At 44.3% G+C, this 254,990-nt stretch overlaps 1 protein-coding gene and 1 pseudogene across 2 annotated transcripts; both read right to left on the bottom strand.

Annotated features, from left to right (window-relative positions):
* Positions 1 to 20,418: 20,418 nt before the first annotated feature.
* Positions 20,419 to 20,538, bottom strand: LOC136646464 (5S ribosomal RNA; annotated as a pseudogene).
* An 11,165-nt stretch (positions 20,539 to 31,703) lies between these two features.
* Positions 31,704 to 233,808, bottom strand: FGFRL1 (fibroblast growth factor receptor like 1). 2 transcript variants are annotated; one of them, XM_066620920.1, is made up of 7 exons: positions 233,611 to 233,808; positions 230,264 to 230,367; positions 138,001 to 138,273; positions 58,808 to 58,888; positions 43,759 to 44,043; positions 38,199 to 38,552; positions 31,704 to 33,978 (listed from the first exon to the last, which is right to left on the bottom strand). In XM_066620920.1, the coding sequence occupies exons 2-7, from the start codon at positions 230,322 to 230,324 to the stop codon at positions 33,563 to 33,565; spliced, it is 1,470 nt and encodes a 489-aa protein (XP_066477017.1). In that variant the 5' UTR covers positions 230,325 to 230,367; positions 233,611 to 233,808; the 3' UTR covers positions 31,704 to 33,562. The 2 variants fall into 2 exon arrangements, with proteins under 2 accessions (XP_066477017.1, XP_066477016.1); XM_066620919.1 differs by lacking the exon at positions 233,611 to 233,808 and adding an exon at positions 232,513 to 233,074.
* Between the last annotated feature and the right edge of the window lie 21,182 nt (positions 233,809 to 254,990).

Here is a 254,990-nt window from a genome sequence, read left to right as displayed (position 1 = left end):
CCTTACTGATAGCTTAGGTTGATATCTCATTAAAAAACAGTCATTATGTTCAATCTTCTTTCGGTATCTGTCCATCTTTTAATCTTGCCTAATAAAATTGCCTCCTCTTCCCCATTGATCACTATCCGTTTAATGCTTTTGACAGAGTAAACTCTGGCTGACAAATGTTGACACCATAATAAATGAGTGATACCCACCCTCTTAAGGCCCCTCCTCACCCTGAGCCTCTCCCAAATGGCCCACATCCTGATTCCACTGGCAGCTTACTACTCTGGCAAGGGCAAGGTCCATCAGTGGCAGTTGTGGAGCTGCAGCCATTTGCACAGTGATTCTGACATGCTCAGCACTGATGCATGTATGGCACCACTTTGTCCTTTACAACTGAGAAACACGAAATCCATCTCATAAAATTGGGCCATAAGTCTCTAAGGTCCCACAAGATTCTTAGGGCCCAATCCTATTCAGAGCTGGCCTGCACGATTCAGGAACATTGATGCAGCCTTTGCTACATCCTCCTGGCCAGCCAGGGATCAGGCTGGCTGGGAAAGGTAAGTAAAGAAAACATTCACTTCCTTCCTTCATCACTCCCTGGTCCCTATGGGCCTAATCATTGCTATTTTGCTCATGTAGATGTTAGGATGAAGGGAGTGTGTTGGATCCAGCACAGGGGCTCTGGATCTTGTAGACACTATTACCTCAAGAGCCACTGTCAGCCTACCTGCCAGCCTACCCCAATCCTCACTCCAATCTGTCCCCACCATCCCCTTACCTATGCCGACAGCCAGTCTGCTTCCTGCCACTGCCAACATGGGACATACCAGCTGCCGTTGTACATAGAGCAGCTGCAGCAGCAGTGGCGACTTATGTGATGTGCTGGCCGATGGTAAAATCTCTCTGCATATCACGTAGATAAGATTGGTTGCTTTAGTGTCATTTAGGAAAACCTGAACTAGCATAAGTACTATTCCTTAATGGGAAATTAAAGACTGGCCAAAAAGTTATTACAAGAGAATTCAGTGTTCACAACACTCTACTGCCATTATTTCAATCAACTTTACAACAGCCCTGTAATGAAGAGCAGTACTGTTATCTTTATATTATATATGAATATTTATTTACTTCATTTGTGCCCCGCCTTTCTCCCTGAAGTGACACAAGGCAGCTAACTTGGCAAAGAGGCACCTTTTAAAGTGCCTTCTTATATCTTATATTTAGCAGTGGGAGAGCAAATATCCCCTCCAGCTTAGCAACTTGTTCAGGAGCTGTCGGTGGTGTCTCTTTCGTGACTTTTCTTTAGAGTCCTTTGGGGGACAGAGAAACATTTATCGATTAATTTTGCCGTGTAAAGAGGGTGCAATAGGACCCCTTCTGGATTTGGAGTTTGGTGAGAGCATCTCCTGTCTGGTTGAACTTCTCATTGTTTTCCTACTCGTAATATTGCTAAAGTGACACATGAGGCAGTGGTGTGTGTGTTTTATTTTTTTCCTGTGTATGTGTGTGCGCGCTGAGATAATGGGTTAGGAGATAATGTGTTCAATATCTAAAAGAGTGATGGGCGATGGGCAGTGAGTGTTTGCCTGGCTATTCCAAGAGAAAGAGGGATGGTCATAGACTGACCATCTCTCTTTCTGGGTTTTCCCCCAAACCCAAAGCCTTCGGTGTATCCTTGGCCTAAATTGCTGCTGTTAAATGTCAGGTTGGAAAAGATCTGCCCAATATAGAACTGGATCCTGGCTTATATTACAGAGACCTGGTTGGATGAGGGTAGTGATGTGAGGGTGCAATCCTACCCTATGCTGGAACAGACAAGCCAAGAGGCTTGCACTGTATCCAGCACAGGATAGAGGCCCAAAGTGGCTCAGCCAGGGGCAAGGGGAAACTTTTCGCCTTACCTCTGGGTAAGGTGCCCTTGCCCCAATGGGTCTCCTCAGACTTGCACCACCTCCTGAGGTTGCACAAGTCCGAGGAGAGTAGAGCGGCTTGAAGCTGCTCCGAACTCCCTGGGAACGGGGATTGGGATCCAGCATAAGTGCTGGATCCCAGCTCCGCTTCCAGCTCCCTACCAGCCCACCCTCAGGGCCACCCACCGCCCTCCCTCCCCCCACCCAGGAACGCCTCCCTCCCATCTTCACCCCACCCACCCCAGAGCCTTGCATCAGCCCAGCCGGGCCGATGTAAGGTTCGTCGCAGAAGCTGCCACAGAGGCTGGATTCAGCCTCCATGTGCTGGCACACCTCCATGCGCCGGTGCAGCTTACTCCTGAGGAGGCACAAACATGCTTTACGGCACATTTGCAACTCTCCTGGGCCAACACAAGGGACTTGCGTCAGCCCAAGTGAAAGGCAGGATTGCGCCCTGAATCTCTCCCAACTTTGTCCACTAGGCTAGCAGGTGATTCAGTAGCCATGGCTACAGGGGTGGGAGGAGGCATGAGTTTGTTGATAAAACATCTCATTCACCAGATGTCGTGTCTCACAGTGTGCTGGGTGTGAATGCCTTCATGTCATGTTGCAGGGGGGGAGACAGGATTGGGACACGGTTTGTGTACCACCCACCTTGCTGTCCATCAGTCTACTTGCCTGAGCTGACCCAGGTGGTCTTGGTGGTAGCATTGGAGTCTCTACACCTGTTAGTCCTGGGGGACTTAAGTGGTCATGTGGAGGCCCCCAAGACAGGAGCATTTCAGGACTTCATGTCCATCATGGCAACCATGGGCCTGTCTTGGTGGATCACAGCCCCCACACATGCTATGGGACACACACTAGACTTGGTATTCACTGCTGGATTTGGGTTGGCAGTGGCGTAGCTAGAGGGGATGCAAATCCCAAGTTTTGCAAGTGCCTGAACGTGCCATGCAAGCAGCCCTCCCCACCCCCGGAGCCATTCCAGCATTTACTTCCATTTTGCTCCCACTTCCCGGAATGGCTCCAAAGGAGAGGGGGAAGGGGCTTCTTGCACACCACGTTCAGGCAGCTGCAAAACTTTGCACCCCCACTAGCTACGTCACTGGGAGTTGGTTTCTTCTGTTGTTTTGCCGTTTCTACTGTGATTTTTTTCCATTTGTTTTTCTATAGTAAAATTTTTTCTATTATAAATGGTTTTACTGTTTCTTATAGTAATTTCTATTGTAATTTGAATAATTCACACCAAAAAAAATCTCAATTTTTTGAGTGAAAATTAAAGCTGCCTTGGGCATGGTGGATCAGATCTAGGGAGGCTGGAATCGGTAGATAGGTGCACCCCGTATCCAAACCCCCTTCCCGGGCCTGATCCACCTGCATGGATCAGTTCAGTAAGACCTTTATTGGCATAAAATACAGAGAAAGAACAGAACAAGACAGGAATGTACAAAGACAACACAACATAAGCAAAAACATCAGTCACTGCCCAGAGTCCCAGGGCTCTGCCTGGCTATTACCCCAGATAAAAAGGAAGCAACATTATCCAGAATCTCAGGATCAGGAGTGGAAAGGAGAGACTGAAGCATGGTTGAATCCTCCCAGCCCTGCATCCTAGCTAGCAATGGACCTAGAAATTTCTTGCGTGACACAACATGTAGCGGGCAATAAAAAAAGGTATGCATTAAAGTCTCAATGCAATCCCTCACACACTTGCATTTCCTCTCTAAGTAGGGGATACCGCTGAACCTGCCCGTTAACAAGGCTGATGGAAGAGCGTTACACCTTGCCAGTGTAAACGCTCTCCGGGCCTGTGGGCACACCAGGTGGTAAAAGAAGGAGGCCGGTTTCCCAAAACTGACTGGAATGTGAAGATGGAGTGGAGAACATGTGGTTCTGGCGGCACTAAACAGCTCTTGTTGTTCAATATCTAGAATTCTTCCTTTGACAATTCTGTAAGCTGCATCACAACCAATCATACCTAACTCTTCAGTGTCCAGCCCTATTGACTTAATTTTAGTTAGAAGATCAGTGATCTCAATAGGCAGGACTGGATCCGATAATAATTGTTGCATTAGATCAGAAGAGGTGGTGTGAAATAAAATCCTAAACCAAAATTTCAAAAGTCTTAACCATACAGTAGTCCTTAGTCGAATTAACCCCACCTCGAGACACAGGACCGAGTAGGGAACGCACCTGGGTAAGCCCAAAATCTTCCATAAAAAGGAGGCTTGGACGCGTTCTAGTGATTGGTTAATAACCTTATACCAGACAGGAGAACCATAAAGAACCTGGGAAAGAACCTTTCCCTTAAACGCCTCCAGAGCAGCCGGAACATAACCATTTCCGCAGGTGAAAAAGAAACGGGAAATGGCTGAGGAAGCTAGTTTGGATGCGTTCTGCACTGCCCTGCGATGAAAAGCCCAAGTGAGTCTGTAATGGAAATTGATACCCAGGTACTTAAAATGCTTAACCTGTTCCATTTTGTTACCATTACAAGACCACTTAAAAGCTTTCCATCTGTTAGCAAATACCATTATCTTAGATTTAGCATAATTGATCTGCAATTTGTTGGTCAAAAAATACTCTGTGGCACGACTGAGCAGACGTTTCAGGCCAGTCCTAGTACGAGATATCAGTACTGCATCATCCGCGTACAGAAGTAGCGGCACTTGGCTTGCGCCAAGCTTTGGACAATGGCCATCTACTTCCTTCAGGGAAGGGGCAAGATCATTTAGAAATAGGTTGAAAAGCATGGGGGCCAAGACACAGCCCTGTTTGACCCCTTTGTTAGTGATGATGGAGCTCCCTCCAGGAGCATCTAACCATACACGAGGTATTTAGATGGAGGGACCTAATCAGCAGCAGTAATCTTTTAGGAACTTCCCCTTATCCCAAGGAGTCCTCCAGAAGTCAAATATTCCCTGCAGGATGCAGCATAACCTGCCCTGGTGCCACTGCATCATTGAGCAGGGATTTACTGGCCCGCTAGTTAGTAGCACATAATACTACTGGCATGCTAGCTAGTCTCTGCCAAATTTCAGGAGGATTGGGTGGAGATTTCCAATATTATGATTGATTCAATGTTCAGGGCTCATAATGACAGGATACTGTTTCTTCATGAACAGAATACAGGCATTCCTGTGCATATTCACATACATCACACAGACTTCCACCTATTAAACCAACAATAAATTCTGCCCAGCTGATTTCCATAGTACTGTGAGTTATTGCAACATACATTCAAAGCTGAAATAAGTATACAGATATAAATAAGCGAGATAAATGAGATTATTTACAAAAAAAATCACGCAGATTGCTTTCTGTAATCTGATAACCATGTCTTAGTTTTATAACTGATGATCCTTAAAGTTACTTATATTTGTATCAAAATATAATTTAGTGTAAACTTATTTTTAAATCCATACACCTTTTTTTTTATAGCTCCAATTGTTCCAAGCAAATAGCTCAAAGAACTTCAGATGGTGACACTATTTTATATTCACGCCCATTCACTGTGAACCTTAGATCATGTTTCCCTAAGATCATTTGTCAGTATAAAATATTTTCTGTTTTATTGACATGGGCTTTGAATGCAAATACATTCCCCGGTACTTATGATTGCAGTAACAGCCTTATTTATAGTTAATAGGGGCTGTCATGGCCTTTAAAACGCAAATATAGCAAAAGTTGATTGAGATCTCTTTGGATTAAATGCCGTCCACTTGTCTTTGAGTATAATTTTGAAGACACAAAAGTTGAACAGTTGGGGAGGCATCAGGCAGCATGGCTGAAATAGCTGAGGCACAGAATGGTGAAGAACAGTAATAGTGTTTCAGGGGTTGATTCTCTCCATGACCTTGACGAGGAAAAAAAAAACTTAACTTCTCTTCATTCAGCAAATGAAGGAAAGAGATATCACTGAGCAACATCTAACACTGACAGAGGGCAAATTCCTAAGACCAAACTGGCATGGTGGCAGAGGTGAGCTGGTGACCAAATCAGTTGAATGTTTACAGGCTTGCTAATGGAAGAAAATTCTTTGCATGGTTGGTGGATGCTGGTTTTTTCTTTATTTTATCCCATCTTTCCTCCAAGAAATAAAGGGTTATCCTTTTTGATCCTCAAAAAAAGCCTTGAGAAATAGGTTAGACTGAAGTAGGTTAGATTTGGTCACTCACCCAAGGATATCCAGTGAACTTTTATGAGTAAGTCCAGTTAAACAAAGATGGACAAAGGGCCAACAGGTGCATTTTTTTATACCCTAACCATTAGTGACTGTAGTGCTCTGCTCACCTTCTACTGTCTAGGTCAGCAATTTTCAACCTTTTTCATCTCATGGCACACTGACAAGGCACTAAAATTGTCACAGCACACTATCAAGTGTTAATTGCCAAGGCATACCATGCTGCCAGTGGGGGGCTCACATCCCCATTGGCCCTACTAATAAATGACTTTACCCCAAATTCCTGTGGCACACCTGTGGACCACTCACGGCACACCAATGTGACAGAAAGTCTCTGTCCCAGGTTAACAGAGTACTCCAAATCAGGGTGTCACCTTCTAAAACTAGGTAGTAGTGGAACATGGTGGTCTGAGAAGCATGGCAAACCTGCCCCCTCCTATGTGAACATAGATCACTTAGAATGTAGAACCAGGGGACATCCACTAAAATTGAATGTTGGGAGAGTTAGAACAGACAAAAGAAAATATTTCTTTACTCAGCATGTGGTTGGTCTGTGGAACTCCTTGCCACAGGATGTGGTGACGGCATCTGGCCTCGATGCCTTTAAAAGGGGATTGGACAAGTTTCTGGAGGAAAAATCCATTACAGGTTACAAGCCATGATGTGATGTGCAACCTCCTGATTTTAGAAATGGGCTATGTCAGAATGCCAGATGCAAGGGAGGGCACCAGGATGCAGGTCTCTTGTTATCTGGTGTGCTCCCTGGACATTTGGTGGGTCCGCTGTGAGATACAGGAAGCTGGACTAGATGGGCCTATGGCCTGATCCAGTGGGGCTGTTCTTATGTTCTTATCAGGCAAGTAAAACTGTAAAAATGCAGTAAGGCTGCAGCCCCATGCACACTTACCTGCGAGTAAGTCTCTTTGAACTCAGGAGGACTTACTTCTGAATACACAAGCATAGGATTGCACTGCTAGTTTGTTAAAAGACTTCAGAATCAAAACAGTGGATGAAAAAAGTCATGGGATTAAAGTATGGTGCTGATCACTTGGCAAAAAGAGAAAAAGGTGGGGTTGGCAATGAGATTAAAAGGCCAGCTGAAAATAAATTCCTCTACGCTAGTTGATCATGTTGTCTCAAGGCTCTGGTCCCTAAATTCATACGGCAAATGGATGTGCTTTTCGCAAAGCAGCAGTTGCTTTCAGTGATGGCCTAGGGCAGCACACCTAAGCAGCCTAGGCCAGATGAGATCATACGTCTACCCAGTTGGATGGTTGATGACCTTGGCGTCCTTATCTGCCCTTCCAATTTGTCAGATGGACTTGGATGCAATTGACTGATCAGAGGGGCTGGCTAGGACCTAATGTTGAAAACAATAAATCAAATGAAATGAGGGTGAATTCTCCTGCCAATCTCTCTGCTTTGCCATGTGGGCTTTCTGATTTTGAAGGGCTTCAGAAAGACATCCCAGGACAACGGATACGGCAACAGGGTGTCTCTATAGCCCTTTTTGGATGCTGAAGTATCACAAAAGCCTCTGGCAGAACTAATAGGGGAAAATCATACCAGGTCTCTGTAGTTCATGTCCAACACTATCCACTACACCAGCATTTCTCAATGTTTGCTCCTCTGAGCCCTTGGGATCTCTAAGACCATTGTTAGGAGTGAAAAGGGCTCCAGAGACCAAGCTACACTGCATTGACTCTCAAAGGGGAAAAAAAATGTGGCTACAAGATGTAATGAATGTGCCACTTAAGATCATTTTAAATTCCAGCTTCTTTTAAGTTTTTTTGTATAAAAGACACACACACACACACACACACACACACACACACACACACACACACACACACTGTACATACATACATACATACATACATACATACATACACATAAGTGCTTTCCTTAATTCTGCTGTATATCTGACCCTCTCAAAAACATTGAGCTGTAAAGCTCTGTGCTAGGATGCCTGACAGCTGCATTGAGTGGTACCTGGAAGTGGCAACAGAAGAAGCCCAAGGAATGTGTGCATTGTGTATAGAGCTACTGCAGGCAGTGCATCTGAGCCAGTCACCTATTCACAATTAAAGATGTTCACAAGCATGTGCTCCTCCTTCCCACATGCCTTCCTGGTTTTTCTAATTGTAGCAGGGGAGATTAATCTGAAACTTCCCTTACATCCAATCTAAATTCTAACAAGTATTTCTACATGCTTGTGGGCATGTATGTTAGCTTACCAGTAGTATCTGCTTCAGTGGTCTCTAGTCTGTTTTTGAGTCTCTGGCCCTGTAGCTCAGGTGCTCTTTTGTTGCTGAACATAAGCTCCAGTGCTTTTGCCACCTGTGATTTTCAACCTTTTTCGTCTCATGGCACACTGGCAAGTACTAAAATGGTCAAGGCACACAATCAGTTTTTTGACAAGGCACACTGTGTGGTCAATGGGGAGCTCACATCCCCCAATGGTCCTATTGATAAATGACCCTCTCCCAAATTCCTGTGGCACACCAGGGAACCATTTGAGGCACACCAGTGTGCCATGGCACAGTGGTTGAAAATGGCTGTTCTAGACCTTCTAACCGAAACCGAGACCTTCTAACCAAGCTCATCCTTCTTATGCTGAATCTGTGTCCAGATTGCTACTGGAGGCCTGGCACATGGTGGAGAAATCTTCACCATACAAAAACTGTGCAAAAAAAGTACAAAGGGGCAATCCTCACAAAGTGTGGCAAGCTGCAGGGTAGTCCTGTGAAGGACCACCTCACCTCCATGAAGTGGCTGATCTCCCTGTCTTTCAATCATATTTTACATCAAGAAAATTCTGTTAATTTGCAAATTGTTTTTGCATAGTTTGGTTTTTGCTTGGAACAAGGAGGGTCAGTCAGCTACCCAGAGCACTGAAGCCCCGTCCCCTCTGGTTTCTGGGATTTCAGCAGTTATTGGCCACACAATAATCTTCCCAGCTGCAAGAATTAGAAACTTGTCTTTTATAAACAAACACAGATCCTTAGGAGGCTGGATTCTTTCCTGGATATCACTTTTCGCGTTTCCACAAAGTTGTAGCATACACTTCTTAGTATTTTGACACTTCTGCTTTCAGTAAAGTGGAACACTAGGTGACGTGAACTCTAGAGACCTAAAGTGATTGCGTCAGATAATGCTTCAAGTCAGTCCTAAATGTGGAGTTGATCAGCAATCCTAGTTCTTAACGAGTTTGTAATATATTCTGGTGGGTTTTTTAAAAAAATAAATTTAACAAAACAATACATGGAAACCTGAGTTCAGATAAACTGCACTGCTTCCCAGCAGTGAATGTTCTCTGAGATCGTCACCAGGACCTATAAGTGAGTGACTCAGGCTGCTTTTGAATTAGTCACAGGAAATACAAGAGGTAGCTGACCAAGAGGCAAACCTGTTGCCAGCAACACTTTTTGGATTATTTTCTTTGGACTCACATACCGTAATGGACTATAAAATGAACTATGGGCACTGCTTTTCCTGAGAACTTAGATCAAGCCTGGAACTCCATCATGAACTTTGTTTGCCATCACATAGCTTGGGAATATTGATCAAACTGTATTCACTTCTGCCTCCTGTTGGTATCTGCCTGGCATCCTTCTGTCTGTTTGGATTTTGGAGCTACTCATTGAAACATGCTTCTCCGAGACATTTGCAGTTTGGTTGTCCCTATTCAGCCATGCTCTTCTCAGGAAGGGCCATATCAGTGCCCATCAAGATCCTATTCACCCACCAGGTTATATATGTACATGGCCGTTAGAAGAACCGGTGAAACACCTTTCAGACCCCTGTCTGTGGAGCAGTGCTAGCTTCTGCTTCCCTTGCAGTCACAGTTCTTTGGATCCAACTCTATCCAAGCTATTTGAAAGCTCAACAGGGACTGATTCCCTTCCTACGTGGTAAGATAGGGTAAGAGCTGAAGGGAGCAAGGAAAACTCATGATTCTGGTTTGCTTCTGTGCTGATTCTTATATAGCATAAATCTTCAAGGGAATGGAGTTCCATAAATGTGAAAGACGTACTCTTTGGCATGGCACAGGCTTATGTCACTGACTGGGACAGTTGTCAGACAGTTGTGAAGGTATTCAGCCTTCCTCTGGGATCCATTACAACAATTGGTGCAGATTGAGAAATCTGAAATTGTTCTTATCGTTTATCATAAATTAACCTACTATTTTTGCCACCCTCCTTAAACAAAACAGTACAGTATTAGCTTCAAAAAACAAGAGTACAAATCTTCCTTTAATCCATTCATTTGTTAAATCGTAGTTAGTGGTTGTTCCCACTTGGTAGACACCATGTGCTATTATGTACATTAATACTTATTGCAAAAGAACATTTTCTCTCTCTAGCAAAAGGCTTTAAGCCTTGGATTCCACAGGATAAAAGTGGTTTTAATTTATATTGGTGGTGTAGTTTAATGCGGTTAGTACATAGCACTACGTATGTAATGTGGATTATCTTCATTTTCCCCTCTAACGCCTTTGAAAAATATAAAACTGGTTTTAACCATGACATTTGATGCAACTAAAACACAGAAACACGGAATAAAAATGAGTTTCTGTGGGCTTAATGGTAAAAATTTCTGCCCCGTATTTAAAATATGGAGGAGTCCCTGAATTTTTATAAAATGACAAGTTGCCACTTCCTGACAAGCCAGCATTTTTGTATCCTTTTTTTTTCAAAGTAGAAACATAACCAAACCCTATTTTAAACTGGGAAGGAAAGAAGACATGAAGAAGAATGCGATGAGGAAACATGTACTGTAAATACTTGCTAACTTCTGCTTTAAATGACGAGACAAACGTAATTTGGGGCCGCCGTCCTCCCGCTAGAACATGACCCTTTGCACTTGGAATGTTCACCATGGATGGCAGTTGAAAGTCATGTTTTATAACCCTGTCACATTTTAAAAGGCCTCATGTGCAATCATTTCTGCATTCAATTTCCTGTACAAGTGTCTGACGTGCTGCCCACTTGAACGGGGTTTTCCACACAACGCACTTCTATTACGGAACACTTGCCATGTGTAGTGCAGGATAGACAAGAAACATAAAAGGACACACTCATATGCATTGTCTTTGTTTCCTATGGAGGTAAAACATGCCTTGCCTTACTTGCAGTGACATTTAACTACAATAAAACACATGGCATTAAGTATGTGCTTTGACAGTAGGCATTTGCCTAAAGGATGTTAGAGGAGAAATTGGGGGTACAGTGTGTGTTACACAGGATTTATGTAAGCTTTTCTTCCCCCTTGGCTTGAATACATTTCCAGACTTCTACAAGCACCAGGTTTTCTTTTCTTGTCCATACCTCACATTTGAAATGTGAGAAATACCTTGAGTAGACAACTTAAATGTATGGTGAGTCTTTAAAGACAAAGTAGCTCTTTGTCCTGTGAGGAAAGCTGTGATGTCTCTAAACAACAGCAGAAACCATAGTTATTGGTATTCAGGTCTGATCCTGAGTCTTGGGGCCCAAACAAAGAAGAAAGGCCTCATGTACAGAGGTGTTTGAAAATGGTGTTATTTATTTTACTCAACCCATTGTGTTCAGCCCATTGTGATAGGCTGTAATCCAATCACACAGCCCAATCCTATGCTTCCCCAGTGCACAGGGCTACAGTGGTACAAAAATGGCAACTGCTGCATCCTATGGGGCAAGGAAGCAGCGCCAGGTCTCCTCAGGGTAAGGGAACAAACGTTCCCTTACCCCGTGTAAGACCCAGGTGGTCCAAATAGGTCTCCTTGGATCTGCACCTGCTATTGAGCTGGCGCAAAACTGAGGAGATCTGTGCTGGATTTCCTAGTCTGGAAGGGGGGTCAGAATCCGGCAGCAGAACCTGTTACAATCGCCATCCCCTCCCAGGCCTGCTCCTCCCCTCCCCTCCCCCACCCAGTTCTGTCATCGTCCCCGTCCTTCCCCTGCCTCCAAATGCCCTGCTGCTCGTCGTTGACGATTCCTATCACCAGGAGATCTTGGCGGCGATCTTCAGATGCTGAAGCCCAGCACAGACTGGCACTGGGCTCAGCACCAGTGGTGCATCAGTTCCACTGGTGCAAAAGTGCCTTACGGCCTGGTGCTGTGGCCCATAGGATTGGTCCCTCATTCACCAGAAACAAACACTCTACTCCTGGGGAATTCAGATTGATCATATGCCTTGTGATGGATGACTTTTTTCCTTCTTATTTTTCTGTATTTTTGGACACCTTTGAACTGCACAGAGGCTCCTGAGTATGTTCAGCAGCCAATAGCTGCTAATGACCTTTTGCAATCCACTTGCCCTTCCCCAACAAATGCAAGAACTGAGGCTTCTTGAGCAATGTAAGTAGCTTAATATAGGGACCACCTAGCTAGGATCAGTTACAATAGTTTGGTGGGTTTTTTTTCAGACTGGGGTACATTTAATTGCATCATAACCTTAGTTCTTTCTGTTGGCTTACTTCTCCTTTCTACTTTAGTGGATCATCCTGAATCATCCAACCCCCAATATCCTGCACAGACTCTGACAATAGTTTGTAGTATGCAAGGGCCAGAAATGCTAGCGGCCCACAGAAATTCTACAGGTCAATAGCAGGGCGCCAGGACAAGTTGGTTATCTAATTTCTGGTTCAGCCACACATTTTCCAGGATGTGTTGCTCATTGCTTGTGGTCCCCATCTAGAAAATGTAAACAATGTGTTCAATGTTCCTTCTTCCTTTGAAAGATTTAATGTGTTCAGGGTTTGAAGGAGCAGAGCAGTTTCTGAATTAGGCCTTTTAGCTATTGCTGTAATATAAATAACAGTTGGAACTAGGACTTTATAGCCAATATGGTAAATAGCTAAATTTATCCTTGATGTAACACTTTGGGCTGCAAGAAGCTACCCAGGGGACAGGCTCGAGCCAGAGGTTCTTGAAAAATGGATTTGCAAATGAATGTACCCTTTTCAGTGGAGTGAAACATCCCAAGATCTCATCACAAGGTTAATAGTTACTTAATCCTAACTTATTATTTTAGTGTGCCAAAATGTTGTGGTTACTGACAGGCCCTGGACAGCTCACAGTTTGTAATTTTGGAAAAGCAGGATGGCCACAAACCAGTCTGAGCTGGCTTTCAAGTAAAGCAAGCTCAACTGCCGATTTCCTCTGCAATCCTCTGCTGAGGATGCCAGGTGCATTCCTTTCCATAGCCAATGACTCCGGGTCTTGAAGGGGGGAAAAGAAAAGAAAATGAGACAAGGGCCTATTCCTGGCCAAACATTCTCATTTTCTTACTGCAGGGCTTATGTTAATGTGAATAAAAATCAACATTAATAGGAGTTAGCTTTGTAATTGTCAAATGCTGTTTTTCACTTCTTCTTTTTTCCTGAATCTTGAATAGAACCAAGACAGATTGGCATCAAAATGCTAAATGCATTTTCTTAGAAATATATCCTGCTGATTCTTGGGGATTTCAGTTGTGCTCAAGAAGGAATTAGACAGTATACGGTACAGATGTGTGTAAAAGCCATCTTAAATTCCACCTAAGAGAGGAGAAAGTCAATATATAAATACAGGTATAATAAAGGAGTTGACCCTTTTTAAACAGGAAAAGCTCCTTCCTGGGGGGTGATCAGAATGTGTGATGCTTAATACTTTGCCCTCTGCCCATTTTCCCCACTCCAGATTCATGCACCTCTTTCAGACACCTCTGATGGCCTCTCCCTCAGCTGGTTGCAAATGTGTGATTTTCCTTTGAGCTGAAGGTGTCTGAAAAAGATGTGTAAATTTTTGTGCCATAAAATCATGACCTCAAAGATTTGATATTACAAAACTTCATTTGTGTAGGGTTTAAAAACAAACATTTGAATAATAGCTTTCTTGTTGGGGAATTCGCAGAGTTTCAAGGCAGTGAAACTTCCCTCCCCAATGCGGTTATACGTTTAACACTTCTTAAGGCTGTCATGTACATTTCTTTCTTTTTCCTTTGTTGAACCACGCAGTGCTTGTTCATGCACTTGTGTCCAAATGTAACAGGTGAACAGATGTCTCATGGACACAGCCATGGTGACAGAGAGACTCTAGTGCTTACGTCAGGCTGCCAGGGACCCTTAGTTCTTACAGTTACTGCAATATATTTTTACCCCTTTTCTCCCTTTCCTCTCCTTTCTTTGTGGTCTCTACCCATGTTGAAATGTAGGCTGATAGAGTTGGAAGGGACCTACAAGATTATTGAGTTCAAGACCCTACCTATGCATGCTGTCTACAGCTACAACATCCTTGAGAACATCCTCCACCCTGAATCTTTAAGTCTTTAAGGCCTCAGAAGGTCTCCGGATGCAACTGGAAGACACTTCCATCCTCTGATGGATGCCCTCTGCTAGGCATCTGCAGATACTGAAATTCACGGATACCAAGTCGGCGGATAAGGAGGGCCACTGTACATTTTTCCTGACTGTCGTGAGGTGCAGTCCATCTCTTGCCAGAAGATGTTCATTTCAAAAGGAAACCATCGTCAAGGAAACCAAACCCTACTTGCTGACTCAATTTGTGTAGCTATTCATTCTCTTCCAGTATTCTTTGTTCCCTTTGCACACCTTGACCTGTCCCCAGAAGTATCAACCTCCATACCAAATTATTTAACTTCTGGCCCATACTCCTTATTGGTTTGTTTGAGGCCATGCCTTTGTTCCCACATGGATAAGCAGGAATGGGTAATAGTCATCATGCCTGATGAGTCTCAGCAATGTCTCCATCAGATCCCTAATTCTCACCCCAGGGAGACAGCACACCTCTTGCGCTAACTTGTCCAGTTTGTACGCAGCAGCTTTTGTCCTTCTCAGCAGGGAGTATCCAACCATGCAATCTACAGTATAGATCAGTGGTTTCCAAACATTTTTGTCTGGTAGCTCCCTTGACCTTTGGGGACATGGACCGCAGATCCCAGTTAGGGCTACAGTCCTATAGATTGTTTAGGATGGCAAGTTTTTCATGAAGATTCAGTTGCTCCCCCAGCTGGTTTCCATAGTTTCCTGGGGACCTCACAGTTTGGGAACCATTGATAATTTTTTTTGCAGTGGCGACTACTGTAATTGTAGCTTTATGTAGCTTTATTTTATCCAAGACTATAAAATAAACTGATGGAGAGAGAGTGGGAAAGAGAGAAAATATATTAGGCATGGAACAGGAAATATACTTATCCAAAATGGCAGGAAAAGAAAATGTTCCAAATAAACCTGGCTATTGTTGGTAACAATGAGTGTCACTGGTTTATTTTGAGCATTGTAAAAGAGGGTAACTATTTTTAAACTATTCCTTTTGAGTAGTCAAGACCAAGAGGGTTCTGTTGAGGATATAATTAGATCCTGGCTTTCTCGTGAAGTAGACTTGATGATGACCCCCTGTACTTACTACCCATGCTAAATATAACAAGAGACAGAAGCCATTTGATCAATTAAAACTGTAACAAATTCATTTTTTGTTATCAGTAAGGATTTTCTTAGTATTTCAGTACTTGTTTGAATGCCTTTGGTCTCGAGATTGGCTGATATATATTACACTTAAAATACTGTATAAATGCATCACATGGCATTTCTCTAATCCACTTTGTACCAGCTGCAAGGGTATCTGATACATTTATTAAATTCTGTGTTCTCTTTGCCCATTTTCCTGCTGACACTTTCTTCTCCAAGGAGGACACAATCAAGCAGTGGTGTTCCCAGAGGAAGGCACAGTGCTACATTCTGCAGGGTGCCTCAATGCGCCCTGTAAGCTGCCCCAGTAGCGTCACTAGGATTTGTGTCACCCGGTGCGGGAGGCCTGTGCGTCACCCCATGCAGTGGGCAGGACAACGCCCCAGGTGGTGGGCATGGTGATGTACCATCGCCCCACACCCACTGTTTTTTTGGCTGTACCTTTTGTTAGAACATAGATATTTCAATGTGGTTTGTTTCATTGAATTCTGTGTGAAATTACACATTGATTGATATAACATGATGGTCTTATTCCTCCAAACTCTGATTTTAGTGATTTTGAAAACTTTTAGAGTCACACACACACACACCCCATGTCAACTTACTAACACCTTATTGCAGCAGTTCTCAAACTTTTAGCACTGGGACCTACTTTTTAGAATGACAATCTGTCCAGGACCAATTGGAAGTGATATCATGGCCATAAGTGACATCATCAAGCAAATTAAAATAAATAATTATAAATAAATTAAAATAAAAGAAATAATTAAATAAGGGAGAGCCAGTCCTATTCCACCAAGTGAATCTACTCTGAATTAAGTCCCATAGTGGTCAATGGGGCTTACTCTCAGGAAAGTGTGGGTAGGATTGCAACCTGTGAGTCCAAGCCTATGCATGTCTACTCAGAAGTAAGTCCCATAGTGGTCAATGGAGCTTACTCTGTAGTCTGCCTGCAATAACCCCCCCCCCCCAAAACAGTGAGATTTCCAGCCCTCCCCAGTGCACAGTTTAAAGTTCTTCTATTTCAGGCACGTCCAGATAAAGACCCACCTGGCTTTGCAAGTGCAAAATAGAAAACTTTCCTCTTACCAGTTGAAACCTCTTTTTTGTCCTTTTTAGTGGGGGAGGGGAGGCTGCCTTCTGGAACAACCTTTTGGAGCAGCTCCTTCAGATCAGGACCATTCTGGTGTCCTCACATTGCCCTTTGCCTGGCCTGACCACCAGCCAAGGCTCGTCTGCCTACTCGCGAGTAAACGTGACCATGAGGCTGCTTTGCTTTCCATAGGGCTCAACAGGGCAGCTGGGAGGCAGCTCCTTGGTGTTTCTTCTCAGGTGAAGAACCTCCTTCTCGGTTGTTTTTGGGGGCTGCATTACTTGGATCAGGACCGTTCTGACCTTCTTGGAGTCCTCTCAGCCTGCCCTTTCCAACAGACTAAGGCAAGTTCACCTACTCGCGAGTAAACGCGGCCATGTGGCTTCGTTTCAATAGACTCATAGCTGGGAGGGAGGCAGGGACCTCCTTCTTGTGTTTTTGGGGGGTGCTTTTATTGAATCGGAACCATTCTGGTGTCGTCGGATTCCTCTCAGCCTGCCCTTTCCGACGGACTATGATAAGTATGCCTACTCGCGAGTAAACGCGTGATACGGTTCACGTTCAGTTTCCATAGGGCTCCATGCATTTTTTCTTTCTGGTTTTTTTGCCATAACTTTTGAAGGAAAGGAGGGATTTCAATTCTGTTTTTTGCATTGTACTCCGCTGGACATTCCACATCCAACGATGTATGGCATGATGGGGTAGCTCCAAAAGCTGCAAAGTTAGTGTGTCCTCTACCAGGACGCGTCACCCCCCTGGAACGTCACCCGGTGCGGCCCGCACCCCTCACACCCCCTAGCAACGCCACTGAGCTGCCCTTCCCTCTCACCGTTGGAGCCATTCCAGGCAGCGAGAGCAATGTGGAGAAGAAGCCTCCATGGTGCTCTGGCAGCTGGAATGGCTCCGAAGGTGAAGGGGAGAGGCAGCTTACAGGGCGCATTGAGGCACCCTGCAAAACTTAGCACTGTGCCCTCCCCTCTGGGAACGCCAGTACAACCAAAGCCTCTTGTGGGATTTTTGCTCTCTAAAACATTATTGAAAGGTATGTATGAGAGCTCTAATATAGGAGCATGGATACGTATTTTCTGCCTAGTTCCTTTACTGTTTCATTCTGCAATCAGCAAAGGTGTTTGTTAATGGTGAGTAAGGCAGGATTACAACCTTAAGTTTTATTGAACACAATGAGCTTACTTCTGAGTAAGTTTTCAAACGCCTCTACAAATCAGTATATTCCACTTTTAACTATATTTGTATTAATAATTTTACTTTTTTTGCACAACACCTACACAAAGACCACTGCAACAAAACAAGAAAAAATAAAATGTGTATGAGTTCTCAAGCATCAGCAGAATGTGGGACAAAGCACAGTGAATATAAGAGTGTCAGAGTGGAGCACTCCTGTTGCTACTGACAACTTCACCTGCAAGTATGACTTCAAGTTACACTTGACATGGGTTGGGAGTGGGGAGTGGGTTGGGAGGTATTGAGCAATGGGATGGAAGAGGGCTGGGTGTGAGAAATGTGGGGCTAATAGGAGGCTGGGAATGGTCACATTTAAGCTGAACTGGAAATGAATGGAGCCATTTCCTACCTTTTTGAGCAATCCAGTTTGAGATGAGGGATTTTTCCCATCTGTAGTTGGTTTGTTTTATATGTTTTTCTATATGATACATAATATTTCTGATGGACGACTGGAAAAAAATGTAATAAATGCAGCACAATACTATGCAATAAGCAGTATATGCAACACTTTTTGCCCAAACCCATCATGTGAGACAAATATAGCCTTTGTCCTAAAAACAGTGTCCTCCACACCAGCTAATCAATCTTGCCTGATAACTAGAGACAGTCTAAGAAATGTTATTTTTTTTTTCATGGATGGCAGTGTTTTCCTAAAAAGGGGGAGGTTGAAAGCAGTTATGTGATTTTATTCCAAATTAGTATTTTAATCAATTTTAAAGCATTTTTATCCAGTGTAATCACTGTCATATAGGTAGCATATATGTGTTCTATGCCTGTGGCTATCAGCAAACATAGCATAAAATACGCACACCCCCAAAAGAGCACAATGACATAGTCAACTACTTGAATTAAGCTTACAGGAGCCATTTAAGATTTGCATGCTACTGGTATGTACAACTATAGTGAACCTAATGCTGCCAAACACAAACAAATTAAAACATTGAGAAGACAGCAACTTGAACCAACAGAATTGAACATAGCATTGAATTGCTATGGAAACAAACTGGTTTTAAAGTGCAGGAAAAAAAGAAAACACCAACATAGCAAGGAACCATTAAACATTTGCTTACTTGTGAGTAAATGCGAGTGTATCGCTCAGTTTCGCTTTCCATAGGGTTCCATACATTTATCAGCTTGGAGAGAGGGACTTCCTTCTCGAGTGATTTTGGGGCCTACGTTCATCGGATCAGGACCGTTCCAGTAACGTTGCATTTCTCTCGGCCTGCCCCTTGAAATGGATCAAGGCATGGTTGCCTACTCATGAGCAAACGCACACTGTGGCTGTTTCACTTTCCATAGGGCTCCAGGCATTTTCTGAGCATTCTCAGAAGACTCTACGGCCAGTTTGGCTGGCTTTGGGGGCTTAGAAACACAGTTGAAAGCACTTGGGACGCTCCACAGACACTTTAATAGGTACATGTTGGTGTCATTTCATTAATTGAGCAGGATATTGCATGAATACATACGCCCAATTTTGCAATAGAGCATTGTTATTTCATTTTTTATCATTTTAGACTGCCCCTACTGATAACCTTTCCTATCTACTAATTATGAGCTTCTGGAAAGGGACTGTTTGGGTGCCATGTTACTCCCACTGTGTTTGATTTATCCAAACATTACCGCAGTGCTGTGAAATAACTGGAGGTTTGCCTTGCAATGATTCTTGTAAACTGGAACATATTTTATTGGAAGTGAAGCAGTCTATGTAATTGTGCTCATTTCTATCATGCAGCCATTTTGGCATACATGAGTAATTGTCAGATTGCAATATGGCCAGAACTAATGTGGAATTCTTAACACTGGGGTGTCAAACCTGTTTCATTAGCTGGCCAAACAGCATTCATGGAGCCTGTTGGGGTCCAGAAGTGATGTCATTAAGCAGAAAGTGAGCTAGTCATTAAGCAGATGTTGGCCAGGAATAAGCACATTGTCCTCACACAGAAACTCACTAGCTGCAAATGACAGAAGAAAACATGTGCACATCTTGATCATATTTCAAGATATGGGAGAGCCCAATTATTATGTAAGCTGCCCTTTCAGCGGGGCCTCTTCTGCCGAGACATCTTCACAGCTTATCAGCTGAGAGGTGGTGTGTTAAGCAGGGCCTAGGAGAGGGGGGTAAAGGGGGTAATTTGTACCCGGGCCCAGGGTCAAAAGGGGGGCCCAGGAGCCAAAGGAGAGGGCCCAGAAATTTCCTGGGATCTGACATTTTCCTATCTACTCAGACTTGTTGCTTGTATGGGATGCTGGGGACACTACTGATGTCACATGGGTGGGTAGACCTGGGCTCCACAGACTATCTAGCTGTCTCTACCCTCCCTTCACCCTGCTTTACCCCTCCCTGCCCCTGTTCTGCTCACCCGTCACCACCCTCCCCTTCTCTGTTTCACCCCCACCTTTTGCAAAGGGGCCACAAAGAAACTTTGTACCCCCTGATAAAATTCCTCTCAGAGGCCCTAGCGTTAAGTGATGCCTCAGCAGAAGCCATGCTGCTGAAAGGGCAGCCTGCATTGTTTGGCAACCTTCAGTCTTGAAAGACTATGGTATAAGCCTATAGCACCTGGTATTCCCAGGCGGTCTCCCATCCAAGTACTAACCAGGCCTGACCCTGCTTAGCTTCCAAGATCAGACGAGATTGGACATGTGCAGGGTAACAGTTGCTGCATTATAATTGGGCTCTTCCTGCACCTTAGCAGTGTCTCCCTCTCTCACCCCTCTTGGTCTGCCCCTTCCCCCATAGGATTCCTTGCTTTCTGAGGCCTCCTTCATCTCTCCCTCCCTGAGCCTCAGTAGAAACAGGACTGCTTGAAAGAGCAGAACTAGGAGAGCCCAATGATCACATGGGTCAGATAAAGAGCTTCCACAGGACACGTCCAACCCATGGGCCTCATGTTTGATACCCCAGCTTAACACATCTGTGAGCATTCTGCTTCTAGGCATTGCATTGCCATGGTGGCATAGGTAACCTATTAGCCTTTAATGATTTGCCGCTCCCTAATACACATCACAGATAAAATAAGGAAGAAATATCTTCTTCATGTTCACAATTATCAATATGCCATGGGAAAGATCTTTGCAAATGAGGACTGTTGAGTTGGTATTTTGGGATCTGAACCTGTTCTCAGTAAAATCTTAGACGTCCACACCCAATTAATCAGCTGCTACTTCTGCATGCCATATCTCCTTAAGTTGCAGGAGATCACACACAACTTTGAAAGGGTTCCTTGGAGGAAGATCCTGGGCCTTGATAGCTGTTACAAACTCTAAAGGCGCGTGCTTGTGGCCATTTCCTGTGCTCCTGTTTCAACACAAAGTGCACAGCCAAACGTACTTTGGAATTCTTTCAAAATCTCCGTGTGGTGAAGCTCTAACTTTTGTGTGATTTCCTTGTGCAGGTTAAGCTTGTGTATGGTCTTGGTTGGGCCTCCCTGTCACAACTAGCCTCTTCCACTAAGAGCTGACAAGGAGGAAATATTTATGTCATGCAAGTACTCTACAAACTGCAGTAGAAACACAGGTGACGGGGGTGTTTGAGAGGTTCTCCTAGACTAGGTCCTCTCAGCATTATCTACACACCCAACCCCATTAACTTAAAGTGGGTCAAAAGTTCTGCTTCTGTGGCAGGAAAAGCTATTTATACATTTTTGAAAGTTTAAACCTGCTCTGAAGTTGGATTAGCAATGGCAGATCCCCCACTAAACTATAGGCATCTAAACTAAGGGTGGACAGCTGTTCTTGGCTGGGAATCCAGCTCTAAAATACACTTGATGTACATACATGGCTTCTTGGCTACCCCATGGATGCCCATCTGTTACGATGGCACTGTGCCTGCTTAGCCGTTGGTCAGTCCTTTGCCCTTGGGTATTGCACAAAGCGTTTCGTAATACAGTAGGGCAAATTGTGTCACATGACAGGAGGCCACTTCTTGAAGAAATCCCCTCATCTTTGCATCTTGATTGCTGGTACAGCAATGCCTCCTTGCACTTCAGCCACACCTGTTCTTCATGAATCCCCCTCGATAACAAACAAACAATAGACGCCCTGGAATCCATGGAAACTCGTGGCTGTCAACAATCAGACAGGTTCTGTTACGCCACATTCTTGAAATACACATGATTACCAATTGGGATATTAACATGAAAGTACCCGCCCATAGCCAGGCACCGGGACCAATGGGACACATCAAATTTCAAAGGAGTGAATGCAGCTGACACTCAAGATACCACTTGTAGAGGCGACTCAAGAAGAGAGAGAGAGGGAGAGGAGGGACCTATACCTAGCAAGCCTGTTTGCATAGCAGAGTGATGACCTTAGATTATCTAGGGCAAGATAAAAGAGAAGTGAGGAGAATTAATATACCTTTAAAGGAAGAGAAATGTGAAGGATGAATCTATTTTGACCATTTAGGACCTGATCCAAAGCCCATCAAAGGTATCAGGGATAGCACTAAATTCACTGGGCTTTGAAGAAATTCACATCCTTGCATGTCCTCTTAAAAATAGCTGCAGAATGCTTGATAAAGGCACACAGCAACTCCACGAGCCACATTGGGAAACAGGAAGCTCCCAGCAGCCTTGCGGGGGTCTTTGTGTTTGGTGGCAAAGGGATCAACTCTCATACACCAGCTGGATAGTACGAGTCTCTCATCTCTTTCCAATTTCCCTCTTGCCATGCCCAGGCCATCCTTGTAGGTAGAGGGGGCTGTTTTATATCCTTCCAACTCAAGTTCTGGAGTGCATTGGGTGGTGATTTCTTTTGGAGTGTTGGAAGCTGAACTATATCTAATCTTGGTGGTAGAAGAATTAGACCCTCTTTAAAAACATGGGTGATGTTTAAAGATTTAGCAGAGTACATGCTGAATGAAAGTCAGATAAATGAAATAGGCACCTGGATATCTAAACTGGAACTCACAGCTGCCAAAAGAAATGTGTTTTTTCCTGCTTGAGGAGGACAAGCAGAAGGTTATGCATGAGGGCAAAAGATAAATAACTTTTATCTTTTATCTAAAGTGGTCTAGGTCAGCGGTGCCCAAACCCTGGCCCGGGGGCTACTTGCGGCCCTCAGAGGCTCCCAATCAAGCCTTCGGGGACCCCCAGTCTCCAATGAGCCTCTGGCCCTCCAGAGACTTGCTGGAGCCCGTGCTGGCCCGATGCAACTTTTCTCACAAGAGGACAACTGTCTGACCTCTCACCTGAGCTGTGGGATAAGGGCTCCCTCCACTACTTGCTGTTTCACGTCTGTGATGCAGCAGTGGCAGCAAAGGAAAGGCTGGCCTTGCTTTGTGCAAGGCTTTTTATAGGCCTTGAGCTACTGCAAGACCTTCATTCATTCATTCAAGTTCCATCTCTAATATATTCATTTATGTAAATTTATTCAAATTTCAAATGGTAAATTAATTCTTTTCCCCCCCGGCCCCTGACAGAGTGTCAGAGAGATGATGTGGCCCTCCTGCCAAAATGTTTGGACACCTCTGGTCTAGGTGAATCAGAGCATTAGCTATCTTCACATCATGGAATGGAAGGATTTTTTTGTCACCCATTCTAATGGGGGTGGCTCATCCACTAGGCAAGGTGATGCAGGTTGCATCAGCAGCAGATTTGGGGGGAAGTGGGATGGTGGCAGATTCAGGGTACCCTTTGTCTGCTGCTGCCACCGTCTCACTACAACCCATGCAGATACCACCCTTACCAATCCACTTTCTGCTTAGTGGCAAGTGGATCACCCACCTCCTTACGTTCTTTCACATATTTCCCCCCCCCCTCAAATGCAGAGGTGCAGAACTGTTTTGATTTACAGGGACCATGCCAATGAAGTAAGATTATTAAATGGAAGGTGGAAGCCCTGAACTTCCACAACTGAAGAAATTGCAAGAGGATTGTGATAAGCGGGTGCTTTTTAAAAAGAAATTGGGTAGAGGTGGTGGACCTGAGGTGGTGTCAGGCATCATTCCAGATAGTGCTGCTGTTGCATTCTAAAAATGAAAGAATGGTGTAATGAGGGCCCAGTATAAAAGAGAACGAACCTTGCCAAGCCTATCTGGCTGTCATTTTTTTATAGCTCAGACCTCTTCTTTCTCCCCCACACTGGTGCAACTGTGCAAAAAAAAGGATGCTGTATCCAGCGGGTGGGGGAGTGGAGTGGGAGGCTTCAGACAGGAAAGGGGAATTGAATTCCTTATCCCTGAGAAAGCCTCATGCTCCGCAATGGGTCTCCTCTTATTTGTGCCAGCTATTTTGCTACTGCATGTCTGAGGAGAGAAAGGGGATGGAGAGGCTGCTTCCTGAGGGGATAGAATCCAGCATATGCCTGCACCACCAGATCCAACCCCTCCTACAACCTCCCTGTCCCCATTTCTCCCCCCTCCCTGCCAATGGATATAGAATCGATGGATAGGGAGTCATTGATCCTATGAGATCAACGGTGTTAGGAGGAGGAGTAACTTACTTGCCAGCAGTAAAGACCACCAGATTGCAGTGGAGACCCTCAGAAAGCCAGCAGAAACCTTCAAAATGGCACCTGAGAATAGCATGAAGACCTTTAAAATGGCCATGGGAAGCTTCGGAATACAGCGGATATCCACTGGCATTCTGAAGCCATTTTAAAGGTCTCCATGCTATTTGCAGGCACTATTTTGTAGGTCTCTGCTGCATTCTGAGAGCCTCCGCTGCATTCCGAAGGTCTCTGCCGGCACTTTGAATGCAGTGGAGTTCTTCAAAATGGTACGGAGGCCTTTAAAATGGCCCCCACGGTGCAGAGATCTTTAAAATAGTGCACATGAATAACTTCAAGGATGCTACAGATAGCTTTAGGATGTCCATGGATGCTGAAGACACAGCGGATAGTCAGGAACAGACCATGAACTGAGCGAGGTAAGTGGAAATCCTGTTTCCCATGGATAAGCGAATCCATGGGCAGCAAGGATTGACTTAATATACATGGGGTTCTTTCACAGGTTGTGCAGCATACTTGTGGGGATTTGGGGGATAGAAATAGTTAGAAGACTTCCATTGGTTTAGATTACTGTCTAAAACTGGTCATAAGGGGTATCTCACCACCATGCCAGAAGATCTGCACTGTTTTCTGATTGTTTCTTGGAAGATATTAGGGCCCTATTTTTGACCCTTAGAAGCCTTAGCAGTCTAGGTCAGGGGCCTCCAAACTACAGCCAGCAGGCCAGATCCAGCGTGCCAATAAAATCCTCTCGGGTGCAGCAAGGGTGAAGCCTTATCATTCCACTTCACTGTGTCCTGTCTTCACAGCTGATCTTTGCAGAAACTCATGCCAGGCAGCCATTTCCCCCAGGAAATTTGGGTACAGAGACTGCTGGGGCAATCAGCAGCGGAAGCAGCTGCCTGGTGCAAATTTCTGCAGAGATCAGGCATGAAGATGAGAGGCGGCGGGACAAAATGGTAAGGCTTTTCCATCACCACACCCAAGAGGATTTTCTCCATGCAGCACAGATCATAGTTTGGAAGCCCCTGGTCTAGATCCTGGGTATTTTAGGGTGTCCCAGTTACCAGATGAACATCAGCCTATCTGCACTGTGCGTGCAGGTTATCAAGCCCTGTTCTGATTTGGACATGTGCCAGGCAAAGGGCAACATACATCAGTGTTCAACAAAATTCTGGGGCTCCAGGGGAATGGAAGCTGGAACTAATGACTCCATCCTATTTGTCTCCTGAGGATAAAGTTCTCACTTCAGTAAGCACCTTTGAGCACCGATGTATTAAAGCACTCAGTACTTTGAGCACTCAGTATTAAAGAGCAAAGTGTTTCCACATATTTTCAGGTACTCTCAATTCCAGTTATAGTTTAAAATGCTTTAATCCTCTTTCTGTGCCTTTGGTAACCTTTGGTAACCATGAAAAATCAGCTCAGTTTCCACTGACCATTCTTCCTTCCCTTTATGTGAATTCTTAGTTCAGTACTGTGGAATTACTGAACTAATTAATCTGTGGAATTTCTTGCCACCTGGCCTAGATGACTTTAAAAGAGAATTGCACAGACTAATGGAAGGAAGTTCCATCACAGGTCACAAGCCTATGTATATGTAACCTCCTTGTTCTAGAACAGGGGTGTCCAAACATTTTGGCAGGAGGGCCACATCATCTCGCTGACTCTGTGTCAGGGGAAGGGAAAAAATAATTAATTTACATCTAAAATTTGAATAAATTTACATAAATTTACATAAATGAATATATTAGAGATGGAACTTTTATAAATGAATGAAGGTCTTACAATAGCTCAAGGCCTATAAAAGACCTTGCACAAAGCAAGGTTATCCTTTCCTTTACTGTCACTGCTGCATCACAGACGTGAAACAGGGAGCTCTTGTCCCACAACTCATGTGAGAGGGCAAACAGTCGCCCTCATTTCTGAGAGCAGCTGCACTGGGCCATCACGGGCTCCAGCAAATCTCCAGAGGGCCAGAGACTCATTAGAGACTGGGGCTCCCCATGGTCCTGATTGGGAGTCCCCGAGGGCTGCAAGTGGACTAGAAGTAGGCTGTTTCTGAATGCAAGGGAGTACAGGTTACAAGTATCTTATGCTCCCCAAGGCATCTGGTTGGCCACTGTGAGAATCAGGAAGCTGGACTAGATGGGCCTTTGGCCTGATCCAGTAGGGCTCTTCTTATGTTCTTATGTAGGACAAAGAAGAGCAAAAATTTCACTTGGAGGGATTTTAAAAAATATGTCATTTTAGAGTACTGCTGAAACAAGTTTGCCTCCACAGAATTCTACTTTGAGTTTTGCTTGTGCATATTCTCCACAATTTCCTCTAACCGTGAGATTATTCCATTACTATGTGGCACACAACTGCAGCATTTTACAGCTGTTGATGTCTCAGTAGCAGTCAACGCTTGATAGTCATTGTCAGCTGACTAACAAGAGCATTTAGTAAATGTTGACAGATCTGGAGTTGGCTATTAACCTTGTGACTGCAGCTAAAATATGTCTGTTGGAAAGTAGGCACAATGCCACCTGCAGGACACTAGGGGACTGTGTATAGCCCAGGAGGCAGCTGACTCAGAGGTACCTTTTTCAGACCTGATTTTGTCCTGTGACCTGTGGGGTGTGGCTTCCTTTTCCCACCTCTCTTCCTGATCTCTCTTCCTCCCTCTCTCTCCATGCGGTCTCACACACCTATGCAAAAGGAATAGCTCTAGGATTCCCTGTTCCCTGTCCAGGACCTGTACAGAGAACAGAGATGTACACACTTGTGAACTGTAAGTCAAGTGTTTACCTTTGAAACCTTTTTCCTGCCTCTGTACCTCTTTTATTGTTAGCAGCAAACTAGTGAGGGGTGGTGGGGAACAATCGGGGAAAGAGTCTTCCACTGTATGACTCTACTTGATTTAGACCCCTTTGTCCAACAGTATCAACTAACAGCTGCGGGGGCAGTTTGGCGCAGGGAGCGGTTCAGAGGTGGGAGGGGGAGGACCTCAATGAGAGATCCTACTCTCTTTCCTTACCCCAAAGCACCCCTGCGTCTCCTCGGACTTATGTCTGGCAATGGCGCTGTGTGCTATGGGCCGGCGGGGGAAGGGATTGGGGTGTTAATGGCTTTTTTCTCCCCAACAGCCATTTTTTTCTCATCCTCTCTGCAGAAAGCAAGAACATCCAGACAAAAATGTGCCAATAGCAAATGATAGTCATAAGAAGCTAAGCAGGCATATTTAGAAGACCCATCTAGTCTCTTTAGTATAGATATCAAGCAGAGGTAATTAAGCTACCATAAAAATGTCAAAATGACAAGATGACGAAACACTAGCTTTTTATGACTACAACTTGCAACAAACTGGAAAACAATTTTCTGAGAAAGCACGGCCATTTTTACTTAGAATTCTTGTTAAGATGCTCTTCAGCCTGCTTTGAGATGAAAGTCGTGGATGGAAATATGATTAGTGACATAAGTAACTCTGAAGAATAAATGTTTCAGGTATCTGGGTACAAAGATTGAATATAGATTAAGGCCTCGTTAAAACAAAATTACCAAGCTAAAGAGCCTGCTTTATGGTTGCAGATGAAATGTATACATCTGTTGATGCATGCTCCAATATTTCATTTCAGGTTTTTGAGAAGATGGCTCAAAGCCAGTATCAACACTAGTCGGTCTGGAAATGTTATTTATTATTGCCGGGCAACTAAGAAACACTCTTTTCAGTGTTGAGAACTGGGACAAGAGTGATGACCTAGGACAGCACTAAAGAAGGGACTGGCAGCTTCTTCTTCAACCCCACAGTACATTTATGAAAGCTCCAAAGACTCAGTTACTGACAAGGTCAGACTGACACACCATCTAACTCTTACCCATATTGCTACAAGGAAAAGAAAGCTCCTCTCCTTTTTAACATTCAACAAGACTGCTTCTTCTCCAGAATGAGCAATCAGGTGGTTCTGAAGACAGGCTTGTACTTCTACGTCAGTGTGTAACATCAAGTATGCTGCATAAAGGAACCCACAGTGGATTCTGAGTAAATGCATTCTAAGAACAGCATCAATCTAAACATTTTTTTAAACTGAACTGTCAGTCCCTGACTGATGGGCAGTTTTCAAAATGTCCCAAATTAGGATAGGCCATCTCTGGTCATTGATGGTGTTCTGGGTATTTCTTTTGTAGGCAAACACATTACATTCAATGCTCCTGCTAATTGGGCAAAAAGTGGTATCCTATTTAGCAGGACACCTTTCAAAGTGTCCTAAAGTTTCAGTGGTGTCCTATTTCAGTGGTGTCCAAAGTTTCAGTGGTGTCCTATTTAGCAGGGGGAGAGCAACTGTCCCTCTTCACCCCAGCATGACAATTTTCCAGTGACTTCTGCTGGTTTATCTTCTCCATCTCTCCATGAGCTTTTTGGGGACAGGGAGCCATTTACTGATTTGTTTTGCTATGTAAAGCGCTTTGTGATCTACTTTAAGTTGAAAGGCGGTATATAAAAATGGACTAATAATAATAATTCCATAGTTTTTAAATGGTTGTGAGATTTAAAGTGAACTTTGGAATTTATGCTGACTCAAAACATATGCATGTGTTCTGTTCCCCTCTCCCCCAATCCAGGCTACATTCCATCCTTTCTTGTTTCTTCTTTAATGCAAGCACCCTTACTGGCTTTTCCTGACTTTGCTGCACTCTGTTGCTGCAAAGCTTGATTAGGGATTTCATACTTTTTAAAGAATGTGAAAGTATTCAATAAAGCTTTCACCTCAAGATGGTTGAGAAGTTCAAGACCATCAAAGCAAAGTCTAGACATAACTTGTAGATGTTTAGATGCTGTCTTCAGCTTTAGAATATCAGCCATTACATTGGAAGCTTGACTCTCCTTCCTATGATCTGAAGGCTCTTCCTAACCAACATCACTTCAGGGACTATAGCATAGTGTCACTCAGAGACAACACATTCATACAAAGGGTAATTCAAACCTAGCTAGCACATTTCAGCCATGGTTTCACCTTCCATTCGTAGCATGTTTCCTTGGTCTGACTGAAGCATTGTTGAATTCTTCTGGTGGACACTTCCACTTTGTAATCCATATAACATCCTCACTGGCAGCACTAAAAGCTCCAGGGCATAATTCTACTTAAGCCTCCCTGCAATGACTTGGGGGAGGAGGTTCAAGTATATGGTAGTGCTGAATTATGCCCCAAGGTGATGGTATCCATATCAAAACAAGCAACTCTAGACATTCGAGTGCCTTGAAATACTAATTAGCAGATTTACAGCAATCCTATGCATGTTTACTTGGATGTCCTAGTGTTCAGTGAGAATTACTCCCTGGAAAGTGTGCACAGGATAGTAGTATAAGTGTTTAAAAGGACACCCACGTCTGCTGGATTTGGCAGTCTCAATGAGACCCACAGCACAACCCTATGTAGAAGAGCTCTCAGAAGAAAGAGCTATTGCATGCAATGGGACTTACTCCAAGGTATGTATGCTATGGCAGTGGTTCCCAAACTGTGGGTCAGGACCTATTGGTGGGTTGCAACCTGATTTTTGGTGGGTTGCTAAAGGGTGATGGAAAGATTGGATAAGAAATTGCCTCAAGCCCTAAGGCTATTCAAAAACTAGATATTGTAGCTGCTAACTGCCCTGTAAGAAGCTGAGCGCCTGCAGTTTGCAAGTATGTGTAAATATAGGGAAATAAATGTTTGTGGGTCTTTCTGGTTATTATTACTTATAAATAATAAGTAAATAAAATGTTTCTTTCTAGATCTCCTTTTTTTAAAAGTCTCTTAAACCTAGATAGGTCCTGACAGAGTGTTGTTTTAAAAAGTGGGTACTGGTCTCCGCTTTTTTAAAAAGTTGGGAACCACTGATGTATAGAATTGTAGCCCCAGTCAGGGGGCCAGGATTGTAGGGATTGTGGTTGGTATGATAACAGCAATATTCAGCCTGTGATTCAACATTTAGTACAGCTCTAATGCAGATAAGTTTGGAAACACATGGAAAAATCTCTGAACAACTTCTGCAAGACACAGGTCTTAAAGCCACACACACACACCACCAGACCAAAAAATAAATGAGGGCACCAGGGCTTGAGTAGACGCAGTGTCAATGTTTATTCAATAAACATTTATTCCATAAACGTCATTCAAAAAACGTTTATTCATTCCATCACACTTCAATTTGTATTACATGTATAGCTTTGATGAAGATTGGAAAGTAGTTAATTTGGGATTTTTTAAAAGTTGATTTCTCTGCAGACTTGCCAGTTAACACTAATACTCATCTCTCCCTTTGTGACATCACCAACACAACTGCATCATCCTGTGGACACTAGAGCACCTGCAATTTAGCAATGGTCACTTTGAAGATGTGGCCATATATGACTGTTGAAGGACTGTGGTTTATCAGTCCATTTCCTGCACTAAGCTCTATAAGCAGGCAGTTATATCTCTAGTTGAAAGAGTTAAAGGCTTTGAGAGGATGCAGATGTGAAATCTGAGATCACATTTTCTGTTTCCTGGGCCCTGATACTTTCTCCCTTTTGCTCAGATCAGTGGTAAGGTGAACTGAGTGGCATGGAAGGGAGTCGTGCTTCCTCTCTGGGGAAGAAGCAATGTTTTTGTCCAGAGGGGCACACTGAAGGGCTTCCTGCGCAGGTGGGAGAGAGGGATGCCCTGCTGGCCTCATGCCTAGGTCCTGCAAAAGGCTGGAGCCGGCATTAATGATGTGAGGAGTGCCCAGCCTCCTAATGAAGTGGGGGCGATGCTTAATCTTGCTGTTGCCCTCCATATTTTTGCTGTCATTTTGGACACTAGAGACATCAAGCAGTCCATGGCACTTCTAGGGCTACTTCTCACACAGCACTCACAACTGCATACCACAGGCAGTGAGCGTAGAGGAAATCATATTTCCACAGCAACAAAAAAAACTGTGGTTTGAATGGTGGCACACAACAGAAGCACTGCCTTATGAAATGATGACTGGATGGAGCCCTGAAATACACAAACAACTGTACATTTATTTCTCTAAAATCAGGGCCCCCTAGAAATGCTGCTTCATGTAGGATAGTGATGCCAAGTTCTGGTCAAAATAGCACCTTGTGCAATACTACAAATCTCAGGTGATCCCAGGAGGTTTATCTAGGACCAGTTCTCCATATTGGAGTAAGCTTTATCTCTGTTGAATATTAAGCACTTAGGAGTTTCATAAGTGAAATAAATCAGGAGGCAATTGTTAACACACTAACAATGCAATCCTATGCATGTCTACTCAGAAGTGAGTCCCATTGCGTTCAATGAGACTTAGGGCCCAATCTTATCCAACTTTCCAGCACTGATGCAGGCATGCCAACTGGAGGTGTGTTGCACCCTGCAGACCCAGAGGGTGTGCAGATCCAGAGGGGGTGCAGACCCAGAGGTTACCTCAAGTTAAGAGAATGTTTGTTCCCTTCTCTTGGGGCTCCATTGTGGTTGCATCAGTACTGGAAAGTTGGATAGGACTGGGCCCTTTACTCCCTGATAAGTACGTATAAGATTGCAGCCCTCCTCTCCAAATGCCCCATTCAGACTGGCACTGGTAGGTTGACCCAAGAGATAAGTTTTCTTCAAAGGCCCCTCTTGTGTTTGGACAGGACTTTGCATAGTCAGCTGTAGTATAAAGAATGGAAGAGAAGGATGTGGAAGACAGCTCTGGTCTCTACTGAAAGACCTACCTCAGTTGCTCTTGAGGAATAGTTCTAATACTCAAAACACAGTGGGCAATAGGTGAACTTCTAAACTTTTGAAGTCTCCTGGATTTTTGTTCTAGATGTAGAACCTACAGTTTCTACAGTAATCTACAGTAAAAGCAAAAGGTCTGTTGACAAACATTCTCGAGGGTAAGGCATTTCAAGAACACAGGAGAAGAGTCTAGAACAAGAAAAGTAACCGACAACCATGGTAACAATGTATACAAATACATAACATTCGAGATGCTAAATTAAGTATGGTCAAAAGCTACATTTCTTAGAGCCTGGCATCTATAGCAACCTCAACAAAAAATCTTTTATTTATTTTTTGATCAAAAATATGTATAGAAACGCTTGCTTTTGAGGCAAATATCATACATTTTTCTTTGCTTTAACAAAATAAATTAAATATACATGTCTTCTGTTTAAACTCTATATAGAATTAAAAAGGTTTAGATCTTTGAATTAATTTCTAGTCCACTTGAGAAATCGAATGTGGTCCAGTTTTGCTGAACTGAAATGAGACTGCATGGACTAAACAAAGGAATCCCCCATATCCTCCCTCCCCTCCCCTCCCCCCACGCCCACAAGTGCATAGTCAGCAAATTCATTCTTCCCTGGAGATAGATTGCCTTCTTTCTCTTTTAACAAATGTTTTTATCTTGCTTTGGGTTGTCACTTGTCAGCCCAGAGGTTTGCCACTATAAACCATGATAACCTGTTATTTATCTCAGATAAAGGCAGCATGATGGGATATTTAAAAAAAATCAGCAGTTCAATTATTATCATCATTATTATAATTAAATATAAATATAAAAGCAAGCTGTACAATGTCCTTCGTTTTGGTGGAAGCTGGGGAAAGGGGGAGCTCAGCCCTTTAAAGGTTTACAGGAAAGTTCCTCTGGTAAAAATGGTGTTGAACCATTCATGACAATCTTGGTTTTTGTTAATGATCAGGCAACATTACAAACTTCCACAACTTTTAAATAGAAATACATATATATATATTTTTCCCTGCAAACTGTCAAGATGGTGTTTTTTCTTCTTTGAAGGCCTCCTGAGTGTCTGGTGTAACTTCAGCACTGGGCCTCTGGTGCCTTCTTGCTTTCGTTCCCTCAGAGGGAAAAGGGGCTTATGTGCGTGTGCCAGAAAAAAAAAAGTCACAGGAGCCTTCCACTTCAACAGGTGGCCAAATAACAAAAGCAGCAACAGAAAGGGAAGATGGTCAGGCCCTGGCTTCTTTCCCCTCTTCCTTTCATGGTTATGACAGGAGTTTTTGGTTTCTAAGGGGCACAAGTGGCTAACTTTGCCCTTTGGAAATTCCTTCATCATTCCTTGTCACAGTAACAAAACAACCAAACCAAACCCCCGGAGCTCCTTATTCCACATGCTTCTCCAAATGGCGTTTTGTTTTCTTTTTGGTTTCATTTCATTTTGGTTTCTTTCTCCTCCTTGGCAATAGCACTGGACTCCAAAAGTACTCTGTAGGCAGTACCACGAGATAAGTACCGTGTACAGCTGACTTTTAGCATTGGTAGTGAATGTGTTGGTGCTGGTGAACTTTGCCTTCCACGTGTGAATGGGTGTGAGTGTGAATGTCTGTGTAAATCTTTGGGTACATTTTGGAAGCCATGGCTGGGGCCAGGGTAGGCCCTTGGGTCAACAAGTGCTGCTGCTGCTGCTGTGCTACATATTCCTCATAGTTTATGGAGGAGATGCAGTCTTTGTCTGGGACTTGTGGCACACAGACCCGGTCGCGGGGGTGTGGTCTGTGTATGGGAGCTGCCACTGGAGGAGAGCAGGGCTTCTTCTTTGTTTGGCAGAGCCACAAGAGGATTGTTCCAAAGATGAAGACAGCTCCAGCTGGGATGCCAATGATCACGGGCCATGGTAGGCTGCTAGCAGAGGAAGGAGCCACGGGTGGACTGGGTGGCTTGGGATCTGAATGGCCAGACAGCATGGGACAGAGAGAGAAAGAGAGACAGAGAAGGTTAATTAGAATCAGGCGAGGCAAATTCAGACCAGATGTCACGCAGCAGGCTGGAGTTTTGCAGGTGCTCTCAAAAAACCCAATAACAGGGGCATAGTAAATGATAAATTCTAAAGTGCAGAAGCAATTCATGATGCCTCCATAGCTATGCCCCCAAAGCCAAACCATGTCTCATAACTATGTCCCCAAGTCGCCTAGTGACAGTTTCCTTCCTTCCTTCCTTCCTTCCTTCCTTCCTTCCTCCTTTTTATTTTGGTGGTAGCTGTCAATGCAACCATAGCTCCTTCTCCTGGCCGACTCCCTTTCTTCCTGTGCTTCCTTGAGAAAGCAAGAGCCAGGAGTGAAGAAGTTTGTGAGAAAGACGCCTCTTGGGCCACAGCCTCTGCCTTTTCAAAATTAGGACATTAGCTAGAAGGCAAAAATCAGGACATTGGCTAGAAGAGGTGGTGGCAACCTTTGCCAAGTATAAGAAGCCATCCGAGTGGAAAGAAAGAGGTTCAGCCAGTGTGAGGAGGGAAGAAAGAGAGCTTGTGGAAGGATGGGTAGGTGGAGCAGACGACATCATTGCTCTGTGGCTGACAAAAGCAGGGAGTCTGTTTCTGCTTCCAGCCCCTGCCCCACCTCTGCACTGCTATCCAGTAATGCCAGGTTAGAGATGGAGATTAAACTGTAGGTGAAGGAAAAGGAGCAATGCCAATGAACAGTCAAGAATAATCTTGGGAAGATGAACAAACCATGCTTCTTTGCTTCTGCTCTGTTTGTCAGTTTAGTTTGAGCTATCCTGACAGATGGTTTCCCTCACACCAGCAATGGGTGATGGGGTTGCCTGGAGCGGAGGCAGAAATGAAGCTCCTGTCAGGAATGCTTTCCTCTAGTCAACAACCCAGAAATCTGAATGTGAATTATGTGACTTGTTTAAGCAGGGCAGCAACTCAGGCTAGAAGTGACTCAGCCAGAGTTGGCCTTGTTCAGCCCTGGATTCTGCTGGCAGTGCTGCCAAGCATTCTGCTGAACAGTGGGAACTGGAAGTGCCAGTACTGCTCACTGACTGAACCAGAAGCTGCCATGAAAGATGGCAGCCAAGGCTGCTGTTTTGTCACACTACTACAAAGACAGAGCTGGAGGGTGGGTAGAAGAAAGATCAACCTTCCTCAGGTGTTCTGTAACCATGGACAGCATCCATGGCAGCAGAAGGTAAAGGTGTGTGCATACTCTGTATTAATAGGGTATGCAACTGATCCATTTTCATCCTCCAGAAATCAAAAGGTCTGGAGAAACCCCAATTATTAGGGGTGATGTTAGGGACTTCCCACCAAACAGCAATCCAGCTAACAACAGAAATATACCACAGTGATTTCTGTTCTATGGCTAAGGGCACAATCCTAACCCACTTTCCAGCAAGGACAATGCAACTTATGAGTAAAGTATTGCTATACCTTGAGGAGACCTCTGTGACTGCCTCCCAACTGCAGGATGCAGCACATGTCCCACTGGCACAGCTATCCCTGTGCTGGGAAGTTAGGGAGCAATCCTAACCCACTTTCCAGCACTGGCATAGCTGTGCCAATGGGACATGTGCTGCATCTTGCAGTTGGGGGGCAGTCACGGAGACCTCCTCAAGGTAAGGTAATGCTTGTTCCCTTACCTCGGAGCTGCATTGCCCATATGTCACTGCTGGAAAGTGGGTTAGGATTGCGGCCTTAGTTAGGATTGTGCCCTAAGATATACAGCATAGAAAAGTAACTTAGCAGAGAGGCAAGTTTTGGATTTTAGCTTCTCCAAGGGAGGAGAAGGGAAAGTGAAAGACAGGAAGAGGCAGACTAAATAACCTTTTCCTTCGCAGTGTCTCTGTTGAAGAATGTGAGAATGTGAATGTCCCACCTGCTCTAGCTCCAGTCAACACGGACTTGTGCCAGCAATATTGCTGGCACAGGTCTGAGTTGACCCATAGTGGCAATGGGGACTTAATTATATATTGTTACCATGGGCAGTAGTTTGCAATAGTCTGAACTGCAGAAATGGGGAACAGACTTGCTGAGGCAGCTGCCATTTTTATAGCTTTTATAGGGACCTGGGAAACTATAGGCCAGTCAGCCTAACATCTATACCAGGTAAGATGGTGGAATGCCTTATCAAAGATAGAATCTCAAAACACAAACAAGATTTGCTGAGGGAGAATCAGTATGGCTTCTGTAAGGGTAAGTCTTGCCTTACAAACCTTTTGGAATTCTCTGAAAAGGTCAACAGGCATGTGGATATGGGAGAACCTATGGACATTATATATCTGGACTTTCAGAAGGCATTTGACATGGTCCCTCACCAAAGGCTACTGAAAAAACTCCACAGTCAGGGAATTAGAGGGCAGGTCCTCTCATGGATTGGGAACTGGTTGGAGACCAGGAAACAGAGAGTGGGTGTCAATGGGCAATGTTCACAATGGAGAGAGGTGAAAAGCGGTGTGCCCCAAGGATCTGTCCTGGGACCGGTGCTCTTCAACCTCTTCATAAATGACCTGGAGACAGGGGTGAGCAGTGAGGTGGCTAAGTTTGCAGACGACACTAAACTTTTCCAAGTGGTGAAGACCAGAAGTGATTGTGAGGAGCTCCAGAAGGATCTCTCCAAACTGGCAGAATGGGCAGCAAAATGGCAGATGCATTTCAAAATAAGTAAGTGTAAAGTCATGCACATTGGGGCAAAAAATCAAAACTTCACATATAGGCTAATGGGTTCTGAGCTGTCTGTGACAGATCAGGAGAGAGATCTTGGGGTGGTGGTGGACAGGTCGATGAAGTGTCGACCCAATGTGCAGCAGCAGTGAAGAAGGCCAATTCTATGCTTGGGATCATTAGAAAAGGTATTGAGAACAAAACGGCTAACATTATAATGCCGTTGTACAAATCTATAGTAAGGCCACACCTAGAGTATTGCATCCAGTTCTGGTCACTGCATCTCAAAAAGGACATACTGGAAATGGAAAAGGTGCAAAAGAGAGCGACTAAGATGATTACTGGACTGGGGCACCTTCCTTATGAGGAAAGGCTATGGCGTTTGGGCCACTTCAGCCTAGAAAAGAGACGCCTGAGGGGGGGCATGATTGAGACATACAAAATTATGCACAGGAAGGATAGAGTGGATAGAGAGATGCTCTTTACACTCTCACATAACACCAGAACCAGGGGGCATCCACTAAAATTGAGTGTTGGGAGGGTTAGGACAGAAAAAAGAAAACATTTCTTTACTCAGTGTGAGGCTGGTCTGTGGAATTCCTTGCCACAGGATGTGGTGACGGCATCCAGCCTAGATGCCTTTAAAAGGGGATTGGACAAATTTCTAGAGGAAAAATCCATTACGGGTTACAAGTCATGATGACTGTGCAACTTCCTGATTTTAGAAATGTGCTATGTCAGATGCAGGGGAGGGCACCAGGATGCAGGTCTCTTGTTGTCTGGTGTGCTCCCTGGGACATTTGGTGGGCCGCTGTGAGATACAGGAAGCTGGACTATATGGGCCTATGGCCTGATCCAGTGGGGCTGTTCTTATGTTCTTATAGCTTTGCTTTTTACTGTAGCCTCCTAAAAGGGCTGCTCTGTTATCACTGGATTCTGTTATGGGAAGCAGTGTAGGGCTGAGGGATACAAGAAGCAAAGTAACAACATTGCTGTGCCTGTTTAAGGGAATTATATAAGAAATTAGTAAGGTTTTCACTACCTTTGCAACTATTCATTCACTTTTACAACTATTTTTACCATTTTCATACTCTTTTTGTCTACCGGTTTGTTCTACCCTTTCCTTAGAAGTGGTACCCATTTTTAAAAAACACTAAAAAGGAAAAAGAGAACCACTAAATGCATTTCTGTTTGACAGTTTGGTACTCTACTAATTTCTAGCCACTGCCCTCTAAGCAATCCAACGGGTGTCTTCCCTGCTACGGATATATCTTAAAAGAATCCTGCAGAAAAAGAGCATTAATTTAATACTAATTCAGCCTAGTGTGATTCCACTGTTAGCTAGTGAAAATGTGCAAATTGCCCATGAACTTTATTGAATAGAGCAGATCTAGAATGGCTGAAACCCAAACAGTAAACTACATGACAGAAGGAAAAAAAAAGACAGACAAGAGGCCTAAGACCCCAATAAACAAGGAAAAGCCTAGCACCTGTTAGATCCTCACCTGGCAGCACAGTGAGAAATGCGCTCCGGAAGCTGTATCCCATGGTGTTTGCACCTAAGCAGATGTACATCCCAGCATCTTCTTCTTTGGCTCGTGTGATCATGAGTTTGTTCAGGTAGGAACCATCAGGGCGGGACCAGACCTCACCTGTGGGCAGCACCACAAATTTCTGTCCCCCGACATCAATGGTGGAATTGTATTTGTTTTCAGTGCCGTACTCCACTCTCTTCAGCCACTGAATGACAGGTTTGACATCGCTCCTCACCTTGCACTGAAATGAGGTTGTCCCTCCATAGTCCACAGTTGTGTTCACAGGGTGTGTTCCTGTAAGAATTGGCTTTGACCTTGTTCTCTCTAGAAATAAGAAAGAATCACTCTTTTAAAAATGCACTCAGGACCTTATTTGTGAAGGTATCTTCAAAATAGAAAAAAAATATCAAGGCCCTTCCATCAATGCAAAACTAAAAAGAATGGAGTACATCCATACGACCCACTTTTTAAAATGACACTCTATTGCAGGGGTGGCCAACCTTTCAACTTTAGGGCTCCTAAATACAACAGTTGTGCAGAACAGAGCATTCAGCTGCACCTGCTGAAGTTCCCTCTGCTACACAACTGTAATGAAATACAGGTGGGACCACCATTCTGGAACCTTCAGTGGATACTGACATCAGTGGATAATGGGGTACACCTTTAATTGCCTTGTAACAAGGTAGAAGACTTTATACCGCATCCAGCCTCTAGACCAGCCATTTGAAACCTTTTTCAGCTGACAAGGCACTAAAATTGTCAAGGCACACTGCCAATTTTTTACTTATATTATTACATTGCAATTAATTTTTAATTAATATAATTAATACAATGAAATCATTACATGACAATTAAAGAAATTCAAAAGAAGCTTGGAGAGGGAAGTATATGGGATTTTTGGAAAGGAGGAAAAATGTCTTCCTGTAGGAAAAAAAAATGTAGGGTGTTCAAATTGTTATGAGAAGTGCTAGAAAGTGTCGGTAGAGAGATCAGACTGAGGACATACTGGAGAAATGTGGGGTGAGGGGCATGAGGAGACATGATTGAATCAAGTGCAGGATTCAAAAGGTGTGGGGGGAGAGAAAGAATGCAAGGTAACTGATTCTGGACTTTGGAAGGTAGAGACGAGTGAGGGAAGGGACAGTAGGAGAGGTGTTCACTGATTATGAGATGGGGGAATGTGTGTGTGGGAGGGGGTGGGGTAGGAGAAAAGAGGAGGGGGAAGTATCAATTACCTGTTCATATATTCAAGGGAGTGCAACCAAGAGCTCAATCCTGTGGAAGTCTACTCAGAAGTAAGCCCCATTATAGTCAATGGGGCTTACTCCCAGGTCAGTGTGATAGGATTGTAGAGCCCTACTTCCTTGAATGCAAAGGAACTAAAGAGAGCCAGGGTGGTGTAGTGGTTAGGGAGGTAGACTTAGACCTGGAAGGTCCAGGTTCAAATCCCCCCTCAGCCATGAAGCTTCCTGGGTGACCTTGGGCCAGTCACTTTCTCTCAGCCTCACCTACCTCACAGGGTTGTTGTGAAGACAAAAGGAGGAGAGCGGCAGTGTACACCGCCCTGAGCTCTTTGGAGGAATATAAAAATGTGAAAAATAAATAAAGAAGGCCAATTCTGTGCTTGTCTACTCAGAAAGCCCCATTGTAGTCAATGGGGCTTACTCTCCTGTAAGTGCGGATAGGATTGTGGCCCAACGCCCTTACTGGCAATGTAGGGAGGGTCACTTAGGAGAGTTGCAGGCACACTGTAGCAAGGAAAGGGGTCTCTCAAGGAGACCCCTTTCTTTTCAGCCAGGCAATCCTTTGGCTGGTGGCCTGACAGACTCCTGCTTCGCTCCCTTCATACCTGCTTGCCTGCCTGATGCCTTCAGGCTTCCTTGCACTCATTTCACAGCTCCCGCCTGCCTAGAGCTCTGCCCAGGCATCTCTGGCTGCCTAGTCAGCATGCGCGAGGCAGGCAACGGCCATTCAGCAGCAGGAGCGAGCAGGAAGCGGACGCTTCTGGCTGCTTCTTAAATAGTGCAATGCAAAGCAGTGGCAACGAGCCCCTTCGCTGGTTGCTCCTTTTACATGTGCTGCCGCATGAGGCTCAAAGCAGCTAGCTGCTTCTCCTGCATGGCTGCTGTCTGTCTCCTCTGGCTCCTCGGCACTCCTGAGGCAGTGTGCCACAGCACAGAGGTTGAAAACTGCAACTATAGACAGAATGAATAATTCCATTAGATTCCATTATTCACCCCATCTAGTGACTGAATGTGGTATAGCATCTATATCAACACACTGGGGAGACAATGGCGGAGCAAGAACCCCGGAAGTGGCTCTTTAGAACTATCTTTGGCCCTGAGAAGCTTGCAACCGGTGCAGTTTAACAGTATGAAGGTAGGAAATGGGATTTTGATGCTTTCCCCCTTTTTACAAGGCATTTAAAGATGAACCTGGTATCAGTGGTGAGTCAAATCAGTGGATCCTAATTCAGTGGATCCTGAGGTCCCACGTGTATATACCAACTATCAAACATCTTAGAGAGAATACGCTTTCCACTTGTAACAATTCGCTCCCATGATTTGCTTAGGGCAGGGGTGCCCAAACCCCGGCCCGGGGGCCACTTGCGGCCCTCAGGGGCTCCCAATCCGGCCCACAGGGAGTCCCCAGTCTCCAATGAGCCTCTGGCCCTCCAGAAACTTGCTGGAGCCCGTGCTGGCCCAACGCAACTGCTCTTAGTGTGAGGATGACTGTTTAATCTCTCACCTGAGTTGTGGAACGAGGGCTCCCTCCACTACTTGCTGTTTCACATCTGTGATGCAGCAGTGGCAGCAAAGGAAAGGCTGGCCTTGCTTTGTGCAAGGCCTTTTATAGTCCTTGAGCTACTGCGAGACCTTCATTCATTCATATAAATTCCATCTCTAATAAATTCATTTATGTAAATTTATTCAAATTTTTAATGTAAATTAATTCTTCCCCCCCCCCCCCCGCCCCAGACACAGTGTCAGAGAGATGATGTGGCCCTCCTGCCAAAAGTTTGGACACCCCTGGCTTAGGGTGAAGCACAGCAATTAGTACCCTGCCACAGCACTGCAAAACATGATCTTATGTGGACTTGGCAGTGCCACTCATCACTCTGGTCTCACTCTGACATGGCATAAGACAAGGGGCTGGGATTAGACATCCAGCCCCTGTAGGTCCAAGTAACATTCACCAAAATTAAGAGCAACACTTTCAATGAGTTTATTGACCAGATTTGTGATCTTCCTTTCTAACAAAAGTAATTCTGATATGAAAACACCCACATTCAAAGGCAACAGTCTGCTCCATGATAACTCTTTCTTTTGTGGAAAAATGTGAATGAAAAGCACATGTGGAGGGACTCTGTTGTGTAGAGTGTACAAACCTGCTGGACATCTGGGACTGATAAAGAGGCAGCTGTGTGAAGGCAGTAAAAACATGTGTTTATACTCAAATCAGGAGCAGAGACAGGGAAATGAATCAAACCTCATCTTAATGTCAGATGTGGCATTTTCACTTCATCAAAACCAGGCAGCCCTGCAACCAGCTCTCTTCTGTCCCCATTTATCATGATTGTTATCAAACTAAAGATGTACATATCCTTTGTTTTCATTAGCCTTTGTGGGCTAAGAATAAAAACACTTGCCAGACTTCAACAGATAATGGCTTGAAGTAGTTCAGGATTTATCCCATTTCCTCACTTAAACCTTCTTTCAAAGCTACTGGTCACTTGTCAGCCTCACCTGCTTATCAGACCATAGCTCTTTCCAGCCTTAATCCATCTGTCTGCCATGAACACATTGGTATAATTTGCAATCTCACCTCACACCTCTGCGCTCTTTGTTGTATGTTCTGTTTTAACATGCATTAAAGCACAACAATTCCTATTTTGTGCAGGTATATTGTTTCTGGGTGTCAAGTCAGAGTCCATGCAGCACTTTGTCTGTAGCAGACAAATCTGGTGGAAGGCCAGATTCCTTGCCTAGCAGATGTGCCACGGTTGAAGCATAACTTTTTTTTTCTTTTTTTTAAAGACCCAGCTTCTGATTTAGGGAGAAATCAAGGTCAGAAAGCAGACAAACATTACAACCATCCACAAGTTAAACTTTACCCAGGTATAGTTTGTCACACATTTCATTCAGTGCAGTTACAATTTGTGTATAGTGTATAGTGTATACAGCTTGTTGATCTGTATAAACTCTGGAAATGTGTGTCCAGGTACAGACCAGCAGATACAGACATCCTGTACATGGGTGAAACATGATGTGCAATTGCCATTCAATGACATGAAGTAGTCAGCTGAAGTTAGTTCTTTTGCCATGCTAAGGGAATACAGTTTCCCTTTTCCAAGGCCATGCTAAGGGAATATGGCCTTGAAGATCATGTAAATGTAGTAGGTGTGTTACTACAAAGATCCCTAAAGAGAGTTAAGAGTCACCGGACCATTATGTATGACATCTTTGACTTGGATCAGACATGGACTGCAAGACTTGTGGGAGCTGTTTGGGAGTTTGCCTGAGTTTAGTTTATTATAATATTTTTATCCTCTCTCTTCTATCCCTAAAGAGATTATCAGAGCTTTAAGATTTGGGTGGATTTCACTCTGCATGTCTTGCTAAAAACTTGAAACATTTCAATACAATCTACTTGCTTGACTACCACGCTGCATCTTGCTTGCTCCACAGTACTTACAGTACATCAAAAAGTTATGCAGAAGTTTGAGCACATGATTACAGATATTTTTATTTCCCAATCTTTTTTTTATTTTAAAACATTTATAGCCTGCTTCCCCCTTTAATACAAGGCACACAAGGTGGCTAACAACAAAAATTAATACAATAAGTACAACAGCCTTAAGTATATTTACTTGGAAGCAAACCACTGTGACTTCAATAGCACTGACTTCCTCAAACATATTCTTAGGACTAGAGAAGTAGGGCGCAATCCAGCCCTTGACTTGGGCCGGCGCAAGGGACATGCCGCAAGGCATGTTTGTGCCTCCTTAGGAGGAAGCCAGGCCAGCAGTCAAAGAAGCGACGACCTGCAGAGGCCTCTGCAAGCCTCCACGCCGGCTTCCTTCATGCAGGTTGTGTTGGCCCAGCTGGGCTGACGAAAGGAGGAAAGGTAGGCAGGGGGAGACAGGAGGAAGGCGTTCCTGGGCAGGGGGAGAGCAAGTGGTGGGCAGCCCCAGGGGCAGGAGGTGGAGAGTGGGAGGTGGAGCTGGGATCTGGCAGTTATGCCGGATCCCAAGCCCCGTTCCCAGGGAGAACGGAGGGGCTTCTAGCCACTATGCTCTCCTCCGACTTGTGCAACCAAGTTGGAGGAGACCTATAGGAGCCAGCAGCCCTTACCTGTAGGTAAGGAGAAATGTTTCTCCTTGCCTCTGGCTGAGCCACTTATGGCCCCTTTCCCGCACTGGATACAGAGCAAGCCTCCTGGTTTGCCTATTCCAGCACAGGATAGGATTGCACCCTTAGACTATGTTCCTAGGTAAACCTCTTGTTTCCAAGCCAAATTCAGTACTTACGGATCACTTCAACTTTGTAGGTGGCATTTATCTCCCCAATTCTGTTGAAGACCCGACAAGTGTACTTTCCACTGTCCTCAGGTTTCAAGTTCTTCAAGTTGAGTGTCCACTTCTTCCTTTTGTTCTCGCCAATCTCCTGTGGGGTTAGAGGCTTGTTGTCTTTGAGCCAGCTGATGTCAGGTCTAGGATTCCCACTGGCTACACATTTCAGGCGGATAGAGCTTCCCACAGGTCGGGCAATCACTCTCCGTCTCATCTTGGCAGGTTGAGTGAACCGAGGTCGAGCTGCAAAGACAAGTAAGAGATCAAGGGGGGGGGAATCACCCAAAAGTACAGACTGAGCCAGGTGGCTACACCTATGACCAACACTGACCCAGCTCATAAGGCAATAAACAATAAAGGTAAAGAAAACAACCACATAGCACTACTGTTTATGAGACAGAATCTTGGGATGCAATCCTAACCAATTTTCCAGCACTGAGGAAAGGGCAATGCAATTCCGAGGTAAGGGAACAAACACTGCCTTATCCTGAGCAGGCCTCCGTGACTGCCCCCCAACTGCAGGATGCAGCACATGCAGCACAGCAATGCCAGTGCTGGAAATTTGATTAGGATTGCACCCTTTGGGCCAGTGGTGTCGCTAGAGGGGTGCAGGTGGTGTGGGCCGCACTGGGTGACGCGCACTGGGGGGTGATGCGCACTGGGGGGTGACATGTTAAAATTGCAGTGGTTAGGGGTAATACCGTCATGCTTATATACTGTTGGATGTGGAATTTCCAGCAGAATGCAATGCAAAAAACCAGAGTGAAATACCTTTCTATCAAAAGTTATGGCCAAAAAACTGGAGAAAAAAAATGCATGGAGCCCTATGGAAAATGAAACTGAGCTTATTGTGCGTTTACTCGCGAGTAGGCAAACGTGCCTTAGTCCGTTGCTAAGGGCAGCCTGAGAGAAATCCGACGACACCAGAATGGTCCTGATCCAATGGATGCAGCCCCCCAAAACACCAAAGGAAGTCCCTCCCTCCAAACAGATGAATGCATTGAGCCCTATGGAAAGCGAAACTAAGCCTCAAGGTTGCGTTTACTGGCTAGTAAGCATACGTGCCTTGGCTGGTGTTCAGGTCATGCAAAGGGGAATGTGAAGCCACCAGAATGGTCCTGATCTGATGGAACTGGAGCTCAACAAATGCTCCAGAGGGCAGCCCCCCCCTTTTCCTTCAATGCAGTGATGTGCAAGCTCCCCCCCCCCCAGCTTGATGTGAGAACTCTCAAACATAATAAGCAGAACTCTTCATTATAATATTGTTGTCTGGGGTTCCCTGGCTTACCTGACCCTGTGGGGACCTAGTGGGTGGAAGCCCCTGCCTGCGGCTGCAGCAATACACCCACAAAGCAGTCGCTGGGGAGTTCCAGGGTTTGTCAGGCAAGCGGCTGTAGGGCAATGTGGCTGTGGGGGCGACACCCCAGGGTGAGCTCTGGTGGGCCGCGGCAGAACTGCCCACGGTTCCACCCCCGAGTTGGTAGCCCTGGCTCCGGCGGCACCAGTTGGCAGGGCCAGGCAACAGTGGGTGGGAGGAGGCAAGCCCCCTGGAAAGGAAGGGGCAGGGCCTGAGGGTACTGGTCTCCAGAACATAAAGCCCAGCCCAGGCAATGATGAGGGCAACTGGTGAGGCTGCCAGATAATGTAGAAGCTGGCCAGCCAGTGAGCTGAGAGCTCCCCAGGGAAAAGGACCAGGGTGATGTAACTCACTTCTCCCATAACCCTACTGAGGCCTTTGAGGCTGGGCTGGACTGGGTCTGAACCCAGTGGTGCTCCATCGCTACCCCTCATGGACCTGTCTGAGCCTAGCACTGCTGGGGGTCATAAGCCCACCTCCAGAGCACTACAATTGTGTTAGAAACATTGATATTTTTGTTATTTATTGAATTTTGTAATGAAGAACTATATATGGATAATACAATCCATAGCATAGCTTTGTTATGATAATACAATTCATAGCATTGCTTTGAATTAAGGTACCATCAAAATGCTGATGACATCCTGCTCCATTTTTCTTTTTTTTTCTTCAGAAGCAACAGTTTCATTTTGGCACCACTGCCTGGAATCTGTGATAGGCTGGACACGATGAACAGTTTGAAACTGAATCTTGAAAAAGTGGAAATAGCAAAGGGGACACTGGGCCCTGGAGGAGTGAAAAAGATGCAGGACTGCTACCGCCGCTGCCCTCCAAGGGCATTTTGTTCTGGAGCTACCAGGATGCAGTGATAGCCAAGAATAAATTATATCACCATTTGGCTAGGAGCACAGGTGTTTTTGTAAACTCAGGTACTGACTACTGTAATGTTCTACACCCTTGAAAAAGTATATAATGTAGTTATCCAATTACTGTCAGAACTAAGATGCTGGGTACACCCAAGCCTTGCCTAGTACAAATGTTGTGGATGATTGTGAGGTTTAATGCACACAATCGAAGATGCTGCTTTGACCTAGAGTTTGTATGTGAGTACTGCATACCAAAAAGATCATCTAAGAAAGTGGTTCTCAAACTGGTGGGTCGTGACCCACCAGCTTGTGTAAAGCTTCCCCTGTCCCTTTAAGGCAGCACAATCACCAGGATTGTGTTGCTAATGAGGGTGAAAGGGAGCTATTTTTACATATTGAGGGCTGCTGGCACCTGCAGGAGTTGTGGGGAGCCCTGAGCAGCCCCCCGACGTTTAGAATGTTGACTCAGAATTTTAGAATGTTGAGAAAAATGGTTGACAAGCAACCAGGAAGTGCTTAGCTACTAGTTTTTCTCAACATTCTAAGTCAACATTCTAAGCTTTGGGGAGCCCTGCGGAGGGCTGTTTGGGGCTCCCCGGAGCTTTCCTGATGGGGGCTCATTCAAGCCCCTCTCATTATGCCTTTAGAAAAATAATGCAAGACTTATTTTTGGAAAAAGTTCAAAAAGTTGTAAGCATTTGAAGTCTGATAATGCATGTTCTTGTCTCAAGGAAACACACACACACACACACACACACACAAACCCCTGAATATTCTGGATTCATTCATTTTAATTGTTGATAAGCATATATTGTCCCTCCTGTTTGGGTCAATTGTTTGAGAAAGATGGCATGAATATTTTGCAATGAATACTGAAATAGTTCTGGAATGGATAAAACAATCAATACCAGGGAGGGGGGAATGCATGGAGATCTAAATTAATTGCTCATAGGGTGCTCTGGCAGTTTCAATGAATGAATGAATGAATGAATGAATAAACCTTTATTAGGCATAGAAACTATCTATGCCAGTTTCAATGTGCAATTGGAAAGATGTATTTTGCTCAGATATAGGGGATGCCAGTGGGGGAGTGAGATGTTGTAGACAGATACCGTCCCCAAACTATTCTTCCTTATTTTAGTCCTCCAAGCCATATTCTGTTGGGTAACAGGACACTGCTGTGTGCCACTTCTACTCCTCCCAAACACACAACATGGAAGTGGAAAAGGATACATGTAGCTCTCACTATGTGAGCAGGTTTTAAAGCAAAGACTTTTCCTCATACCTAACCCCCATTCCCCTTGTGATCAGCCTCTCCATCTATTCTCACACACTGACCTCATATTTCAAATACATTCAAAGGGGGAATCCAGCTCAAGCATCTCCCTCATGTGCACCATCCTTCTAGGAACATTTTTAGCCTCCACAGTAAGTGCCCCTTCTCCACGCCCACCCCCCTCGGCAACATTCTGGGTCTCGGCCACATCAGGATATTTTATTTCAAACTCACTCTTGTGTAGCCTAGAAATGCTTTGCTCTCTGCTGAGAGGCTTTCATGTGTAACCTAATGAACGGGAGTGACTCCGGCATCCCACAACCTAGCAGACAGCTGGAGTGACAAGTGTGATATCCTAGATCATTCTGTAAGACTGGTGTGTAAATGTCTAGGTATTCCCTGGATCATCTCTCTGAGAGGGGAGGCATCCTTTGCAGCAAAAACAATCAACACTCCAAAAGAGCTTGTTACAAACCAGCAGCACTTTGAAAGGTAGTCAGTTGCTGGCTGAGAGATGTGAATATCAACACACACACACACACACACACACACACACACACACAGAGCCCATGGGACCTGGCCATTGTGGATCTGGAAAATAAAAAATTCCAGATCTACAAAATCAATTGACAATGAAAATACTCTTAGAATAAATGCCTGTCTCACTAGAGCTGGGGTGCCCAAACCCTGGCCCTGGGGCCACTTGCAGCCCTCGAGGACTCCCAATCTGGCCCGCTGAGAGCCACCAGTCTCCAATGAGCTCTGGCCCTCTGGAGACCTGCTGGAGCATGTGCTGGCCCGACGCAACTGCTCTCAGTGTGATGGCCAACTTTTGAACTCTTGTGTGAGCTGTGGGACGAGGGCTCCCTCCACTGTTTCCTGTTTCACGTCTGTGATGCAGCAGTGGCAGCAAAGGAAAGGCCAGCCTTGCTTTGTGCAAGGCCTTTTATAGGTCAGGAGCTATTGCAAGACCTTCATTCATTCATATAAGTTCCATCGCTAATGTATTCATTTATGTAAATTTATTCAAATTTGCCAACAGTCTGAGGCTAAGGGGCAAAGAAGGAAGGCCCATAGCCAGGGAGACAGACCAGGGACAGACTGCACTTGCTCCCGGTGTGGAAGGGATTGTCACTCCCGGATTGGCCTTTTCAGCCACACTAGACGCTGTGCCAGAACCACCTTTCAGAGCGCGATACCATAGTCTTTCGAGACTGAAGGTTGCCAATACAAAATTCAAATTTAAAATGTAAATTAACCTTTTTTCCTGGCCCGCAACAACAGTGTCAGAGAGATGATGTGGCCCTCCTGCCAAAAAGTTTGGACACCCCTGCATTAGAGGATTGTTGTTTATACTGTTGTTGAGAATACTGAATTGTATGATATTAAAGTTCATTCTAGCATGAGGGTTCCTTTCACTCCTAGACTATCAATCTGTCATCCCTCCTTACACAGGTACCACTGTGACATCCTTCCCACCTATGACACAATTCCTGCTGTGTTGGCACTATTTTCAGTGCTAGGCAAAATCCTTTTAAAAAATTTTTCTAGCCTCTTTAATTCTTTATTAAAAGGTTTTTATGTTTTTTTAAAATCTGCTTTTTCTTTATGTTGTTTTATTGTTGTTTTTCAATTGCATTTTATTGTTTGAACTTGTAAGCTGCTCTGGAAATACTTTCATGACAGGCAGCATATAAATCTATATAAAATTATCAAACTGGGCCAAAAGTGGCAATCAGGTTCCATGAACCTGCCTTTATACCCTTTTCCAGTCACTGAGCCTCCACCTGAGGGAACAGCTACAGTGTAGTGAGTGTATCAAATGTAAAAACGTGAGTGAGTGGTATCTCTTCCTGTACAGACCCTAGCCTTCAAACCCTTAAAATTCAAGCTTGTGACTCATTTGTTCTTGCAGCTTCAGATTTGAAGAATTTGTTTTGCATAAACACAGTCATATTTTGCATATGCTGACTGGAACCAGTGCGATTTGCCATACACCAGGCCATTAAAGAACACAACATTAGCTATTTAGCTACCCAATAGTCATGTGGACAGAGTGGGCTCTGTGAACTTTACTAAAAAATGGCATGGGTGCTAGTGGCCAGAGCCAATTTCTCCAATGAGTTCAGAGCAGCATTTTATCCTCACAGCAGTCTTGTAAAGTAGTCTCTCACTTGACCTGTATAAGTCCATCAAACACTGGGTAGGCACAGACTGGAATTCATTCAGAACCAACATTTTAGCAGCCTTGTGCAAGTCACTATGTTTCATTTCAGGGGGAACACCAGCTTGTTTTTGGCCCCAGAGCATGCCATGGGGGAGGGCTCTTGTGAGCACACAAGGCATGTGCACAGCACTCCCTCCCCCCAGTGGCCAGGTTCTCCTCCCCACCTTTTGTCTCCTATCCTAGCTTACTTTGTTGGAACATGTTCTCAGAACATGACATTCTTGTTGCTTGGATGTTGCTTGGGCTCTTCCTCCTCCCCCTCCCAGCCAATCACACTCATTCCTGATGAACCTTCTGGACACCAAGGGTCCTTTCAGAAAAATTTAGTTGGCTTGGGGGAGGAAGGAGGAAGAGTGTACATGAGTTTGCATGGTCTCCTTCCCCCACCCAAAAGAACATAAGTACATAAGAAGAGCCCTCCTGAATCAGGCTCAGGGCCCATCTAGTCCAGTTTCCTGTATCTCACAGGTATCTCACCAGATGACTCAGGGAGCACACACAAGACCACAAGATAATTGCATCTTGCTGCAGTCTCCCTACATCTAGTATTCTAGTTACACTCACACACTCCAGCATAGACACCAGATTGCAATTGGGTTTGACTAGTGCTACTTTATTAAACACCGTGACCAATCAAAACCACCCCACTATCCCCATCAAAATGCTGCTGATGGAGAACCCTTTCTCCTTCTCTCATGCCTCTGTCCAAACAAGCTTAGAAGGCATTGATGAGGTGGCACATGCCACTGCATGCATCACTCAGTTGCTGCCCACTATAAAAGTGGGGAATGGGGGCCTTCAGGGATTGACTGGGTCAGCCCTCAGGTTGCTTCGGCCCTCAGCCAGTGCCCAGCCTCTGACAATGGCCCTGCTCAGCCTAACCCACCTCACAAAGGTTGTTGCAAGAATTAAATAACTCCCATGTAAACTACACAGGGCACTTTGGAAAAACAGTGAGATACAAAAGTAGTGAATAAAGGTTTTCACTGACTACTGAATAGCTGTAGAAGTTGGTTTAACTCTACTCTCAGGTTTTCTTTGCTCTGTAACCATATTATACATTCTGCTCTTGCTCCAGTCAGGCCAAAAACAGCTCAGCACTGCACTATTACCTCTCCCCACCCCTTAGTGCTGTCCCAGGCTTTTAGCTTAATCATGTGCTCATCTCTCTGAGACACAACAATCAGGAGGTAAAGCAATACTTCTGAGGGTGCCGTCCTGCCCTTTCTCTCGCCCCCTCTCTTTTAAATAGGTTAAGTGATTACCATGCCTCTCCATTCCTCTGTGTGATACACTGAAACCAGATCCCCACTTAAACAGTTGTGAAATGTCTCCCTCAAGAAAGAAAGACAGAAAAAAAGGAAAGAAAGAAAGTCTGAACTGGGCAAGTTCAGAGAAGCACGTTAACAAAAGAAAGGAAGAGAAGAATGTGAGGGATTCAAGGACAGAAAAAAGGGGGGAATTCCCCCCCTTCTCTTTTCCCTTTTTGTAAATGCCTGCTTCCAAATCTGTATCATCTGTTGAAGCTTTGCTAGTTTAACTGAAAGGGCTCAGAGACTGTACAAAGCACCTCTGTGTGGCATGTTCTTTGCTCAAGTGTTCCCTTACACATCTTCAGGAGATTGCTTTATAAACCCAGGCAGCAATTTCTATCGTATAAGTTGTGCCATACGCCAAGGCTTGGAAAAAACATACGTTAGCAAAGGAAGCGTATGATGGTTTTCCCCACAACAAGAGAATCAACAGCAGAAGGTGTTAGTAGGAAGTGGCTGAACACAGGACTTCCTTCTGAATTGTCCCAGGATTCCCATCTCTTCTCTCTCTCAAAGGGGGAGCTGAAATAGCCATGACACTAAGCTGGCTATGCCACCACCATCAGCCACAAGCATCACATGATTTTCCACGCAACTGAGTCGGGTTCTACTCTTGAAGCAACTTGGTTCTGTGGCAATGATGCCGTTTTACATAGTGCCGGACCAGGAACTTTTGTGGGATTCAGGCAATGCCATTCAGCGCATACATGGCTAGGATCAACCACCATATGAAGTGGCCTTTTCGGTGGTGGCACCTGTACTATGGAATTCCCCCCCCCCTTGAATTGAGGACAGCTTCCTCATTATTAACGTTCTGGTGGGGCCTGAAGACTTTTTTATTCAGGAGAGTCTTCGAGGCCTTGTAAGTTTTGTTTTTATAAATTTATAAATTATGTCTTTTACTACATGCTTTTAATCTGCTGCTATGTATTTTATCTTGTTTTAATTGTTTTGTATTTTTATTGTTTATTTGTATCTTACTTTGTTTGTATTTTAAATTGATTGTTAGCCCCCTTGGGTGCCCTTCAGAGAGAAAGGTGGAATACAAATCTAATAAATAAATAAAATAAATAAATATGAAGTACAAGACAAGCTAGTCTAAACAAATCCATTGTCGGTACTGAATACAACACAAAAACACAATGCTCTTTGTGACAGTAAAAGTTAGAAAACAGCCCTTTCCAGCCTGGGCCATTCATGGTTCCCTTCAGGTGTCTCACCAAAGTTGACACAGTGTTTATTAAGGACAGTGGCATCAAGAAGGGGGGCCCCGGGTGCCAAGCTGCGGGGGGGGGGGGATGACAACTCTAGTGATCAAAATCACTAAAATCATGGTTTTAAGGAATAATACCATCATGTTATATACCATTTGATGTGTAATTTAAAGTAGAATGCAATGAGAGAAAACCGGAGTGAAATATCCCCATTCTTTAAAAGTTATAGCCAAAAAACAGAAAACAAAAATACAACTGACTTATGTAACATAAAGTAGACTTCCTTAACTCTAAATGGACCAAAGAGACTGATTATTCAAGGAGCCAATAAGATGTTATTATCATGCAGCATGGAACCAATAAGGTGTTAATAAGATGACACCCTAAGAGGGGTGACACCACTAGTGACCAAAATGGCAGAAATTGTGGTTTTTAGGAATAATAGCATCATGTTATATACCATTCGTTTACACAGAAGGCAATGAAACAAACTGCATTGAAATAACTGTGTTATACCAAAAGTTACAGCAATATAACCAGAAAAGGAACACAATTGCCTTATAAAAAGTGGATTTCCTTAACTCAAAGCTGACCAATGAGCCTGAGTGTTATGAGAACTATCAAGGTGTTATTATGACACAGCATGGAATCAATAAGCATGGTTATCATAAGTCAGCTTCCTTTTCCATGCATCAGCGCTAATAGTCAAACTCCTCTTCAGTTGTGTGTCATCAATTTGGTCACTTCTTTTGTTGGTTACTGATTGGTTTGGTAACCTGTACTGTTCTATAGCTAAATAAATACATAAATAAATAAATGGGGGTGACACCATGAATTACCAGACTCGGTGACACCAACCCTAGTGATATCACTGGTGGGAAGGTTGGGTGTTGTTGGTCACTGGTTTAGATGACTTTTAAAGTGGATTCTAAACATTCATGGCTGACTATAGTTATCAGTGGTTATTAAAAATGATGGCTACATAGAACCTCCAGATGCAGGGGCAGTATGTCACTGAGTCAGAGACAGACCCAGTGTTTGTGTTTGGAAGGACATGACCACTCTTAACTCCAGAGCCCAGGTCAACCAGCTGGGTAGACCTGGGCTCCCAGTTGAACTTCAGCCTCTGTGGCTAAGGTTTGCTGGGTGGGTAGACCTGGGCTCTCACCTGGACTTGAAGCCCAGATCAACCTGCTAGGTAGACCTGGGCTCCCATTCAGACTTCCCTCTGGAGCAATTTCTTCCAGGTGGGTAGACCTGGGCTCCTGGTTGAACTTCAGGCTCAGTGGCTGAGGTTTGCTAGATGGTTGAACCTGGGCTACCACCCGGACTTGATGCCCAGATAAATTAATTTTGTTGTATGTGAAAAATTTATGGGCCCTGGGAATCAAATGATCTAGCTATACCAGTGATCAAGGAAAACCACTGGAGGCTCAGTCTCCCCTATTTGAGCTACAGTCACTGTGCTGACCAGGGAAAAGAATCCTTCCAAATATGCCCAGATTCCCTTGAATCTCTTTCTTATATCACACTACTGAATTTCACCTCTTTAAGAAGGAAAGAACAGTTTCTTCCAATTCCTATTGATAGGGCAGAATTAAAAAAAAAAAAAAAGAGCGGGGAGACAATCAGAGAAGTCTGTGAATACAAAAAAAACAACAACAATTAAGGGGCTCATAATAGCTGCAGGCATTGACTTGGAAACAAATGAATGTGCTTGTGCTCTTTATAAAGGTATCTGGAACAGAAGGAACCGCACAATTTAAAACCCATCCAATAAAGTGGACAGCAGGGCAGATAGTGAAAAGTGAAGTTAATCAGGACAAGTGTCAGGTCGGGGAAGAACAAAGCGGCAGGTATTCTCCAAGGGCTGATTCAAACAATGAGGGCTTGTGAGTCAAGTGATCCTGGTCAGGTGGTTCCCTTCTTTATCTGGAGTTCACTCTTTATGTTTCTAGGCGTAACTCCCTGTTCACATTAGTACTGTTTGTATGAGTTAATATGAGGAACAGCACGACAGTTTAACTGACAACAGGTTTGCGTTATTTTACAGGTTTGGCTCCTGCTGAAAGGCAAAGGGCACTTATTCATTTTAAAAATGTGTATCCCACCCTCCTCCTGAAATGCAGGGCAGCTTACAATGTGTAAAACTGAAAACAGTACAGTTGTGCAAATAAACTCTTTGCAAGCACCTGTGGCTTTGTTCTTCTGTGATGTCCCTTGCTGTTGCGAGTGCGGAAAGAGCCCTTGACGGGTTTTGTTTTGGGGCATCTTTTTCTGCTCTCTTTGACATCAGAACAAACTACAGAATGGCCGTGTTGGGGGGGGGGGCGATTTTTGACAATCTCACTTGTCCTTAAGAATAACTATGTGCTCCCCTACATGTTTAGGGGAGTTGCTTTAAAAAAAATCCCCTCAGTTGCTTATGGGGAGATGCTTTAAAAAAAATCCTTATTGGAGCAAGGGAGTAGAAAACTGCTATAATAAGACACAGGACAAAAACCAAACCAAACCACTCTCCCACCAATAACTGATTACATGTCTATATCCGGTGCTGGCAGTAAAGTTTGGCGGGCTCTTTGGGCCAAGTTCTATTCCAACCCCCCTCAGTGTTTCCCTGTGCACACACCTCTCCAGCCCATAGAGCAGGGGTCTCCAAACCTTTTGGCTAGAGGCTTTTGGCTTTTGGCTCCAAACCTTTTGGCTAGATCAAATATCTGGCGTGGTGTTGAGGGCCAGAAAAAAAATTTAAATATAAAATTTAAATAAATAAATTAGAGTTGGAACATAGATGAGTGAATAAATGAATGAATGGGCTCATTTATTCAACCTCTCTGGCCCTCAGAAGACCCTCTAGACACAATCAGTTCTGGTCATGTTCAGTTGAGTGGGCCAGTGGCTTTCAGGGGACAAGAGGTTGGTCGCAGGCCAGAAAGAGGCTTACTGTGGGTCGCATCTGGCCCCCGGGTCAGGGTTTGGAGACCTCTGCCATACAGCACTGGTTCCCAACCTGTGGTCCGGGGACCACAGGTGGTTTGTGAGATCCTGAAAAGTTGTCCACAAGGTCTCAGGAAAAAAAAAAAATTATCTTTTGATCATTTCCAGCATCTCTTTGAGCAAGCAGTCCCCCATGGACAACCAGAGAGGGCGGAGAACAGACTGCTGGCAGCTGCACCTGGCAGCAAAAGTAGCAAACCACAAATCTTCTCTATAAATAAGTCTCTAATAAATCTTTTCTAATTATAGGCTGCCTGCATTATCCGTGGGTTCAATACCTGCAGATTTCTTCATCCATGAGTTCCTAAACCTGTGGTGCAGGCCAACCTGGAGCCTCCAGAGGTAAGAGCAGCTGTGTTCCTCTCACCTCCAGAAGCTCTTCTGAAGCCTCCAGAGGCCGTACGTGACTGCCCACAGCCTCTGCAGGTTTCAGAAGAGCCTCCAGACTGACCAGAGCTCTGCTCTGATCGGGTTCAGGGTGAGGGTGAAAACTGCAGGTTTCAAATACTCATGGTTTTATCTGCGGGGGTTCCAGGAATGAAACCTCCATATTGGGACCCCTGAGAATGGAACCCCCAAATGTATTTTTTGTGTGTGGGGTTGGAAGGTTGCATGTGGCCTGCAATAATTCCAATTTCTGCCTCAGTCGTCCACTGTCTCCTAAAGGTTGGGAACCAGTGCAATAGAGTGATCCAAGACAGCACTTTTCCATTTCTCTGATCAGCTCAGGGAAACAGAGAGTGGTGAGCTCTGGGAAGGGCACCCCTTCCACAGTGCTGTGGCAGTGCTGTCGGAGAGGTGCCTTCCAATACAGCTTCCTTCCTACACCAACTAGGATAGATAAGGAAAAGGGAATGACTGGAGGATGTCCCTTCCTCAGAGCTTCAGCAGCACTGAGGGAGGGGTGCCCAAGCAGCCTCCTCTTCCACTCTCCCCATTCATGAAGAGCGTTTCTTAGAGCAGTGATTCTCAAACTGTGGGTTGGGACCCACTAGGTGGGTCATGAGTCAAATTCAAGTTGGTCCCCATTCATTTCAATATTCTTTTTTTAATATATTAGACTTGATGCTACTATGGTATGTGACTGCATTTGGGAAAATGTTACAGACCTGTACTTTTAACAGGCTACTATGTATATTCTTTTAACAATGATAGTCAATGGGACTTACTCCTGGCTAAGTGTGGGTAGGACTGCAGCCTAATATTGTTAAAACTTTTCCTGCCTGATGATGCCTCTTCCAGTCATGACATCACTTCTGGTGGGTTCTGACAGATTCTCATTCTAAAACGTGAGTCCGGGTGTTAAATGTGTGAGAACCACTGTCTTAGAGCCTTCTGCAGCCCCTCAATCAAGGAACTTTGTGTCCTCTTTGTCTTCATTGGGGGCTTCAGAGGTCAGCCACTTGAGTCCTGGTCAACCTCTCAGGCTACTGTGTACACACACACACGTACGCATTAGACCTCTCTTTTATCTGAGAATCTCACATGCAGGTGCAATTAGCATTTTCTTTTCCTCTCTGAGATGGCTTCCCTAGGGAAAATTTCCCCTCATGGGATTGCTTTTCCACTGAACCCAGGAGGTGAAGGTTAAATAAAGCCTTCAGAGGCTCCAAGGTACAATAGAGCAGTGTCATCTTAGGTTCAATTTGACAGTGGGACAACATTTTCCCAAATAGTATCAGTTTCAGTAGAATACAGTCTTGAGGACTATATTGGTTTTTGGTTTACCATAGTTCATGAAGAACCTTGAGGAGAGCACTGACTAAAGCACCAGGTCTAGATAGTCAATTATATGTGAAGAAAACTAAAGTATTTGGCTTTAAATGGTTCAAAATATTTATTTAAAAATGCTTAAATCATAGAAAGAAGGGAGGACCCTTTGTTTACCCAAATCGATAGGTGTGATATAGAGAGTATTAGATTTTAATTAAGCACTCCCTGCTCTTAAAAGCAGGGCTACCTTGCTTGGGAAGATTGTGGAATGGATGTCATTCCTTGAGGTTTTCTGTTTCAAGAGAAAGTTGGCCAAGTGTCTGAAAGGGATGCTGTAGTTTGTTAAATCTCATAACAAACTGTCCAGTTGGGAAGGACCATGGAAAGTGAAAGGCACCAGCAAAACTAGGATTCATAACTCAAGTACCTGAGTGTAATGCATCCTGTTGGAATACACAGTTTCCCTTGATGGGTGAGTGGTAACAGGATGCAGAGATTCCTATCAGACTGGCTTAACAATGTAATGAGGATAAAAGATATGCCATGGCATGTTAAAGTGCTTAAGGAACTTTGAGAGACATGATGTAACAGTTCAAGTCTTTTTATAAGGTTAGCCTCTTGGGAAGCCAAAGAATTTGAGCTACTAAACAAAAAGGATACAGTGTGTGAATATGGCATTCTACATGGGCTAAATGTGTAGCTGTGAGATCCCTGTGTGTGCTTGTCATATACACAACACATCACATGAAGGAAACCTATATAGAAACACAAGGTAGGGAACTTTTTTCTCCTTTAGGGTCGTTTTTTAAATTACACTTTTTGTTTCTATAACAGTAAACTAGTCTTTTGCGTTTACTTGTACTACAGTAAGACTTTGACATATCCATTATGTTTGATCAGATCAAGTGTTTCTATGGGAAAAGAGACAGCAAACACAAACATAGAGAGCACACTGAGCCTAGCAGGTCAGCGAACCTCTATCTTTCACAAAGATTCTTTGGGGCAGGGGCTGCAAATTCAGGTTGGTTATTGTAGTGAACAGAATACCTGTGTGCTAGTTGGATAGGATTGAGCCCTGAGTCTGTAAGCTTCAAGGCAGTTTCCTCTCATGTGTGCAAAGAAGTTTGCATGTAAGAACAGCAGTAAATTGGTGTTAAAATGTCACAATAATGCAGATGGTTTGGTAGAAAAGGGTTGAACGGCCCTATCCTACTGGGCTGTCCCACTGACAGAACTAGCGTTCCGCCAGTGCTGGCTACCATAAGGCAGCTATAAAGTGCGCTCCAGCAGTGGGTGCTGCTGGAGCACCAGTGGAAAGGTGGACGGGCGCAGGGAGGAGGAAGGAATGGCGGTGGCAAGGGGTGAATCTGGTGGCAATGGAGCATGCTGGATCCTATCATCCTTATCCACAGCCTCCCCATCTTCTTTCTCTCCTCAGACTTGCACCAGGAAAATCACTGGCACAGAACACAGAACCCACTGCTGCGCAGGACTCTTACAGAGGAGAAAAGGGATTTAAGTCCCCTTCCCTTCTGAAGGCTCCTGCTCCACCCCCCTGCTGGATTCAGCATGTGCCTTTTTGGCATGGCTGCACCAGAGGGGGGAAGGGAAGATAGGATTGGGCCATAAATATCTTAAAAATGCAGCTCTTTTGGCATAAAGAGTTTGACATTTGAGAGCGCAGATACAAAAAAAAAAAAAAGGTAATGCTTGTTGCATGTAAGTAGGATTTGTAAGTGGATTCCCTGAAAATGTGGAGGATATTGGAATGGCCCCATGACTTGTCAGAAAATCATTTGGCATCAAGGGTATTGAAATATTCAATATTTAATTTTTTATAAAAAAAAATATTCAGTGGAAACCTATTTGGTATCCCAGTTACCAGGGAAATAGCAACAGTATGTATCCATTCCACAGGAATCAAGTCCTGCTAAGGCAAGTTCCGGTTAACACGAAGGGTATTCTGTCTTTTTATCCTGTAGGAGGTAAAAAGCATATTTACAGCAGTGGCGTAGCTGGAAAAATGTTATGCATCTTTGCTTACCCCACAGCTTTCCAGAATGGTCTTCAGATCCAGCATTGGGACCTTCAGATACTAGACTCTCCCTTCCTGAGCTGGCATCGTCTGCAAACAGAGAAAGAAAGACTGTTCAGAACATCACAAGCTTTGAGTGTTTGACCAGGGATGCAAGTTGCAGGCTGTGCTGCCTTTGGAATGCACCACTCCATTCCATTCCAACATGCTGAATTTACTGTAGTCAGTTTATTCTCCTTGCTGCTTTTTGAGCTTTTCAGCTGGCTGCTAACGTGATGGATTAATTAATGCTTCCATTAATAGAGAACCAAAGCCCTTTTGTTGATGTTTATGGACTGGTGTTCCCAAGGAGGAGATGGAACCGTTTTACATACACTCCGGGCAAATGACGGCATAAATCAAAATTATAGCTGAGAATGCGAGAGGGACTTCTGGGAATCAGTCATGCTGGAGGCAACACTTTCCAGAAAAATCCAGGAGGTGAACGTGCATTTTATTTATTTTGAACCTTACATAGTACCTTGCTGCAAATTTGTGCATAACCATTGAGCTTTTTCAGGTGAAGGGTCTCTTAAATCAATGGTTCTTAAACTTTTTAGAGGTCCAGGGGCTGCTGCCTGATTTATAAATGCCAAAGGGTGTGGCTATAATGGTGATTGGGCAGCAGTGCGCCTCCCCCCCCCCCTCGTAGCAGCTTATTTAACTTTTAATGCACATAGCATAATCTGGCCTGTCTGTTTCACAACCCACAACAAATTGGATCACAACTCACCGATGGGTCACGGGCCCACAATTTGAGAACTGCTGTCTTAAACTTTTTGGAGAAAGAGTGAGATTAAAAAAAACAAAAACACTAAGAGGCTGATACATGTATCTTCATACATCAAAACAGTTCTGGCCTACCAAGGATCCTGCATGCAGTGTCTCTCTGCCATTCACTCTTGGGTTAAGAGCTGGCGACTCTCAGCTCAACCAACAAGAGTGGCTTACAGTGGCTGGGTCTTGACCCATGAGCCAATCATCCTCTGCCCAGCTGACAGCCTGCTGCTCTCAGCCCAAAGAGAAAGTGTTTTGAGGATAGAATAGACTTGCACACATTTCCTCTTCCTGCTCACCCCAAGAGCAAATGGAAGAAGGCAGTCTGATGCCTTACCAGTCCATTGGGGGGGGGGGGGAAGAGACAGACAGAGAAAGAGAGAGAGTGCATTCCAATCTCCCTACAGAGTAGCATGGACACATACTGCCTCAAGAGCGTTATGGACTTGAGCTAGGTCTGCACCAGAGCCAACTTGACCCAAGGAATGTGGATTCCCAGTGGCCATCAGGAATGCCTCTGTGCCAGCAGAATGCAAGCTGCATTGACTGATATATGTATACAAAAGCATATATGTGTGATACCACAGTCTCCCAAGACTGAAGGATGCCAATGATGTGTGAATTCCTGCAACCTAATTAGTCGTGATTTTACCCTCTAGGAGAGATTCCCATTTTAGCTTTTACAGCTATATTTGAGGCCTGTGCACCATTAAAGTAAGGTGCTTTTCACTTTATACAGCGCTCCTGGCAACACTAATATGCAAATCAAATCAATGTTGTCATTCTCCAAAATGGAGAGCAGAGCAAATTAAATAGTGAGAATGGCCCTCTCCCAATTTACAAAGGAAGACAAGGCAGTGACAACAGCACCATTTTTTCAGCAGATAAAAGCACCTAAACAAAGTCCATGTCACTATTCCCCACAGAAAGGACACTCATAGGCAACTACACATGACATGGGGGTGCACTGTTCAGAGCTTAAGTTTACTTAAGCAACAGCTGTGCAGAACCACAGTTCAGACTGGGACTGCAATGCAGAGCATAGCCCTTTACTTCCATGCCATTTTCCCATTGGAAATCACACCTTCAAAGTAGCTGTTTCATATCAACAAGTCCCATTGTAGCAAATGAAGCAGCATGGAACAGAGGCTCTTGTTCCTTCACTGTTCTTTCTCGTACAGTGACACACAGCCCAGTCCTAACTAACATTCTAGGGCTGATGCAGCCATGCCAGTGGGGCATGCGCTACATGCTGCAGTGGAGAGGACAGTCACAGAGAGAGCATTTGTTCTCTTACCTTGGAGGTGCATCATGGCTGCATCAGCCTTGACAAGTTGGTTAGGATTGGGTTGACAATCTCCCCAAGTAAAGGCCTGTATGCTCTGCTTTTGAAAACTGGACATTGTTTGCAGACTTACTGATACCTTATGCAAAATCCTTTTTGGAGAAACAATCCAGGCCACACTGGGAACTACTGATCAGAGATAGCAAAACTGTAGATGGAAATAGTATTAGGAATGACAAGTCTGCTGTGCTCCTGACCCAAACCCCGCAGCCTTGCAGGGGAACACAATGAAAGGCTCTCCCTAGTCAAACACGCAGCTGGATGCTCACTGCACTTCACTACAGATCTCTAACATAGGTTTTTGTCAATTAGAACTTAATCCTACCCAGCCTGATGTACCAAGCTTGGCCTCTCCGCCCTTTGTCTCTGGCCTCATGTTACAGTATGTCCGCCAGAGCACAGCCTCCCTCCCCCCACCTCTAGTCGTACACTCAAACTAATTGGCATTCTCAGCCACACTTGACAGGCTGCCAAGCCTTTCATGTCAACCAAATTGCTGTGAATGCACCGGATCTTTGAAGATGCATCTTTGCTCGTTATCTGGTCAAATCCTCAAACTGCAATCCTGCATACAAGACTCAAGGAACCCCCCCCCCCCCCGCAACAAAACCTTCAGAGGAGTGGCTGAAATTAAATATGGAGATAAGGAGATTCTACTGAGTGAGACAGTTTCAGGAAACAGGCGGAAAGAGAAAACCCATATGCCTATTAGGGAGAAAAAGTTATAAGAGTTGTGGCTACTAAAATATAGGGGAAGATACGTCTTCATTTTTACTCAGCAACAGCAGGGGGACTGACTACAATCTAAATGGGTAACAGGCTGAGAATTTTCATGCTTCCTTTTTTCAGCACAGAGTGGTTTGATTGAAAGCACCCACAGAAAAAGACTGAAACTGGGCAGAGAAAGGGAAAGAATGGAGTAAGGAGGCTGTTGGAAGGGATGGATCTGGTGGCAATGGTGTGTGCCGGATCCTATCCCCTCTCCTCAACCCTTTCTTTCCTCTGACTTGTGCCAATTAAATAGCAGGTGCAGGCTGGAGGAGAAACATTGTGGACCAGGAGGTTAATGTGGGGGGGGGCAGCAAGGGGATTTAAATCTGGATCTGGTCCTCCCCCCAATGGATACAGTGTGTTCCTTTATGACATGGCTTCACTAGCAGCAGGTGGGGAAGGAGAGGACTGGGCTGTGACAGAGGGTACTGGATTCAGTCATATGTGACTGAATGTGTCACACATGTGCCGACCGCACTTGAAACTGCAAGAGCAACTGCCCATTCACAGTTTAAAAAAATAGAACAGCAGAAAATGAAACAGAGTAGCCCACGTAAGCCATAGATTACTTCATTCATATCAGATTTGGCAGCCATGTTGCTTTGTAAACATGTTTGCAGAAACATCTGAGGCTCACATGGTGTTTCAAGTCTGCACACTGTGTCAAAAGCTTTCTTGCTTTAACTATAAACATGTCACTGTCTTGACTTTGGAGCCTGCCATTAGGAATGAGGAGTATTGTTAGAAAAGTCAGTTTCTGGTTCTCCTGGCTCTGAATGGTGTCAGTTCATTGGAACGTACAGATAGTTGTGTCCTGGACCATCTCCCGAGATTGTGTCAGCCATGAATGGCAAATTGAGCAGCAACCCAAACACTGCAAGAAGCTGTATGGCTCTTCTTGCCAGCTGTGAGCCTCTACTAGTTTTGGTGGAAGTGTAATGGAAGCAACAGGCTGTTTATGGCCTTTCACAAAGGTCTGGAGAAGATACTTACTTTCTGTAGACTGGAGAAGACCTTTCACAAAGGTCCAGAGAAGGTCCGGAAAGAAGTGTAAAGTCATGCACATTGGGGCAAAAAATCAAAACTTTAGATATAGGCTGATGGGTTCTGAGCTGTCTGTGACAGATCAGGAGAGAGATCTTGGGGTGGTGGTGGACAGGTCGATGAAAGTGTCGACACAATGTGCGGCGGCAGTAAAGAAGGCCAATTCTATGCTTGGGATAATTAGGAAAGGTAATGAGAACAAAACGGCTAATATTATAATGCCGTTGTACAAATCTATGGTAAGGCCACACCTGGAGTATTGTGTCCAGTTCTGGTCGCCACATCTCAAAAAAGATATAGGGGAAATGGAAAAGGTGCAAAAGAGAGTGACTAAGATGATTACGGGGCTGGGGCACCTTCCTTATGAGGAAAGGCTACGGCGTTTGGGCCTCTTCAGCCTAGAAAAGAGACGCCTGAGGGGAGACATGATTGAGACATACAAAATTATGCAGGAGATGGACAGAGTGGATAGAGAGATGCTCTTTACACTCTCACGTAACACCAGAACCAGGGGACATCCACTAAAATTGAGTGTTGGGAGGGTTAGGACAGACAAAAGAAAATATTTCTTTACTCAGCGTGTGGTTGGTCTGTGGAACTCCTTGCCACAGGATGTGGTGATGGCATCTGGGCTGGATGCCTTTAAAAGGGGATTGGACAAGTTTCTGGAGGAAAAATCCATTACGGGTTACAAGCCATGATGTGTATGTACAACCTCCTGATTTTAGAAATGGGTTATGTCAGAATGCCAGATGCAAGGGAGGGCACCAGAATGAGGTCTCTTGTGATCTGGTGTGCTCCCTGGGGCATTTGGTGGGCCGCTGTGAGATACAGGAAGCTGGACTAGATGGGCCTATGGCCTGATCCAGTGGGGCTGTTCTTATGTTCTTATACTTGCCCCTTGAATTTCAATTAGCCACAAAGACCCCTGTAGGAATAAAAAGAAAACCCTGCCAAGTGGCTTAATTCTGGTGTACTTTTGTTAAAAGCAGTGGCTGGAAGGACTCCAGGGTTGTCTGAGGGCACAATTTTTAAACAAAGTTTAGTATGCCAGAAGACAAGCTACAAAATCCATATCCTGATTCTCAGTCAGTTCAAATGATGATAACTGAGAACAAAAATTGGGAGACTGGGCAGGATTGTAGAAGCCCTTGCCTATTACCTGGATACCCTAAGACTTTGTCTGTTCCATTCCCCATCCCTGGGTACCACTGCCTTAGAGGTAAGAGCGTGCTGAATCCAAACCTCCTTCCCGAAACAAATCCATCCGCACAGATCAATGCAGACTTGCACCAGTGATATCACTGGTTGCAGCTGCTGGGGCAAGGGGATGAATATTCTACAAGGCTGGTTGTCCCCAGGGTGGCTGCTTATACCCAGGGGAAGGGGAAAAATTTTCTACAAGGAAAATCTTATTTCCTCAATGTTTCCCCCCTTAAGTTCTATTGGACAAAGAAAACCATCTCACATATGAGGGGTAAAACATGCTTTTCATCCCAGGCATTGGGATCACCAGGGGCAAGGGACGGAGTTATGCCCAAAGGTATTCCTGACTGGATGTCTTGACTTTCTTCTGTATAAATGAATGGCTATCATTCAAGTCTCTGGGGGAAAGTAAAGCACTGGAGTCAACACTGTGGTGATAGGAAGGTCTGACAGAGGGTGGTCCACTGAGGGTTGCTGCAAGGAGATACCACTTGTGTCTGTGCATGGAGTTCTGAGAATCACACAACACTTGAAGAATAAGGACTGCTCCCCCCCCCCCACACACACATCATAATCACAAGCTTTTGCTAGTTATTCCAGTAGTAACACAAATCACATGTTTGGGTAGAAAATTGGGCTCTGACTGAATCTGAATGGAAATATTTACAAACTCATCCAGAGCCTGCATCAAAATATATTTGCACTTGACTTTTGGAGGGTACATTGCTTTCGCTAGCAGAGAACAACTTGTTTTTAGCCAGCCACAGATTCCGATCAGGAGTTTAAACAGTAGTCCAGTTCACTCAGTCAAAAACAGAGCCCAGCATTTTTCTGAGGTCCACAGATCTGCTCAAGTTTGTTACATGGCAGGACCATGTTCACTAACTTGCTGCTGTGGCTGGTTTTGGAGCGTTTGATGTCAGGGCCTTGAAAGCCCCATTTCACAGATGAGCCAGCTTTGCATAAATAAACAAAGCGACCTTTGAACTGAAGCCGGAGACCTGAGCACACTTCAAAGACAGCAGAGGGGGTGATTGGGGAATGAAGCGATCAGTGTGCATCGCTAATGCAGCTGCTGCTCAAAGAACAACTCTTTGGAAGAACAAGGGGTGTGCATGAATAAAGGAGTGAGCAAAAGGGTGGGCAGGGAGTGACAGGAGAGGGAAAGTGATGTAATCTGGTCAGGCTTGAAAAATTATAATGAGGTTTTCTCTCAGGGATGAATGGAAGAGATCTAGCTCAACTTCACTTTAAAGATCTGTTACCAAATTCCAAAGCAAGTCCTGAATCACACTGAGCTTTCACTGCAATCTGAGCAAGACAAGCATCAACCTATTTGCTTATTGGCGGTTACATTACACACACAGACACAGACACAGACACACAGACCTTGAAATCTATGGAGACAGAAACAGTTGCATCACTTAAGAATCTATATTGAACATGTTTTTGCTCTTTATTCTACAAAAATGAAATAAAAAGTACCTCAATTTATGTTGTCTTTTTTGTTAATTTGAATAATTAATTTAAACCAGTGGTTCTCACACACTTAGCACCGGGACCCACTTCTTAGAATGAGAATCTGTCAAAACCCACCAGAAGTGATGTCACAAGCAGAAGTGACATCATCAAGCAGGAAAAGTTTTAACAATACTAGGCTGCAATCCTACCCATGCTTACCCAGGAGTAAGTCCCACTGACTCTCATTGTTAAAAGAATATACATAGTAGCTTGTTAAAAGTACAGGTCTGTAACATTTCCCCAAATGCAGTCACATACCATAGTAGCATCAAGTCTAATATATGAAAAATAAAATATTGAAATGAATGGGGACCCACCTGAAATTGGCTCGTGACCCTAGTGGGTCCTGACCCACAGTTTGAGAAACACTGCTTTAAACATTTACATTTTCATTAATTTGAACAACATCACTAAAACTGAGCACATTTGCACATGACCTGACCCCAAATGCTTCTATTTTGTGGCAAGAGACGAATCATGTTCTGGTGTAACCACAGTATAAACCACAGAGAGAGAAAGAGAAACAGCTGGAATGAATCACTTAACCACTGAAGCTCACTGCCACAACGTAACTGGACTGCTGATTCCCCATGCATTGGCCAGTCTAAAGCCATTCTGAATCTTACAATGGGACAAAAAGGAAGTTCTTTCATTCCTGATGGACCAGTGACTCTTTCCTAATCTGGTAAAACACATACTTGCTATAGGCTACTATGGTACCGAGCTACAATGTAAAGGAGGAGAAGAAGGAAACCAGGAAGCTTCCCTGTACAACATCAACAGCATTAACTTACTTAGGGCCCAATCCTTCCAACTTTCTGGCACTGATGCAGCTGCAATGCTGCCCTGAGGTAAGAGAACAAACATTCTCTTTCCTTAAGGAGGCCTCCATGGCTGCCTCCCAACCACAGGATGCAACGCATACCCTGTTGGCACAGATATATCAGTGTTGGAAAGTTGGATAGGATTGGGCCCTTACTTATACTTAAATAAAAGCCCACATACAAAACATGTATAGGGGCATCTGTACAGTAGGGGGAAGAGAAATACGAAAGGGCACACACCAAATGAGCACATGGCAACTATCATGTGCACTCCAGACCTATTATGGCCAGTTTGGGGGGGGGGGGGAGATTAGTTTGAGGCGCCAGAATTTTCCTCTTAAGGGCTAAGAACTGACACAGTGTTGGCACATTTATAACAATCAGGGATGTGCAGTGGGTGGGGAGGCAGGTGAAGGAGAGTCTCCCTACCAGACTCCTTTGTAAAGCAGCACCGCCACTGTTTGAGGTGTTCAAGCACTCCCAATCCATGGATCACAGGGACAGAGGAAAAACTGAAATTGAAGTGTACTGAAAGGCTTGTAACCAAAGGCGAAACAAGAAGACTACAGAAGGTCCTAATATTCAGAGAGCTGTATATATTTTGAGATTTCTAGATCCTGAGTAATGCACACAGGCAGAAGTGAAGCTGAGGGGAAGTCAAATATGAGCTGTAGTCAGAACACCCAAGCCCACTTCTCACATTCAGTTCCATCTAAATATGCAACACAGAGAGGGGGAGGTGTCCATCTCCCAGTTACTTCACCTTCCAACTTCCCCCTTCAAATGCTGTATAGGCATCCCCCTATCCACAGGCCCTCACAGATACGGAAACTGCGAATATGGGGGAACCCTATCTCCACACCCCCCAAGTGCCTATTATAATTTATAACCAGAAATTTACCACTGGCACCAAGCTTCTTTCTTTTTACAGGTCGCTATAAGCCTCTGAGCTTATAGTGCGACATGGAGGGAGGCTGCAGGAATGCCTGAAGAGAGTTTGAATGCTAACAGGAAGCAGTTAACTTCCTGCTTCTAGTTAGTGTTTGTAGTAGCTAACTAGTGATTCAGGCTGTCCACAGCCTGCCTCCACATCCCACGCTATAAGGTTGGAGGCTTATAATGACCTGTAAAAGGACACAGGATCTTTTAACCCTGTTCTGAATGAACCAGTATATCATGCAAACATTCCTAATAATGCTGCCTGTTTTCATTAATAATATTAAATTTCCTGCTTCTGGGATATCTATCTGTTTTACTAAGCATATTTTTTTTTGCCATGTCTTCTAAGAGGCATTGACTACTATGGTCTATTATTACGCTTTAACTGCTGAAGTTGTTTAAAATGGATAAGGCAACTGTATCCAAAAACAGCAATTTGCAAGCCACAATCTCATACCAGTCCGATTAATGTGATACCCGAGATGTGTTTTCTTTTGAGATACAGGAGACTGAGTGGCTAAAAGTGCCAGAAATGCTGAAGGGTGAGGTTAGGGACAGAGGGATGTTAGTACAGTACTATGTTTAAAACACACTGGGTACAATCCGCAAGGCCGTTCTTCTACATGCAAGCCTATGCATGTCTACTCACAAGTAAGTTCCATAAGTAAGTTTAATGAAACTTACTCCCAGGTAAATGGGTATCGGATTGCAGCTTTAATTTCAGCTGGGCCTGTGCAGGAAAACTTCCCCATTGGTTACACCCACAGTAAGCACTTGCCTGTGAAACCCTATTAAACTCAGCTTTGATTACTAGATTTTAATTTTGTTCATTCATCTGCTTTTGTGAGCCCAAAAGACATATTCAGTCAATATGCATCCTTCTTGGGCTACGTAAGACACTTCAAGCTGGCACATAAATAAATGCTGACTTGGCCAATTATCTGCTCTCTGGTTCATATGGCTTATTACTTGACCTTTCGCATTGTCCCTGCCCTGCAGGGGGGTGTTTGCAGTCCAATTGTTCTTTTATTTACGATATGCTAGTCTTTTCAGCAGCAACAAGCCTACTACATTGTTGACACTGTTTAGGAATACCAATTCTTCATTAGGAGAAAAATGTTTCAGATGGTGCCAAATCTTTTCAAGGGTGGAATGTTAAAAAGACCTCGGCCTTTAAAACAGCCAGTAAATAGTGCATAAGAATCACAGCTATGATATCTTGGTGTGGTACGGAAATTGCTCTGCAGGGGACAAAAAAGCTCTGCAGAGAATTATTAAGATCGCGCAGCACATCATCAACCTTCATTTACCAATTTTGGAGGACATCTATACATCTCGCTATCTGCAGAAGTCACATAGTATTCTGAGAGACCCCTTCCATCCAGCTCATAAATTCTTTGAACTGTTGCCTTCGGTTAGACCAGGGGTGTCCAAAGTTTTTGGCAGGAGGGCCACATCAGCTCTCTGACACTGTGTCGGGGGCCAAGGGGGAAAAAAGAATTAATTTACATTTAAAATTTGAATAAATTTACATAAGTTTACATAAATGAATATATTAAGACGAACTTATATGATTGAATGAAGGTCTTGCAATAGCTCAAGGCCTATAAAAGGCCTTGCCCAAAGCAAGGCTGGCCTTTCCTTTGCTGCTGCTACTGCATCACAGACTTGAAACAGCAAGAAGTGGAGGGAGTCTTCATCCCACAGCTCATGTGAGAGGTCAAACAGTCGCCCTCACACTGACAGCAGTTGCGTTGGGCCAGTGTGAGCTCCAACAAATCTCTGGAGGGCCAGAGGCTCCTTGGAGACTGGGGGCTTCCTAAGGGCCGCATTGAGAGGCCTCGAGGGCCGTATGTGGCCCCAGGGCTGGGGTTTGGGCACCCCTGGGTTAGACAATACAGAACTATTAGAGCAGCACCACATGATTCCTGAACAGTTTTTATCTCACAGCCATAATTACGTTGAATAAGGCGATATAGTTGTTACCATGCTCCTGGGCACTATGGTCTGTTTTTATATTATGATGCATGTTGTATAGAATGTGTGGGTGAGTGTGTAGAGTGTGATTGTTGGAATTGTAGTATATATTTATGCTTGTATCGCAAAGGTGCATAAATTTCGTTGTACTGTAGCACAATGACAAGAAAGTTACTACTGCTACTACTACACAATTAGCATATTAAGAAGCCCTAAAACATAAGGCTAGACAGTTGATGCCAAAGTTGTTCTTTGTAATTCCTCTATGAAAACATGGCTCCTGCTATTGTTTTCAAGCTATTCTGCTGACATGTTTTCATCAGTGATGGTCTACTTTTGTTCTGACCAGGTCATTTCACACAGCACCTTGGGGGGGGGGGTAGACGGGTGTAAACGAAGGAGATGAGCAATGGGGACACTACCCAGGGCAGTCACTCACAATGTCACTCCAGTTACTGTGCAGACGCAGAAGTAATTGGTGGCGATGTGATGATGTCTTCAGGTAACTGCCAATTACTTCTGTGTCTGCTGAGCCTCTGCAGAGAATGAGGCAGCTGAAGACCACCAAGGAAACTCAGATGCATGGAGGCCACCATGTTTTCTAGCTTTGTGCTCTAAGGAAAAATAACTAGCAGGCAAGAAGGTGAAAAATGAATGCAATCCTAGCATGCTAGAAGGATGGAAAAAAAGCTCTCTAGTGCTTCTAGCACTGGAAGCTGAAAAACAAATGCAGCCGATATAGGGATTAGGGTGCAGGAAGACAACAGAAGTGTCAGGGCCTGGGAACTGAGGTAAATTGCATTGTCAAACAGCCCTTGGATCAAATTCCAGTACGAACAGTCAAAGAAGCAAAGAACCAGAGATAGAAGGCATAGTCCAAGGCAGGGTAGTGATCAGATTCCAGAAAGGACTACCAGAGATCTGAGGGTGACAGTCACAGGACAAGGCTGAGGGTGAGCTGTTAGTCAGATCCCAGAGCAGGCAAACATGGGGTGAAGCTGGGCAAAGTATGGGTCTGTTTAACTCTTTCTTCCAAGAACTAGTTATCCGGACTTGGCAGCCTAACCCAGGAAGCTGCTATATGGCCAGAAGGAACCCTTCCACTTCATTAGGGGCCCAATCCTGAGCTGGGCCAGCACCAGTGCTGACTTTCAGCACCGGTGCTGGGTGTCACAGATGTGCTATAAGGCACGCTTATGACACCCTTCGCCATCGCCGGCCCAGCACCAGTCAGCGCAGAGCCTAATGCCAGCTGGACGCCGCCAGGAGCTAGGTAAGAGCTAGTGAGGGCTCTGGGGATGGGGGGAGGCATTCTGGGGCAGGGGGAGAGCAGAGCAAGGGCAACCAGGGTGGGACTGGCTGAGCTCTGCCTCCCGGATCCTGAACTCTGTGTCAGGCCTGGAAGGCCCAACATGGAGTCTCTCAAGTCTACGCTGGCAAAATAACTGAGGCAGCCTTGAGAAGCTCCACTGTGGAGCTTGAGGCTTTCCTGAAGGAGAACTCTGGTGGCTGCCGCGGTGCTGCAGGATGCAAGAGTAGCCACTTTGGTGCCGCTGCACCTGGCAGTGGCCAGATTGGACTTTAGGTCACCTGAGCCTTCTTGGGTTAACTACAGATTCTTCTCTTGCCATAGTCATTGCTTTTGTGATGAAGCAAAACTCAGGTTATCCACCCCTCCCCCGTAAGGTGTTTGAGTTGTGCAAGGATTAAGGAACATGGGGCACGCTACCAGGTTCCCTAGTTCAAGTCCACTGCTGTCTTACCCAGATGTCACTTTGTGCTGTCAGAGTCCCAACTGTATTGGTACTAAGTGCACTGGGTAAGTGCCACTTCTATATTCTGCAATAAATGTTGCTTGCAGTTTGAGAAATTTAGGAGTCTGGTCTCTTCACAGTCCAGATCCATTTCTTTTTCACTTCTAAACTACATATTTCTGCACCAATAAATGCAGAAATGCATTGAACAAGCACCTTTCCCTGTCATCTTACTATGTCAGCTTTGAAGTACCAATAGAAATGGTTTGTGAAGCAGCACATTACATGGAGAGGTACCTGACATTTGCTCCTTTCTCTGCAGGTTAGCATGCAGAACACTGAGGCAGGTTAGCCTCAGAACACTCTGAGGCTGCCAACAAACAGTATAAGGGAGAGTGACCAGAGAAAAAACTGCAGCTTGGATAAATTCACAGAAACCCCAACACCTTCCCTGAATTCCTTCTAGACCAGTGTTTCCCAGACTGTGGGTCAGGACTCACCAGTGGGTCGTGAGCTGATTTTGGTGGGCTGTGAAAAGTTTTTGAAACAAACAAAAAACCCTTTGCAAGCAGCCTTGCCCAGTTTGCAGAAGAAAGTTGTTAGCTGGAATGCTAACCTGTGGTATGAGGTAATCTTCATACCCCCAAGATGTCATGTTTTCCCATTTTCTCTTGTAATTTGCATAAGTCATCTCAGTTATTTTACCTTTTACAAATAAGTGAACTGTTCAAAAATGCATGCCATAGATCACGTGTGAACCCAGTTTTAGCTAGGTTCTGGATGTCCCTAACTGCACACTTTGCTCTCCAGTTCAGCCTTCTGGATGCTCTGGAATGACTATAAATATTTGGGAAAACAGTCCTTGAAATTCATTTCTAGGAAGAGTCTAGTAAATGTACTCACACATAACTATATGTAAAGTCTCTAGCAGCCTTGGGAGCACAGGACCCCAATTATTAATTAATAATAAATTATTATTATTTCTTTCTATATCTCTTTGTCTAGTGGGTCGCAACTGATTGTTATGGGTCCAGTGCTAAAACGTTTGGGAACCATTGTTCTAGACCAGGGGTGTCCAAAGTTTTTGGCAGGAGGGCCACATCATCTCTCTGACGCTGTGTCGGGAGCCGAGGGGAAAAAAAGAATTAATTTACATTTAAAATTTGAATAAATTTACATAAGTTTACATAAATGACTATATTAAAGATGAACTTATATGAATGAATGGAAGGTCTTGCAATAGCTCAAGGCCTATAAAAGGCATTGCACAAAGCAAGGCTGGCCTTTCCTTTGCGCTGCTACTGCATCACAGACGTGAAACAGCAAGCAGTGGAGGGAGCCCTCATTCCACAGCTCACGCAAGAGGTCAAACAGTCACCCTCACGCTGAGAGCAGTTGCGTCAGGCCAGTGTGGGCTCCAACAAATCTCCAGAAGACCAGAGGCTCATTGGAGACTGGGGGCTCCCTGAGGGCCGCATTGAGAGGCCTTGAGGGCCGCAGGTTTGGCCCCCCTGTTCTAGACAATGTAAAAGGTACAGCCTAGAAAGTGCCTCAGGAACTACTAGCCCATTGGAAATGCTACAGTATGAAGAAAATGGATGAACTGGTTCCTCTACTGAAAACAAAGGGTAAGTTAAGTGAAAGCTCAGCACTTGGCAAACGTTTTTATAAGAAGGAATGAAAATAGCTTCCCACATAGTGTAAAATAACAAATTTGAATCTTAAGCTATGAAAATAAGAACACCACATGGCTGTGCTTTAAAAGTCTTATAAATTCCAAGACATAAAAGTGGAGAATGCCATGACAGAAAAACTACGCTTCAAAAGCTATACAGTAGCAAAAACAAGATGGTTATCTTTTAAAGATCCTTTTATACAGCACATTTGCAGATGTGTGACATTGCCATAGATTTAAAGTCCATTCTCAAGCCTTGGTCTCACAGGTGCACTTGTTTATACCAAAACTTACAGCCCACTTCAGAAGTCACTTCTGCTGTCATAAAATGGCTGCCACAGTAAGAGGTAGCAGCACCACCACACTCTGTCACCAGACCCCACCATGCCTGCTGGACCCGATAAGTCAACGGTGGGGGTGGTTGGTCAGGGGGTGGGAGCAGGCAGACTGAGGGTGTAACTAGGTTAGGAGGAGGAAGGAACCAGGGGTGCGAGGAGGAGGTGGTGGATTTGCCAGCACATGCCACCAGATCTGGCACACACTGGATCCTATCCCCTCCTTTCTAAAGTTCCCTGTCCCTTTCATCTCCTTGGACACACACCACCAGAAGTGGTGGTGTGTCTGAGGAGACCCATAGGCGGCCCCAGAGCTTCTGGGAGGTAGGAATAAATGTTTAATACTTTACCTCTTGTTTGCCCTTAGATCATCCACCACCACCACTGGATGTAGTCTGCACCTTTTTGGAATGGCTGCATCGGCATGGCTGGCAGGGGATAGCATTGGGTCCTTATAGGACCAGTGAATAAAAGGTTTTCAGGCAATTCTGCCCAGCAGAGCAACATGCATCAAAGGGATGATGATGATGATGATGATTTAAAGAAGTCCTAAAGCCTTTTTCAAACTATGGCCTGTATAATGACATTTCAGACCACTAGAGCCACTGGGGGCACTCTTCTAACACTGTGATCTTGTAACACTGTTTTAGAATGTATTTTTCTTAGCCCTTAACAGCCCTCTACAACAAATGGCTCTCCCAGTGTTGCAGGCTACATTTAGGGGTACCTGCTGATAACTGCCTACTCAGAGCTGAGATTTATTGGACAGGCAACAGCAGGAAGGACATAGGGTTCTCCTTCAGTTCCTTGTGCACATTCTCCTCTACAGCTGCTGGACGTAACTTTAGCATGCATCAAGGAGAACAGGAGGCTTTAGTGAATTAAAATATTTAACATACTGGCTAGTCATCGTTCCCTTTGAAACCAATATCCATCTGGGATTTGACTGGATGAACGCTGTGGCAGTCTTGCCATACCGTGTCCCAAAAAAGTTCAGAAGGGAAGCGTATTGTTGTGTACTGCTTGTGGACTCCCTGAAGGAGGGGTCAGAGTGCACATGTACACAAACACCCTCATCTCCCATGACCTAAGCTCAGGTTGCAATCAGGGCAAAGATGCGGTGTTAATTTCAGTAGCCCTGGTAAGTCACTCTCATCCTTATCATCCTTATTCTATTATAATCAACCATCACCACAGAAATATGTTCTAAAGAAACCCATTCACACAGATTCTGATCCCACTTGCCCAATGTGAGCTGCTTTCAGAAACAAAAATTAGAGTTGTATGAATCTGTACTCACATTTTGGTTGGGAAAGTTCCTCAAAATGTTTTCTACAACGTACTTACTGGTAATCATCTATGCAACTATGCCAAGGAGCATAAATAACTTCAAGGAACCTTAAAGGCAAATAACAGAAATAGTGCCTCATGGAGACAGAAATCCATCCAAAATGTTCACATAAAAGTATTGTAATCTTCTTTACCTTAGGAAAATGGGAAGGAACAGTCTCTTTATAATCCATATCAATAATGTTATAAAGCAGCACTTTCGGTCTGCCTGTTCTGACCATTATTCATATTTTACAGGAAGGGAAGTAAGTTTGATTCAGGACCAAGACAGCAGTCATATACTCTCTCCCTGACCTATTGTAAAAGATTTGGGAGCAGCCTGCAGAATCTGATGTTCTGCTCCCCCAGATCCTCCCCTTCTGGGAAAGGTGGGAGAAAGCATTAATTTTACTTTCCTCCTAACAACTTAAACCATGCTTAATGCTAATTAGGGTCCAGGATTTGGAACTAGTTTAAAACCTTGAAACTAGTGGAAACCTGGTTAGAGCTATAAGTTTACTTAATACTTATAGTACTTTCTGTTTCTACTGAAAGGCCATACTTTTCTTTGAATCCAATGCTCCATTGAGCATGATTGTGAGCTTGACAATTCCCCCTGTATTGATTAAGTACATATGGGCTATTCAGTTAGACTCAGCTTGAAACCCCCTCTCCCCTGTTTTTGTTTTTGAGCACTTCAGGCAATTTCATGCACATTTCAGCCTCCTCTCTGTTTTTTATCACCAAATTATACAGTGGCACCACAACAGGACATTACATTAGGTTCTCGTACATGATTATTTTGCCTCTGTATGCACGTTACTTGTATTTTAAAAAAGCACTGCTGGTAACTATGTCTATTTAAGCTGTCACCACACTTGTAGCAACCAGGAACAAGTAACGTTGGAGCGAGAACAAAGTGGGAAGTCCTATTTTCTATTCCTAAATCTTTAACCATGTTTAAGACTATGTTTAAGACATTACACTTGCAAGGATCCATAGAAAACCATTGCTAAAATGAAGCTTGAACCCTAGTCAATATCCAGCTCTCTCCACTGTATCACACTGATGGTCCAATCCTTTTGAGGGCTTGCACCAGCACAATGTGTGCTCCACTGGCATGCACTGCCTCAAACTGCCATAAAACTCCACAGTTGTGCTTTGCAACAACTCAAGACCTAGGACAGAGCCTTCCCACCAGTTCCAGATGTTATCAGTGGGCCCTATGGAGTAGGTAAGCCCAGTGCAGGGATGGGGAAAGGCAGGGAGAGGGTGGAATAGGGTGTGGGGAAGGTAGAACAGGGATGTAGCAATGGTGGGGGTGGGCAGATTGGGCCCAGAAGGGAGGCAGGATCAGCTATGTCAATGCACACCATAACCAAACCTCATTCCCAGGCCTGATCTACCTGTATGGATCAATGGGAACTTGCACAAGCAACACCATTGACCCATAGCACCTGTTGGGGCTTACTCCAGGACAAGAGGACAAATGTTCTCACAGTAGCCACAAAGCACAGCCTGTGCGATACAGTGGAAACTGCAGTGGTGTAGCTACATTGCCGTGCTGGGATTTAGGAAGCAATGGGCTGTAACTGTCATCTCCCACTTGGTCAGAAGGCTGTGAGTTACCATTGCTGTCAGGTTAGAAATCTTTTTGAAAGGATGGTAATAGCATGAAATGAAAATGGAACATTAGCCCTAGAATATGAACACAGGGAGAACATGTGTGCATTAATATGGCAAAAGTGGGACCGAGAACTGCTGTGGCTTCATTTCATATCTTAGAAACACTGGACTGCCTTCAAAGCCTCCCCACAATGGGAACACATGAAGAGGGAATTCAGCCCTGTGTATGTTAGCACCTGTCCAAGACCATAAAACTAAAATCTGGAAATGTGGTCAACTGTTTAAAAACAATAACAAAGGTCTCCTTGGCCTCTCATTTTCCAGAAATATTAGCCATTTCTTTTCCATCCCAGCCCTGGTAAATCAGGTAATTGAAGCTTCAAAGTATTCTGGCTTAACAAAGCTGTGCTGCCAAAAACTACAAAACGCTTTCGATTTTTCCCAACTTATTTACATGCTTGGACTTAGAAAAAAATTCAGCTTCCTTCCAAATTGGTAATAAATTCGCAAGCAGTTCTTGGTCCTGAAAAAGCAAAACAGTTTATTTTGTCCTAATCCAAAAGATTACTCGTGAGATAGGAGTATAGCCTGTGTGAAGTTTAGAAACGATAGAAGTTACTGCTTTGTAGCAAAGCACACAGTCATTCCTAATAAAATAGCTACCCCAAAAGGGCAATTTTCACATTTTGCAAGTAGCATGTACCAACACATTCTATGGTTTACTGTCATCGCTGAGTATTGAACCACAAAAGTAAGGGTTGTGTTTCTATTCACATTTTTATTTGTGTGGAGAAGGAATGGGTTTTGCATGACTTACGCCTGAGGACAAAAGTGGCATTTTAAGTGAGGAAAAACCTCTATGACCAGACCAGATGAGATTGTTTGCAATTTAATTTTTCACTTGAAAAGGGTAGAGAAACAGTCAGAACACTAAAGCTTGAATGTAAAAACCAGCGTAAGGGAGGGCATGTCCACTTTAACCTTCCACCTCTACCAGCTACTCACTGACTTAGTTCTTCTTCAGCATTAGCCAGGGAAGAAGTACATTTCATATCAGGTAGCAGCATATCAAGTCAGATTTTCTGGGTGCCATTTCCTCTTTGGCTGCTACAGCAGTACTTTAAAAGGGTGGTGGGGTAGCCAGAACACCAAAACCTGAAGGTGAGAAGCAACATGAGATGGGGGCTGCCTAAGGGTTTTTCTGGGGTCTTCAGTATGAAAGTTGGGATGGGGCAAGTATTTTCCACCTCACCAGCATAGGGCAGCCTCATTTCAAGTCATATCAGAACCTCTTTGAGCTGGATTGAGTTAAACATGTGGGATGAATCCTACCTCACCCAGTCAGCCTGCCAGTTCCGTCCTCCCTACCAGTTCTGTCCGTCTCCCCCATTCCCCAAGGAAAAAATGATTACTTAGGGGACAGGGGTAACTGATGGCAAATGGCAAGACAGCAGGCTAAGAGGTCCTGCAAGGCCTTTCCTCAGTGGCACATGACAAGCTCCATGCACTATTTGCTGCTGGATCATGGAGCTTGACAACAAGACCCATAATCACTAGTTGGAAATTATATGGTGTCTGCTATTACCCCATAAGGAAAAGCCCCAAGGGACCTCTCTTGACCTGCCCTTTATTGTCCCTTTTTCCTTCCACAAGGTAAGGACTATTTTGCCTTTAAAAAGTATTCCCTCCCCCTTTGAGAATATGGGAGTAATTGTAGGGAACTCAGGGGAATGGAGGAGGTGGGGATGGTAACAGTGGTACAGGCGGGACACAATTTTTTAAAAAGAGCGACACTACTGAGGAGTGGATATAGGCAGTGGTGGCAGATCTGTGCTAATTCAGGTAGCAAACCCCCTCGGACCACCAGGGGGTTACAGCAAGATGGCTGTAGCAGGACTTGGGACCAACTCAACTGAGACCAACTTCCATACTACTTCTAGAACAATATTTCTAATTATTCAGCTCAGTGCAGAAGGACTAAAACATCCCTGACAGATCTTTCCCCAACCCAGGGTGCAGGTGTTCTCTTGAGGAGCTCTCACTAATTGCAATAGGGCTAAGCAGGAGAACTTCTGGGTGGACTGTGATCTAATGATATGTCAAGGACATATCATTGAATTGAATTGATACATTGAGACCCAAATCCTAACCAACTCTCCAGCACTAGCATAGCTGTGCCAATAGGAGCTGCATCCCTCAGTTGGGTGGCACTCATGGAGGCCTCCTCAAAGTAAGGGAATGTTTGTTCCCTTACCACTGAGCTGCATTGCCCTTATATTGGTGATGGAAAGTGGGTTCGGATTGTGCCCTTATTAATGCATTGAATTGATACATTTAAAAATCTATTGATATCTGATACTACAACCTGTTTTTAAGACAGTTGGCATCCTTCAGTCTCGGAAGACTATGGTATCGCACTCTGAATAGTGGTTCTAGAACAGAGTGTCCTCTCCAGTGCGTGAAGCCCTGGTAGGGTAGATATTGAGGATAGTCTGTTACCCATGCAGCAAATCCCCCCCTCCACGTTGCTGAAATGGTCCAATGGAAAGGCAGAAGCTAATACGGTTGGTTCCAGCGGCGTTGCAGGAGTTGCCAGAACATGACTGTGTTCAGCCATGAACTGCCTCAGGGACTCCGGCTCCGGATTTTGTCTCGAGGTTGACTCCTGAAGTCTTTTCCATAACTGGATGTTGCCACAAGGCAGTGGAGGTTTGGGATCAGAGTTTTCCTTCTCTCAGATGAGCTGCCTTCCCAGGCTAATGAGTCCCATCTACCCGATGGCTGTTTAATCGCCTCTTTACGACAAGTACAGCCAAACTGAGGGCCTATTCTTATCCCCAGACCCCAGGGGTAAGACAGCGTATTTTGGACTTTACATCGTAAGACAATCTAAAGCAGAAATTCCTGAACTGTGGGTCTGGGACCCACCAATGGGTTGTGACCCCATTTTTGGTGGTTCATGAAACTGGCAGGTCAGATTAGGTTATGTGCATCAAGGGTTAACCAAGCTGCTACTTACGGGGGAGCACTGCTGCCCAATCACCATTATAGCTACACCTCTTGGCATTTATAAATCAGGCCACCAGGGCTTCTAAAAGGTTTGGGAACTACTGGTCTAAAGCCTTAAAAGTGGCAGAATTTCAAAGGAGAAACCTTTAAAAAAGGCAACATTTGAATAGTAAAATCAAAGCATTCACAATAATTTTGGCCAAAAGTATCAGAAACCTGAAAAAAAAATGCTCAAGGTTTGTATTTTTCTCTGTCTTTTCTTTGTTTTCCCTTTGCATGTGTCCTCTCAAGAGGGTTACATTCTTAAGCCTGAATCCTTCTAAATTAATTGGTTCAGAAAGTCCTCCTGCTCTTCCCCCCTTTTTTTCTTCAGTTCAAACCTAGACTTATATATAAGCCTTCACTGTGTTCCATAATGAATTCATATGGAGAAGAAAAAGAGAGAAAGAGAAGCCAAGCTGAAGGGTAGTGGGAAACAGAACCCACCAATAAGAAAAGAATCTTGTACTTATGACATGCCCCACCACAGGGAAGCCATTAAGAACCTGCAGAAGAGAATAGGAAGAAAGCTCTTAGAGACAGTGTGAACCCCTCCCATAGCTATCTCTAGTACCTTTTTCTAGCAGAGTCCTTGACAAAACTAATCTGCCACCACCACTTAATGAACTATAGGCTTTCTTTTCTCTTGGACAAAAGTTTCTTTCCTTTCTTGAAGTTAATCACAGGCAAATGAATCCCAGCCATGATGCCTGTTAAAACCCTATTCCCTTTTTTAATGGTGAAAGGCCACAAAAATGGTTTTGGTACTCTGAAGTAAATTCCAGCATGAGAAAACATTCCTGAGGTCACATCTGTTCTCTTATTATCATCCTTACCATGATTATTTCTACAGTATGTTTAACATGCAATTTCATTTAAGTTTAAACCCCTTATTTGGTTGATGTGACACCTGTCTTCATTTTTTTCTTTATTCTCAGCATTATCTACTTATGCTGTCTCCTTTTTTACACTTGAAAACACAGGTACACACTTGTTGGTGCGGATTCTGGATAATTATGTTGTCCTAAAGCAGGGGTGCCCAAACCCCGGCCCTGGGGCCACTTGCGGCCCTTGAGGCCTCTCAATGCGGCCCTCAGGGAGCCCCCAGTCTCCAATGAGCATCTGGCCCTCTGGAGATTTGTTGGAGCCCAAGCTGGCCTGATGCAACTGCTCTCAGCATGAGGGCAACTGTTTGACCTCTCACGTGAGCTGTGGGATGAGGGTTCCCTCCACTGCTTGTTGTTTCACGTCTGTGATGCAGTAGCAGCAGCAAAGAAAAGGCCAGCCTTGCTTTGTGCAAGGCCTTTTATAGGCCTTGAGCTATTGCAAGACCTTCATTCATTCATATAAGTTCATCTTTAATATATTCATTTATGTAAACTTATGTAAATTTATTCAAATTTTGAATGTAAATTAATTCTTTTTTCCCCCCGGCCCCCTACACAATATCAGAGAGACAATGTGGCCCTCTGGCCAAAAACTTTGGACACCCATGTCCTAAAGTATTGCAAGGCTGGCTAATGTTTATTTTGTTTTTGCCCTAGCATAACAACAGTAATGCTTCCTGTGTGTTTTATTTGTTATCTATTTTATTACATGTGCTTCCTGCTCTTCCTTCATGGAGTTCCAAGTAGAGCACAAGGGTTTTTTCCTCATTTAATCCTGCAACCCCATAAACAGATTTAGTTCAGAATTGGTGACTGGTCAACTATCACTCACTGAGCTTCATGGCTGACCAAACTCAAACTCAGACAGACCTTTATTGGCATATAATACAGATACTACTACTACTACAACAGCAGATGACAACAACAACAGCAGATGCATGGCTGACCAGAGATTTGAACCCAAGTATCCTCAATCCAAGGGCAGGAACACACATTAAAATTGTTGAGAGAAACACCAGTAGCACTGTTTCTTGGAGCAAATGCATCATAGGTGGAAGTAAAATACGTCCAAACATCTTTAAACATCTTTGTACATTCATTTGGAAAACCTGGTCCAATTAGATGAGTATAATGGATGCATTATTTCCACACTTGATGTATTTATATTATAAACAGCAAACATAACACCTATGTTTCCTGACTGCTATATTACTACATGGCTCAGAGGTTTTTACATTTGGAACATTCAACAGTGTATATACTTCATTTCTGAGGTGAAAAATTGGCAATATGAGATGGAAAGTGGTGACCTGCTATATATTTTGTGATTCTATAACCGTCCTTATTGGCTGGAGATTATGGAAGTTGTTAATTATTGTGTACATTTAACATATCTCAACACTATCACATGTGAAATATTCAAATACATGAACTCTCAAGCTTTTTGCTGTAGTTTCTGCATTCTTACTGGTAGTAACCTATTTGAAATAAAATTAACAATAATAGATTCAGACTCTTACATCTTAGCCATAACATCTTTCTAGAAATAACTGAAGCAAAACTCCATCATTTGGTAGTGAAACATGCAGATTGAACCAAAGTTCTCTGCCAAAACTATATTCAGAAATATTCGAAGTAGAAGAAACTTGAAACTGGGATCCCTGATTCTGGCTGAGGAACTTTGCTTTGTTCATGTTTCTAGAAACCACTTAAAGGGGAAAGACCTTCACACAAATTATTTCAGTATTTCAGTAAATAATTTCAAAGAAAGGATGGTGTAGTAGTTCAGGAGTTGGACCTGGAAGATTCAGATTCAAATCCCTTCAGTCAAAATACCTGACCAATCAAACAAGTGTGAGCAAAACCCAGTGGAGTGCTAGTGGATCCTTCCCAGTCATCAATTACGGGGACAGATGTCAGTCACACTGAAGCTACCAACACACATCCCTGGTTAAGGATTTCCAGGAGAAATATGGGTTTAAAGAGGTCATAATGGTGGAGCTGCACAAACTGCGTACCAATTCCATATTACACATATATAAGGGCTTTACTGGAAGGGTGAAGGGCCTCCATTCTGCACAGAGGATAATGCACACATCATATACTGAAGGCCACTTCCTAACTTTGCTGAGGGTATGGCAGTTATACAGTGAATCAGGCAGCCACAAAACAAAAGGAATTCTGGTTATTTCCTGCTGAAAGATTAAGCAATAAAAGCGACACATGAGCCTTCTGTGTGGTATTTCATGTAATTACATTCATTTTTCCTGATGTGAGTAATAACTACCTGAAACTGAATACCTTGGCCTAGTAATACATAAACAAGACAAAAGGGAGAATACTTATTCTTCTGCTGGAGCCACAAGCAAAGCAGAAAAACAAAATGCAAGCTACTCTTTATAAAATACAGAACAGGTTGGAGTGCATTATTTCAGGATACCAGAGAGGGCACTGGAGTTTATTACAGACTCTTTACCCTCCAATTCTCCTGATTCAGCAGCGTCAGCCAGAATTTTCAGATATCCAGCCTGAGCAATCCCTAACGTCAAACTGTCCTCATTTTAAAGAAGCAGCTAATGGTTTCTGTGTGTTTGTCTGGGTGCTAAACATTCCTTAGGGCACAATCCAAACTCAATCTTGCGCCAGCACAAGTCCCTTGTGCAGGCCTGAGACTGTTGCAAACATGCCGTAAGGCATGTTTGTGCTGACTTATGAGTTGGGGAGGCCCCATGCGGACGCAGGCCCCGGGCCTGGTAAGTTTGTGCCGGCCTTTCCAGGGTGGCACAGGGGTCTCAGGGGCATAGGGAGGGTGGGAGGGAGGTGTTTCGGGGTGAGGGGAGGGCGCACAGTCCTGTGGGTGGACAGTGGGAAGTGGGGGCAGGACCAGGATCCAGCACTTATGCTAGATCCTAGCCCCGTACCCAGCAACCTGGGGCAGCTCTGGGCTGCTCAGACGTGTGCCACCTCTTTGGGTGGCACAGATCCAAGTAGACCCATTGGGGCTGCTGTGGCTCTACCTGGGGTAAGGGTAATTTCCCCTTGCCTCGGGCTGAACCACAACCAGCCCCAAGTTTGCCCGCTGGCCTGCCTGTTCCAACAGAAGTTAGGATTGCACTGTTAGGTGACTAAAGTTGAAACCCACAGAAGGCATCTCATTCAAAGATTGCTATCACATCTCCTCTTAGTTTTTTCTTCTCTAGGCTAAACATACCACATTCTTTTAATGGTTCCTCCTGGCCTTGGTTTCCATGCCCTCAAGTCTTCCTCAGAAACTACTCCAGCTTTTCAATATTCTTCCTATAATTTGGTGCCTAGATTTGGACACAGTATTCCAACTGAGATTTGACTAGTACAGAATACAGTGGACCTATTCTCATGATATAGACAAGAGGTACCCAAACCCCGGCCCTGGGGCCACTTGTGCCTCTGGAGGACTCCCAATCCGGTCCAATGTGGATGCGGGAGAACCCGTGGACATTATATATCTGGACTTTCAGAAGGCGTTCAACACGGTCCCTCACCGTGAAAAAACTCCACAGTCAGGGAATTAGAGGACAGGTCCTCTCATGGACTGAGACCTGGCTGAAGGCCAGGAAACAGAGAGTGGGTGTCAATGGGCAATTTTCACAATGGAGAAAAGTGAAAAGCGGTGTGCCCCAGGGATCTGTCCTGGGATCGGTGCTCTTCAACCACTTCATAAATGACCTAGAGACAGGGATGAGCAGTGAGGTGGCTATGTTTGCAGATGACACCAAATATTTCCGAGTGGTGAAGACCAGAAGTGATTGTGAGGAGCTCCAGAAGGATCTCTCCAGACTGGCAGAATGGGCAGCAAAATGGTAGATTCAATGTCAGTAAGTGTAAAGTCATGCACCTTGGGGCAAAAAATCAAAACTTCACATATAGGCTAATGGGTTCTGAGCTGTCTGTGACAGATCAGGAGAGAGATCTTGGGGTGGTGGTGGACAGGTCAATGAAAGTGTCGACCCAATGTGCGGCGGCAGTAAAGAAGGCCAATTCTATGCTTGGGATCATTAGAAAAGGTATTGAGAACAAAACGGCTAATATTATAATGCCATTGTACAAATCTATGGTAAGGCCACACCTGGAGTATTGTGTCCAGTTCTGGGCGCCGCATCTCAAATAGGACATAGTGGAAATGGAAAAGGTGCAAAAGAGGGCAACTAAGATGATTGCTGGGTTGGACACCTTCCTTATGAGGAAAGGCTATGGCGTTTGGGCCTCTTCAGCCTAGAAAAGAGACTCCTGAGGGGGGACATGATTGAGACATACAAAATTATGCTCGGGTAGGATAGAGTGGATAGAGAGTTGCTCTTTACACTCTCACATAACACAAGAACCAAGATACATCCACTAAAATTGAGTGTTGGGAGAGTTAGGACAGACAAAAGAAAATATTTCTTTACTCAGCGTGTGGTTGGTCTGTGGAGCTCCTTGCCACAGGATGTGGTATCTGGCCTGGATGCCTTTAAAAGGGGATTGGACAAGTTTCTGGAGGAAAAATCCATTATGGGTTATAAGCCATGATGTGTATGTGCAACCTCCTGGTTTTAGAAATGGGCTATGTCAGATGCAAGGGAGGGCACCAGAATGCAGGTCTCTTGTTATCAGGTGTGCTCCCTGGGGCATTTGGTGGGGCCACTGTGAGATACAGGAAGCTGGACTAGGTGGGTCTATGGCCTGATCCAGTGGGGCTGTTCTTATGTTCTCCTGGCCCTCTCATATATTCTGTTACTGAGCTCCCTGCAGGAATATGCACTCCCATCTGAGGAAGACAAAGGCTCAGCCCCTTAGGAAACAGTGGGACAATTAGCCCATAAAATTTACCAGGTCAGCCAACTGTAGCTAGAACTCCCCCAAAAGTCAGTCATCTGTGACTTGCACAAAAGCCTCCCTCTTTTTTCTCCAGACAATTGCTAAGAAAACATGACATTTTGTGTATTGTGTGGATTTGCCAACCATTATTTTTATCCTAAATAATCTAAGCAGGATCACCTGACCTAGACACAGAGTGACTTTGTACTGCCTCTTTCTATTGTCTCTCTCTGGGAGTATACGTGTGCATTTGCGCATGCATGTTAAATATGCCACACTTTCCAGTTTCATAAACAAACTGGGAACTGTAGTTACATTTACACAGTGATCCTTGTCTGACGTCTAGACATCAGCAGTACAGAACAGCAAAGGGCATTCTTGCAATGAGACTTGGCAACAGTTTGCTTGTGGTCCTGGGACAAAGCCTAGTGAATGAATGCTACCAGTGCGCCACCAGTGTGGAGAGTTCAGAGGCTGCCCTGACCTGGTTGATTCTAGAAACCATCCCTGTCTCCCTGGGTAGCATGCTGCTATTGGGTGCAATTTGGGTTTCATGGCTAATAGCACATTCCTGTATATTTGCCAATGTAGACACAGCTCTACAAGGGCTCTGGAACCACAACCACAAACTATGAAGGCCCATTTTCTGGAGCAGTTTGATTACTTGTAGACTCGGTTTGGGTTTTATAATATTCTTAGGGCCTCTCTTCACCTCTCTTTCCCACCTTGGGCATGAATTACTAAATTGTATGTCTGTCAAAAGCAAATGGAAATTATTTTTCCCCAGTTTTTCTGTAGGGGCTGTAGGGTTGTGCTTGGGAAATTTTCTAAAATAGAGTCAAAGCAGATGGATAAATTCCTCCCATGTATGTAAGCAACCACAGCAAGTTTTTAAATCAAAGTGGAAAATAGATGGAATTTATGTTCACCTATTTTGAAATGTGAAATCATTCTCTTGGCTTATTCAGCAATACGTCCTGGGCTCATGGCTGAAAAGCAGTATGAATCAAAGATAACCAAGGCTATACTCTTCATCTCAAATTATCTGTCAGTGGTATAAGTGCTACAGGTGCAGGCTATCAACTGCAGATGTTGCCCAAGTATAGCCAAGGACTGTGGCTTCGAAACAGATATTCATTTTACATCACACAATAAACTGAGATGATAATGTCCTATAGATTCTTCTCTTGTGTCTTTGTTTTCCATTTGAAAACAGGCTTATTTTTGTCACAGCTAGTTAATGAAGAACAACAAACATTCCCAGCCAGAAGTATTCAAATGTACCCACTCTTGTGCTACACAGAAAATAGAGCAAGGATGGTAGTAGTTCAGGAATTGGCCCTAGACCTGGAAGATCCAGGTTCAAAACCCTACTCAGTAACGAAGCTTCTTGGGTGACTTTGGGCCACTCACCATCTCTCAGTCTCACTTACCTAACAGGATTGTTGTGAGGACAAAAGTAGAGAAGGAACTAGGTACACCACTCTGAGCTCCTTCAAAGAAGGTGATACAAGAATGTGGAAAATAAATAAATAAAATCACTACCACACTCATCCTCTTTGCTACAGAACTGTATCATACCTTCTCTAATCAATAGTGGAAGGTATTAATCTGAGAAACATAGGGTAGTATGTAAAATCTGGAAGTAGCGGGTTCCTTTTAATGGCAACATACTTTGTTTGACCAGAGGGCTAAAAAAAAAAGCCCATATAAATGAAAATCCTAGTTACAATGGGTTTTTACAAACATCAAAAGAGACTTCAGTAAATTGCTTAGTTTCATTCACAATACAGAAAGGCAAATCAATTCTTAGCAAATACAAATTAAATATTTGCCCTCTAAGCTGACAGAAAGGGTGAGGTTTCCCTCACCTGCTACACCAGCAATTTGTATTAACTCTCACATCATGTAATTTTATCCTCTTCCCCCATCAAAGCAATTGAATCACTGCCCTTGCTTGCTCTGCTTACAAGAATGTCTTTTGAGCAGACAGGTTGCTGTATTAAGATGTATTTTGTCTTCAAATCCCTATTTTCAGTGCCAAGCCCAGATGACAAGATCATAAAGAAAGGGGATTGTTTAATGAGGGAAAAGAAAAACAAAACACCAAACCACAATGATTAGATCACTGGAGTGCTGTAATGTATAAACATTGCATGTTTTCTCTATTCAAAATTTTTTTATATAAGAAACAGTTAATGACAGTCCCAATTTAAAGATACTTGTCCTTTCATTGAAAATAGTTGACAAAGGGTGCAATTCTACCTTGTGCTGGAACAGGCAAGCCAAGAGGCTTGCACTGTATCCAGCACAGGATAGGGCCTCAAGGTGGCTCAGCCAGAGGCACTTCAGGATTGCGCCAGCGCAAGACCCTTGTGCCTGCCCAGGAGGGTCACAAACGTGCTGAAAAACATGTTTGCGTCTCCTTATGTGTTGGCTTGGCAAGCACAGGGATGCACACTGGCCCAAAGAGACCGCATCCCGCTTCCTCACCAATATGGAAAGATAAGGCTGCGTCTGCCGAGTTCGGCCGGCACAAGGTCTGGAGAAGGTGGGGAGGAGGCCAGGCGGGGGCGGGAGGGAGGCGTTCTAGGGCAGGAGGAGGGTGGGCAGAGGGTGTTCCAGGGGATGGGCGGGTGGGGAGCAGTAGATGGGGCTGGGTCCTGGCAGTTTTGCCGGATTCCAACCCTGTTCCCCAAGCAGTGCAAAGCAGTTCTGTTCTCCTTGTACTTGTGTCATTTCCTGAGGTGGCGCAGATCCAAGGAGACCCATAGGGGCTGTGGTGGCTTACCTGCGGGTAAAGGGAAGAGTTTCCCCTTGCCTCTGGTTGGGCCAATTCTGGCCCCAATCTTGCACTGGATACAGCGCAGGCCTCCTGGCCTTCCTGTTCCAGCACAAGATAGGATTGTGCTGTAAGAGTTATAGGATCTTTGACTCCTCCCAGAAAATTATACAGCATTCCAGGTTCAGGAACCAGTCATTCCTGTTTTTGCAGAGGTTTAGTGAAAATCAGGAGCTCAGCTCTTGTCTCTGCCATGTACATCTTACTCCCTATGACCACCATCAGCAGGCATGTAAGTCAATCAGTAGCATAGCTAGAGGGGGTAAAATGGTAAATACTGCAGGTGCTACAATGTGCCGTGGCCCCTCCTACACACTGTTGGAAAACATTCTGGGCATCAATGGCAATGTGCCAGTGCTCACAGAACCAAACGGTATCTCTTGTGTGTTGCTGTTTCTGCCTGGAATGGCTCTGACGGCAAGTGGGCCACTTACATGGCCCATTGCAGCACCTGAAGTACTTACTGTTTAGATTCCCCCCCCCCCATAGCTACTGACCTCAATTGGGCTAAGCCCACTTCCACAGTCTTAGACATGAGAAGCAAGTTTTCCACCCTATTGAAGGAACTAAAGGGAAAGTGGGGCCAGGCCTATTTCAGCATTAGCAAACAAATCTGAAAAAGTTTTTTGATTGCTGTTAAGTTTGTATTAATATACATTATGAATTTTAAAATGTGTCAGTTATCTTACCAAATTCATGCAGAGTTCGGTACATTCTGTAATTGTACCTTACTGCTTCAAATATTTGGAAAAGTGGGTTGAATATATTTTTAGTTACTCTTTCACTTTAAAAGACTACAACTATATATATAGGTTCCTCTGATTGATTTAGAGGTTTTTGGAAGAACGTATTTGTTTAATTAATACCAAAACTTAATTTGCACTTTCAAATTTTTGGAATAACACAGTCAGACTTCCTGTGTGCTTCCATATGTTTGGCTGGCAGCCATCGCTGATGTCATCAGCTGCTGTTGAGGAACCCCACTCCCTGTAAACTCCCTCCTCAACCCTCACTACTTGTCAACATAAGTATTAGCATTTACATTCAAAAAGAGATTGTTTTAAAGGGATCATTACTGTTGTTTTTCTTTATTAACTTCTATATTAGTGAGTCAGGTAAATGAATAATTATAGTCATGAATATTATTATCAGTATTCAACAAAAAAATCCACAAACTGGTTTACAGACAAAATCAAATAACTAAATGAACTATTTATTTTGTGATACAGATAGTTATATGACTTTCCTTCTCATCTGTACCATTTGTATATATTCTTATGGTAAAAAGAATGGTAAAAATATGAAGTTATGCCTTTTTGAGATATACTCTGCTTTTCAAAAATGTAACCCCCGTGTAAGAAAAGGTACCTGAACATGCATAAGTACAAATTGCACCCCAGATACAAAATCACATTTTCAGTACTGTAGCTGGAGGTCTCCCTAGTCCATAACTTTCTATTTGCAACTAGCAGGGTCTGAACACAGAAACCAACTGCAGATGTGAGGAAATAAAATAGTTCATGCAGAAAACATAAAATGCTGTGGGAACAAATTATTTTATAAAACTTAGCAGCATGATTTTATACCTATGTTGGACATTGTTATTTCTTAGCTACATAATATTAACCAAACGGTAGCATGTTGAAGAGGAAATGGGGTAAAACGAAGCAGTCCCACTGAACTACCAAGACTATGGGAGCTTCTGCAAGCCATTGCCCACCAGAGCCCAGCTGGCATTTTATGTTTGTCCATTCAGACTGTAAATGGTTGCTAGAAATGGCCAGGATAGCTGCAATGTAATTATAACATCTGAATCAAAATGCTGAAGGCGTTGGAACTAGGTACAATCCTATTAGATGCCACTTGATCACTCACTTGAATAATTCCCGGGGGGGGGGGGGGTAATTCACCCAACCTTCTAAGGGTGGGAAGCATGCAAATGGAGTTCAATGTAGGAGTCACAGCCCAATCATACCCAATACCTTTGTGCTGATGCAGCCATGCCAATGGGGATGTGCACTGCATCTGGTGTGGGGAGCTTTGGGCCCTGGACATCTCCTCCAGTTAAGGGAACATTTGTTCCCTTTCCCAAGATTAAGCTGCTAATGGTGCCCTGATGTGTCTGCTTGGATCTGTGCCAGTGATTTTTGCTGGTACAAGTCCAAGTGGACCTGGGAAGGTGGATCAAGGTCAGGAAGGGAGATAGGATATCAGCTGCTGCCATTAATCTAGCACCTTCCCACCCTACCTCCTCCTGCCCACCCCTTGCCCCCATCACCACTTACCAGTACCTTCTTGGGTCTGGCAGTGACCCACCCACGGTGCTGCTGATTGCACTCCTAAACCGGTTTTATGAGGTATACACAGCACATCGCTGAAAGCTATTTTATGATATCAGAACTGTGTTCCATGTTGTAAACCCCTCCACGTACTGGCTCAATCCTGGTTTCCTTTTCTTTTAACTTGGTTTCTTTTAACTAGGTTGCGTACTTGGGTTAAAAGTGCCACAATATTTTTAGTCTTCTACCTATTAGCATACTACAATTGGTATTCTTATACCATAGCATAGCACAACACAGCAGTGAGGCAGACTTTCTCAGGGACTCTTTGTCATTTAATTCATCAATGGAGAAACAGAAACGTAAGTGAATTTTCAGATTTGCTATTCTCTGTAACAAACTAATGGTTTAATAGAGCCTGAGGGAGACCACTGTATAGCTTTCATGCATCTGCTGTCCTGAAAGCAAATCAACCGGATCACCAATGTCTCTGAAGGAAATACTGGCTGTTCTGTTTATCTCTAAACACATTAGGCAAGTAATGTCAAGTACCCTAGAAAAACAGCATTGATAGATATCTTATGCTACCATATTGCAGAATTCACATGCAAGTGATGGAACAACAAATGTGCAATAATAACAGTAATGTCTGCAAGATCTAAATCAGGTGGGAAAATTAGGTCTGCCCCATTTGTCTTCCTGACACTGGCCTCTCATACCATGCTAGCCCCCACCGGAATGTGAAAGTGTTTCCACCAAGATCTACATGTTCAGTTCTGTTACTGTTGTCTGGTTCCTTGAGTTAGCATTACTGATTCACAATATTAAACAGCCAACATGTTCTGTTGAGAACATGCACCTGGACCGAAACACAGCACTCATTAAAACTACCATTTATATTATTTTGCTTTCATTAACTTTTTCCCCCCCTCTTGTAACATGATGACTGTTGGTGTACCCACTGGCAATTTAAAGAACAGGTTATATTGACTATGCTGCCGCTGAACAATTAGACCATGACTTTTAGAGCAAAACTCATTAATCGTGGCCCCTTTTATCCTTTTCACATGGCACACTTAATGAAATCATAAGCACACCATACCCACTTACTCATAAAGGAAAGATTAAGAATTCTCTCTTTTTTTGATGCACTGAAACACTTTTGCAACAAAGCAACTTTGTGTGTGTGGGATTGTGCATGCCAACATAGGGAGTACAAATTGTTTTGCAGAAAACCTTTAGTTCAGAGAGCAACAACTAAATACTACAACAAGAACACCTTTTCCCCCTTTACATAAATTCTTCAGTTCAAGGTGCAGTCCAGGAAACCTAGCTTCTGAAAGCTTTGAAAAAGTAATTAGACTTCTTTCTGTCTTGTAATCAGGAACTAATGGATACATGAAAACTATTTTTGGCTGCTGAAGATATGAAGCTGTCAATCTGAAATAGATTGACATAGGTTGAGATAAACGCTAAGATTAAGTTGTCAGGATTTGCAAGTTATTTTAAAATAGCTGCTAAAATACTGTAACACAGCAGAAAAAAAGTGAACACAAGGTGTTAATGAGTTGAGCAAGAACAAATCAAGGATTAAGTTAAATATCTGTAGGCTAAGAAACAGAGGTTCAATAAATAATTGATTTGCCTTGCTGACAACTATGCGCCCAATCTTCTACAGTGCACGCCAGTTCACCACTGACGCGCATAGATGCAAACATGCCGTAAGGCACATACGTGGGCCCTAGTGCTGGTGGGGCGTTGAAGCTAGCCTGGCATTGGGCTAGCGCCGGGCAAGCACTGGAGCTCCGCTGCTCCGCAGTCATGTGAACCACCAGGCAGTGGAGAGGGAGATGGGGGAGGCAGGGAGAGGGCAGGGAGGAGGTGTGCCGGGAGAAGGTAGTGAGGCAGGAGGGAGGCGGGACCACTGGAGCTTTGCTCCACCAGAGCCTCAGTTTCAGGCCACTGGCCTGACAGGGAGGCTTAAAATACTACGCCAACCCTTGGGTCCAGTCCACATAGAATTAAGTAACCCCACTGCAGGGCTACTTGGCTTATCCAGGGGAAGGGGATGAAAGTCCCCTTCTCCCAAAGGAGCTGCCGGCACTGCCTGCAGGGTGTGCAGGATGCAGCGGCAGCCATTTTTGGTGCTGCTACAGACCTGGGCGCCAGGAGCACAGGATTGGGCTGGTTATCGTTCAGAATAGGGGAAACTAGGGGATTGGCTATCCTGGACTAAACTGTCACCCACTAGAGAAAATGACAGGGACTGAATGGAACTGACCACATTATCTTTAAATTCTTGATTTCAATGGAAGGGAAATTTGAGAGTGGTCAGCAATATTCCTTCTAAGGAGTCTGTGCCATTGCATGGTTCCCTTTGTTACTGTGTGGCAGCTCAGTACCATTTCTAGATACTCAGCAATAACATCACATGTCATTGTCTAACTTCCTGAAGCTCCAAGCTTTGCAGAGCTCAGCTTTCTAGGGCTTCGAGCTGCACAGCCACATGGTTTAAAGAGAACAGTGGTGGTCACATGTGTACCCTGGCTTTCAGAAAAACTTATTTTGATAGGCCCAGAGGGGAAAAAAAGAACATCAATAAATGGCACATGGCTAGAACTTCTGAAAGAGTCCAAGGGATGGAACATTTGAAAAAGTGAGATACTGAGACATGGAAGCCACAAATGCAAAACAGTTCCCCTAAGAAAGTAAACTGAAAACAGTTTCCCCAAGAAAGTAAATTGGGAGACATTAATAGAATTCAACATGGCTGCAACAAATGCAAAAAAAAAACAAAAAAAAAAAACACACACACACAAAAAAGGGGATTGTAAGAAGTGGAAAGAGGTATAGATAATAACAAAGGAAAAGTAAATAAGTAGAGCCCACACCTGCAGGGATGGGGTCAGGAAGGCTAAAGCACAAAATGAGCTAAGGTTTGCAAGGGACACCAAAGGACTAGAGAGGAACACATGTCTTTAAAAGGAGGATCTGGAAACTACAGACCAACCAGCTTGACATCAATATCTGGAAAGATCCTGGAACAGATGATGTCTATGCAGAATGTTTCTGAGTATTTAGCAAATAATGGGCTGATTTCTAGGAGCCAGAATTGGTTTGTCCAGAACAAGTCATGCCAAACTAATCTCATGTCCTCTTTAGACAGAGTAACTAGTCCAGTAGATTGAGGGAATGCCATGGACATAGTGTACCTCTTTACTTTCATACTTACCTCTTTACTTCACATATTCTCCTACTATGGCCACTTTTAGAATGCCTAACAGGAAAAGGGGCACCTTGTACCTTTTGGAACAATAGGCAGGAATGACACCTGTGGCGCAGGCACCCTCTTGGGTTCTGGTTGCACCAGGTTGCACCTGCCAATTGATTATGTCCATCACCTGACCAGGGCTAGGCAAAAGCCCAGGGGATTAGCTAGGCTTTTTCTGCCTCACAGCTACGCAGTGTGAAAGGCTGCAACTCAATCCCCAGCACCATTAAAAAGGGGAAGGTGTGCTTGTCTTCAGCGAACAAGTGAATGGTCTCAAGATGAATAGTTCTTCTGGTAAGCAGTCAGACTGCATATTCCATCTGCCTAAGGGTATGTTTTAATGCAGACTGTATACTTAGAATCTATCTTTTATATTTGTGCACTGCCTCTGACCACTTACTTCTATTTTCCCTATTTTGTGCTTTGCCCATTTTCCTTTAGTAAGTCTTTTCAATATTTTAACAGCATTCTTCCATTCTATCAAAAGAACATAAGCGAAGAATTATTTTTTGCATCACTTTCCAATAGGCATTTGGGCCAAATGCTAAAAGGTTTCAATGAGGGTAACTAGGCCAGCTGGTAGCCCCTTTTCTCCTCCAGCAACAGGCTTCGGTGCTGAGGGATGCCAGGGCTCCCCACAGGCTGGAGGAGAGAGCCCATTCCTGAGCTCTGTGCCCAGCATACAGCCACATGCACTGTTGCAAACGTGCATGAGCTCGTGCTGGGCTAGTGCCGGTGGAAAGCTGGTGCTCCGCCACTCGGTGGTCACCCAAACTACTGGGTGGCAGAGAGGCAGATGGGGGGAGGTGGTGAGGAGGCATTAATTGGAGGAGGCATGCCGGGAGAGGTAGTGGGTGGGATAGGTGGAGGTCATCTCTACCAGATCCTGAGCCCTGTGTCCAGCTGCACGGTCTCACATGGAACTCTTTGATTCTGCTGCAACTCCAGAGCTGCCGCAGAATTAAGTAGACCCATTGTGGGGCTACTTTCCTTACCTGGGGGAAGGGAACTAATGTCAGTGCCGCAGCAGCCCTGTGCTCCAGGCAGCTCAGGATTGGGCTGTGAATCCCATCTTTGCTGTCAGCAATTCTACCTGCGTCCCCCCCCCCCCCAAATCAGGCTGGCAGATAGCAATGACTGGTTTCTTGAGGAACCCAGGAGTACATGGGAAGTGTATCATGGGGAGAGGGGAGGCTACGGTTCCCCAACATCACATAAGGTACTTTGGTATAAACACTATGCTGGCATTTCCCCATAAGGCTACAATAAGGCTAAAATGCAAATTGTAGCAAAGAAAAAAAGGGGGACTGTATAAACGACAAAGATAAAGAAATAGTTTTTTTTTCCTAAGTGTTGGTCCAATGTGTTTCAGGGTGTTGCCTTCTTGTTTCTCCAAAAGTAAAATGACTATACTGACTAAAATGTAGATACTGTAGTTTGGAAGCTTCCTTCTTCATTGTTTGTAGCGCATCCTCATAGCCAGTGCCTATGGCTGATGCACCAAGTGGTGTTCCTTGTGCTGCTCCTGAAGCTAATGTGAGGAGAGAGCACAGAGAGAGAGAGACTGTGTGTGTGTGTGTGTGTGTGTGTGTGTGTGTGTGTGTGTGTGTGTGTGTGTGAGAGAGAGAGAGAGAGAGAGAGACTGTGTGAACAGGCCCCACCACTCCAAGCTGACCTCAATGCCCAAGCACTCGGACTGCAATCAGTCCATGTTTTCACCTACACTCCTCCTCTTTCTGTAACTAGGATGGGCTGAAAACCATAAAGATGAAGCAAGCAAGCAAGCAAGAACCCAAGACCTCCATCTTCCAGGCAAAACTGCAAAGTATGCTGGATGGACCCCATTTCTTCCTGGAATGTCACAAACAGCACAATTTACAACAGCCTGAGAGATGAAGAGGGTCGCTCTGGACAGGGAGTGAGCTGAAGGAATCCAACAAGGGATTATTACACTGGCGGAAGAAGGGCAACAGTCGCATGCCACTCTGAATGCCCTGCTATGAGTAAACTCCAAGGGTATTAGTTAATCTTGATCATTCAACTGTTGAAGTGCTAACCTGGGAGATTCAGAGCAGCTGAAAAGCATTTTCATTGCTCTGTCTGCTTCTGCAGAGCTCTTGCATTTTAAACTTGTCAACAGCTGTGGTCCATCTACTCTTCAGAGACAGACAGGGGACAAAAATCCCCATAAATGAGATGTAGGACCCTGAAGGATTGTTGTTACATGTTAGGCATGCCATTATAAAGCTATTCACAACCACAACTCTGCATCATTAAAGACTTCTCCCTACCTTTGTCTAGAAGTGAAACAAACTGATTTGTGCAATCATTCAGCTGGCTGTATGAGGCAAATTGTGAAGCATGCTTCAAATACATATGGCTGAGACAACATTGTGCAGTAATGTAATCCCCCTACCCCACTATTAGCTCTCATGCCCATTACACTGTATAACACAAAAATTGTCTTTGCATTTTTAATGCTTCTTGTACAATTAGGAGGTGCTGATTCCAACAATAATCTTAATTTTTTGTATTATCAAACCTTTTTTTAGTTATCTTACATCTTGTTTTTATTAATCCTGTTGCCTAATAACACAGGCCTACAAAACTGAGGGTCAGAAAAGTTTTTCCCAAACTTTATAGTGGTTTGATATGAATTTGGGGTGCCGATTCCAAAAATGGCAACCATTTTGCCCTATCACGTCTAGTTTTGGAGATATAGTATAGTCTCATTAGTAAATGGCTCAAGCAGCTTCCTCATGAGGAAGCCATGGTGTAGGCAGAACGGATGCCATTTTTTGAGTTGGCACCCCAAATAAACCCAGGAATTGGAGTAACGTTTAAGGAAGCAAAATGTGTGTTGGCCTGTGTAGTTGATTGCAATACATGTTGCAGTATACAACCGAATAGATTTTGGAGTAGTGTAACTATTCACACTATGCCAAAAATAGCAGCCTTTTTAAAAGGCCATTCACAGCAGAATTAATAAACATCAAAACATTCAGTTAAACACAAAATTATTCAAATTTTGTTGCACAGTGTTATTTTATTTACAGATTTTCTTTGTAAATGAGAAATTTTTTAATGCTCCTCATGAATCAACCCCTATTTACACCTTTCACAATTTTAACTTATTACTACGTAGAACACTCACCTTGATGCCATACACATTGTCTTTATGTTTTAGAAGATTTCCTTTTTTCTTTGCTCTTTCTCACATAAAAGGTACCTCACATATATGTGAGCTACCCAGGGGCCAATGTGAACAATATGTCTTTGTTCCACCTAATTCAGCCCTGGGAAAGGAGGCACATTTTAAAGTGGCAATTCTCTTTAGCCAGGATAATAGCAACTGTCTCTATTAAGCCCAACACAGTGTCCCTTCCAGTGGCTATTATGAAACAATGAAATTAGAATTCGAAAATATTTTAATGAGCTATTAGCAACAGTACACACTGTTATTCAGTTATAAATCTATGCCTGTGATCAACTATCAGTTGTGTCTCCACTTGTAAATATTGTATAATACACACACACACACACACACACACACACACACACACACACAGTGTTATAACCCAGCACTACGGTTCAAAATTTTGTCTAAAATTAAACAAAACAGTTAAAATGCCATAGGAAAGGAAGTGCCTTATTCTAAGTGAAACATGCTTCTGCTTGCACATGCAAGCGTGTGAATGGGTCTATGCATAGGCCCAGACTTCCTGCAGGGCTTGGGGTACAAGGAGCTCTCACTTCTGCGTTTGCTATCAGATGACAGCAGATGTCAGACAATGCACACAAAAAGGTAGGTCACTATACATAAGGGCAATCTTAGCTTCAAGGACTGTTTAACCCTGTTGCCAAGAAATATGTGAACCCTAGGTGACCAGTCTTCCAACCCAGCCATCTAATTGAGAATCTTATTCAGTTGAAATTTCACCACGCAGCAACACACATTTCCAACAAATATATTTTTACAACTGTAAGGGTTAGAAATGAGTGATCATTCAGCTATATGGAGTGATATATAGCTGGGAGTCCCAATACTCAGTGCACCTGTTCAGCATGAGGAGAAGGCCCCAAGCTCAATTCCTTGCAGCATCTGCAGGTAGGGCTGGGAAAAACTCCTGTCTCAAACTCTGGAGAATTACCAGCAGCAATGTGTAGATAACAGACTGGAGCTAAATGGACCAGTGACCTAACTCAGGAAGCTTCCTATGACCATAGGAACTGGTGGTTCTAGCAGCAGAACTCAGGTTCCTTACTCTTTGTGCTTGGGAGAAGGAGTGGCTTCAATGGCCTTGCTATTCTAAGGCACCACCTTGACCCATTAGGAAAGGAAATTACAGGCAGTCTAGGAAGAGCCTGGGGATTCTAGGGAGACAAAAGGGAATCAGCTGTTCCTATATATAGGAACTCACTCAGGGTTTGGCTTCCCCACCTGAGCTTCTTGTCTCTGAGAAAAGGTGTTCAGTGGTTTGGCCCAGCCTGCTCTAGGACTGGACCATCAACCTGACACCAAGCCACAGAATATGGGCATTCTCTTGAAGGAGTTAATACTGGAGAAAGTAGAGGAAAACAAACAAGGATCAGGCCTTAACAACTAGCACAACCTTGCAACCCCATCTCCCCCTTTTTGAATTGAGGCTGAACTGGGACTGCCACCACTCAAAGCAAGAAAATTCCAGACTGAAGGAGGCCATTTTGGGAAAACGTTAATCCCAGAGAGCCCCAAAATCTAGTGGTCCCCTTCATACCAGACAGTGACTGAAGGTGAACGGTCCAGGAAGATGCTGCTACCAGCTTCCTCCTGAGTGAATTGAGACCAGGCAGGTAAAACAAATTTTAAAAAGAAATTTATTTTAACAGGGTTGAAAAGAAAGCAAACCAATGAAGAAGGGCACTTGCCTGGCCTCTTGCAAGGCTGAGGCAGCTGCTGTGGGGAGTCAGGTGGAAGCAGTTGGGCAAAACGGGGGCTTGGAACAAACAAACATGACTGCAGCTTCCTGGATCCTTTCTCTCCCTGAAGTATTGACTTTACTGCAAGACCATGGTTGGTCCTTCCAGCCACTCCTAGCCAGGCAAGTGTGGGTGACTTTTGCCTATGCATCTGATGCTCTGGCTGAGAGACCTAAGCGCATGCACAAACGGGGGTGGTGGTGTCTGTGATCCCATTTTTGATCATGTCTGGGCATTACCTTGTTTCACCTGTGGGACAACACTTGGGGTCACCCAAGCCCCTTGACTTCCCCGCTCTGGGGAATCAGATGGGCTTCATCATCCAGTAAACTGACCCAAAGCTACATTCTTTGTTTACCAATCTGGGGAAGAAAAAGGAGATTAAACAAAGCATGACAACAGAGTAAACGTGGTTACATCTGACTGTCTCAACAGCCCTTCCTGCAGGCCAATCCACTACAGGAGTTGTCGGGTGATAGGAAGGCCCAATGTAGGAGGAAAATCAAGGAGATTCACTACAGTATAATTTAGTGGTTACTGCTTAAAAAAAAATCTAATATCTTACCACTGGTAATAATGATTTCAAATACAGGAACTGCTAAAAAATGCTGTTGCTTTGAAACAATGAGCTTGACATCAATATTGTAAATATAGTTCAAAATGGCCATGTAGTTTAGGACAAAGGCTTATCACAGGTGTGGACAGGTCAGTCTGGTTTCTTGCAACTAAGCCTCTTCTTGTTCTTTGTCACTTTCTTAAGTATTTATAACACTGCCACCAAGTGAAGTAAGTAATATACTGTATCTGCTTCTATCCACATGGCTAGAAGGGTCACAGCAAGCCAGTATGTACCAGCAACTGAAGTGCAGAGAGTCCAGATTCAAAACTCTGCTCAATCAACATGTTTGCTGGTTGATTAGGAAAGTTGCTGTCCCTTGGCCTAAACTGCCTTAGGCCCAAGTGTTTGAACAAGTGTTTTGGAGTGGTGGTGAACAACAAAGAAACTTTCTATTAATATTTTAAAAGAGCATTAAAAAAATTACACGAAGTAACTATGCACCTGTTCCAAGCTTCACTGAAATACACTGCAATAGTCTGCGATCAAGCCTGAGAATCAGGTTCACAGCAGGCACAATAGATCAACAAACTATTCACTCTTCTAATCTCACACCTGCTCTCTCAGGTCAGAATTCTCTCTGCTGCAAGCTCTTTGGTCTGGATCCATGGGAGCAGGTTTACATCACAGCACTCTTGACACAGGTCAGGGGTCAAGGAAGCTAGTAAATCAAGAGTAAATAGTGTGTGTGGCAAGAGTTGTGCGGAGGGAGGGGAAGAATCCTGGTAATGAGAGCAACACTATCTCTTTGATGATGAACAAATGTGCATGCTTACCATCCTCAAATGCATTCTAGACTTGCTGCAATCTTATTTAGGCTCTGTTTGAGTCATCTGCCTCCTGAGAGGCCTCTCTGAATGGCAGGAATCTTCAAGTTACTCTGAGAGATCTTTAAAGTAAGTTTAAATCTTGGCTGTACACATACACGAGAGAGAGAGAGAGAGAGAGAGAGAGAGAGAGAGAGAGAATTTCCTCATGTATTCGAAAGGATTGTGTTCAAATGCACAGGTGCAAAAATGCAAGAGCAACTTCAACATTGCCTATTTCGCAGTCTAGCGATTTTCAATCACTGTGCCATGGGACACTGGTGTGCTGTGGATAGTCTGCAGGTATGCCGCAGGAGTTTGGGGAGAGTCATTTATTAGTAGGACAATTGGGAGATTTGCGCCCCCTACCAGCAGTATGATGTGCCCTTGTCAACGGTCAAAAAACCGATGGTGTGCCTTGACAATTATAGTGCTTTGTTGGTGTGCCGTGAGTTGAAAAAGATTGAAAACTCCTGGTAGCAGGACAGGATTTAGAAATTATGACTTATGCTACATAGCCTTGGCACCCTCATGGTGTCTGTTCAGATGGTGTGAACATGAAGCTAGCCACGCAACAGAGAGCATGAGTTCTCCCAAAGCCCAGTTAGCTCAATTTGGTTACTCTACATTTAAAAAAATAAAAAGTATGACTCTGCACAACAAAGGTTGAGATACATCATTGTATTTGCCTTATTAAACAGTCTTCCCTGTTTTAAAATGGAATCTATGGTACCCCTAAGTCAGTGGTTCCTAAATTGTGACCCATGGCTCACGGGGGGGGGGGGGCCACGGAAACCAGCCAGGGGAGCTGTGGAGACCTTGCAAAAACCCCACCACCCAATACAATGTATAGGATTGTAGTCCTAACAGGGAGCCATGGCCAATGGCCCAGTATGTCAAGGGAGCTGTCAGTCAAAAAAGTTTGGGAACCACTCCCCAAAGCCCATCCAGGTCAAGTAACTCTAAAGGAGCAGATGTACAGGTATATTAAGCATAAGACATCAGGTTCTTGTGGTTAAGGAATCTATAGTATTCAAGCTGCGGATCTGTCAAAAAACCACTCTGCTTCTTTGCTATCCTATGACTTCCATGCAGCAGGAACAGCAGAAGGAGGGAAATCCGTAATTTTCTCTTTGACAGAAAGTCCATCTTTTTGCCACTCTCAGTGAGCTGTTTGTCAGGATGAGAGTAGAAGGAAGAGAATCGAACGCACAGAGCTCCCCATTAAAGCTCGGCCTGTGAACATGAACACCCTCCCCACCCCATGTTGTCCCAACAGATCTGTCTCAGAACTTTAACAGAGGGAAAAGAGACAGCAAACTCAGCACTTCCCACCAGATCCCTAATCCAGTCACTCACAGACATTCCAGCCGCAACAGCTCGTGCACAGAGGTTCAGGACAGCAGTCAAAGCAAGGCAGGAGCACCAAGGACCCTGGCTGAGTTTTAATCTACCTCTGAGCTCACAGCAGAAAGTTTCTCTGACATTTTCAAAATGCAGAAAATTATTGTGAACATACATTCTTGCTTTAATCACAGAGCCAATTAGGCAGAGCTTCTCAGCTGAAATTGGGCTATATTTGCTTTACATCCTTTTCTCCCTGAAGATCGCTTTTATTTGCTTCAAGGTATCTAGATAAAAGGGATTTTCTTCTTAGGGCTACTCATTTCCCTTTGGAGGACGTAAAAGGCAATCTTATTACATAGTAATTCGCATTAACTTGGTCAGCACTGCAGATTCACTGGTTGTCATGTGATTTTGATTGCCTCATTAAAACTCAAGAATCAGGGTCCATGTTTGTGGAGAACTTTTTAATTAAAAAGTGAGTGCAAACCAGCTGTAGGAACTCAGGAACTCCTTTGATCAGATGAGGCTGTTAGCTCACACCTGTTGGCTGGCATAGTTACAGACTCTGAGGAGGGCTATTGGGCACAACTGACAGTGAAGAGACGGTTCAGACACAGGGGGAAAAAAAGATTTCAGTCAAAATCCAGCTGCAAAACATTAACTTGGCAAGAAACAATCCATCCTAATTTGACTGAGCTCCGTAAAGTGAAGTCTAATCTCGTATTACCAATGCTCAACCTTGGCTGCTTTTGAAAATAAGCCCTGTGAAATGCTTAAAAGATGGCTGAAAAAATATGAACAAGAACACTGTCTGCCATACCAAGCAGAAGGATCTATGACAGTCGCCCCACAAGTGTACCATGGCATTTTCTAAAGGGCTGCTCAGTTAGTTGCATCGCCTGGTGGCACAATTCTACACCCTGACAACTTGGCAGGACTTTGCAAGCTTTCAATATTTTAACCTCACAGCTCTTATACATACAGTGCATGCATCAGTACCATATGATATGCATACACCGATCTCACAAGCTGGTCAGAGCAGAAGTACATGCAGAAGGAGCCACCATTCCTCACAGCCTACTACTATGTCCAAGAGGGATACATAAGCCACATGGTAACACAAAGAGCTGAGCCTAGAAGAGTTGAGCCTCAGGCTCACATGTCCCCACCCCCAAGTTATACTAGGCAACAGATGATGGCTGCATGCAAACAAAATGCTAAAACGTGGTTTCCTGTTACATGCATTAGCAAAGCTGAGCCTTCGACTCACCCACTTACCCCTTTCCTCCTCTATAGATGTAGAAGGGGTTGACAGCTTCCCCTTTCAGTTTAGGGCAGGGGTCTCTAAACTTTTCGGCCAAAGAGCTGCATTAAATATCTGGCACGGTGTCGAGGGTCGGGAAAAAAATTAAATATAAAATTTCAATAAATACATTAGAGATGGAACTTAGATAAATGAATGAATGGGCTCAAATGTCCAGGATTTCTCCAAGCACCAACATAGCCAAGGAAATAAAGCACACACAAGCACAACTCTGGTTCTGTTTGGTCAACTGGGCCAGAGGCAATCAGGGGATCAGAGGCTGATCAGAGGCACTCTCCCACTCCCAGGAACGCCTCCCTCCCGCCTACCTCACAGCCTTGCTTCGGCACATCCAAACCGATGCAAGGCACTTGGAGGAAATTGGATGCAAGGCACTGGATTCAGCCTCCATGTGTTGGCGCACCCCCTTGTGCCAACACAGCTTCCTCCTGAGGAGGTTTACGACCCTCCTGGGCCGGCGCAAGAGACTTGCGTCGGCTCATGGGTGCCTTTGAATTGCGCCCCAGTCCATTTGCCCCCACTACTGGTCACTGATGGATTTGGGGAAAAAAACACAAGAAAAAAGATGCTCAAACATTTATCTCCCTATATTTACACAAACTTGTAAATTGCAGGAGCTCTGCAGTGCAATTAGCAGCTAACTTTGCAGGCCAGTTAGCAGCTATCTGATTTTTGAACACCCTCAGGGCTGGAGGCAATTAGATATCTGATCTTTCCAACATCCTGTTTTCATTGAAGGTTTTGTGTGACCACCAAAAATTGGGTCACATTTCACCAAGTGGGTCCCAACCCACAGTTTGAGAAATGCTAGTGTATATGATTTCAGCCTTAATTCACTAATTAACATATGAAACCAAGATCAAGCCATGGTTAATTCACAAACCAGGATCTGAAACCATTTGTACAGCTTGGATAAAGCATCCTTAAGCATAGTCTTTCCAACTCTCATTTCCTTTCATTTGGAGGTAGGCAGGGCAGACAGCAATACGTATGTGAGGCATCAAAACTGGAAGGACTATTTGACTGCTTTCCTTAGGCTATCTGGAAAACGATTGCAAATCTGTCTGAAAGGTCCATGTGAAAATTAAGATATGTTGATTTTCTGCCATTAAGCCTAATAGGTCGCAATCCTAACCCCTTATGTCAGTGCTTTCCAGCACTGACTGACACAAGTGGCGCAAGTCTGAGGAGAGCGGAGCAGCTTGAAGCCACTCCAAACTCCCTAGGAACAGGGGTTGGGATCTGGTATAACTGCTCCATTCCAGCCCCACCTCTCACTCCTGCCCAATGCCTGTCTTATCCTCGCCCTGGAATGCCTCCCTCTCTCCTTCTCCCCGCTCCCTCCCTGCCCACCCCAGAGCCTTGCGTCGGCCGAGCTTGGCCAACGCAAGACTCAGAATTTTCATCAGCGCGGAGGCTTATTCCAGACTAACCTTTGTCCTCATTCAGAGGACGCTGACCCAGCCCCTCCACTCAATGTATCTAAGTAGGAAACCACATCCTCTCCTTGTACCTGATGATTAAAGTGGATAACAGTGCTATAATTGTGAACATGGGGCATGAGATGGTGCTATATACCATGCAGAAAACAATGTCAGGACTTATTAACATTACTTGATGATCTGAGGAGTATTACTAAGGTGATGTTGAAGCTTGTATGTATTGGAAAAATTAAGGTGATGTTTATAGATTGCATTTTGGACAAGGAAATGCCTTATGACATTTCCCTGTGGTTTTCTGTTCCCTGTGATTGCTGGTGCTTTTCAAAGGAAATCTGATTCCCCTCCTCTCCGGCTTACCTCCCCCTCATGTTACCCAAATGGCTTACAACAGTAGTGTTCAAAGCTATTCCCTGAAGTACCTGCTATAAAGGATGTAGGATGTGGTTGAAAGGGTTTTGGCAACAAAAATCCTTCAGACAACCCATTGATGCAGAGACATTTTGGATGTTATTAAGTGTGTGGAAAAGTGAAAGATTTTGTACGCATTCTGTCATGACAACAAAATAATTTTAAACAGCAGATTGCCCCAGTTTTCTCCTTATGGTATGTCCACAGACAGTGAGATAAAATGGGCAAGATCCATGTATGTTGTCCTGAGTTCCCCAGAAGCAGGACAGGATGCAGATGTGAATAATAATAATAATGGGTTGTATCCGAAGGAGTAGAAACGAACTTCCTCACTGCTTTCTTGGCCCAGCCAGCCTTCAGCATCAGCCAAAAAATCTGCTTAGGAAGACATGATGAGAAAAAATACCACTCAGTCATAATATGCCCTTTACATATTTTCTGCAATGTTCCAACTCTTTGACAATGTTTGAGCTTCCTAAAGGATCATTTTTGTCTGCTTTACTTTGGCAAAAGCCTGTCTCATGTTACTCTGAGATAGGTCTGATGCAGTGCACCCCTGCTAACTGGTTAAGAGGCACTTTTTCAAGTGGGTGCTCCTCTTTTATTTAGCAGGGGGAGAGTAACTGGCCCACCTCACCCCAGCAGTGTCTTTTCTAGTGGCTGTCTGCTGGTGTTGCATCTTTTTAGATTGTGAGCCCTTTTGGGACAGGGAGCCATTAGATATTTGATTTTCTCTGTAAACAGCTTTGTGAACTTTTTGTTGAAAAGCGGTATATAAATACTGTTGTTGTTGTTGTTGTTGTTGTTGTTACTCTTGCTTTGTTTGCAGTCACTCTTGAATTGTTTATTTTTTCCATAGAAGTCATTTGATTTGGATCAATAAAGCCTCAAGCTTCTGTAACCTTTTGCATCAACAAAGCCTCAAGCCTCTGTAACAGATATGTTCTGTCAAACCTTCAAATTATAAGAGTAGATGAAGTTCCAAGTATAAGAGTAGAAAAAGGATTCCATCAGATTACTCTCTTGTCATTGCAATGCTTTAGGGTGTTTCAGCACACTCACAGGGGTGCCATGGGATGTCCCTGTTTGCGCCCCCCCCAACCACTCCCCAAAGGTGCTGAAAATCTCACAAGACTTGGACGCTGCCATCTTTGATCTCACCAAATCTTATGATTTAGGTGCAGCCATCTTGGTTCTTGCAAAATTTTGCAAGATCCAAGATAGCAGCACCTGGCTCAGCCAGGAAAAAGAGGCTGTGGGGCACTGTGGCCCAGGTACATTTGGGAACCACTGCCATAAAGCATTGTGCTAATATTAACAGTCCTATTGTTCTATCTATGAGGATTGCCTGAGGGGTTCATCTTACCTTAAAAGAGAAGAAACAGATCAGAAGCAAAAGTACATTGCCCTGTCTAATCCATGTTTTTGAAACTCAATTGCCCTGTGTTTTATTCAGGATATGAATGAGTACCAGAATCTGATTATAATATTTTATGCATCTGTGCCTAGTATGTAGTTTTCCTAGATGTTGACTGAAGAGGAGAGAGACAGGATTACTTAATGTAACATTCTGTAAAACTATCACAGCCTTCTCTGTGGATAAAATGCTATCTTTGTTATATGGTTCAGAGCTTGTTTTTCAATCTGTGTAGTAAAAACCAACATAATATTTTCCTGGCACCACTCACAAATGCCTAACTGAGAGGTTGTTATCTTTGCAAGATACACAAACCAAGAAATTCTTCCTTCACAGGCAAAACATTGTAGACATTCAAGCCGAATGTAGTAATGTTCTGCAACTCAGTACTACTTTCTTTCTCTTACCCTATCCCTGTCCCAAAAAGGGATTTTTCCTCTTAATTTTTGAGACATTGTGGAACAAAATATGATCAAGGAACAAAATAAGAAGACAGATACACGTGAACAGAGAGGCCTCTTTCAAACTTCTGTAACTTTTAAATAATCCTGTGCTCTTCCATCATGGTGATGAATTAATTAACCTATTACTAGCTGTCTTTTCCACCCCACTTCTATTATTCTCTACCCTCTTTTAGATTAAATATAATGATGTTTGAGTCTTTAGCACTGGAAAAAATCACTTGCTTCTAGTACAGCTAAACAACATTTTGCAAAATTCAACAAATATTCAAACATATGCCATTTGTATTTTGATACTGAAATATGACATCAAGATTAATTTTCAAATACAGAAACATCCAAATTCATAACTTGAATGTTTTGGCTCAATGAATGAACTTAATACAGTTCAGTTCAGTTCAGTAGACCTTTATTGGCATAAAAAACTTAATACAATAAATGCTTTTAATATCAATTGGTTATGTGGAATATCAACTATTCACCAAAAAGCAGAGAAAAAATATTCTGAAGGGAAATTTTGTAGGTAACTTCTGATCAACTTTAGTGTCCAGCATTCCTTTAAAAAGAAGGAAATACATCCCTGAATTAAATGCAGAAGGTAGATTGCAGTCCACCAGCGGTGACAGGCAAATTCATCTAAGTTTAATGTGGAACTGGACCAGAAATTAACATTACTTAAGAATGCAAAAAAAAAAATCCATTATTTTTCCAGAGCCCTAAACTGACTCATAATGTTGGCTGCACCTTCTCATATCATACTGTATTCATATTCAAATTCCACTCCAAATTACAAACTTGTTTCTCTGACTCACAGATACTCTTCAGAGGTGTTTGCGAAGTTCTGACTTGGCAAATAATATCTATGTGATACTTAAGACTACAAGGTTCTATACACAAGGTGGGGCAAGATCTGAAGCCTTGAGAACAAGAAAGCCAAGCAATCCCTAAATTTATCTGACCAAATAGAGGGAAGCTCCCCAATGCAAATGACCTGTAGTCTATATAGAGAACCTTCTATACACTCTGTTACAGCCCAATACTAACCTGCGCTGGAACAGGCAGGCCAGCTGGCCTGCCCTGTACCCAGTGCAGGATTGGGGCTGCCTGTGGCTCAGTCCAGGGCAATGGGAATAAATTCCTCTTACCCTGGATAATGCTGCACTGGGTCACCCAGGAGCAAGGTTAGGATCTGGTCTAGGTGTCAGATTTTGTGACACCTAGATTTTGCCCCCCACCTGGCTCCAGGTCACCCACAGTCCCACCCGCTGCCCACTCTCCACCTGCCCCAGAACACCCCATTCCACCCTCCCCCGCCCTCCCCAGACTCCTGGCGCAAATTTGCCCCTTTCCTGGCAGCAGTGCCAGATCCAGCCTCTGGAGGCTAGCGCACATCTGTGAACCAGCCTCCTGACTCCTGAGGTGGCGCAAAGTGCCTTATGGAACTTTTGTGAACTTTTAACTTTTGCGAACTCTGGACTGGCCCAAAGGTGACTCAGGATTGCACCCTTAGTCTCCAATATACTGTGTTAGCACTCTCCCAGCCAAAATTTTCCTGATGTTCAGCCTAATGTGAATGTAAAAACCTTTACTTCCTCTAACCTCACTGTTAAATGCAAATGAGTAAACTAGCTTTTATTGTTAGAGATGGAGTATAAGCAAAGAAACTTGCACAAAGAGCAGAAACTCTTCTTTGAGGTTTCTCCACAGTTTCCTAGAACAATAAAAATTGCCCTTTGGAGATGTCAGCTTTGCCTGAATTGTTATTGGTGTCCATGGCTTTGGATCAATATAGGCCTAAACTAATTTACATCCCAAACTGTAGGAGAATATTAGACAGAAATTACTTCGATGTGTAATGCAACTGAACAAATTTGCACTTCAAACAAATGTTAGCAATATTTGTCCACTGTCCACTGATGAACGACAGATACCTGCTGATGGCTGAAAGTTGTAGAAATAATGCTAGATTAGATGGACCTTGGTCTGATCCATCAAGCACTTCTTCTTAAGCAAGAATGCATACCTAGGATCACTTAACACCAATTAGCAAAAGTACTCTTTCAAGTGGTACTGTGAACCAGCCTTTTGGTTTTGGAGCACAAGGTCAATATTTGCAAAAGAATGTGCAGAGTGACGTTCAAAAGCAGCAATGGTCTTGCTCCATGAAAGGAAGGGAACATTTCTATATTTTTCATAATGAATATATAACTACAGTTGCGTCTTACACAGGGGCTAGGTTCCAAAGCCAGCATGCAAGGCAAAAGTCTGAAAAATATGTACTGTCACTTGTATCACACAATGAGAGGCACACAGGAACTGAGACCAACGGGGAACAGCAGATTCCTTCCTCTCGCCCCCCGCCCCATCTTCAGGGACCCACATGTTGGTAAGGAAGCCATGATGGCACTGAATGTATCCCTTTCATAGTGAGGACTTACATCTAGCTTTGTTCTCTTTTGTATGGATGTCTGACATGTTTGACAGCGACATTTGACAAGTTACCCACTTTAGGTATTACATTAACCATCACTCTAAGTTCCACAAAAGGCACCTGTTGCTGTGATGCATTCTGGGGTGAACCTGGCAGGAGCAAGGAACCTTCGTGTGACCTGGAAGTAGGACTTTCAATGCTAAAAAAATTGGGAAATAGCGTGGTTTGGCTCCATGAAGTTAGGAAACATTATTTTGTCACTTTTTTTTTAAAGCCCTTTAAATGTGGGCCCCAGTATCTGCAAGGGGTTTCAGAATGCAATCCTCCATGGATACCAAAGTCCCACCTGTACTTTGAGGCTGATCAAGGCTTGCAGCCAAGTAAGTGACTTGCCTCCTTTACTCAAGACACATTCCTGGTGGTTCCTGGCACCACTAGTATCATTCTATACCAGCAACCGAAAATATCTACCTAAGCAGAATGGTCAGTCAATATTTACCTTCCACTTAAACCCCATGTCTATTTTCATTTCCAGTCCTATCAAGTCACCTTGAGAGTCACTTGCTGTTTTTCCACTTCAAGGATAATAGTTTTTTAAAACGTATGCCTTTTGTAGATCATACGGTGAAAAGTGGCAGTTCTGGAACAGGAAGGGGTAGAGCATGTAGTAGAATATATGCTCTTCATCCAGAATGTCCCAAGTTCAGTCCTTGGCACTCTCAGGAAAACTATTTCAGATAACAGGACTTAGAAAGTGCTCTCAGTTCCTGAAATTTCAGAGTACTGCTGCTAGTCAGTAGACAGTATTGGGCTAAATGGACCAATCGTTCTCAGCATAGGGCAGCTTCTTATACTCATGTATTGCAGAGGAGGGAATCATGGAAGCAAATAGATGCAGTGATGATCTCATGGTATTGGGGTCACCCACAACCTGCACCACACCCAACACCATTTTCTTAATGAATCTGCCTTTTTACCTTGAGTTTGGTTTGGTGACTAAGATGGGGCATTTGGTGGGGCTGCCGTGAGATACAGGAAGCTGGACTAGATGGGCCTATGGCCTGATCCAGTGGGGCTGTTCTTATGTTCTTATAATTAACTTGCACCATCTTTGCAATGTTTAATAAAAATAGATGCCTTCATTCTATGAAATACTCTGGTCAAACAGGCTAATAAATATTTTGCTACAAATGGCAGGTGAATAGGCTAGAACTATAAAGATCTATCCCACTCAGTTCCAAATAAACTAGAGACAATTTACACATTGGATCACTGTTTTCTGCAGGAAACCCAAACACTATGAAGGGGAGACATTAATTTCCAAATACTCAGTAGACGTATGCCAGGGAGATGTGGCCAGCCTCTCTGTGCTGGTCCCTGATTGTCCTCTTGTTGCAAGACAGAGAAATGGAAATGCAACAAATGCCTTTCAGTGTCAAGTATGTGATTTGACCCTAATCCTGCTTCTGAAGCCATGGCACCTCCCTCCCCTAAATGCTCTTGCAGAAAAGTCAGCCCACTTTCAAGCAGAACCAGCACTATAAGAGAATCATAAGCAAACTAGAACCATTTAACACGTGTTCAAGAAAGAAAAACCCCTAAATGCTTCCCCATACTAAGCTCAGAAACCATCAACTGGAGGAATATACTACTGCCAAAGTACTAAACTACAGGATCTGATGTTTGCAAAAAGAACGTATCACAATAATCCACTGAAATTAAACTGAGAGCCAGTAGTGTGGTGTAGTGGCTAGTAAGCCAGGCTTGGAAAGCAAGATTCAAAATCTCCTTAAGTCAGGAAGCTCAGGGCTGCTTCATGTGTTAAGAGATAAACATTTCACACCAGCACAATGCATTGAGTTGGATTGAGAAATATTGTCTTGCTCAAGGCCATTTCACACACACTATATTAATAGTGTACAAGGCCACAGACATCTATTTCATCATGAGTCTATGCGCCAGAGAGTTACAGACAATTGCAAACCCCATCTGAACACGTGGTGGAACAGCTACATATACCACTTCAGAGGTGATCACTGGAGGATCAGCATCTTACATCTTGATTCTAAGTATACTCCACTGAATTCAATGGGACTTACTTCCTAGTAGATTTAAGATTACAGTCTTAATCCATAACATGCATAATGGGTTTTGCAGGGTTGCTTTGGCAAACCACTACCTCTAAGGCTGATATATGAAGTCAAATGCAGTCTAAATGAGGATTCTTGAGCAATAACAGTATTGCACTGTGAGTCAGGTTGATTGAACAAGCATTTGAGGGCTACCAGTGTAATATTCCTTTAGGTAAGGAAGCAGTACTGTAAGTGAAGATGACCATTAAACAATTCTATGTATGTATGTATTTAAAAGACATACATCTCATCTTTCTCCTGGTGAGGGCAACCAAGGCGGCTTACAACATTAAACAATAATAAAACATTAAAAACAATTTAAAAACAATAATACAGAGCAAGTCCCAAAGATCACATAAAAACAATTAAAACTGTATTGGTTAAAAACACCAGCTCATCACGTCAGCTGTTAAATGCCATCTTAAATAAAAAGGTTTTAAGGCCCTTCCAAAATGTCTCCAAGGAGACACTTGTTCTTAATTCCAGGGGGAGGGAGTTCCACAACCAGGGTGCTACTACCAAGAAGGCCCTGTTCCTTACCAACATCCCCCTCACAACCTTCAATGGTGGCCTGATTAAAAGGGACCCCCTGATGACCTCAAAAGACGGGTCCAAGTATATGGAAGAAGGCAGTTCTTCAAATACCCTGGACTCAAGCTGTAAAATACTTTAAATGTCAAAACTAGCACTTTGAATTGTACCCGGAAATGAACCAGCAGCCAGTGTAGCCACTGAAGCAGCTGCCCAACTGAGTTGATCTGACAAGCTCTTGCAACCACATGGGCAGCTACATTCTGCACTAACTGTATTTACTGAACAGTCTTCAAAGGCAAGCCCATGTAGAGTGTGTTGCAGTAGTCTAATCTATATGTCACTAGGATGCCGGTCACCGTGGCCAAGTCTAACTGATTCAGGCCTGGTTGCTGCTATTAGATCAGCTGAAGCTGAGCAAAGGCTCCCCTCTCCACAGCCACCACCTGGGAATCCAGGAGGAGCACCTGCACCCTAGGCCCTGCTCCTTCATGCAACCTCATTCAGAGCAGGACAATAGTCCAATACCTAAAACGTGGATTCTGGAGCAGAAGTGTATTATCAGAAATACAGTTACTAGCAGGTAACATTAACAACGGACCTTAACTGACTCAGGGCCCAATCCTATCCAATTTTCCAGTGCCGGTGCTGCTGCGCCAATGGGGTATGCACTGCTTCCTGTGTTGGGGAGGCAGTCACAGAGGCCTCCTCAAAGTATGGAAACATTTGTTCCCTTACCTCGGGCCTGCATTGTGGCTGCACCAATGCTGAAAAGTTGGATAGGATTGGGCCCTCAGGCTGCACTGAGCTCCTTCTCGCCTTCTAGTCATGTAAGTCTCTGAGGTCTTCCACGAGTTTGCCTTAAAAAGCAACAGTAACATATTCTGCAACCAGGTTAGAAGGCAGATTAGATGAATAATGGAATCTTTATGTTTTGGAGCACAATGGGGCCAACAACAGTCCTAGTTTTTGAAAACAGGTACATTACATTCAATCATATGGCTGTTCTCATTTATTTTTTAATAAGTTGTGCTAAAATTCAGTTTAAAAATAATTTGAAATTTATCTTTATCTCGTCTGATTATCTAACGTCAGGAAAGTTAGGGTTGCTCTTTGTTAGTAGATGTAAACATTTTGCACGATTGCTAAAGTTATCCATCAGAATATTCCAAGTTCCCTATTAGAAGAGCACTAACACCTCTTCAGTTTCTGTTTTGGATGGAAGTTATAGGAAAAACCCATTTAACATGCGTCATTGTATAAGTTGTGCTGGCCATGTGAAGGATTTATGCAACATGTGCTGCATTGCTCTATATATAAATAGGGTCTCTACGACTCAAATATTCCGAACACTTTCTGTGTGTGAAAGGCTACTGGTTCAAACAGCAGCAAACCAAATTTTTATTAGCAACTAATTATAGATATGGTACTGCAAAAGTTGTTTCTTTGGCTTTTCTGACAAGCATGTGGGGGGAAAAACTTTTAGATTGCACATGTGATCAACTATTTCTATAAGTAATTTTTCTGTTTTGTTCTGTTTCAGTAATTTGAATATTCCATTTTGTTATGGCCTATGACCTTGCTAAGTAAATTTATCTTGATCAGAGGTGAGTAATCTTGAGGCATTCTCCCAAAGAAAGCATTCAACACAGTCTTGGAGCCCCCGTTGTACCTTCTCAATTAGACCACAAATGGATTCTCCCATTAACAGCCAGCTTTCACATTGGTTCTCAATGGGGAAGGCTACAGTGCATTACACACACTGGAATTTCTCCTCCAAAGCTCATGATACATAATGGTGCTTTTGTTTCAAAATCCCAATTCCCACAGCTTTGTCTGAGTGCTCTTTTCTGTTTAAAAGATACTACATTTTGCTGGCTTCTTCTCATAGCTAAGTGACAGCCAGCAAAAAGTTGGCAACAATTGTAGGACAACTGCCTCTTGCTCTGTGTGGGATTTTATTCCCCCACCTCAGAAAGAAGAAAGTATAGAAGGCTTGCAAAGGGCTCCCCTGTGTCAGCCTCAAATTAGCTAAGCAGGGGGTTTCCTAGACCCATTTAGGGGAGCACATGAAAGTGGCTACTCTAACAGAAAGAAACTGTGTGGTTATGGGAGGGACATCTATAAATTACTTTTTGGTGCTTTTTTTAAAGCAACTGCCTTTATGCAGTTCAACATTATCAAGAGGTAGAGGACTGTGTCCCAAATCCAGTTCTGAAAGCCCCTTTCTCAACAGTCTACTTGGGGGCAATTTAATAATTTAGAGGTAATCCCCTATTGCAATGGTTCCCCAACTTTTTCAACTGGCATCTTCCCTGACCTACTGGGCCATTGGCCATGGCTCTCCATTAGGGCTACAATCCTATACACTATATAGGGTGGTGATTCTTTGGCTCTTCTGGCTGGTTTCTGTGGTTCCCCAGGGAGCTTTGGCTCACATTTGGGAACCAGTGCCCTAAGACTTAATAAGAAATTTGGGGTGCCTTGATACCTCTGCCAAAAAAAATTGTCATCAGAGGCCAAATCAGACATGATATATCGGTGATCAGCTCTCTAAACAACTTGGTCATCAGTTTAAAGCAGCATCAGGGGAGATTTGGAGTCACGGAGATAGGGGGGAAGGGTTTAATCCTTCCACACAGTCTGGTTCCCTAATTTAAATCCCCACCCAATTGCTATTAATTGTAGAAGGTAGTGGAGAGATTGTATTACACCCATTTTCTGTTGCACCTTTCATTTCCTCTCCCCGCCCCCCCCCCCCCGGCTTCCATAGCAAACAGCAGCTTTGGGATAGAGAGGTTGCAATTTACCTAGTTTGGTCCGGAGTGCAAAGTTGCATCTCTAGGCAAGGCCACCATAACTATAAATTGGTTCAGTACTCAGCTGTCTTAAAATGGTGAAAACCATATTGTTTAATAAAGACTCATTCCTTCTGTAAAGTTCCATGCCATTTAGTAATTCAAGGTCTCTTTTCCTCAGTTTTTATTCAAACTGAGATGATAACATTCTGCACTCAGGTGATCCAAATTTTGTGCCAAGAAAAGCTGGAGCCTGAAACCTGTACAAATGTTGCAGATTAAGCAAGATTATTTAGCACAGTAATTCTGTCACTGTTGCATAATGCATTCTGTTTTTGTTTGTTCCAGGGTGGGGGCTAAGAGCTCTGCAGGGCATTGAACCCATCCTTTGGATTACTGTGATATCAACAGGCTGCATCCACACATTTTTAAGTATGTCTTGATAGCCATTAAGACCTAAAACACTGCCTTAACAAAATTAAGTAAGTTGAAATTCTCAGGCAGCTCAAATTCCATGCTCAGGTATCACACTGCTTTTTCTGCACTCCTGTGGAATCATGACAAACTATCTTGGATGTGCTTCCTCAGATCTGGAGATAAGTGGTGACCATCACAAGACATCAGGGTAAACTAGATACCTTGGGTCAAAGTATAACACACTATGTTCCAGAACCAAGCAAGTGTTTTGGAGCACAGCAGTGCAAAGAATGCAGAATCAGAACGCGGCTCACCAGCAGCCTAGACAATCTGCTGCCCCTTTTACACCCTTTCTATGGGAAGGCTGTGTGGGCAGGCAGCCAAGACCCCAGATGCTCTAGACACCAACACATGGCTCTGCTTTCATTCAGTATTTACACTAAGTAAACTCTAGGATGCAGATTTGGGCCCACAGACAGAAACCTAAATATACAGATCTGAATTTAAGAATATTAGGCAGTGGCTTTGGAGTGGGGGAAGGTTTGTTTTTCCAAATGAGATTTGTTTAAAAGGATACTGAGCAGATATAAACCCATCAGTGCAATAATAACACAGCAAATTAATTCAGCACTCTGTTGGGCTGCTTTGTCTGCTCTGTTACGCAGAGCACTTAAAGTAGAGAAATTGATTAACGTACTCTAGATATAACTGGCTTCTGCAATCGACATGCCACCTTGGTTTCTGCAGGTCTCTGAAAAAAATATTAATTGCTGGGCAGGTAAAATTTAACAGAAGTGCACAAGGGGCAGTTACAGGGATGGCTGACCCAATGCTGCTGCCTGATGCTGCCCCCCCCCCTAAAAAAGCAGCTACTTACCTCAGCTTCTTCCCACGCAATCCTTTCAATAAAACAGGAAATGAAAGTCTTGGTGAGAACTCTCAGCCTCCCCTGCACTTTGTGTTTGTCTGGGATGGCAAGGAATGAGTCAGGTAAATGGCTGCTTCCCCTCACTTCTTCCCTGTGGAGGCCTTTTAAGTTTAAACGGACCAAGGAAAGAGTGGCAGGTGTAGCGACACCGCTCACCACTGCCCGTGTGGTTTTTTCCAGTATGGGCAATGGTAAGCCAGTTCATTACCCTCGCTTCTTTCTTGCGAGCTTGGACTGCAAGAGGAAGGAATGAGGGGATAGGGTGGCAAAGCAGATGACCCATTTCTGACTTGCTTTTGGTGGGCAGGAATTGGATCAATGCAGCTCACTCATGCAGCAGGCTAGTGGGAGATGGTGGCAGATTTGGGGCAATGGGTGCTCCGAATATGCTGCTCCTCTCACCACCTGCCCTGATGCAAGCTACATCAGGTTGCTTCATGTTTCAGCCAGCCCCAGATAGTGAAAACAACATACCCACATTATCAGTGCCCTCTTGAGATCCCCTCTGAGCTGAGGACAGCTTCCTTTTCCTGAGCAGGAGGTCTGGTCTAGAGGGCAGAGCCTCCGTTTGCCTGAAGATAACATCCGCAGGTTGCCAGTTCGAGGACACCGGCACCCTGAATGGTGAGACCTTGAAGCGGCTGACAAGCTGAGCCGAGTTATTCCACCTGCTCTTTGGTGTGAGCGAAGAAGCGTCTTGGCTGCCCTCCGTGTGAGAGATGAAGGAGCTGCTTGTCAGCTTGCATGGGAGGAAATCGGAGGCCAGAATGTGATACCAGGTCAAAAAGATTCATCTGAAATGTTGTGGTTCTTGAAAGTTAGAACCTTTCTTTGATTGTAAAAATCCCTCCAGGGATTTAGAACAGCCTGCCCATGTAAACCACCTTGAATAAAGTCTGAGGAGAAATCTGACGACCAAGAAAGGTGGTATATAAATACATGTTTATATACATAAACCCCTGCTAATTGGGTAAGAGGCACTTTTTCAAGTGGGTGCTCCTTTTTTTAGCAGGGGGAGAGTAACTGGCCCACCTCACCCCAGCACTGTCTGTTCTAGTGGCTGTCTGCTGGTATTCTTTTTGCATCTTTTTAGATTGCGAGCCCTTTTGGGACAGGGAGCCATTTAGTTATTTGATTTTTCTCTGTAAACCGCTTTGTGAACATTTAGTTGAAAAGCGGTATATAAATACTGTTATTATTTATTATTATTATGTATTATTATTTTTTTTTTATTAACCTTCTGGCAAGGCCTGAAGACATTTTTGTTCAGGAAAGCCTTTGAGGCTTTATAATGGTTGCTTTTAGGAATTTGTTTAATTTTTTTACTGACATGTTTTATTGCTGGTTGCCTTGTTTTTTTATATTGCATGTTTTTATTGTGGTTTTTATAGTTTTTAATCTGTGTTTTATTACCTTTTGTATTATGTATTTTATATGCTGACTGCTGTTAGCAGCCTTGGGTGCCCTTTGGGGAGAAAGGTGGGTTACAAATCCAATAAACAAACAAGCTCCAATACATTTATTTGTAAATAAAGACCATCAGGTGTTTCCAACATCAGTTACAAATGCCAATCCAGGGCAAAAACTGTGGGGTGGAACAGGACTTACAAGCTACGGATACAAAGCTCTGTTCACTTACTGCTGATACAACAGAACAATATCAGTTGTGTGAAGGAGAAAAATAAGGCCAATCGCTTTAGTTTTACGGAGATGTTGTGTTCATGGTGGAAATATCAGTTACTGTACTTGGGGGTGTGTGACAAAAATGACCTGAGCAGTCAAGAACCCCTTGTCATAAAGCATCCTGGATATTACCTTTAAGCCCTCTGATACAGGAGAGGATAATACTGGTCTTGTTTGGAACAGAAGGAAATCAAAATCTGCACATCAACATTTTTGTTTTCAGTTCTATCGACACAGTCATGCCACATCTTTTCATGCTCCTATCCAAACATGGGATAAAGGGGGGGAAGGGCGAAGAGAAAAGGTACCTGGTAAATCATTCCAATTCCGGAAGTGGGCCCTTCTCAATGGCACTTCCTTGGAAATGAGCCCCCAAGGTGTTCTGAGAATTAAAGTGGAAAACTTGACACCTTTTACAATTTCCTGCTGAGTATATAACTGTCAGCAACGCCTGGAGTTTATAAAGACTAGCAAGGTGGGAGAGTGTGGGCTGCACGTGCGCCCTGGTCCTGGTCTTTGCAACATTGCATTTCAACAGCTGTAGAAACAATCTGTAAAAGACACTGATGTGTTTTATAGTCAGGCTCTTCCTTTTCCTCAACCATCAATGAGCAAGAGTGTCATATTGAGACATTCAGACATGCACTGGAGCATTTCCTAACTCCAGGACTTTGGTCCCAGTGCTCTTGCTAACTCTTTGACGGGTCAGGCAAACAAACATTTCAGGCTGCTTCCCTTCTTTCCTTTTTAAAACAGAAATCCCAGAATATTTCTGAGAGAGAAGCAACTATATTGGCATCCCTACAGATGAGTGCATCAGAACTTATCAGCGAAAGATCCTCTAGAAAGCCAAGACAGAATTCTGGCATTTAGCCCAGTTCTGTATCCCCTCAAGACCAGTCTGCTTCTGTAGAGGAAATGAGTTTGTCTCATTTTTGTTACTGATTATTTGCTGTTGTTACATCTAGGGGAGGCTGCTGATTCTATCATGCTTAAATGGAATGCATGTCTGTGGGCACATGCCTTAAGATGAAAGTACTGTAGTGGAGATTCAAGACTGAAAAACAGGTAGACCGTTCAAAGATGGGGAAAGGCAGGAAGCAGTGCAGAAAAGGGCATCTGTGGAGTTTTGGTTTTTTGGTAAGTGAAAGCAGATTTCAGTATGCCAGTTTTGTTTTGTTTTCTTTTTTTTAAAAGAAATGAATTTTAAGATAACATAAGTCATCTGGCTGAGCTGCCCACTCTCCCCTCTGGAAAACCACAGAACATTCTTTGTACTCCCCCCCCTCCAATAGGAGAGGGAATGACATCACTGCCACTTAAGGGGGTCGATGGGCCAATAAAAATAACAGTTACTGACCAAGAGCACTATTGCAGGGAATATTTTTGGAACCATAGCCTGCATTCCTGAAGGTCCCTTACTCCCTAGTCCAAACATATCATGGCTTAAAAATTCCTCACATTTTCTTAACCAGTGTTTCTTTTGGGCTTGCACAATGGCGCTGTTCTTTTCCTCAGATGTGCTTGTGTTTGGACATGGAAAGAAAGGGAGCCCCACACTGCTGAATAACCTGTAAAACAACTGCAGGGCCTGTGGTAAGTGTTTTTGTTTGGTTTTTTTAAATGGCAAATTTTTTTAAGTGAAAAGAAATGGCAGCAAAGAAACTAGGGCTTGCCTGCAGTAATGGAGAAATACTGTAAAGGGCTCCAGAGAAAGTCCTTTACACTCCTAAATGGAGTATCGGGACCCTTATCAGTGCATGTGCAGTCTCAGGGAGCCCCAGAATGCTGGCGCATGTGTGTAGTGGTGCAGCACCAAGCAGATGGGAGCCACTTATGATATGCTCATGGAGTCCTTGAAGGTGTTGAAGGGAGACCTGGTTGAAGACCAGGAAACAGAGAGTGGGTGTCAATGGGCAATTTTCACAATGGAGAGAGGTGAAAAGCGGTGTGCTCCAAGTATCTGTCCTGGGACTGGTGCTTTTCAACCTCTTCATAAATGACCTGGAGACAGGGGTGAGCAGTGAGGTGGCTATGTTTGCAGATGACACCAAACTTTTCCGAGTGGTGAAGACCAGACATGATTGTGAGGAGCTCCAGAAGGATCTCTCCAAACTGGCAGAATGGGCAACAAAATGGCAGATGCGTTTCAATGTAAGTAAGTGTGAAGTCATGCACATTGGGGCAAAAAATCAAAACTTTAGATTTAGGCTGATGGGTTCTGAGCTGTCTGTGACAGATCAGGAGAGAGATCTTGGGGTGGTGGTGAACATGTCGTTGAAAGTGTTGACCCAATGTGCAGCAGCAGTAAAGGAGGCCAATTCTATGCTTGGGATCATTAGAAAAGGTATTGAGAACAAAACGGCTAATATTATAATGCCGTTGTACAAATCGATGGTAAGGCCACACCTGGAGTATTGTGTCCAGTTCTGGTCGCCACATCTCAAAAAAGACATAGTGGAAATGGAAAAGGTACAAAAGAGAGCGACTAAGATGATTACTGGTCTGGGGCACCTTCCTTATGAGGAAAGGCTACGGCGTTTGGGCCTCTTCAGCCTAGAAAAGAGACTCCTGAGGGGGGACATGATTGAGACATACAAAATGGGAAGGATATAGTGGATAGAGAGATGCTCTTTACACTCTCACATAACACCAGAACCAGGGGACATTCACTAAAATTGAGTGTTGGGAGGGTTAGGACAGACAAAAGAAAATATTTCTTTTCTCAGCGTGTGGTCAGTCTGTGGAACTCCTTGCCGCAAAATGTGGTGACGGCATCTGGCCTGGATGCCTTTAAAAGGGGATTGGATGCATTTGGCCTGGATACCTTTAAAAGGGGATTGGACAAGTTTCTGGAGGAAAAATCCATTATGGGTTACAAGCCATGATGTGTATGTGAAACCTCCTGATTTTAGAAATGGGCTATGTCAGAACGCCAATGCAAGGGAGGGCACCAGGATGCAGGTCTCTTGTTACCTGGTGTGCTCCCTGGGGCATTTAGTGGGCCGCTGTGAGATACAGCTGGACTAGATGGGCCTATGGCCTGATCCAGTGGGGCTGTTCTTATGTTCTTATGAGCCCGAGGGCTTCTAGGTGCAAGCACACTTTGAGAAATGCTACTCTATAGCATCCAAAATTGATCTATCAGAGCTGCATGAATCTATAATTCAGAATCTAGAGTCAAGAATCCAGTTTGCCTAGAATCTAGAATCCAACTCGCCTCCTAATAAATTGGATGGATAGCACACTCTGGAAAATTTTTTTGTTGTATGCTTCTATACAACTCATTCAAAAAAAAATTTCCTGGGTAAGAAATGCTACCTTGGAATTGACTCTTACTTAAATATTTACAGGAAGACTCTGCTCATAGACCACATGCTGGCATCCAGTCATGTGCAGAATTAGTTAAGAGTAGCAACACTCAGCTTCAGCCATGTTAGGATTATATACTTGAAATGATCATTATTTCTGTTTATTAGATGATACGAAAAAGGAACTGCCCCTTTCTAGTGTCTCTTATACTTTGCTTAAAGAAATTCCCTCTTGGACAACGTAATCACTTCTTCCACCTTTAAAAACCATTTTTAGAATAATTTTTAACAAAGTAACCAGAGATTCTCTGGAACCAGATCTTTGCCTTATAGCAGACAACATTTTCACTCCCCCGCCCCACTTGTCATGCCAATCCCTTTGCAAGAAAAATGAGTGAAGCTTAACTCCACCCCACCTTAGAATGGCAGGGGTAGGCAAGGATCATTCATCCCTGCCCCTTCCCCACCAATCCCCCCTATTCTTAGAACAGAAGACATGCAGGAGTATACGTGCTGGTTTGGCTTTTACCTGGTCATGGTGCTCTGGATCACTGGAACCAAACAATGGCCAAACAAGTTTCCTGTTCCACACTTCCTGTTCCTATCCTTGAGCAGGAACAGGATGTACCGGGGAATCTGTTTGGCAAATGACCATGGCTTTGGCTTGATGACCAAAAAGGGCAAATTCTATGCCTTGTGCTATATGTTCCTTTGGCCTCTGCTTATAATGTGGCAAAGATTTTGAAGGGTATCACATCTTGTGGTATTTTATTGATTCCCAAAATGTCTACATGTCTTTTCTTTAAAATGCAAAGCTATCTTGGATCTTGGCCATTCACATAACTTAGCAGAAAGATATATAGGCCTGAAAACAATGTCAACTAAGCTAAGCCTTGAAAAAAAATGTTCTTATCTCTGACCTTGCATTCCTTCTTCATTGTATGTTTTTCCCATCCTCACTTTCCCCTTTCTCTACTGAAAGAAGTAAATCAAAATCTGAAAGGTTTCATCATCCCTTATAAAAAGAAAACAAAGTTTTAGCCTTCTAAGAGCCAGTTTCTTCAGTGACCCTTGACTCCATCATCAGTAAGAGCAGCCCTGCTGTATCAGACCAGAAGACCATCTTTTGCATTCAAATACCAGCAGTGGGCAAGCAGAATCCCATAAGGAGGGCATGAAAGCAACAAACTGCAGCCTTCTTTGCCCTGAGCAACTAGCATTCAGAGGTACACTGTCTCTGAATGTAGAGGTTCTAGTTAATAACCATGGCCTTTCTTCATCAATTTAATTCCCTTCTTAGATACCATCTACCTGAGACAGTAAAGTTCAACAGTCAAGTGAAGAAAGCGTAAAGACCTTCTTTTGTCTGTCCCAAATCTCCTGCCTATTAACATCACTGAGTGATCATGAGCTTATGGCAAGACCTCCAGGCTAGGCATCCTGTACTGAAGTTCTGAAATACAAAGCAGAAAGTTTCACGGCAAAGCAAAATGAGATACTACGTTCATCCTTCTCCACTATATAGGCTCAATTCAACCACACAGATGTGGTCCATGGTCATATTCCCTGCTTGTCTCCGGAGACGACCTGAACCCATGGAAAGTTTCTCCCTGCATTCTAGAACCCCAGCCAGCCAGGATGTTGGGGGGGGGGACTCACTCAGACTTCAACACTTGCCTCTGCACACCAATGCTGAATTTGAGGTGAGTAGGGGGTATAGTTCAGTGTAAGGTGTGCAGCTCATATCTGCTTTAACTAGAATCAGCCTGAATAACTGAAGAAGGTTGGAAACAACATATGAACCAAACCTCAGGCCTGATGTGATGTTTCACCAGAGCAGTGTAGAGCAACACTTTACAATGGCTAGATCAAATATAATTACAAAACATTAGAACAATATTACGAGATGGGAAGATTATGTGAGCAGTGTTGGCAAAGGGTTGCTACCACTGGCAGCAGTAATGAAGGTTCCAGGGTTGGCCCAGCCAGGTGTGGTCACTGATGCGTGTTGACCTTCAGCCAGTGCCCAACTGGCCAACCCCAACACCACCCCTGCATATGGGATATTCCTAGATCAGCATCACACCATCCTAAGAGGCAGAAGCACTGTGGGAGAAACTGCTCACATGATTCTGTAATTCAAACCTGACCAGAGCAAGGTGAGATCCAGTCTCAGGAAACTAGCAAATACACCATTCTGGTGCCAAATGAACATTCAATCCAGTCAACTGTCATATCTAGTCAGGATATCTTTGATCCATTGCATATATCTATTTGTGCTGCACCTTATAAAACAAAAATTGAAGACACAGATGGTTATAGGACGATGGAGCAAACAGGCTGGGTTGCTGCTTCTATACTGGCTCTGCTTTTATCATTAGTTCTATCTGACAGGACAACACTAGTTAAGCTGTGGTAGCTAGAGGAAATCCAGCACTGAGGAAATCAACATTGATTTAATGTTTACTTAGGATCTGCTCCACCAATGAATTCCAGATGTTGGCTTTAATTGTCACATTCTGGTATGCTGGAGCAGCAAGGATCTGTAAGAGTGCTTTGTAAATCAATCTGCCAGACTCACATTAAAATCTTGTGTTTTGCCAGCTATTGTAAGAAAAAAAAAAGATGCTCTATGAAATACTAAGTATTCAATATATATATATATATCTCTGCCCCCCTTTTTCTGGCACTGGAAAGCTACTTGAGATTTTAGCTTCCAGATGGAACCAAACCCAAAATATGTCAGTCTCTCTCTCTCTCTCTCTCTCTCTCTCTCTCCTGTCTCATCCTGCTTTACCCTCAACACACTGTGGCTCAAACTAGATGTTGTAGTAGCATGACAGATGTGTTACAATATGAGGGGGTTGCCATTACTAAAAAGTGGGGAGGGGACATGGAAGTTAACTGAAAGCACAATACTGGCAGGCATGGTGTGATCAGAGCCTTCCTGTGCCTGCACTCCCTTGCCCCAGGCACTTCTTCCTATTTGTCTCCCGAGGAGGCTCCAAGACTACAAGTAACTCCCATTAGAAGAATAGCAGCTGTGGACAAAATGGTTTTGCAAACACCTGACCATCCTCCCTAGGCTTTAGCAGCCTTCCTATACACCTTGTTTATGATCAACATTCGGTAGGTATCAAACTAACAGCACTCTCCTATCCATCATTCCAGCACTGATGCAGCCATACCAATAGGGAATGCGCTGCATCCTGGGGTGGAGGGTCAGTCACAGAGGCCTCCTCAAGAGAAAATGTAAGGCGACATCTCCCAGTTAGTTTGGAATAAGGCTCAGAATCCAGATAGTATGCAGCATAAGGGTCGTTTATACAATCTAATAGAGAGATAGTATACAGGTAAAGGTTCTCCACAACTCCAATAGGGTAGAGACATAAATGCTCCAATAGGGTAGAGACATAAACCACAAGAGCTACAGTGGTTGACTGTCCACCACTGTTCCTTCTAAGCTACATAGCAATGTGACTCTTTCAGAGTGCTCTGGAGCTCAGTGATGATGATGTCATTGCTAAGCAAGAGGAATGCTTCAGGAGACAGTGGAGTCGCTAAGGGAGTCAGTGGAGACAGTGGAGTCGCTAAGGGAGTCGCTAAGGGAGTGCAGGGGGTTGCAACTGCACCAGGCAACAAGCTTTAGGGAAGCAACAACCTGAGCTTGACACTAGCGGCCAAAATTGTGAAAACCGTGGTATTTTTGAATAATACCATTATGTTATATACCACCTAATGCGGAATTTAGTCTGTGGAATTCCTTTACAGAGGAAGTAGTGAAGGCATCTTAGAAGATGCCTTTAAGAGGGAATTGGACAAATTTCTGGAGAAAAAGTCCATCAAGGGTTACAAGTCATGATAGGTAGGTGCAAGCTCCTGATTTTAGAAGGAGTCTACATCAAAATGCCTGATGTAGGGGAGGGCACCAGGAGCAGGTTGTGTCTTGCTGTCTTTTGTGCTCCCTGAAGCATTTGGTGGGCCACTGTGAAATACAGGAAGTTGGACTAGATGGGCCTATGACCTGTGACCTAACACCAATTAGGTGTTATTATGATGCAGCAGGGAATCAATAAGGTGTTAATATGGGGGGAGTCTGGGAGGAGTAGAACCAGTGGGCAGTGAGCTGCTGGGGGTAGGAGGCAGATTTCCCCCCATTTTCACTTTTTTAAAAACCCAGGCATGATCCCACTTCATTTTGAGCTTGGCATTGGGCTACACCAGTGGTATTCAAACTGGGGTGCCATGACGCCCCAGCCTGTGGGTCCTGGCCTCTGCCCCCTTAAGGGGTGGGGGCAGCCAGGAGACAGGGGGAAGGCAGCGGCACGATCCTTAGGATCGTGCCGCTCAGGGGGGCTGCAGGGGCTTGGGTGCACTTGCCCAAGCCTCCTGCAGCCTCCCAGGGGTGCAGGGAGCCCTGCACAACCTTCAGCAGGGCTCTCCAGGTCAGGAAGAGTAAAAGCAGAGCGATCACGCTCCGCTCAACCGAAAGCGGGGTACGATCACTCCGCTTTCCCTTCTGACGGGGCTGCAGGGACTGGGGTGCACCCTCCAGTCCCTGCAGCAGCTGTCTCTGTGTGCGCGCCTGCAGGGCACCCCAGGTCAGGGAAAGGGAGAGTGTGGCGATCGTGCTCTGCTTCCACTTTTGTGGAGGCAGAGCAGATCGCTCCACTCTCCCTTTCCCTGACGTGGGGCGCCCTGCAGGCACTCGCGCAGGGCTCCTCGCACACAGGGACGGCTGCTGCAGGGACTGGAGGGTGCACTCCAGTCCCTGCAGCCCCCTGAGTGATGCGATCCTGGGGATTGCATCGCTGCCTTCCCCCTGCCCCTGCTGCCTCCCCCCCTCCGCCCCTGCAAAGACTTACTACGGGATTCCAACTCCCGGAGAGTTTGAAAACCGCAGGGCTACACAATCATTAGCTACACCACTGTGAGAACACTAATAGGAAGTCCTCTAGCAGCTACGAGTCTAGGTTCTTGCTGCCTGCTTCTTGCTTACTGTTCCAAAGCAAAAGGAAGAAAAAATCTCCCTCTCCCTTTGCAAAAAAAGCATTTGCAAACAAAGAGAGGAGAATCAGAAGCGTGACAGGGTGTGGGAGTTTGAGTAGGATTTGCAATTTCAGATCTCCACGGTAGCAGCAGGAACCTATTCCCAGAGGATACTGGAGAGGGAGCCAGTATTAACATTTCAAGAAGACAATGTTCCCTCCGACAAAAAAGAACAGTTTGTGATATATTACTGCCGTCAACTGGATACTTAAGAAGTAGCAGAATAAAAAAAATTTGCGAGAAACTAGGACAGCAATTTTCAACCTTTTTCATCTCACTGTACAATGACAAGGCACTACAATTTTCAGGGCACACCATCAGTTTTTTGACAGTTGACAAGGCACACCATACTGCCAGTGAGGAGTTTCACATCCCCCAGTGGCCCTCCTAATAAATTACCCTCCCCCAAACTCCCACAGTACACCTGCAGATCATTCATGGTACACCAATGTGCCATGGCACACAGGTTGAAACACACTGGTCTACAATGTCAGAGGCCACTAACAGGGCCAGCAGAATTAACAAGACATGTTCCCCTTGTCAACTTTCAGATGATCAGTTTCTAGATGATTGTTACAGCCATCTCAGTCCCATAACCAGAACAGAAGCCAGACTGAAAACAGCCACAAAAGGATATGCCATCAAGGAAAAGCTGGAGTTGGTTCATCTGAAAACAGTTGGATACTGGTTGAAAAATCGGTCACCTCTTCCTTTCTCATAAAAGGTTTTTCAGCAGTGAGCAGACCTCTGTCTGGTTCAAAATCCAAGGGAACTGAACCAATTCAAAGAGGTATTAACAATTGTGATCAAGGGCCCAGTCAGCTGGTCTTAACCAGCCATAAAGGGCAGGTATCCAATGTATGTGTTGTGACTTTCACATCCCAAGCTCCCTGTCAACATCATCATCAAAGGAGAGCAGATCAAAATGATAGATGAAAGCTGCTGCAATCTAGGACAAAGTAAAAAAAGAAAAAGAAGGCTGCGAGGACTGATGTATTTCCTTGATGATTACTCCAAATATACTTCAATATAATATTTTTGCAAGGGAATATTTTTATGCAGACCTATCAGCTATGAAGGTTTGGACAAACTCAGTTTGTTCTGTATGAAGATTAAAACGCATCAGAAATTCTTATTCCCAGATAGTCCCAGCAGCTGTATTTTTTTGCTTTCTGCTAGATCAAAATGATCCAAGGAATTGCTGTACATGGTGGATTCTGAAAATAATAGTATAAGGTTTGCAGTATAGGTTTTGCATAGGTCAACATCATCTCCTGCAATATCTTCGTGGAGGGAGGAGGGGGGTGTTAAGGTGCAGGAAGACTGAAAAAGTGGTTTTCCCATGACGGAGGGGCAACGAAGCAGCAGGCAGTAATCAGAATACCATTGGCATGACCATCATGGAAGATATATGAGGTGGCACAGATCCAAGAAGACCCACTGGGGTTGCTGCTGATTTATCCACAGTAAGGGTAAGGCTGAGCCGCTGTTGGCCACAATCCTGCCTTGGATGTGGGCCGGATAGGATTGGGCTGCCCAACTTTTATTGCCTGTTCCACAGTGATTACTACTGTGGAGGGTGCTGTGATGTCCTTGCAAGTGGCATGTTGTGCTTGATGTACATGGTCACGTAGGCTGATGTTACAGGGGCATATCTCTGTTGTCACAGGTGGATTGGGTCTTTCCATGCATGGCTAAAATGGGAGGGTCACTGGCATGCTGCTACATGATTGATTGCTGCATACCAGCAGTGTTGCCTTGGACACCAGGGAAATAGCTGGCGGAGCTACCTGGCCCATCAGACAACATCCCTTTATGCGCACATAAAATTATACAAATACAACAAAGTTTTTTGGGGGGAGGGGTCTGTCAGAAGTGGATATTTTGACAATCCATTCAAATTTCAGGCATATAATTTGGCCAGTGCAATCCTAACTAGCGCTGGAACTAGGAAGCTGGCAGGCCTGCCCTGTATCCTGCACAAGTTTCAGGCTGCAAGTAGCTCGACCTGAGGCAAGGGGAATTGCTTCCCCTAACCCCAGGGAGTGCCGCTGCAGCCCCAGTGGGTCTCCTTGGATCTGCGCCACCTAAAGAGGTAGAATCGGGCAGCCTCAAGCTGCTCCGCGCTGCCCACGAATGGGATCGGGATGTGACATAGCTACTGGGTCCTGGCCCCATTCCCTGCTCTCCAACCGCCTACCCAAAGGCCCACTCACACCAAAACGCCTCCTCCCCACCCTCCACATGCTCCCCCCCAGATTGCTGCGCCAGTCAAGCTTGGCCAGTGAGGACTTGCCTTCGGTCAACACAGTGGAGACTGGATGCAGCCTCCAAAGGCTGACACATGTCCCTGCACCAGCCCAGCTGACACCTGAAGAGGCGCAAACATGTTTTATGGCACATATGCAACCCTCCCAAACCGGCGCATGGGACGTGCACTGGCCTTGGGCGCAGTTAGGATTGTGCCCTAAGAATAAAACAAAGACTGGGATTTTTAACCTTCACATTCAAGACTACCAGGACTTTTGAAACCTCCCTGACTTTGCCTTCACCTAATGGCAGCTACAAATATTTAAATCCACTGAGAAACAAAGGGAATCCTTCACATCATGCTGGAAAATTCCAAGCAATATTTTATCCAGAATTGTAACCCAATCAGTGTTTTCCCTGAACTGCTCTCGTTCTTATATTGTACATTTCACTGGTGGTCTCTTTAATGGCAAAGGCAAAACATGGCAAAGAAGTATTTGACATAAATAAATAGAACAGACCAAAGCACATCATGGCTACCTGAACCGGCCAAAGTAGGCTTGCAGTTGTCAGGAGACACTGCAAACAAACACGGCACAAACAGTAGGCCATGCTAGGGATTGCTGAGGCGCCGTTTCTCTGCTCTGAGAGATTCCTAGAATTTCTTTAGCCAGAGCAAGGTCAGGGAATTACACACTGTAGGGGAAGTGGAACCAACCTCTTTCCTTGCACCCTTCTCTACCACCTGCTAGTGAGGAGAAGAATGGTCTTCCTCTCAATAACTTCAAGAGGAAGTGGTGACCCTAGCCTTTAGCAAAAATCAAGCAAGAGAAAATGTTCCTCACTGAAATAAAAGCAAATGGCTTTCCACTGGAACGAGTGCCATCTAGCAACAGCTGAAAGAAAACTCACAGCCCAATACTATCAACCCCCCACTATTGCACCTGCACACAAGAGTGTATGCTGCATCCTGCGGGGTGGGGGGAGGTGCAGCCATAGAGGTCCCCTCCAGGAAAGGGAACATTTGTTTCCTTTCCCAGGGGTAAGCCTCTGCTGCCTGAGTGGATCTACTCAAACTTGCATCTGAGATTTTGCTGGCACAAGTCTGAGTGGACCCAGGAAGACGGATTAAGGCCAGGAAAGGGATAAGTAGAGGTGTTTGAAAACAATGTTTATTTTACTCAGAAGTGAGCCCATTGTGCTCAGTAAGTCTTATGCTGTGATCAAATCTTACTGAACAAACACCTGTAGGGCAGTGTTTCCCAAACTGTGGGTTGGGACCCACCAGTGGGTCGCAACCTGATTGTTGGTGCCTCGTGAAACTGACAAGCTGGTATCTGCCAAGGAAAATGCATGGAGTTCAATGGAAACTGGAACTGAGCCACACTGCATGTTTACTCATGAGTAGGTGCACATGCCTCAGTCTGTTTCAAAAAGCAGGCTGAGAGGAACCCAGAGCCACCAGAATGGTCCTGATCTGATAAGGAAGTCCCGTCCCGTCCCGTCCCCCCCACGCTAACAAACGTATTAAGCCCTATGGAAAGAGATCAACAGATGCACGTTTGCTCATGAGTATGGAGACACACCTTTTCTCTTATCACAGGACAGGTGAAGGGGAATGCTAAGCCACCAGAATGGTCCCGATCCAATGAACATAGAGCGTAACAAACACTCCAGAATGCAGCCTCCCCACCATAGTACAAGTATCTCGTAAAACGGATAAAAACAGAGGCTTGAGCTGTTGAGGTGAAACTATTTTTTTAGTTCCATAAAGCTAGGTGGGTCCCGAAAGCGTGTCATTTTAAAAAGTGGATCCCAGTGCCAAGAAGTTGGGAAACACTGCTCTAGGGATACTGGCCACACTACTGCTGCAGCTACTTCCCCTTTCCCAGTCTCAGCTAGTCTGACTAGTTGGGAAAGAGTGTAGACAGGGATCCACATCCAACTGATGTAAGGCAAAGGCAGTGCAGTTTGATGATATCCACATCTAGGTGCAGACCCCATTGAAAGTAATACAATATGAACACAGTTCTGCTTTCAATGGGAAGTACATTCAGATGCACATCTGAATGCGTCTCTCTATTCACATTCTGCTTCAGTAAGACCATAATCTTATACACACTACCCCAGGAGTAAGCCCCACTGAATACAATGGTACTTATTTCTGAGTAAACATGTAGAGGATCGTGCTGTCAGTCAAGCATGGATGATGGGCAACCCACTATGCTTCCTGGCACCCATTGGAGTAGCAGTGCCAGTGGCTGCCGCTGCATCCAGCAGGTGCTGGTAAGTCGTCAGGACTCTCTTCCTTCCCCTTCCCCTTTGGAATGTCCCAGCAATGGGTCTCCTTGCAACTGCTCCGCTGGTCCCACCCCCTCCTGCCCTGATTCCTCCCCCTGCCTCGCCCTAGTTTCACCCTCCACCGGCCCCCCAGAGGCTGCACCACCGTTCGGCAGTTGAATTCACCCCCGGTGGCAGCACATCCTCCTCCAGCCAGTACTGGACTAGCACTGGCACAGCACCAGCACTCCCTACTCTCCAGGTGCCATAAACATACTTTACAGCATGTTTACGGCACCCAGCGCCAGCGCTAGTTAAGTATAGGATTATACCTTGGATGGGGCTGAGTCATGATTTTTTTCTCTTTTCTCCAACAGTGATGCTCTTGTGAACATTATGGCACCCTTTCACAAATTAGTGTGAAACACCAGCAGAAAAGGAATTATAGTTTGCTAGAGGTAAAAAAGATTCATGAAATGCAACCCTGATTCCAGTTCAGTGCAAATTAAAATTTTTGCAAGCTGTAAATATAGAACTGTAAGAGTTCTCCATTTTTATCTTTCTACAACCTGAAAATGAGCTTCCAATCTTCCACCAAGAGAAACCCAAAGCAAGCACTCATTCAAAAAGTCTTAGCGAATTGAGGAAGAGGGAGAAAGAATCCATGTCCACCCTGGATTTTAGGAAAAGCATTGACTCCCTTTTTTCTTACTGGGTTTTTTTTTAATGTCAGGACCGCCAGCTATTTTCGAACAATGACACTGTTCTTCATTATTTGCCTTCCTATTGTATGGTAGAACCAAGCAACAACATCTGGAAAAGGAGCAAGACCAGGGCATTCTCACAAAAGAAAGTGCTGGCCCATGTCATTCACTGAATGTCACTGTAAAAGATCTCCTCTTAAAAATGGAAAATGCTTATCTTAACAGATGCAAACCACAGCACAGTTGTAGATGGGAACATCTTGTACGTTTTTTTTTTTTAACAGGTTGACAGAGAGAGAGAGAGAGAGAGAGAGAGAGAGAATACTACTACCCAGTCGATGGGTGGGCAGAGGTGGTTTGGCGGATGATGGTGCCCTATGGTTTTAACTTCTCAACCTCAGAGTTGTACAGCCGCAGTATTTCACATGGAAACCACAATGGAAGGACACTCAAAAGCAGTAAAACAGACAACAGAAACAAAACTAAAGTCAAAGAACCACTGCAACTTGGCAGAATAAGAAATTCAGCACAATCTGACTGTTTTTATATATAAACATCCAAATTGCGCTGTATTTGAGTGTGTGAGCATGAGTGAGAGAGAAAACAAGCATTACCAGGCTAAAAGATTGTCACCTTATTCCCAAAATATCTCTGCATTATTGGTAAAGCAGGGAGTTCAGAATATGTCTTTAGTAAACTCTCCTGCTGATAAATAAATGTTAGAGGAAACTGGTAGGGAATGCTTAAATGGTACATGGGTTCTTGATATTATAAATTGATAAACCTCTCTCCTCTGATTCTTTCTTTTTAATTGACTGCCAAAAGTAAATAATAGAAACATGGTCTTCAGACATCAGTAAAAACAAAAACAAAAAACAGAGGCCAGTGAGATGCCTTTAATATTCAAAATATACTTATCATTTGAGACTATTAATCATTATTTTGCACTAGAAGACATGGCAGTCTAAAGAAGAGAAATGCATGCTACATGCTACAGAACATGTTTTGGTTGAAACTCATTCAGTTCATCACATAATGAAAAGGAAGCTATATATGGTTGAGCTAAAAACATACTTCGAATGTCATACCATTTGACACCGCGTGTTGCTTTCCTGCAAAAGTTAAAGAAGAAACCTTAATACTCACATAGATGGAGCAGTAGCCACACACTCAAAAGCATCTGCAAAGGATTGTGGGTTAAACATCTCCATATGTTTAAATTTACACTGGCAGTAATTCTGGTTTGCATTTGTCTACCACAGTATGGAGTATGCTGGTGAAACTGTATATACATACATATGTATATGAATTTCATGCTTACATCCATGGAAAAAAAACCTTTTCATTTCCTTTAAATTGTGAGCAGGTGTTGTCACCTTCTGAACTTAACTCCTATGTTACAACTTTATAGGGTGGGAGCAGGAGAACAGAGGAAGTCTGTTTGAAACTAAGGGGCTTTTGTTGGCAAGCATATGATGTGCTGATAAACCCTATGGTAGAACATACTAGAAAATCAAAGGGAGCTAATATAAAATGAGGGGGGAAGTCTTGTTAAAGAAAAGAAGAGGAAAAAGGAATGCCACTATTATTTTAACATTGGATCAGGCATGAAAGTAAACATTACCAATGCCCACATCTAAGGTTCTCTTTACACATGAAGGAATCAAGCTTTGCTGCTACTGATTTGCAGCACTGCCACTTTTAGAATAATGTGTTCATATTTACACTGTGGCTTGAGTCTGTCTCCACCACTGAGGAGTTCAACACAGGCACTTTTCTTTAATCAAATACATCAAGCAATCAGATCTCAGTTCCACTTCTGTGTGACTACCCAGGGAAGTTCTCATTCTATCTAGACTAGAGGGAAGAAGGATGAAGACCTGAGTTTGGTATAATCTTTCCTTTTCATCCCTCTTTTCTAGGTTTCCACAAAGTGAAGAGACTGCTGCAGGGCAGAGATTTCAAGTGCCATGAAGTGTGACAAAGTGGGAAACAGGCAGACCTGGCCCACTGGGTCCAATCCATTCGTTCTCCTGCAGAATAGCTTTTGTTAATGTAGAGGGCTCAACCCCAAGGAGATGTCACAAAAAACATTATTAATACAACTTAGAGGGGGCTTGGTGGGGGGGCTGGGACTTCAATAAATTTATGGTACAAACCTAATTGCATTCCTTGCTATAAGAAAACATTTTCTTGCAAACATTAAAAAATTACGATTGTCTGTTGTGTCATTATGCGGATGGCGGCCCAATCCTGTGGGCGCAATATGCCGTCAACCCAACCTTTCCGCCATTCTATGGCTTGTGAGCAACAGTGTGGCAGTCAAGAAGCCCCACAGATTGCCCAGTGGAGCAGGTAAGGTGGCAGCAGGGGCAATTCAGGCATGGATTGGGGTGGGGATCAGGCTGGGCCAGGAGAGGATATCAACAGCTGCCACACACGTCAAGATCCTATCCTCTTTTCCATAACCTGATTCCTGACCAGGCTTACATTCAAGGGAACTCATAGGCCAGGAGGCCTAAGTGAAAGTAAGTAAAAAAGATTTTTATTTACCTCTCCTGATCCATCTGGTTGCCTCCCCTCACCACAGCATGCAGCACACACACCATCAGTTGTGCTGCATGATCTGGGCTGACAGGTAAGAATGGGCTGTTCATTGCTCTTCCTTTTTTTTGTATCAGTCATTGCAACTGAAACAAAGGCAGCAGCTCTGTGACATTGACCAGAACAAGGGGAACCCATTCTTGGATTGTTTGTTTTTTCAGATTGTTCTGAATCCTTCTAAAACAAGGTTTGATCTTTCCTGCTAAATATTAAGAATGTCATAAATGTATGCCAGTAGCTGACAGCCTTAGAAACATATGCTAGGACACTAAAAGAAAAAAGAAAAAGCAAGAATTTGTCATGTTTTTTTCCAAGATGGCAGGAGGCACCTGAATTTTGCACTCCAGGTGTTTTAACCATTTTTATACTACAAATGATTTCTGAGTCATAAAATAATGAAGTCACCAGAGACGTCTCATGCAGATAATCTTTGATGCACGCAGACTATTTTCTGGCACTCGCAGCGTCAAGAAGCAGGCTGAGTAAACACAAAGCGATGTCCAACACATCTTTCTTTGGGTACTTAGGCTGACATTTTTTAAAAGAGACAGATTGTATTAATGCAGTTTTTGGATATGTGCCTTGATGTCTAACAATTGGGTAACGTGCAAGTCGTAAAATACACACAATATCCAGCTTAGCAGAAAAAACACTATTTTGAAGGAATTTTGTGGCCGGTAAATATTCTCGTACTAATTGCCCTCAGTAGGCATGTTTTTTATTTTCAATAGCAAAATGAGGCATCTAACAAACAGGATTGCCTATCAGTTATTTAACATGTAGGTAGCTTTGCTCCGGAAGCCTTTGCCCTCACAGCTCTGCTTACCCACATCACTCTTCTTCAAGTCTCAGTTCCCAAACAGTGACAGTGGCCCAGTAATGTCGTGTTTTTTGCTTTTGTCTGCATCATGTAGGAGTGTCCACCTTGGCATAGCCTTACCCAAAGTCATCTGGACTTGCAGTGGCTCTTTCAGACTTTAGAAAATGGTGAAGTGCTCTGTACAGAAACTACTTTCGAAAGGTAGTAGCTGCACAAAGTCTTAACTTTTTTTTTAAGACCAAGTTACTACACTTTATATATTCCGTTTACTTTTGACACTGAAATTATTTGCTGAATGACCAGTTGTAAATATTAATATGAAAAGATCATTCAGAGACTGTCCAAGAAAAAGACTTTAGGACATTGTTATAAGCAGGCTATAGACCTGTAGACCAGGAAAATAAATCTGCTGTGTACAGTGGGGCCTCTGTGTGGGTGACTGGTTCTGGGACCCCCATGAATATCAAAATCTATGGATACTCAAGTCTAAGCTCCTCCTGCATATGATGGTTCTCCCATTTTCTCCAAGCCTTAAGTCTCTGTTCTCCCTCTCACTTTAATCCAAACATCTCTACTGGCTGTGTAGCTAGTCGGGCAGGGCAAGGGGACAAATGGAGGAAGACAAGAGCAGCCAAGCTTGCAATGGCAAGGAGTCAACTTTTGGGGTCCCTCCCATCATCTGCAGAGAGGTCGCCTTTGCCGACTCTTCCAAATGTTCTATTGGAACTGAGAGCAAGTATGGGTGTGCACACCAGCCAGCCAACCGCCTATTAGCAAGGGGCAGCTGCAGAGAGCAGCAAGAAAGGGATAACAAGAGGTGGATGGCTAGCATGAGCACCCCAAATGGAAAGGGGGAAAAGGGAGAATGCCTGGGAGCTAGGAAGTCTCTTTCAACCTGCCTCCTTCCGAAGAAAGGGGAGGCTGCAATGCTACGAGAGTTGCAAAGGTGAGGTGCTTGCCCACCTCCAACTGCTCAGTGAAGGCTGGCATGCCCCCAGGTGCATCTACACATGCACACCCACACACAGAATAAATGTGCAGTTTTCGATCTGCAGTTGCTTGAATATGGGACCTGCAAAGGGGGGGGGGGAGGACCCACTGTATATTTCTTTGGACTAAATAAACATAGCATTTGTTTTTCTGGTCTAGAGATAATTATATAGGATAAAGACTTTTGTACTTGAGTTTCAGTCATCCAAAATTACACATTTTCGCGACTTGAGTACAAGTCATCTGACTTAAGTTCCCAACGCTGGGGACTTATCCCCTTTTTGGCCTAGCTGCACCAGCAAAGGGGGGGGGAGGGGAGAAGGATTGAATTGGGCTGTCAATTATATAAATGCTAATTCTTATTACAGATGAGTTCAGTTGTTAATATCTCAAATCTTGTGGGAAGCCACAAAACATGTAAAGCTCTGCTGTGAGAGTAAGTGATGCTGTCTGTTTGAGCCAGTTTGCTTACAGGGTGCTTGCAGGCACAGATTAGAGCAAGATCCTTGGATTTTAGTGGCCTGTGGCCTAAAGAAAGAAGAGCCTGCTAAAAGCAGAAGAATTAATCAACTGTCACAGAAAAGGCCAATTCACTAAGCAGAAGTGTTTCAATAGATCTGAGTAGGATAAAAGCAAGAAAAGACCTTGAGGAACATGGGTGTGAGAATTTGTCTCAATAGGTTACTTCACCTGTGGGAGGATGGATGTTTTGTTGAGAAGAATTTTATAGGGAGTTTAAAAAAAGAGCCATGAAAGAAAGAAGGAATTATCTGCCTAGAGGCCAAAATTGACAGTATTTATTTTTCTCCTACTCCACAGAATCCTAAGGTTTATGAAATATGGGCTTTAAGAAAGGCTGATTTCATTTCTTACCACACCTGTCACTTACTTTATTATATAATTTATATTCCATTGCAGGCCTCTCAGCAGCTGCAAAAAGTCCAGTATCTCTTACAAGTGGAAAAGGAAAACTTGCTGCATTTCAAGAAAGAGTATTTCAAAAGAGCCTACTTTTAAACTATGTTGTAAGCAATGAAAATCTGGAGCCAGGCTGAAATCTTTTTAAGAGTCAGATAATCACCCCCTCGTGCTTACTTGCAGTCCTTGGCAAGAAATATAAATGGACTCTAAAGAGAAATTGCATCGAGACAAATAAGAAATCTCTGCCTGAGGCAACATCAGGAATTGTATCAGAAAGCAGAAGCTACCCAAGCGAGCGGTAAATGTTCTGTGAAGGAGAACCACAGGTTCTTAGATGTTCAGAAATGTATATTACAAATAAGATTTATACCCTGTCTTTCTACAACAAATGATCCTCAAGGAAGTTTATGACAACAGTCAAAACCTAGTGCCCCCTCAGTCATCTGGCCAACAGCGGAAAATGCTTTTGCAGACTTCTCCAGACCTAAGGCAGTTGGAGTAGAGTTATTTTCAGGCAGGAAGAGGGATGTGAGCTACTGGAACATACACTAATCACTGTAGTGATGGGGGCCAGGCTGATCTACTCCTTAATGTAGTGCTCTTCCTGGGAAGGAGGAACGGAACCTTCCTACAGACCAATGGCAGAGCAAAAGGATTCCTCCACTCACTTTTTCAGTAGCCAGGCAACTCAATGCTATTCTATTCTAAGCTGGTATTGGCTAAAGACAGAACAAAGGAACAAGACAGTACCTTTTTTCAAGTATATCAATACCTTGAATTATCTACTAGTCTCCACTTACAGTGTATTAATTGCTGTTTTAAGATGCTTTCCCAAGATTTGATCTTGTGGTAAACTGGAATCCTATTCCACTCCAATAGGACAGCTGTTTTAGAGGCTTCAATTAGGTTTGGATTGTCTTGTTCAAAAAACAGAAAGAATCCTGAAAGAATATAATCTTATCCACAAATTGGGTACTATATAGGTGGCAGTAGTAAGTGTAATCTATTAAAATGACACCAACCTCCCCCAAATCTACCCGCACAATAGACCAAATTCTCTGGAAGTGCATGGTCAGTGAAAGGTTGATTCAATGATGAATTATTCCTAAAGAGAGCTGATACAAAAGATGGATAAGCATGAGATTCAGAAAAGTGTGTGCAGAGACCAACACATGCATGATGACATTCCTGTCACTTCTTCCCCACTGCAGTCCCTTTTGCTCCTCCCCATTTAGTCTTGAGCAACAGGGGGCCCCAGAGCAGCAGGTTTTCATCCTTTTTAACCTCATGGCACACCGAGAAGGCACTAAAACTAGTGCCACTAAAAAGGCACACTATGTTTTTTGACAATTGACAGGGCAAACTGCACTGCCAACAGGGGACTCACTTCCCCAATGGCCCTTCTAATATAACACCCTCCCCCAAATTCACACCTGCAGACCACTCACGGCACACCAAAGTGCCATGGTACAGCGATTGAAAACCAATGCTCTAGAGCAGCATGAGATGGGTTGTAGGAGAGGAGAATTGGCAGGAATGAAGGGCACCACCTTGCGCGAGCAAAATTTGCCTTTCCACTCACATCAAGTATCTTTGGATGCAAGTGGTTTAGCACCTGCCAGCCTTTGGGAGTTTCCATCTCAACACAATGCAGAAGGTCATATGCTCTTCTCTGACTGCAAATGACACATTTTTAAAAGTTCTGAATGATACGGGGATATGCACAACCAGAACAGATCCTTCCTGTCCCTATTTTTAAAGTCTCCATGGGAACAGGAAAACTCCTAGGTCTCCTACAATCAGTCTGTTGAATCATTCTGGCACCTACTGTTATTCCACATGATAATAGTATCCCGGTGTCCCTGCTATGCATGCTGAAACATGGGTTTGGAGAAAGGACTGTTTTGAGAACAATCATGTTCTAGCAGAGACCACAAAGGCCAGCGTGACCTCTCCTTATCATCCCAACCTTTCCTGTGTGGAATTCACTGTGATCTGTGCCTCAGCGATTATTGCATCACCCCTGTTTATTTGTAACCTTTGGCACCAACATGGGCTAATCTTATCTGGAAGCTGCTGGCTGCAGCACAAAGATGTGCAGTGCTGGAACTAGCCTTGGCCATCCTCAAATATTGGGACAGACTTGTTTTACTAGAGGTTGGTAGATTATTTACAGAACCTATTTGCAAGCAGCCTTGCAGGCAGCTCTTGCCTCTCAAAGAACAGGGTGAACTCCTGCTGTACTCACCGATCACAATGAGGGTATAGTTTACGTTCATGCTGCCAAAACCGTTGGTTGCCTTGCAGATGTATGTTCCTGCATCTTCACTTTCTACTTCCTTGATCTTTAGCCCTTGCTGGAGGACCCGGAACCTCGTCCACCCACTGTGGATGGTCCGTCCATCTTTCATCCACATAGTAAGAGGAGGTGGATCACCCTCCACTGGGCAAAGGAGCTTGATCGTTCTTCCTAATCTCACAGATTGCCGGTGGGTCACTTTATCAGCAATTCTGGGTGGGCCTAGAAAACACAAAAGTAATTCATTCAACTTTATCATTGAAAGTTTAAGGTGCCATTAATCAAAGAATGTGTCACTTCATGATGGATTGTGCACATATAAGAAGCGATGATCTCTTGCCAAGGACCAAAAAGGAAACCTCAGTGTCCAGACCACCATTAGTAGACTGGTGATCTACAGTAGATATTCTGAGACCTCCTCCTCTACAGAAGAGAATCTGGATGCGCAACATTGGCTGCTGCAGTAGCGTAGCTGGAACAGTGGTTTGGGAGTTGAATTTAAACCTGGAAGAGCCAGGTTCAAATCCTCACTCAGCCATGAAGCTTCCTGGGCAACCCTGGGCTAGTCACTATCTCTAAGCCTCACCTACCTCACAGGGAGGATAAAAGGGGAGGAACTATATACACCAACCTGAGCTCCTTGGAGCAAAGGTGCTAGAAAAATGTGATAAATAATAGAAAAATGAAAAACAGGCCTCATCAAATACTACTGAGTACTGTATACATGCATAGGATTGAGCTCTGAATAGCACTCATGCTCATATTGCAGCAGTGCCATAAGCTCTTGTGGGGGAAGGGCGATAGCAGCGACACAATTCCCACAATCGTGCCGCTACTAGGAACAAAAGGGCTGTTTTTCTACTCACCTTGGCAGTGCCAGCCCTCCAGAGGCTGTCAGGAACCCACAACCTCCTCTGCAGGGCTCCCCAAAACTCAGAACAGTTAAAAAATGCTATCTCAAATCTATTCCATTTTGCGATGGTGAAACTGGGAGTGAATCACAATTGCATTTTTTAGCTCTGAGGAGACCTGCAGAGGGGGTTGTGGACTCCATGCACACTCTGGAGGGCCAGCGTTGCCAGGGATAAGTAGAAAAGCAACCCTTTTGTCCCCGGCAAAGGTGCAACCATGAGGATTGCCTTGCTTCTGTCACCATCGCTCCACCCCTTAAAGAGGCTTCCCAGTTTGGAAACCTCTGCCATAATGTATAGGAATGTAGCAGATCCGAAAAAACCCATCCACCCCAGCATACAAATTACTGTCAGGGAAATTTACAGCTCAGATCAGAAAGGGCATGGGGCTATGCCTCTCTGGTCGCTCAAAGGGAAGCTTGGTGATGGAAAGGGCACTTGGTGAACAAGAGCACTTTGCACAAACAACCACACTGGTCTTTCAACATGCATGGCAAACTATTGTGCGTACTCAGAAATGAACCCCATTAAATTTAATAGGATTTAAGCCTAGGTAAGTGTTTATTGGTTTGCAGCCTATGGAGGTCTCAAATCTTGAGCTTTAGGGTATCCATGAACTAATATTATTAGAGGAGAAAAGACCACAGGACCTTCTTCAGGACTATTTTTAAAATGCATTGAATTATTTAACCTCAGAGATGTACGCTAACCCCTTTAAAGACTGAAATAGAATTCTTCCATACTGCGAAAATGTAGTTATAACTATCATACAACTAAATTTAAATATTCAGTAAAACTGAATATACCAAACCAGTTTAGATTGCAAAGATACTCATTGACTGCAACTAAAAATCTGAGAATACAGAGTTTTTAAAGTCTGTCCAGAGTTAGTCCTCTGCCATAACATTCCTACACTTATAAAAAGTGCTTTACAAACTTGTGTTGAGGTCAGGCAGACCCTGTTTAAGTTACAATTTTTAAAAATGAGATCTATTTGATATTGATTGCAGTTTAATGTAAAAATATGAAATGGTATTCAAAACTGCTTTTATAGTAGAGAGATACATCATACAGGGATGACATCTAGAGTCTACTATGATGATAAATGTTAATTCCCATCATAAACTATTTTCCTTCACAGCTCTTAGACTATGAGAAAAGGTACTGAGTGACTAACACGTTCTTAATTCTTGTATAATTATAAATTTCTACTATGCTTTGAAAACAAGAGTTTACAAGATCTCCCCCCCCCCTCTCTCTCTCTCTCGGATATGTCTCCTTTTTTCTTATTCATTTTAAACGTGATTTTAGCAACTCTAACGCCCTTTAATGATTCCCTCACAGTAAAACACAATGAAAGTGGAGGTTGAAACATCATAGAACTAAAGTCTTTAATTGAAAAGACTATGAGCCCAATCCTGAGCTCAGTGTGCCGGCTTACCACTGGCGCGCATTGTCACAAACATTGTGCCAAGCAGTGGAGAGGAAAGCACCGGCAGGCAAGGCTACTCCCTTTACCCGGGGGAAGGGGACATAAGTCCTATTCTCCTGCGGTGCCACCTGTGGCTGCCTTGGATTGGGCCCTATATAGGCTATGAAGCTGCAAAGGTTGAGAGAAGGGTTTCATTTGTTCGTACTGTCCTTTGAGATCAGTTATGCCCACAAACATGTAGGAAGGTTCAAGCGCTGGCAATCTGACCATGTTATGACCTGGTATATTATCCCCAACTCTCAAACATAAATGAGCTCAGCAGTGGTCCTACATTGATCCCATTCATTTAAATGGGGCTTGCACAAGATCATTTTCTGCTGGCTTATGTGTCCCAGGAGAACTGATACATCAGTTGTGGACATCTTGTGCATTAACATTCTATAAATTGATGTAATTCATAGGAATATCATTAGCAAAGCATTTATGACCAATTTTATTTGCGCAGATATTTAGCTCATACATACACAAACGTGCCAATTTATTTCCCTTGCCTAAAACTATAAGCAACTGGAATCTCCATTCTGTATGTTATAAAAAAGAGAGGTCGTACACCTGTCTTGTTGAACAGCTGGGCGATCTTCGGTTTAGATCCCGCTGCAGTGGTTCCTCTTTTAGAGGATATCATAGCAGAAAAGAAATTCCACTTGCTATCCTGCTGAATCTGTCACTTTAAAAATATACAGTTGTCTTTTTCTCCTCTACTCTTCACCCTAAACCCTTTCGGGGGCCCCAGGCAGACTCACTTTTTTGGGATGGCATAAATTTTAAGACTGCATTTAAAGTATACTGATGACGATCTCAGGAAAGCTGGAGTGGTTTTTTTTGGTTTATTTCTACTTGTCAGGGTGGACTGATTTTGATTAAATCATGATTCAGATTGCCAAGAGGAAAGACAATTTTTAATCATTCATTTAATTACAGTTTCATATTTATACTTCAAATACCTCCAGAACATAAATACATAAGTTCAATAAATACAATTGCTCAACTTAGGCATAAAAATACATTGATTTATGACTGAGTGAAGCCATAATTTATTACACTTACATTTTAAAATATTTGCATCTCACTATTCTGCTTATGAAGCAGCTTAAAACAGAAAATATTTATTTAAAACCACCAATACTTATGAGCCTTAATAATAACAGCCAGAAAGAAATAACTTCTTATGATGAATAATTTGAGAACTGAGCAAACTGCAGAAATGGGCCAACTTGCAGTGTAGATTAAAAAAAAGCAGTAAGATCACTTGTGTGAGCTTAGAGAAAGATCAGAAGGACCTACCAGATCAAACCAAAAGGTCCATCTGGCACAGTCTCAAAGTAGCCAACCAGTAGTTTCAGGAAAGCTCTCAAGCACAGTATGAAGGTAGGTGCCCATTTTTGCAATGGCCTCCAGTAAATAGTTTTCAATGACAGCCTGACTGTATTTTGAGGTTCCATATAGCCATCATGACTAATAGCCAGTGACAGATCGATCCCCCATACACTTTTACACATACTTCTCTTACTTCAACCAGTTAATAAACAAGGACAATTAGAACCCAGGGCAAGGTCAAAAGAGCATACCCCACTCCAGTTAATTGTCAGAATTAAAATATATTTAAAATGTGACACCAACTCACCTTTTCATCTAAAATGGCAGACATTTTTTAACATAGTTGTTGAATCACATGATTAGAATGCATTCGGTATTCCGATGTTTATAGCAATAGCGACCATTTACAATGTTGTCACTGGGGAAATGGTCTTTTAAAGATTATTTCATTTATTGCAGCGATATCTAACATGTATAGATGCAACATATAACAGAGCATTTCCAATATATATGATCTGTTCAGTGCTTACAAATGACCCTCAATGCAATGAAAGCTGAAACCTGCTGCTTTCTCCCAGTCTCAAGAGGTGGGCGGGGCTTAACATATCTGGTCTTGAACTCCCTTGCTCAGATGCAAATTCACACAATTAGGCACGACTCATTGACTGCAAAAAAATATATTTTTAAAAATAAGGTGAAGTAACTGTAAAAAGAGAGGGAATTGACACCCTGGGTTTTAGATAACCACCACACCCTGCCTTTAACATTTTTGCACCCCTCTTATTTTTGCACCGGGTACATGCCCCATTTACTCCACTCTAGTTACATTTCTGCCCCTACTTCTCCCACTTCACCAAATCAGAAGTTACAATAATATTGTCTGATTTTAAGAAAAGGTGGCACGCCAAAAAATATTGGCATGCGGTATGCAGTACCACCCCTTAATTCTTTAAATCTCACTGCAAGCCACCTGGCATTCAATGATGAATCCTTGTGAAATCAAACAAGAGCCAGACGAGAGTTAGGAGGTCAGGGGAAGTGCTGAAGAAGCAGGACTGTACAAATGAAAGGAAGCATCAAAACTGTTTGTATGTCCAAGTATATACAATGTCTACTAAATCATATCTATCTGCATGTTTGTTGATACTCTCAAAGAACTCTGAACATTTAGTAAGGCAGGACTTCCCTTTCCAAAAGGGACACTGAATTACATTAGTGAAACAGAACAGTGTATGCTGAGGCCAGGATTGAGACAACTTGGGAGTTCCTGACCCCAACATCCAGAGCATAATAGTAATATATATATATATATATATATATATATATATATATATATATATATATATATATATATATATATATATATATATATATATATATATATATATATATATGGGTTTTGATTCAGTGATTCAGGTTTTGACTTTGCTCAAGTTTGTGGTTAAGCCCCGAGGTCAGCTCGGAGAAACAACAACAGCTTATCGTCTTTTTTCTGCTGATTCAGAAGACAAGTAGAAGGGAGGTTGCAGGAAGGAGCTGCACAGTGTTTCTTGTTCAACTAGTTTTGTTTAAATGGATATGTTTAAAAGATTTGTATCCCACCCTTCTTCCCAATAATGAGGTAGCCCGGTTGGCTTATACGGTACAGTCTGCTTCCTACTTGTAACAAACCTGTGAGAAATCTGAGGTCATCTGCTAAATTCAATATTCAGACACTAAGGGCGCAATCCTAACCCCAGTGCTGGAAAGCACTGACATAAGGGGTTAGGATTGCGCCCTAAGGGTGCAATCCTGACCTGGGGATGGACCGGAGAAAGTCCCTTGCGCCAGCCCAGGAGGGTCGCAAATGTGCCGTAAAGTATATTTGCACTTCCTTGTGAGTTGGCTGGACTGGCACACAGATGTATGCCGGCCCATGGAGGCTGAATCCAGCCTCCGCACCAACTTGGGAAAGGAGACTTGTGTAGGCCAAGCTCGGCCGACGCAAGGCTCTAGGGTGGGTGGGGAGGAGGCAAGAGGAAGGCGTTCTGGGGTGGGGGAGGGTTTCCCCTTACCTCCAGCTGAGCCATCTTGGCACCCTATTGTGCACTGGATACAGCGCTGCAGGATTGCGCTGCACCATTATTAACCATGGAGCACAGGGCAGCAGACATGGCTTCCAAGCACACTCATAGCTGTTGTCTAACAGAACGAATTTAAGGTGGTTCTCAAACTTTTTGGCACCCAGACTCACTTTTAGAATGATGCCTTTAATCTGGAAGTGATGCCATGGCCTGAAGTCACGTTATGAATTTAGGCTTCAAGTCAAAGCCACAATCAGCCAAAGGTCCCATTACACAGCTTGCACATGCTGTTATTTGCCTAGCTTAAGACTCAAATTTTCCAGTTCAGAAGTCAAAGTAAAATTCAGACTTGGATCATCCCCCTCCCCACAGCTTTCCCTCCTTTCTAGTGTCCCATCTTCTCAAAGTACCATACCTTGGGAGCCCGCCCTGTCTAAGAGCTCTGAATTTTCAGCTCTGTATTTTCAATGGTGGCTGAGCTAGGTGCTACGCAACCCACCTGAAATTGGCTCCCAACCTACAGTTTGAGAAATGCAAGTTTAATGAATCTAGCTGATTCAGCTTAATGGTTATATGCCTTTAAAAGTATCGTGAATTAACTTTTAAGATATATACATAGCCTTGATTTTAACATATCTGGTAAATTCCGATCTAATTTTAAACTTTTTTCTTCCCCCCCCCTTTCTAGAACAGAAACTAGACACAGTGGAATTAAATAAAAAAACTTTAAAAATCTATGTTTAACCACCCCAGTATCTGTCGTCCTTTCCAAAAACAAAACCCCCTCACATTATCTAATTATATTCTCTGAACTGAATATAGTTTAGTTTATGTAGCCATTCAATACTCAAGAATATAAAAATTAGATTTATGATTCTGCAGGAAAAGTTTCCAGATATATGATGTTTTGATAGTGACTCGAACTGAGTGATATAATTTAGTTACACCCCTAAAAGGGAAGGTTAACTACTTTCCCACTCCACACATTCCAAAATGCACACAGACCTCCTTTTACTGCTCAATCTGGGCAGGCAGGAGACACATTGCCAACAATTGTTTTGATTGAGACTTGTTATTTTTGAACTAAAGAGCTATTATCTGGCTTGACGTTCACACAGGGCCTACATGCAATTGTTGAACCATGTCCTAGGAGACCATTTGGCTATGACAGAGTTCAAAGTGATCTTTATTAACACATTAAACATAATTGTAAGAGAGGAAATTCCAAGGTAGGTCAACTAGCCTGGACAATTTCTTGAAATGAAAAAGTAATAATATATTGTACTGTAAAGTTTATAAAGTAGTTAAATAGGTTTTAGTAGCCCCTTGGGTTACATCTATTTTATTACTTAGTACCAAACATGTTAACTTTCCACAAAGATAAGATTTCTTCTGAATGAACACATTGGCAAACCAGCAACTGTACTGTACTTCATACAGGAGGACTTTATGTGACAAAGAAAGATGCAAAGAAAAAGGTTTCATGTACAGAGTAACCAAAAGAACACTGAGGATAATGAGCAAGAAATTAAGAACTGTTTGGTCTAAACTTCAATTAGGATATTTCAAGATGGCAATGCCTGAAAATAAATTTATTCAGAATTTTTTTTTTTTTTAACTTGCAGCAGTTTGTAACCCATAATTGGCTAATATGGTTTAGCTTGCTCCAGGAATGGCTCACTCTGTATTTTCAAGAGCCACTCTATTCTCCAGACAAATGAGCTTTCGGTCAGAATGTATTAACCAATTTCAGCCCAGCCCACAGGTGTACATATTTATCCCTGTTGCATATATGCAACATTGGGCAGAATGGCTTAAACTTCGCAGATTCCATCAAAAGTGTGCCAGCTAAAGAGGTATTCCTGAAAGAGCAATATACAAATAAGCAATCTTACTAGGTACTGGAATAGACTAGGGGGCAAAACTTTTACTTTGCCTTGATTAAAAGTTGATAGGACTGTAAGGGCCAGGTTTAAAAAAAACTGGTGTCTAAATCAGGGGTGCCCAACTTAAGGCCCGTGTGTCAGATACAGTACATCAAAGCTTTTTATCTGCGCCTCCGCCCAATAATTGGGCACTCCCACCACCATCCTTTCGGCAGTACTGCTTCTGCCATGACTCAGAGAATGACAGAAGGAGGACTCAGAAGGCAAGAATGCTGCAGGAGAAAGGAAAGGCCAAGAGGGGTAAGAGAGGGAGAAATTAATTAAAATTTAATTAATTTTAATTAAAAATAAATTTTAATTTTAGCACATGATTTGCAAATAGGCTGGCATGCATTCCTGTTTTATGATAAAGTCAAACAGCATGGATATTTTAGACAACACATTTTAAGAAGATCTTTAATTTGGATATGGGAACAGATAAAATACAAGATATACTCTAAATTACCCAGATGGATAAAACCACTTGAAATAGCAACTAAACCAAACAGGATTTAAAAAGACCAAAATAAATCATATAGCGATCTGTTGAATATTAAAGGAGAGATCTTAAGTAAGTTTGAGTTAGAAGAGAAAGGAATAAAATTGGACTGGTAGAAAGAAATGCAAATAAGAACAAGATTACGAGAAGACCAAAAAATAGGTTTTTATGAAGAAGATATAAGTTTTGATAAAATATTTTTGATTGATGAGGGGAAATATATAAAAAAAATGTACAATTTTCTCCTGGATTTAAGAATGGAGGACAAAATAGTTAAAGATACAATGGTATGCTGGGCAAAAAATTTGGATATATTGATGGATGACTGGAAACAGATTTGGAATATAAATATTAAGATAACTAAAGCAGTGTCTTTTAAAGAGAATTTATATAAAATGTTTTATAGATGGTATTTAACTCCAGAGAAATTAGCAAAAATGTATTCTGGGTCATCAAATAAGTGTTAGAAATGTAAAGAGGTTGAAGGAACTTGTGCAAGGAAAGCGCCCTACAGGTAGACCACAGCTGCGATACAAGGACATCTGCAAGAGGGATCTGAAGGCCTTAGGGATGGACCTCAACAAGTGGGAAACCCTGGCCTCTGAGCGGCCCGCTTGGAGGCAGGCTGTGCAGCATGGCCTTTCCCAGTTTGAAGAGACACTTTGCCAACAGTCTGAGGCTAAGAGGCAAAGAAGGAAGGCCCATAGCCAGGGAGACAGACCAGGGACAGACTGCACTTGCTCCCGGTGTGGAAGGGATTGTCACTCCCGGATTGGCCTTTTCAGCCACACTAGACGCTGTGCCAGAACCACCTTTCAGAGCGCGATACCATAGTCTTTCGAGACTGAAGGTTGCCAATAAAAATAAATTAAAATGAAGGAACCTTTTATCATACGTAGTGGACATGTGAAAAAGCAAAGAAATACTGGAAAATGATACATAAATTCTTGCAAGAGATATTGAATTGTGTATTACCATTCAAACCAGAAATATTCCTCCTAAATGTGACATCAGAAATTAAAGACCAATATAGAAAATACCTTATTGTACACATTGTTACAGTGGCAAGAATACTGTTTGCGCAAAATTGGAAATCTACAGATGTGCCAACTAGAGAAAATTTAATAGACAAAATTTATGAAATAGCAGAAATGGAAGTTTTAACAGAAAGAATGAAAGAGAGATTTAGGTAGAGTAAGAAAATATTGGAAGCCTTTTTATGATTGGATAGATAATTTTAGTTAAACAATATCAAGAGTTTAGATAAATTTAAATTTTTATAATGGCAAATATGTTAGCTTTTGTATTGAAGATTATTGTGTTTTTTTCAGTCTGATTGCTTTTCTTTTTTTTTTTTTTTTTTAATAATGCATGTTGTAATCTAGGGCCATATCCTTCTGTGTAACCTGTGTAGTACCTGCCCAAAGTCTAACCCATTTTCCTCACCTGTATCTGTAATAAATAAATAAAATATTTAATAATAATAAAAAAACAGAAGAAGCAGCACTGCTGAAAAGACAGCCCACGTAATAATCAGACTCTCTGATATCTTGAAAAAATGATCAAGACTTGCATTTTTTCTTCTGGCATTTTCAGCTGATGTGTTGCTATGTGAGAACTATTTCTGACCATCATCTGCTTAATGACATCACCTCCTGCTTAATGATGTCACTTCTAGCACTCAGCAGGCACAATGAATGCTATTGGTCTTCTAGGTGACATGAGTTAAAATTCAGTGAAAATGTAAAAGATCCTCTCAGAGTGGGTGTGTCCCACTTCCAACTGGTAATGGTGGCTAGTATACATGAATGAGGGGCAAACACTTTCTGAAGTGAGTGAGCTTATGTCTTTCCCAGTCTCTGCTGAAAGTATCTCTGACTGATAGTATCAAACCTGTATGTAGATGGCTAAAAATTCACAAAAAAGCAAAAGGGTTTTTTTTTCCCCACCTCAGATTCTGTCATTTCAACTCAGAAGTTGCACCCTGGATTCTCTCTTTGAAGCCCTTTTGCTGCAGTACAGCAATTTTCAAAGTTAGCTACTGATTTCGAGAACTACTGAAATGTTCCTCCACTGCTTCTGAGCATTACTGTTCTTAATGTGTAATTTGTGTCCATTTCTTCTCTGGCATAGAGAAATATGGTTTGGCAGAAAGGCATTGCTGGCATATATCACATTAAAGAATGTGTAAGCCAACCAACCCCTGATAATATGGTTGATGTTGTTATATTCCACAACATAATACTCCTCAAGTAGATATGGGGACAGAATTGGCACTGGGATTTGATGTAGAGGCAAATTCCTGGGTCTGTAATTCTGTTGGGTGGTCCATTGGTGCTTCTGGTTGGGGGCTGTGTCTGAAAGCAAGGACAGACCTTTCTTCCAAGCCCTGTGAAACAGGATAATCTTCCAGGATATGGTGCAGATCCTTGATGATAAGCTGGTGAGACTAGTTCAGAGCTCCAGGTCATGACCGGGTCATTCTCTTACTTTCTCTGCTGGGCCTTTTCTCCACTCAGTGGTTCCAGGGTATCTGTCTGGCCTTGTCAAACTACTTCCCCAGGTGGATGTTGTAGTTTTAAGGCGGCTTGATGTAGATCTTGCAGGTGTTTGGCCCTGTCCAAAAGAATGACTGCTAACAGGTGCAAAACATACACAAAAGAGCAAAAGATTTTGCCCCGTTCAGACTCTTTTATATCTATATTCCTCTGTCTCTGAAACAGCACCCTTCACACAGAGAACTCAGCCTCCAAAATACACCTCAAGTCCCTTTCACAAAATAAAGAATGACAGTATTTACTATAATGGTGGGGGAGGAGGGAGAGAATCTGAAGAAATTTCTAGGGATACATAAATATACTATACAGGGGGGGCCCGTATCCGCAGATCCTGTATCAGCAGTTTCACTTATCCAGTTCCACAGATGCAGGAGGCCTGTGCTATATCCAGCGCAAGATTGGGGCCAGAAGTAGCTTAGCCGGAGGCAAGGAGAAACTCTTCTCCTTACTCCCAGGTAAGCCACCATGGCCCCAATGGCATAACTGCTGGGTCCCAGCCCCGCTTCCCGCTTCCTGCCCACCTGAATGTACTGCCCCTGCCCTCCCCCCATCCCGCAATGCCTCTCGCCTCCTCCCCGCCCTTCCCAGACCCCTGCATCTGCTGAGCTCGGCCAACGCAACCCTCCCTCCCCAAGTCAGTGTGGAGACTCGATGCAGCCTCCGTGAGCTGGCACACATCCCTGCGCCAGCCCAGCCAACTCCCGGTGAGGTGCAAGCGTGCTTTACAGCACATTTGTGACCCTCCTGAGCCAGCACAAGCCTAACAGGGAGTTAGGAATGCACCCTTAAAGATTTACTCAGCACGGCCACAGATTCTTGCTTAAACAAGGCAACCTCCTGGCAGCCTTGTTGCTGTTATGCAGGATCAAAAGAGACCACTAACACCAAACTGAGTTTAAGGCTTTTATTAGGAGGAATGGAACCTGAACCAAATAAAAACAACCTTGTTTCAAATTCCCCCAATTGAGAGGACCTGAGGCAGGCACTAGGCAGCAGGACTTGAGGCAAAGGCTGGATGGTTGTTCCTGGTCCTCTGAAGCTCTACCAGGGGCTCCTTCCTGCAGCTCTCTCCTCAGCTCCTTCTCTGGCTTGGTCTCTCCCAGCTCGCTCCTTGCAGCTCCTTCTCTCCCAAGCTTCCCTGGTGGTCCTCCTGCTCTTTGCTTGTGCAGCCCCTTTTATAGGCCTCAGTTCCTCTGCACACAGCAGTGTCTACCTTCCCTCTACTAGTACTGCAGCCTTCTCCTGCAGCAGTTTTCCCTTTGGTCCTCCTCAGACAAACTCAGACTGAGCCCAAGTTCTGTACATATCATTGCTTAAAAAAAAGTAGAAAGAGTTTAACAGGAAGCGGTTAAGTTCCGCTTCCTGTTGACCTCCATCTATTTTTTTTTTTAAGCAATCTTCAGGCTGCCTCCTGGCAACTTGGTTGCTATGAGCTGTTAAGTGACCTTGTTTTAAGCAAGAATCTGCTGCCACATGGGGTCTTTACATTAACTAATGGGTGCATGGGGTATCTCGTGTATCTGCAGTTCCTGGTATTTGCAGAGAGTTCCAGAAAGGAACCCCCCCCCCATGGGTGCCAGGCCACCACTGTATTCCCCTCATCTTCTTTAACATGCCGGAGATCAACAAATTGGATGAACAGGCCTTGCTGAGGGAGAATCAGCATGGCTTCTGTAAGGGTAAGTCTTGCCTCACAAACCTTATAGAATTCTTTGAAAAGGTCAACAGGCATGTGGATGTGGGAGAACCCGTGGACATTATATATCTGGACTTTCAGAAGGCGTTCAACACGGTCCCTCACCAAAGGCTACTGAGAAAGCTCCATACTCAGGGAATTAGAGGACAGGTCCTCTCCTGGATTGAGAACTGGTTGAAGGCCAGAGAGTGGGTGTCAATGGGCAATTTTCACAATGGAGAGAAGTGAAAAGTGGTGTGCCCCAAGGATCTGTCCTGGGACCGGTGCTTTTCAACCTCTTCATAAATGACCTGGAGACAGGGTTGAGCAGTGAGATTGCAAAGTTTGCAGACGACACCAAACTTTTCCGAGTGGTGAAGACCAGAAGTGATTGTGAGGAGCTCCAGAAGGATCTCTCCAGACTGGCAGAATGGGCAACAAAATGGCAGATGCGCTTCAATGTCAGTAAGTGTAAAGTCATGCACATTGGGGCAAAAAATCAAAACTTTAGATATAGGCTGATGGGTTCTGAGCTGTCTGTGACAGATCAGGAGAGAGATCTTGGGGTGGAGGTGGACAGGTCGATGAAAGTGTCGACCCAATGTGCGGCGGCAGTGAAGAAGGCCAATTCTATGCTTGGGATCATTAGGAAAGGTATTGAGAACAAAACGGCTAATATTATAATGCCGTTGTACAAATCGATGGTAAGGCCACACCTGGAGTATTGTGTCCAGTACTGGTCGCCACATCTCAAAAACGTCATAGTGGAAATGGAAAAGGTGCAAAAGACTAAGATGATTACGGGGCTGGGGCACCTTCCTTATGAGGAAAGGCTGCGGTGTTTGGGCCTCTTCAGCCTAGAAAAGAGACGCCTGAGGGGGGACATGATTGAGACATACAAAATTATGCAAGGGATGGACAGAGTGGATAGGGAGATGCTCTTTACACTCTCACATAACAGTAGAACCAGGGGACATCCACTAAAATTGAGTGTTGGGAGAGTTAGAACAGACAAAAGAAAATCTTTCTTTACTCAGCCTGTGGTTGGTCTGTGGAACTCTTTGCCACAGGATGTGGTGATGGCGACTGGCCTGGACGCCTTTAAAAGGGGATTGGACAAGTTTCTGGAGGAAAAATCCATTACGGGGTACAAGCCATGATGTGTATGCGCAACCTCCTGATTTTAGAAATGGGTTATGTCAGAATGCCAGATGCAAGGGAGGGCACCAGGATGCAGGTCTCTTGTTAGCTGGTGTGCTCCTTGGGGCATTTGGTGGGCCGCTGTGAGATAGAGGAAGTTGGACTAGATGGGCCTATGGCCTGATCCAGTGGGGCTGTTCTTATGTTCTTATGCCTATCAACCTTACTTATCTAGAACCACATCACTGGTACAGTAGGAGGGATACTATTAAAAGACTGAAAGAATCTGAATGATAAGAAGTATGTTTGCTTTTGCCACCCTCCTCCTAATATCCAGCATCTCACTAGGAACAGCACCACATCAGACCTGGGTGCAGAATGAATGGAAGGTGGGACACTCCTTGTCCTATGTCCCATTTGCATGTTCTGAGCACAAACTGCCAATCTTGCACCTGCTGGAGTTTCTGGGTTGTTGAGGACACCTGTCAGAGTACAGTTGACAAACCTAGGCCTAGTTCTTACTGTGGTGCTTAAATCTGTGTCCAAGCTGTACCACTTCAGACTCCAGGCTGGGACTTGCAGAAAATGTTCTATCCAGGACAGATAGCAAAACCAAAGCATGAAGCATTGTCTGTCCCACCACAGTGGCAGTAGGGCCATACAACCCACTCATCGGCTCCCACTTCTGCATTCCTTCTCATCAGCTCCCACTTTTGCAAAACTGTCTTCTGGCCAAGCTTCTGATGTAGTGCTACTGCATTCACTAAACCAGGAAATCAGACCCTCCTTGCCAGGTATATGATTATGCTTAAGGCCAGCATTCCTCAAAGTTTGTCCCCCGCTATACCATTTTGCATAGTCTACCTTTTGGAAGCACCACCGAAAGTAACTGATGATGATGTCATTGCCAGTGACTTTTGGATTGGGAAGCCAGATGCTACATAAACACGTCTCAGGGGAGATGGGAGGGCTTTTTCAAGCACGCGAAAAGTGCACACTGGAGCTCTGCCTGGCTGCCAAGCCTTTGACCACTGCTTGCTGCATTGCATTGCTGGTCTTGCTGCCAGGTGGTGAAGGTCTGGGGGTCCCACGTATACCATTGGACACCACCTCAAATACCACCAGTAGTACAAGTACCACCGATTGAGAAACACTGCTTTAAGTAAGACAGCACAAGTCAAGTTTTGTGCATGGCAGCTGAACTCTACCTATCCATATGATGGTGTTGCAGTTATTTGTGTTCTAGTTACATGAAATTACACTGAGGGAGTAGAGGGGAGTAAAGGGGTGTTACACACCGTGAGAATGTGACAAAAAGCTAGCATGTTGGGAACAGGAAAATAGAAAAGAATCCCCTCCCCTAAAGTTGCCTGAAAAGCAACACAGCTGACTTGTGCTCTGTGCCCACTGGGCCAAAATATAATTCCGTGATGTCACTGCACTGGCAGAAAACATAATGGGACATACCTACCTGATGAAGATACAGGCAAATTGGAATACCATTTAACATAGCTCAATTACCTCACAGTCTAGTAATGCAAAATCCCTAGAGCCGTTTCCTAAGGAGCTACAGGAAGTTTGTAGTGAAAAAGCTCAAAGAAAAAAAAAGGACCGCATCTGGAAATCTTAGAATGAACTTCAAGCTCATATTGTACAACTGAGCATATGAACATACACAGGAAAAAAATTCATTTGGACAGATCAATATATACTTACATATATATTGCACTGACTTATGTCTGCCACATTATATCAGTAAGTGAATTATCTTTTGGTGAACCAAGCTAAAAACCGTTTCTATCATTACTGAGCAATTCTCAAGTTTTATTTATTCTGCTGTTGCTACATTCAGGAACAGACATTCTTCTGGTGCATTCTTGATAGGAGGGTGTTAATTTGTCAGGTTAGCTGAAACTCTGTCAGTGGACCAAGCCTAGATTCTGGCACTTACTCACAGAATGCAGCAAAAGATGCCACCCCCAGACTAATGGATTTTCAGGAGTGACAAGGCCTCTGTTGGTTAGAAACACACTGGAAAATTGACAATACTTATAAAAAATACAACATTGGGTTACTCTTTATTCCTATTCCAGCAAACTTCCCCTGCAATACCAAAAAAGTTTAACTCAGTGGTTCTCAAGCTTTTAGCATTAGGACCCACTTTTTAGAATGAGAATCTGTCAGGACCCACCAGAAGTGATGTCATGACCAGAAGTGACATCATCAAGCAGGAAATTTTTAACTAGACTGCAGTCCTACCTACACTTACCTAGGAGTAAGTCCCATTTACTATCATTGTTAAAAGCATATACATAGTAGCCTGTTCAAAGTACAGATCTGTGACATTTCCCCAAATGCAGTCACATATCATGGTAGCATCAAGTCCAATATGTTAAAAGTAAAATTTTGAAATGAATGGGGACCCACCTGGAAGTGGCTCATGAGCCACCTAGTGGGTCCCGACCCACAGATTGAGAAACACTGGTTTAACTCATTAACAGCACAATCCAATGCATGCTGCCCAAGGGTGGAACATCTCTTGCACTGGCACTGACTGCCATAAAACAGTCAGCACCTGTCACACTCAGCCTGCTCCTTCCTACCTGCTCTGACAGCATGCCACTCAACCTGTGCCTTGCCACCTACTCCAGCACTTGTCCCACTGCTCCAACGAAAGCAAGTCAGTGGGAGAGGCTCACTGGGGCAGAGATTGCCAGTGCATTCTTGTTCATGCTGTAACTGTGGGCAGCATCCATGGTTGCCATTTTATCAGCAGGGCTACAGAGGAAGAGAAATTCTGCCCACGTTGTATTCTGATGACATCAGTGATATGCTCAGTACAATTTAGGAATGAGTGGTCTGTTGGGGCCTCAGCACCCCAGGAGGGTTAGAAATGTAGGCTATGGTAGTCATCTTGAAGATTTAAACCACAGCATCAACAGGAATTTTGAGTCTGTAGTAACACTGCCACTCACCAGCTGTGCTGGCTATCTTGTCCCTCTGAGAGACACCTGCCGCCTCAGGGAGAAGGGATATCCATCTTACTCAAACTGGTGAGGGAAGCTTAGATCCTAAGACCACTTTGTGCATTCAATCCTGTTGTCTCTCCAGCCTCCTGCTGTCTGAAAAGTCTCTATCCAAATGCCAAATTCCAAGCTTTTTCCTCCAGTAGTTTGAAATGGGCAGGGAAGCCTATTAGGGATATCCCAGGCACAACTCCAAATCCCAACTGGTTCAGAATTAAGGAAGGAGTTTATCAAATATAAAAAGGGGGATTATAAATGGGTTTGGGCAAAGCAGAGAGATAGTTTAAAAAGAAAACAAACCATTACAGTTCTAACTAGTCTAATTATGGCAACATTCTAAGCAAGATCTTTCATACTTGCATCTCGTGTTGCCAGGACAGCATATGGGGTAAAAGCTTAAGAGCAACTAGGGGGAAGAACTCCTGCATTTGAAAAGGCCACTGGGGGTCCAAACTCTCAGTCAGGTGAGGTTGGCAGGCAGAAATCCTTCCACAATCAGGTGACTTTGGAGACTGTCCCACAGATGGGGTTTAGCAATAGAGCCTGTTCTGCACATACCATGTTCACACATAGGAGATGGCCTACTGACAGGTAAGAATATGGGAGGATCTATCTCTGCCTGCTAGAATCCAGGAAAACTAACATGGAAATTTACTGTTTGGAGTATATTGGTGAGTTACCTGACTTGTGTGTCAGGTAAGCATAGCTGATGGTACAACTGAGCTAGAGACCAAAAAGAAGAGACATATCAGAAAAGAAGAGAGAATTTGAAAAGATAGGATTTGTTCTCTACACTCCCAACGAACAAACCCTGCTAAAACTTGAGCTGCAAATTTCTGCACCAGTTGAAGTTTGAGCACTCTTCAAGGGCAGCCCCATCTACAATACATTACAGTAATCAAGTGTGGAGATGACCAGGGTATAAGTAGTGGTAGCTCAGCCTGACCTCTTCAGGAACAGTTGCAGTTGGCAAAACAGTCAGAGCTGGCAAGAGGCGCTCAACAGTCACCACTGCCTCTCAGGCATGCAGTGGAACAATATGCCAATAGGGATCAAGGAGCAATATGAAAACCATCACCCTGATAATTCAGGGGAGTGCCATCCCATCTAGAACAAGCTGAATACCTAAATCCAGTTGACAAAATTCTTAACCAACAATCTTGTCTGGATTCGGACTGCAATCCTATCCACACTTTCCTGGAAGAAAGCCCCATTGACTATAATGGGATTTACTTCTGAGTAGACATGCATAGGATTGGGCTCTCAGTTGGGTTTCTGCTCCCACATCCAGTTCCTCACAGTTGACAAGCAACAATTCAGGACTTCCACTTCTTTCCTAGAATCAGTTAAAATTAAGAGATACAGCTGTCATAAGCACATTGGAGACTCCTTGGCCCAAACCTCTGGATGACTTTCCTCACAGGTTTTGTGATCTTTATAAGCATGGGGGACAAGATGGAGCCCTGCATGACACCATACATTAAACATCATGCAGCCAAGCAGAGGTTCCCCAACACCACCTTCTGCAGGTGAGAGCAGCCACCCTGACACAGCACTGCCACACCCATCCACTTCAGGAAGTCCAGAATGACACTAGAGCAGATGGCATCAAAAGCCACTGAAAGGTCCAGGAGAATCAACAGGATCACATGTTCCTATCTCTCTTCAGATGCAAGTCATTCACTGGTCGTTTCTATCCCAAAACTAGGTCAAAAGCCAGGTTAAAAAAGCAGCCAGAGAATCCGTATGAAGAACCCATATGTGAATATGAATCAGACCAGAGGTGTTAAGTTTGTGCACTGTCATAACATGCTTATAGATGACAGATGTTTCATGCAATATATGGCCAATTATAATGAGGTCAAATTAAACCTTTCTGCCTCTCTCTGCACAAAACAGCTATGTTAGGAAGCAGCTATGGAGGCAACTGAAAAGATGCCTCCCATTCCTAATTCCCATTCTCTCATTTCAGAGAAGGCAGGAAGCAGGATTGGTTACTTGATCCTCGGCAGCCACAGAGGCTGCACAGGGTTTTGTAAGACCTCTGCAGCCAGGAGCCTATTTGTTCAACCATTTTCTCTTGCTACTGAGCAAAGCAAAGAACAATACTGAGAAGATCAAAGCAGGGGCTCTCATTTGAACATGTCCGAGTACACAATCAGCAAATCTGTTTATTTTGGCTTGGTGTGTTCCAAGCACATTGCCCTCTGCCAGCCCTCCCTATCCCCCTAATCATTCTTCACTGATTATGGGGGGGGGGGGGGACTGAAACTGGAGGGCTTTTAACTTGAGTACTGTATTCTGGACTCTTACTTTGCCCCCAACCCTCAGGAGCTAGCCAACAGATCTTTTAGAACTCCTAGCAGCAAAAATAAGTGTTATCCAGCCAACAACTGTTTTCAAGAAAAGTACTTTCTGCCTTTTTGAAGAAAAGTTCTGCAGCTCTAGCTTTGTTTTCTGCAGGTACAAATCCTAAACTGATTTACAGTTACAGCAATGTTATTAGAGGCACTGACAGCAAAATCCTACACAACTGCTCAGAAGCAAGTCTCAAAGAATGCAATGGGACTTACTCCCAGGTAAATACACAATGGATAGCAGCTCAAGAGAGCTAACTGGCCATGAGTTGTATCAGATACTCTAATACAGGGGTTCTCAAACTTTTTCCACCTCCGGAGTCCTTTACACTCCTAAAAGGAGTATCGTGAAGCCCCGCTAGCACATGTGCTGTATCTTGGGAGCCCTAGAGTGCTGGCACATGTGTGGAGCAATGCAGTGCCAAGCTCAATACCGAATACCAGTGAATAGCCACGACAGGAAGAAAATGAGGAAGGAGAGCCGTGAACACTGGAGATGGGAGGGACAGATGAGCAAACTGGGTAGGGAGCAGATAGTGGCCACTTATTGTGTGCTCATGGATCCCTGAAATGATCTCAGGGAGCCCAAGGACTCCTAGGAGCACATTTTGAGAAACACATACTAATACATATGAAAAGTGGGCTGCCCCACATGAAGTCTTCATGCATAGTTTTGTCTCTTTGGTGCTGCTTGCAACACCTGTGAATGTTACTAATCCAGGTTATAATACAGAAGATAAACTGGATGTGCATTTGGAAGCCAAAATTCATTTAAGCCTGAAATATAATAATGTCCCTTGTACAGACTTCATTTAGGAGGATGAAAGGGAATTTCCCTCTCTATAGATTATATTCTTCTCACAAATCTCACATAACATATATTCAAAATTTTTCTATCCCATTCTGACTAGTTAGCCCATAAGTGTGTACACATGCAGTTCTTTCAGTCCCCCCCCCCCATCTTCAACTCTCTCCAATGGTTTCTGTTGCTGTTCCATAATTCTGAATTCACATCAATCAACTAACACTAACGCTAGCCCACAATATATTTATATAGTGCTACATGGAGCTAACACTCACAAGGAATGCTATCCTGTAACACACTTTACTATGAAGTAGAATTTTCAAGAATTCACTAAAACCAGTACAAATGTCTACGATGGTGCTACACATTGGCTAAGACAAGCCACAGGCGTAGTCTGGCAGAGGAAGTGAATGCACACTAGTGAGAGAAAGAAAAGGTGGCTGCCACTCCCCCTTGGTAAATGGTTAATTGTTAATGCTACTGCCAGGCACAGTCTTTTCTTTAAAAGTTCCAGTAAAGCAATTTTACAAGCTTCCTAGAGATTCTGCAGTTTCATTGTCCTAAAACTAACAAGTTTGGATCAGAACAACAGAAGCATTACAAGGAAGAAATTTGGAGTGTCAGAAATATGAGCATGAGTGTCAGAAATATGAGAAAACCAATAAATTTAGAGTACAAAACTTGAAGAAGGTTACTTGCACAAATTCCACTGAAATGAATGGCATTTATCCAAGACTGTGGTCATCTGTAGCTCCCGTTTGTTTCAATGGAGATTAAAGAGGAGAACTTCTGGATGGACTCAACCATTCACAAGTAGCAAACTACTGATGGAAGTCTTTCAAACTATTCATCTACATTTCTAGCAGTCTGAGAAATAAGCAAGTCCTGGAGGTTTTATAATCACGAAGCCCCTTTAAGCAATATACACATCTATCTCTATGTTTACTTTTTTCTAATAAAAGGTCTTAGTCTCTGTATTTTTAGCCATTTCTTTATTATCTGAAAAGGTTTTTTTTCCCCTTAGAGCTACTATGAATCAAATCTGCTAGTTGTTATCTTTATATTCCTTCTACTTTAAAAGAAAGAAGAAAAAAACCTGGAAAAAGCTAAAGGTTTTCGAGAAGTAGCCCCGGGGCTCAAACAGATGTCATGAGCCACTTCCTACAAATTAGAAAAGGAAAGTAACCCCTCAGGTTAATTACCAGGAGAGGCCACACACAGAGCAAGCAAGAAGAGAGTCTGACACATGGAAACCCAGGGCCTGATATTGTATTTCAAGAGACAAAGCATGAAATCTATCATTACAATTTATACAATTTTTCTTTTCAGACAAAACTCAGTTGATGTCCCTTTCAAGTTGTGCACTCAGCTTTGGCTTTCGCCACTCACCCGTCACCATTGGTGACTCAGAATTCCCATTAGCCCAGTGGTATCAATGTGGCTTTTTTTTCTTGTTTAAAACATTTTTCACCACATCTCTGCAGGTTGTGGCTACGTATTTTATTTTATTTGAAAACATTCATACAAGAGATGGGCCAACACTTGGACTCGAGTCATGAAAGCATGATGCCTGTCAAAAAGTTGAGCACTGACTCAAGACTTGGGGGTTTTCCCCTAAAAATGAAAAGACTGGAATAGACTCAAGTCAAAACATGCTTTTGTATGTGCTTGCGACTCTGTTTGCATGTGTGCTTGCTTGTGTTTTTTGCCACTTCCAGGCTGCACTTTTAAAAAGGACTCAAGACTCAAGTCAAAATGACTCAAAAAATAGGTCTGGACAAGTCACGACTGCCACCATTATGACTCAAATCATGGGTGGGTGACTTGAGTCATGCAGCAGAGACTCAGGATTCTACTTGAGTCTCAGCGCTGTGGCTCCAGCACATCCCTGATTCATATTACACCTTTTCCACCAGCAAAGATCAAAGTGACTGAATAACACTTCTCCCCCCCAAAAAACCAGTAACAACAAAACTCTAATGATAAGTAAATAAATAAAACTAAATAAAGTGGTAACTCAACAATTAAAAAAATCAACTGAAGTCAACAGGAGCAAAAAAAACAAGAGTAACAGAAAAAGTGTTAAGTCCCCTTCAACAAAGTGCGGGCAGTCCTGATCTTATTTGGGAATAAATTTAGCAGGCCAGGCTCCACCACAGAAACGGCCCTGCCACAAGTCATCATCAATGACCTGTCTAGAGGTGACAATACCTGCAACAGAGCCACCTGCAATGACCTCATGGGATGAGCAGAGAGTCAGGCTGCAATCCTCTACACAGGAATAAGTCCCATTGACTATTATGTCACTGTCATCCTCCCAAACTCTCTGGTGATCAGGCTGAATGTGTCCAGATGAAGCATCAGACTGGTACAGATCCTGCCTGCTGAGTCAGTCTACTGCTATGTTGGAAAATCCTGGAACATGCTCCGATCTTATCAATGCCAAATTCGTCTTAAACCACAGGAATATCTGCCACGCTAACTTCTGTAGGGATACCAATCTGGTCCCTCCCTGCCGACTGATGTAAGCACGGGATGACATGTTGCCTGTATAGATCAGCAGATTCTTGCCCTACAGGCATGCAGCAAATTTGAAGAGCCAGAAAAACTGTTTCCAGTTCCAGCCAGTTGATACTTCTCTTGGCTTTGGCCAGGGACCACCGATTTTGGGCCACTTGACCCTCCAGGTGAACACCCCAGCTGAAAATACTGGCGTCTGTGAATAGGACGGTTCTCTTTCCCCCTGGATAGGAGAGTTGTTCTCCAGTCTTCCTGGAGGAATGCACCACTAGAGGAACTTCCAAGTAGAGCGACTGATGCACTTGCTCTGGCTCAGAGTGATGAAGGACTGGAAGGGGAGCAGCAGATGCTGCAAGGCCTTTGCTCTGTAATGTGACCTGATAGGACAACAGCACTCCTAGGAGCCTGGCTAGATTGAGCACATCCGAGCACCTTGTCTGAAGAACCAAGATTGCTAAGGAGAGACTCTTGTCCGCGTGATCCTCGGAAAGGAAGACGCTGTGACTCTGCCACAAGCATCAGATTAAACTTCCAAGGAGCACGCAAGAAGCCTGTTTTACTCACCCTACACACATGCACTCTCTCTCCCCCGCATCCCTGCAACAAGTGAACTTCCAAGAAGTCCCCCCCCCAGAACCAGGGCCACTGAGAGGAATTTTATTAGGGGGTACAAGGTTTCTTTTGGGCCCCTTTGCAAAGGGGGAGGGGTGACACAGGGTGGTGACAGGTGAGCAAAATAGGGGCAAGGAGGGGCAAAGCAGGGTGAGGGGAGGGTAGAGACAGCTGGAAAAAGTCTTTGGAGCCCAGGTATATCCACCCATGTGGCATCAGTAATGTCCCCAGCATCCTCAGTCATGGTAGTGCCCCCAGCATCCCATACGGACAAGTCTGAGTAGATAGGAAAATTTCAGATCCCAGGAAATTTCTGGGCCTCTCCTTTGGCTCCTGGGCCCCCCTTTTGACCCTGGGCCCAGGTACAAATTACCCCCTTTACCCCCCTCTCCTAGGCCCTGCCCAGGACCCTCCCCCCAACCCTGCCAGAAGCACCAAGCTCTCTTCCCTCCTGCGCACAAAAAAAAAAAAAATTGCAAAAAGAGCTTCAACTTGCCCCCAACTGACGCCAGACCAGACCTCAGCAGCAGCCTCCAGGATCCTGCAATGGGCTCCTGGGGAAAAGATGGAGGGCAACTGAGCATGTTCCGCTCTGGCTCCTTCGTGCCCTCCTCTCCCATGTTATGTGAGTATCAGGGGATCACTATGATTGGCCCTGGGTTACTAAGCAACAGCAGCCTGAGCCGATTAGAGTAGTCTGCTTGTGGGGAGGGGCTGACCTCACAGGGAAAATAACTTAAAATCGAGGGCATTCAATCACATTTGGAGGACACCTGAACAAAAGACTGAAAAACAAATCTGGTCATTTCCAGATAAATGGTCACCCAGATGTAGTGGGATCTGCGCACCTCCATGAATCTGTCCTACACCCATCTGCTGGTTGTTGTCAGGTTCCATTGGTTTATGAAGAATTGAAATCTGCCCCCCATTAGAAGATCTGTGGTGTCATTGGGGCTTGGAGTTCTTGGAAGCTGCATGGTGCTGCTGCTGGATTTGTTGCTTGAAACCAGGTGTGCGGGGCTGCCAGGCAGGTCTGCTGGCACTGCCACTGCCCTGGGAGGAGGAAGAAGAGCTGCTGTGCTGGGATCACAAGGAACAAAAGGACCAATGACCTTGCTTGGGTCCTTGATGGTTGGGTGTGATCCCTCATTGGAAGAGCCTTCTTCTTGTCCTTTGTCTCAATGAGGAGGGGACCCAACACCTCACCAAAGAATCTGCCCCCCCTTCAAGGGTACCCCCATGACTTTGGAGTGAGATGCAGAGTCTATATCTCAGTTCCTAAGCCAACAATTTTCAACCTTTTTCATCTCATGGCACACTGACAAGGCGCTAAAATTGTCAAGGCCCACCATCAGTTTTTTGACAATTGACATGGCACACCATGCTGCTGGTGGGGGGCTCACATCCTTACTGGCCCTACTAATAAATGAACCTCCCTCCCACAGCACACCTGCAGACCATTTGCGGCACACCAGTGTGCCATGGCACAGTGGTTGAAAATGACTTTCCTAAGCCATACGCTCCTCGGACAGCAACTTCAGCGGCCATGGCTCGTGCAGAGTGTTGCCCATTATCAGCCCCATGGCTGATGCATCAATCAGCATTGAAGGCTGCATCAATCAGCAAAGAAGGCTGCAACTGAACCGTGCTTGTGTAGTTCTTGCTGAAGAGGAACGTTGTAGTGGTCAAGCATGTCTTTGAGCCACATGAGAAATGCTCAGGCGAAGAGGAAACCAGCCACTGAGGCTCGTAGGGCTACTGCAGGCGCTTCAAAGATCTTCCTTGCAGTCATCTATATTCTCCTATCCACAAGATCTTTCAGGAGGCTCTCAGTATCTGATGGCAGAACTGAGGGAGAGCCTAACTCAACCACAGGAACATCAACCAGAGGGAGTTGAAAGCATTGCATGTCTTCTTGTATTAAGTTATAAAATCTGGTGGAGGGTTTATGTCCCTGATTGTTCTGCTCCCACTCCTTGCCAATTACACAGGCCAACACACATTTTGCTTCCTTATACATTACACCAATTACTGGGTATATTTGGGGTGCTGATTCCAAAAATGGCATCCGTTTTGCCCTATCACGTCTAGTTTTGGAGACACAGCATAGCCTGTTTAGTAAATGGTTCAAGTAGCTTCCTCATGAGGAAACCTACTTGGCTTCCTCATGAGGAAGCTGCTTGAACCATTCACTAATGAGGTTATACTAGATCTCCAAAACTAGACGTGATAGGGCAAAATGGATGCCATTTTTGGAATCGGCACCCCAAATTCATATCAAGCCACCTTTTCTGACCCTCAATTTTGTAGGCCTGTGTTATCAGCTTAAAGGGCTGAGTAAGAGGGAAACCCTTAAGGGAACACGGTTGGGCTGGGAAATCTGCAGAAGCCCCCCAGTAGCCATCTGATGCAGAAGTCTCCTTAGATTCCTGACCCTTGCTGAGCTCCAGGATTCTGACAACTTTAGAAAACACCGTCTCACTTGCAAGGACTGACCCTGCCACAGCACAACCAGAGAAAGTAGATAGAAATATATATTACATGATATATATTCAGAACATTTCCTGATTTTCCAAGCCTTCTTCGATCACAAAGCTTTAACCTCCCTATGTGGTTATTGAGAGGTTATAAGAGAGCCTTAACACAGAATACAGAGAAATAATGGCTTGTCATGCTTTATACTTCTGGTTTTAAGAAGAGAGGTGACTGCCAAGTGCAGTTTTTTCTATAATCCCAGTGAAATCACAGGGATTCATTTTTTTTGTAAGCCAAAGCAGAATTTAGTGCTTGGGTAGTATACATGGTGAGTGGATCCAAACAAGGAAAACAAAAACAGACCAAATGTAGCAGTAATAAATGATTTTCCTCCAATTTAAAAAAGAAAAACTACAAAACAAGAAGTACTATCACTATGCTTTTTAACAGAGTTTAGGCAACATCTACAAAGGAAGGGACAAAATTCTGCTGATAAAACGGAGCATCATCTTAATGACTCAAGGCTGCAATCCTACTCTCACTCACCTGGGAACTCCATCTACTATAATAGGATGGGCTGCCCAATCCTGAGTTTCCCAGCACCTGCTGAAGTAGCAGCTCCAAAGCGGCTACTGCTGTATCCAACGGGTGCCAGGAAGCAGTCACATATCTCATCTGGGGAAGGGCACTTTCATCCCTGTGGGTGAAGAATGGCAACTTGGTACCTTCCTAGGCAACAGCATTGTTGTCTCTCAAACATTATGTATAGTGTTGTGGGAGCAGCCACGCTGCAGTGGTTTCCATGCATCTACAGGTAGCGTTCACTATTCCCTTCCCCCCCCAAGAAATGCAAATTAGAATTGCAGAGCCTTGTTACAGACTTGCGCATTTAAGTAATGAAGCAATCTACAACAAAATGTGTGTTGGGGAAGGGGGGGGAAATACCCACAGAAGATGGCAGAAATTTTCTCCATGGTTTCTGTGATGTTTAAATGATAAATGGTGCTCCTTTATAACTTCTTAGATATCTCATTTTGTTCTTCGGGTTGCTTGATAAATGAGTCAAAAAGCAGAATCACAAATGGAAAATGAGAAAGGATTCTCCATACAGATTCTGTAGGTTATCAGTTCTTTGCTTGCCTGGTGGTAATTGATCCTGGTGCCTGATCAGGTTCACAGGATGGACCCAACAGCAGGACAAAAAGACCTTTCTTCTTTTTGCTTATTATTATAAAACCTAATTCACTGGGAAGGGCAAGGTGGAGCTGGACGTGAGTCCTATCAAATAACATTAATGTTCAGCCAAGATATGGACCCTGTATTTGAACAAGAGAGACAGTCTTTGAAGAACATAATCTGGGCTGCCACTATGGCTGATGCAAAATTAGCTGCTCCAGTTACCTTATGGGATGGGGTCTGGTAAAGTGTACCAGGGCTCTTATCAAGATGCTGGATTTTTTTATTGATTCAAATGGTAATTACGGAGAATACAAAATGCATTGTCTTCAAAGGGTAGGAAACAAGGAAATAGAGGTTAGGTTTCCTCAGTTCACATTAAGGTTGCACTTTTCTGTTCATTGCTATGGCAGGGGAGGAACCAAACCATTTACTGTTGTATTCTCTCTCTCTCCCCTTTTGTTTCCTCCTTACTGCTTTGTAGAATCCAAGCCAAATGAAGTGACTGCAAAGCAGACTTTCTTTCGGTCTGACAGCAGACAGACCTGGATCTTTTTACAGCCTGCCTCTGTCATTTATCCGTAGCCTTGGCCCAAAGTGCTACTCCTCAACCTTACTTCCCTATCCATACAATGCATAAAATAATAGTGAGGATAAGCCCAATCAAGACCCATGGAACTACAAAGTGGTACAAAACGATCAAATACAAATAGATTACAATCTCTGATTTCTTTACAGCCCATCAAAACACCAGTGCCGCCTCTCATCCCTACCAAATTTCTTTGTCAAAAATTCAGAAACTAGACAGAGCTAAGCAAAATCCCAACAGAAAGACAGCTTCCTGTCTTGATATCAATTCCCTGGTAAGCACAAGTGCATTTCTATCGTCCAGGGAGAATTTTCTTGGGTACACGATGCTTTAAGGGGGGAACAAAAGTAGTTTGTAACACTGTGAAGACTGGGGTTCTTTGGGGTTAATCTTTTAGCCACCTAAAAGCAGATAAATGTGGGGTCCTTGACATTCAGAAGGTAGCATCCCTATGACAATCTGCCCTGAATTTCTGGAATTGAGACAAATTACCTGTGCATCAAAGCAGTTCCTTCACCTAACTGGAATGAAGTGCAAAGCAGTTTTACTACAGATCATTAATCTTGTAATACACCAAACATTTTAGTTAGGTTTCCCTAGAAAATAGTGAAAAACTAAGTGGACACATCTCATTCTGGGGGGGGAAAAGTCTTCTTCTTTTTTTTTCCTTTTTCAGCTGCTGAAGAGCTAATAGGATTAGACTATCCAGGGACCTGGAGCATTTTGCAGTTATCTACTTTGTGCCAGAAATCAGCATTCAGAAATGAGTCACCATGTCTGTTTAAGAAGTTTAAGTTCACTGACAAACTCTTTAATAAAAAAACATCAAGGCTTTGTTCCTAAGCCTTAGTCATGAGTTTGTCATACAGTTGTGTAAGAATGACTTCACAAGGCATCCTGCTGCATTTCCTGCCTGTTTTTCAACAATGAAGTCCAAGGAAGTAAGGGACTGAAAGCATCCATCTCTAGGGTTGGTGTCAACAGATACCAAGTTTTAGCATCTGCTGGGGCCCATCACCCAGAAGTGGTTCCACCACTGACCAAAGCCGTCAGTTTTTCCTTGTGATGCAGGCACAAGGAAAATCCTCTGTTACTCCTAGCTCTGAATGATGATGATAATAGATCCTGGGGAACGGAGAGACCCAAACCCTCAACACACATCATTGCACATGAGTTTCTGCAGACTCAATACATGTTGAGCAGGGGCCTGAGGCAGTGTCAAATACTCCCCACCACCACCACCACTGCACTCTGTCATCATGTGACATCGCACACTCCCCAACATCACACACCTTCCTCCTTCTAGGCATCACACATTTCCTTCCTCCTCCTTTTTCCTCCCCACATTCCAATTTGAAAAGTGGGCCAAGACAGACCTGTATGGAGGAGAGGCAAAGGTCTAGAACATATCTCTCGAAGAGGAAGGAAAGAGGCAGCAGCAGCATGATCCTCTTCCAATATGAATAGGGTGGCATCAGCCATCAGCCCCACCACTGTAATTGTTTGTGCATGGCAGTGGATGAAGAGGTGAGCCATGGCTGCTCTTCTGGAAATGGAAAAGAAATGGCTGGAAATGGAAAAGGTGCAAAAGAGAGCGACTAAGATGATTACGGGGCTGGGGCACCTTCCTTACGAGGAAAGGCTACGGCGTTTGGGCCTTTTCAGCCTGGAAAAGAGACGCCTGAGGGGGGGACATGATTGAGACATTCAAAACTATGCAGGGGATGGACAGAGTGGATAGGGAGATGCTCTTTACACTCTCACATAACACCAGAACCAGGGGACAGCCACTAAAATTGAGTGTTGGGAAGGTTAGGACAGACAAAAGAAAATATTTCTTTACTCAGCGTGTGGTTGGTCTGTGGCACTCCTTGCCACAGGATGTGGTGACGGCATCTTTCCTGGATGCCTTTAAAAGGGAATTGGACAAGTTTCTGGAGGAAAAATCCATTACGGGGTACAAGCCATGATGTGTATGTGCCACCTCCTGATTTTAGAAATGGGCTATGTCAGATGCAAGGGAGGGCACCAGGATGAGGTCTCTTGTTATCTGGTGTGCTCCCTGGGGCATTTGGTGGGCCGCTGTGAGATACAGGAAGCTGGACTAGATGGGCCTATGGCCTGATCCAGTGGGGCTGTTCTTATGTTCTTCTCATCACTCTCAGAGTGATCATTCAGAGAGCAAGAAGGGGATCAGCAGGCATAGTGAAGCAGCTGGATGGGCAGCAAGCTGAGGGTGGTGGCAGGCAGGTACCCACGCACCCATCCCCACACGTACATGAAAGGAGGAGAGATAATCAGTGAAGAGGGCCCCAATCTCTGTCTCCTTCCTTGCCTTTTTCTGGTCAGCCAAGCAAACAGCAAGCCAGACAGGACTACAGCAATAGGCGAATTCCTCCCTTGCATCAATTTATGCATCCCACCGCCAGCAGAAGAAAGACTGGCAAGGGACTAGAGCAGTGGTCTTCAAACTTGTTCATGCCCCGCCCCAGTGGGAAACTGGGGACCCACCACTGAGCCTACCCCTCCTAGGACCCAATCTGCCCCCATTGTTGCCCACTCTGCACATCTACCCATTCTGTTTCCCCTATCTCTTGTGTCTTCACCACAACCCTACGGGGTAGCAGCTTGAGCCGCACTGGCCTTAGAAGTTGCAGGGCAAAACACTGAGAAGAGGCTGTGCAGGATTAGATTAAGAACTCAGTTTTGTTAAAGCAGCACCATGACTGGACTGGATCCAAACCATTTCTTGCACAGGCTTTGAAATGTTGCCACAACCTCCTAAAAGCAGCTTCATCACCCCATTGGGATCACAACCCATGTAAAGAGCACTGAAATAGAGGAAGCTAAGCAGCAGTACAAAAGGAAGAGTTTTATCAAGATCTGAGGCAGTTGCAGCAGGTTGCTCAAACACACACACACACACACACACACACACACACACACACAAAGTCTTATTCAGTATTCTGGAAGCAGAGGCAAGGGGAAGTGGCTAATGGGCTCAGGAAACAAATTGGCACATTAAGCATCAGTTCAAGTTAAGTAGCAGAGCAAGGAAGCCAGGAAATTAACACTCCCCCATGCCTCATGGCTGGGCCAGCCCTGCTAATAACACTGAATCTATCACAAACTATTTACACAATTGCTGTGTAAGCCAACAAAAACTGCTCAGGAACCTGTACCAGGTCAAACACCAAAGACAGGCATTCTAAAAACATTACAATGATGGCTTTGAAAGACTTGGATGTCTCCCAGGCACACTAAATCTCAAAGCAGATGAAACAATTCAGCCAGTGCAACATTTACCACAGAGAGTTCCTGAAACGCTGAAAGAAAAGATCATGAAAGCAATAAAGCAAATGGAAACAGACGATATAATTGCTAGCTGTACAAAACTGATGAAGTGGATCGGCAGTTTGATAGGACAGAGAAACGTGACAAACTTCGCCTCTGCACTGCAACTTGAACAACGCATTATTACATTACTATTACCAAGTGCCCACCACAGAAGAGTACCTGCCTGATCCTGGCGAAGCAAAAACATTTTCAGAGCTAGATGCCAAGGACAGTAGCAAGTTTCAGCCAATAAATGGCCCAATCCTATCCCCCACCATCTTCTGCCATGCAGCTGTACCAATGGAGTGCGCACTGCATGTGATAGATGGGGGAGTTAGAGGGGTGTGAGAATAAGTAAAAATAATTTTACCTCATGGTGGCATGCCCAAAAAGCCAATTGGTCTCCTTGAACCCATGGTAGCTATTTTGCTGGTGAAATTCAGAGGAGAGGAAAAGGGCACACTTGAGCCACTGCAGCTGGTTTTATTTCAAAGGGCTCCCACCTGTCATGTCCTTCTGTTGTCCAAAAGGCAGGAGGATAGCTGTTCTCTTCCAGCGCAATCCTATGGCGCCATTATGACAAGGGATCTTGTGATTTGTTATTGCAAAGGCTGCAGCAGGGCCACAGGTGGTGCGCACTGAGCAAATCGGAGCCACCAGTGTAAGTGACTGGCAGCTCCAGGTGTCCACCACTGTCCCAGCTTGCACCAGAGCAGGTAAGGTGAACCCAATTTGTGCCAGACCTGGTAAGGAGCCGGCTTGCACCAGAGTGTGCTCCAGAGCAGGTAAGAAGGTGGTGGGTGCAGGTGGTGGGCGATTCAAGAGAGGTTTGGGGAGGGGACGAGGTAGGGCAATTCAGGGAACGGGAGAGGATTTTGGCAGCAATCATGCATGCTCGAGTCTATCTTCCTTTCCTGGCTCAAATGTTACCAAAAAAAAAAAAAAGAGTCTGCAAACAGGCAAGATTACAAAATAGCTTGATTCATTTGATGCAGAAGAACTCCAAGAGCAGTTAAAAGACATTACTCAAGTAAACCACATACCCATCACTCAACAAGGACTTCAAAGAGTCCAGGAAAGAGGATGATGAGCTACGATGTCTTTCATCTGTTATTTTAGCAGGTTAGCTAGCAAGAAGTTCCAGTGTCCACTCAAAAATACTGGAACTATCATGATGACTTTAATGTCCAAGATAGTATCATGTTTAAAGGACACTGAATACATATTCCCAAAGCCTTGAGAAAAGGGATTTTTGACTGTAGTAGTCACTCTGGGGAAGAGGGACATTTGAGAAAAGCCAGAGATGTAGTATACTGGCCTAATAAGGAACTGTGGGGTCCTTGCCGAGTCACAATCACATCAACAGAACCATTAACACAGTTAATCCAAGCACTCCAAGAACACAGCACTCCAAGTGAGTAATGGAGCAAGGTAGCAATGGACCTCTTTCCAGAGAATTATTGTCACTGCCTCATCTTTGTGAATTATTCAGATTTCTAAGAACTAGACGAACTGCCAAGTACTACAACAACCACTATAACAGAAAGAACCATTCAACAGACGTGGCATATTTGACTGCATGTTTTTGGATGGGGGAACGCAATCCACCGACAAAAAATCTGCTCACCTTGCAAAAGAGTGAGAGTTTCAGTACACTATCACACTTCTCCTATGAGAGTTGATCCAATGAAAAAGCTGAACCTCATGTCAAAATTGCCAAGATGCTCTTACACAGGGCCTGTGAGAGGAATTTTATCAGGGGGTACAAAGTTTCTTTTGGACCCCTTTCCAAAGGTGAGGGGTGAAAATGAGTGGGGGAGGGTAGTGACAGGCGAGCAGAATGGGGGCAGGGAGGGGCAGAACAGGGTGGGTGGAGACAACTGGAAAAGTCTTTGGAACCCAGGTCTACCCACCCAAGTGGCATTGGTAGCTAGATACAGTAATACAGAAAATCAAATACACTCCTCTCTAAAATCTTTTAAATATAGAAAATCATGTAGAAAATTAGCATCATCATATTTAGGCTCACACTAGAATGGAAAGTGTCCTGTGTGTACCAAAACGCTTCTGCAACATCTGTAGCCCCACAGCTCCTACACACTCCTTCATGGCAAGAAGATTCACAAGCCAAAGAGCTACTGTAGCAGGCCAGCTTCCTCCCTGTTTTGACACTGTGTTAAGGAGTGTCATGTATTAGTCCTTGGCCCAGCAGATACGGCTTTCGGTAGCAGCAGCATCCCATGCAGGCAGCGAATCCACGAGAGATAAGAAAATATGAGATCCCAGGAAATTTCTGGGCCCCCTTCTTTGGCTCCTGGGTCCCCTTTTGAACCCTGGGCCCAGGTACAAATTACCCCCTTTACCCCCCTCTCCTAGGCCCTGGTGAAGGCTGTGTGAATACAAGGCACACTTGTGTAGTGTTTTCTGTGTGAACACCAGAAGGTCTTGTGCTCATTCCCAGGTACAGTTTTGTAACACCAGAACCAGGGGACATCCACGAAAGTTGAGTGTTGGGAGAGTCAGGACAGACAGAAGAAAATATTTCTTTTATAAAGAAAATATTTTGGACAAATTTCTGGAGGAAAAGTTCATTACGGGTTACAAGTCATAGTAGGTATGTATAAGCTCTTGGTTTTAGCAGCAGGCTGCCTCTGATTGCCAGATGCAGGGGAGGGCAGCGGGACGCAGGTTGTGTCTGTTGTCTTGTGTGCTCCCTGGGGCATTTGGTGGGCCACTGTGAGATACAGGAAGCTGGACTAGATGGGCCTTTGGCCTGATCCAACAGGGCTCTTCTTATGTTCTCACAGTGAGTGCAGGTACTGGCTGTAAGTTCTATTCTCTGCTCTGTGGTATGTACTTGTACAGGCAATGTTGAAAAATGGGTGTGTCCTGGCCTCTGATATTTTTCAACAGTGTAACCGTGAATGTAACAGTGAAAAGAGCAAGAGGAAGCATTTCTCATTATATTTATGCACTTATTCCTAAATCCAGCCACCTTCCTGTCCCATGCAAAGGTATATGCAACCTGTAGCTCTAAGAATGACCAAAAGGCCAGCTACCTGCGCAAGACTGTGCACGATACTTATGCTTAAGAAACCCTCTTATTCATGAAAATAATTGCCTTGGAGGATTTTCAGTACTGCTCTCCCTCCTTTCAATAACCATATTTTAAAAAGCATAGAAACATAAACATGTGCACACACTCATGAAGTCACAGGTCAGCCTTTCTGACAACACCTCTTTTTCTTTTCTTTTTCCTTTTTCTTTTCTTTGCCTGGCATTGACCATAGCATATATCTCTCCAATCAGGTAGCCTTTTAGAAGGACAATGGCCAAGATATTCATATAGGAGTAGAGTTTTCCTACTAAAGACTAGTAAAAAGAAAATATTCCCCAATCAGGGTTTAATACATCTTATCACAGGTATCAATGATTATGCTTTTGGTTTCCCCTGGCACAATAAGGACTTCTAGGTCACAACACATGGTTTCTATTACAATTCAGAATCTTGTGGCTTTGACCCCACTAGTCATTCTTCTGATGTAGGAGGACCTTGTATGAATCAGCTATTAGTTTACTTGAGCATTCTGAAACAGAGAACAAGGATTTACACTATAATCCTAAACACATTTACTTGCAAGTCACATTGGTTTCAGTGGAACAACGTGGTATCCTTAATAAAGAGGCTTTGAACTAATCAGCTCTTGACAAGGTTGTGTGCATGCTTCAATATGCACATTGGTAAAAGGGATTTGCCAGTGACCCCACTGTCAGTATGAAGATGACTGTAAAACACTACTCTGATTGTGATGACAAAGGGGAAGCCCTTGTGGCTGAAGAAGCTCCATGGAGCGCACAGGGGCGTCGGCATGCAGAAGGAGCTCCTGACAGCCTTAGTGAATTTCCTTGTTTTAGAAGTTATCATTTTATAACACAACACTGTGTTTTTATATACCCATTTCAGCTTCCAAATATTGAGAAGCTGAATGGAAGACTACAGTGTTAACATTGATTTGTTGATTTTCACACAAGCCATAATTAATAAAGACATTTGATATTCCCAAAGTGCTCCACTGAAACAATTAGTTAAGCCTACTTGTCTAATCATGTAGATTTAGTTTTAGAGCAAGGTAAGCAGTGTAATATAAAAGGCCTGTATCATTTGGAACACACAGATTTATGGAAGCCTTTACTAGCTACTATAGGCAAAATTAAAATCCATCCACAGTCAAATCGAATCAAATCAAAGACTACAAGAGCACTAATACTGCTCACCCTCATTGTTAAGTAACATTAAAACATTCAGCAAAGGCTGATTTTTTTTTTAATGACAGCTGCTGCTACTCCCAAGCACAGGAGTCCCAATGTTGTCAACTTGCAGTTTAGAAAGGAAAAAACTTGCTTAATAATACTGACTATCGGAGGGGGGGGGGAACACCCAAGAACATACATTCTATGCTGTTTCTGCTTTTTGCTTAGAGCCCGCCTTTCGTGGTTGTCATAAAGGCTAGAGAGATATACAGCAGTGGCCATGATTCACTAAATGGCTTATGTGTGCTTGGAGTGGCAGGTGTGTGAATGCTGCAAGGGAAATAGTGAAATCCACTTTTGCCTTTCCCTGTTTCCTCAGCTCTCAGTTGTGCAGCACAACCCCACAGTTCCTTCTGCCTTTGTGGCTCCTTGGAACATTTTTATCTACCAGTTTCAAAATTAAGCCATGACATCACCCACAAGCTCTCACCTTCAGGTGGTCCAGCGCTGTGGTTACGGATAGGGGCCGTGAAATAGGACCCTTCAAAACTTCACTTCAGCCATGAACTCACTAGGTGGCCTTAGCAAGCAGGGTGACCAGATACAATGGAGGACAGAGTGCCCTTTACCCAGGGTCTCTGAGAGGAATTTTATAAGGGGGTACAAAATTTCTTTTGGGTTCCTTTTAAAGGGGAAGGGGTGTGAAACAGAGTGGGGGAGGGTGGTGATTGGCAAGCAGAATGGTGGCCGGGAGGGGCACAACAGGATGGGGGAAGGGTGAAGACAGCTGGAAAAATCTTTGGAGCCCAGGTCTACCAATCCATGGGGCATTGGCAGCCAGATACAGTAATATGGAAAACCAAATACACTCTAAATCTCTCTAAAACAGGGGTGCTCACACTTTTTCGGCTCGAGAGCTACTTTGAAACCCAGCAAGGCCCGGAGATCTACCAGGGGGAAGGAAGCGTCTGACAGACACCCCCTTTGATGTATGGAGCCCCTGCTGGACCAGGTCAGAGGAAGCCCACCAAGTCCAGCTTCCTGTGCCCCACAGTGGCCCACCAGATGCTTCAGGAAGCACATGGGAGGCCTCTCCTCTCTCCCCATCCCACATACTGGGGGCAGCCACATGTCCCCCCAAGAGGCACATGCCCAGCCTTGCTGCACTACGGGGGGGAGGAGCTCCCCACTCCCCGCCTCCCCCAAACTCTTTGTGGCTGCGCCCCGAGACCAGCAGGGAGAGGGAGGCGTCGCAGGTCCACCTCGGAAGGGTTGGGGGGCTTCCCCGTCTCCATGGAGAGGGGCTGTGCATGCAGGTGGCAGGCGAGGGAGACACTGCTCCCACCGGCCCTCCTCCTGCAGCGGCGGGCGAGCCAGGGGTGTCGTCTCACCTGTCAGCCCCGACCAAGAGCGGCAGCAGCCGCAGCACTTACCTCTGGGCTCCTACAGGGGCGGCTGGGCTGGGCTGGGCATGGCTGGGCTGGGTTGGGCCAGACCTGACTGGAAGGGAAGGGGAGAGTCACTCGGGGCCTCCCGCGGCAACCGCCATCAGAGCGACTCCATCTCAAACTCCCGCCCCTCCCCCCTTCTGCTACGGAGCCCCAGGAAGCGCCTCAGTCCAGTGCAGCCCAGCTCCCCCTCCCGCCGCCGCCCACTTTAGCTCCTGCTCTTCCGGCATGCAGCCCCACCAAACGGATGAAACTGACTAGAGTCTAGTCAGTTTCATCAGTTTTGTTGCTACATGCCTGAAGAGCAGCTAAAGTGTCAGTTTCAGTGTCAGTTTAGTGTCAGCTAAATATGTCAGTTTCCTCTAGTCACTAGACGAAACTGACATATTAACAGTTTGGAGTGACAGGGCTACTCATTTTGCCTCGCGATCTACCAGTAGATCGCGATCTACCTATTGAGCACCCTGCTCTAAAATCTTTTAAATATAGAAAATCATGCAGAAAATTAGCATCATCATATTTAGGCTCCCACTAGAAGAGACAGCGTCCTATGCATACCAAAACTTGCTTCTACAGCAGCTGTAGTCCTGGAGCTGTGTCCCTGAGCTCCTATGCACTCCTTCATAGTAAGCAGATCCACAAGCCAAAGAGCTACTGTTAGCAGGACAGTTTCCTCCCAGATTTGACACTCTGTTAAAGAGTGTCATGTATGCATTCCTCTGTCCATATATAGCTTGCCAGCTGCACGCTCACTGTAGTGTCCCCAGCATTCCATGCGGGCAACAAGTCTGAGGAGATAGGAAAATGTAAGAATTCAGGAAATTTCTGGGCCCCCTCCTTTGGCTCCTGGGCCCCCTTTCTGACCCTGGGCCCGGGTACAAATTACTCCCTTTACCCCCCTCTCCTAGGCCCTGCTCTTACACAAAATGGCAAAAAAGAAAATATCTGACAAGCTCTCCTGGAGCATCAAAGCACCCTCATGGTGGGCATGACCAGTGCACCTCATGCCCAGATGCACAGGTTCACTGCTGTCCACTGCCCCTCCACTCTTAAAACCTGAAATGGCAGAAAATACATCAGAGCAACTGGAACACAGACTCAGTATATTTGTTTACTTATTTTAAAAGATTTATATCCTCACTATTCTCCTTACTTGAAAATGAACTAGGGATGTGTACAACCTCAATAAAACACAACAAATGAAATCATTATAAATGCACTGGCTGGAGGTAAGCAAAAAAAAAACCCCTCCAGTCTCTGGCAGCAGTGCGATCCTGGGGATCATTTTGCTGCAATCCCACCACCCCACTAAATAAGTCCTAAGGAAGACTTTGGGAACCACTGCAATAGAATGCTCTAGATCAGCGATTCCAGGACCCACTGGTGGTTTGCAAAACTGACAGGGAAGATTAGGCTATGCGCATCCTGGGTTAAAGAAGCTGCTTGCTACTGAGGGGAGCACTGCTGCCCAATCACCATTATAGCCTCACCCCCTGGTATTTATAAATCAGGCAGCAGCCTCTAAGGCCTCTAAAAAGTTTGAGAATCACTGTTTAGATCGGTGTTTCTCAACATCTGTCCTCTGCTGTATCACTTTTCATGCTCCACCCATTGGAAGTACCACCAACTAGTGATGCCATCATTGCCAGTCATTTCCAGGTTGGGTGGCTAGATGCAACACTACAAACACCAGTAAGAGGGTCAGAGAGGACAGGGAGGTTTTTCTGAACATGCAAAAAGCGCACACTGGAGCTCTGCCCACCAAGCTGAGCCTTCTACCACTGTTTCTCAAGTCACATTGCTTGTCTCATGGCCAGGCACTGGGTGTCTGGGGTTTTTGCGAGTACCACCAGACACCACCTAAAGTACCACTGGTGGTAACCATACCACTGGATGAGAAACACTGTTCAGATTCTAAAGGGAAGCAATGTCTCAAATTGCCCTGTACACAGAGAATTATCAGCAGTTTCTTTTCTTTCTAAAGCTCAGAAAAGAGAAAGTGGTTTTTTCTTCTAAAAGCAATGGCTGGACATTCAGTTGCTGTAGCTATCTTAGGAGCAAACCATGAATCCATTTGCTTTTTCTACTGCTAGCACTGCTTTAAATCCCATAGGGAAGAAACAGTATGGCCCCCGCCAATGCATTTAGCTCTTCAAGAAACTGGAAAGCTCTAATGTTCTAAGAGATGAGGACTGTGAAGAGCATTTATAAATGCTACTGTTTAGAAGAGTGAACACACAGCTGCTGCCTTCTCCACCTGTGCTTATAGGTGCAATGCCACCAAAGTCAACTTGATAGAAGGGGGAAAAATATGAATCAGTGCTAGACTACAAATACAGGCCTGTCTTCTTGCCATCTAGCAGGTTATTCATTAAGCACTGCACAGGTTGCTACTGCGTAATGGTACAACATGCTCCTAAAAACAGAATGCGTCAACGAGAAAGCAAACAAATGAGAAGGCCTTCTCATTTCTCTGAGGAAAGCCTCTGAGCTATCTCTTCTCTCACGCCCTGCCGGTGCAACTTTTCTTTCAACCATTTCTCATCCTCATCAGGCAAAACCTCAACGGAAGGTTGTGAACATTTAGCAAGCAGTAAATCAACACTCCGCCAAAGCAGCCAAGCAGCTGTCCTGGTGTCTGACAGGATTCCCACTTCTTGAATGGCCAACCAAGCTGGCTCTAGCTATTTTTTCTGCCGAGGAGAAGAATGGGGGTTCCCCTCTGCTCCAGGCCTACCCTCGCCTAGGGTTGCATGGCACTTGAACGAGGTCTGTTCCACAGTCCAAGTTCCAAAACCCCCAATTCTGACAGAAGAAACTTCACCAACAACAGCTTCAGTTCATCACTGCCCCATAAGGCCTAGTGAACATTAAGAAGCTAAAGAAAGCCCAAAAAGCATATCAGTACAACTAAGAGCCCAGTTCTAGGAAAGTCTACTCAGAAGTCAGTCATTATAGACAGTATGGCTTGCAGCCTTAGATTACTTTCTACAAATCATAGCAATTCTTCCAAAAACAAAGAATTTTTCATTTTAAAAAATCTACACCTATTCAAGCAAAAACTCAGATACACCACCCTGGATAATAAGAAGTGTGCTTCTTGTCTGTGCTTGCACAGCAAGACCCCCTAAAGTATCTATTTGCTTCAGATCAGGGCTAGGAAGGGGTGGGTTCAGCATGCCCAATCCAAACGCCCTTCTCAGATCGAATCTGCCTGCAAGCATCATTCAGATTTGTGCCAGCTATAGAGCTGGTGCAGATCTGAGCTGACCCATCACAGCTACTGGGGCTTACCCTGAGGTAAGGTTTGTTTCCTCTAGGAAACAAAACTCTCCCATGGAATACAGGGGAAGTTGTGCTGCCATGCAGGGAGGAGCTGTCATCTTTCCTTTGTTGGAGGTTTTCAAGCCGAGTTTGCATAGTGATGTTTTAAGTATAATCATAGGATGTTAAGAGCACATAATGACTACCTTGGAATCTTGAAGGTCGTTGTCCAACTCCCTGCTCACTGCAGACAACTACTAGTACACCCCTGCTTTGCACATTCACACACAGCAGTTATGTCAACTAATGAGAAATCCAACTAATTAGCAATCCTCCTTCCTTGCCCCCTTAACAGTTGCTCTATCTATAACCAGATCCTTCATCCCTTGGGATACCCAGTGGAGTCAAGTCTGCCAAAGCACAACATCTTCATTTCCGGAGTGCTGTCTAAACACGTTTCTAATTCTAAAGGAGCAATAGGATGATGTGGTGGTCGGGGGCAGGGAAAAGAGGATCCCTTAACATTCATGCCATTTTCTAAGCTGACAGGTTCTTCAGCAAGCTGTTCAAAACGCTCATTATCTTAAACAACCAACGTGAACGTATTTAAATTTCCATTCCGTCTCCTCCAAAGAAAGTGTGCTATGTACCCCTGACATCTAAATTACCTCAGAAACTCATGCTAAACTGTGGCCTTTATCTTGCTATATTTCAGTTGATAGCTAAACTATGCAAAGCAGGCTTGCTGGAATCTGAGCAATGGCCAAGTTATCAGACACAAGAGAGCACGAGGCTTGGGAACTCACTGGAAACCTTCAGAGTCTGGGTGAGATTAAACAGGATTTGTTGAGGCTGCAAGAATGCCAGAAATTCAGAAGCTACACTCACCCATCTCTTTGCTGCACATGATGATCACCTCAGACAGAAAGATGAAATCACAAAGAGTTGGACTGTTTTCATGAAACTTTCTCTAAACTATAATGACTTGTTTTGTTTTCCTTGTCAACTCAGTAAATGGATACACTGGGGAAAATCCTGAGCATGGCTGACCTTGATGTGCCATATAATTTACCAGTCCAAAGAGGGTTACGTTATTTAGTTTTTGTCCCTGCACTTGTGCTAGTACTCCACATAAAATCTTGTTAAGACAAATTGAACACAGCCACTCAGCCACATATATGTGTATGCACAGTCACATATATGCACATGCCCCTTTCCTCCCTTCCCTCCCACAAGCTAAGAGGTTGGTGAGTTAAGACCTTGGAAAAGAACCAGCAATACCCTCATGCCAGCACATGCACCATGCTTATAGAGTTCAGAGTTCTGTGTTCAAATGCTCCTCAGAACAAATATGAACTCCCTGCATACAGAAAACAGCATGCCAGCCTATTTGTTCAAACATGCAGTTTCCCTGCCATATGGGGGTGAGGCCATTGGTTCATAAAAGTTGAGGGCAAGTCAGTGGACACAACCCCACTCTCTCCTCCCCAACGTTTTTTTAAAAAAGCACTGAACAAGTGAACAGTCCTCTAGAGCAGGCATTTTCAACCACTGTGCTGTGGTTCACTGGTGTGCCGTGAGTGGTCCACAGGCGTGCCACTGGAATTTGGGGGAAGGTTATTTATTAGTAGAGCCAATGGAGATGTGAACCCCCCACTGGTAGCATGGTGTGCCCTGTCAATTGTAAAAAACCTGATGGTGTGCCTTGACAATTTTGGTGCCTTGTCAGTGTGCCATGAAATGAAAAAGGTTGAAAATTGCTGCTCTAGAGTGAAAACATCAAGTAGCAATGCACAAAGCAATCCAATATCAGGAATTTATTATTTTAACAAGTACAGAGCAGCTATAAATTTAGTTCTATGTAATATCAAAGAAGCAATTTAAAACGCAGGCATTCCCACCCCTAAGTTCAAGCACTGGAACTGAATTGGTACACCTCATTAGGAAGTGATGAAACAGGAGTTGACCAACATATTTTTCAATTGTCATTACTTGTTAATATGTGTATAAAATCATAATCCCATATGTTTGTTATATAAGCAACATCAAGTTGTCATCACTGGTTGGCGAGTAACCACATGACAGCTGTAATATTTTGTAACACATCAGCTGTTTTGTGATAATGAGAAAATAAAATACACAATTAAGTAGGAACATTTTATTAGCTAGAGAAACAAGGAAAATTAGCCCTTTCCTCAATCAAGGTCAGTAATTTTACAGCCTAATCCTACTGGAGGGAAACACCAGTAGAACACGTGCCGGCACTGGCTTCCACAAAAGTGTCATAAAACACTTTGTAGCAGTTCAGGAAACTAGTGCACTAGTGGGAAGCCAGCGCTTTCCCACACATGCTGGTAAAGCAACAAAGGTCCAACAGGTACGTCCGGTGGGGAAGGGCAGAACGGAGTGGCGATGGGGATAGGGGTGGGCAGGTCAGGCCCGGGAGGGGGTAGGATCAGTGGCACTGGTGCATACCAAATTCTGAGACCGTTTGTAGACCTGATCCACCTGCATGGATTGATGCAGACTTGCACCAGCGACATCACTGGTGCTGGTCAGAGATGATCTATTGCAGCTGCTGAGGTTTACCCCGGGGCAAGGGGACAAATGTCCCCTTACCGGCTTACCCCAAGGAGACATCCAGCAGGAAAAAATTCCCCACAGTATGCAGCATAGCCTGTGCCAGCACCACTACAGCACTGCATGAGGATTTACGTTGCTGTTAGGTCTGCAAGAGCAAACTGGAAAGGCAGAGCAAGCTAAGTCCTCCAGTGAAATATACCCTCCCTTCAATACATATATCAACATGGCTTTTATGAAGGTAATGATTGTTAAAACTTACACACTTTCTTACAGCACATACTCCAAGGAAGCTATAAGATTAATGGCCTCAAGCAAAGACTTTTTTTGTTCTGTCTGCAAGTAACAATGTGACACCTGCAAAAACAACAATGAATGGAAAGAAAGAAGACAATCCCCACTAGAAATGGAAGTGCCACTTCTAAAAATAAATGAAGAACAGCTAGAACGTAATCTTGCCAGCTGTGTCACCAGCATTTGCCTGTGGTTTTTTCCACCCTTAAGCTTGCCCAAAACTGAATGTTTGATAAGAATGTTTACTTGATTCACAGCCAAGATGCAGCTGTGATGCAGCAGTGCCAACACAGCTACCGCTGTATCCTGAAGAGGAGTTTGAGCCTCTGGAGGCTGTCTCAAGACCCTGTGGTCCCCACATTTGTTCCTGTGGCAGGACCCTGCCTTTCCCCAGGGGGTCTGGCTCTAACATGGAGGGTGGGTGCAGTGCGGGGAACTTACCCCTCCTAGGGATGGACCACAGAGACCGTTTACTTGCTTGTGAGAGGCAGTTTATTCGGGTAATTGCCTTCACATTCGTCAGACCCCTTGTTATGCCACAAGGGGCCTGGGTCAAAGTCCACAAGTCCAAAAAGAGTATCGCAGCAGGTAAGTCTCTCTGCCCAGGTGGGGTTGCTGGTGCCCTGTGAAGAGGCTCATGACAGCCTTGAGGCCTCCTGGGAACAGGGCTGCGGCCTCACGGGCTGGCAGGATTCAGGTAGGTGGATCTTCCCTTGCGTCCGCTCAACTGCAGGGCGAGGCGGTCCCAAGGGATCACCCCTCGCCCAGAGGTACTGCAGCTGCCTTCCCTGGGTGTCTTTGCCCCTCTCTCTTTCTTGCCCCTCCTGGGGCCGTGTTTTACACAGAGGGACAGATTCTGCCCCTCCAAGGTAACAGATCGGCTGATTAAGGATAGTGGGATTGCTTTAGCTTCCCCTGGCCATCCTCCAGGAGCCCAGGCCCAAGGAAGTGTGACTTCTCCTTCTGCCTGCTGGGTTCCTTATAAATCCAGCAGCCAGCCCATTCGGCCCCACCCTTTCCAGTCATGTGATCAGCCTGAGATCTTGTGAGATCTCAGGCACTTCTCCCAGGGAAACTCCGAGCCTGGGGGCTGGATTCAGATAGTACTAGTGTTGCTCCCCTACTCCTGAGGAGCCCCATGCTCTTGAGGATATCTGAGTTGTTAGGGTTGGGCCTGGGCAACAGTCCCCTTGCCCCAAGGTAAGCCCCAGCAGCCAATGTGTCAACTTGGACCTTCCACTGTGAATCCACCCTCTTCCCTGCCCTATCACTGCTCCATTCCACCTAGACCCTTCCCTGTTGTGCCCTTCCCACATTCTTCCTGTCCCACTTCCCCCACTGGCCTGTCTTCCATGGTACAGCTTTGGCAGTCAGGTTGTGCCCGGACGACCTGGCAGTGCACACAGCAGCGGCTTCTTTATAACAGCCATGAAACAGCTGCTGCTAGCACAACACCTGTTCCGCCAATAGCCAGGGTTCATAGGTTTAGGCTGTCAGTGCGATCATCTCTGCTAAGCACTAGGTTCATTAGCTACCGCTTTCTAATTATGCTAAATATTCCAGTAGAATGACTGTGTCAAAAGGTGACACTGTACAGATTCATTCAGAGAAGAAAAGATGTCTGCTGCTTGTAAAGGTGAAAATCCGACACTGCTGCAAGCCTACAATGGAGGTTTATTATATATGGGTTGTTCTGGTTGATCTGAATATGAGCTGGAGCCTTGTCAGAACGTTTCCTCATAAACAAACCATTTCAGTAGGGTGTCCTCCTGCCTCCATAAAACTTTACAAATTTCTTTTTTATTCCTCCCTCTTCAGGATACTGTTTATTATTCATGCTGCAACAAGAATTCGAGACTGGAGCTCAGCTGTGCTAAGCACTGGGCAGATCCTTTAATAACGTATATACCCTAAGAAAACAAAAAAAGATACTGGAGCAGAACAGCAGCAGGCAAAAAAGGGCAGGCAAAAAAAAGCAGGCAAAAAAATGTCCCAGGTTCAGGGGATGTGCGCATTTTGCATGAGCTTGGCCGTTCCATCTGATTTTTCTCTCAGCCCCACCTGGCACTAGTGACCCTCTGTTGTCATCATCGTCCCCACCAACACACACAGCTAGTAGTATAGGTTAGTGGCTATAAAATTCCTGGACAGAACTCAGTGGTCTAGGGCCGTCACTCTACTCTCACTCACTTCTTGTCTTTGATTTTTATAGTTGAATGCCATCCTGAGACAAATCTACCCAAGACTTGATTAAAATACACCCCAAATGCTTTCTGAATGGACCCCAATGTTAAGGTTGTTTTGCACCTGCTTCATTGCTTTCAGAACTCATCCTCACCTGTGGCTCCTCTGACAAGCATTAAGTTTCCAGCCCAGGCCTTTGCCATCTGGTTCCCTTTGAACAACAGAACACGAAGCCGTGTCATCAATACGGCAAGCAGGCCATATTTTTGCACCTCCCTCTACAGGCTGAAAGTTATGTACCAAAGCAGGAGAGGAACATCAGTGCAGGAATAAAGACTGAGATTTAAGAGAACCTGAGGAAAGAAAGTGCAGTCGTTCTCCTGTAAACTTATTTTATCCATCCTTCCACAAGGTAATAATTGTTGGAAGTTTTCTTAAGGATAACTTTATTTGTATACTTTTTCAGGTATACCAAGCCTTAGAGGCAAAAAAAAGTCACTTCCATTTTTTTGTAAAACCAGTTTTTTGTAAAACCAGTTTTGTAATGCTCTAAAATGCATTAAAAACATCACTTCCGGTTTTACGAAAAAACCAGAAGTGACTTTTTTGCCTCCAAGTCTCAGTCTGAGCCCGTAAAGAGGCCGCAGACAGGTGTCCACGGCCTCCACTGGGCTCAGGTGACCCTTCAGAGATGAGGGGTTCCTCTTGGCTCCGGAGGGGGCATGTGTAGGGGGCCCTATGGACCCAATCCGTGGATATGTGAATCTGTGGATACAGGATCCATGGATACAGGGGCCCACTGTATTACTGTACTGGCTTTTGATGGCACATCAGTTGTCAGAGCCAAATTTAAACTGTAAAATTAAAAAAAATTATTCTCATGTAGTAAAAAGAAGATTATAGGGACAGTATTTTTTCTTGATTCTAGGTATGCCTCTATGCACCCTCTACCATGTTCTCACCTCGCCTGGGTGTACGGGTCCTACAGGTTTAGAGAATGTCTAGCCACTGAGGGTTGCTTCAGGCGTTCTCTACCACAGCTCAGTTTTTTTTCCGAGAGAAGCATTCACATGAAAACATCACACAGCTTCCCAGCTGCAGCATCCGCCATCATGTTATCATATTTCTTTCAGCCACCACAATCACATTCATTTCTGGGTAGCTGATCTATGAGCGGTTTGGATAACACATTATGTTCTACACGTGAATGAGTCTCAGGGGGCAGCCAGCCAGTGTTCACTGTGCAAGGATTCTGAATGGTTGGGCCGGCCACAGGAATACCTTAACATGATGCCCTGTTTCTAATGACATGTCTAATTCCTCTCCTCAGCAAATCCTCCTGCCCCCACTAAAAGAGCTGTGCAGATTTCAGGCCTTCCCTTCTCCAGCCTGTCTCAGTTATGACAATTCAGCAATGGCGGCAGCAACAGCAGTCCACATGCTTAGATTCTTTTCTCCTTAGTCAGGTGATCTTTGTGTTGATTTAACTTTTTTTACGGTCTCCCAACATTGATCTTTCCAACACAGGCCCCATTCACAGTTAATCTCAGCCTCTGTTTAACTTGTCAAAGCTTCTAGTAAATCCAGACAGCCTGAGCACTGTTTCTGCCGAATATTACTCTTGCTTAAAGTTACTTCTTTTTGGCACTGAACCGCATATTCAGAACAAGCTGCATGAATGCACACATGGTACACATTCAAACTCTGAAGTTCTCTTTAAGCTGACCACTGGTCAAATTTTGAAGTTCACGAATTCATGTGCTAGAAGAAACAGCTCTGTCTTTTTCAGTAGCTGCGAAAAAGGTGTCTTTTTCAGTAGCTGCAAATTCTAGGATTCTGCACTTTGTTCATGTAAAATTAGTCCTGCGCAGACATTAGGATGTGTGGACAGTGACCATATGAGGGGGGAGCATCAATAGGACACTGGCAAGCCCTGTTGCCATGCAACATGCTCCCAAAGCCTTGCCCCAACTCCTACACATACAGCATTTGTACTGATAAAATGCTGTACCAAGGGAGACTTTCTCCCTATAATGGTTCTAGAGCTCAGCACCAGAGTGCATATTTTGCTTGAAGAAGGTGCAGGACTCAGTCCTCCACTTAGAACTCAGCACCTCCAAGGATCTCAAGCAGCAGGACTAGCAAAGCCTTCACTTGAGGCTTTGGAGAGCCATTTTCAGCCTGTGTATACCAGTGCATAGTACTGCCTGCGGAAGGCACCTTTATGCATAAGGTGCTTTATGGAGGTGTGAAAACCAGACCACTGTCACATGCTTCTGGGCCACAGTCACAAATTGCAAGAGGCATGGCCCACAAGGCAGTGGCTCATAGAGGCTCTGCTGGCGCTGGTGAGTTATGGGTGTGGTGGACTGTAGACTGGGAGAGGGAATAATGGAATATGTTAGGGGATCTTGTGTCCAGATCCTAACCTCAAAACCCCTCCCCAGAATGCCCTTTGGTTCTTCTTGGACTTACACTAGCAAAATGGTTGCTGTGGTCTGAGGAGACCCATAGGCAATTGAGTAGCCTACATATTTTACCTTACCTCCTGCAAGTTGTCTGATCGATTGATTGGGCTCTCTCTCTCTCTCTCTCTCTCTCTCTCTCTCTCTCTCACACACACACACACACACACACACACACACACACACACACACACACACACCATAGCATGCAGCACAGCCTTCTCTGCATGTCACAATTAGGCCAGGAACAGGACTGAGCAGTAAGATTGCTTCCATTGTCTTCCCCTACTCTGCCTCTGATGTCTTTCTCACCATTTCATTCTGAACCATTCCAATGAAACATCACACACATTAGAGTACGCAGGTATAAAATAACTAAGATGTGAGGAGCTTTTCTGTGCATCCCCTGGTTAATGCAACTTGGCTAAAGAGAGAAACAAGCTGGCAGACAATTGCTCCTGCTGCTGGAGGGTCCTTTTACTGCTGTTGCACAGTTGGGTTTGCCAGCTTTCCAGGGACTGCTTAAGAAACATGGGTAGCCTTGGAAAATGGTCTGAATGAACCTCTCACTGTGGTTCTGTTGTACCTGCCATCACCACTTGATCCCCACCTCACACAGAAACAAGCAACAAGTGTGAACCAGTTCATTCTTTCGAAGCAAGCTCCTTTTACCAGCAAACTCTAGGGTCAGGATCTGGGGTCTGAAATTAAAGCAAAAACAAAAGGCCTTCTCTGTCTGAGCTGCCAGCTCCCCCAGCCACCCACCCCTTACCTTCAATTAAATAAGTGTTTATCTGCCTGCCTGGGGGGAAAAGTCATCCTTGACGCCAAATTTAAGATCAGGCCATTGAGCATGATCTGAAGAAGGGGGAGTTGTGTTTCTTGAAAGCCACCCTGTCAAGTGTTGTACAGTCTCCCCAGCAAATGGTATGACCTCAAACTTGGCTTAACTCCTGGTGTCCTCAAACATGCTTCTCTGCCAAGTTTAAAAAAAAAACTCACTGAAGCTTGGAATGTTTCATTTTCAGACTCAAGGACTGGATCTCAGAGCAAGAGGGTGAGCATCCCTGCACTTTGGGAATACGTTCTTAGAAAGCGTGAAGTGGGGAGCAGAGAGGGAGAAAGACTACTTGAGTTATTTTAGTGGTGCGATTGTAAATGCCCTTTCAAGATATTGTCAGTGTAACATCTGGCTTCCCTCATGTACTTGAGCTAGTTTTAGCCTTGTACTGTGCATGTGCCTGTAGCCAGAAACACCTTTCATACTCCTCTGCTCTTCTTATGCCATTCTGCAATATGGGTTTAATCACAAGCAGTCACTTCAAATGTGAATGACAGACATACTTTGATGCATACACAGGATCCTCTCTTCGGTCTAAAGAAGGTTATCTTGAACATCTCTGATCCTACTATTCTATGCTCTTATTTCTGACAATAAGAGACTACCTGCTTATACCTTGGGCTGGTTCACATAAGTAATTGACTTCTGCTTCTGACCACCAGCGGCTGAATGTGCAAACTTGCTGCAGTTGAAGGCAATGAGTTTGGGGTGATAAGTTCCATCTGTGGTGTACGAATTGTGATCATCTGTTTGCGCACATGTTACTGCTTGATGTTGCTGTACAGTGACACAGAAAAGGCTTCACTGTATACTGGAAAATAAATGTATAGAGTGTTCTGAAACACAACTGCCCAAAGTACAATTACATTTTTGGAGAAACTGAGGAACATGAAGTAAGTTTAGTTCTCTTCTCTTTAGTTCTCTTGAATGTAAACCAGAAACAGTACAGAGAGCTTTAGCGTGCACAGGGATGCATTCTTCTCAGAATATCACTGTCAGGCAAGTTACTGATGGAGCAATCCTGACTGTGCCCTAGGCCAGTGCAAGTCCCTTGAGCCAGCCCAGGAGGGTCGCAAACGTGCCGTAAAGCATGTTTGTGCCTCCTTGAGAGTCGGCTCCTTGAGAGTGCCTCCTTGAGAGTGCAGGGATGCGTGCCAGCCCACAGAGGCTGCATCCAGCCTCTGCACTGATGTGGGAAGGGTGGGAAGGGGTCTGGGAAGAGGGCAGGGAGGGAGGTGTTCCAGGGTGGGGGGAGGGCAGTCCCAGGACTGTTTTCCTCAGACTTATGCCACCCTGAGGTGACGCATGTCTGGGGAGACGCATTGGAGCCGTGGTGGCTTACTCGGGGGTAAGGGAAAGAGTTTCCCCTTGCCTCCAGCTCAGCCACTTCTGGCCCCAATCTTGCGCTGGATACAATGCAGGCCTCCCAGCCTGCCTTTTCTAGCACAAGGTAGGATTGCGCTGCACTACCCTTTTGCCACACAGGAAAGGACATCCAAACAATTCATAAAGCCTGAACAGGGATTCAAATCCAAAAGGATCTACGCCCAAGTATAGCTGCCCACCAAAAGCATAAAACTGTTCTCAAAACACCCACCAATTATGATAATGGAAATTTTCCTGTACCTGCTAATATAATTTGGGAACCTGGGTCCATAGCTTGCCCCTCTGGTATATTATTGAGTCAGTGAGTGACTGTTTCTGCTATGAAATTCAGTCTTCTCTGATACCATTGTACAAGGAAGTTATGGATATCTGGGTCCTGGTGAAGACACACAGAACAAAAGTACAAAACGCATGTTTGCACATCATGGTACTAAGATCAAGGACACTGCAAGTCCGTTTTGAATTTTTCCTGTGTCTTCTCTACGCCCTAGCACCACCTCCAGTGTCCAACAGAAGAATTCACGGGTCTTTTACATGAACCAGGGTAGAAACAGATAGTTTTTAAAACTAATGAGTCTGTCCTGCACACTCTGTAATTATGGAAAGCAGTTTGCGAGGCCTAACATTAGAGAAGGACCACAAGATTACAGAGGTATTGAGGGCGACCAAAGAGGAGCCCACCAAAGCTGAAACCAGGATTGCTCAGCACAGCTGAAGAAAATTCACAAGCCCATCAGAAAAGTCATTTTTCTGTGAGTAGGTACAGCGAACTATAGAAACATTTTACCCTGTTTAATTCTCATTTTATAAGACCTGAGGCCTCTACAGCACCAGTCAACATCACCAGTTTTCTTTGCGTATTTTTAAATTCCAATGAAAAAATTACAGGACAATCCTATGCATGCCTCCTCAGAAGTAAGTCCCATTATAGTCAATTGGGACTTAAAGAATTTGAACTTTGTTGTCAGCACTCAGCTGCTAATGCATCACTAAACAACCAGTTTGTTAACTTTAACTCCTCTGGCTTAAGTGTATTTACTCTGAAGCAAACCCCACTGATTTCAATAGAACTTTCTTCCAAACAACATGCTTAGAATTGCTGCTACGGTGTGCTGTAAGAGCTCGGCATATGGGGTGTTCCTGTACCTCATGGTTTCTTTCTCTCTCTCTCTCAAGTCACACTGAATTAATAGCAGAGGAGTAAAGAAAGAATCTTAATTTTAGTGACTCTCATGAGAAGAGAAACCAGGTTTGCCATCTAGAATTTCTGAAAGAATGAGTTCTCAGCCCTTCGGGACCACCACTTAAAAGAGTTCATTTATCATAGCTGCAGCTGGGAAGAGGCCAACTGCCGAAGTCTGTCTCCACTACAAGCACAGGGATCTCCTGCATGAGCAACATTCTCAGGAAGCTGCTTAGAGAAACTTCCAATAAAGAAAATGTCCTTTATCGACAAATGTACAGCGTTCGGAATGGGTGGTTTATATTTTAGAACAAATAAAGAATATAGAACATGCTGCAGGCCAGTGCCAGCCAGAACTCCCGAGGTCGTTCCTCTCAAGTTTACAAATGCCTTTCTGTTTGGAATAAGTCATTAGTAAATGTTGTTCAAGCAAGATCTAAAACAAAAACAGGCCAATCTGTATTCAAATGTAGGCATTTCAGGCAAAGGTACAAATGCCAGAACTGCAAAATGAAAAGGGGGGAGGGAACAAGACAAAGATCAGTCGTCAAAATGGCCTGATATATAGGAGAAACTCAAACCCAAGTGAAAACACGTCAACATGTTATGTTACCTCCTAAAAGCTTGAAAACGCTCACGGTACAGCCATAGAAACCATCAATGCTGTGAATTGTTACAGACTCCCATGAGCAAGCCCAAATCTGCCCAAACCAAGCTCTGTGGTCCTCAGGCCCCTGCCCCACCCTTGCACTGGGCATCCATGGGAGGTCAGGGGCAATCCTCTGCTCCCCTGCCCACTTCCAAATGTGAAGCTTCTTTCTGGTCCTCTCTCCCCCTCCCATAGCCCTGGTCACTTGAATTTTACCCAGATGCATCAGCCTTTCAGAGACCCAACTCATCTCAGCAGTCTGGGATAGGTAAAACTTTTGGCTATTGGTTCCCTATAAACTATCTTCCTCCTTCCCACATGCAGCCCAATGACTTGATGGTATTTTCTCCTTTCTTCTCCCCTGAGTGTTTTTTCTCTTTTTGTCTGTCAACACATACTGCATGCAGCTCCTCCCGGTTCCGCTCTGCTTTCCAACTCATTGCATGCACTGAGCCATCAACGCACTCTCATGCCTTAGCCACATCCTCCACTCCTTTGCACCTCACACCTGCTTTTCTCTCTGTCTCCTTCTCTCTGGAGCCCATTCCTTCCAAAACAACCCCTACCCTCCTGGGTAAACCACCTAATAACCCTAACATGCTAGTTTCTCTACTCAGCATGATCTCTGACCTTCTGCTCTCCCCCTCCTCCTTTCTCCTGAGAAACCAAGCCTGTATCCAGCCTCCTTCTCTCTTTCCGCTTTCAACGCCAAGCCTCCTTTAGAATAGTTCTTTGGGTCAAGGACGCACACAGCTCATTCCAAGTAGGTTTATTAGTCTACGTTCGCTTAGTTGTTTCTCGGTTTGTGGTTTTCTAGCTTCTCATGCTGCCTTTATTCCAATTCCCCTTCCTACGATTGTACAACAATCCTCACTAAACTATGTGTTGTGATTTGGACCATTTGGACTCTTTTGCTCTGTCTTTCCTCCTCCAAAACACCAATTCCCCTCCAAGTGTACCATGCCCAACATTCAAAGGTCCTTTAATGAACTTGTCCAGGGTCCATTCCAACATGTTCCTGAACAGGTGTGGTAACACCCTGATGAGGTAGGGATGCTTTTGTCAACAGGAAAATATCTGGGGGGCGGGGGTTTGGGGGGGGGCTGTTGATCTGCCACCAGAATCTACCAGTCCGATTCTATGCATATCTACTTAGAAGTACATCCTATTATAGTCAACAGGGCTTGCTTGCAGCCTAACACAGCTATCTGCGAGAGACAGCATAGCAACATTTTCTTGCCAGTAGCATTTCTGGACACACTTAAGGACTGGAATAATTACAGCAGACAGTGTATGAGTGCATAATTCTACCAAGGCCAAGCAGCTATCACAGTAGTCTAAAAAACTGCATTTATATTGGGAATACACGTAAACATGTCTGGAGTTCATTCTGTGCACTAGAGAGCTCAGAAAAATGTGTAGATGCTCTTGAGGAGGTAACATAGCCAAAAGCCCAGTTACTTGCAAACTGCTGAGAATTAAATAATTTCCATGCTCACCAAGAAGGTTTATTCCCTTCTGGCTCTTTAGGAATAATTGTTACTAATTCTGAGGGTTGTTTAGGCAATAATCTGGGTATGTTTAGTCTCCCAAGTAGATAGTTCCCTGGTTGGGAGGACAGCAAATACATAGGGAACATCATAATACCCAGCTATGCAAGACACTATCTCTCCACTTGACCTACATTAAAGGGTTTTTGTGATAACATGAGATAAAGATGCTGCTTCCTTGGGCCCTCAGAATAAGTCATGAACATTTATCAGTATATGAAGTTCCCTGAATCCAAGGCAAATGTGCTTTGTCAACTACAGTAGCTTTCAGAAAATGAGGTCCATCAGTCCATCCACCCACCCCAGTCCCACTACCAAGATCCTTTAAATGGAGATAAAAGAGATGGGAACCTTCCACATGGAAAGCTTTAATTATAGGAAAGAAAGCTACATAAAAAATAGGCAGATGTTTGGCAGAGAGTGAAAATCCATCACACTGCTTTGTTTAAATTGCTGACTCATCACTTGGGCTCAGAGCATATCATATATCACAATGAAAGCAGACTAAACCAATCAAGAAAATATTATCAACCAATATGAGACATCACAATAAATGTACAGAGGGGGGAAAGAAGCCTCTGAGGTATGTCAATAATAAACTGCTTCCAGTTGTTGATAACCACACAAGAGATCTGCAAATATTTAAAAAGCAAAATTATCCTAGTTAGACAGATGCAAATTCCAAGTGACAAGGGCTTCACTATTATACATACTTATCTGGGAATAAGTCCCCTTGAAATACTGCAAAGACATGCATAGGAATTCAGTGGCAAGCTCCATAGGCACAAACATGCATGCACCATTAAATACAACCTGCAAACCAGACAAATCAACCTGTCCAAGAAATAGATGGAAAGGGTAGGCCCCTTGCATCTTTACTGCCCTGTGAAAAGTTCTCTCTCTGTCTCTTTTCTGCTGAGAGAGCTACACTCTGTTATTCACGGGCAGGGTGCGCTCCAGTGAGAAGACATGCAAACTTCATTAATTTTCCTATCATCAAGAAAGGGAAAGAGGGATTCCGCTGATTCTTGCCAATCTTTAGCACTCCTAAACAGAATCCTTTCAAGTCAAGGACCTGGAATTCCGCATGCATTCAGTAATGATGAATCTGAGCCCTCTGCTCTGCTTCCTTCATTAATAAGCAATGGCCCCAAAGAAAAAAATATTATACAAAGGAAGTGGTAGCAAAGCTCAGTCTGCTGAAGAATGCAAGAATTTGGAGCCAAGAGTGAGAAATGGCCAAGGTGGTTATAATGAAAACTGCAGGAGCAGGAGAAATGTTCAAAGACATTGGTGTGAACTCGGTACTTGTAGTCTCTTCACTTTTTGAATGGGTGACAGGAGAAGGCCATTGCCCAGACCATCAAGACACATAGAGGAACTTTTATTTCTACTTTGCTTTTCTCCCAAGTCCCTGTGAATTATAATCAAGATTGTGGCCATTCTCAGAGTGCCACTTAATACATACTGTCATACACACCTTAGCAAGAGTCACTTTGGGATATAATCTAGAGTTGCACTGAAGCTTCAACCCTGGTTTGCCCAGCTCCAGAAGGCTTTCCTCAAGGACACTGATCCAATCCCCCTTCCCCTCCTCCTGGACCTGAATGCTGCCAGGCCTGGCCAGAAGACTAGTCCAGTTCCTGCAGCTATGTCCACCACCCACCCCCACCACCCGGATTGCATGCTTGGTCTGAGACCACATTAACAAGGCATATCTGGTTTCTCCCTCATCTACTGATTGAAACGGTGCTTTGCACAGCCTTTCACAGGCTCCTTATCTTAACACAGGGAGGAGGTCAAAGCACAAAGACAGCCGTGAGTGAAGCAGAACTACCTGCTTCTCTGGCCACCTCTAACAGAACTCTCTAACACAAACTCAGGCAAGCCAACAGACAGGGCAGAAGGGAAACCGGGAGACTGAAGCAGAAGCCAGCATGGCAGAGGACTTGCTAAGGCTAAGAGGACTTGAAAAAGCTAAGAGGGCTTTTTCAACAACAATAACTCTTCAAATAATTTCCTATATTAACTTATGCCTTACCCAGATAGAAACAAAGCTTCCCAAAGAGGACGTAGGGATTGGGCTATTTTATTGAGGTGGGGTAGCATGATGCTCTTGGTTTGGGCTACTCGTTAAATTTGTTTAATAATCTCAAAAGATTTTTAAACAGAAGGCAAACTTAAGTACATACAGAGTCAACACACATAAATCTTTCTCTATAAACTTACAGCTCAATCTTGTGTTTGGGCTCCACTGCTGGAACTAGTGTTCTGGTGGCGGATCTCGCTCTACTGTACCTAAATGCTATTACCGAAGTGCATGTGACTGAAAACCCAGGTTACCAAAAGACCCTGACTGTAAATCAGAGGGCTGCCATTTGAAACCAAACCATAGCAGAACTTAAGCAAACTAGTAGGCATGGCAACTCTTCCCTCCCAATTGAACTTGGACTAGACAGGTGTATCAGGAAGACTGCAAGATGTTTCTTGAAAGGTTGAACAAACAAAGCAATAAAGGAGAGGAGGAATGCAAAAGATCAAAGCAAGGCATGTATCAAAAAGCAAACAAGTACAACAATATAAAGGGGGAGGGGACTTGGTAAAGATCAAAGGATATTAAAAAGCTGTTGTTGTTGGCAACCTTCAGTCTCGGAAGACTATGGTATCGCGCTCTGGATGGTGGTTCTGGCACAGCGTCTAGTGTGGCTGAAAAGGCCAATTCGGGAGTGACAATCCCTTCCACACTGGGAGCAAGTGTAGTGTGTCCCTGGTCTGTCTCCCTGGCTATGGGCCTTCCTTCTTTGCCTCTTAGCCTCAGACTGTTGGCCAAGTGTCTCTTCAAACTGGGAAAGGCCATGCTGCACAGCCTGCCTCCAAGCGGGCCGCTCAAAGGCCAGGGTTTCCCACCTGTTGAGGTCCACTCCTAAGGCCTTCAGATCCCTCTTGCAGATGTCCTTGTATCGCAGCTGTGGTCTACCTGTAGGGCGCTTTCCTTGCACAAGTTCTCCATAGAGGAGATCCTTTGGGATCCGGCCATCGTCCATTCTCACAACATGACCAAGCCAACGCAGGCGTCTCTGTTTCAGCAGTGCATACATGCTAGGGATTCCAGCTCGTTCCAGGACTGTGTTGTTTGGAACTTTGTCCTGCCAGGTGATATCGAGGATGCGTCGGAGGCAGCGCATGTGGAATGCGTTCAGTTTCCTCCCCTGTTGTGAGCAAAGAGTCCATGACTCGCTGCAGTACAGAAGTGTACTCAGGACACAAGCTCTGTAGACCTGGATCTTGGTATGTTCCATCAGCTTCTTGTTGGACCAGACTCTCTTTGTGAGTCTGGAAAACGTGGTAGCTGCTTTACCGATGCATTTGTTTAGCTCGGTATCGAGAGAAAGAGTGTCGAGATCGTTGAGCCAAGGTATACAAAGTCATGGACAACCTCCAGTTCATGCGCAGAGATTGTAATGCAGGGAGATGAGTCCACATCCTGAACCATGACCTGTGTTTTCTTCAGGCTGATTGTCAGTCCAAAATCTTGGCAGGCCTTGCTAAAACGATCCATGAGCTGCTGGAGATCTTTGGCAGAGTGGGTAGTGACAGCTGCATCATCGGCAAAGAGGAAGTCACGCAGACATTTCAGCTGAACTTTGGACTTTGCTCTCAGTCTGGAGAGGTTGAAGAGCTTTCCGTCTGATCTGGTCCAGAGATAGATGCCTTCTGTTGCAGTTCCAAAGGCCTGCTTCAGCAGGACAGCGAAGAAAATCCCAAACAAGGTTGGCGCAAGAACACAGCCAAGCCAAGTTCTTGCGCCAACCTTGTTTGGGATTAAAAAGCAAGCAGCAAATAAAACAAATTTCCCTGATTCAGTTAACTAAATACTGCCCCTTTTCTAGTTACACCATCCCAGGATTCTGGTCCCTACGCTCATATGGTGAATGCGGTCCTGCAAAACAGCTGTTTTCAACGAGAAGCCTGAGGCAATAAATTTAAACATCCTTGTGTGACCTTAAAAAACCTAGAGTTGACAATACCATAGGTTCAACTGACTGGAGGTTTTACAACAAACTGGGCATCCTGAACCTGACCTGATCAGGTGGCCTGGATGCCCAACCTGCTGCAAAAGAAGTGGAGGGCTCTCTACACTTGGGGGGGGACGGGACACACAACTGATTTGTTTAGAAAGCTCAGTAGACTCCCTGTAGAAATAACTATTAGCTTTACAGGGCCAACACTGGTCAGGATTATTTTCCTTCTCTCTCAGCATTGTGGTGATGAAATAATCTTAAGAGCTTTGGTACTGATCTCACTTCCCCTTCAACAATTAAGAGGCAAAGTCAAGACCATGATTGCCACAGCCAAAACCCACCTCAGCACTTTGTGGGGAGATTTTGCCAAGCTGACAGCTTTATGTTCCCTTTCTTGCTAAAACATCTTGAAGCATCCTCTTTGGAAAATGAGAGAAAGAAATGCCAAGAAGCTGAATCCTTATCAGGTGATGACAGCAGGTTTTGACAATAAAGTTGCTTGGATATAGTGTATTCTCCTCTCCTGGCCCACTCAGCTTTAAGAGGAACTTTCAATGCACTTCAGCACTATAGTTTCATGCTTCACATTTGTTCAATTGTGGGAAATTCCTGGAAGAGACCCTGCATCATCAACTTCCCTATGATGAGACAGACGGTCTTCTCACATTTTCTCAAACCTTTTTCTCCCCTAGCTGTTCTCCAAGTAGTTCAGGTGAACATGGGATGCTATTTCATGTTGTCCTTGCAATAATCCTATGAAGGAGGCTAGGCATGACTGCAGCAGGTGTCCTCAGTTCAAGTCTGACACTCTGCTTAAAAGGGTGCACTGGTTCTTTTGTATTGTTTTCGTTCAAGGTGAGGAGGGGGAAACCAAGTGCTAGTCTAAATCTATGTCTTTAAAGCAGCACCAGCCCTCAAGAACACCACCACACACTTGGACCTTCTCCCCCACCTCCAATTTGCTAACAAGCTCCAATATTTAGCTGATTTATTTCAGTCTTGCCAGGCTTATATTGCCTCTTTTTCTATTTAACAAGCACCTTGAGCTTCCAAACAGCACAAAAGTCTAGACTTTTGCATATCCAAAAGCCTTAAGTATAAACAATAAAGAGTCTTGTCATTCTCAAGTTCGTGTTGACCTGTATCTCATCAGGAACAGCACACTAAGGCCAGGGCTGGAGCCAACAGTTGCAGCAAAAATGGAAATCAGAACAAACAATTCAGGATACAGTAGTCTCAAACACAACAGATAGAAAAGTAGCATAGTGAGTCACAGAGCAAACCTGTGCACAGCTGTAGCCCTGCTACCAACAGACCATGAGGAAGGATTGAGGAAGAGACAACAGCTGGACAGCAAGCTTGCCAAATAATCATAGCTTTATTAGGACAGGAGCATATCTGCCTATTTTTATATACACAGCATTTTCTTGAAGACTAAACACAATGAAGAGCCAGAACATACTCCAATTGTTCATTTCATGGTCATAGAAATGACACAGTCTGCTCCAACTATGTGGGAGGGGAACCTTTCATGCAAATAGGGCTTCACGAAATAAATTAGTCTTGGCAAATTTAGCTCCTAGACAGTGTTTCCCAAACTGTGGGTCAGGACCCGCCAGTGGGTCATCAGCCAATTTTTGATGGGTCACAAAAGTTTTTGAAATATTAAAAAAAAAATCTTTGCAAGCACACTTTCCTGATTTGCAGAAGAAAATTGTTAGATTCTAACCTGTGGTATGAAGTAATCTTCATATCCCCGAATTAAATCACATTTTCTGATCTTCTGTAGTAAGTGGAGTGCTGTAGATTATGTGTGAACCCAGTTTCAGCCTTTTGTTTGGCCTGAAAGTCCCTAAATGCACATCTCGTTCTCCAGTTCAGCCTTCTGGGTACCCTGGATGACTGTATAGGTTTGAGGGAAGCAGTCCTTGAACTCCATTTCTCTGGAGAATCTAACACTATACACATATACTATACATAAGGTCTCCACAGTCTTGGGAGCACAGGACCCAAATTATTTCTAATTATTTATTATTAATAATAAATAAAAATATCTTTTTTGTCCAGTGGGTTCGACTGAGTGTTTTAAAAAGTGGGTCCACTACTAAAAAGTTTGGGAAGCACTATCTCAGAAGTATATCAATTGGCTTGACTTAGACTCATTCTTTTCTAAAAATCTGCTTGGTTTTCATTTGCATAGTACAGCAAATTTCACCAGGGTGCACATTTTCTCATCTCTACATGACAATACCTACAGATACCTCCTTTTCTGCACATATCCCTCCTTTTTATCTGGTCATTACTTCAGGAGTGCCAGATAACCAGAAAAAACCTTCCATACTATGCTCTTCTGCCCTTCCCAGCAGCTTGTGATCCTTGCTGATTGTTGCAAATCACAGTTAATAAAGCATCACTAAAAGAGCTGGTTCAACAGCTGGTGGTACCCCCCCCCCCAATCAAGAGCAAAAACAGTACCTGTAAAGTTGCATTTTTTGTCAAGGAAGTTCTGTTTTAAAGTTCAAGTTTCAGTGCTTTTGCAAAAAGTACTGACTGCATGTTAAAAGCTACTGAAATCACAAGGCATGCACATACACAAAGGGTTCTTGCTACCAGTAACTCCTAATGGGAGATAATGGAAGCTTCTTTCAAACGAAACATCTAAATGGACCCGGAGCTTGTTTTCTCCAAACTCAGCCAGGCATTACTGCTGCCACAGTCACTTTCAATCAAGCTTTTACTGTGAAACAAAACAAAGGAAGAAGTTAAATCCATGGGAGATTTCCAATGAATACTTAAAAATCCTTTCTGGGTATGGAGTAGGAGGGCTGACAGCAGAGATGACCTCAGAAAGCTGGTTTCTTGCTAGCCTTTAATTAGCTTATCCCTCCTACTATATAGAAGGTAGGAGGGGACAAAAGTTGGGTTCTGGTTACTCAAGGCTGGACATTCAATGCATAAATACTAAATACCTTTAGGGGACAAAACATTTCAAGTTGCTTAAGTGCTAAAACCCAGAATACGATGTTTGCATGCTACCATCCACGTGTGCACTTGAATTCAGTTTATGCTGTATTTGTGTAGAAACAGATCATTTTTCAGACCATAAAATATTCAAACACTTACATGTGGACCTCTCTGTAGATGAGACTACATACAACAGAGTCTTTGTAGCAGAGGCAAAACATATCCTGAGTGACTGACAGTGTATTTGTGAAACCACAAAACCACTCACTGGCTGCTAAGGGTAGGGTTTTCGAGGCATACATATCTTAAGTTTCAATTGTATACACATGTTCTTTGGAGTAAGTCCCAGTGAACATAATGGGACTTTCTTCTGAGCAGACATGCATAGGATTGTGTTGTTCATTGCTTATGCAGCAATCCTAGGCACACTTTCCTGGGAGTAAGTCTCAAGGAGTTCAACAGGACTTATTTCTGCGTTCGCACGCATAGATTCAGCTATTAATCTTTCTTCACTAAAGATACAAAAGCACTGGGGAAAATAAGTGGCAAGAGACCCTTCCCCTACAGCAATGGTTCCCAAACTGGGAGCTGTGACTCCCTGGGGAGCCATGGAAACCAGCCAGGGGAGCTGTGGAATCCTTGCAAAAAACCTGCCACCCTATGCAGTGTATAGGATTGTACCCTAATGGGGAGCCACAGCCAATGGCCCAGTAGGTCAAGGGAAGCGCCAAAAAGGTTTGGAATCACTGCCCTACAGAATACTTGAACTTAGCTAGAAGGAGGTTTTTATTCCACTCACACGTAAATCAACCACTTTTAATGTTAAGATTCCCTAATCTTCTTCCATGCCTGCAGGTCAGACAGAAAGGAGTTTTTCTAATTAAATATATGTTATCAGATCTCACAATCCATGAGCAAGCCATGTGGGATACTGATGCCATAGACACTCCACTGTCCTATGGAGAGTTGCCACCAGCACAAAGCCCAGAAGGCTGTGTATGGGAAACAACGCTCCAAAGAACATCCATCGTCACTGTTAACATCAGGGCAGGATTGGGTCAGGTCAGGAGTGGGTCAAGAGGGACTTGGTGTGGATCTTGTCAGCATCAGTGCATGCCAGATTCTATCTGAGGAGACCTCCAGAACTAGGCAGCCTATGGAGAAGTAAATAAAACTTTTCTGGTCCCCAACCAGCCCACAGCATGCTGCACTGGCATACCTGCATGCTGCAGGCCAGCCCTGGATAGGACTGGGTCATTACTCAGGTCTCTAAACCAGCCATTTTCAACCACTGTGCCATGGCACAGTGGTGTGCCAGAGATGGTCCCCAAGTGTGCCGTGGGAGTTTTGTGGAGGGTCATTTATTTAGTAGGGCCATTGGGGGATGCGAGGCCCCCACCAACAGCATGGTGTGCCTTGTCAATGATCCAAAAACTGATGGTGTGCCTTGACAATTTTAGTGCCTTGTGACAAAAAGGGTTGAAAAACACTGCTCTAAACCTACATCTACACCTAATCCTCTACACCGGTCATTTTCAACCACTGTGCCACAGGTGTGCCACAGGTGATCTACAGGCGTGCCATGGGAGTTTGGGGGAGGATCATTTGTTAGTAGGGCCACTGGGGGACGTCTGCCCCTGCTGTCAGTGCAGTGTGCCTTGTCAATTGTCAAAAAACTGATGGTGTTCCTTGACAGTTTTAGACTCCAATCCTAACCCACTTTCCAACATTGACATAGCTGTGACAATAGCGTATGTGCTGCATCCTGCAGTTAGGGGGCACTCATGGAGGTTTCCTGAAAATAAGGGAATGTTTGTTCCCTTACCTCATAGCTGCATTTCCTTAATGTCGGTGCTGGAATGTGGGTTAGGATTGCACCCTTAGTGCCTTGTCAGTGTGCTGTGAGCTGAAAAAGGTTGAAAAATCACTGCTCTACATACCTACATCTAAACCAAATCTAAACCTACATCTTCAATGAATGCTTTGGACTTGTCTGCAGTAACATTTATTTATGCAGAGCAGGAGGGGGCTTCAAATCAATCATTTCTTCCAGTGACATACTGCACACAAATCACTGTCTGCTTGATCAGTAAATGGGAACCCATGAAAGGTGAATAAACCATAACAAAATCCCCTTTTTGGATGTAGCACAGAACACTCCTCTGCTGTTCTTTGCTGACTCAAATCATGATCTGACAAGGGTGGTCCAACATGGCCAACCTCAAAATAACATGTGGAATTCCTCATTCGGAGGGGTATCATTTGCGTCTGGATGGAACTCCATATGGCTGCTGCTATATCAAAAGATATACACACATTTCTACACACATTTGGAGCACTTGTTCAACCACAACTAGAAACCTCCAGGGAACATAGTAGTGGGTTCCCCCTTTACCTTCAGCGATTTGCAAAAAAAAAAAAAAGTTCCATAATCATCATAAATAAAACAATACAAACTTTCAAACCTCCTGAAAAGCTGGTTTTTGCTTTATCTGCAGTATCACTTCCCAGAGATCTTTCAAGCAAAAAGATCCTTTCATACGCTCTGCATTTCTGTTTTATATTTGTTATGCAAACCACTCTGTGAATCTTTTTGGAGAGCAGGGGGTGTTGAAAAGCTGTGTATAAATATTTGTTTTAAATAATAATTTATACCAGTGGTTCCTAAACTTTTTAGCACCAGGATCCACTTTTCAAAATGACACTATCAGGACCCACCTAGCTTTGCAAGACTAAAAAAAGTTTCACTTTACCAGCCACTCAAGCCTCTGTTTTTATTCTTTATACGGGGGGGGGGGGGGAAGGACCACCTCCTGGAACATTGTTGAGCTCCATGTCCATCTGATAGGGACCTTGTGAACCCCTTTGCAGTGGACCATGGCAAGGTTACCTACTCATTTCAGTTCCATAGGGCTCAATCCATTTTCCTTGTCAGTTATTAATATATCGTTTTCATGACCCACCAAAAGTCAGACTGCGACCCACTGGTGGTTTGGGAACCACTGATTTATACAGTTTGCAGGTGATGTTTCTCTTGACCCTTTATCAATTGTTATTAAAACACAGCACATTGATGGTGCTTTTGTGGGCAGGACCTACTAAAGCTTCCCTGTGAAACAATAAATGTGTTCACCATTTCCAGTGTGCTATTTCACACAATACAGAGGCAAACCCAGAATTGTCACCTAGTATGCACTCAGCAAGGAGCTAACATCAGTTATATGCTTGTATTCACACACATTTCAAACACCGCAAGTGCATATACCAGTAGCATCTGGTGGGCCATTGTGAGATACAGGAAGCTGGACTAGATTGGTCCTCAGCCTGATCAGCAGGGCTCTTCCTATGTTTTTAAGGGTCTGCTCCACCATAACTCTCAAGGACCCAAATAATCAAAGCAGCCCAAAATAAGAAATTGACTTTCATTTTGCAACATGTCTACTTTGCAATGAAATGCTTTGCTACAAGGCTCCAAATCCAACTACTTCGGGATTTCTTTTTTCCAGTTTAGTTGAACTCATCCAATCCCATGTAAAAAAAACTAGATTAAATTTAGTGGTACACTGGTTTTCACTTTGGCTTATAAACTAAATTGAACAGAGTGTAATCTAATCCTATATTTTCTGCCTTTACAGCTCATAGACGATGTGATGTGATGTGATCACTGATGTGACCTTCTGAAGCTGTAGTAGCCTGGCCTTCTTCTCTCACTTTTTTTTTAGGGGAGTAGGGGTCAGCCCAGAATTACCACTCCCCTCATATCCATGAACTCAAAAGATACCATGTATCTGAGCATGTACTGAGTTTGCCAGGTGCAAATCTTGTTGTATTCCCAGCAATTCCAGTTGAGTGATACATGAAATTTTGAGCCCATTAAAGGATGGGGAAAGTGAGTAGGACCTGACCAAGAACAGTCACAACTGACTCCAAAGATCTCACATTACACATCAAGCAGTGAGAAGTTCCCACAGAGAGGAGTACAGCTCTTTTCTTTCTCTCTCCCCTTTATCTTCCCATACAGACTAATGCTTGATACAGTAAAATAAAATACATGGGAGACACAGCACCCAGGAGAAAAGGCTTACTGAACAGATTAAAATGCTTTCTAGCCTGTGAGTCAAAATCCTTCCTTTCTGTTCAAATCCCTGAGTAGAACTCTTTCTGCTAATCTTTTTCCATTTCATTAAAACAACACAGACTGCCTGTCTCCGGGAAAAGAATGACACAGGATATATATGGAGAGGAATCTATCATTAGCAATAGAATGAAACAAAATTTATGTGTGTGTGTCAAAGCTGAATTCTGAAGAAAAAAATAAACACGCATCAGCGATGGAGACCAAACTGCATCACTTTGGGTTAGTGCACTAAGCTACTGTATAGTAAGCAGTCAGACAAAACCCAATTAACTTGATTTGAAGATCTTGGAGATTAGCAAGTAGACTCTGACTGAAAACCTCAAAGACAAACTCCTTTTGTTTATATTTTGACCAGCCTCATCATCTGTTACTAGAAAACCCAGCAGCAGCTACATTAATCCTTCAATGGAATATACAAAACTATGCTCTTGTTTGCATCTCTTATCCAAGAATCTTGGAGTCCACAATGCTTACTGAACTTTGTATAATGGTCCCTGGGAGGAGAGTAAGTGGTATCCCTCTTTTGCATTAAAAAAAAAAATGAGTTACAGAAGGATTAAGGGATTACATACACATTTGCTGTTATCCAAACAAGCTATCCTTATCTCACCATCTCTGCAGACTGCTTCCACTCTACAGGTTACTTGGATTTAACTCTTCTCCTTTCTCATCCAATGCCATTAGATTACTGGAGAGTAATTTGGATTTTCATCAAGGGAGTGTCATCTGAGAGCACTTCCATGGTCCATACAAAGGAATCTTTAGACCCAGCCAGCTGTTTTAATTACTAAAAATTTAAGAGGCAGAATAGGAGCTATCGTTTCAAAAAGAAGGAAAGAGAGTTTTGTATTGCAAAAATGTTTTAAGGCTGGAGCTTTTTCAAGGGAGCACAAAATCTCATCAGCAACGCATATACAGGTATTCCTAACTTTTCAACAGTCTACTTTTTGACAGTCTATTCTTTTGATTCATTTCAATTACAACAAAGTCATAACCAGTAGCATAGCCATAGGGGAGATAACTAAGCACTGCAGGTGCCACAACGAGCCATGTAAGCAGCCCCTCTCACTCACAGTCAGAGCCATTCCAGGCATTCCAAACCAAAACAGCAAGCGCCTGCAAGTTGCCATCTATGTCCGGAATGGCTCCAACAGCAAGTGGGAAGGGCTGCTTATACGGCGCATTACAGTGCGAGGAGTATTTACTGAATCGCCTCCCCCAGCTATGCTACTGATCATACATTTGACACATGCTCCACTCCTTCAACCTATTTTAACTTGTTCGCAACACCTGACCACACCCTGCTTTTTCTCCCTCATTCATGAATCAAAATATTTAAAGATTAGCTCTTGCTCACTGTAGCATGCTTTGGCATACAGTGTGTTATTTAGGCTTTCACGCACATTCAGGAGAAACATTTACTTTTTTCTGGTGGCCGTTTTGCATTTGAAATAGACTGGGTCCTGCTTACCAACCATTTCTGGTTTTCAACAGTGCTCTGGTCCTTAGCCCATCAAATAAGCAAGGGATTTCTGTAATCACTTGCATGCTTCTGACAGTTTCAGACCCAGATTGCTAGGAGGAGGGACAAAGGTCTGGAGCCCCTGATGGTGCATTGGCTGCTACTACTGCCACTGGTCCTGATGGCCCAGAAGTTGGCCCGGCTGGGTGAGCCCTCTGATGAGCGCAGCCCTCACCTGGCAGATCTCTGACACCTGGCTTCTGGTCTAAGATGTACCCAAAACACTAATTACAACAGGAAATGTAAGATGATGAAGGACTGTGATATATATTAGAAATGCAGTCATTTCAATTGCTTTGAAGTCAAGGTTATTTTAGTGGTGGAAATCAGAAAGTCAAAGCGGCAGCAATAGCGGAGAAATTAGTGACAGAGAGTGATGTTCTGCTAACTTACAAAATATATGTTGTGAAAAAGTGACTCCAGGATAACAACTAAAATACTATACAGTGGGCCTGCCATAGCCACAGCAAGACTCTGCATCCACGATTTAATGATCTGCAGATTGAAAATGTATTTAAAATTGTTCACATGCCCTGCTGTAGCCTCCTGCCACTTCACAGCTCTCTTTGCAGCACTCACCTTTCCGCGACATTCACGCAGGTGCAGGCAATATACGCACATTCAGGCAATTAATGCAAAGTCAGGTGATTTATGGAATTTATTTATGCAAATTTATGCAATTCCTGCCATTTTCTCAGCATTACATCTGAGGCCTTGGCATCCACGGATTTCAACATTCACGCGAGGTCCTGGAACCAAACCCACACAGATACTGCGGGCCTACTGTATTTCTGAATACATAAACATGTCAAATCAATATATAGGATTTTGAAATCAATATATAGGATTTTCAGTTTTCTTTAAATGCAGACATTCGGTGCCTACTTTCCCTCTCCCTTTTGCTAAATACTGTTGTCAGTATATTCTACCAATACTGTCTGGTGGAAAAATGGGCATTGATATTAATTTCAAATTTAAAAAGCTAGACAATTATTAAACCGAATACAGGAATTTTATAAGTTAGAAGCCAGAGAACCAAATGAGAGCAAATCCAAGAAACTAAACAGAGTTTGACAAACATCACATAATTTGTTGGTGGATCCATATCACGATATATGTTCCAGTTGTCACAATCTGACAGGTCCTGTTTTCTGGAACCTGTCCTTAGTAAAACATTGATAGTATTTTGTCCCAAGTTCATCTTTTGTGAAGATGTTGAGTACAGTGGTGCCTCGAAAGACAAATGCCTCACGCAACAAAAAACTCGCAAGACGAAAGCGTTTTTGTGATTTTTTGGTGACTCGCAAGACGAATTTTTCTATGGCCATGCTTCGCAAGATGAATTTTTTTGCATTTTTTTTTGTTTTGGTTTGTTTTAAATTGCACATACCCAGGTCATGTTTAAAAAGTTGAAGTTTTGTGCTTGAAATTTTTGAAATCCTCTATACAGTATGTATGCCTTTAAATAGCACTTAAATAAACACTTTGTAAACCAAATTTGACTTTGTTCTGACTGTTTTTGCCCATAGGAACACATTAATTAAATTTCAATGCATTCCTATGGGAAATTGTGCTTCGCAAGACGAAATTTTCGCAATACGAAACGACTTGCGGAACGAATTAATTTTGTCTTGCGAGGCACCACTGTATATGGTTAGTGTCAATACATGTGTACTTTGAATTCTTCAGGTTTCATCCCCTTCCCTCAGGGGTTAAATCTCCGAGGGGATGGAGCACACCCCAATTCTCAGGCACAATGCCAATAAACTGTTTTCCTTCCACCCATAATGCCTCTTCAGGCAGTAGCTTTATTTCTTACAAGGCACCCAAGTCTGTAACATCTGTACACTGGGCAAAATTCAACAGGCGATGCTTACTGCACTGCCACATCTCTGGGATGGGGAGGGAGGCTTCACCTATTTGATTTCTGCTACCATGACACTATAAAAAGTACAGGGACCCTGCCTGAAAAAAGCTGCAATTTTGTATGGAGCTTGTTAATAAAGAAACCAAGAACAACACAAAAGTTGCTGTACTACCTACAGTAGTGAACAGTCGGATGTTGAAGGTAGAGCTAAATGCTACAAGTCTCATTTTGTAGAAACACACAAATGTTAAACCTATTTCAGTTCATTCATCATGCTTTACAACCCTTCGGTAGGTCAAGATTTACAGGCATGAGCAAATGGCTAAATTGGATGATAGGCAGAGACAGAAGTGACAGATCGCAAGAAAATCATATGGCTTTGATTATCCCAGTATACAGCTCTAGATCTTTGACAAATCTCTTATCCTTGATGAGAATGAATATAGAAGATCAGGTCCTTAGCTGTTCTAAATAGCTAAGTTTGGAAATGCACATACTATATTTGAACATGCAAAAAAAGAGTCTGGCAGGACAAACATCTAGGTCAGCATCCTGTTTTCAAGAGCAGCCACTCAGGTGTATCCAAAAGGCCCACACGTAGGGCATGAAGGCCAACAGCTTTTCTTTCCCCAATTGCCCCCTGCAACAAATATTTTTCACCATCATGAGTAATTTGGTGTTGCCTACTGATTTGGTTATCTCACTGTTCACCATAAATGATGCCAGATCATATATTAATAAATTAAACAGTATTGATCCAGAAAACAGGATACAGATCCTTAGAGCCCTCACTGCTTCCTTCCATTGTGAGAACTACCTGTTCAGTCCCCACTTCCGGTTCTTACAGTCATTTACCAATTAATATGAGGAGTCATTTTATCCCATGACTGCTAAGTATCCTCAAGAACCTTGAGTGAAGGACTTTGGGAATTCACATATATGTCTATCAGGTTGTCCTTATATATGCAATTTCAGCACAATCTTAAACTGTACAGCCAGGTCACAGAGCCTACGATATATCCAAACACAGGTTAGGAGGCAGCTGGACGTCACCTCAAGGTAAGGGGTTATACTTCCCCTTATCCTATGTCGAGCCCCCCCCCCACCCCCGACGTTCCCATGAGGCTTCTTGGATCTGCATCAGTTATTTAGCAAGCACATGTCCGAGAAGCCTAGTGTAACGCCGGTCTGGCTGGGAGGGGGGGTTAGGATATGGTGGAGGCCTGCTCCGCTGATCTGCCTCCTGTTCTGCCCTCCCAACCGACACAGAAATGACCCCTCCCTACCTCCAAAACTCCCTCCCACCATCTCCCACTACCTACAGCTCCCCCCCCCAACGCAAATTTACAAGTGCCGGCTGTGCAGGGAGTGGATCCAGTACCAGCAGGCCAGCACATGTCTTTGTGCTCGTAGTGCCAGCTTCCAAATTGGCACAAACCTGCCTTACAGCACATTTGCAACACTGAGGCAGTGCAGGGAGGTCTGCACGAGCACAAAGGTAAGTTTGGGCTGCCTGTTAACATTCTCAAATACTCCTAAAGGATTGATGAAAAGCACTCTGCAGAAGCTTTGCAACACTGAAAAGGGTTGTATCAGTATGCTTTTAGAGGACAAAAGAGAACATTTTTTTTCGCAGCCCCTCTCCCCCCCTCCACTGCTACAGTTTCTTTCCTGCTCAGTTCACAACGACTAAACCCCTCAGAAGTACAACTTCTCCTCAGATAGGGCCCTGCTCTTTAGAAACATATAAAATAGTTATAAAACATCATTGTTTGACATTAATTGATGGGCAGTATGAAATGGAAAGAGAAAAGCTGTCTGAAGTCCGAGAGTTGCCTTTCAACATCTCATTTGTAATGTGACAGAAGGAACAGCTGGGGGCAGGCAATCTGCTTTGTGTCAATGGGAATGTGACGGGAGGACAGAAAAGACCCTCACCAGGAATCTGCCCTGTTATTTCAAAAGCCTCCGGTAAAGGGTGACTGGGCTTCTACCTCTGACCTGACCTCCACGCCTCATGAAGCCTCACAAATCTTCCTCACCAACTGCAAAACATCACCTCACTACTGCTCTGCCTCCAGTAGGCAGCCATCCATTTCACTTGCATTAAGGAATTTGCATGCACGGTCTGAGCAAAATGACAGGGAGACTGACCTTGCTCCCCCCCCCCATAAGCACCTCAGATGTGCAGCACAGCAAACACGGGCCTGAGGGAGCAATTCACCATGCGTGGACCACATGCTTAGAAACTCTGATGGACATGTGTTTGGACAAGGAAGAGGAACGTGGAGGGGGAGAGCCTTGGATCTGAGCTGGTGAAAGTAGGCTGAGCCCAGCTCAAAAGGGACAGGAGCAGAGAGGCCCCTGGGCAAGCAGAACAGCTGAGGCAGCAAAAACATTTAAGAATCCCATCAAGTGCCCTGTGGTACATATAGCAACTGTTTTGTTATGTTTCCTAATGTGCCTGAAGAAGACTATAAAAAATTGAAATGCCTGAGGCACATCATACCATATACCACAATAATGCACATTATGTGCATAGTGCTTTCTGAATAAGCGAAGCACAATATGTGTATGGTCTTGATGGTGCCCTCAAAACAACCCTGTAAAATCAATGCATTTTTATCCTCAAAAAACAAATGGAGAGCTGAGTCCTAGGTGGAGCGGATTGCCTAAGGACACCTATGGCACAATCCTCGTAAAAGGGCTTTAACACTGCCAGAACTAGTATTCCGACAACATAAGGTTCTTTATGACTGTCACAAAGAGCCCTGAATTCTACTACTCCAGTCTACCCTTAGGTAGCCCAACCCTAACTTGTGCTGGTATAGTCAGGCCACATGGCCTGCACTGTATCCAATGCAGGTTAGGAGATGGCTAAAGGACTCCTCAGGATAAGGGGATATTTTCCCCTTACCCCAAGCAATGCCCCAGCCCCAGCTCTATGGGGCTATTCGGCTCTGAGTCAACTGTATAACTGGTGGAAGTCCAAGCACCTGGTGTGATACCTGCTGGGCTGGGAAGGGGTTAGGATACAATGGATGAAGTTTCTACTGATCCTGCTCCCCTCCTGGGCTGAATCTATCCCATTCCACTCTCCCTCCACTCAGTAATGCTCCTTCCCCAGCTTCAGACCACCCTCTCCAGTCCCATCACCTTCTCCCAGTCCCTGCACTGGAATTTCCCAGCGAAGTTACTATAGAAACTAATCTCTGCATTGCTTCTAATGACACAAGAAATGAAACTTTTCGGAGTTGAAAAGCTCTGCCCTCTGATTGAAGTGATAATTGGAGCTTGATTACTTGGCAAAAATTTTACATACTATAGGCGAGAATCTATGGTAGGTATGTGCAAATAATACTATCATGTTGTATATCATTGGAACGGTAATTTAATGCAGAATGCAATGAAACAAACCACACTGGAATATCTGCATCCTATCATGGCCAATTAACCAGAAAATGAAAACACAACTGCCTTATGCAACAAAAACTGGATTTTCTTAACTCAAATCTGACCTATGAGACTGATTGTTCTGAGAGCCAATGAAATGTTATTATGACACAGCATGGAACCAATAAGGTGTTAATATAAGTCATCTCTCATTTCCATGTATCATAATACAGTTACCACTGCTAATTGAGGAAAAAGCACTTTTTCAAATGGTGCTCCTCTTATATTTAGCAGGGGGAGAATTGTCTCTTCACCCCAGCACAGTATTTCTAACCAATAAGAGACACACTTTTTATTTATTTACTTAATTAAGTTTGATTTTGTCATGGGGGGCTACAAAATCTTCTTTGACCCCCAGGTAGCTGACAGATGCCTTAGCTATGCCACTGACTGGGGGGAGGAGACAGAGCAAGTGGGTGGCAAGCTGCTGGGGGGAGGAGGTGGGTTTTCCCCTGATTTTCACTGTTTCAAAAGCCCGGTATGACGTCATTTCTGGTTGTGACATCACTTCTGGGGCATCATTTTGAGCTCAGCACCAGGCCACATGATCATTAGCTATGCCACTGCTCAAACATCTTTCACCATGACCCTAAGTACAATTCTTCTCTGATACAAAGGAACCATGGAGTTGGTATGTGATGATGGTGATTATGATCATTAATAATAATAACAACTATAAAAACAATTAGGGTACAATTTACACACTGGGGTCAGGCGTTCGCAGATCATTCACTGAACTGCCTCAGCTGCCCCCACTGAACTTGCTTCTTGCCTGGTTGTGCCTTCAGGTGGTGTGGGGCACATCAGACCCCAGGGGCCCCTCAAGGCCTGGTACTTTGAAAATGACCTGCTGTAGAGGGAGGGGCACCATCAGCAGCTTGTCTGTGTCCCCTGGAGCCAGGTAAGTCCAGACGTGGACATCAACAAATATTTCCCCCCCCCCCACCAAGACATTCCCATGACCCTCAGGAACATCCACACAACCGTTTGGGTCATGACCCCTGGTTATGGAACCATTGGTTTAGGGCTACCTTGCCCTTGGTTGGAATGCTAGCCAGGTACCATTACCATCTACTTCTTCCAATTGCCATCTACTTCTTCTTTATATGACCCCCAGCACTTTGTCATATAAAGCAGCTTCAGTCCTTCTATTTCACCTCACCCTCACCCCAAGCAATCTAGCAACTATAACTTACGGATGAAAACAAGACTGGATGTCATGACACAATTTGGCCTGGTGAAAGATATCAAACTTGGCTTATATTGTATGCTCAAGTCACCCTCTCCTCACCCTCCCTCTCCAAAATCAACTTCCACCAAAAACAAAGCCTTCAGTGTCGTGTAGACAGTGGTTGGAGTTTTTACAGCTCATGCTACGTGTACCTCGCAAAAGGGCAGTAGCTACTTTTAAAACTGTGATGGATTGTATGAATAGAAGGCTGCATTCCATAATCAGGGTATTGTTCTCTCTAAATGGACCCAGACTCTGCAAACATGCTTCTCAGTATAGTGCCAGGGAAGGGTGTGTGTCTTGTTTTTAAAACAGTAAATTATGTTAATTCATTTCCTCTGGCCAAACATCGGTAATAAACTTGGGGAAGGGAGGAAAGAAAAGTAAACAGGAGTCAATTACAAGGAGGGTGGTGGTAACTGAATAACATGTTCAAATACCCCCTTAGAAAAGGGCATTGATTTCATAGTTCAGAAGTATTCCTTGCAGTCTACCATAATCACACTGAAAGCACACAAGTAACCATTTTTCTAGTCTTCCACTTGACAGACAGCTTGTAAATTTGCAGGAGTCAGGAAATCAGCCTGCATTATCCACAAGTCTTGTCCATCCCAGGAGCTTACCTCCACAAGTGCAAAGGCTACGGCAGCACATGTGTAGGCTTGGAACCGGTTTATTGTTTTGTCTCAGACAATTATTTCCTCAGGGTAGCATCCAAAGTAACATTTCCATGAATAGAAGGGCACTCTGTGAATGCACTGCAAGCTTCCAACAAGAACTGAAGGGATGTTCTCACACAGGAACCCTTTGCGTAAACAGAAAACTTCTGCTATTCCCACAGGAAGCTTGAAGCTCATGGAGTCCCCGTTTGCATTCCCAGATGTGTTACTCTGGATGCTACTCTAAGTAGATACCTGTTTCCAACTCCAACCACCCAATTAGCACAGTTTGGGAGAAGGACACTCTATGGTCCTGGAGATTAGCTTGCCAAACTCCTACTTTGTAAATTGGCATGTTGATAAACTCTTGGAAAGTTGTACCAGAAGAATTTAGGGAGAAATACATCTCTGATTCCACATAGTAAGACTATATTTTTCAAAGCAGCAAAAGCTCCTCGAGCTTTGTCTGGGTTAAGGGAACTCTGGTAGCGAATATTCCAAAGCTTGATGACCCCCTTCCAAACACATTTAATTCTCATTACAACAATATTCAGCCCAGCGCACTCCACCAATTTCAATTTTCATTAAACTAACTGCAGGGGAAGGGGCCTTCACACAGTTGTACAGCAAAGGTTTCAGGTTCAATTCCTAGCAGGACTAGGAAAGACCCCTGTGCAGAATCTGGAGAGCCACTGCCAGCTTATGTAGACAATATTGACACAGATGAACTCATGGTCTAAGCCTGCAGTTTTCAAACTCTCCAGGAGTTGGAAACCCGCAGGAAGTCTTTGCAGGGGCGGGGGGGAGGCAGCAACGTGATCCCCAGGATCGTGTCGCTCAGGGGGCTGCAGGGACCACACTCACCAGTCCCTGCAGCAGCCGTCCCTGCGTGCAGGGAGCCCTGCGCGAGCGCCTGCAGGGTACCCAGGACAGGGAAAGGGAGAGTGGAGCTATCTGCTCTGCCTCCGCAAAAGCGGAAGTGGAGTGCGATCGCCCCACTCTCCCTTTCCCTGACCTGGGTACCCTGCAGGCGCAGGGCTCCCCGCACCCAGGGACGGCTGCTGCAGGGACTGCAGGGTGCACCCCAGTCCCTGCAGCCCTGTCAGAAGGGAAAGCGGAGTGATTGTGCTCCACTTCCGGTTTTGCAGAGCGGGGCGTGATCGCTCCGCTTTCACTTTTCCTGACCTGGGGAGCCCTGTCGAAGGTTGCGCAGGGCTCCCCACACCCCTGGGAGGCTGCAGGAGGCTTGGGCAAGTGCACCCAAGCCCCTGCAGTCCCCCTGAGCGGCGCGATCCTGAGGATCGCGCTGCTGCCTTCCCCCTGTCTTCTCGCTGTCCCCGCCCCTTAAGGGGGCAGAGGCCATGACCCACAGGCTGGGGTCTAAGTTTGAATACCACTGGTCTAAGCATAAGGCAGCTTCCTGTGTTATGAGCACCTTCACTGTTCCATTAAGCATGTGCTCCTACAAGTTCTGTGTTTCTCATTTACTGCCAGAACTACTATTGGAAGTGAGTGTACAGAGCGCTCCTCTCTTCAGTGGTAAGCTGTGTATTTAGTTACTATAGTGGTAGTACAAAGTATCCCGGTTTTTCCAAGAGACAGTGCAGATGGCTCTGTGATTCAGAGGCGTAATTTCTTTCCACCTGAACTGAAATAAATTACAGTAGACTTCTGATAACCCAGCACCTTTGGAACCATCCAGGTGGTCCTGGATTATTGGATGTGCTGGACTATCATGAGGTGCCATCCTACCCTCGATGATCTCTGGATCTGGCTTCCCCATCACTACAGCAAGGGGATCATGACCTACATTACGGCCAAGCCGCTCATGCTGTCCCTGAGCAGCTTCTGTAGCCTGTCTCAGCAAGGCCGTCACCAAGCCAGGCACAGCTGCACCTGTCCAGTGAGGTCAGAAGCTTGCTCCCAAGCCCGGACAATATATAACTAGCATTTTGAGGAGGAGTGCTGGACAACTGGATGCTGGACCATTAGAGTAGCTTGAAGTTAGAATATACTGTCCTCCTATACTCAACTGCTATGAGGAAACAAGAGATAGCACACAATGCAAAAAAAATAAATGTACACATACTGTGTATTACTACAAGGTGCAATTCTAGCAGGTGGATTAAACAGAAGTTGAATACTTACCATAGGGTTACCATGAAAAGGGATCAGAAATGTTATCCTTGGAAGACCAATGATTGCCTACACATACAGAATTGGCATTTCATGTGCCACTAGTTGATTGTCGGGCAGCCTGATCATATTCCCCACCAGCCTACAGAACACAGTGTTGCCAACAGAGCATGAGCTACATCCTATGGTGAAGGGGTGATCAGGTGGCCTGGAAGAGATAAGTAAAAAAAAAAATGTACTTACTTACTCATAAGCTGCCTGACTGCCAATGGGTCTCTTAGGCCCTACCTGCCCTACTCTTCCCCAATCCTCCCCTGAAACACCCACAATCCACCCCTGCTGCCACCTTACCTGCTGCAGCATGTGAGCCTCTGGCATCATGGAGGCCCTCCAGCCATTTGTGCCAGCAGTTCTACAGCACATGATAGTGGTGCACCTTTTGCAGTGCTGTACTGGAATTTATAGCAGCACATTGCGAGATCTGCTGCCATAAGTCTCCAATAGGATTGAGGCACTAGTTGTGCATTCTCACTTATTCGGGTGAAAACAATGACTGACTGTGCAACTCAACGAAGCAAATAGGAAATAAACTCTATTGATTGCCAACAGTGTTTGAACACAGGAAGCTGTCTTCTGCAGCATCAGACGATTACTCCACTGAGCTCAGCACTGTCTCAGGGTTTCAGACAAGGGTCTTTCTCGGCCCTACTAGACACCAGAGACTGAACCAGAAAACTTCCGTAGCCAAAGCATGAGCTATACCACTGAGCTACAGCCCCATCCCTACTTCTGAGTAAGTAGTCTTAGGATCACTGCAAAGGTATCAAGAAGTGACAGGTCTTATCTGACTCCTTCAGTAGCATGGAATGCATGCATGATAAATGTTTAAGAGACACCAGCACAGGGAGAGCCAAAGTGAAACACTCCCAGATGAGACATACAAAGATCTGATTAAAGTCTCATAAGCCAATTTCCACACATTAGGGGGAAAAACAAACCCTTTTTTATGGCTCACTAAGCAGGAAGCCTCAATCTCATTAATCCTTGACAAAATTAGCGTGGACAATGCAGTGTTTCCGATTGCTTCAATTACTTCCATTGACATGCAAAACAAGCAAGTGGAGACCTGTTACTGCAAGTCTATATTATTATTACTTGTGTCTATTTCTTTCTCTTCAATCAGATAATGGACAGCTGAAAACAAGACATGTATGTACATTCTCCAGCACCGATTCTAGAGCACATTTGCTGGAAGTAACAATTTTTATTTTTCACATTTTATACAGCCCTTTCTCCAAGAAGCTTAGGAAGTAGTTCCTTTTCTCCTTTTGTTCTCACAACAACCCTGTGAGGTAAGTTAGGCTGAAAGACAGTGAATGGCCACCCAGAAAGCTTCAAGGTGGCAGGGATTTGAACTTGACTCTTCCAGAATTTTCAGCAAGAATTGCACCCACCCATCCACCAAAGACTTGCAGTTACTAAAAGATTTGTTTGGAAGCAACACACGTTAAATCCTATTGCATAAATAGAAGGTTGGGATCAGCCCAGCCAGTTGGATCCCCTATCGGGCATCGGACCTCAGCCAGTACACAACCTTGCTGATTCAACAACGTCACTGTCCTGAACAACGACAGCCACTCTTTATAGCCTTCATAGATCTCACAAAGGCTTTCGACCTGGTCAGCAGAGACAGCCTCTTCAAGATTCTCCCCAAGATTGGATGTCCACCCAGGCTCCTCAGCATCATCAGATCTTTTCACAAGGACATGAAGGGCACTGTTGTCTTCGATGGCTCCACATCAGACCCTTTTGACATCCGAAGCGGAGTGAAGCAGGGCTGTGTTCTTGCACCGACCTTGTTTGGGATTTTCTTCGCTGTCCTGCTGAAGCAGGCCTTTGGAACTGCAACAGAAGGCATCTATCTCCGGACCAGATCAGACGGAAAGCTCTTCAACCTCTCCAGACTGAGAGCAAAATCCAAAGTCCAGTTGAAATGTCTGTGTGACTTCCTCTTTGCCGACGATGCAGCTGTCACTACCCACTCTGCCAAAGATCTCCAGCAGCTCATGGATCGTTTTAGCAAGGCCTGCCAAGATTTTGGACTGACAATCAGCCTGAAGAAAACACAGGTCATGGTTCAGGATGTGGACTCACCTCCCTGCATTACAATCTCTGCGCATGAACTGGAGGTTGTCCATGACTTTGTGTACCTTGGCTCAACTATCTCCGACACTCTTTCTCTCGATACCGAGCTAAACAAGCGCATCGGTAAAGCAGCTACCACGTTTTCCAGACTCACAAAGAGAGTCTGGTCCAACAAGAAGCTGACGGAACATACCAAGATCCAGGTCTACAGAGCTTGCGTCCTGAGTACACTTCTGTACTGCAGCGAGTCATGGACTCTTCGCTCACAACAGGAGAGGAAACTGAGCGCTTTCCACATGCGCTGCCTCCGATGCATCCTCGGCATCACCTGGCAGGACAAAGTTCCAAACAACACAATCCTGGAACGTGCTGGAATCCCTAGCATGTATTCACTGCTGAAACAGAGACGCCTGCGTTGGCTTGGTCATGTTGTGAGAATGGACGATGGCCGGATCCCAAAGGATCTCCTCTATGGAGAACTCGTGCAAGGAAAGCGCCCTACAGGTAGACCACAGCTGCGATACAAGGACATCTGCAAGAGGGATCTGAAGGCCTTAGGGATGGACCTCAACAAGTGGGAAACCCTGGCCTCTGAGCGGCCCGCTTGGAGGCAGGCTGTGCAGCATGGCCTTTCCCAGTTTGAAGAGACACTTTGCCAACAGTCTGAGGCTAAGAGGCAAAGAAGGAAGGCCCATAGCCAGGGAGACAGACCAGGGACAGACTGCATTTGCTCCCGGTGTGGAAGGGATTGTCACTCCCGGATTGGCCTTTCCAGCCACACTAGACGCTGTGCCAGAACCACCTTTCAGAGCGCGATACCATAGTCTTTCGAGACTGAAGGTTGCCAATACAATACAACTGTCCTGAAACTGCAGAGATTGGTTGCCAGTTAGATTACATAGCACTGGGCTAGATCCACCCAGCCAGATCATACAACAGTGAGGCAGTAAGGCAGATAAGAGTGAAATGGGGGAAGCCATATATAATCTGCCCTGATATCAATGTAATAAATAAAATTCATTCATATCTGCCTAGTTTCTTCCTCAAGTATAATGGTCAGCTTCTCTCCTTGAGCTCTAAATCACTCAAGGATCAAATTCTACATTTGCTTACTTCACATTGAGCTCTGTGGGATATATTAACAAGTTAACAGGCTCAGAACTGTGTCCAGTCCTGTGCTCAGTTTCATGCCACTTGCTTGAAGGGAGGCGGGGGGGGAACTACGGTAACTAGTCCTGCGCCACAGAGGAATGTGGAGGGGAACTGTTGACATTTCAGCAGAGTAGGCCCTGGTCATACAACCCAGCCATCTGGGAGGAGGAAAGGGCGGTTTGCAAATTGTGTGAGTGGGGTCATCTAAAATATATGGGGTCTATTTCTATCTAGGATCATACAAGCATGAGACTTGTACAGTACTCTATTAAAAGTATCCCCCCACTTTCTCCACCCACCCACCCACTCATCATATTCAGCCCTTCTACATGTAAGGCAGAACATGACAACTCAGAATTCTGCCCAAATGTTCTTCTTTTTTACCCCTCGCTTCAAAATAAGAATACCTCAGTGCTCACCCTATCGCATTTTCTTCCTAAGCAACACCTCTCAGGTGCAGGCCTCTGAGAGTGTCCCACTCTCCCCATGGAGTGCATCTCACCTGGTTCAGTTCCCAGGGATCCCATCAGTCTATCTGTGCCCGCCATGGAGTTTTTAGAGTCTGGATCACAGTAGGGCTGTTTTTGCCCTAATTCTTGCACACCAAACAGGAACCACTCACCATCCAGTTATCCTCTCCATCCAGGCTTAAAAGAGGCTGTCACAACCATGTTTACTCAGTCACATTTCAAAACAACGCATGATGCACTCTACGTGGATAGATAAGTAATGAAAGGAATGTAAGCCAAGTACTATTTTTCAAGACTTCCCACAACAGCCTTTTCACTGATTACACAAAAGACCACTGACCTGGGCAAGGAAAACATGAGAATCAATTTTCAATCTGCAGTGATAGGTAAAGAAGGGAGAGGTTTACTGGTCCACCTTTTTCCCCAGTGGAAAAAAAAACCTTCCCTCCAAAGTTCTTTTCACTATTACCAATTCTACAATCTTTCATGTACAAACTCTGTCAGTTCCAAAAAATATCCATTAAAAAGCAGCAGAACCTGAGAGGCATCTAGCTTGTAACACATCTTCTATTACTCCTTCCACAGTCACTTGACAGGATACCTAAGATTGTGTAAATCTTTCATGAAATAAATTTACCAGGCATGGAGAGAAATCATTTTGTTTCCTGCCAAGAGTGAAACTTTTCTTCAGCAATTATGAGGGAAAGGGGGGTTGGAGACTAGTATGAGGCAGAAATCAAGACAAATCTACGTTTTCTCCAAGAGGTCTCTGTTCCCAATTTACATTTTTCTTCTCTTACTGACGCTCAAAATTAAGTTTGAGCACTTAATGTAAGAAGTAGCCTGGAGTGATTGGCTAGATTTCTTCCTGAAAATTGGATGGGTTTTGATGAAATTAAACTGCTTTATTCAAAGCACTGTTGGATGCCATGTTTCTACAAAAATACAATGGGGAGACTGTACAAGCAGGGCAACTAACCAAATGCAAGGCAGTCGATGTTTATCTGAACTGAGGAGGAAAAAAGCCAGAGCAGGACTTGCATTTAGGATCAGACAGTTTACATTAATGTGTAAAATAAAAACTTTGAACCAGTACAGTCACACTCATCATGCAGCTGCAGCACTCACTTCTGCATATAGCGGTGGTTCACATGGTAGGAGGAGTGTGTCTACTCCATGTAGTGTTTCTCCATGTAGCCCCACTATAGGCTTGACAAACAGAGATTGCAGCAGTCAATAAGAAGGTTGGTGTATTCCACCTCCCTTTCCAAGATTCCTACCTGGCTGAGTCCAAATGTTTGTATCTGGTGTTAGGCACTAAGAACAGGCTGGAAATCATGTCAGTGTACTGACCATCCCCTCCCTACCTGAGCTGACAGAGAAAGTCTCAGTGTTGAGGTCCCTCACCTGAATTCTTGTTCTGAGGGACCTCAACATTTATGCCAAGTTGTCAGGGTAGTTCAGGATGCAATGGCCACCAAGACAACCATGGGGTTGTCCCAACATGTTATCAGCCCAATACATGTGGCAGGTCATACTCTTGATTACTTCCTATCCAATCAAGAATAGAATAGTGGTTCAATATTTCTATTTGATTCCCTTGTCATGCACAATCACTTCCTGTTCAGGTTTAGATGCCAACATCCATTCCACAATGCAGAAGTGGTCCCCTGGATAGTTTGCCTGTCTACTAGGAACCTATAAGAAAGGTCTGCCCTGGAGACTTGGCCACATCTACAGACTGAATAGCAGTCAGCTGCCACAACGGACTGCAGAAACATCTATAGCAGCATATTGGCTGAGAGGATGACCTGCTCCCAAGCTAAGTGCTAAAGACTAAAGAAGCAGCAACTCTGGATTCTTATGGAACTGGAGGGATCCCTCTCAGTGCCAGCAAGGAGTTTCTAAGTAGCATAGCTGGTGCTGCTGTTAAACTCCTAGTTGCTCTGTGCTCATAAAGATGCTTTATGGAGATGACTCTGGAAGTACACACAATCACTCCAACTTTGCAGAGCCTAACCAGCCCAGTCCTAAACTGTGCTGGCACACTAGTCCACATGACCTGCACTGTATCAAGTACAGGTTAGGAGGTGGTTGGAGGTCTCCTCAAGACAAGGAGATATTCTTCCCTTTACCCCATGTCGAGCTCCAGCCAACTCTACGGGACTTCTTGGATAAACACCAGCTATTTATCTGGCACAAAACCCAGTGTAATGCCAGGACGGTCAGGAAAGGGGATAAAATATGGCAGAAGACGACTTCGCCAATCCTGCCCCATTCTGCCCTCCCCCTGCCCAGGAACGTCCCCTCCTCACCTCCTTGCCACCATCGCTGCACCCCTGCGCTGGTTGGCACTAGCCTACCTGCTCTGTCTGGCGTTGCTGTGGGATGCAGCACTGGTGGGCTGGCGCAGGCTTTTGAACTGACACTGCCAACTCACGAGTAGTCACAACGTGCTTTATGGCACATTTGCAACAATCTGAGCCGGCTCAGGGAGGGCTGCACCTGTTCCGGCAGCACTTTGGATTGCACTCTTATTTTACCAGGAAGCCTGGCTCAATGAAACAGGTTGGGAGACGAGGTCTAGAAGCCTCAGGTACCCTCTGTTTTCACATATTACTAAGCAGCTAGACTTGTAGAAATGAATAGCTGATTTTATCACTCCAGGTACTATAGGTCAGAACACCTGGAGAATACACATCCCATTAAAATGTGTAACATGGTATTCACAAAGTAAAAATATATTTACTAAGTAGACAACTGAAGGTGTCCAATCTATTGACAACATTTGGCTTAAATACAAAAACAAACTTTGCCCAGCCTTGTCATCATTTTAATATAACCCCATTTTTGGCCATTATCCATCAAGTGGCAATCTCAGTCACCAGAATTTTGAATATGAAAATTTGATTTAAGGACAATAGAGTCAAATTTTCTAATGAAATTCATACTTTGATTTCTGAATCTGGTATCCTTTTTTCTTTTGAAGATTTGACCCTATATGAGTGAGCCAAGGAGAAAGCATGGCCCCTGAAGGGAAAGTACAGTTCTGGAAGCTTTAAGCATCAGAAAGGTGCTGATACATAGATACATTTTGAACATTGAACTGAATAAATATCAGTAACATGGATTTGGGCTATAATGTTTTAATCAATACCTCGGGTGTATTTAGAAGCTTGCTTACAAAATGACTTGCAGTGTAAATCTTCAGGAAAATCCCTACAAAAATCAGCATCTGTAGTATTAATTTAACACTATGCATCTAACATTTATAGCCTGAATGGTAACTATCTGTATCTAGCTTGAAACGGATGCCCTGCATGCTTTTACACTTGCCTTTATATTAAACTCTGCTAAGTACATAAGAAGAGCCCTGCTGGATCAGGCCCAGGGCCCATCAAGTCCAACTTCCTGCATCTTACTGCAGCCCACCAAATGCCTCAGGGAACACACAAGACCACAATATAATAATAATAATACAGGTATTTCTATACCGCCTTTCTTGGTCCTTAGATTTCTCCTCGGACTTTATTCAAGACGGTTTACATAGGCAGGCTAATTAAATCCCTGAAGGGATTTTTACAATTTAAAAGAAGGTTCTATCAAGAAACCACAACATTCAGATGTTTCTTTCTGATCTGATCGCAACATTCAGGCCTCCATCCTCCCACACTCAGAGCAGATGGAATAACTCGGCTCAGCTTGTCAGCTGCTTCAAGGTCGCACGGTGCCGGTGGCCTCGAACTGGCAACCTGCGGGTGTTATCTTCAGGCAAATGGAGGCTCTACCCTCTAGACCAGACCTCCTGCCTTGCATCTCACTGCCATTCCCTTGAATTTGGCATTCTATTTTCCCTTGCACCCCCCAACAAAGACACCAGACTGTACTTGGGTTTAACTTCGGCCACTTTATAAAAACACACATGACCAATTTTTAATGCATGAAATTTACTGAACACAGTTTCCTGAATCGCCAGTCTGGGGTAGACAAAAAAATGCCATCCACAGCCAATTTGGATGACAGAAAAAATTTCCTACCCAGAACCTCATGATGAGCAACCAGCTAATCTCAGATTGTACATACCCATCATGGCTTGTAACCTGTGATGGAATTTTCCTCCAGAAATTTGTCCAATCCCCTTTTAAAGGCACCTAAGGCAGATGTCATCACCACTTCTTACAGCAAGAAGTTCCATAGACTAATTACACAATGGGTAAAGAAATATTTTCTTTGTTCTAGCCCTCTTGATACTCAATTTCAGTGGATGCCCCCTAGTTCTGGTATTGTGTGAGAGGGAAAAAGAGCATCTCTCTATCCACTCTTTCCATCCCCTGCATAATTTTATATGTCTCAATCATGTCCCTCCTCAGGCGTCTTTTCTGTAGACTGAAGAGCCTCAAATGCTGTAGTCTTTCTTCATATGGGAGGTGCCCCAGAACAGTAATCATTTTGGTTGCTCTCTTCTGCACCTTTTCTAGTTCTACTATATCCTTTTTGAGATGTGGTGACCACAACTGAACACAATACTCCAGATAAGGCTGTACCATTGATATGTACAACTGTGTTATAATATTGGCTGTTTTATTTTCAATACCCTTTTTAATTATCCCTAGCATGGAATTCACTGCTGCCGCACACTGCATTGACATTTCATCAAGCTGTCCACCAGCACCCCAAAATTCCTTTGCTAAGCTGTCACAGACAGCTCAGAACCCATTAGTCTATGTGAAGTTTTGATTTTTTGCCCCAATATGCATTACTTTACACTTACTTACAATGAAATGCATCTGCCATTTTGAAGCCCATTTTCTTGGTTTGGAGAGATCGCTCTGGAGTTCCTCACAATACCCTCTGGTCTTCACCACCCAGAAAAGTTTAGTGTCATCTGCAAACTTGGCAACCTCAATGCTTATCCCTGCCTCCAGGTCATTTATGAACAAGTTGAAAAGCACCAGTCCCAGAACAGATCCTCAGGGCAGACTGCTTTTCATTTCTCTCCACTGTGAAAATAGCCCATTGACAACCACTGTTTTCTGGTCCCCAACCAATTCCTAATCCATAGGAAGACCTGCCCTTTTATTATGAGGACTATGAGGTTTTCTCGGCAGCCTTTGGTGAGGGACCATATCAAATGCCTTCTGAAAATCCAGATATAAAATATCCACAAGTTCTCCTGCATCCACATGACTTTCTCAAAGAATTCTAAGAGGTTCGTGAGGCAAGACTGACCCTTACAGAAGCTGTGCTGATTCTCCCTTAGTAAGACATGTTCTTCTATGTGTTTTAAGATTCTATAACGAGGCATTCCACCATCTTACCTGGAACAGACATTAGGCTAACAGGCCTGTAGTTTCCTGGGTCCCTTCTTCCTTTTTTTAAAGATTGGCATGACATTTGCTATCCTCCAATCCTTGGCACTGTGGCCATTTTAAGGGACAAATTGTACAGTTAAGAGATCAGCAATTTCATTCTTCAATTCCATAATAACTCTTGGGTGGATGCCCAGTGACTTACAGTCCAATCCTATCCACACTTTCCTGGGAGTAAGCCCCATTGACTCTAATGAGACTTATTTTGGAGTAGACATGCATAGGATTCGGGCTGTTATTGATCTTTAATTTATCAATTAGGTCTAAAACATCTTCTCTTTTAACCTCTATCTAACTTAACTCCTTAGTCAGGAAGGATTGTTCAGGTTTGGGAAAAATATTACATATATGATAGGAGTAGTGCCAGGATCTTGCTTGGGGGGACTTTGGGCAAGGTGCCCACATTGTGGGCCCCCCTTCTGCAGATCCCTTTTCCAATGTACCCTCATCTTCCTTCTGCCACAGTTGCCAATTGCTCACTTGCAGGAAAAAGAGCTGGCGAATAAGTAGATGGGGAATAAGTACTTGCAGTCACAACAGACTGGGGGATCAAACAGGTCCCAATAGTGAAGACAAGGAGCTGCAGAGTCAAGGGGCTCCCAACAGTGACACTGCTGCCAGGGTGTGGGCCTTGGCAGGTGACTGACCATGTCAACCCCAACACTGGCCCTAGACACAATACAAGTATGTGCCACGTGACGACATTCCGGCCAACGACATATGAGGTGTAGTCCTCTCTTAACTTACCAGGCTAGCTTCCTTCCTTGCCAGCTCAACCAGCTAACCCATACTTTGCATGCTTTCCTTTTGTGCTTTTGCCAGCCAACTGCCTTCCTTCCTGTCCTGGCCTCACAAGGCATTCTAGGGTGCTACCCAACTGCCTTTCTAGGTTTCTCAGACAATGATGAATCCACCTGCATGCCTGACAATGACAACCAGGTTCACAGAATATATTCCAGTCATTAAGTGATGCATACATGCATTCGCTATCTACAGGCCCTGTCTGTTCTTGTGTCGTTCAACCCAGGGTACTGGCTTTGGAAAGTTGTTTTAAAAAAAAAAACAAAAAAAAAACCATTGATTTTTAAAAAAATTACAGAGAAATCCAAAAACACTTGATTAAAGAGTTACCTACACAAAAAAGGGAAGATAAATATTAAAAGTACTCCAGATATATGGGCAGGAGGTCGCCTCCATTTGCCCAAAGATAACATCAGAAGGTTGCCAGTTTGAGGACACCGGCAGCTCCCTGGACGGCTGAGAATGAGACCTTGAAGCAGCTGACAAAAGCCGAGCTGAGTGATTCCACCTGCATCTTGGCTGCCCTCTATGTGAGAGATGGAGCTGCTTGTCTGCATAGGAGAACTGGAGGCCAGAAGTGAGACCAAACCAGGAAGTTCCATTCTGAAATGTTGTTGGTTCTTGAAAGAGAGAACCTCTATGATTGTAAAAATCCCCTTGAGGGATTTAGAAACGCCTGCCTATGTAAACCGCCTTGAATAAAGTCAGAGGAGTAGAAAGGCGGTATATAAATACCTTGTTATTACCTAGTTATTATATAGCTCAGGGGTGTCCAAAGTTTTTGGCAAGAGGGCCACATCATCTCTCTGACACTGTGTCGGGGGCCAGGGAAAAAATAAATTTACATTTAAAATTTGAATAAATTTACATATGTTTACATAAATGAATATATTAAAGATGAACTTATATGAATGAATGAATGTCTTGCAATAGCTCAAGGCCTATAAAAGGCCTTGCACAAAGCAAGGCTGGCCTTTGTTGCTGCTGCTGCTGCTGCTGCTACATCACCAATGTGAAACAGCAAGCAGCGGAGGGAGCCCTCATCCCACAGCTCACACGAGAGGTCTAACAGTTGGATCAGGCCAGTGCGGGCTACAGCAAGTCCTCGGAGGGCCAGAGGCTCATTGGAGACTGGGGGCTCCCTGAGGGCCACATTGGGAGTCTTCGAGGGCACAAGTGGCCCCAGGGCCAGGGTCTGGGCACCCCTGATATAGCTAAATGTATTTCAGTGTGTACTCCTTGAAGTACTGAAGGTAAACACTTGATACGAAATAACACTATTGTTTTTAGTAAAACCAGTGGAAAACTATTTTCACGAAGTACTGTAACATTGGGATTCATTTGAAAACAGACTCTTTGAAAAGCGTGATTTTACAAGCCACAGCAGACTTCGGTCAGGTGTTACATGGCTATGGAAAAACAGAAAGCTGCATTGATACTATTCAAACTGAATAAATAAAAGAAGAATTTTTTTTTTCCAGACCCAGCTAAAGAAGGCCTTTGTGTTACTCTGTCTAGTTTACCAAAAAGACGTTCAAAAAGCAAAAGAACATTCAGATAATCAGCTTGAGGGCCCAAAATCCTAAGGAGTGTGCACCGGCTTACCACCAGCGCGCAATGTCAAAAATCTGCCGTAAGGCACGTTTGAACGCCCTAGCGCCGGACCAGAGTTCCGCTGCTCGGCAGTCAGCAAACCGCCGGGCAGCAAAGAGGTAGGTGGAGGCATGGGAGGAGGGTGGGAGGAGGCGTTCCAGGGCAAGGGGGGGAGGAGGGAGGGGGGAGGAGGAGTGCCGGGGGGGAGGGAAGGAGGATCCTGAGCATCTGTGTTGGCACACACCCCCTCCTTTTGTTTTGCATTCAACTTATATGTAAAAAATACTGCAAGCCACTTTGCACACACCCCCAATGGGAAGGGGACAGGTGGGATATAAATATCTTATAAGTCAGAATGCCAGATGCAAGGGAGAGCACCAGGATGAGGTCTCTTGTTATCTGGTGTGCTCCCTGGGGCATTTGGTGGGCCGCTGAGATACAGGAAGCTGGACTAGATGGGCCTATGGCCTGACCCAGTGGGGCTGTTCTTATGTTCTTATCTTAAACAAATAAGTCTCAGCTCCCCTGCTGCAATATGGCAGATATTGACGGATTTTCACATCTGAACCCAGGCCTGCTCACAGACTCAGCCACCAAATCAAAATCTAAAACCACCTAATGTCTTTCTAATGTTCATGATAAATATTCCAATATTCACTCCAAGGATAAATTACTTTTCAGCACAAAAATGGAACCTTCCATGTTTTATCAATTATCTGCCCTCCAGGCTGGTTCCTATCTGTGGTTCCAGATCACAGATGTTTGTCCAGTAAGTGAAGGTCAAAGAAGACTAAGCAACAAATCCACAGAAAATATGTTTTACAGAAAAAACAAAATCAAAAGAAATCAGCATTTACGTTGCAGGCTGACATAGGTCATACGTAAAAGCCAGAGAGAATTGTTAACAATGCAAGATTGAGGAGGGTATTTTGAGAGTATTTTGATATAAGCAAGATGTACAGCACAATGCAAAATAAATTCATAGAAAGCTATTATTAGTTGCCAAATGGGGTATCATTCCCAATTCAAAATTCATTAAAATACATACAGATTTCAGTGGGGTTGAGACCAGGTCTTACAGATCATTCCTCCGTTATAAAAAAAAGGAAGAAAAAAGTGTTATGTCATTAAAGTCACTACTTCAATGAATTGAAACACTGATGAAGCTAAAAGTTAACTTTAAAGCTGTCCCACTTGCTTGGGTAATGCAAGGATCTATTTGACACCCTTATTAATTTTTATAGTCCCAGAAAATATCATATGCCAAATTACTGCATGTGTTTTAGGTTAACTTAACTACAACAGAAGCACGAGGCAAGTCACACAGCAAGTATATGCGGTAGAGATAAATGAAATCTCACCAAAAATGAAAGTGAACTCCAAACCCACTGATTGGGAATCTCTGATGATGGGCCAACAGAGAGAAGCTGACTTCTTTACCCCAAACTCCTAAATACACCATATGACATTTTGAACAAAATGCTGTAGCCAGCCAAGCGCACCCTTGTCTCACCATATATGGCCACAAGAACGAACAGGATGGCAACTTGACAGATTTGGAACAAATATTGGACTGCGTGTCACCGAGATACCATGCGGAGAAAAAAACATCAGATTGGATTACCTGCATCTGAATGATGGAATGCAGAAGCTAGGGAAACATGGCTGAACATGATAACTGCTGCAAGCTGATGGTATCCTATGGCTGAGCCACCACTCAGCAGAGTGCATAATTAAGCAGAGGTGAAAACCGTGTGGGATAAATCACAGTGCCAACCCTGCAGCCTACTCTCCACATAACCGAATTTCCATCCTGTTATTACTGTTAGGCTCGCTATGTTGCCATAATGCAATGACAAGTGCTGTGGTACTACACCCCTATAGTTTGGCTCTGTGTTGCCCTAGAAATTCATGAATGCTCACAACTTATTGAGGTCATGTGTTCTTATGGTGTAACTTATTACATCATTGCTGCTTCCTACTGTGTTGGAAGAAACACTGTGCTATGAAAGTATATAGAGACTTTTTTGCCACCCTATAGAGTTGTCTAAACACACTGTAACTCTATAGGGTGGCCACAAAGTCTCCATGTGCTTTCATCCCAATTCCATAGAATCTCATGCATACAATACATACATGAGCCGAGTTTCCATACTTTACTGAAGTACTACAGAACCAGACTTTTAGGAATGATGTCTCAGATACCACTATGCCATAACAGCGCACGTAAATTAGGCAGGAATTTAACCAATCTTACACTGACATTGGACATTTGAAGCTCAGCCATCCAAGAGGCTGAATGAACTGGAGAACTACTATTCCCATTCAGGCCAACAAGTAATAATCTAATTTGATCCTTCCAAACACAGTTCAGAGGCAGCCCTAACTCAAGTGGCAGGATCTGGATAACATTAAAAGTGTCAAAGGGGAAGACAAGCCAATCTGAGACATGGGGCATGACCTCATCAGAAATCCTCTTGTGCACTGGAGAACTGTCCAGCAAATGACGTCCTGCATTAATGAGCGAAAGGTACATGCCATTTAGATTTACCACTTCAGGCACCAAAATAACTTGGATCATCCCTGACAGAAAAACCAGAATACAGACAGTACAGTCTCTTACATCCACTATAATGTTATAGCTGTAGCTTTTTTCAGCTTAAGGCATTCAGGTGTGTCATCCAGTATCCCAAAATTGTTACGGAAACCTGTCAATGCAATCCTAGATGTTCATCTCATTAGTTTGGATGGGGGGGGGGAAACATCATTGATGTGAAAGGATCCAGAAATCTTAAGGAGTTCATCCAAATACATCCATCCACCCTCCTCCCCAACCCTGTCACCACTCTGTTCCGTCTGCCCCACCCCCATTCTGCCCTACTTCGTGCTCTCCCTCCACCCAGCCCCATCCCTTCTCTCCTGCCAGTCTGCTTTACAAGGTGGATATTCAGCTGTCCTATGGAGCCTGAGATGCCCCTTCAGCCTGTCTACCAGCAGTCCAACAGCGCATGCCATCAGCGGTTGCTTTATAACAGTTATTTCATCGGCATCCAGGCACCATAGGATTGGGCCGTTACTTTTCTTTACAGCTACATTTTCTCAGTTCAGCTTAATCCTGTTTTTGGTCGGGAATCTCATCTTATTTGAATCGGTATTCCCCAGTTCAGTATATGCTTGTAATTTAATGTGCAACCAGTTAATTCAATTTGCTGGGTAAATTATCCCAAGCTTAGAAATTGCCAGCTGGCCCACAAAGCCTGAGAGACGGACCAGATCAAGTGCTGAAAGAGTCAGATTCTACATCCTCCCTTGCTTGAACATTGCTGAGTGTTTCTTGGGCTTATATAAATATATATTTATCCTTCCCTATTGTGAGGTCTGTCAGTGAGTTATAAATAAATCTCATTTACTCTGTTGGGTCTACTACAATATATTCAGTTCCACCAAAACAATCCCTAGCCATGTCTCTCTTCTAATATACACACGTAACTGCATCGTCATTTCCAGACATCCACTTTACCCCCGTCCCTCCTTTCTGTCCCATAATTCATATCCATCCAAACCCTAACAGGCAATTTGTATTCTGAAGTGGCCAACTTCTATTATCTTCAGGATTACCTTGTTCTCCACCAGCTGGAAATGTGCTTATGTTACATAAACAATGGATTGTACCATTTCATCATAAAATTGGCACCATCTAATAAAGCATCATAATTATGGACTATACAACACTGTGTATGAAATAAAAATACAACATCAGTGTATAGCTTACCTCAACACTGCACTATTTGAAAACTTTTTCTTCATCTTTTCCTTACAAGTGAATCTGGAACAAACTCTTGATTATAATTTGCTAATGTTCCAGGGGCCAGATAAGATTCCTCAAGGAGCAATATCTCCTTGTTTGTATCCATTTGTTGGCCATCCCTGCTCTAATCTGCCCAGCCATTTCTCTATAACTTTTTTATCTTGCGATTTCACCACTAAATTATAAAGAATATCTGAAGGACTAGAATAGAAAACCTCTGTAGAACTGCAGCAGAATTGCTTCAACAAATATATTGGGGGGGGGAGGGAAATCCACAGGTACACTTTAGACAATAGCACTTAAAAGCTACTTAGCTACACTTTAAACAGATGACACTTTATAGCGCACAAGATGTTTCTCTATTCACTTTGGTATATTTTAAAGTTCCTATTTCAGACTTTGGCAACATTTCCATCATCTTTGAAGAGAGATCACTATACGTGTCACTTTATCACATCCACATTTCACACACACACACTAGATTCTATTATTTTCTTCCAACTGCAAACTTCCCTTCAATACTGTTTTGCCAACTGCAGCAATCAGAAATGTCTCAGAATTCTACTTCTGTTTTGAGCACATTTCCATTAAGCTAATTTCTAATCAAACAACACAAATGTTCATTCTTTGTGTCAACTGCTGCTTTTTGCCTATGGAAGCCAAAAAAAAAACTCCAAAAGAACAACCATTACCTTTTAAGTACTAGCAAAAGCACAGCACAAAACACCCAAATGCAAATGTCACATTTAAGACAGACAATAACCCAAAAACGTAGTTTAAAAAAGCTAGGACTGAAAAAGAACATGTCCTTATTCAGAATCCACACAAAAATCTTTTTGTCTACAAGTCACTCTAGATTCTTCACTGAGTTCTACTGGGTGTATTAGGTAATCTATATTCCTTAAATTGAATATATAACACTGACATCAGTTTAGTTCGTTCAGGACTGTCTACTTCCTCCATCTTAAGATTGTGTCTCCATTCAAACTCAGGTCTTTAAGAGCTATATACTGTTTTGCCTTTCATCCAGCATGTAGCAGGATCATTTTACACTGCTACTGCTTCTATAAAATATTTGCTAGGGAGTGAGAACAATGGAGGAAATATGCATTAACTAAACTCCCATTGTTTTCACAGCAAGGCTTTGACTCCCTCCCGCCTCATACTGGCCCATATGTTACAACTAAAGAAGCTAATATCACGTTTAAAACTGTAAGCTAATTGAGACTGAACTCTGTTCTGGGTGTTTCTGCCATTCATGAGAGCAATCCAAAGTGATTAATGTCAACTGGAGTCTGGCACTGAGGTTAATGGGATGGACTGTACCCTTTTTATTTCTTGCATCAGAACTTCTGACAAAATAGGATATGTCTATAAACTTAGCTTGGGCTGCAATCCTATCCCATATCTGGGATTAAGTTCCACTGAATTCAGTGAAACTTACTTTGGAGTAAATACGTCCAGGCTTGTGCTGTTAATGTACCAATATGCGTCAATAAGGCATTTTTGTGTCATGCAAGAAGACATTCATCAGATATGCCTTAGTGCTAATATGGTCAACTCTGAGCAAGAGTTCCCCTAGACCCCTTGATAAGAAAAGGAGTACATCCGCTCCCTGAATAGTTGTTTCCCAAGCCTTTGGAAAGTTATATTCTTGACAAAGAATCAGACATTTACTTCCTTATAGCGCAATCTTCTGTATGCTAACTCAGAAGTAAGTTCCATGTGTTCAGTGGGGCTTACTGCCTAGTAAGTGGGTTTAGGGTTGAAGCTGAGTTTCTCTGTGGTAATGCAACCTGTTTAGGGGAATTTGATCATGTGTTGGAGCCCCAGTTGTAAAATATGTACTGGCTGTTGAGAACTGTCATTTGTCTGTCACTTGGGGGAAGTTAATGGATTTGTTTGTTTAGTTAGTGCTATTGGGAATACACAGAGCCAGGCAGGGAGAGATTACCAAAGGGGAGAGGCTCTCCTGATCCACCAAGGAATGCAATTGTTTTCCTTTTACTCCCATCTGAAAATTGGAAGCCAACTGTGTATTTTCACACCTAGGAAACAACGGCAATGGAAAGCCCCCAGAGCACACCTGCACAGCAGGAGAAAAGCACAAAAACGTGAACCTAATTGCTTTTTGAGATGCAATGCTCCAACTGCAAGGAGCAAGCAAGATTTTTGTACACAAGGATCATTATTAGAGGGTTCCCTGCAAGGAATTCAAGTATTCAAATATAAGCACAGAGCATGTGTCCAACTAGTTTTAAAATACAGACTGCAAACCACTTCCAGGCAGTCTGAGGCTCATTCCACTTACCTCTTGCTGAGTCAGCGAGTGCAATAACTCCGACAAAAAGCAAAGCAACCTGGACTTCCATTGTGAAACCTGGATTCTCTCTAGTTCAGTTTGTTCTTCCCAACCTGAAAAAGGAGAAAGGGCAGGGGAAAAGATAAATGCAAAAACAAAACACCATGACTCTTCATCTCCTCAAAATTATTTCTGTCTAACAAAAAGATGTCAGTGGTACAGATTACATTCCACTGCTGAGATTTTAGAAACATATCATATAAGTTAAGTTTTTGATTATTAATTAAGTGCTTAAACAGATGTCTGCTCATTTGCTCCTGAATAATACACATTCTACAAAAGCCCTGCCCTGGAAGACTTCCAAACTGTCAGTTAAAGGTTTATTACCTAGGTACTCCTTCCACAGAATTAGAAGAGAAAAATGCCATAAAATAAAATGTTGGCTTTTAAAGAAAACCTCACACTCAGGAAGATAGCGGAGTATCTTGCCATCTGTGACAGAAAAAGTTGTTTTTCTACCTGTCAATAATGCCAAATTTGGTTTTGTGTTATGTTGCTGTCCTTTGACACAGGAATCCCTTCTCTTAAGTTCAACACTGGGTTTACACAGAATGTTGACCTCAAAGCACACCGACTTTAATCTTTCATATTTTTAAATGCTTTCCTAATATTTGCAGGATGGAAAGAAACACTCAAGCATCCAGGTAGATTGCACTGACATGAGTTCCATTCCGCTGGCCTGCTGAAATTCCCATTTCTCTAAACACTGTCTGAATTCCTCCCTCTTGTAAACTCCCTGGTTTAAATGTTCCCTGCCCTCAGGACACACAACAATCTGTGTCAAGCATCCAACAAAGCAAATAATTACACATTGCCATTAGCTTACAAATTTGCACCACCACTCCTAGGGAGGGGGGGATCCTTTGGGAAAGAAAGTTGTATAAACAAAGGCAAAAGCACCAATGCACAGCTTTCCAGGTGAAGGGTGCATGGCATTCCCATCATCTGGGGTGAGCAGAAAGAGGGGGAAGCTGACCCACAGCACAGGGAAGAAGCAGGGTCCCAGGGAAAAGCGACTCTGCAGGAAACATTAACTTAAACTTAACTCACCCTAAGCTTTCCAAAACAACCCAACAGGCAGAAGCGATCATGATTGCCTGCTTCCCAAGAACATCAGTCAGGAGAGTCCAGACCTGACAAGCACAGCCTCAAGCTGAAGGTCCAGATTGGTTAAATCGGTGTAAACGCACGCTTGGTTGCTTTGGATTAAGAGCCCAATCCTATGCTTGCCTACTCAGAATTAACTCCCATTATGTTCAATGGGGCTTACTTCCAGGAAAGTGTGGATAGGACTGTCGCCTCAGAGCCCTATCCTAGGCATCTCTACTCAGAAGTAAGTCCCACTGTAGTCAATGGTGCTTACTCCCAGATAAGTGTGGACTGGAATGTAGCCTCAGAGTCCAATCCTATGCCTCCTGGGAGACAGCCCCATTGAACTCAACGGGACTTACTTCTGAGTAGACAAGCACAGGATTGCGCTGTCCAGCTGCAATCCTAGGCACCCTTATCTGGGAGTAAGTCTCACTGACTACAAAGGGACTTCCTTCCAAGTAGATATGCATAGGATTGGGCTGTTTAAGGCTGCAATCCTACACATACTTTCCAGCTCCATTAAACACAATGAAGTTACTTCTGAGTAGACCTGCACAGGATTGCGCAGCAATTGCCCCATAAGTAGTAGGTACTTAGGAAAGGACGGAGGCGCCCGTCCTTTCAACGTCAGGGGTGGATAAGCCTTACGGAGCAGCTAGTCCGCATTGAGTACGACGGAAAGAACGTCGTCAAGCTGAGCCTTGCCTTCCCCCGCACCGTCCACCCAGCCTCCAGCGGCATCCCGGGTGGAAAATGACAGGCGGCTGCAGGCTGGTGCCGCTCCGCCTGGCGCCACGGACCGACCCCGAGGTATTCGCGAGATCAAGGCTGCGATCGATCTGCAGCTCACTGGTCGGGCGAGCGAGCGCCGCTGAGAGCAGGCGGAGGAGGCGCACAGGCAGCCGGGCTGGCGGGAACGGGGCACCCGCGGCAGGCAAGATCGGGTCCCGCAGGAGGAGGCGTGCAGCGGGCGTCCATTCATTCATGCGCTCGCCCACCCCGAGCCCGGGCTGGGGGCTCCGGCCCGAGGGGGGCCCCTGGCTGGCTCCCGACCACGTCCAGGCAGGTGGAGGGCGCAGGGGGCTCTCTTCTCCGCCAGCGCGTACCTGGAGCCTCCTCGGGCGCCGCACTCCCGGCTCAAGTCGCTCTCCGCATCTCCCGCAGCGCCCGCCGGGGATCCTCGACGGCAGCGCCTCCTCCGGCTCGTCCCATGTGCGCCCCGCTCCCGCGGCCGGGCTCGGGGCTCGGTGGGTGCGCGGACTCTGACAGGCTCCTGCGAGGGGCGCCCAGGGGCGCGTCGACGGCCGCCCCCAAAGGCGCCGCCCGGGGAAGCACAGGGCCGGCTGCCGCGGCTTCACCGACGGGCTCCGCGCGCCACCATCTTCCTCCCCACAAAGGAGCCGGCAGCTGGCAGCCCCGTGGGTCCCCCCGGGCGTCGGGCAGCGGAGGCTCCCTCCCGAGCTCTCTCGGCTCCGCTCCGCAGAGCGACTGCGGGGGGGCGCTCCGGGCTGCAGGATGCCAGCGGGGGGGGGGGCGGCGGCGGGATGCCGTCCTCGGGGCCGGAGGGGTGGGGAGGGGAGGGGTGGGGAGGACGGGACGGAGCGAGGGGCTGGCGGCTGCAGCTGCTGGAGCGAGCGCGAGGAGAGGCTCCCCCTTCTTCCCACCCCCACCCCCACCCCCTTTGCGGGGCGATTCTGGGGAGCGCAGAAGTCGGCGAGGGCGCTCCGGCTCCTCCCCGCTCCAAACTTCGCACCAATCCGCTTCAGCCCTCAGCTCCGGTCGCCTCCCTCCCTTTAACCCTTCCTCCACCGCCGCTGGCGCACGGAAGCCGCAGCCGCCAGGCATGCAGGGGACGCGGGCGGGGTGGGGGCGCCTTGCGGGGACGGTCCTGCTCCAGAGGGGGTGGCATCGAGAGCAGGCTCCACAGGGCGACTGCCAGCAGCCACAGCGCCTCGGAGGGCTCCCGGTGCTGCTGAGGTGCCGCGGCTCCTCGGAGCTCTGGGCCCCTCTGCTCTGTGCAGCCGAGCATAGCAGCACTTCCTCCCACCGAGACTCCCAGGGCCGCCAGCCCCGGCCAGCCGTGCTCCCTGGCCAATCTTAGCCACACTTACCTGGAAGTAAGCCCCATTGACTATGATGGGACTTACTTCTGAGTAGACGTGGCTAGGCTTGGGCTCTGAGGCTGCAGTTCCATCCACACTTACCTGGCAGGAAGCCCCACTGACTATAACTGGACTGAGTAGACATGGATAGGATGGGGCTCTTGAGTGCGGATCGCCAGGAATCGCCGCCCCTCGCCCAGGATTGGGCCCGCAGCAGGTGAAGAGGCCGAGTCACCGCCCAGCCTCCCCTTTCTTCCTGGGAGAGGCGCCGTGGGGAGGCTCGGACCCCGCAGCCAAGCGTGCGTGTGAGCGGGAGAAGACGGCCGCTGCCTCCCCGCACTTTCTCGCCCCCGGCCTGTGGGTGGCGCTTTCAAGAGGACTGGCCACATGGCGCTGCCGAGGGAGAGCGCCAGCCAGGCACCCTCCCTGCCCACTCGCTCTGGGCAGTGCAGTCCCCTCCTCCGCTTCTCCCTGCCTTACCTGCGTACTCCTTTGGGTGCTGAGGCGCGGGGGATTGGGCCCAGAGCCCTATCTTTCCTGGGAGGAGGCCCCATTGACTATAATAGGACTTGCTTCTGAGTTGACAGGCACAGGCTTGGGCTCTGAGGCTACAGCCCTATCCGCACTTTCCTGGGAGGAAGGAAGCCCCATTGACTTGAATGGGACTGACTTCTCAGTAGGCATGCATAGGATGGGGCTCTCAGTTCTCCCACCACGCTGCGAGGGGGAGGTGGACTGAGCCTCCCAGGGGAGAGAGGGTAGGTGAGCAGTTGGACGTGGGGGTGACTGATCCTTGCAAGAAGTACTCCTCCGTTGCTTAGAAAAGGGGGGAGTCATGCCGGGACAAAACCACCTCTTTTCTTCAGTCAAATATCTGTGCTCCCCCGCTGGGTGCCGTCCACCTGAGTGTGTGTGTCTGTGTCTGTGTTGTGTCATGTTTGTGTGTTGACATGGACCTGAAAAAAATTTGAGATGTACACCTAACATGTTAAGCCCCCTCCCGATTCTTCTTTGAGTTGGTGACTTGATCTCAAGCAAAGAGCATCAAAATATGTACACAGAGTTCTTTTGCTTCCCCGTTTAGTGAGGAGAGTGGAAAAGTCACCTGTCCTGTAAGACTTTAACCTCTGATTTTAGCTAGCAGACTTTAGGACATATTCCCCCCCAGCATGTGATCATGACACAGCACTACAAAAGATATACACACATTGTTGCAGTGAGATTTCAGACACCAAACTCAGTGGCGTCACTAGGGTTTGTGTCACCCACTGGGGGATGGCAGCGCATTACCCCCCCCATGCAGTGGGTGGGGCAACACCCCAGGTGGTGGGCGTGGTAATGTACCATCACTCCACCCCCACTGATTTTTGGGCTGTATCTTTTGATAGAACAAAGATAGAACACATTCTGCATGAAATTATGCATTGACTGATAGATAACATGTTGGTATTATTCCTCCAAACTGTGATTTTAGTGTTTTTGGTCAGTAATGGTGCCACCCACCCAGGATGTCAACTTACTAACACCTTATTACAGCAGTTCTCAAACTTTTAGCACTGGGACCCACTTTTTAGAATGACAATCTGTGCAAGACCCACCAGAAGTGATGTCATGGTGGAAGTGACATCATCAGGCAAATTAAAATAAATAAGTATAAATAATTAAAGTAAAACAATTAAATAAGCAGAAACCAGCCCTGGTCCACCAAGTGAATTTGTAGCCTGCCTGCAATAGCACCCCCCTCCAAAATCAGTAAGGTTTTCAGTCCCATCCAGTGCCCAGTTCAATTTAAGAACTCCTGTTTCAAGCAGATCACTGTCAGGATCCACCTGGCTTCACAAGTCTCAAAAAGGTTCACCTTATCAGCTGAAGCCTCTGTTTTGAGCCTTTTTAGTGGGGGGGGGGGGAGCTGCCTTCTGGAGCACTTGTTTAGCTGCAGGTGCATAGGATCAGGACCATTGCAATAGCCTTGCACTCTCCTTCACCTGATCTTCCACACCAGCCAAGGCACATTCGCTTACTTGTGAGAAAACACGACCATGAGGCTTCGTTTTGCTTTCCGTAGGGCTCAGTACACTCCTCTGCTTAGAGGGAAGGACTTCCTTCTCAGCTGTTTTTGGGGCTGCTTTCATTGGATCAGGATGATTCTGGTGTCATTGGATTCCTCTCAGCCTGCCCTTTCCTATAGACCAGGGGTGCCCAAACCCCGGCCCTGGGGCCACTTGCGGCCCTTGAGGACTCCCAATGCGGCCCTCAGGGAGCCGCCGGTCTCCAATGAGCCTCTGGCCCTCCAGAGATGTGTTGGAGTCTGCACTGGCCCGATACAATTGCTCTCAGCATGAGGGCGACTGTTTGACCTCTTGCGTGAGCTGTGGGATGAGGGCTCCCTCCACTGCTTGCTGTTTCATGTCTGTGATGCAACAGTGGCAGTGAAGGAAAGAGTGGCCTTGCTTTGTGCCAGGACTTTTAAAGGCCTGGAGCTATTGCAAGACCTTCATTCATTCATATAAGTCCATCTTTAATATATTCATTTATGTAAATTTATGTAAATTTTATTCAAATTTTAAATGTAAATTAATTCTTTTTTTCTCTGGCCCCCAACACAGTGTCAGAGAGATGATGTGGCCCTCCTGCCAAAAACTTTGGACACCCCTGCTATAGACTAAGGCACGTTTGCCTACTCACAAGTAAACGTGCTATATGGCTCACTTTCACTTTCCATACAGATACATGCATTTTTTGCTCTCCAGTTTTTTGGCAATAACGTTTGATAGAAAGGAGATATTTCACTTGGGTTTTTTGCATTGTATTCCTCTTGAAATTCCACATCCAACAGTATATAATATGCTGGGGTTACTCCTAACCATCGCGATTTTAGCTTGTCACCCCCCCCAGTGCATGTCACTCAGTGCGGTCCGCACCCCCCGCACCTCCCTAGTGATGCCACTGGACGTACTTTGAAATAGACATGCCTAGGATTGTGCTCTCCATGACGTAATTTGAAATGCAGCTTCTAAAAACACTCATTGGACACCTGAGTAGTAATTTGGGAGATACCCTTTCTGGAAAGAGTTACTTTTGAAAGAGAGCTAATCCCCCCCCCCCCCATACCAATGGATAGCCAGTCTCTCTTTGGAGACAGCCACTCTGAGCCGCCTGGTTGCCATTAAACTTGGATTTTCCATGTCAGGGCTGACCTTTTCCCACCCCTGCCTAAAAGGCCTCAGCAATTGAAATGCACTGTCCAAAGGTTTTGTCCAAGTCTTTCCAAGGGCTTAGGAAAGTATTTAAAGTGCACAATTGCTAAGGGATTGAGAATTGTTCATTCCCACTGATATTGTGCTGCATGCACCTGCATATACACACAGAAGAAGGGGAAGACTTCCTCTCCATGGTTCCTAAGGGCAGAGCTAGAACCAATGGGCCGAAACTCCAGAGCAACAGATTCAGGCTAAACATGAGGAGGAATTTGTGAACTGTAGATGTTGGGCACTGGAACAGTCTGCCTGGTGCAGCTGTTGTTGGAGGTTTTCAAGCAGAGGCTAACTAGCCACCTGTCAAGGATGCTGTACTCCTTGCCTGCACTAAGCAGGGGGTTGGACTGGATGACCTGAAAGGTCCCTTCCAACTCTTAACATTCTATGCAAACCTTAGCAATGAAATAAAAAGTGAATTTGCTCCCCCCAAATTTGCTTTGTGATTAAAAATTTTTTTTTATCTGGGCAGTTTCTGAATGCTTTTATTTTCTCCTTGCTATTCTTTTGAATATTTTAGATCTGTTTGCTGTATTATTTCAATCCGTGATATCCGATAGTTGATATTTTGCATAACTGACATGCAATTGTGTTTAGCATTTGACAGTGTTGATAGGTGATACCCAGTGGCATACCGCTCTGGTATTCCACAGTATACACAGTATATACCGCAGCCTACAACTGATACAGAAAAAGGAACAGAAGGATCATTCATCTTTTACCAGGGCCTAAAGGGTGATCTTATTTTAAGGTTGTGGTCTTAGGTTAGCAAAATAATAACCACCAGCTTTGTTGCTTCTGAGGCACAATCGTATGTGGATGAAAAGGCTAAATACTGTCTCTTGTCTGGGACCCATTCTTGATATCAATTTTAATCTGCATGCAAAACATCAATAGTGTTAAGTAATTTGTGTGATTAGATGATGAACAGCAGAGCAGGACCTGTGATAGATCTCAGGTATTGTGTTTTCCTGAAAGACTTTAGTTTGGATAGGAAAGTGGGTTGTTATTGTCTGCTGCATTTTCCCAGGTTCTTCAGGAATTCAGGGGAGATGATATCGAGCCTACTCATTTGGTCTCTTTTCAGGATTTGATCACCCTTTCTGGGATTAATCTATAGAGAATGGCTGGCCATTTGCCCATCAAGTCCCCCCCATATACACACACACACACTTACGTAGATCACAGATTGATTCCTTCTTTCCCCTTCCTTTAAACATTTAGGCTGCAATCCTATCCACACTTTCCTGGGAGTAAGCTCCATTGACTGTAATGGGACTGACTTCTGACCAGACAGGCATAGGATTCGGCTCTCAGTCCTTTATCTGCCCACATTGTTGTTTGGAAATTACTGCAAAACTTAAATTCCCCACAAAAGCCTTCCCACAATAAGGGCATGGATGCATATTGCTCTTTATCACTTTCAAAAGGAAACCATCAACTGAATGAATGTTACAAGTGTGTGTTGAATGGATTTCTAATTGCCATGCGATCAATATCAGTGATGATCCAAGGCACTGCTGGAGAAGACCACTTCCTTTCAGTAGTGTTTCTGGAAGTGTGCTCTCAGGAGCCCTGAGGCAAGCTGAGACCCCTTCAGGGGTTCCATGAGCACACCATATAAGTTGCCTCCATCTGTGTGGCACTATGCCACTCCTTGCATGTGCTGGTGCTCTGGGGCTCTCCAAGACTCCACTGGTGAGGCTCCCTGAGGCTTCACTTATGAGTGTAAAGGGCTCTGGAGACAAAAACATTGGAGGACTGCTGCCTTATAGGAACTATTCCAATAACCGTATAACATGGGTGATATCAGTTGTATATCTTGTGCTATTCTCTTATCTTGTGTGATATGTGGACATCTTTGGGTCACCTATTTTTCCATGCACCAGAATAGATATGACTCATTATGACTGTGGTGCTTGATCATGTAAACATTCCCAACAAGAGTTAACTATGCTATAGCAGAAGTCTTCAACAGGTGGGTCAGGACCTAGAAGTCCCAAGTGATCCATCTTTAGCTGGGTTATACCAGTGCTGCTGTCACCATTCTAGCAGTACCTCCAGAGATGCAGTGCTTCCTGGATTCTGGCTTCCTTGGAAAGAGAGATCACTGGCTGGTTGATTTGCATGCATACAGGCTGGGATCAGGTGGAATTGAGCAACAGATAAGCCCACAACAGATTACATTAGAGCAGAGGTGTCCAAACATTTTGGCAGGAGGGCCACATCATCTCTCTGACACTGTGTCAGGGGCCGGGGGGGGGGATGAATTAATTTACATTTAAAATTTGAATAAATTTACATGAATGATTTTTTAAGAGATGGAACTTATATGAATGAATCAAGGTCTTGCAGTAGCTCAAGACCTATAAAAGACCTTGCACAAAGCAAGGCTAGCCTTTCCTTCTCTGCAACTGCTGCATCACAGATGTGAAACTGCAAGTAGTGGAGGGAGCCCTTGTCCCACAGCTCAGGTGAGAGGTCATCAGGCCAGCATGGGCTCCAGCAAGTCTCTGGAGGGCCAGAGGCTCATTGGCGACTGGGGGCTCCCCGAGGGCCTGATTGGGAACCCCTGAGGGCCGCAAGTGGCCCCCGGGCCAGGGTTTGGACATCCCTGCATTCGAGAAATACCCTTCACTTTAAGGTACCTTCTATCAGCTTTTAGGTCTGTCTTCCCCATTCAGTCTGAGTCATCCAGGAGCTGTGAGCAGCCACACACTTGCATATCCTTTGGGGTGTGTAGAGAACTGAGTCACACTGATAGCTTCCTCTATTCAAGGAGCTCTGCAAAACTTTCACTAGGGACATCTCCTGGCCATGCCTCCCTAGCAAGATTTGGTAGACCAGGATCCATTGTCCAGTGCTGTAATAATACAGAAGAAAGTCTTGTTGACTGTGCAGTGTGACTGCCCTTTTCACTACCCTCCAGTTGCACCAAAAAAACTGGCATTTAGTCACAATCCTTCTTCCAACTTCCCACTACTGTCCCAGCCCTCTAACAACAAATTCCATTGCCAGAGGCCCCCACAGAGTACATTGTGCTCCTTTGCATCCAGATGTGATATGCATAGGAAGTGACCATGTTAAAAATATGCGTGCATGGAAATCAATGGAGAGGCACATGCACAAAATGTATATGACTAGTTTTTAATGAAGCAGAAAATGCCTGTAGTTTTCTGCCGTCTGTTAAATCTTAGGTCCATTAACTCAAGGGCTCACTATATCTGGAGAAACTGTATATCCCAGTGAGCCAGGAGGAACAGGGGAGATTGGTAGCCAGGGACTTGGACTGGTGGTGCTCTGGGGGTCAAGAAGAGGCTTGCCTACCCACAGGTCTCCAGTCCGGTAATAAGGAAGGAAAGCTGCAAGACTGCTCTAGAGAGGAAGCAAAACTCAGCTGAAAAGTGCAGCATGATGGAAGTCTAGCAGTTTTAACCTGATTAAAGTAAAAAAAAAAAAAAATCACCCTGCCTTGGATTGAAAGATGTGCTTGGTCATGCCCAGTGAAACCTTTCTTTTGAGTGACAGATCCCCAAACCATATCACAAACTCCTTTTCATACTTTCCTCAAGGTTTGAAAAGCAGTTTGTGAAAAGGCATGGGGATCTGTCACTCAAAAGGAGAAATCACAGAGTCCACTGGGCATGCCCAAGCACACCTTTGGAGCCAAACCTTGGTTTGGCTCCAGCTCTTTGTTTCTTTCCTGAGGCCCCTTTGGGTGGCTTCCTCTTTCTCTCACTCCACCTTCAAAACCAAGTGCTCAAAATTGAGTGCACACTTTTTGCTATGCCACTTTCTGCCTGACTCTCCTTCCAACTGGCCTGGGAGGAAAGAAAGGGCAGAACATTAACAGAAGGAATAATTGATTTACCACCATTGGTCAGGAAAAGGAGGGAGAAGAGAGTCTTCAGTAACATGGCCTCTCATCTGCCCACCCCTCTCCCTCACTAGCTCATGAAGGTGGGTGCCATATTATGGGATGAGATTTGAGGTGGAGCCCAGCTCTGCCCAGGCTGAAGTCCCCTTTGTTATCAAGTTGACATTATTCTGCATGAAACGTATCTAGATCAGTTCAAACTAGTTACTTAACCACTTTTAAAAGTTTGTGCCTGAACTGGCAAGTACTGATGAACCTGAACTGGAACTGAACCCAAAATGTTTGTGGTTCAGCTCCCGGCATGAATTATAATAAAATATTTCATTTTTAATTTAGTGTTACATACCACTGTGCTAAAATGTTCCAGCTGATCACAAATAATGTTAACAAATCTGAAGACACTCACAAAATAGACTAAATACATGCAAAAGGGGAGAAATTAGTCTTAGATATAAAGATAAAATCAAATATGATTGTTCCTATTTTCTGGTATGAAATAATCTGATGTAAAATGTCTCAGTTTAGCTTCTGCCACTGATAACAAATGTTTTCCTTCTGGAGAAAGAAAGAAAGAAAGAAAGAAAGAAAGAAAGAAAGAAAGAAAGAAAGAAAGAAAGAAAGAAAGAAAGAAAGAAAGAAAGACTGATTAAGCCCTGTGAAAGCATACTGCTAATTATCGTGAATAAGAAATCTCACTCACTCCATTTATCCATCTCAGCTCATCAGTTCTTCACAGCCTTTCTACATAGAAAAGTCATCTGAAAAGCATCCATAAAGCAGACTAAACAAGAACAAGGAAGCCAAAAAAAGCAGTTACATAGACTTCATTATATATTTGACACAGTATTATTATAACCATTTAAATGTCATATCACCACAAGGTTGACTTGTATTAAAATGAAGTGATACCAGCTTCAGATGATTCAGCCTTGGAATAAGTACTTCCTTAAGAGAATGTGGAACTATTAGGATGGTTGATCCAAGGTTGATCCAAGGTTGATGGATCTGGGTGGGTTCCTGAGAGCACTGCAGGGGTTTCCAAGTGGCATGGCTGGCGCTCTTATCAAAGTCCCTCTGTGGGATACAGAGATGAATTTGGGCAGTGGACGATGAATCCTAAACAGCCTCTTCCATTGGTTACAGTATGATTGGCCCTTTGCTTTACCAGGGAGCTTGGAGAAATTAAGCAGATGGGGTGGACAGCCTGAGAGCAAGTGGCAGAAAACTTGAAGTAGATTTGTATGATCAAACACAAGTGGGAGTTCATCTTCAGGTGTATCTGCGGTGCATGTATGACAGTCAAATAATTAAGGGGCAAATCCTATCCAACTTTCCAGCTCTGGTGTAGCCACAATGCAGGCCTGTGGGATGGGAACACATGTTCCCATATCTTAAGAAGGCCCCAGTGAGTGCTCCTCCACCACTGGATGCAGCACACACCCCATGGTTACAACTATACCAGCACTGGAAAATTGGATAGGATTGGGCCCTGAGTCATTTGGAGGATTTCAGAGAAGCAGTTTTCCATATTTGCCACATGGTGTGTGCTTTTTAAAAAAAAAAAAAAAAAAAAAAAGTCTGGTAAAATACCACACTGTCAGGTATGAAAAAATGGAATTTGAAAAATAAACAATCTCCTATCATATATTCCAAAGAAATGCCTCTAGCTGGGCTGACCCAGCCATGAGGCCAATTGAAGTGGTTGGGTAGTTTGGTAGGGATGCCAATCTCTGCCCACCTACTTGCTTCCACTGCTCCTTCTTCTGCTCCCTGGATTGGAAAAGGAAGTTGGGGACAGAGAGGAAGAGGAAACATGGAGATGAGTGCTGAGCTAGAACATTGGAGAGCAGGAGGAACAGAGGCTGGCAGATCACTGAGTAAGGAGACAGCATTTGGCATGCTGCCTCAGGTGTCAGAAGATTTTGGTCTGGCCCTGGCCTCTAGTCATGTAACTACATTGCTAGCATGTAACAGACCAATCCACCTAAATCTCCCCCCACGCATGTGCTGACAGCAACTGCTGTGTGGCCTTACTGCACTGGCTGGTGGGACCAGAGCATGTGGTGCCAGAGTGCATGATACAGTCCCATGACTGCCAGCAGGATCCAGGCATTTCCACCTGAATTCTGCCAACTCTGCTGGTGGAATGCATGTTCTGCTAGAAGATAACTTCAGTAGAATTGGATAGTGAGGAGGACATGAGGACAAGAGAACATGTGAGGATATGCAACATTCACAGAGCCATGTTGTGCAGGTAGATCACTACACACTAGGAGAGATGTTGATTCAGAGGTATACCAGGTGCATCCAAGTTATGCCAAGGGCTTTCAATCCAGCAATTGAATTTAAAATATGAGTTTTAAGTGTAATGGGGGAGAGAATACCCTATGCATTGCCTTGATGAGGTTTGTCTTTGGCTGGTAAATAGTCAAGCTATGACATTTTCCTTTACAAAGAATCGTTCTTCTGGCCAGATCATTGAAAAGAAAACAAAGAAAGAAGAAAAACTGAACTTTCTGTCACAAGAAATTATACTGCATCAGTGAATTTTTCAAACTGAACTTGAAAGGTGAGGATTGGAAAAAATGTGTGTGTTAAATATACATACACTATACACTTGCTATATTGCAATGTTTGTTGGTAAGAAAGGTGCTCCAAACTTCTGATCTTTTGGGCTGCTCTCTTTTGCCGCTTTTCCAGTCAAGAATATACAGTATCAAGAAGTATATTCTTGACTTTGGAAAACCAGAACCATACTAAGATTTCCAAATGTGGCCACATGAAAAATTTATATGGGGCACTATTAATATTCGCATTCTTATTCTTGATCTCTTTCCTAATGACTCCTAGCATGGAATTTGCCTTTTTTGCAGCTGCCACACACTGGGTTGTTCACTGACCTATCCACCACAACCCCATTCCTGGTTCATCACTCCTGGTTCATCCCAGACAGCTCAGAAAGCATTGGAGTACATGTGGGGGTTTTCTTTGGCCCCATGTGCAGCACTTTACACTTATTGGCATTGAGCCACATTTGCTATTTGGTTGGCCATTCACCCAGTTTGGAGAGGTCATTTTGGTCAATACTTCACAATCTATCTTGGTTTTGACCATCTGGAATGGTTTTGACCATCTGGAATGGTCTGGTTTCATCTGCAAACTTGACCACACCGTTGTTTACCCTGAAAATAACTTCAGTAACATTAACTGATCCAGTGATTTTCAGCCTTTTTCGTCTCAAGGCACACTGACAAGGCATTAAAATGGTCAAGGCACACCATCGGTTTTTGACCATTGACAGGGCACACCATGCTGTTGGTGGGGTCTCACATCCCCCACTGGCCCTACTAATAAATGACCCTCCCCCAAACTTCCACGGCACACCTGTAGACCATTTGAGGCACACCAATGTGCCACGGCACAGTAGTTGAAAATGGCTGAACTGAGCAGAAACAATTTAGCATATCTGGATGGGAAGTCCATGGTTGTGCCAAAGGATTAAAATCCATGTTGTTAAAAAGGTCCTTTTAGGTCCTTTTAGGACCTTTTTAACAACAAGAATTTTAATCCTTTGGCACAACCATGGTCTTCCCACCCAGATATGTTAAATTGTTGGATTACTGCTGGCCATGAAGACTACAGACAGTCATGAGGAGAAACAGTCTATGTGAGCAGTGAGAACTTTGAATTTTAGTAGTAGTACCCTGCAAGCTCCATAGTCAATCTTAATTTTTACTTTTACTGGTTCCCGGGGGATGAGCACAGAGTCAGGAGCCCACTCTGGGTATAGAAATAACTAATCACAGCATTGCCTATTTATGTGAGATTTATTATTTGCATGTGTAGTTTTTTCTTAGATCTCTTACAGATGCTTGCGACGCACATTGGCCTTGTTGAGAATAGTATAAGCAAATTTCCTTTTTCCCAGGCATCCCATCCTGGCAATTGGTTTCTCCATTAAACAAAGCTAAAAATCTTTCTCTATTTTCATCATCGGAGGAATTCTGTTCTTGTAGGGGCCCAACCATTCCTATCTGTGACACTCAAAGCCTGATGAGAATAAGCGCTTTCCTCCCTTGCCATACCATTTAGCATCAGTCTGTCAGACAAATAAGGGAGACTAAAGCACAACCTTTGCACGTCTGCTTAGAAGTGAGCCCCACTGTGTTCAATGGGGCTAACTTCCAGAAAGTGTGTATAGGATCACAGCCTAAGATTGGAACATTCCCAAGTTGGAGGCAATCTCTCTCTCTCTCTCTCTCTCTCTCTCTCTCTCTCTCTCTCTCTCTCTCTTTCTGAATGCCAGATTGCACTCTTGCGATCACTGGAATTTTTTGCTTCCATGTTGCTCTGTGGTAAGCCAATCTGAGTGCATGAGCTGGAAGAGAAATCTTGAACTTTATGCAAAACCCCTCAAATGTGGTCAGTAGTCACCAGCAAGGACTAGGTAGGAGGTCCCGAGTTACACAGTAAGAGGTGTTAGGGCACTTTAAATTGCCAAAGGTAGGAATTGTAACCACACTGTGTAACTATACTACATAAGCTGGGTACCACTTCTCTGAATCTGTATGAAGCAGTCATGTATTTTCAAGACTCTGAATGTTTCATGTTTGTTGCCATCTAGTGGCAAAAAGGAGAAAATGCTTATTTAGCAGCTAAATTAAGTGTACTGCTCAAATTTGGAGCTTTCCCAAGATGGATGCCAGGCTAAGCCTTGGTGAACTAAGCAAAATAAATAAATAAATAAATAAATAAATACGTAAAGGTTGCATGGTGCTTTGGGTGCAGCCTCCATTCATTATGCTTAGACACACAATCTCCCAGGAAGAAGATGTAATTCAAACTGCATTGAATATACTGGCCTTCCTTGAGGTGCAGGACCCCCCTTTCCCCTGCCCTCAGGCATAGGACCCCAAATGTTTGAGGAGTCTGCCACTGTTTTACTGATGCCCATAACCTAATAACCCACATCTCCAAGACTGGTGACCAGCTTTCTTAATGGAAGGGAAATCTTTCCAGGGATAAAGAACGCAACATACTTGTCATTGACTTAAAATAATACTTTATATTTGCTGCCCTGAAGGGGGAAAAATTCTTCTGGTTTGTTAACTGAAAATGCATTGAGCCATGCATCACAAATCATTGCTGGATTTCATTAAGAGAGTGTGTGTTTAAGATGTTTGATAAAAAATAAATTTGGACAATCCTATTCTCATTTTTTTTTTTTTAAATGTAATACAGGAGAAACACAAAACACCTGCCCTACAACCTGGGCATTAAATCCCAGATCCTACATTTCCTCTGGTGGAAGTTTTAAAACTTCCAGTTTTAAATGAGGCACACAGCAAAGAGGAATGAAATACGAATGCCTCTCCCCTTCACAAGGGAAAATAAAAATAATTTAAATGATAAAAACATACTGTATAAGAAGCAAGGAGAAGTCAGAGCAAAGAGAGCAGGATTTTGCTTGGATAGTCCCAAGGCTACAAGGAGAAAGAGTTGTAGATTGTACCAATGTGCGCTAAAACACTCATGTAGGCAATGCCCAGCACAAGAAAGGCTGTGCAGTGCCTTCAAGCAATTGAGGGCATAACGCAAGCTATGCCAGAGCACAATGATAACTCCACCACTGCAGAAGGCCACCTGCTAATGGACATGCCATGGATGAGGACAGTGCCTCCTGCCTGAGATGCCAACTACGTTTCAGACAGTGGATATGCTTCCATTGCCGGAGAAATACTATGCCAAAAACAGACCTAGCACTGATAGGAGTAACCCCATAAGGAACAACAGGCAGTAGCATTCCTAGGGGGGGGCAAAGGAATAAATGCCCCAGGGTGCCATGCCACCTTCCTTTCCCCCTCCCCTCCACCAGCCCTGTCTGGAACCTTGGCCTTGCAAAGGCCTTCGGAGGCCTGTGTTTTTCACACCTGTGTTTTTCTGACTCACAGGGGCTCCAAACACAACCAAAACCTGTTTCTGGTCACATCCAGAGCCCTTCTGAGGCCCGATCTACAGGCCTCAGAATGCCCTCCAGAAGTGTTGAAAGGCCACTTATGGTTTTTGGCAAAAACTGAAAGTGGCCTTCCGAGGCCTCTGGAAGGCTTTCTGAGGCCCATAGAGGCTGCACGTAGGCTGTCATGTCTGAGAGATCTTTAGTGGGTCCAGCTGCAGGTTTGGAAGCTGCGGTTGCACCTGTCGATATATGATTATAAGGCAGACAGTTGTGGCTGAAAGTGACCACGAGCTTTGGTTAACTATTATTAGAAAGGGACTGACTGATATTCCTTCCAGTCTTCAGATATTTATTTTTCAGTTACAACTTCATGATTTGAGATTGGAATACAACTATAATAAAGGCCTGATGATTACAGGCACTTTGTCCAGGACAATTGACAACCTGTTGATGATGGGGAATTGGCCATGGATATTGTGCATGTCAATGAGACATGAGAGAGGATATGGAAGTAGGGGTGGGTGAACTGGGCCCAGGGCGGGATCAGTGGCGCCAGTGTGCACCGTATCATAACCCCCTTCTTGGCCCTGATCGGTTTGCACGGATCAACTCAGACTTGTGCAGTGATATAGCTGGCACAGGTCCAAATTGACCCATTGCAGGTGCTGGGGCTTACCCTGGGCAAGGGGACGAATGTTTCCTCACCTCAAGGAGATCTCCAGCAGCCAACATTCCCATGTGGGAGACAGTGTAGCCAGCACTGGCACCATTGCATCGCTGCACTAGAACTTAGTTAGGATTGGGCTGTCAAGATAGTTTATTGGCTGTCAAGCCAGGATCCAGCTATGGTTGTCATTTAGTCAACTTTCCTACCCATCTAGAAGGACTAAATAAGAAAATAGAAAGGAGTAAACAGCTTGTAACTGGTGGCTGTCAGGTTCTAACATACAGGAACACTACTTCAGTCCAAAATATACAGCTGCATCATATTCTCTGTAAAGTGGAACTAATTCCCAATTTCATCAGGAATGTTAATAACAGGAGAGAGGGGATGAGTTTAAAGAAGATTGATCAGAGCGAAAGATGCCAGGCATGCCTTTGGGTAAAGAACTACAGGAAAAAATTGTGCCCTCCTTTAAAAGGCAGCCTTGGTTCAAATTTCTGGCTCACTTTCCTCAGTTTAAATCCAGTGACTTGGATTTGGGCTTGCTTAGGTTTCGTCTGATATGTCAGGATCAGAAATTTGCTCACAGGGAGCCATTAGTTATTTGATTTTTCTCTGTAAACTGCTTTGTGAACTTTTATTGAAGAACGGTAATATAAATACTGTTGTTGATGATTATGACTGTTTAGAATTTATATAGTTGCACGTGAACTTGTATGGAGAAATAGAATGACTTTTTCCCCCAATCATGGCAGCAAAAATTATTCTGAGCTAAATGAAAGTCCTGCTCTCTCTCGCTCTGTGTGTTTGTGTGTGTCTTAGCTCTTGTCACACCAGGGCAAAGTCCACAATGCTGCCCACCTGCAAGATGCTGCCGCTGCCCCCACACTTACCCAGTGCAACAGATAGACTGGAGAAACATTAAGAAGAGCCCCACTGGATCAGGCCACAGGCCCATCTAGTCCAGCTTCCTGTATCTCACAGTGGCCCACCAAATGCCTCAGGGAGCACACAAGACAACAAGAGATTTGCATCCTGGTGCCTTCCCTTGCATCTGGCACTCACCTAGCATCTGGCATTCATGTTCTGAAGCTTCCTTGCAGTCTTAAACAGTACTTTCGAAAAACCAGAAGAACAGTTTACGATCATGTCAGGAGCCTCAGAAGACTTCCTGCACGGTCATTTGAGACATATCCAAGCACACATATGAAACAAGCAACACAACACTGTGGTTGTTTAAAAAAATAGATTATAAAAGAAACTATTTAGGAGATGGTCATTTTTCTAGAATGAATCTCCAAATGCTTTGTAAGCATTCTTGGATCCTTTGTAGTGTTTGTAGTGTTCAATTTTTTGCTGTTGTTGTTTGTCTTTTTACTACTGCAGTTTTTCTTTAACCTAATGGCCAATGTTTACGTCTTTGATGCTATTGAATTAAACTGACCTGACTCTGACATGCAGCTTACAAGCAATCAACATAAATCAATGTTGTTTGCAAAATGAGGTCTAATATGGCCTTAACTATGAGGCCTCTATATACTACTTTTCCATTTGATGATCAGATTACTTCATGCTAACATTACCTTCGTGTTAATATTACCTTCCAATGCAAGTGGTGCACAGGGATCTCTCCTATGCAAGCAACAAATGTCTTTGGTTTATACTGGCTTTTATTTCTTTTCCTGCTGATCAGAACAGAACAATGCCATAGGTTCTCCCCCCTCTTAAATGCAACATTTATTACTCAGTATTGATTAGATTCTGTCCTCCTCCATTACCAGCCTTTATTTAACTGGCCTTGTGATTGCATTATTGTTTGAGTGTAATTCAGTGGAAGAAAGAATGAACCAGTGTGCAGCTCTGAAGCCATAAATAAAAGGACTGTGTTTTAAAGAGTAAATAGACACATTTGGACATAATGGAATAACCGTGGCAGTGCTTAAGCAGAAAGATAAAATAATACCCTTTCTCAAAACTGAATGTAGATTTTTGTCTTGCTCCTAACAACATCAGTCCCTGGTGAAGAATGGAACTCCTCTTCAGGAAGGGGGGTTCCAAATGTAAATGTGATATTGAAAACAAGAACAGAGGCCCTGAAAAGATCTTCAGAACAGGCCCTCTATTCAGTGTGATCAAAGTGAGAAACTTGCAAACCACTCCACGCGTTTGTAAGTAAAACTCATTCCTAAGAGTCTTGCAGGGGAGAATGGGGAAGGATTCAAATCCCTGCCCAGTTTGGGCTTTTCTAGAAAAGCAAATATCACTTCACATTCCAAGGAGCCCTCAGAGTTCAGGAGAAAAGCCCTTTGCAGTTTCCCATCCTGTACAGCATCATCCATTCAACAGCAATTTCATACATCCTATACTTAACCCAATAACCACTGGTGAAAGTTCAGACGTTTAGCAGTAGTCCAGGAATGCCAGCATAAGCTGTAAGCCTATGCTGGGGGGAAAATTGGACTGTGTTCTCCAAACACTATCAAGGAAAGCGAGGCTTAATTTCTAAAAACCTAAGGAGATATGCCGTGGAGGAAAGTGCATAAATTTGCTCAGGGATGAGCAAAAGGCACCATGTTGTACATGCTCAAATGTGCAAATGCTCAAAACATGCCATTCTTTAGTATTCCATTTCTTTTTCTTTCTTTTTCTGACTCAAAGTAGCAAAAAGTGGTACTAAATGGGTATGATTTAAAGGAGGAATGCTGGGACTGCAGGACTAACAGTGTCCGGCATCACATTAAAATGTGTTTTGTATTTCTCAGCCTCCTTGAAAACAAGTGCTCGGGTTGAGTTACTGCTTAAACTTGAAATGTACAATTGTGTCTCAGATATGTATACCAGCGTGCATTCCTACATCTCAGCGTGGCTTCCCTGGGCTCCTTTGAATAGTCCTTAACCTTCTTCTAACCTTGGCATGCCAGGGGTTGACAGTAAGCTAAATTAAACAGATGTGTAGTTGTTTGTGTTTGTCTGTTGGGATTAATCCACTTTAAAAACATACAAAAAACATCACATAGATTTATCTGGCTACATAAGATACAAAGCAAAAGCCAGTAAAAGACCAGCGATGCCCAGCTCCACCAGATCTGAAGCCTTGCATCAGGCCTCCTGGTCCAACATGGAACTAATTTAGTTCCGTGGGCTAAACAGGCAGCACAGTAACCCCATTGTGGGACTGCTTCCCTTTCTTGGGCGAAGGGGAGGAATGTCCCCTTCCCCCGAGGAGGCATTGGGAGCTGCCCGTGGCTGCCCGATATCCACAGGATGCAGTGGCAGCCATTTCGGTGCCGCTGCAGCCTTGCACGCTGGGCAGCTCAGGATTGGGCTGCCTGTTTAGGATACACGCAGAGCAAGTTTGGGCTTCACAGGGCATAATGCCCATTCAGGTTCTGGGGCAAAACAAAGAACACATGATAGCCACACACACACACACACACACACCCCTTTCCTCTTAGAAATGGAGCCAGGTTGTCCCATTCAGATAAGCCTAACAGGGATTACCTGTTATTTAACACATGACATTCATAACTCTCCATGACACCCAGACTTCAAGGGAGATATCACAGTACCATTTTTTTTACAGCTTTCTAAATCCTCTTTAGGACAGGTGCAAGGGTTGAATGAGTGTTCAGACTTTGAAAGAAGAATCACATTGCAATTGTACATTCCAAGTTTCTTTCTGATCTCTTAGTGGTCAAGATAGATAGCACAGTGCAGTGAGTTTTACATCTTTCCTGGACCCTTGAAAACAGGTCAGCGGGGCTTCAAACTTCAAAAGTAGAATTATGTACCGAAAGTGCCCACTAACTTTTCATCCAGCATTTCAGTCTTCGAGGCAGATCTCACATTTTTATTTTACTCTTGCCTTTGAAAATGAAAGCAGGGACCAAGCTAGTGTTGGAATTTGACGTGGAAGTTTCTGGCCTGAATTTTATACCAGATTTTATTCTGATAGCTCAGTGTTCAAGGAGATTATTGTGATTAATGCAGAAAGGGAATGCCAAAGGAGCAAGTTCAACCAAAGACTTGGCTTCAGTTGGCCAAGATCCTGGCACAGCCAAGAGACAGGCAGCGCAATCCTTCCTAACTCCCTATATGGCAATGCAGTGGTGCCAACATGGTGCCCCCTGGATCCCACAGGGGAGTTTCAACCTCTTGAAAGTAAGGAAACATTTGTTTCCCAACCCCAGGATAAGCCTGGGCCTGGCCACCAGGTCTATTCAGACTTGCACCAGCTCCACAGTTGGCACAAGTCTGCCTGGGTACATAAAGGTGGATCAAATACGAGAAGGGGGTTTGGATACAGAAGGAGCTGCCACTGCCAAACACACCACCTTCCTTGTCCAGATCCTGATCCATCCTCCTACCCGTCCCTGTCACCGCCCGTTCCAACCAACCACTGCCCCGTACTGCCCACCCCCAGCTCCCTAATGTCCCCTGTGCTGATGGGTGTCCATAGGCCTCTGGTGCCTGAAGCCAGCCACTTGCTCTTGCTGCAGCAGCCAGGCCGCATGGTTTGAAGTGTTACATTTTGCAACTACTGCAACTACATCAAATGCCATCGGAACACTTGCTCCAATAGGACTGGCCATAAGGCCACAATTCTTTACACACTTTCCTGGGAGTAAGTTCCATTGAAATAAACAGGGCTTACTTCTGAATAGGATGGATAGGATTGTGCAAGTTTGAAATATACCTTTCTTTATTGATACCGCCCTATGGGGAGAACAGATATCTAAACTCTTTGGCAAATCAGAACTTCAGATTCACAAGAGTGCTCTGTGCACAAGGTTATACCAACATGAGACTGTATGTAGAAAGAGGATCAAATAAAACATGATAAATTTTGAAAATGTTGGGTTTGTGATGACTGTTAAGGTTGTTTTGTTTCATTTATACACTGCTTTTTATAATGGACCAGGCCCAAAGCAGCTCACAATAAGCATTCTTGAGGGGGGCGGTGTTGGTACAAGAAGGAGCTCTAATTTCTCAGGGCAACATTGCTATTATTTCCAGGGTGGCTCAAGCAGGAAATCTTTCGGTACCATTGATACATAACATAAGTAAGGTGAGTGCTGCATCCAAAAACAAAACCCTGCATTTATATAATGTCTGAAAAGTGATTCACTGATTGTTTTGACAAGATATTGTTTAATGAGTGAGTTGAAAAAACCAGCATCCTTGAATCTGTTCCTTTAACAGATCTGTACGTGTTTTAAGTATATCAGTGGGATATTTTTGGGCAACGCTAAAAATGTGGCTGTGATTGCTTGGATATGTAAGTATTTAAATATGTCTGGCACAGCTCAAATTTGCCTTTCGCATGCTGTGATCAGTATATACCAATAATCATTGCTTGTGTTATAGCATGAGCCAAAATGAGAAATCAGTGAAACAAGCATCCTTCTGAACTGTGTTTTTTGAATTCAGAATTTTGATCACCAGATTCTGTCCATGGTGGGACAAGCAGAAGCTTGCATCAGGACAGCACGCAAAGCAGGCAAGCAAGGCAGAGGTGGATAACTCCATCCAGCTTACTTCTAAAACCAAGGAGGAAGATAGAGCTTAGACAAGACTGGAGCATTGATCATATAGCCCTGAATTTGCTAAGTACTAAACTGAATACCACAATTCGGGTGATAGCACCATGATGAAGGGAAATGCAACTCTGTGCTGTGAGCCTTAGGGCACAATCATAACCAGGTCTTGTTGACTACTGTGCCTTTTTCATTGCTTTTTTGGAATAATGCATGTTGTAATGTATGGCCAATACCTTCATGTGTAAGCTGTGTAGTACCAGCCCCAAGTCTAACCCATTTTCCTCACCTATATCTGTAATAAATAAATAAAATACGAATTAAAAAAAAAGAAATGTCTCTTACATTGTTCTAGAGCACGACATAAGGCCTAACCTCCTGTGCTGAAGGCAAGAGAACATGGGCACAAGAGGAGGGTTCGCTTCCAACATGCTGTGGAGACAAGGGGAATCTTTGCACCAGCACTAGGGAGCCTGAAAGCTGCTTTAGACCAGTGGAGTCACTAAAAGGTGTGAAACACACAAGGTGATACCATGGGGGGAAACACCAAAGGAGAGGAGCTGGTAATTTCCTGGCCAAGACAACTGGTAGGCCAGGTCTACCATGGGCTACCTTGTAGACCTGGGCTCCGGAGATCTTTCCAGCTGTCACCAGTCTTTCCCTGACCCATTTTGTTCTCTTACTACCCCTGTTCGACCCACCCCTGTCACTGCTCTCCCCTACCCCACACTGGATGACACCAACCCAATGGTAACCCCTTTCAAACACTAGAAGCCCTTGTGAAAGGAGGGTGAAGGTCTTGGATGGTGTTGCCCTCATGAGAGGTAGTGGTGGGGCATTCTTGCTCTTCCTGGCACTTGTTGGTGGTGTTTTTGTTCAATTTAGTTTCACGCAGTTTTGTTTTGCTGTGTGCGTCTGTTCTGTGTGCCTGAACACAGAGCAGACCTGGTGGACCACAGAGCAGACCAGTGGAGCAAACCAGTGGAGTTATCTGGGTGGTGGGATTGACCTTGGCAGAAAGGTCTGCTTGCAGTCCAGGGAGGATGTGAGAACTGTTGGTGCTGCCATTGAGAGGGTGATGGGTCAAAGCAGATATGGTTGTGGGAAATTAGACTGGCCATTCCAGTGGAAAGATGCTTGGTCACTTTCTGGCTGATCCTCAGTTCTCCTACCTCTGGTGCTTCTAGTAGCCTTAAGCTGCTGCTTTTAAATGCCTTTTCAGTTAACAATAAGACCAGCCTGATCTGGAACTTAATTCTGACATGTATTCCAGAGACCTGCTTGGATGAGCTGGGAGGATTTGGTCTCTCCCAGCATTGTCTGCCAAGGTTTCCAGGCACTGTAGCTGCCACAGCAGAGGGGCAAGGAGGTGCGGTTGTGATAGTCAATTGCAATACCATCCTTCTTGCTAGGTGCCTTGCCTAGTGATCCACCAGGTTTGATGTGTGTGTGATGTTGAATGTGCAAGACAAGATGGAGATGTTATTGGCACACGGCTCTCTTGCTGCCCAACTGGTTCACTGTTTGAGCTGGCTGTGTTGCTCTCTGCAGTGTGTGAAGTGCCCCTGATTGTTGATAGTGGGGAACTTCAATATCTACACTGGGAGCCCTGGTATAGGGGCAGCTGAAAATTTCATAGCTGCCATGGGTTTGCCGCAGGTAATTTTGACCCCAACACATGTGGTAGGACACATGTTGGACCTGGTGTTTGTTGGGCTAGTAGATGGTGATCTGGATGTGGGGGAGATTAAGACCACTCCTTTGTCACTCCAGTTCACCATGGTAGGGCTTAGACGGATTGCTACAATCTCCATTTTCAAGGGATCAAGACATTTTTTCTTGACCTCAGTAATTCTAATGAGAAACAACCACTTGCTTCCTTGCCTGAGAATCAGTGTGTATACTGGCCACCAAGTGCAAAGAAAAAGTGGAGAAAAATTTGGAATATAGGAGGTGCCAGGTTTTGAGGAAAAAATTTGGCTGCTATTTATGTTATACAAGAAGTGCTTTTCATTATATGTGCTTCCTGAATTGCGTTTCAGTGGCCAGTTTTTCAGCATATCTTGGCATGCTGAGAAAATGTGAACAAAGACCTTTTAAATGTGCAAGCTGCAGTGTCAGCGCTGAAGTAGCTGCTTTTTATAAACAACCCACTGTTGCTATGTTCATTCGGTCTTTCTTTCATGCTTCGCAC

The sequence above is a fragment of the Tiliqua scincoides genome, chromosome 3 (assembly GCF_035046505.1).
Source record: "Tiliqua scincoides isolate rTilSci1 chromosome 3, rTilSci1.hap2, whole genome shotgun sequence".
Lineage (NCBI taxonomy): Eukaryota > Metazoa > Chordata > Lepidosauria > Squamata > Scincidae > Tiliqua > Tiliqua scincoides.
The sequence above is the reverse complement of the archived record's forward strand: the minus strand, read 5'-3'. Positions and strand labels throughout refer to the sequence as shown.

What these genes read in the sequence shown, in the direction of transcription:
- FGFRL1 (XM_066620920.1), bottom strand. Translation starts at nt 230,324, where the DNA reads ATGGAAGTCCAGGTTGCTTTGCTTTTTGTCGGAGTTATTGCACTCGCT. An exon ending in CCATTCTGGAAAGCTGTGGG is followed by an intron (nt 44,044 to 58,807) that starts GTAAGCAAAGAT and finishes TTGTCTTTGCAG; the next exon opens with CTCGACCTCGGTTCACTCAA. An exon ending in ATTTCTCACTGTGCTGCCAG is followed by an intron (nt 33,979 to 38,198) that starts GTGAGGATCTAA and finishes CTGGCCATTCAG; the next exon opens with ATCCCAAGCCACCCAGTCCA.